Raw genomic sequence first — 250,904 nt, 5'->3', positions numbered from 1 at the left:
GAAGAGTGGGAGCAGGCTCTGGCTCACAATTCTCTTCAGGGCCTTTTTTCCCTCATCCTCTACCAAGGCCATCACCTTTTGGAAAAGCTGAATGGAGAGCAGCTGCACGTGGCTGTTGTCCTGAGGGAAAGGAAGTGCGAGAGACCTCAGCACCAACTTCTCCAGCCCAGATGGGCAAAAGCCTAAAAATCCACTGGGTACAAAGTTTCTGGGCAGCAGCTGGTGCCCGTGGCACAGAGCCTTACGTTTCCAAAGAGCGAGAGGAGTCGCTCGGCCAGCAACCAGGCGGTGGTCCTGCCTATCACGGTGTCTCCGTTCTGGAAGGCATTGGTGAGCACCGAGAGGGACATGCCAACCGCCTCTCCATCGGCATCACCCAGCAGCTCCAGCAGGTTTAGGTCCAGGCTGCGTATCCATCTGGCCTGCACGGAACACAAGGCTGTGCTGAGAAGCCGTCAACAGCTGCACTGCCAACACCGCCCTGGCACTGCAACCCCACCCTGCTGCTGCAGGGCACGGAGGCCAAAGGCCCATGGCGAAGCTCTCTCGAGCAGGGGGCAGGAGAGCTGGGAGCAGCTGCCTCAGCTCCTGGAGCCCAGCCAGCCCAAGGGGCTGCTTTCCCCAGCGCAGCTTAAGCCGCTGCCCCCTTCTCACCATCGAGGGATCTTTGCTGAGCCACACAAGGCCTCTGAGCGCCAGGCGACGTCTCTCCCTGCACGTGCGCCGCAGGTGCCTTGCCATCACCTCCAGGAGGCTGCCTGCGTATTCCCTCAAGTCCAGGCACTCGAGGACCTGAAAGGCACAGGGCAGTGGCAGGGGACACGAAGGGCAGGTGCCTAGAAGTGCACAGGGCTGGGCCCAGGCAGCTGCAGCTACGAGAGGGCAGAGAGCTGGGAGGCTGCTCAGCGAGGCAGCACTGGCTCACCTCCACAAGGAAGGCCAGGAAGGGCAGATCCCAGCGTGGCTCCTCCCTGCTTAGCAGCTGGAGTAGGTGGAATGCGATGTGGGAACACATCTGGCCCAAGTCACGGCGCATCTCTCTGTCGGGGGAAAAAAGGCACCAAGAGCCTGAGGTGGGGGAGGACAGTCCTCAGGGTCTGACTCACAGAGGTCTGGTCTTTCCCCAGCATCCCGGGAGGGGAATGTGGGTGCTTGGGGAGGTGGCCCCTTCTGGGCACCCTCCTGGAAAAGGCTGGGAGAGCCTTTTCCAGTCTGCTTGGCCGTCCCTCGGTGACAAGGCCCTCGTGGCCATGACCCCAGGGACTGTGTGGGGCAGCCCGGGCACAGGGCACAAACGTGGCAGAGAAGGGCTTCTCACCTGGCCAGCAGACCCACGGCATAGTGCTGGGTGTCAGCAGAGAGCAGCGTGTCCCAGCCGTGCTTGCTCTCCATAGCCATCAGCTCTTGGTCATCCCACTTTTGGATGAAGAGAGCCTTCATGGCCTGCACTGCAAACCTGTGTGCAGAGCAAAGCCCAGGTCACACCGGGAGCACTGGCGCTGGCCACAAGGACATTGAAAAGACAGGAGGACTGGCACCTGTTGGGGTTGCTGGGAAGGCGCTGTTCCTGCCGGCACGCTCTCCAGAAGTGAGCGACTTCCTCTGGCATCTGTTGTGTGGTGGTGATGACAACGTGGAAGAGCAGAGCCACAAACAGGTGGGCTGAATGAAGGCCCAGTGCTGTGTGGCACTCAGGCGCCTGGAGAGTCACCCACAGCCCCAGAGTTGCCTGCAAAAGAAGCAGCCCAAGACAGAGCTCAGTGCTAAGGTGTCTGTGTGGCAGGGCCCGAGGGGAGAGGCAGGGGGAGCAGTGGGGCTGGTGCCCCCCGTGCCCAGCCCTAAGCCAGTGCCTGAGGCAGGGAGGGAGAGAGTGGAGAGCTGATGGAGAGGCGACCGGGGAGTGAGCAGAGGCCAGTTCCAGAAACTCACTGCCAGGGCAAAAACGGCCTCGTTGTCCCCGTCGGAGGTGAATGTTGTGTGCAGTGGCCAATCCTCCATCACACCGATCAGTGTCGGCAGCACCTTCTGCGCCGTCACAGCCGACGAGCCTATGGCTCTCCACATCATTGCAGCAGCTCTGTGGGATTGGAGCTCTGGGTCAGGGGCGTCTCAGTCACAGTAGCATGCCCTGTGCAGCTGTGGAGGCCCAGGGGACAGAGCCCCTGGTGCCCTGAGGGGCAGGGAGGGAGCATGGCAGCAGGCTTGGGAAACAGAGGGGCCCAAGAGTCCAGGACCCGCTTCGCCGGTCTGGCAGACCCCGTTGGACAGGCTGTGCAGGGTGAGGGGCCCTAGAGGCTGGTGAGCCCTGAGCTCTCAAGGCGGGTGGGGCCCCGTACCTGTCACACGTTGGGGCACAGCGCAAGAGGGTCAGAACCACGTCAGCAGGTTGATCTTGAGCCAGCCTCAGAAAGTGAATGCGCAGCCTGGCATCCACGGTGACACGGGCCGCCAGTCTCTGGTGAATGTTCTTCACCACGGCTGGCACCTGGAGGAGACATGGGGAAGACTTGGGAGCGCTGTCCAAGGGAGCAGCTTCCCCAGCTTGCCCCAAGAAGTGCTTCCCTTCCTGCTGCACTCTTCTGGCCTCAAAGACTGAGGTGGCCCAACGGCCGTGGCCTGAGGGGGCACCTGATCCTGAGAGGCCTCCAGCCCTGGCCCCAAGCTGCTTACCTGCTGCTGAGAAGGAGTGGCACTCTCCTTGAAAAACTCCACAGCGGGAGCAGGAATCACAGTGGGAGCGGGCATGGCATCAATATTGGCGATGCCGCGAGTCTCTCCGGCGTCGGCGTTGGTGACGGCCACGTCGGCGGTCACCGCCATGTTGGTCTTTGCCGTGTCATAGTTGGTTGCCGCGTCAGGGTCTTCTGAGCGCTGACCAGAATCTGGGCTGACACCAGGCTCTGCCTGGAGCCCGGTCAGCCTGAAGTCAGGCTGGGCCGTGCTCTCAGTTGCTGTGGTGCTGGTCTTCCTAGGTCGAATGCGCAGAAACTTGTGGAAGGCCTGCAGGAGAGCAAAGGACAGGGAAGAGAGGCATGTTCTGTGGCGTGCTCCAAGCGCGGAGCTCAGCTGAGCAGGGACAGCAGGCCCAGCCCAGGTGGGGACGGCTGCTGCAGGTACCTTCAGCGTTCTGCGGAAGCGGCCACGGGCAGGCTTCTGCCCTTGCGTCTGGTCCATGGCTGCATCTGGCAAAGAGTGAGCACAGCCAGAGCTGAGGGGCTGCAGGAGAGGCCAGAGAAGCCAGCCCTCCAATCCCCAGGCAGGGACAGCCCTGGGATGCCCCAGGGGATGGAGCAGAGCTGCTGTGGGGAAAGCCTCGGCCCCTCTTCCATCCCGTCCCTGGGCAGGGTGGGAATGGGGATGGGTTGGGATGAGGATGGGATGGGGCCAAGCTGTCCAGAGCCATCAGCCCTGTAGCCCAGCTGTGCCACTCACCGTCCTGCAGTGGCTGGATCTGCTCCAGCTCTTCAGGGTGTTGCGCTGGAGCATCTGCAGGGCTTGGATTTCTTTTCCTCCTGCAAACTTGGAAGAGACCGAGAAATCTGGCCGCCATGGCAGCGTCTGGTCTTGAGGGCACCTTCCCACAGATGCTTCGGGGAAGCTCTGAGGCAACAAGTTGTGCAGTTGTGCCTTGAAGGCACCTGCGATGGAGAAGCCTCAGGAAGGCGGCAGGACAGCAAGTCCTGCACTGTGGTCTTGAGGGCTCCTGCCACAATGACAGGAGACTCCTGGTGAATGATGGAGGTCACCAAGTCCCACGGTCTGGCCTGGAGGGCGCCGACCGCAGGGACGGGAGGTGCCTCGGATAAGCTCCGAGTCACCAAGTCCCGCAGTCTGGCCACGAGGGCGCCAACTGCAGGGACGGGAGGTGCCTCGGGTAAGCTCCGAGTCACCAAACTCCGCGATCTGGCCGCGAGGTCAGCCGCGGGAGTAACGCCTCGGAAAAGCTTCGGGTCTGACACGAACGAGTGCACTGTGTGGGGGCTCCTCACAGCACTGCTCTGGCGTGTCCTGTCCCGTTGCATGCACCGAGCACTGTGGCGTTGCTGTGTGGCGTTGCTGTGTGGCGTTGCCATGTTGCCACCGGCACCTATGTCACCACGTGTCACAAAGGACACCCATTCCCACCATGACCATGCTGCAGTGTGTCTTAAAGGGCCCTTGCACGCCCTGCCACCTGCCCTGGTGCTGACCCCACTCCACCCAAAGTGGCCCAGGTTGGAAGGAATCCATCGCCCCAAGCGTCTAAGACAGCCCAACAGGATCTTGAATGATTTGATGGCTCAAGCCATCAGCAAACGCTGCCCTGTTCTGCGGGCTCTGGGCAGCAGCAGCAGCCCTCAGGGCAGCTGGTGCAGCCACAGCAGGAGGGGCAAGGGGCCTTGCACAGAAGCTGGCATGGCCTCCTTGGGACACGTCCCGGCTGGCGGCCATCCTGAAACTGCAGGTGTGACGCAGTCAAGTAACGTGTGTCCCAGGGCTCTGGATTTACCTTGCTTCAGCTGCACAGAGATGCAGATAAATTTGAACAAGCCAAACTGTTTATTAATGGCGAGCAAAGCAAAGGGGTGAGCTGGGAGAGGAAAAAGGGGATGGGCGTGGTCTGAGGGCTGAAGAGGCGGAGGTGTCAAAAGGGAGGAATAGTGGGGAGAAGAGGGACGGACAGCGTAGCATGGCAGGGAGAGGGCTGAAGGCAAGTGAGCTCGTGGGCAGTCCGCTCGAGGCCAGAGGCTTTTCCGAGGCACCTCCTGTCCCTGCAGTCAGTGTCCTCACGGCCACATCGCAGGGCTCGGAGCTTATAGCCCTCACTGCCTCTGGGAACGGATTCTGGATGGTGTAGCACAAAGATACCTGTGTGCAGATGACCTCTATTTGCGGCAGACACAGTGGAGGACCATAGGACAGAGGATCCAATGTCTGAGAGAGATGGCGGTAGCAGAGCTCATTTTTTCAGATGATACAACAACTAGGAATCCAGACCTGGTAGCATGTACACCTGTAATGCGGAGGAAACTTGTGCGACTTGGGCCACCTGAATACGCTTCTGCTCTAGCAATAATGAAGCGAGAGGAGACAGATGAGACTGTGCTTGATATGGCTAAAAAGCTTTGAGCATATGCTGATGCTGTACGTGGCCCAACTCATGCCAGAATTGCAGCTGTGGAAACACGACTGCAGAAATTAGAAGACAAAATAGAAGAGAATCATAAGAAACTCAGGGAAGAGATTAAGGAGGACTTCCTCCAAATCTCGGCTGTGCAAATTAGAGGCCCTGGTATCCAACGCAGGCGCTCCTTTGATGGGGAGAGAAGGTACACCCCACGCGCTGAGTTGTGGTTCTTCCTGTGTGACTCTGGAGAAAACATGAGGAGATGGGATGGAAAACCCACTGCTGCTCTGGTACACAATTTGAAGGAAGGTAGGATTCAGAGAGGAAGTCTCACCAAACAGAGAGCAGCTCCAGTTGTTCGCAGCCAGGATGTCAAGTATGATGACGATGATGACATGTCTGATCCCCTTGAAGAAACCCCTAAGACATATAATCATGCTTAGAGGGGCCCTGCCTCTAGCCAGGTAGAGGTTAGGGAAAATTGTGTGTTTTGGACTGTGTGGGTTCGTTGGCCTGGCACATTGAAGCCACAAGACTATAAGGCTTTGGTTGACACTGCCTCGCAGTGTACCTTGATCCCATCGAGATGTGTAGGGGCAGAATCGGTTTCTATTGCTGGTGTGACCGGGGGATCACAGGACTATACGTTGGTGGAGGCAGATGTGAGCTTGACTAAGAATGAGTGGAAGAAACACCCTATTGCGACTGGCCCAGAGGCCCCATGCATCTTGGGCATAGATTACCTCCGGAATGGGTATTTTAAAGACCCGAAAGGGTTCAGGTGGGCCTTCGGAGTAGCAACTGTGATGGCAGAAAGCATTTGACAATTGAACACCTTGCCTGGACTGTCCAAGAACCCAATCACCGTAGAACTTTTGAAGGGAGAAGAACAAATGCTACCAATTGCCACTTCAATAGTGCATCGTCAGCAATATAGAACCACTTGAGATGCTGTGATCCCCATCCACAAGATGATTCGAGAGCTGGAGAGCCAAGGGGTGGTCAGCAAAACCCACTCACCCTTCAACAGCCCCATCTGGCCGGTGCGAAAATCTGACGGAGAATGGAGGTTGACTGTGGATTATCGTGCCTTGAATGAAGTGACCCCACCTCTGAGCACGGCTGTACCAGACATGCTGGAACTGCAGTACGAGCTGGAGTCCAAGGCAGCGAAGTGGTACGCCACTATCGACATCGCAAACGCATTTTTCTCCATTCCTCTGGCAGCCGAATGCCGGCCTCAGTTCGCCTTTACATGGAGGGGAGTGCAGTACACCTGGAACAGACTGCCCCAGGGATGGAAACACAGTCCTACCATATGTCATGGACTGATTCAAGCTACACTAGAAAAGGATAAGGCTCCAGAACATTTACAATATACTGATGATATCATTGTGTGGGGAAACACAGCAGCAGAAGTGTTCGAGAAAGGAGAGAAAATCATCAAATTCTCCTGGAAGCCGGCTTTCCTGTTAAGAAAAGTAAAGTTAAAGGGACCTGCTCGGGAGATCCAGTTCCTAGGAGTGAAGTGGCAAGATGGACAGCGTCAGATTCCTACTGATGTCATTAACAAAATCACAGCTATGTCCCCCCCAACTGATAAAAAGGAAACACAAGCTTTCTTAGGTGCTATAGGTTTCTGGAGGATGCACATTCCTGAGTACAGTCAGATTGTGAGCCCCCTTCATCTGGTTACCCACAAGAAGAACGATTTCCATTGGGGCCCTGAGCAGCAACAAGCTTTCACCCAAATCAAGCAGGAGATTGCTCATGCTGTAGCCCTCGGCCCAGTCAGAATGGGACCAGATGTGAAGAATGTGCTCTACTCTGCAGCCGGGAGCCATGGTCTGTCCTGGAGCCTTTGGCAAAAGAGGTACCTGGTGAGACCCGAGGCCGACCACTGGGATCCTGGAGTCGGAGCTACAGGGCATCTGAAGATAACTACACCCCAACGGAAAAGGAAATCTTGGCCGCCTATGAGGGAATCCAAGCTGCTTTTGAGGTGATTGGTACAGAAGCACAATTCCTCCTGGCACCCCAACTACCAGTGCTAGGGTGGATGTTTAGAGGAAAAGTTCCCTCCACCCACCATGCCACCAGTGCTACCTGGAGCTAGTGGATCGCCCTCATTACACAACGCACCTGAGTTGGGAAACTGAATCGCCCTGGAATTTTGGAAGTAATTATGAACTGGCCCGAAGGTGAAAGTTTCAGTGTCGCAGATGAAGAACAAGAACCAGTGATCCGGGTTGAGGAAGCTCCGCCATACAACCAGCTGCCGGCAGAGGAAGCACGTTATGCTTTATTTACCGACCGTTCCTGCCGTGTCATAGGGATGAGTCGGAGGTGGAAAGCAGCTGTCTGGAGCCCCACACGACTGGTCGCAGAGGCCACTGAAGGAGAGGGTGGATCCAGTCAATTTGCTGAACTCAAAGCCATTCAACTGGCCCTAGATATTGCAGAGAGAGAGAAATGGCCAAGGCTCTATCTGTATACCGATTCTTGGATGGTAGCCAACGCTCTGTGGGGATGGCTGAAGAAATGGAAAGAGGCAAACTGGCAGCATAGAGGAAAACCCATTTGGGCTGCTGAAGAGTGGAAAGATATTGCTGCCTGGTTGGAGAAACTACCTGTGAAGATTCGCCATGTAGATGCCCATGTCCCCAGAAGTAGAGCTAATGAGGAGCAGCAAAACAACCAGCAAGTAGATCAAGCTGCAAAGATAGGGTAGTTGAAGATAGGCCTTGACTGGGAGCACAAGGGAGAGTTGTTCCTAGCACGATGGGCCCATGATGCCTCAGGTCACCAAGGTAGAGATGCCACCTATAAGTGGGCACGAGACCGAGGGGTGGATCTAACCATGGACAGCATTTCTCAGGTTATCCATGACTGTGAGACGTGCGCTGCCATTAAACAAGCCAAGCGGATGAAGCCCCTCTGGTATGGAGGGCGATGGTCTAAGTACAAGTATGGGGAGGCCTGGCAGATTGATTACATCACACTGCCTCAAACCCACCAAGGCAAGCGCCATGTGCTGACCATGGTAGAAGCCACCATGGGATGGTTGAAAACTTACCCTGTGCCTCATGCTACAGCCCGCAATACTATTCTGGGCCTTGAAAAGCAGGTCCTTTGGAGGCACGGTACTCCCGAGAGAATTGAGTCAGACAACGGGACTGATTTTAAAAATAATCTTATTAAAACCTGGGCTAGAGAACATGGCATTGAATGGGTGTACCATATCCCCTACCATGCACCAGCTGCAGGTAAAGTGGAGAGGTACAATGGGTTGTTAAAAACCACCCTGAAAGCATTGGGTGGGGGGTCCTTAAAAAACTGGGAGCAGCATTTAGCAAAGGCCATCTGGTTAGTTAACACGTGAGGTTCTACCAACTGAGCGGGTCTTGCTCAGTCCCAGCTCCTTAATATAGTAGATGGAGATAAAGCTCCAGTGGCCCATGTTAGAGGTTTGTTGGGAAAGACAGTATGGATCAACCCTGCCTCGAGTACAGGCAAACCCATCCGTGGAATTGTCTCTGCTCAAGGACTGGGTTATACATGGTGGATAATGCAGAAAGATGGAACAACACGATGTGTACCTCAGGGAGATCTGAATGTGGGGTGAAACTCATATGTGCTGAATGTTACTACCATTGTCTGTGCATTAGATCACTCAGACATGAAACAGAAGGAAACGTATAAGTGTCAAAGGTCTGAGCAAGTAAGACAGATGGAAATGTGTAAGTGTCGAAGGTCTGAGTAAGTGAGATGGAAGTTTTTTATTGTGTGTCCACGATATGGGATAGGGGGTGGAATGTTCTGGGTTGACGGTGCCTCCTATCCCATATTGTGGACTACCTTGTTATGTCTAACAGCTGCCCCCCCTTTGGCGGGGCTGTCTCTTGGCTGCTGCCTCTCTGCTGCTGCCTGGGCTGCTGCTTCTCTCTCCTGCCTGCTGCCCCTGGGGCTGCTTCTCTCTGCTGCTGCTACTGCCTGCTGCTACTGGCTTTCGCTGCTTCCGTTTTTTTTTTTTCTTTTTTTTTCCTTTTCTCCTCCCCCCCCCCCCCCCCTCCCCCCGCCCCGAAGATTTGGACCGGCTCCAGACCTGACCTGAGAATTCTGGGGATCTCCGGGGCCCGTGAAAGAAGCTCTGCGCCCTCTCTTCACGTTAACTCATTTTCCCTTGTGTTGGGGAGTGTTTTTTCTCATTTGTCAATAAACTGGTTTTTTCCACTTTTTTCTCCAAGAAATTCCTTCCCAAACCCAGGGCTGGGGGGAGGGGTGGTGGAGGTTTGGTTTTTTTGGGGGGATTCCTTTTGGAGGTTGTCCTGGGTTGCAGTGTAGGATGTACACAAAGTATTTATTCTATCACCATCTTTATGAACTGTTGAAACCAGGTGGGCTAGTGTTTTCCCAAGGTTGTCTTCTGCTAATGGCCTTTGGAGTGTCTTCTGCTAATGGCCCATTAACGCCTGGCCCATGAGTCACAGGTAACTCCCTCCAGGGGTTATCTCTGTTAATGGGCCATCAAGGACTCACTTCACAACTCCTCATCCTATTGTGAGATGCTCTGCCCAGGGGGAGGAGCCAAGCATTCTCACCTGGATATAAGCTGGTATGTGGGACAGTGCAAGTAGCACTTACCCACTGGATTTCCCAGAGGACCAGAGCTACCAGACCTTTCTACAGGATCACTGCTTCAGGAAGAGCACTTCACCTGGACTGCTTCCACCATCCTGCTCAGGTTGTATTCTGACTCTGTCAGTGATCCTTTGTGTTATTGCATTTATTTTATTTTATTTTATTTTATTTTATTTTATTTTATTTTATTTTATTTTATTTTATTTTATTTTATTTTATTTTACCTTTTTACCTTTTTACCTTTCTTATTAAATTATATCTCTGACTTGGAGCCTCTCATTTGTTTTGCTTTCAAACCACAACAGAGGTTCTCCCCTAATTTATCCTAAACCAGCACATTGATGCATGATGAGGTGCTGCAAAGCAAACTGGTATTTTTCAGTGAGCAGTGGGACTGGGTTTGGTCACTTGGATTTGTAATATTAGTAACTTAAGTGAGATTTTTGGGTTGCTTTTTGACTTTTCCTAGATCAGTACAAAGTTTATAAAAAGGCATCAGATTTATCTGAAGAATTATGTAAGTAGAAAGGGAATTACTCAGGAGTAATGCTCTGTACTCTTAAGTGCTCTCAAAGTATTTAGTGCCCATTACTATTTGTTTGCAGTACTGGAGCAGAACAGCATCTGCTTCACACCAGACCCATGACTATGATTTCTATATTAAGTCAGGGAAGAAAATTTGGCCTTACTCCTCAAATAGCCTTTTTCTATTTCACAGTCAAGTATGCCCTTTTTAAAGAAATTCCAGAACCAGCAAAACTTGGTGGGACTCTTAATTCACCCACTTAGCCTTAACAGTAAGTGCTGAATGTATGTACTGACCCTGCTATAAACTTTACCAGAGCCTACTCTGACCAGCCCAAAGCAAAGGCCATGCTTTTTTCATTTATTCCTGTTGTTAGTGTGCACTGGCTAGGTCGTGGAGAGCTAGACAAATTACTGAAATTCTTTGCAGAGCTAGAGCTGAACTTGATTATTTTTTAGCAGTAAGTTTTTAATTACCTTGTCACTTACACCAAATTTGCCAACAGGCTTCAATGAGCCTGTGCATTGCAGAACAGCCACTGAACATAGCACAACGTGGTTGGTGTGCTTAATTTTGTAGGTCTGTCAGAGGGGTTTTTCTTATTTGTATTAATATCAAGTTACTGTATATGGAACCTTAGAAGCATGCATTTAAAAAATCTTTCTCTTGTTAAAAAATAATCTGTTGGAGAGAACTGTATGGGTTGAGAAACACCTTTTACCATCAGGAAACAATGCTGTATGTTCTGCCTTTTAATGTCAAGGGAGCTTCCTAGTTTGGGGCTTTTCTTTTCCTGTTGTGGTGGATGCTTGCTGTTAGAACCATGTGATGAACTGCTGTTTAGGCAAATTATAGGTATAGAAGGAATGGTTGCACTTCTCAGAAAAGGAGGAAATAGCAACAGGTAGCAAGTTAAACTGGTGATGTCAAGTAAAAGGGAGGGCCAATGAAAGACACTGAAAGTTGAAGTATAGAGGAATATTTATGGAAAATAGGAGACAAATACAGCCTTGTGCTGCATTTACCCTCTGCCTGATGACTAAAAAATTACCTGCAGTTGTCTGTGTAATACTACCCTGGCTGTGGCCTGACAATCACCATTTGTTACTCGGTGATCTATTTCTCACAGAATTTCTTTTCCTGAAGCAAAACTAAGGGAATATTTATATCTATCTGCATTATACATTTATTTTCTTTCTATAAACAAGTATCTAAGGCAGACCTGTAAGCTGTGTCCAAGCACAACAATTAAACAGGAAGAAGTAGGAAGTCACTCTGTAGAGAGAGCTATCTTGGAAAGAAGTAGTGGAATTTTAATTTGTAAATGCTTCAGCAGTGCATAGGAGGCTGCAATTTGCACTTCCTTTATTGCTTCACATGACTGTGCCCACTCTGTTGTCCTGGGCATAATTGTATCCAATAAAAAAATGGCATAAGGTTTTCACAGCAAATGGCATTACTTGACTGAGGTTTTGCACTTGCTTAACTTGGAAGGTCAGTGGAGTTTCTCCGGGTCACACCAGAATCAGATGCTCCACAGTACCCAGTCTGGGTTTGCTCTTTGCTTGACACCAAATATGAGAGAGTAAACCAGGCAGTGAGCACAAGGGGGTAATTTTGTGCTCCTGGAGAAGCTCTGTGTGTTGCTGGAATTTGAGAGGTCAGGTGGCATGATCACATCTGTTTCTTTCACATTTGAAATCAAGGAATCCAGAAGCTAAAAGAAATGAAAGTATTCTGCCTGCTCATCAAGACCGGTATTTCAAATTTGCATATTCAAATGTAGCCATTGAAACTCTCCATTTTGTGGTCATGCTTTCAGAGACTGAAATATTTAACATCTGTTAACATGAATGCAGCTGGGGAGCTTGCCATATATGAAACTTGGGTGTAATGTGGAAGAAAAGAAACCTGATAATTTCTACTCAGCTGCATTAAAAACAAGTCCTGTTTCAAGACTTGTAGTGTTTTTCTAAATAAGTCTTGCTGGGTTGTTGGATGTGTGGCTGCTCTTTGTACCCTTTTATAAGTGACTTATATGCTACCAAATACACCTATTAACCTGCATCTGATGGAGTAACCAAATAAAGTTTAAAAAGCTGTATTACAGAGATTGATATCTATGTAGGCTGGTTGATTCATGTTCTGGTTTACTTGTACTCTGTTGGATAATAGAAATGTGGCGTTACTTGTGGCTTATCTGAATAGGATTATCAGGGTTTTCCACCAATTACTTCCAGCTGTTTCAAAGATAAGTGTGAGAAATGGAAAGCTGTGGAGGAGGGCTGGATGCAGATATGCAAACTCTTCAGACTCTGTAATAAATACTAAGTGTGAATGTAAACAGTGCTGCTTTGAGGGTATGTAACAGGGCTTTTGGGGATGTTGCTGTGTGGCAAATGTATTGAGTGCAGGCAGGGAGAAGATTAATTATATCTGTGCAAGTAGTAATTGCAGTATCAGGGAAAAAATTAGTTCTAGCACTTCCTATTAGTGAGATTTCCTGACTATTTGGTAATGCATGGTAGAATGACACAAAGAATCCAATTTTTTATTTGCTGCTACAACACCTGAGGGTAGAAAAGCTTTTTTGCCTTTTTTTTTTTTAACGCTTTCATATCTAAAGGAATAAATCGAGCTGAGTGCTTCAGTGAGGCCCTGTTTCAATCCCTGATAAATGGGGAAGCAAACCACAGATTCTACCAGAAATTAAATTAAATGAGCCCACTTAAACAACCAGGCACTGCATCTTAAATTATAGAGGGGTGTCTAAGGATTCCGTAGTCTCCTGTGTTGCGGTGGCTGCCTTCGTGCTGCTAGCTCTGGCCAGCCCTGGCACCACTGCAACACTTGCGGTCTTGTAGCTCGAGGAGCAGGACCAAAGCAATGGCGCAGGAAGAAAAGAGAAGGGACTCTCTGAGGTGAACCAGCTGGAGTTTCTTAGCACCCAGGGCCATGCCTCGAGAGAGACCTCGAGTACCTGTGTGCAGCAGTTTTTAAGGAGGGGAGGATCTCAGGGGAGGGCAGTGCAGGGGACCAATAGGGAAGGATCAGGGAGTGGCTCAGAGAGTGGCAATCAAACTCAACAGCCAAACAAGTAGAATAGGGAGGGGTAACCCCTGATCTTGACCAATCACCTGAAGCCTCTCCTGGAATTTTCCAGGCATGGGGTGAGGCCCCAGGGTGACTGGCAGGACCAGGTGGTTATATAACAAATGATTGATATTTAACAACTTTGGAGTAAACAACTTAGGGATGGACCAAAAGGAAGGCAGGAGGGGGTACAAGGGATGAACCAAGTAACAATCTGTATAATAAAACATGCCAAACAAATGTAGAACGGCAATCAGGACTCATCAATGCGCTGCCACACTGTGTCACGTTTTTTTGTTATGCAAGAGTTAGAGGTGTGAAGTCCCAACCCGACTGCTGCTGAGGGCCCCGGAGGCAGGGAGTGAAGTTGTTCTAGATGAGTATCTGCTACGTAGCTGAAAGAATGAAGAAAAAGCGCTGTTCATGCATTTGCTGGTATTGATTATTATTGATTTAGCAGCATCCAGTGCCTCAGTAACTCAGTGACATGAAACGGGTAAATTAATGGCACCTTCTTTACAGGCACCTTCATTACCTTCTTTTATTGTGCTGCGATGCCTTTGCTGGTGGCCAAATGCAAATCATCCCTGGTCTTTTAGCCCCTTCAAAAGCTGGGCAAGTAATTCTCTCAATCTCCTGATTATCTCAGGAAATTTTCCAGAGCTGTCCAAGTTGGAGTAGAAGCTGCTTCCAGTCACACTGGAAAGAAGGCAAATGCAAGGACACGTAGTCCAAGATCAGCTTGATGTTGAATAGGCAGATGTGAGGCTCATCTCACCTTCCATAGGCTTTATCTTGTGTCTAATTGTGTGTGAACACTCCTGTCAATATTCTAAATTTTAAGAATATAATTTTTTAAAAATTGGTAAGCAGGACAACATTTATCACTTTTTTACAAGAGAGGATAACAGTTTGGTCTTAAATCAGAAACTTATCTCCATTAGTTGGTGTTTTCAACTCCTGGAAAGGGTTCTAGAACAGAACCGAAATGGTTGTAGTACAAGTTGTAAATTTCCTTTGAAAAGTAATAAATGTTCTATAAAAATGTTTTTTTTTTCACAATAGATTAAAAAAGCCAAAACAATAAAACCCAGAAATTTCAGCATACATACATATTATTGATACACTAATAGCTAAGTTTTATCTCCTTTATGCTCATGTGCAGAATTACAAAGGATTTTGCAAATAACTTAGCAGTAGAGACTTAAAATACCTCCTCTGCAGTCAGTCAAGTTCATAAAATGTGGTGAGCAGAGAAAGTTCTTAGTTCTTGGTAAATTAAATGAAAAACATTTGATGTCTAACAGGGTCATGGCTAGAGTCTGTGCTTCAATTTTTTTTTTTTAAACTTTTTTGTTCTGCTTGACTGAGATGCCTGAAGCACAATTATGGTTTCCCACATTAAAATGAAAGCTCTGAGCAGCCTTTCTAGTGGTGGTTTTCTGTGGGATGCTATAGTATAACAAAAAGATGCAGCAGTCTGTAATATTATGTGCAGTTCTGATGCAACTTCAGCTGTAAAATATGGATTATAACTTGTCATGGCTTTAGTGTCCATACTGCTGATTCTAGGAAATGCTGATCAATGTTTCCCCCTTTCCTTTCCCAACAAGGCACCCAAACAAATATTTGTGCTTCCCTTTCCTCTCCTAGAACACAAGGTAATTTCTGAGGTTCAAATGTCCTTAAGGGCTGGTATAAATACATGGTTTTTCCATCAGAGGGATATATCTGCTTCCACTGGAGTGGTCGGGTGATATAATAAATTTTCATCTCTGCAAGGGAAGAGTTAGAAAGCTACTACATCATTGCCTCATTTTGAAAAGCAGCTGAGGAACAGCAAATAACACACAGCATTTTCATACTCTTCCATAGAATGATTTGGGTTGTAAGGGACCATAAAGATCTCATCCGTGCACATTTAGTGGTGAATGAAATTAATACTAAAACATCCATATAATGGGTAGTCCTCAAGGGTGTGCACAATTTCTGCTGCAGAATCCATGGGTCCTGTGCTAGTACTTCAGCTGAAGTGTAGTCAGAAGGGAAAGAAGAAAGTGTTATTCATGAGAAAGGCTGAAAGTGTTTCAGAAGGGAAAGGAGAAAGTGTTATTAATGAGAAGGGCTCATGGCCTGCTCACTGCTGGGGGCAGGTGAGTCAGATGATTTTGGCAATTCAAGGTGTTTGCAAAGAGAACAGATGAGAAAAAGAATATATTTTATCAGGGAACGGTCACAGAGTTCATGTTCCTGCTAGGACAAGTTTGTATTGTTCTGTTAATATAAATCATTCCTTAAGAGGTCTTGGGAATGCAGGCAAAAATGTTGACACCTTAGGATATTTGCCCAGGGTTTTTTCCTCAGAGGCTCTATCTTATGAGACTGGTCCTGATAAGAGAAAGTCCTTCAAAGTAGAAAATCACCTTGCAGTTAAACCAACTTTGACTTTTGTTATTATTCACTCAGTTCTGTGTTGCAAGGTTTAATATTTTAAAAAGTTCTTTTGGAAAGATCAACTGTAATGCTTATGTAAGCTTTCTTTTGTCCTGGTCGGCTGTTCCTTCTGCTTGGAGGAACTTGTCATTTTCTCACTAAGTGTTGTCAGGAATACACTTCAAGGGCTTCATTGTTCATAAAAGAGTTTAATCAGTTAGGAACAAGACATCCATGAGGCATGATTATATCCAACAGGAAGAGTAGCAAAATAAGTGTGTCTTCTGCGTATGTTCACAGCAATGCTCTGTGTGTGTGTGTGTGAGTTTTGCTGGTAGCATAATTGTGTATGGAACAGGCCTCCAGAGATGTAACTTAATTTGACGGACGCTCATAGCTTAGGAGAGATTATTTTGCATGGAAATAGTGCTTCAAACCTAAGGTTTTTCCCTTCAGCATGATCAGGAAAGGAAGTTTCTCAGGTGGTCAATATATATATAAAGCATTTCTCTAAGATTGGGTGGTCCGGTGACAGTGCTAGCTCTGCTATTGTCCAGCCACATCACCTGAAGAAAGTTGTGGGCCAGGCCTGTCTCAGTTCTGATACCTGGAAAGTAGGGAGAGCCACTGACTGCCTTCTCCTAATCCATTCTGCCCTGGTCCACCACATGCTGGGAGGAGGAGGAGAGGGCCTCCAACCCCTCTGGGAATGCTTGAGGAGCAAGTGAGCAGCTGTGTCCTACTCAGCTGCCAGCTTGAGGAAAACCATAACACTTTCACATCTGTGGGGGAGAACACTGCATAAATAGGTGCAAGAAAAATAATTTTTTCTTCAGCCCCACAACTGCTGTTGTCACAATCCTCACTTGAAAATGCCATCTGTGGAAATATGCAGATCTGCACTCAGGTTAAGGCTGTGGCCTGTGCAAAGTAAAGGTTACCACTAATCCTTTTTTGTCCTGGGGAGAAATTTTCTTCTGGAAACAGGAGAATGCACATTTTTCTGTGCAGCAGGCTGCATTCACTTGTGGAGACAATGGACAATAAAGGCTTTGCTGTGGTGCTAAAGCAAATTTGAAGTTTCCAATTATTTCCTTTCAGAGTTGGTATCTATTATTCATGTGAGTGTAGCAGTTCTGAAATCAGAGATCTGCTCAGGGAGCACTTGGCTTTGACTCAAGAAATAATAAAAGAGAGGAAGAAGAAAAAAAAATGGTTTCTACAATATATGGAGCAATGGCACTTCGAGATGCTTCAGTAGACTTCTGTATCTTGAGTGCAGCCTTTTATGTTACCTCTGGCTGCACTCACTTATCTGCAGCCTCTCCCTCTTTGTCCTGGTTTGCTATTCTTCTTTTTGAAAGGACGTGTTGGAGTTTTTTTTTCCCTCTATGAATTGTCTGGAATCCACTTCAAGGGCTTATTGATCTTGATGGAGTTTACTTGCTTTGGAACAAGCCTCCGACGAGGCATGATCTTAAGGTGCTTCCTACACTTTGTGGTCTATAGATCATATTCTTTAATCTGCTTCCTCTGTAAACTTGCTGTGGCCAGGTTTTCTCCAGTCTCAGCTTGCTCCTCCACCTCAAGTGAAGTGTGAGGGTGCAGTGAACCCCATCTCTGTTGAAGGTGACTGGAGAGCAAGGCTTGTTTTTAAAGGAGTTCTGCCAAGTTCCCCAAGATGTGTGAGTTTTGGAAACTATGCAAAAATGCCTCTTGCCTCTTCGTACTGTGCCAAATAATAGCTCAAATAAGTTTAAGCTTTTTTTTTTTCCTGCTGAAGAATATAGAGAGACCAGTTCCTTCTCATCTGTTGCTTCTTATTGAATTTTCCAAAATTTCTCCAACTTCATGATTAAGAGGAAGTTATCAAAGATTTAAAGAAATATGAAGTGCAATGGCAGATCCCAAACTTGGAGTCATGCAATTTCTTTTTAGAAGGAAAACAGGTTTTGCAGTAAATATTCTGAGGCCAATACATCCCAAATGGAAACCTCAAAGCTGCAGTTCAAAATCATGCTGTGGCTGGGCTGTGGCAGGACCTTCATGGCATAGGGTGGGCAGACAGGGCTGAGGGAAATGGAGCAGCTGAGGAAAATTTCACAGCACAGAGCTGGATGAGGACAGTGTGGCCCGTTGGGAAGAGTTCTGTGGCTGCTTTGCTTACAGTGATCATGTGTTTTAAATGTTCTATGTTGGTATTAAACTTATTTTGGAAGATATAACATATATATATATAATAGATATATGTATGATAAACATATAATATGTGTATGATGAACAGATAGTTAAGCACGAGATAATAACAATATTATTCTGTGTCAATATTTTCATGGCATTGTTATTTCTGGTGTTGATGAGAAGTCTGCTAAGCTGTGTCCTAATTTCAATTTTACAATACAATAAGCAGTTTCTTGGGATATTTTAATGAATCAGAATTTCCTTACACAGATACACAAGATGCTACTGTATAGTAGTGAAGCACAGATAGCTGTGGGCATGATGACTAACCTTGCAACAGTTCCATCAGCTGAAGTTCCCGCTTAAACTGTTGTCCTTTGGAAGTAACAAAGTTTGCCTCTTTCAGGTGAAGATAATCAGTTCTTTGGTTGTGATTTGCAGCAGATGACTCATTTGTGACGAGTGAAGAAGGCATGTGCACATGTTTGCTCTGCTGTGCTGCACTGCTGAGATCTTATCTGATGTGATGTGCCCAAGTGGCACATGCTGGATGGAAAAATCTGGTGCTCTAAGAGATGAGCTCATCCTTTTCTTGCTGTGCCTCACATCTTGTTGCTGAAAGACAATACTCTGTGTTTTTCTTATCTATTTTTTTTTCTTCTTCTTCTTTTTTTTTTTTTTTTTTTTTTTTTTTTTTTTTTTTTTTTCTTTTCTTCCATCGCTTTGCAAACAGAGGAAGACTAGCAGAGCCCTGAAAAATGCCTTTTCAATATCTCTGCTTCCTAACTACTTGAGTTTTTATGGTTTACTTTTTCACTGGTGCTGAGGCTGTTCAGTTGGAACTCAATAATTTCTATACCATTCTTAAAATTCGATTTCTCTGGTTAACCAGAACTGAGCTTTGAGGAGAAACTTTAATATTAGTCCACAACTCCCTTAAAGGAGGCTGTAGCAAGGAGGGAGCCAGTCATTTCTCCCAGGTAACAGGTGACAGGATGAGAGGAAGTGGCCTCAGGCTGCACCACAGGGAGTTTAGATTGGCTATTAAGAAAAATGTCTTTGAAAGGGTGGTCAGGCATTGGAACAGGCTGTCCAGGGAAGCGGTGGAGTTTTAGACATTTATGTTAACATTGTAGCTAGAAAGATGCAAGTTATTAACTGTGATTTTATACAGTAAACAGACTGTTGACTTCATAGTAAAATTATAGATTATTTCATTGATGAAAAATGCAGCTATTGTCTAGCTCACACAGCAAGGCAAGTGTTTAGTCCCTTCTTGTTTTTCACAGAGTAGAACATCAAGTTACATGTAAAGTGGCCAGTGAGAGGCTGTAAGTCCCACCGAGCTCTGAGAGGCTTCATGTGTGTTTCAGAAATGGCAGTGAGAGATCAAGCATAATCCCACAATTATACATTTATTGTAGTAGGCAAGTCAGTGGGGGGAGGGCTGTTTTGTTTTCCTAATAATCAGTTCTTAAGTTTTTACAAATGCATGAAGTATGAGAAAAGTGTGGTGGGTATTCAGTGGCACTTAAATCTCCTTAGTACCTGGGCAATGACCATACCAGCAGGAAGAAATCCCAAGAAGCAGAACTCCATGACATCTAGAATGTCCTTAAAGCCCCAACTTGGCCAGAGGGTCTCTTAAGTCTTTCACCTATATGGAAAATGAGTTACAATATCAGTCAGGTGTTGTAAGTGCAGTATCATGACTGAGCTGTTTTCAAGGGAAGGACAATTGTTGTGTGTTTAACATTTATGTGAGAGTTCATACTCCCCCAATATAAATCTATATTCATCCTCTAAAAGCATGTATTCAGGTGGACACATGGAAATTGAGGGACCTTTGGGCTAAGGCATCAGAACTGGACATTTGCTATGCACGAAGCAGCACATATATTTAATGCAGCTTTGAATTCTTGCTGGGTATTTTTTGCCACATGTTAATATATATTCAATATTCCTGTCAGAAAGTGGGGGCCAGGGCCTTTGTACTCAAGCAGGGTCACACAGAAGAGCAAAGGATGTGGATTGAAAAGTGAAGGATTTAGTTCTAGAAAACAGTATGTGAAATAACGTCTTTAAATGTATTTTTAAGAGCACATGAGAAGCTAGAATATCTCTAGCTGTAGTAAATCTCCTGTAAGTGCTGGATGTAAATGGAGCTGGTTATGACCTTCTGCTCTAATATTTGGACTGGTAAGTAAGTATTATAATCATGTGAATATTTTTAGATTAAGAGTTTGAAGTACTTTTACAATTGCAACAAATCTTTTAAATTGAAATCTTCCATATTAACTGCAATATTTAACTGGCTTGGACTGGGAGCACTCTGAAATGCAAGAGTGTCATAAAGTTCAAGTGTGGAATTTTTGTGAGGACAGAAGCCTTCCTCTTCCTACTCAAAAAACAGGTAAAAAACCCTGTTCCAAACAGACAAAAGATGAAAAATGATGTGGAGCACACCTACAGCTAAAAATGTGGTTTTACTCAGTATAGCATTTTATGAATTTATTAAGGGACAATTTTATTTTCCTTGATGTTTTGAAAATTATCTTAACATTGTCATATTGCTAGACTTGTTTGCTTGAAGAAATTAATTTTAATTGGAAAGGACTGATCCTGTGAGCCTTCTCCTTGGTGGAGACTTTGTGGATTGTTCTGTGTAGCTGCAGAGTGACACATCAGTTATTAACCTCTGGGAAATGGAGGTTATGATAGGAAAAGGCTGGCACGTCATCTGTAGGGCCACAAGGAGTGCTACTATAATAACAAGGTCTTGTTTTGCTCTGTGAATATTGTGCAAAGAGACCTTCAGCTGCTATGGTCCTTTTGAAAAACAAACTAAATTTATCACAGGAGAAACCTTGGGATGGACAGTCTTGAAGTGAAATATTGAGTTTATTCATAGAAGAGCTGTAATGTGGACAATAGAGGTGTGGGCTTCTTAAGACAGATAAGGAAAAGCTGTGATTTCTCTAAGGCTAGTTGCAGAGAATCATTTAGGCTGGGGAAGACTTTGTAGATCATAACTCACATAATGCCATTGCCATAAAAGAAATATTTTGGTTTTAAACAAAAATTTTTCTATTTTCAATTCAAATGCAATGCAGCTTCTCAGCAGAAATTATGCTTTATGGTCTGGTGCTGTGTGATGTATAGTGAAAAACAAAGAAGACGAATTGATGACAAAATAAAATAAGGTTATATAGGATAAGGGAGGACTGCAAAAACAGAAGGGAGTGTGGCACACTAAAATGCAGCATAAACAACTTCAGTTTCAATTTTTGCTGGTAATGGAACTTTCTTTTTTTGGGAATGATGAATTTCCTTAAAGTATACTTACCATGAAAATTCCATTATTGCTTTTAATAGCACAAATTCATATGGATGTATAAAAGTCTGTTGCTAATACCAAGAAAACCTTTCCATTTAGCCTAACTTTATTAAGTTTTTGTCATCATAGACGAGCAAAAAATGGCTTCTGAACAAAAGACTTGCTCTGAACAAGGTTGGAATGAGCATGTGCTGGCAATCCCTTTGAATTTCTCCTCTAAAAAGAAGGGAGAGTGGAGCAGCTGTATTTATAAAAGTTCACTAGAAACAGAGTGTGTGCGTTAGTGCCACAAAACTGTCTCGTGATAGTTCTAGCCGAGATGTCTCTCCATGTTTTAAATTACTAGACTTTCATGGAATGTTTCTGTGATAAATGCAGCTTTTCAGTGCATCTTGTTTTCCCACCATTCTTTTTCCTGCTGGATCAAAAGCAGATCAAAGGACAGATTTCTGGGGAGAAATAACATGGAAATTTAAGACAGTAGAACAAGCATCAGGAAAAAAAGAGGAGGGCTGGGAACTGCCTTGGGGATGATGTCTGGACAGCAAGCTGTGGCAAATGTTTTGGGGTTGGAAGTGAATGTGAAGAATGGGGACCACAGTATTTTTGTCTTCTGGCTACTCCAGGCAGCAGAAGAGGAGGCATTTAGGGTGTACAGTACAGCAACCCCAAGCAGCAGTCAAAGCTCCAGGCAGGAGCAGGACTGGAGATGAAAAACTGCCTCTCCATGGGCTCCCCTTGCTGCTTGGGTTGATCAGGCCTGGGAGATGACAGAAGGGCTTTTGGAGGGAAAACAGTCTCTCCAGCAAAAAGGAGAAGGGAGTCTTTCAACTTTATTCCCCAAGAAACAGCCCAGGAGGAGTTGCTGGAGGAACCTGAGCCAGCCAGCCCCACCAACTGCCTGCTAAACTACTATTCCTGAGGGTGAGAGCTTGTCTCAGAACAGCAAGGGAAGCCAGATCCCTGAGGTTTTGTGCATGTAACAGTCGATATTTCTCCTAGCAGGGAACAGAGCTTGGGGTTGCTCTCAGGGCAAAATGAGAGACAACTTCAGACAGCTCAGTAGCTCATTCTGTGCAATAAGTGGGAGTCAGAAAATAGAACTTTCTGCTAGACAAGAATACCAGAGCCCTGGATATTAAACTGATGAAGTAAATTCAGCTAAAGCTTTAGCAAATTAGGAGTTTGAAACATTCTTTATGCACCCAAAGGTGGAATATAATTTTCCTCATGGAAGTGGGCAGCAGGAGGAAAAAATAGGCTTGCAAGATTATCAGCAATGTGGTAATTGCTTCAGTTGTCTGCTTTGGGGATGCTTTGCAGGATGCTGATAAGTGAATTGCAGACATCCTCTGAAGTGTTCAGATTCTGACTTACTCTGAAAGAGCTTGTCACTTTAATGGTGTATGCTTGTAATGGCATAAATTAGCATAAATGGCGTGAATTAGTAAAAAAAATAAAATTAGGATCCACTATTTAAATGAGAGTCTGGCCTAAAGAAGGTGGTTTTCTATCTATTTTTAGATAATATCTGGACATTTTTAGCAGAAATGTTAAGAGTAAATTGCATTTCAGTCAAGTGCATGTGATTATTTTCACCTTGCTCTCTGACACACTGTTTTACTGTTGGGCTCAGGGTCCAAACTATGAGACTCAATCTGGATTTCATATCCTGCATTTTAGGGGCACTAAAGTCTGAGACTTGGCTGTTCAGCAAATAGCAGACACCAACTTCTCCTTTAATCATTCTTGGAATGGAACTCATGTTTCTGTCCAGTTTAATGTTTTGGCCCTGACTTTTCCTTCACACTGATACTTTGGATGGCTCTGTTAGCTCCAGAAGTCATATATGAACCACCTAAGAGGGCGCAGCAAGGGCACTGTGTTACAAGGCTGTCTGGACTGAATGGAAATCACTTAAAATCACTGATCTCAGTTCAGTGGTTCCACCCAGCTGTTCACAAATGAAAGCTGGTCTTACTTGCTTTAGTGTGGAGGGACAGGGTAGGGAAGAATGAAATAAACCAGTTATCTAAAAAATAGCTTGACTTTTCAGCTTTTAATCTTCAAACTGTACTGAGGCAAAGGCAGAATCTGCAGTAATGGATTTCACAAATACCTGAGCTCAATTCATCCTTTTGTCTTAGTTACATAATTGGCTTTCACTGACTTGTTTCCTGACTCCTTGCTGGCTGGCTGCTGCTCTGAGATTTATGGAAATGTCCATTCTTTCCAAGTCAGATTCAGGGTAAAAGCTGAGGTAAAAGGCAGAACTTTGAATGCAGGTAGGTTCTGTAGGGTGTATTTGCTCTGTATTCAAGCAAATGGACTGTTAAAATCCTAGATTTCCTTCAATAATAATCCAGTTTTGGTATTACAGGTGCCAAATTAAAGAAATATGAAAAATATTAAAGGGTACACTCAAGAGAGCAATGTTTTCTTTGAAAATAGATGAAGAAATGTTCTCTCCAGTAGGGATTACTAATTATCTTAGAGGGAAGCAGAAACTACTCAGCTCAGCAGGGCAGACACAAGGAAGTTTGTTACAAGTTGCTAAAAACATCAAGCTTAAGCTTATTTGGGTAGCTACCTGTCCTACACAGTCACAACATCTGCAGGAATACACTAACATAATTAGGTGGAGTTTAATAATTTAATGGAGTTTATATCTAATCTTTTCATCCTATCATCCTATCATCCCTTTGCCAGACCAGAAATGAGTATTAGTCAATGTTTTCTTGAGCTTATTGAGTCTAGTTTTAAATGCTCAAGGTTCAGGATTCTGTGTGAATTTACCTGCAGGTAGCATCTGGTAAGTGTGTGAGAAGGTGGTGTGGGTATTTTAGTCTTGCCATTTAATTAGAAAAACATGCTTCTTATCTTGTACTCCTCTGTATTAAGCCCTTTAGCTTTTCTTTTTTTTTTTTTTAGTGTTATGGTAAAACAGTTGTACTTTATGAATATGAGCATGGCTTAAACTGTTGAAATATGCTCATTTTAGTCCTTTAAAAAAAACAAAAAACAAGAAAGCTTTTATTCTCTTTTCTGAGGGAAGCATTTGGATTTAGCAGTAGAGTAGGGAAGCTGCTAATTGAACACAGCCACCTCAAGTTTATCCTGTCTCCAGATCAGAGTAGTGGTTAATTTTATTAGTGTGTCTAAGTAAAAACTATTCAAGTTCAAGTTTATAGTATGAGAAAGTTTTTTGTGTTGCCTGGATAGCCTGTGAGGCAGACTGCCCTCCCCTGTGCATTCACTGAACTCACGTTTGTTTAAGGCTAAATCAGAATTTTGGAGCTTCAGGCTGTTTTCATACTTGTCTGTGCCTGTTTCTAGCAGTTCAACATCCCTTCACCTTTGTATCAACTGAGTCAATCGTGCAGGTCTTGAAAAGAGGCTGGAAGCAAAGCCTGTGCAAAGATTGTGGGATCTGAGGCTTTCAGAGGTTGAATCATCTCTTTAATTCACATGGGTTTTTAATCTACAAGCTTCCTTACCGAGCTTGACTTCAAGAGTAACTGGTTTTTTTATTTAGGTAATTCAACTTGGTTTTTACAGGATGTCTTCTGAGTAAAAGAAAGTGTCATCATTTACAGGCACTAAAGGTGACAGAGCTAAATTGCTCTGCCTTACACCAGTGAAAGGGAGAAAGGCAGTAGATAAGAAATCTTTCTCCTGTGAAAGTGGTCAAGAAGGATCAGAGGTTTCCCAAAGAGACTGTGAAATCTCCATTCTCGGACTATTCAAATCCAGTAAGAACCTGGTCCTGGACAGTCTCTCATAGGTGACCTTTGTTAAATAGGGGCATTGAACCAGATCATCTCCAGAGGTTTCTTCCAGCTCAGTCCTCTGCTGTTTTGAGCAGGCTGTAACCATCCCCTCTCTAAGCATCTATGTGAGGTTGAAAGCTCATCATTTTGCTACAGTTAAAAAAAAAGGGTTTTGATCAGCTGTGCAAGAAAAGAAGTGACTCAGAAATGCTGTCCTTTTTTGCAGAAACTTGTAATAATTAATTTCCTGTTCCGGGCTAAAAATGTGTTGAGGAATTCTAGGCTTTGTAGTATTACCTGTAAAAAAAGGCTGATTTGGTAAGATTCTGTACGTGCATGGAAAAGCCTATTAAGCACTGTTGTGATTTGCCACACCCTGATTCATCACACATTTAGCCAGTCTCCAGTTTTAAACTTGCATGTTTTCAGTATCTTCTTATACTGACAGTCCTGTTAAAATATGTACCTGAAAGCAGGTTCAACACTTGATTTGATAAAAGTGGCTTTTTATATGTATGACTTTGAAATGACAACCTCAGCTAAAACTATACCAGCAAAGCTTGCTGTGGAGTTGATGCCTTTTTACCTGAAAATTCCCCTCGTGGACTTAAATTTCCCTTAACATGGCTTGAAACTTGCTTAACTTGATCTATCACTAGGCTTTAACTCTGGAGTTTAGCAATGAGTCTTTTGCTTCACTTGCAATATGTAGGTATTAGAGATACTTTAAATTGTTTCTTTTTGAGTGCTGGCAGGGGATAGTGTTGTAACAATGATTTTCATCCTGAAGAGGATGAGTTGAGGAGCCTCAGTTTAGTTTAGCTTACAGAAGCACCAACTATACATAAGTTCACTGTGGCATTGAATTTAAAATACATTGGAATTCCATTAACCTCAAAATAGAAGCCATTCTGTCATCTGCTATGTGCCACTATTACTGGATGAGTACAGCAGTGATGTTCCCATATCCTATAGACGGTTTTCCTTCTGTTCTGCTGGGGTTTGAGAACAGCACAGGCAGAGAAATGAGTGCTTTTAAGAGTTTGCAACTGTGTGCCTACTGCATGAAAGACTAATACTGTCTATGATGCCAAGTGCAAATCAGGGGTATGTTTGGGTTTTTTTTAAATAACTGAGAAGGACAAGGTGATACTTTTACATCTCTAATGCTTCTCCAAGTGAGGTGGGTTGGAGGTTAAGGTTTGTATTTTTAACAGACTTGGTGAAATAATGTCATAAACAAGTGTAAATAATTTATTTAATATGCTTTCCATTAAGGGACCAAGCTATTTGTAAGAATGTGTTGAGGGTTGAATTTGGTTCTTTGCTTGGTAAAAGAAAGCACTTACCCTTACAGAACACAGTTCTGGGCTGTCCATTTCTACATCCATGCCTCTTGCTATGAGGCAGAGAACTTTTAATTCATATGTTAATTGCAATTAATATAAACAGTATCCAACTATGGCAGGGTTCAGTTAAAGCTGATCTGGCAGCACTGGCACACAGTTACCTGTTTATCTTAGTTCATTTTGTGACTTCATAGAATTGTTAAGGCTGGAAAGGACCTCCAGGGTCAAGCATGACCTTTGACCAGAAATCAACCCCTGACTAAACCACAGCACTGAGCGCCATATTCAGTTGTTTCTCAAACACTTCCAGGGATGGCGATTCCACCACTTCCCTTGGCAGCCCATTCCAATGCCCAATCACCCTTTCAAGGAAAAAATTCTTCCTGATTTCCAATCTGAACCTCCCCTGGCTCAGCTTCAGACCATTTCCTCTCATCCAGTTGCTGGTTGCCTTGGAGAAGAGACTGACCCTCACCTTTCAACAACCTCCTTTCAGGAGAGGAAGAAAGTGATAAGGGGTCTCCTGAGCCTCCTCTTCTCCAGGCTAAACAACCCCAGCCCTCTGGGCTTCTCCCAGGACTTGCCCTCTAGACCCTTCCCCAGGTCCATTGCCCTTCTCTGAATTTAATCCATTGTGGTCCACTCAAAACCTCTCTGTCTTCAAAATGTTATTTTTAAGCTTGTTGCCTTTGGAATTAAATTGCTATGTTAAAGCTGAGTATTTGGGAACATTTTTTAGTAGCCAGCTGCAAGATGAAGTATGATGTTAAAAGCACTCTTCAGCTACTTAGTTTTTTAGTAGACAGCATTTTTTGGGAAATAGATGAGCTTTACTTCTTAGGAAAGCAGCAGAAAGTTGCCACAAACCTTGCTGTAAACAGTGGGAGAGGTATGTGTACACAGCCAAATTATCATGATTTCGAAAGAAAAACCTTGTGGAATGATTTATAAACATTTTTTAGGGAAACTCAGGACATGTAGAATTTTATTTTGAAATAAACAGGAGTTAGTATCTTCAGAAAAATTTAATTCCTAATTGTGAGTAAGTTCTGCATTGACTCCAAATTGTAAACCAGCTGAGCATATTTACTGCTGTTTTGTTTGTTATACCTACCTCATTCTATTACTAATAGTCTTCAAGGTATCTGTTCTGATGATTCCAGTGCCACAGCTGTTAGGAGGAAACATGAAGCTGAGGAAGGCCTGGGCTTGTGCAGAAGTTCCCCACAAAAGCAAACTGCAAAAAGCATCATGCTGAGTTTCAAAGGGTGTGGTCTGGATTCATTCTCTGAAGATTGACATTAAGTGTTTGTAGTTCCGTAAGATAAGACAGAAAGTGAAACTGGATCCCAGATGTTGCAGCTGGTCTGTGTATTCCTAGGGCCTGCATAACAAAACCCACAAAGACTGAAAGTTGAAGGAGCTGGAAGAATGGTTCAAATGAAATTTAGAATTACAAGATTCTCCAGTGAGCAGAGCAATTTTTCACTAAATGCAACAGTGGCAGTTGTACTTAATGGGCTATAAAGGTATGTGTCTCTATAGCATAACTTGTGTTTTATTGATTTTTGCTTCAGTGATATTTGAATTTTGTGATGGATATAGAAGTTTCTGGCATTGGCTGAAATGAATCATCCTTTTAGCTTCTCAATTACATATTGCTTTTGATACAAAGTCAGAAGACAAGGTGTCTTTTGAGCTGTTTATTTAAAGACACTGAGAAAATTGATAAATGCCTCTTTGTTTTTCTTAATCTGTGATTGCAGAGTTGGTATTTACCATTATATTGCATCGTTAGGTAGAACATGGAATAAAGCTAAGGTGGAAAGAAAATTTTGCAGGCTTTTTCAGATCTCATATTACTCACAACTTTTCAAGTCAGTAATGATCAAGAAGCCTTTTCATGTTATGAAGGTTTGCTTAGCAACTTGTGTCAGGCACAGGTGAAGACGTCAGAGGAGGTGTCTTTCAACTTTTTGTGGGGAAAATAACCAGAGCTTGCTTGAAGTGATGCAACAAAGCTCCTTCTGTCCAGTAGTTCTTCCCAAGCTGCTGTTATGGAACATGTTTGTATTTCCATGCCTTCCTTTAGAAGATAAGGTTAGTATCTGGTACATCAGCCCTCTTCTGGGATTAAAGTGGGAGAGTTAAGGAAACAGTGAGCCAGGGTTCAGTGGTGCAGAGAGTGTGAGCAGCTGCCTGCTTTGAGTGACAGAAAATAAACACGGCTTGTGTTTACAAACCAAACATACGCAGGTGCTCCAGAATTCATGGTGCCATGGGTGATGGATTTCAAGGGGATGGAGAGGACTCTTAGGATTACAAGGAGACTATATATATTTCTTTTAAGATTTAAAAAACCCAAAAACTTGAGAAATGAGGCCTGTGTACTGCTTAATGTGATGTACTCTCCCAGGAACATATTTTCATTTTGGGAAGCTGTACTAATATAAGAATTTGGCATCTGTAGTTTTAGATTGATTTTGAGGCTGTAAAATACGTAAGTACAAATTAATCCAGACCCAGCTCTTAATTAGTTTCTGTTATTTTAAGTTTCTTGCATAAGATTCAGTCACTTGAATGCCTAGGAAAATCAACAATTCTGCATACAGTGATTTGCTCCTTAAATGTGCTACTTGGCGGCCAGGGTTTTGTTGTCTGCTTTTTCGGCTGATATTTTAGCCTTGATGTACTGCATGAAATAAAATCAGGCTCCAATGGTTCTAGCAGAGGACAAGTAGTAGCAAGGCCTGCTTCATTTGGGGCTGCAGTGCAGGTGTTACCATGGTAACTTCTTAAATATCAAAGTACTATGTGGGTGTGATGCCTATTGATTTTTGCCTTTTTTTGTTTTATATATTCTCTGCATTCTTTACACATATATTTGTAACTCTACTATAGTCTATATATTTTTTAAATTTATTTTATTTTCCCAGAACTCCCAGAATCTATTCAGGACCATCCGAAATCCCTTTAGGACCCCCTGACTCCCCCTCAATCCCCCCCCAAACTGCCCCAAGGTGCTCCAACCACAAATTCCAGTACTTATAAAAAGTTCAAGAAAGTGACAGTGGGGGGGAATCCTTGGGAATTTGGGGGTTGTGGGATGGGATTTGTGGATCCCAAGTGTGGCTGGGGGAATGGGGACCCCATTTTTTGTTCCCCTTGACCTTGAGACACTCGGCCATACTGGAGAAATATTTCTGATTGGCTTCAGCCACTTTCCTCTCAGCTGCCTGCAGGTTCATGATCTCAAACCCCTGCAGGGAGGTGAAGGCCAAGCTCCAGGCTGTGCCCAAGCTGGAGTCACATATTGTGGATTTGTCCCTGTAGATGACATTCTGCTTCTGCTAGGACTTCTGCAGAGTTTTTTTGATCTGGGCCTTGGTGTCCTTGTTGATCTGACTGCTGGCCTTGCCCAGGTGGCCCAGGCTGTACCCAAGGTCCTCCTGGTAGGCGTCCTCCTCAATCTCCCCAAAGCTCATCCTGTTGGCCTGTCTGCAGATCTGTCAGCCCCAAGTGTTCCTTCATCTTCTGGCACCTCTGGGTCCCCCTCTTCTCCCTCAGCCCATCCAACGGCAGCGGCTTCACCAGGGTGGGCTCCTGCCACTTGTCAAACTTGTGTTTGATCTCTTCCTTCAGCTCATAGCCCATCTTCCCATCCTGGCTCTCATGGAAGCTGTCCACCCTGGCTGCAAAAGTGCACTTGACTGCCACCCTTGGCACCACTGTTCTCCTCAAATCCAGCGGCTGGGACCAGATGATGTCTCTGTGGTAGATGGAGCTGGTGTGGGGCAGGATGGAGGTGGAGGAGAAGCCAGGCAGAGTCTGGCGCTGGGCCCCCAGCAAGAGGATGTTGCAGGGACAGCAGCTTGGACAGCAGGGTGAGGTCCCCTGCCACCCCCATGATCTTGGCAGCTGTGGAGGCCCCACAGATGAGGGAGAGGTTGGGGGATGATGAAGGACATGCAGGACTCCATGTACTCATAGATACACATCTTGGCCCCACTCAGCACCAGTGCCATGTCACATGCGTCCTCAATCCTGCCCAGCTCCTCCTCTGACAGCTGCTGCCTCTGGGTGTGGAGGCAGTCATGCTGACCACCATGATGGTGGCATTGGTCAAGATCTGCTGCACATTCTCATTTATCCAGGGAATTTCCCAATTCCTAGACGGTTCAGATGTAATCCAGGGTGTTGGGCACCAGTGACTCCAGCTCCAGGAACCATTTGGAATAGTTGTCTCATAAGAACTTGTGGATGATGTTGAGCTTGTTCTCAGTCTCCACCATGAGGTTGTTGGTGTCCATGATCAGCTGGTACTTGGGGGCCACTTCCACAGGCCCCAGAACTTTGCCACCTTGGGCTGTTTCTGGATGTATTTCTCCATTTTCTGCATGGTCTCAGCAAATGCCACGGACCCTCAGAGCTCGGCAATGCTCCCCATGGACTCTGCAGCCTTAAGTGGCTCCAGCTCCTCCCTCACATCCTCAGTCAGGAGCTCCTTTCTGCCCCTTGGAGCCTTTGGCCTCATCCTCCTCCAGGTCCACCAGCAGCTTGTCTGCCAGTGACCTGGCAACACTAGGAGCACTCCTGCTCCTGCCATTCCCGTTGCAGCCGTGTTCATGTCACTTCTGTCAGGAAAATCCACTAAGGCTTATGTCCAGCAAGGAGAAAGAGGAGTCCTGCAACTTCATTCAAATAAAAGGAGAGAGCTCACAGGGGAACATGCCTGTGGGGTTTTCTCTCTCTAGGTTTTGGAGGGCACAGCCTGATGAGCTGAACAGTCTCTACAGACTGGGGGTAGCACAGGAGATACCCAAAAGATATCGACCAACAAGGGCCAGTAATGAACCATCAACCCCAAACAATAAACCTGCAATGGCCGGAGGCACCTGGGCTGGGAAAGGAGAGATATGAATGAGGACCAAATTAGGAGGATAAGAGATCTGTAGCCAATAGGCAACCAAATACTAAGAACTGTGTGGCTTGGAACCAATGAACATTGAACCAATGTATCTCTGTGGGTTTTGAGTGTATGAAGTTTGTGAAAAATCATGTAAAATTCTGTGTCATGGGATGATTTTCTCTACACGCCTGGGCTATGTGTGGATGAAATTCTTTCTGTTGCACATTCTGGCCAGAAAAAGTAATGCCTGATTATCTAACACTAAAAATATTGTTGGAGGGCTTTTTTTTTTTTTCCCCATGGTTTCGGTGACACTAGGAAGGTACAGCCTTCCGGAACTGCCTACCACATATTCCCCCCTTGAACCTATTATTTCTGAACTCAAAGTTCAGAAGTTCAGGCCTAGTGCATGCCCTTGTCTGTTTCAGGAGCCAAGCTGCCTGGACTCTGGAACAAACCTGTGCCCAATGTAGAGACATTAAGATCCATTTCAAAGATATTACACCTGCGCCTTCACCCATCAAATCGTGAAGACATTACCTTTCCTCTCACTTCTGACTGCATCACCCCTTGTGCTCCTAATTGGTGGGTTTTGACAATTATGCTAATTTACTAAACTTGTAGAACTGTGTGCACCCCTGTGGGAGGTGGACTTTTGTGAATATTTCTCCATAACTGCCTCTGGAGGCCTCCAATGAATACCAGCTTTTATATTACCTCCTATACTAATATTATCTTGCAAGTGTGTGTTATGTCATTTCTAGGCTGAAAAGGGCATCAGGTGCAGAAACACTCCCAGCAGAGACCTGGGAGGCACTTAGTTCTGTCCATTTGAGAACAGGCTCTGAGATGTATCACAGCTGGGCATCTTACTGAAAGCTGGTGGAATTAGGAGCTTTTGAAAAGTTAATTAATTAATAGCATGTTTTCTGAGTAGTTAACACAAGTGGATTGAATGATATGTGTAAGGGTGGCATGATTGGCCCTTAACTAAAATAGCAGTGGGGAAAGGAAGTATTTATAGCCATGATCTGAGGGTTTCATTGTCCAGTCTCTGTATTCAAAATTATTCCTTGAAGACCTTCTGAAGGCAGCTGTTGAGGGAAGGATGAATGTTTCAAAACCTGTGCTATGCAAGGGATTCACAGGCTGTCTCAGCTGACTTCCAGTTAGTTTTCACAGTGGTCTCAAGCAGACTTGGCACAGGATATGGGTGGCCGATGGGAAAAGGCAGCACATCTGTCTTCTGCTGACTTTATGCCTTGAAGCTGTTTGTTTTTGGTGGAATATGAGACCCCTGTCACATCAAACCTGTGTTTGCTTTCCCAGAACACAGGAAAGCTGGCTCTGTGGCAACTGTTTCATTAAGATTTGAGACTTTTATGGGGCAGAACATTTTGTGCCGGTTTTGCTGCCACTTGACACCCTGGTGATGGGACTGAAAAAACCTTGATCTGTTTGTGTCAGATGTCCTGTCCTAAACGAGGATTGCAAGGATCCTTCAATATGGTAACTGGCTACTAGGAAACACCTATCAAAAGGAGCACTGTTGTAAATATTCCCATTTAAAGTATTCCCATTATTTAAAGTGTAAAACACACTCTCTCAAATCCTCTACCCGTGCAGTGCTCTGAAAGTTCTCTTTAAAGCAGGCAGGGCTGGTGTTGAAATAACACCCAGGCTTTTCCCTGGTCCTTCAAGAGGATTTACTGTGGTCTCCCTCCTAAACAGAGGTCAGACCAAGTGAAATCCACACAAGGATTATTAATGACACCTGCCGGGACAGAGCAGAAGAAAAGAACAAAGGAGACAAAAGGACACAAAATCCCCTCACATGACCTTGTCAGGCCCATGAATGAAGCAGCTCAGCCTCCTGACACTTCTCTGACCAAATGTAATGTTTTTAGTTGTTTCAGCTTTCTGGAAGAGCTGCACGACACAGTGACCATAGAGATGACCTCTGTCTCGATACCCAGAGGGCTCATAAAAAAAATTATCCACAAATCAGAGGATACCTCTGCAGACCTAGTGGGAGATGGTTTATAGGACTTTTGGCTGGTGAGCTCATCAGGTGAAGAGCTGGAGGACTGGAGGTGGCTGCCACTGATACATTAATTTTTAAGAATTAAAGACTTTCGTTAAACTAGATACTGCTGAGGTAAGATAGATAAACTTCCCTCTATTATCTGAAGCCAGATTTAAGGAACTGATAAATCATGAGGCCTGTTTACGAATTCTGACTAATCAATAGACCCCAAAAACACAATACAATCATAAATCAAACAGTCCTGGAAAAACAGGATTCAGTTGTCATGCAACACTAAAAGGTTAAAAAGTCAAAGCGAGGAAGACCGTCTTACTTCATCATTTTGGGACCCTGCCCCATAAAAAGGACCACCGACCCATTTCAAAGAACAAACCACACATGCTTAATGGCTTTTTAGGCTAATTGCCATATGAAGCGGGGAATGGGATGTACCAGAGTTATAAATATGCATTTGTGTTTTGGGTATTCAATACTCCTGTACATAGAAGACCCTGTGATCATCTGTAAATTGCGCGTGTGTATTTGGCAAAAAATTCAAGCATTGCTGCTCCTTTATTAATTAGTATCTGAGTTCTCTAATGTGTACATTATTTCAAGTGTCAGTTCACAGATAGGGTTTGCATTCATTCTCATGCTTGCTCTGTGTCATAATTTTCATACATTTATAGGAACTAACTTGTTTGAACATTCCTGGTTGAGAGTGAAAAAATATTTTCCCATGAGTATCATCTTTTTGGCAAACACTTATGTGAAAAGGAACTGCTGTGGAGACTGTTCTGTGTGCTTGGGTGTCCTGGGTTGCAGTGTAGGATGTACACAAAGTATTTATTCTATCACCATCTTTCATGAACTGTTAAACCAAATGGAGCAGTGTCTTCCCAGGCCCCCTGCCTTTGGGGTGTCTTCTGCTAATGGCCTTTGGGCTGTCTTCTGCTAATGGCCCATCAACGCCTGGCCCATGACTCACAGGTAACTCCCTCCAGGGGTTATCTCTGTTTAATGGGCCATCAAGGACCCACTTCACAACTCCTCATCCTATTGTGAGATGCTCCGCCCAGGGGGAGGAGCCAAGCATTCTCACCTGGATATAATCTGGGGTTTGGGACAGTACAAGCAGCCCTGACCCACTGGATTCCCAGAGGACCAGAGCTACCAGACCTTTCTACAGGATCACTGCTTCAGGAAGACCACCTCAGCTGGACTGCTTCTACCATCCTGCTCAGGTTGTATTCTGACTCTGTCAGTGATCCTTTGTGTTATTGCATTTATTTTCTTTTATTTTTACCTTTTTGCCTTTCTTCTTATTAAATTGTATTTCTGACTTGGAGCCTCTCACTCGTTTTGCTTTCAAACCACGACATTGGGAAGATTTTACTTTGAAATCCCTTCATAATGCAGAAAAAAATATTTCAGTATCAGTCATGACACAGGTCTTTGGAAACTTCCCCTAGCTGTCTGGGGTATTGATAAACAACATTATGTTTTCCAAGATTCTTGGCAGTGAAGCTGAAGTTAAGGGCCATCTCTTTTAACAGTATCTGGAGAAACCTTGTGACCTATTTGAACAATCAGGATATGTTTCTTGGTTTTGTATGGGCCAATCACATCTTGTTTTTGATGATGAAGTAACTAGGAAAATTTGATGCTGGTTTCTTGAGATGGAAAGAGTTCTGCCAGGTTCAATTGTTATATGCTAATTTTACTAATGTAAGCACTGTTTTAATGAGACTGTCAGCATGTGGTACTGTGACTGTAGCTGAAATCTAATGTGCTTTTGGTTTTGGTTTGTTAGGTAACATCATACTGAGGGAAAGCTGCATTTTGTCTGGGATCCTGAATGCAGTTTCCCCCACTTTGTTTTTGATCTGGGGTCTGTAGGAGGTCAGCGGAGATGACGGCTGGAAACAAATGAAAGTGTGCCAGGAGCCAGGACAGAAAGCTGCAGTGCCGTAATCCAACATCTGTTGCTGTAACGTGTGAATGCCTGGCATTCTGGGAGCCAGGACACAGATTGTTGCTAGCTCATTCCCAAGGTTATTTCGGAAGTGCACAGAGCAGCTGGCAAGGTCTGGGGCAGGTTTAACTCTCTCGTGGCTTCCAAGTGCATGCTGCATTAAAAGTTAAGCACACATCAAGAAGCAGTTTTTCTCAGCATAAGATTTTTTTTTTTCTTCTGTAACTTATATTTGACCTCAACACGAAATCCCTTGGTCACCATCTGAATGAATTACATAGTGTGAGGCATGCAAAACCAGAAAATAGAAAACTACAATAAGTTTTGATAGGGTTAGGTGAGCTTTTTTTTGAAGGGGATTGTTGAGCAGAACTGAACAAAATAATGAGATGTTTATTGGGAGCTAACCTTACAGTATAGCCATACATTAACTGCCCTGGGAACAACCTGTAGGATACAATGAGAAAAGCTTTCATCAGTCCTCACTGTGCTATCCAACTAGATAATTGAGGATCCAGCTTGCCATTCTTCCTACAAAAGGCTTACTCCACAACTGCACGCTGTCTGCTAATAAAATGTAGACTGTAACATCTTTTTCCTTGACATTTGATCTGAACTTTGTAGCTGTTTGGTAAACAGACTTGGTATAATGAAATATTAATAGGCAGGAGAAAGTATCATTCATATGGAAAATGAAGTGCCATTGCTACTTAATATGCTGTTAGACCTATTTTGTTCCTCTACAAATGAAATGTGGTTGATGGCTTAGTTGTTGAAAAACTACAATGTGAAGTCACGGAGACAGATGAGTAAGTCAAGTGAAATAGAAAAATGAATAGTGACAGCATTTTTCATGGTCTCTTAAGACTTTATACTTCACACCTTTGAAACTTGAAATTTCCTGGTTTTGTGGCATGTTTTTATTCAGGCAGAGAAAAATGGAGGGATGTGGTGGATGCTTGCTGTGCTTAACAAAGAAGTTGCTCATGGATGTCTCCCCTTTGTTGCACTTTCAGATGGCCTGAAATGATCATTATGTCATTAAAAAATCTAAAGAGATGAGCAAATCAAGGTGTCTGGGTGTATACAGAGGCTAAGAGTCATTGCATAAAAGAGATGAGGCAATCTTTCAGCACTCATTTACTGAGTGCCTTTTATTAATTGCTTATTACACAGCATCTTTTGCCCAATTTGCTTTGAGGGATAGTTGCAGTATGCCATCTAATTCACAAAAGGCTGCTCATGCTGTTCATCCTTTAATGTTGAATATTATTTTATTTGCAATGTGATTGGTTTTTGTTGTTGTTGTTGTTGTTGTTGTTTCAACCCTCAGGTAAGTTTCCTGTCTTCTGATAGTATCTGTCTGAAGTGTTGCTTGAGGGAAGGGAATGCATCTTGGCTGGTAATTACTCTGCAGTAATCAAAACTGATTTTCTCTGTGGGTGTTGCATAAACACAACGCTGGCCACAGCAGAGCTCAGTTTCCCCATGACCTGGTCCTGTAGGTATTCCTGTGTCTGATGGAAGGAAAGCATCCTACTCTTCTCCATTTCCCTGGTGTCTCTGTTGAGGTCTGTGCTGATAAAGAAGCATGAGACCAGTGTGGTGCTGCAAATACTTTTGCAGTAGAACTGTTTATTTTTCACCTTTTCTGTCTCTAGAGGAGAAAGTTCCTTTCAGTGCTGTATATAGAAACATCACATGTTCATTTTATGCCAAGGGCTTATTCTCTTCTAGGTACTCGTATTTGGCTTGAGACATGAGAACTGGATCCCCACATGAAGTACAAGTTGAAAGTATAAACCAAATTGTTCAGCCAGTGCAGGCTATGGTTTCCAAACCTAACTGAAACATGGTGGTGATTCTCTGGTGGAGGTTTGTTCACTGCCTTTAAATTTCAACCTTTTTTTTTCTGCTTTAGTCTCTATTTCTCACTGCTCTCCCTGTTCTGAAACTTACAGTTTGCCCACAAGTGTTTTCATATTAATAAATTGTAGGTTTTGGAAAAAGAAAAAAACATGAATCACAGTTTATTTTTAATCCTGCCCCTGTTGTAAGGGAAATATAAGCAAAATACACATTTTCAAAACACATACTAATTGTTAGCATGTGTTGTCCAGCACCTTCTATAATGAGCAACTCTACTTTGTCCTTTCATTTTTTTCTCAGAGAGTCTCAGGTCTCCTTTGCCAGACTGAAACCCATTAGGTACATGTGTGATGTGTAAACATTTTGTGTTGTATTCTTCCATAAACTTGGAACTAAAAGAAATGCTGAGGTATTGACAAGTCTCAGAAGAAATTCCTGTGTTGACTTAATGCCATGCTCAGTGATACAGAAATGTTTCCAGTCTACTTTCCATGAAATTATGTACTGAATTTCTTTCTGTATGAACATGACAGAAAAAAAGAGGTTTTGTTTGCTAAAGGTCAGATTATATAAAAAAGATGCACTGTTTTGGGGAGATTCTTCTTGCACATGTGCACTTTTGTTGGGTCAGATGTGGGTGGCCTGCGTCGATAAAATCAAATATCTGTGTAGGCTGCTCGTGGACTGCTCAGTAAACAGCTCAAGTACTGTGTGTAGAAGTGCCTTAAAACACAGTCATGTAATATTTTTGGCTCAGTATATTGCAAAATCTTTGGTAGTTTCTTTACAATAATCTGTTTGCCCTAACCATACTGTTGGATCTCTGTAGTATTATTGGAAAAAAGTTTCTCTGGTAACTCTGAAAGCATTTTATTCTCTCTTGATCAACTTTTCCTTTCATCTTGTGTATCAAAACCTCTTAAAGGGCTATTTTGGGCCAGATTATCAGCATATTAATACAGTGCTCTCCTTCATAACAGTTTTCATGTTATTTGCTTCCCTTACTTTTTCTTCCTCTCCCTGTTCCCTGCATGTACACAGGATGTTGTAAACAGGCAGCTCTATTTTCAGACACTGAAAAGTTTCCCAGTTTACACATCTGGGTTTTTTTCATGATTGATGTGACCATAACTTGATGGTTTCAGGATAGGTAAAAATACAGGTAACTTGGTAAGCACCTTTTTTTGTCAGGGAGGAAAGTACAAAGAGTGTATTCTTTGGTGTTTCAGGAAATTGTGAGAACACCTGGAATTACTTTTACATGTATTGGGCATGTATCTTCTATTTTTTGTTTTGGCTTTGTGGGTTGTTCTTTGTTTGGAGGGTGTTTTGTGGTTTTATTTGTTGCTGTTGTTAGTTGTCTGATTTCAGGCACATGGATTTCATAAAATGGGCTGAAATTTGACTTTGAGCTCTATGTGATGAGCTGTTCCTCCACAGTGATATTAACACATTGGTGATGAAAGGAAACATAAATTTTCCTTCCTGGTATATCAGCCCAGTACAGTGGGCTACCAAGTGAAATATTAAAAAAATTAAGTAGACAGCTCAACCTACTTTTTCTCCCTACCTACAGTTGAGATGTTTGATTACCAAGTGTAACCACAAACTGAACTAAAATATTCATATATAGTCAGTGAAGAATAATCATGTTGAGTCTTTCCCTGCATGCTTCCTTGCCACGACTTTTTTGGGGGGCGAATATTCTGTCTGGCACAGTGGTAGAAGCAGAAAATCCAGACTGGAAACTAAGTCTGGTATTCCAGTAGTGTGAACCATGTGACAGAATAACACAGGCACACTTCATGTCTGTTTAGTGGCACCAGCTGGAATTTGTTTTAAACTGATCCTAAGTGGATTTAGGCACACTGATCTTAAGTGAAGATCAAAACTCCCTATGTCACACAATGGCAAAGCTGGAACCATTTATCTAGGCTCTTGTTTGTTTTGCCAGCATGGTGTTTGCAGCTGTTCTTGTTTTTCTTTATTTTATAATAGAGCTCATACTCAGCTGTAACAAACCGGATTCAGTGTGGTTGCTGTCTTTCAGTATTTCTTCCATTCACACCCATTCTTAGGCTGCCTCAGAAGCCTGGGCTAACTGGAGCTGTCTGCAAGGAAGGTGCTGTGAGCTTGAACAGGCAGGGGGAGCCTCCAAGAGGCAGGTGAAAACCAAAAATTGAGTTAAAAAAGCTCACAGAAGGCAAAAGTTTGGGCTGAGCCGGTATAAAGCTGTGTCTGGGCCAGGATCACATCACAAGAATTCTGGGCCCATTTTAGCTTGTAATTTAATGAAAACTCACAGAGGAAAAGGAAGGGTTTTTTTAATCTTTGTATTAATAAAATAAAGTATAAATAAAGTATAAAATAAAATACTCTGGAGGTAGCAGCCACCAAGAATCAAAGATTTAAAAACAAAACAAAAACTCAAATCAATTTACCAGTACTTTTAGAATAAAAGCAATGAAAAACACCCCAAACCCATTCTCTTTGATGCAAAGAACCTTAGGTATGACATGGCTTAGTGTCATCCATGGAAATAAATAGGAAGTATACCTGTTTTCATCATTTAGGAAAGGGATGTTATCAGCTCTGAGTTTTCAGATTTCTTGTTCATCTGAGGCAAGAGCCAGGATAAAAATCTTACTGGTTGAAGCAGCAATAACCCTCCCCATAGCTGTAATAATAAAGTCATTTTCTGTTTGAAAAGAACAGCATGTTGAAGCATTAAATTTTCCAGATGAAGACAAGACATTAAAATAAATGAAATTAACTTAGAAGCTTCTGATTTATAGTACCAATGGATACAAAGCTTTAGAAGAATGTCTTGTTCAGAAGCTTAGAATTAGAGTATCAGTTTTATTGTGGGAAACTGTTTCTGTGCAAAACTGAAAAGACAAATTCCTTACTGGTTTTGTCATCTGTTTATTTTTCCTGTTATGATTCAGACAAATCAAAGGTTAAAAATTCAGCATTTCATATTGGACAATCTGTGACTCAGCTCAATTAAAAAAAAAATCATGCATTCAATGAGAAATAGCACTCTTGACTGCCTTTGTTACACAGAAGTCTTAAGAATTGCTGGTTCTTTTCATGCACACACATGAAAGTTTATCAGCTGGTATTTACTGTGCTTTGCTTCCAGGGTTTACTGCCCTTCCTGTGGGTGCCAAGCAAGAGGAGTCGGATTAACTTTTCCCACAAAAAAAAAAAAAAAAAGGAGTTGTGGGGCAAGTAAGGTCAGCTGAACTGCTTGGAAGGAGGTCTGTCATCAGTTTTTCACTAAGTAAATGTGTCTTTACTGCCTTCACAAAGAGCTCCATAGGAAATGTACAGCACCAATTAATGGTATTTAGCAAACATTGCTCTCTGAAGAAATTTCCTGATTTATTTTCCTCTGCAATCAGTTCCTCCATTGTACTTTTTTAGTAGCATGTCTGATTGCTTCAAAGGAAACAGTAATCATGTTTTCTTCTATTTAATATGCAGAGTTGATAGTATTTTATGAGCACATAACTTAGTATTTCCCTGACCCTTTATTTATGTGTATGTGCTACAATAAGAAAACCCAACAAAAATGATAGATACTAAATTTAAATAAATTTTGTGTGCTGGATTCTCTGGCATGCAAACTTCTGTGTAATGGAAATGGGGTTAAATATTTTTTTTAGTAAAGGTCATCTGTATAGCTGCACGTGTTTTATAAGCAAACCTATTCAATTCCACTGATGTAGAGATTATACTGCTGCAGCAGAATTCTCCAGTGTTAAACATTGCTGGCATTTAGCCTGTAGAGGTTTTAGTGGGATTTCAGATCTCATTTAAATGTATTATTTTTTAGAATGTTGGAAAAATGTAGACTTTTAAAATGTAAAAATGGTAGACAGGACACAAAATGCCAGTTTTCATTTCTAAAAGGATTTATACCTCTGAGCTGTTCTGGCCATTTCTTACATTCCATTTGTACAGGTAAAATGACTACATTAAAAGTCTAATGAAAAAAACCTTGATACATTTCTGTTGTGCAAAGTGACTCCAGTAATTGGAAAACAGAAAATAAATATTCTACCTAGTTTGTGATGAGTCCAAGGGTACATCTTAACTGTTTAAAACTCAGTGTTACTGGATGAGAGTGATGTATATTTGCAAAGCCTGCCTCCCTATCAGAAATAATGCAGTAGTGCTCTTCATACTCTAAGTTGTTTCAGAAACTGAGAAGACTCTGGGGTTACAGCATAACTCAGGTTGCAGATTGGTATGTAGTCTAACTATAGTTCAAATCTTTCCCTGGATTAAGTGGAGCATGAATATTGTCTCATATTGGCATACCCAGAGAATGTTCCTGAGTTGTGTACACCAGTGCCTGAGGGCTGCTGGGTCAGGAGGTGCAGGAGAAGCTTTTTGGGAGAAGAAATGCAGATTTTAGGCCTGTTGCCAGCTATTTTTGTCACCCTTTGTCTTCTGCAGTCTGCTCTTTATGTTCTTATACCTGGAGAGTGCTCTGTTTGTCTGTGCTCAGCTGGATGACCGATTTCATACAGGTGCTTCACATCTGAAAGTCAATTTTTGTGTAAGGGTTTAACTTGGAAAAGGGCTAAGGAGAGACTGCCTGAGTTTATCCATGATTTAGGTCAGCTATCCCACATTTGGGAGCACAAGCACCAGCAAAGGGGAGCCTGTTGTGTGCAGTTAAAGTCTTTTTTTGCTACCTTCCCACTCTGATAAACTGTGATAGCTCTGACTGAACTCTCGCATCTTGCTCATATCCCTCTGTAGTTTGGCTCAGTCGAGACTGCCCTTTCTAAAACAGTTCATGATTTAAGCTCCAGATACTGCAGTAAAAAGAAAAACAAGTGAAACAAGCGAGTGATGGATCCTGAGATGAGATCATTGAGCAAGATAATGAACAACTCCTTTCAGAGATGAAATACTACTGTAATTCCAGCAATGTTCTGGCTATCAGAGTTGAGTTACTATTGCCTTGGAGGTTTTGTAATCAGCCGGCTGGAGTGCAGCCTCCTGCCTGCTAAAACACTCCAGTTAAGTGACTGTCTTAGTGCAGTTGTGCTCCTTCATCAGACACTTGCATTCACTGTAGGCAGAGACGTGAGGGCAGTGCTCTGTGAGGGGATAATCACAACTGGACAGGCAAGTCAGCATTCATAGAGAAGACCAGCAAATGTGGAAGGGTGAAAAACACTCTCATGAGTCTGGCTGAGTGGCTGAGTTGCCCATCTCTGGACCTGCTCCAGAACCTCAGTTTTCCTTCCTGAACTGAGAGGCCCAGAATGGAGCAAAGCACTCAGGTGTGGCCTCACCAGTGCCCAGTACAGGGAGACAATCCCTGTCCTGCTCCTGCTGCCACACTATTGCTGCTCCAGGCCAGGATGGCACTGGCCTTCTTGGCCACCTGGGCACTGCTGGCTCATGGTCATGGGCTGTCAACCAGCACCCCCAGGTCCTTTTCCACTGGACCATTTTCCAGCCATTCATCCCTCAGACTGGAGGGATGCTGCCCGGAGTTGTTGTGACCTAGCTGCAACCTGACACTTGGTCTTGTGTAACCTCATGCTGTTGGCCTCAGCCCATTGATCCATCCTGGTTCAGATCCCTCTGCAAAACCTTCCTACCCTGCAGCAGATCAACACTCCCACCCAGCTTGCTTGGTGTCATCTGCAAATTTGCTAATGGTAGACTCAATCCCCTCACCCAGATCATCATTAAAGAAATTAAACAGGACAGGAAACACTGGACACCTCTCTGGTCTTGTGCAATCTGTTGAAACTGCAGGTTCATCAGTGAAAATCTGTGCTTGAAATGCTCAAGTTTTGTCACCTAAAGAACTGGTGCTTTATATACCTTATGTTTTGTGCTCGTACTTTGGCACCAAGGGATGCTGTAACTGTAGCCCTCATTAACTCTAAATTAGCAACTATTTTCTGTGTATGTGGTGAAGTAAGACTGAAAAGGTCAGACTACTAATCTAGACAAGGTTGAGGAAAAAGGTTATTCTCAAATTGTCTAACTAGTGAAGCTGCTGGCTTTTGTCTATATGCTTTGGATGAAGGACAAACAGTAGTTGGTGGGGCCAGACCTGGCCTGTAATAGAGTCATGGAATATTTCAGGTTGGAAGGGTCCCATAAGGATCAGCAAGTCCAATTCCCTGCTCCTTGCAAGGACTGTTTAAAATAAAACCATATGACTAAACCTGAGCTCTGTCAGGCTTAGTGCCATGACCACTTCTCTGGGAAGCCTGTTCCACTGACCACTCACTTTCTCACTCAGAATCTTTTCCTGATGTCCAGTCTGAATTCCCAGGAGGCAAGCTCAGCAAATGTTTGAGCAAAACAAGTTTTAAGACATACATTTGACCTAATTTAAAACACTCCTGTGGGTAGCAGACCCACCTGCTGGGTCTCAGAAATTTGTCTAGCTATGCTTGTTCATGTCTGTCTTGTCTTCACCAAGTATTGCCAGTTGCTGTATTTTCTTTTAAAACAAGTTTATTGGTAAATATTTCCTCTCTGATGAAATAGTTTAGGGATGACTGGATGTTGCTTAGTTTTTCTTCTCAGTATGCCTTACCAAATGTTTCAGCTCTCTGCTGTTTCCACTGTATTCTACTGCTAAGATAGTTCTTGTGCAACATGGTATTTTTTTTAACCAGCAATTTGCTGACCTTTTTTCCAGTATATCTTAATTTTTCTCATGGACCATACTTCAGATACTGCAGGAAATTCCTAATTATGGTTAGACATAGCATTGAGGAGTTCCTTGGAAGCTTCCAGGGTCAGTTCAGATCATTTTCAACCATGCTCTGAAACATTTTTTACATTTTCAGGCTTCACTTTTTCAGCCCGTTACTTATGGTTGCTTTATTATAAGGATTTAATCTAAAGATTAGCATGAATGGAGGAGCACTGATGATTTCTGTAATAAGGATGGGACAAGTAACTTTGAAAACAAAATGAAGTGAGCAGTTCAGGTATCCATGATGCAGGTCTACCCAATGCCATTTGCTTGTGTGAGCACCAGTCTTAGCAAGGCACTTTGTAAAGCATAAATCAGAAGAAAACAATTCAACATACTATAGTGAATTCTAATATCTGTGTTTTACTACATCTTTGTAGAACCTGTGGATGATCTGGCCTCCAGCTTGCTGAGGCACAAAGGTACTACTAATTACTGACTGAGGAAAATGAATGTCAGTGTATTGTTGTGAGAAGTAGTATCTGAACTGTAGGTTCTTTTAAAAAGATTTGGGTTTACCCTTCTCCTTCTTTAAAGCTGAGGTAAACCTTTACTTCTTTGGAGACACTGATATGAAGCAGATTCAGGCTGTGGCTCTGATGTTGGTGTTTAGTCATTTTTCTTACAGTGAAAATTGCAGTAGAGATAATACTCATTACGGATAAAAAGAGAACGTCCAAAATTTTTCACAGATGATCACTGAATGCTGCTTTTGCAGAGCACAGCTTAAGATGTGTGTTGTAGTCCTGCTCCTTGTGTGAGTTTCCTGTCTGTCTGACCCTTCTGAAGTCACTCAGCTCAAGATGGCCAGTGGATGGATTCTGTTGGTAAAGTCAAGCAGATGAATGTCACTATTGCATTTGTACCTGTGCCAGCAGCTCAGCTGAACGACCAGGTATCACTATCAGCCCTTAAAAATAGAGCTCTGGAGGTGCTCTGAGTGATGGTGCTGGTGGAGGGAGGTTTTCATGCTGTAGAAGTGGATCATAAAAATTACATGTGACGGCCAGTGGGGAAACTCAGTTATTGCAGAGACCCCGTGCAAGGCTGAGTAATGCCAAATAACACTGGTGAAATATTGCTGCTGATACAAACAAGAGGCCTGGAGGCTGATCTTGCAGATACTTGTCTGTTTATTCTTTTTATTACAAAAAAGTAATTTATCAACAGGAGTAGCTTCAAGTGTAGCTAGGAGAGCTCTGCAACAAATGGCCCAGAATCCTTGTGTTGATGTGAATGTGTGCATGGAGTTAAGTCTAATTAGCAAACACATGGTGTAGCATGTTAGTGCAATTATTGCCTGTAAAGGAAAGCAAGGTCATTGAATGGGTTTTTTTCCACCATCTGCAAGGTGGGGACATAACTCAAACTATTGTTTTGCTAATACCTGTGAAAGCTAAGACAGAGCACATAACAAATGAAAAAGACTTTGTGTTAATCTTGCCAATATTGCCTGTTCCTTGGACAATGGTAAGGAAGGAGTATGTTTACTTTTTTGGTAAGTGACTTTGGGCTGGGACAAAAATTAGCTGTAATTTTCCATTAAACTTTGCTTGAAGTTGGAAGAGAAAAGAAAATGGACAGTCCTAACATCAAGGAATGCCCAGATTGCATTACGCAGAATGCAAAGTTCTTAGATTATTTTAGGTTATAAAGGGTTATTAAAGCTATATAAAATCATGTTGTAGGTAAACCCCCTAAAATCAGCTATTAGAACAGGCTTACTGCTGTGTTCCCACTGATAAGGCAATTGTAGGAATCTGTACTAATTAAAGGTGAAAGCTTTTAGGGGAGCTTAAATGTGGTAGAGATCCCTTACAGAACTCCAAATAATATGGTCATGATGGATCTAGAAACATGGAGATGAAGAATAGGTGGAAACACTTTTGATGGATGTCTAAAATATCACGTCACTGTTGTAAGGAAAAAAAGGTGGGGAGGAGTGTCTGTGGAGGAAAGATTTTCTGCATTTAAGAAATTACAATTTGTACGTCACTCTGAGTATTGGATTTTCATCCTAGCTAAGACCAACTTTTAAACTGCTGTCAATGCCATCAGAAATATGAATTTTTGGCTCCTCAGCGAAAAGCTGTGTCAAATATTCTTCCTGACCACAACAGCCATACTTTGGTGCTTGGCAGAGCAGAGCTTGTGTACTGCTCCAGTTGCACAGCAGCTCTGGACTCCAAGATCCTGTTTTCATTTTCTTCAAGTAGCATTGGATGTTCAGAGTGAACAGGATGATGAACTCATGGTCATTGAGTAAATGGACAACCAAATTATGTCCAGAACATAATTACATTGCTATAACATATGCTTTTATTTTAAGAAGGGCCTTTTACATGTGCTGCTCATGTCATGACAAAGACAGAAGAGGACCTTATCTGAAAGTCTGCATGATGCACTGAATTGTTTAATCTATTTTAGAGTAAGGGCAGAACTGCTGTGCAGAGCAGTGTTTTTAGCATGTGGAACAGAATGTCTTTACAGTTTCTCTTGTGTTTTGCTTGTTTGTACATTGTCCCAGGGTGGCTCAGAGAGCAATATACCTGTCTAGGAAATAACTGTTTCCTATTTCCCAAAGCCCAAAAGCAGAAAAATGAAGTTTTTACCGAAGAATCACGGCTGCATTTGTACTGGCTTTTAAAGTTGACTTTTCTGTGTGTCTGTAGCAAAAGAATACACTGGCTGTGCTGAGAGGGTGGCTATAGCTTTCAGGAGGAATGCTGAGCTGTTAGGTTGTATAAATGAGTAATGTCTTGCAACAGTTGGCCTTGACAGCCTTACACTTTCTTAAGCGGATTTACAATCATCTAATATTTGCACACCTCCTTTCAACACTTAAAGCATCAGCTTCTCTTTAGTCACCATAAATCTAGGGCTATTCTTTCAGGAGGAAGTTCCCCCCAAGTGATTTCAATGACCTGAAGTGCTAAGTGAGATGGCTGCACCTTTAATGAGAGGGATATTTCTTAGTTGATCACCAGCTCTGTCATAAGAGAACATTTGTGTTGTTATTTGGCCAACAAGAGTGTCCTAATAGCAATTTCCAGATAGAAAAGAGCTGAATGCCAAAGCTCAGCTTTAATTAAGTGTGCTACGTCTAGCTTAGCTTCTCTAACAGGCTTAGATGAAGAAATACCAAATAAGTAAAGGGATAAAGTAGAGCAATTACTAGGAGTTATAACAAAGAACCAAGTCTGGTTTCTTTTAATCATGAAATGTTTTTCTTTTTTTGTGTATGGACTTGAACATTACAGCCCTTGTGGCTCAGTTCACTTGGCTGAAGAAAAAAAAATGTTATAATGCTTCTGAAGAAGTGAAAAATAGTTGACAGGAAGACTTTTTCTTAGAAGACTTTTTTTTTTTTTAATTTTTTTTTTTTTTTTTAATGTTGCCACAGAGGAAAACATGATATGGTGATGGGTATGGATGACTTTTTGAAAGGTTGGCACTTAGATGGTTGCTGCAGGGCTAATTACAGTTGCTGCAAAGAAATCTGGAAATTCGTTATGGTCCTGTGACAATGTAAATTGTGGTAATTTGTTACCAGAACTCTCTCACGCTGTAGTTTTCACATTCACTCCTTCATAGTGCAGCTGAAAATTACAAAAAAAAAGTCAAACAAAAAAACTCCAAATGAATATCAGTTGTAGCTGAAAGTATCATTGAAATTCACAAGAATTTAGGGACCATGGAGAAACACCATGATTGGATTCAGACAATTCCAGACTCTGGACAGTGGCCCACTTCCAATCTTTCCTCTTTGTTATCCAAATTTTAATTTCATGCTTTGTAAAGTTGCTGTGAGATGCTAATTATTACCTCGTGGTCAGCTTTGGACCAGCTCTGACAGTGCTGTGGTCCCAATGGTTTATGCAGGAGCATAAAACACACTCTAGTGCTTTTTTCCATCAAACCAAGTTCTTGCAAGGAACACATCTTCATGCTAGAGCTCCCACTGTATTACTGTATTCTAAGCAAAAAATTCCCAAAGGCAAGCCACGCTTCAAAGAAGCTGAGCAAGGGGAGATGAAACACAGATGTTGTAGGGCAAGCTTCCATTTAAAAAAAGAGGGAGAACACCACCATCCAGAGAAGTTCAGCAGCACAGATTCAGCCTTTCTCTTATTTTTCCACTCTCCTGGTAGTGAAATAATTGCAGTAGCTATTTAAATATGTACTAGTTCTTTCTATCATGTCCTGAGGAAATTGGAGAAGGGTAAGAAACAGAGAGGCATAGTCCAGAGGAAAATGAACAATGGAATAGCACAGAGGGAAGTCACTGTGTACTTAATTTCACTCTGCTGCAACTGTTGAGGGCTTTATAGTTTGACAACAATGACAGAGCTGTCATCAGTCCCCACTGTCAAACCTTAGACTTGTGCTTTAACTAGTTCACCACTGACAACATAAACAGGAGGTTGTGATCAAGTAATGTTTTATGTCTTGTGAGAAAGCTGAGGTGCACAGAACGCTCTGCAATTGTACAAAGAACTATGAAAATATAAGGAAAAGGATCCCAAATGAAAATGAGGACATGGTTTATTTGCTTAGGAGTTAATTGCAGTTTTTTACTTTTTTTGACTTGTGTCTGGCTGAATTTAAATGCCCTTACACAGCAGTAATTTGCTCAATTTATGGATCTGAAAAACCTAGTTCTATGTGGAGCTTGGTGCAGCCTGTTTCTAGTGATAGAAAGGGAAACTCTAGTGTGAGGTTTTTCAGCACCTCAGGCTGTAATTGTCACCGGTGTGTGTTCTCATTTAATGAGGCATTCAGTACTTTATCACAGAAATGAGAGACTTGTGCACAGTTTGTACCACTGAAATAATTGTCAAACGTGTTCATGCTTGGCAGCTGAATGTTAACTAGTGGTGACCTGTCTTGATGAAGCAAACAGCTGGCTTTGCTTGATGTGCTGGAAAAGAATATATTTTATTTTCGTTACAGGTTCAGAAATATCAATTAAGCATTTGAAATGTGCTTGAGGCCATGAAATGGCCACTTTGATCCAGGATTTGTTGTTTGGACTTGTTCAAGTGGTGAAGTTTGGTATGGCCCCTTGTGGGGATAGCCTGAATAGAAATAACTGTATTTTAGATGACAATTATTGTTTTCATCAATACACCTGATTATCGGGGCATAGATTTTCGCATTGAGGCATTTCAGTGCTCTTGTCCTTTTTGCTTGATCACTGGATTTATTTCACAAGGCAGAAATAAATGGTAAAATACTTACAGAAGTGATGTTACACATTGGAAGTGTGCATTGTGTGGAAAAAGGCAGGAACCAACTTGCTTGAACACCTCAGACTGGCCTGGGAGTGAGAGAAAGGAGTTTGGTGAAAGGAGGTGAGAAGAGTTGGGAAATTTTGAGTCTTAGAAAAGATGGCATGTGATTAAGATTTTGAGAGATTGTAGGCACATAAGTTGTATCAGTGACTTACGTGTCCTGGGATTGCAGCGAATTTGTAGTTTTAGGAATGAAAAATGGAATCCACAGAGAAAAGACCGAAGAGAGATGTGAAGGAAAAAACCAAACATTGCAAGGGTCCAGGTGACATTGTAAACCACCAGACCATGACTGAGTGCTTTATCATGTCACTAAAAACTCACCCTTTCTAGTTTAGTTTATATGCTTCATGGAAATTGAAAATCTGGCCTTGAAATATATTTAGAAATCTCTCAGGATTTATTGTCTGATATTACAGTGATGTTTTTTCCCTGGGCTTAGCAAACACCTCCAATAAACCCCAACCCCTCAACTGCCTCAAACCCACTGGAGTCTTTCCATCCTTTTCCTGTCAGTGAAATAAAAATCTTTTTATTTGACAGAAAAGCTGCTAAGTAAAAGTACCCAAAGCAAATCAATCCTTCCTAAAAATTCTGGAACCAAAATGGAATTGGATATTGAATTGTGGCCTCCAACCCATATTAGGAAATCAATTACAGCTTTTCAAAAGCCAATCTATTTAAAAGTCAGTTAAATTGCTTACTTTTCTATCCAGATCATCTCTTTCTTGTCTATTGCATTCTGTCACGGTTATCACTGGTTGCATCTCACCCCATGCTCATAACAAAATGTGTCATACATCATCTCATACACAAAATGTTTGGATTTTCCATTAAAAGTGAACAGCCAATATAAAATAAATGCTTGCTTTCAGCCTGCTAAGAATATAAACAATGATTATTTGACAATAATATTCACAAAAGCAACTCACAGATTCCTGATTTCTCAGTCTGGGACCATCAAGGAGCACCCACAACACACTTGTAAAATGAGACTGTGGTCTAAAATTCTGTAACAGTATAATGCAAGGCAAAGACCCCGTGAGTTTGCCTTATGATCTGGCAAAGTTTTCCTATGGACTGTTCCTAGTAATGCGAATGCTAATGGCTGTCTTTTCAACTTTGAGTGACAAAGGTAAAGCAAGGACAAAAAGTTCTTTCCTCATTCTGCTAAAAAGATTTTCATGCTCTGTAATGTCACTGTGGTTTGGTTTGATTTCTCTTCCCCAGGAAATGTCCAACTGATTAATGTAATTACATTTTACTAAAATCAACTGTGATTCATTTGTATTAGATGTCTGCTTTGCTACTTCATCATATGAAGCCAAAGCTTATCATTCACCCTCTCAGTTCTTCTCTTTACCTGTCCTGTATTTCTTATCCTGATGAGGCACACGTTCAGTGTAATTAATAGAAATGTTCCCTGGTACAGAGAAAGGTCTGCAGGTGGTGTGCAAGAGCATTTAACCTTTGAGTTCACTGGAGACAGGGTGATGGATAAAGTGATTTAAAATATTTGTAAAGTAGTATTAAAGCAGCAACAGTGCTGCTTTTTGGTAGGAGATAGCAGGCCTATCTAGCAGTACATATCTGACTGAGCAGTAGTACAATGATTCTGCTTTCTCCTTGAAACCCTGATCTGTGTTGTGGATATCCATTTCCTGTTTGGGAGCCCCTTCCTATGTCCCTCTTACCAAGATCATTTTAATAATCAGGGTGTTGCTGCCCACAGAGAGTTCAATGAAGCACTGGTGTATTTTAGTAGGGTTTTTATTGCCCTCCTGTAGCATACAGCTGGTTCACAGGCTTTAGTTTAGTTTCTTAGTCCACTTCTCATTTGCTCTTTTGAGACTGTTTACCCCACAAAGTGGGACCAATACTGCATTACTTTTTACTTCCCCTTTCCAGGCCATCTGCATACCACCAAATATGGAAAAAAAATTAGTTGTCTCTGATTTTTACGGTCTGGGTAAAAGTTGGAGAGGCATTATTTACTTGTGCTCTGTACAGTTACTTGAAGATGTGTTTCCTGATCTGCCGAGATGGGATTCACAGTCCAAATTCCTCTTTATTTTCCTTCCAGTGCAATGAGTGGGTGACTTCATCCTGTTTCCCTGCAGCAGAAAATATAGAAAATAAAATCCTGTGCCAGAATCTTTGAGAACTAAGTCTGGGTATCCTACAGTCATGTTATGCATATAAGGGTTTTGTTGCTTCCTAATGGAAGCGCAACACGATGGGCATTGTAGCAACAGAGAGCCATTGTCCTGGAGAGCTTAAGTTGAAACAGATGTGTTAGAAGTGGGGGAGGAAGAAGAAAGACACAGGATAGCAGCATGGGTTTCCCAGATTTGCATGGCTGGCAGAAACTTGGACTAGAACTCAAATCTCAAGGCCCCTAGCTCATTGCTTTTTTTGGGCTGGATCCTGCTCTCTGTTTACACCCCTCATGACATCTGTCTCATTTTTGAGACTTGCCAGGTAGATTGAAGAAAAGAAATTAATGGGACATTGCCACTGCAGTATCCCTAAGTTCCTAAAACCACAATTACAATTTTTTTTTTTGAAGAGGGAGAAGTAACAGTGGTTTTTTGTTTTGCCTTTTTTTTCTTAGCATCCAGTTTTGCTGAAATATTCCAGTTACATGATTGACTATGCATGACTTGTATGCAAGCATCAGGTAGGAATAGTTTCACAGTCTGGGATGCATTTACTGCTCTGAATTTTTCAGCTCTGTTATCATGTTAGCAGTGCAGCAACTTGCTGGGAGTGGCGGGGAAGGCAGTCACAAGAGTATTGCATTTTCTGTTGCTTCTGGTCCCCAAGGTCTGGCAAGCAGGAAGGCTCGAGTTGCTACAAAGCCCTGCTCTGTGTTTGACAGCTTGGTTCTGGCTGAGAGCTGGCAAGGGTTTTGGCAGCCCCTCTGAAAGGGATTTGAATCCCACTGTGGGCTTAATGGTAGATGCAGTGTGATCCGGTTCCACAGAAAGTTTCTCTCCTTGTGTAACCAATTACATTTTTTTCCTGCTCCACAGTCTGTATTGTTTGATCACAATTGGCTGATGGGGGCTTGGGTGGGCAAGGGGAGCTTGGGTGAAATAGGGCTCAGTAAGTTTTATTATCACACAGCTCCTCTGTCACAGGGACTATTCTGTCATTTATTTTTGGCTGATGGCAAAAGTTTTACCTCAGAGTCAGAGATTCACAAAATACAGCTTCATGGACATTTATTGTAACATCCTAGCCTGGGGCAGGGGGAAAGAAACTTACCAGGAAAAAGAGTTGAAAAGAAGAGAAGCTTTTAACTTGTTAGTGCTTGGAATTTCCTGTGAAAGGCTTGGTGTAGATGAGGCATATGATGCTATTCCTCTATCAGCCATTGCTTGCATGGAAAACGCTCCTTGCAGGTCTCCTTGTAAGTGGATAAGTTCTGTTTGTTTGCTGCTGCCTAAAAGTCTTTCAGAACTGCTTCTCCCTAAATAGAGATAAACAGACCTCTAGTAGCAAAGATAGAGGATCAGAAGAGACACATGAGGTTGCAGAGGTGGTCAGACACATAAGGAAAGGAAACCTGAAGGTACTTTCTGAAGTGTAATTTCTGCTTAATATTATGTATCTGGTTGCTTAGTCTCATTTGCTAGCTGTTGGGATTTAGTATGCATTCTTAGCCATTGGCTTCTGTTCCCCCTTACCTGATACAGACCGTGATGCACAGTATGAGACAGGTGTGAATAACTGGGAGCCTCTGCAAGATCACTTCCTTGTTTTTCAGCATTTGCTGTAGAGTCTAAATGCTGGGATTGGGTACTGGCTTAGAAATGCTCCTGTCTTCAAAGAGTGACAGGCATCGGCTTCCCTCCCAATGAGGAAAACTGCATGACCAAGGCCTTCTGGGAGCAGCTGTGAGTTTCTTAATTTTGGAGATACCAGGTGTGATCTCACTTTTGCCATCTTGGGACCTGGACGTCTGCCACAGGAGCCTTCTTCCACAGCACTGAAGAAGCTGGGGAGCAGCAAGTGTTGACTGTTGTAGCTTGTTTGTGAGGGGAAAACAATAACCTCTGTGCTTGCAGAATGGTCTGCAAAAATGAGATTAAATTAAAAAGAAAAAACCCAACAACCAATATAAACTGTATGCCAAGTCCTTTATGTATGCATTTAATACAAAATTCACCAGCTCTTGTTAAATTGCACGATGATATAGTGGGGCCAAAAAATGAGGGGTCTGATTGTCATTCATCCTGGATTATACTGCATGAAATAGAAATCCCCACTGTTTTTGTGACTTTAAAGCATTATTCTGAATACTTAAGGAAGGGAAGCATTTTTTCTTCTAGAAGAAATAGCCTTAATTACCTCATTGTCACAAGAAGTGACCCGTTTCAGTTTCTGTGGCTGCTTGCCTAGAGGAGGAGGTCGTTTGCCATGACACTTCGATAAAATCTCTGGAATTAAAAACTTTGAGTACACAGGTCATCAGGCATACATTAGGTTCTGGAAAATACTCATAAAACTAAATGAGGCATGTGGAGATGAGTGCAGCAGCCTTTATTGCCATGATTAGTTATCCAGTTTTGTTGCTTCATTTGACTCTGATTCCACGTAGCCTCTGCTCATGGCATCACCTCCACTCACTGCAGCTATTTTGTGTCATGTTGAGGAAATTGCAACAGCAGCTTCAGATAGACCTCTGTGGCAAGCAGAATATAGATGCCTTAAAACATTAAAATGTAAAACTCCTGTTCTTGTTGGCAAGGGTTATTCTTGGGTAAAAGGTCTTGATGAAGAGGGGAGTATCCATAGGGAGCTCTAAGGGGAAAAAGGACAGATGACAATGGTATTGCAAGAGAAACCCAAGAGCTAGTTGAGTTTTTTTTTTTTTTCTCCTGAAAGGTTTTTATTAAGCACCTGGAAGACATAAAATACATCTCAGAAGTACCCAAGTCAATTGACTGGCCTTGAAAGCAGCTTGTATGTGGGAGAAGAATGGACAGTTACCAGAATGGCTTTTATGTATGGGATAGCTGAAAGAGGTTCCTATTTATGCTTGATCCAAAGAGAGTGTGCTGAGTGCCAAATGGAGCTTTTTGACTCTAAAGGTAAAAGCCTCACTTTTGCTATTAAAATCAGATGGCTCAAGAACTCTCTCTAGTATTTTGAAGTAAATGCCACTGTTTGAGATGGAAGCTATCTGTCAGTGATGCATCCAAAAGAAAGGGAGAGAAATTACTTTGGACTTTTGTGTTTTCTGTTAACACTTAATCTGCTGCTAGAGCTATCTGTCACTTGAATCACCTGTTGGAATCTGAAGGCTTTAATTGGGAGATCCTCAGGCTTTCCCTACCTTTAGTTCCTGTGAAATGCATTATGAGGAGTGGCAAACACTGCTTGCAGCTTTGAGTACTCAGCTTCCCAGTATTCCAGGGAGGTAAGCAAGCTTACCATGAAAATGTGATGAAACTAATTGGGATCAGCAATCCACAAATATGAATGGGATTGCATCCTGTCTTTTCCGATGAGATAGATCTCATCTTTTGGCTTTACTCTGTAAGCCTCTGGTCTTACTCAGTAAGAGCAGAGATTTACAGTACTGCAAAACAATACATCATTCATTAAAGATGAAGTGCAGCAAGAACTGGTAGTGAGATATAGAAAGCAAACAGCCCACTAGCAAAAGGCACCTGAGCTGTAACCATTGGAACTTCCACAGTGGAATGGAAACAGAAGACAACCAAGCCCAAGTGTTCCATATTTTGGCGAGGCACTGAACAATTCGTAACAACTTTCCCCCTGGATGCCTAACCAGACTAACTACAGAGATATGCCTTCATATATGGTTGAAAGAAGTCCAGATATTTACTAATATCACTAATAAAACAAAAATTTAAAAGGCAAAATGAAAGAAAGCAACAGCAGCCTTAATAAAAGCATTTTCAGTGGTAGGGTAATAAGAATGCATCATAACACTGACAGAAAGATGGTGAGTCTCCTGGAAGAGTTTAGATGAAATAAATATTGTGCACTGCAGTTGCCAATCAGTATTGTTAATACATCATGATATATTAGCCTATGGCACACTGGCAGGGTAAGCTATTCAGAGGGGTAGGAAATGATAACTTAACTGGAAACATTTGTTGCAGTAGTAGGATGCTGGGTGTTGTTCAGCCACTGATGCAACCTACTTGCATCTGTCCTTGAAGGAAGTGCTGATGGATATTCAAGGATCACACTTAAATTATTGCAGAACATAGATAAAAGACAATCTGTGGATTTACCAGAAGACTGAGGTTCCCCTGACATAAAATGTGTTGGCGATAGGAGGTCCAGATTTTGTGCAAGTACCACATATTCAAGGCACCCAGTCTGTGACAATTGGTATCATGATGATGCAGTAATGCTGGAAAGGATACTTGCACCTGGAAGAATGGCTGAGAAAAGGTGAGATTTCCACAGTCTGGGAAATGGTATGCTCCATTTGTCAGGCATTGTGCAAGTCCTGATAGTAGCAGTCTTGACACAGTAACTTTATTAGATGAAGTCAAGATATTTTAGTGCTCCTTTTTGATTCACTCTTCAAAATAATCCTTCAGTAATACAGAACAGAATAATTTGTTTCCATCACTTGCTTTTGCTCACTGACCCAAAAAAGCTATTTGTGAGGTTTTTTTACTGCCTTATCCAAGTTTTCAAGAGCAAAATTTCTAATTTCTCCCTGGTGACTAAGCCTAATGTATTGTGCAGGAGAGTATTTAATGGGCCAATTGGATAACAACTGTCTTTAGTTTTTGCTCACTTGCTCTTTTATTCTGGTCATGTTCATCTTACCTTTGTTCCCCTTTGCACCTTAAATGATGTAGTTCATGCAGTGGGGCTTGTCACTTCAGAACTTAAGTCCAAGAGGGTTGGGACTGACCTCTGGGAATCTGTGTTGGGGTTAAATATGGGTTTTGTTAGATCCCTTCTCCTCACATGCCACCAGGGTAAAATATAATGCAATGGTTGTATTGGTTTTCTTGACTGAAAAAAATACAGACATTGCCTAGTGCAAATTGTTTGAGACACTGACTTCTTACCCCTCTGTGCTTGTTCTTTACTGATCTAATGTAGCAGTGACTGACTCAGAGGGTGATGTCTGGCTGCAGATGTCAGCAGAAGTAATTGCTGTGATAGATATGGAATTGAGCATTTTTAAACAGACACAAATTGTGGATTGTGCAATAACTGTACCTGCATGTTTTATAAAGGCTTTTTGTTACAAGACAGCATAGGAAGGAGAACACGGTTGCCTGAGGAGGATGTGCTCTGTGGTGTTTTCATATTTCTCCTCAGAGCTCAGCCTTGACAGGTGAATAAGTGTCCTCTGCACAGGGCGTGCAGACAGCTTATTAGAAGACATGGGAATTGCAAAGCACAGACACAGTGGCACATAACTTCATTGTTTAGGGTTTTCTGAATTCTTTACCTGCTGCTTTAGCTGTTAAATCCATCACATTTGATGCAGTTATCCCTGTATATTGTTCCAGGTTCACCACGGACTGTTGTTTTTCCCCTGTAGATTTACTGCTGCCTTACAGGGTGGCTGTTTCTGTTTTCCAACCAGTCTATTGAGAGGCCATTTAAACTGGAGCTCCTGTTTACTGTTGATGAGGAACATTCACTTCTGAGTGACTTGAGAAGATTGCTTGGCCAATGGTGAACTCCTCTGAGCTCTTAGGGCTTGTTTTCCTTTTCCCTACTGCTTACTTTCTAATGCTTCTTTCCTACTAGATTTCTACTGCAGCTGCTGTATTTTGCTTATGAGAGTGAAGTTGTTCAGTCTGTTTCTTTGACTAGAAGGTGAGACTATGTATTTAAACATCAGATAGCAGGAACTTAAATCTAAATTAAGTTCTGCTTGCATTCTTGTGGATATACATTTTAAGTGTGTCACCAAAAATTAACCCTGACACTCAGTATTTTTGGGTTTGCTAATTACATCTTGGCTGCTCCAGCTGCAAAAAAGACAACTGAGGAGTTTTCTGTAATGTAGCACAGAATATAAATATAGATGTTAATTTTTAAGGGGAAGAAATCTTGTTTTGCAATGTCAGTATTCCCAAGAGGTAGAGGCAAAACCCCCCTTTTTTTTCCATGTGAATTTCAGCTTCTAGGAAGATCCCATTATTGGGTTTTTTGAACTTTCTTTAAAAAAACACAACATTATTTTTGCATGGCATCAAGTACTCTGCAGAATGCCCATTGTAAATTTTGGAAGAAAATGCATGTTATGTTTATATATTTGAGAGTTCTACTCTCTGTATAGAAAGTAACAGAAGTAAAACTTCCAGTTCTAAACTGTCCTGTGCAAACAGGGTCCAGAATTTGCTGCTTTGAGATGTGTCCTATAATAATAAATCAAGATTCACTGATGGATTGACTACATTAAGAAGTGGTTTTTTATTTTTATTTCTTCCTACAAGGGATGGCAGCAGGTAAGGATACATTTACTTGTGTTTTGTGCTTCTGACCAAAGACACAAGGTCAGTTACCTTCTGCCTGTTCTGTGAGCCCACGTGCAATTTGTTTTATAGCTGGGAAAGAATAGTATGTTTATACTAGTAAAGGCTAATTCCAAAGTAATCTTGGAGAAAAATTGGAAGATGTTTAGGAAATCAAAGCCAAGTGGTGTAATCTAATCTGAGATCCTGGCAACAGTCTTGTGAAAGAGTCAAGTCTTGTAGTGAGTGAGTGCTTTAACAAAAACATTAGTTTTAAAGCCTTGTGTTGATGTTCCTGAACTTGGTTGTCTTATTTCTCCATTTCTGCATCCATTTGCCACACTTTATCATCACTTTATCTACTGAAGCTCTATTCTGTGCCTTCTAATGCTTTCTCAGTTCTAAGGAATTAGTGTAATTTGAAGCACATATTACATGGGTGACTGTCTTTTCCTCAGTCAGGACAGAGTGGAATCAGCTTCCTTCTGTGTGTCCAGAATAACCCTGTCTTGTTTTTCATAATAATTTTAGTACAACTCTAGACTCAACAATCTGAACTTGAAGGAAGTAGACCAGATAAAATTGTTTGGACTCTCATAAAAGGAGGAGAAATTCTCTGCTGGATACTGACATCCAACCTAAACATGAGGGTTACTCTGAGCACTTGCACAGAAAGAAAGAGAAGTGATGAAAAGACTTTTTTTTTTTAAAAATTGAGTATTATCACCATTTCTTGGGATTTGATGTATGACACACACATCTTAAGTCCTACATTAGTAGTCCCAGTTATCCAGACTGGAAAACAGAACATGTAGCTAGGAATTATGATATTGAGAGCAACTATTGTTGCATGTGAGGTTCAGCTGCCAAGGACAGGGATGGAGCAAGTTATAAGGCAGGGACAGCAGAAAACCAACAAACTGGTAAGGAATGTTTTGCTGCAATTGGGGGAAGTGGATATGTAAATGGCAGGATGCCCATGGGTTTTTTTGGGATAAAATGATTCCCAGCTGGACAGCTAGATTTTTGACATTTGATTGTGATTTGAAGACCCAGAAATTATTCAAACATTCTTGATGACTCTGAGTAGAAGTTTCCTGTATGTGGAAGGAAGAACTTAACACTTTTCAAACCATTTTCAACATGTCAGGTTTTGGCCCTGTCTCTGAGCACCTACGTGTCTGTGTTTTATGGCTGTTAGTGTAAGCAGCTTTACTCCTTTGTGAAACACCTTGCAGAATCTGTCCCTAGGGAAAAAGTAAACATTTAAGCCACTGTTCTGGGTGCTGTCTCTTAATTCTGAGTGTGGTTTGTCCTTTTATTGCTGAGGACTAAAGATACAGGAGTATATTTATTCAGTGAGCTGTAGTTGTGTTTTCTACCTTGTGGCCTTAAATTTTGATGACACTTGCTATTTGAAATTCCAGTTCTTTTCTTATTGTCAGCTATACTGTTGGATAAACAAAGGAAATAGTGGTAAGCCAGTACTCAAAAATATCCAGCAAAAGTTAAAACACTAGTGTTAAAAAGAATACTGCCTCTTCCAAAATAATCCAGGCACTGGGGAGATATGACAGAATTTGCCTCTGAGTGAGTTAATGATAAGGTGAATTGATTTCTATGAAAATGAGAAAAGGAAATTACTGTCCAGCTTGTTCTATTGAAGAACATAACCAGTGAGAATAGGATGAGAAGATACTTCCTGAAATGTAAAGTGAATTTAGTACAGTCTTCTCTGCTGGTATTAGACAACAGAATCTGCAGGGGCAGCAGATGCCTTCTGGGTTTAATTACATTGAAAAAAAAGTGGTGTTTTCTCCTGCTTGCTTCGAATTTTGCCCACTTTGCTCACCAGACTGCACAGATATCTGCAGAGAAGTTGAGTATATATGTATGTTTATATGGATATTTGCCTTAAGGAAAATGTTTGCCCAGAGCAGGGTGATTACCTTTGCAACTGCTTGCACTTGGCCAAGGGTATTGCATGTCTGAGCAGGGCCAAACGGTCTGTGACAAATGCAGATTTCCTCCTTCCTGTTTGATTGTTTGGTAAAGTGTTTCTAGTTTTTCTCATTAAACGTTCTGGAAAAAACTTGTTGTTCTTCCAGAGGCAAAGGTTCAAAATCTTAGCTCCCTGCCATGCAGAGGTCAAGCCTTTGAAGTGTCTCGGTCTTAGGTTTGGTGTCTAAGGAGTCATATAGAAGCAGTTCTGACATGAGCTGGTACCTGCTGGTACCAAAACAGGCTTTTCTTTGCTTTAATTGTGAATTGCATGGAGTTGGATAAACTGTTTCCAGTTACAGACCTGCTCCTACTGCCTTTTTTTCTAAGGTACCCAACGAATGACTGGATACTGATGATGCACATATAAAAATGACAGCTCAGACTGAAGGATTCCAATGCTCATAAAACTGTAAGTAGGAACTGGTCTATGTGCTAAACCTCAACTTTAGAAGGGTATCAGCTGGGAAACCATAAACAGAGAGAAAGAATAGGAGCAAGTAAGGAAGGAAAGCTGATTACAAAGGGTCTCTTCATTGTTATTGTTTGTAATTTTGTATTGATAGCCAGACTTCACATGTGCAGTTGTTCAAGGACATGAGTGGCTTTGCAGCTCAGCTTTTGAAAGCACCTGCATTGTGGGCACAAGGCTGTGAGCTGCCTGTTGTGCAGGAGCAGGTCTGGCACAGGACCAAGGGGTCTGTGTTTATCCAGTGCAGCAGCCAGCAGTTCCAGTTTGCCCTGCAGCTTGCTTCCTGTGTGTCCCGGTGCTTAGGAAGTACATTGTGCCACTCTCCTTTCTCTACGGTAGCTGGAAATTTCCCTGGGGTTACTTCTCTCTTAGGAGAGCTGCACAGTAACAGAACAGTAATTTCCTTTAATTTAAACAAGAAGTCTTGTGTCTTTCTGTGGCTGCTGTTCAGATAAAGGCAGAACTGCAGAGATAAAACTTACAGAAGTGCCTGGGTTAAATTTTTGTATGATGTCGATAAATGTGACGCACAGAGTGAGGCTGCCATACATACAGGCCCCTCATCAGAGCAGGCATGGTCCTTGATGGTGGAAGGCTTTCCAGCCCACTTAAAAATGTTTTTTCTAGTGTGTCATTCTGGCTGTTCTCCCTCTGAGCCTGAATTTGGCAGCAAGCAAACTGAGGGCCGGCATAGGTATCCTGCTGTGCATGTGTTTAATTGTGTCCTCCTCACCATCTAAAGTTTGTGCACGTTTATTTTCTCTTCCTGAGCAGCCACGTATGATACACCCTGTTTATTCTTTAAAAATTACATTGGCAGAGAGTCAGCAGGACTCAGTGGTTTCTTCAAACCGGTATGGCTCCTGGGAGAAGCTGAATTTTGGTGGGGTGCAGCGTGCTGTTCCAGATGCTGAGGACCTCTGTTGGCCAAATCTCTCCGTTTGGCAGGGAGATCACAGGATGGAGTTTGCTCTGCCTCCTCCTTGCTTTATCTCTGTGGATTTCTTTTCCAGAGGCAGGAGCAGGGACCAGCCCTCATGCTTAATGGCTTGCTTAGTTCTCTTTTCTGGCTGGTTATCTCATGAAAAGCTGGGAAGCTGAGCAAAGTGCCTTGGGTATTCCCCTTCATAAATGTACAGATATCTGGGCTGACTGCTGCAGGCCCCAACCCTTCCTGCATCATTAGTGAGAGGCAGAGCTCAGGGGTTTGATTCAGTATGGATAACCAGGTACCTGAATTATTTTGTTGCTGTTAAAAGTAGAAGCTTCTCCAGTGCAGTGGTATCCCATTTATCACTGCTGCAAGCTATGACATGTCACCTGCTACACTATGTCAATATTCTTCAGACCTCATCTATGGAAAAGCCTGACAAATCTGAAGAATAAATTGGAAAACTGATTGCTTTCAAAAGGTTTTACCTATTCTTGTGGTACTGATGATTTTTTAATGCTTTCACATTGGGTGGAGCTGGAACCAGCAAACACAGAACTGTGAGAAATGGGTCACAGGAGGGAAGTTGGGGGGAGTGTCTACATCTGTCCAAGCTGCACTCATCAGATGCAGAGATTCTCATGCAAAACATTTTTCTAGCTTCCACAGCTCTTCCAGCCCCATCATTAGAGGAACACCACATGCCCGGTACGTGTAGCTGAAAATGTGCAAGGTTTTGCTGTTAGTGTGTACAACTACCCTGAACCCAGCTTGGGATTCAATATGAGATGTTGTGCCATCTTCAACTACCATTATTAGTAATTTTTTTTCTCATGATCTCATTGCGGTATCGTATCAGAAACTGCTTTGTGTCTCGTGATGGGGATCTGAAAGAAGAGACCAGGAAACACAGCATCTAGGATTTTCCCGGAGAGGCTGTTTCCACCGAACACCGATACTGTGGTAGGGAGGACAGAGGTGACATGTCACTGACTGCCCTCCCTGAGTGCGGGGCAAGGCCGAGTGCAGCCCATGATCCCTGAGTCACCGGCATCACTCCTGCCGTCCGGGGAGCGCACAGCACCTCCCGAAACCCCATCGCGGCTGCAGTTTCCATCCCAATTCCCTGATTTCTGCTGTGCGCTCGAGTCAGAGCCGGGCCTCGGGCCCCTCGCTGTGATGGCTAAAATCCCCAGTCCTTCTTACGGAGCGCTGAGCCGGGCTAGAGGTGCTGCTGGCAGTGGGCGAGCCGGAGCGTGCTCAGCGGGCTAAAGCCCATCACAGGCAGGCAGAAGGAAGGAGAGGGGGCGGCAGGACTCTGTCCGTGCGTCCCCTCGGAGCGCGGCAGGCTTAGGGACAGCGGGGCTCCCGGCCCGGCATTCCCGGAGCGCCTGGGCAGGCGGGCGCGTTCCTCGGGCGGCGCTCCCCGGGGCTGCCAGCTGCCATGAAACCCGAAACGCGGGGCCGGCCCTGCCACCCGCCCCGGGCCCTCGGCACTGCACACCGCACGTTATCCATCACCGCCGCGGGCTGCCCGGCCCGGCTCCCGGGCACCCCCTGGGATGGGGCCGGCCCCGCCCCAGCGGCTGAGGGAGGAGGAGGGGGCGGGAGGAGAAACTTGTGAGCGCGGCCGGGCTGAAATCGCCTGCTGCTGCCGAGCGAGCCCCGAGGCGTGCATGGGGCAGCGGCCCGGCCCGGCCTGAGGGGGCGGCCCGGCCTGACGGAGCGCCGGGTGAGTGAGTGAGTGAGTACTGCCCGTGCCGGGGGAGGGAGTGAGAGCCGCCCGTGCCTCTGTGTGTGTGTGTGTGTGAGTGTGAGACAGCTGTTGGTGTCTGCCCCGCGTGTGGGCATCGCTCTGTGTTGTTATTTGTTACCGGCGCTGAACGCTTCCGAGCAGGACCCGCCTGTGTCGGTGTCGGGGCACGGGGCTGAGCGCGGGTCATCTGACTGACCACTTGTTGAGTGAATGTAAGTCAGAGCCCTTTGTGCCGTCCGCAGGCTCGGGTTGGCGGTGCTTGTCTTGAAATCTTCCTCCTCCCGTGTGAGTCTCTTGTGAGAGGTGAGCTCCTCATTGGGACGGATTTTGAAATGAGGATTTTCCCTAACTCTGTTGTGATTACAGTCTAACGTGGATTTTTAGAGCCACTGAGCGGATTTCTTTTTAACATAAGGGAGTAATTGTCTTTTTTCTTCACTGGGAAGGAAATCGAAGGTAATATTTGTCTCTATCTTCCTTTGCAGTAATATGCATGTATGTTGTCAGTTTGGGAGTTTTCTTCTTCCAGCAGGGTGGAGAGTATTAAATAATTCATGTTTGATGATGTTAGAAAAATTTTTGCAACTGATGACTGGAAGTAAACAGCAGAGCTTTTTTTAGATAGGTACCTTTGTCGTGGATAGGTATAAATAAGAAAACAAATTTCCTGTGTAGCATAGTGACTTCATAGCACAGAATTTATCTAATATTAATCTGAATTCTGTTTGTCTGTTAAGTAGCACGGCTCCTGGGAGAGGATGATGATAACAACTCTTACATCAGCAGGTATTAAGATGCTGTTAAGTTCTTCTCTTGCATGGTGGTTCTGTCCCTAGGAGGTGACAGTAACTTCTGTCTGTCAGGGTTCCTCCTGAGGTAAGAATTAAGGGAATGGGACTGAGCAGTACGAGGAGCAAAGTATCTTGTCCCAGCTAAAAATCGTTTAAGTGGAATCTCATAGTCACAGAAGATGGGCAGAGTTACAGGCAGAAGTGGATAGGAGGGATTGAGAATCAAGTGCCTGTTTCCAGTCCCATGAAGTTTTCATGTCGTGGCAGGTTTTGTTGCAAAAGGCATCTTCTAGTACGTGATAGAGTGACTTAAGGTTAAAAATAAATGTGCTTAGAGCTTGTTTCTTTGTGCATGCTATCTAAAGTTATTAGACTGCCTCTTCTTTGATTGTTGTGTCTCTCAGCTGCATTTTTCTTCTCCTATTCTTTACTTGAGTTTCAGTCTTTAATGAAACTAACTAGGTTTAGTTTGGAATAAATGGGATGCCCATCACAAAAATACCAAATCAAACAAACCCCCCAGAAAACAACATGGTAATTAAGTAAAAAGATAAAGCCATGTAGGAAATTCAACTGAAAACATGATTCTGTGTGGAAGGCATGACTTCTTTGCTCTACTAGGCTGTGTGCTGCTGGGGTCAGTGAGAGGAAGGCTCTGGGTTGTTCCTTTGGCATGTGTCTCTCCTGTGTTTGCAAACTGGTTCATGAGGATCACTTCTATTAGTGGCTCTATAACTAGGTTCATTTTTATGAAGATGGAGTTTAGAAACACAGACATCAGGATCCCTTTAAGGAATAGACCAGGTGATAGTTTGAAGTCCTGATAAGGTCATGTCTTCAGAAGCAGCCTGAATCAAAACCCTCTGTGGCCTCCATGTGCAGCTGTAGCACACAAACATGTCTTTCTGCTTGATTCAAAATCTTGGTGTTTTTTTTTAAACATACCAGGTGGAAGAAAAAAAAAAGAGTTGAAATTCATGGTGGGTAGTTTGAACTGATTTGCATCTGCTAGCTTTAACTGTCTTCTGTGTACACTTTTTTGTGTTTGTGATCTGATGACCTTTACAAGTATATTTCATTCCTGGAGCTATTAACTGGCTTTCTTAATATTGGACAGAGGGAATCCTTGATACAATTTTTATTTTAAAATAATTCCTGGAACAGAGTGTGATACTTCATCATATTGGGGTGGCATTTGTGTTGTGCACTGTTTTGAGGGCGGATGTATGTTAGCTTTCAGCCAAGGAGAAAAACAAAAGGTTGTCTTCTCTTGGTGTTGTAAACCAAAGAAAACGTGGCAGGAGTGGTCTGGTACAGTTCCAAGTCTGGAACTTGGTGTTCTGTTATGTCAAAGACTCCACATAAGGTGAGTGGCTGATAGTGTTGGATGATAAGGAAACACACAGCTTTTAATGACATTTGCTAATCTGCTGCCAGTCTTGGGAGAAATTAAAAAGGCAATAGAGGCCAAAATTCCAGCTTACGTTCTCTTCCTTCATGTAACACTGGGAAGTGTGAGTGGTAGGATTTACTGTGTTAGTTTCCATTATTATGCTAAAGCAAGGATTTCAAGTTAGAATTGTTTTTTATAGTTGTTGCCTGGATTTATTTAGTAAAATCTTGATTAGGTCGCACTTTTTAAAATTGAAAGCACTCAAAATGCATGAAAATACCAGGCATCTCAAAGATGGATGTACTTCAGCTTCAGCAGCACAGCAGCTTCTTGTAAGTCTCCTGACTCTTTCCTTCTGCTTCTGCCATTTTGCCAGTTACATACATTTGGGTGATCAAAGTGGGTATGGTAAGGACTGGAATGAAGCTGTAAATTGATTTTGTATTTAATTGATTATGGATCCAGAATAAACCATAATGGTCCTTGATTAGTTTCCATTATAAGCTAGATAATTTAGTTGTGAAGGAATTGTTTAGCCAACAAAGTCATTTGATAGATTCTTCAATGTATTCATTTGGTGTAATTATCATCAGTCAGCTTTACTGTGTGTTTTTGACTACCAGCTTTGTTAGCTCTGGTTCTTACTAGCTCTGTACTTTTAATAGGCTTCTTTATCCAAGTTTCTACTTTCTCTAGAGTTACTATTTTATTCTTTACCTTTTCTTTTTAAAAGTGAAAAATATAGTTTCTTCATTTTCTTCTCCCTTTTTCTATTCCAGCATTTTTTAAAATGGTTTCCAGGGGGGGTGCTCTCAGGTACTGTCAGTTCTTCTCAACTTGAGCACTGGCTGAACAAGGAGACACAGGCTGGTGCACAGACAGACAGACAGACGGCTGGCTGTCAGTGGCCTTTCCTCTTTGTAATTAACAGCTTCTTTGGTATTTGTCACCTGCACAACTTTGCAGTCATGATCTTTTTTTTTTTCTTCTTAATTTTTCTTCCAAGTCGTTGGTTACACTACAAAATAAGATAGTTGCTTGGAGACTGGAAGCCACCTGCAGTGTGGTGCATTTTTTTTTTTTTTGTTTACGGTCATGGTCTTCGACTTATCTGTTAAATGTTTGAATTAATTTTGTCTGCTTGGCTCAGCTCTAGTTTCATTGGGCTTTTCTAATGAAAATGTCATGCACCATCAAGCCAGAGGTCTTGCAGGAACACACGAGCTCGCTGCTTTTAACTTTAGCAAACTTCTGTTGTTTACTGTTGTACTTGTTGGTTTGGAGGGGCTTTCATGCTCCATTGCTCAATGGGACAAACCTCAGCACATGGTGAATTCCTTGGTGATGTGTATAGTTTCTTGTTGTGAAATACCTTTTTTATTTTCCTGTGTTGAGTTTTGTGTGATTCTGTGTAATGGCAATTATGACTAATGGCTTTTTATAGCAGAGGCATTTCTCATGTGTGTTACTTCCAAGAAGTAGTTGGTGTGTTCCTGTGGTTCTTTCCCCACGTTTACCTTTTATTTTAGAACAATAATTAAAGAAGAAAAGAAAATAGAACCTACATTTTAAATGGACTGGTATTCTTGGCCTATCGTATTGAACAATCATGCAGTGTTAGTAAAACCCAGCAATTTGCCTATTGGCAAAACAGGGAAATAGCTCAAAACAAGGAAATAGCCAACCAATTTTAGTGCCCAGACAGCACTAATCAAAGAAAAAGCACGTTTGGTTCTTCCGGTTAGTGATTCTAGAGGGATCTTGCTGCCTCCCAGGTACAGACAGAGTGCTCCTGCAGTAGGCAGAGAAAGTATCCTTCCAGTTAATCCTTGCTGGGTTGGCTTGGCCTCAGCTCTGGCGACAGCATCCTGGATTTTCCATAAGCTGCCTTTCTAGCTGTATCTTTGACCTCCCCCAGCTACCACATGCTCTGCTGTGAGAAGAAAAATGTGAAGGGAGGATAGAGGTGACATCAGGGGAGGAAGGTTCTAGTAATTGGCAGCTGAAGCTGGAAAAGGTCTTAAAAAGGATGAAAAGAATGGTCAAGGACAGCACAGCTTCTGTGCAAAAACAGTGCAGCAGGAAGGAACTTTTCAGCCTGGAGATGAGATGACTGAGAAAACTTCACTAACAAGTGGCAGGAAAGGAGTAAACAAGAAACTACTTCTTTCTCTTTTTTTTTTTTTTAGTAGAGGAGTCCCAGAGTGTGTCCAGGAGTGATGGTGGCAGACTCAAAACAAATGAAAGGAGGTGATACTGTGCACAAGATTTAAGTAAGATGTAACTAACAAGTACTTGCAGTGTAGGGATTAGTAAAAGAAAACCCAGTTTTAAGGGGTAGCTAGCCTAAAGTATTGCTGCTTGCTTGTCTTAGCTATCCTGTTTCCCTGGGATTTTACTTCAGCCGCAGTTGGAGATGGGATGCTGGGCTGGATAGGCTCTTTCTTGTCCCACTGTAGCCAACCATTTGTTCAGCTCTGACCCTCTGTTGTTTTGGTATTACTTATATGTGGGGGGGAAAAATCTGATATTCTGTTTGTGGCTTGATGAAAAGGAGCTGAATGACCACAGCAGATCATGAAGACCTGCCTTCTTCAGCTAGGATTGTGTGGATACAAGGAAGGATAAGAGCTGTGGGTGCAAAGCAAGTTGTGATCTTTAAATATCAAAAGTAAAAGGATTCACCACCGTTTTGTTTCCAGGCAGTGCTGTGGGAATATGGAGGCATGGTCTTACAGGATGAGTTTTTAGAGAATGAATAACAATGGATTGCATCAATTCCAGTGGAGCAGAGACCCCCTGAAGCCTGCTGGAGCTTGGTCAGAGGAGGCTTTCTCTATGTACCCAGTTTGACAGCTGACTCTGTAGAGGTAGAAAGACAAAGAAGCTCAAGTGCTGCTGTGCTGCAGCAATCCCAGAGTGCCAAATGACTGTTTAGTAAATGGGAGAGTGCTACAGTCAAGGGTGATTTGAAGTGTGCTTAAGGCCCCTCTTGAGTTTCTTGAGAAAGAAAAGTGATGCAGAGGCTGCAGGCAATTAACTTTGCTTCTCATTCTTCCAATCCTGCTTTGTGGATCAGCTGGATGAGGTGACTTCCCTCCATGGCCATATTGGTTGATAATTCTTTCAGCATTTTGGAGGGGGAAAGAAAGTTTCATTAATTCCCAAACGAACTGTGCATTGTACAGTAGCTTCAAGGTCTTGTTGCTTTGTGCATTTAGAACTAGTGACTTTAATTTGGTTGATTACAGTAATGGAGCTTTAATCACATTTGCCTTACCTACTTGGGCATGGACTGAGAATACACAGTTATCAATATATAGCACAGAACATGATAAAACTCATTTTTAATCCTTCCTGTTGGAGCATAACAGATTGCTGCAGTTCAAAGACAAGTATGTGAGCACAGACATGTATCTAGGAGATGAAGACAGGCTTCTGGAAATCTTATTTATTTAATGACATCATTGCCTTATTTCAGAGTGTTGTCTTGGAAAGTGTTCTGATAAACTTGGGGTCTTAGTGTTGTTGTTAAAGGTGAGATAATGATGAAGGGAAAAGCTGTGCTGTATATTTGCTTATAATTGTAAACTAGCTACCATGGAATTTTGATTGTCCAGAAGTTGGAGCAAGCAGCCTACTTGCTGTATGAGCTTTTTTGTGGTGGCACCTCTATACAATTCCTTCAAGAGTTTGGGTTTCTGGTTGTTTTCTCTGTGTGTTTGTATGTCTGTGGTGGGCTGGTGTTGAGCTCTTGCCTCTTATCCGTGATTGAGATCAAAATCTTGTGTCAGATGCATGGATAGTTGCTGTGGTTATCCACTACTAAGTGTTCTTGCAACACACAAACCCAGAAATCCTGGATGCTAGAAAGAAATAATTCCTCTGGCAGTTGTAATATTTGTGCAGCTGTTCCCACAGATGTTTCGTCTTTCTTGCCTTTTTTTTTTTCTTTTTTTTTTTAATTTCTCCTAAGAAGTAAGCAAACCAAGGCAGAAATATTGAAGGGCCTGCCTAGAGAAGGAGAGAGAAAATGCAATACCTTTTAGTTTAGACATAGTGATTTACGTTCTTTCAAAATGACTGTGAATTCTTCCTTTGTTTGCCAAGTCCAAAGCCTGCTTAGGCTCTGCAGAGCTGAATGGAAGTGTCCTAAAATGGCCACTTTCCAAATAAGCTTGGAGTCAGAATCTGATAGTGGTAATTTGGGATTTTAATAGCATTGCTGAAACTCAAATGGACCCAACTTCAATGTCTAATTGGCTCATTTTAGAAGTAGGTAGGAAACATACTGGTCAGAAAGCTTGTTCTGACAGAGCTCTGCCCTGTGGCAAAAAGTGAAATTTTGGAATGAAAACACCATAGCAAACACCCCCCACCCTGCAGTCAATAACTGATTTTAAGATCGAGGACTAATGCTGTTCATATATAAGACACACTCGTTCACTGTTTTAAAAAAAGCAAATACAATTCTGTTAAATGGCAGTGGGAAGTCTGGAAGGTGCTATTTTAAATACAGCTTGAGTAAAAATTCTTTAGAAGTCAATAAATTATTTGGAATGTAAGACATTATTAACATTTGATGCATGATGGTAAAATCTCTCCTTCTAGGAGAATATAGGGCTCAAACTAGGATCAGTTAACCTCATCTCCCAGAAAGGTTTAATAAATGATATTTAGGAAAATATACATTTGTATAAATAGAAATCCATGTTTTGATACCAGGGGCTTTCTTAGGTTGGGTTTTTCTCTCAGGGGTCACAACTAAGTAAGCAGGAAGAAGCTCTAAGAAGGCACATGTTGTAAGCAATATTTTTGAGTAATGAAAACTTATGAAAAACAATAAATATCTGTCTGTAAGCATAGGAGACCTGGTGCTTTTGGGTTGTTTAGTTTTCCGTGTAACCTGGTATGTGTGTGATGTCTGCTGCCTAGACTTCACCAGCCATACTCAAATCTTCTTTCCTCTGGGAATTTTGGACCTGGCTTTGTGTGTTCTGTGAAAATGAGAAAGCAGCCTTAGACTCTACATATAAATATGTCAGGTGTGTAAACATCAGGGAGAGAGCAGAACTATTTTGGAGTGATAAGGAGTGTAGCCTGTCCATGAGTGTGCTGCGATGAAAGAAAAAGAATTCTAACGGGGTAAGGAGTTCTTGGGAAGCCTTGAGACTGCTGGGTTGGGGGTGAGGGGGAATATTAAAATAGCTGTTTTGATGATGGTTTTTTCTGTCAGAAAGTAACTATGTTGCTGGCTTCTATGGGGTTTTATAGGTTGGACTTAATGAGTAGGGAGATCCTTTTTCTGTCCTGCCTGTTTGTCATATGTGGACAGCTGGGAAAAATGAGTCTAGTTCTGAACCATGGGCATATTTAACAAGTGTTGTAGGATGTGTCAGGACAAAAATATAATTGACATCAACGTGCTTATAGTAGGACCCTTATTATTTTCACTGTGAAGATTCTGTCCTGCAGTGAGTCAAATATTAATTAATTAAATAGAATCATAGAGCTATTTAGATTGGAACAGACCTCCAAGATCATTCAGTCCAATTTTTGAACACCAGCCTCTGTGCTGACTAAACCACAGCACTAAGTGCCATCCAGTCACTACTTGAATGCTTTCAGGGATAGTGACTTCACTTCTTTCTTTCTTAACAGCTTCTTCACTGCTTTTGAAGAATTTCCTGGGTTTTAGCACTGGTGTTACAGTTATGGCCACTTGCCATGGTGATTCAGCTCTTGAATTGGTCAGCTGGTATGACTGGTAGGATTTACCACACTGGGAAAGGGTTGTTGGCTCTGCCCTTTGCAGTGGTCAGTGGCTCTTTGTATGGGAGTAGTCCGTTGCTTCAAATGCTGCCTTCTGCCAGGCCATGAGGGGAGAGGGACGCTTCTGGGAAGGAGCAGGGACAGCTGTGATGATGATGCTGTAAGCTGGGCAGCTTGGTGGTTTCTCATGCACACTCTTGAGTCTCTTGCATCTGGCCGTTCTCCTGCTTAGTATGTGCTGAATTCCCATGTGCTGAATTCCTGCCTCTTGCTGTCAGGCTGGGCTCACAGAGCTCCCGGTGCACTGAGCTGACACCAGGACAGGACTGAAGCAGGCAGTGGAGCGTGCAGCATGTGGCACGTTCAGTGACAAGGCTGTTTATCACCTAACGAGATTAAGCCCCTGTGCAGCACTGCTGTACAATGCAGTTCCGTGTAGCTCTGACACCTCTCCTTGGCAACTGGGGAAGTGCAGGAGGTGTGATACTCTGCCAGCATTGGAAGTAAAATCCTAGATTCTGTCTGACTCACTTCAGCTGTTTGTATCATGTTTGATGGTGTCACTCCTGGGACACTCCTCTGGAGATGTTCATCTCCCAGCGCCCACAGGAAGGCTCTGAAACGTGAGTTTTACCATTTCTTATTATAGTAAGGACTGCTAGAAAAAATGGCAGATTAGCCAAAACAACGTAAAGATACTGTTAGTCCACATATGACTGTGCAGTAAGTATTTTGGACATTATTTAGCTGTCCAGTAAGTATTGAAAAAATATTGTGGATTACCTGGTGGAAATACCCAGGAAAGGAAATAATTTCTAGTCTAGCAAGGGCAGGTCTGTGCTGCTGGGGTGTGCCTACAGCCTTTTGGAGGGGGAAGGAAGGGTTCATAGTTCGGAAGAGGTATTTTGTGAGGTTATGCTGCTCAAGATGTACACCTGGGTCAAGGCTCTGGTGTCCCATGACCTTAAACTTCTGGTAACTGAGCTCACCATTGTGGCACTGTGATGTACCTCATTGAGGAGCTGAGTACCCTATGCTATGCTTTGAAGCTGAGTGTCTTCAGCTGGAGGGACTATATAGAAATAAGCCAAAACTCAGTGTCTGAGACCTGTGATACCACTCACTTATGAACGTAAGTTGATTCATACTTATCTTCTTTTCATACCATGAACTTTCCACACAACATGGCTCTTGGGGGGGGAAATATAGTAGCTGTGATAGCACTATATTCAATGAGTGGTTTGGTTTTGAGCTGCAAGAACATTGCTATTCTTCTTGAAATTTCACCTTGGAGAAAAAGTTTAAAATTTTTCTTGAGTCATGGAGGTGCCACCGTGTGTGTGATATTTCCCCTGTGGCATGTGCCTGAAAAAGAGAGTAATGTGTGTACAGTGTCATGTTCTGTGCTGACTCATACAGTTCATTCTTGTCTAGCTGAGGATCAGAGGTCCATGGTGAGAGATGGTTTGGTATGCATTTTACGCAAAGCAATCTTTACTCAGAAAATTCACGTGATGCTTCTTGTTAAATCTACATCTTTCTCTCATGGAACACTTTTTACTGTGTTACTGAGCTTTGTTAGGTATGAGGGAATTTCCTAGAAACATGAAAATGAAATAGCAGATTTGCATGGAGAGGTTGCTGACAGTTTCAGACAGGATGTGATGAGTGTTGTCCATGGCATGTGACAGTACAGCAGTCTTGCATACTAACTTGGAAAATGTTTAGTGTAGAGCTGGTGGAAGGAAGGTTCTCTATAGATTAATGTGAGGTTAGTATCTGTGCTTAAAAAATAGGATGAAAACTTGAGCTCAGAAACAAGCTATATGTGCCGTTGGAGATGTAGAAAAAGCAGATTTTTGTGTGTTTTCAGAAGAGCTAAAACCAGCTTTTTTTGGCATCTGCTATACAGATTGCAAGCAATGAAAGGTTGAAGCCTTATCACAAAACCAGAAAGATGATTTATTGGAAATGTCAGGAAATCAATCACAGAGGCCTAATAGGGCAGTTAAACAAACTTTTCAGTTTGGGTATGTTTAAAAGCAAGGAGGCTTGAATGGTTCTCATTGGTAAATCTGGATGCCTAGACAGATTGCTAGGAAACTGATAGGAGCAAATAGTTTGTTCTGAAACTCATTGAAAGTGGAACAAAAAAAAAATTTTTTTGGCTAGCCTGTCATTTGCAGGGTGTTTTTTGAGGCTAATAAGGGAGGAAAAAAAGTAAAGTAGTGTGGAAATTGGGACACGCTCCTGTAATTTTTCCCCTTTAATGAGCCATTAAAATTTAACAGAGCTCTTAGGAGAATGTTTTTAAGCTCTAACTTGTCATATTTTTGGTGGTGGTAGTGCTGAAACACTTCTACAGAATAAATGGTGTTTAGCTGAAAGCTTGTGTGAAAATATGTTAGTATTGACCAAGTTGTCATGGAAAGGTTACAGAATTCTAAGATAGAAGATACTCATTTGCCGTCCTGGGACAAAAGAGCACAGGGTGAAATTACTGATGGCTTCGAGTGGTCTGAGTATTATTTTTTGCTGGCGCTGTTTAATATGCTATATAATATAGCATATATATATATATATTAATATATATATTAATAAAATTGTCTGTGTAATTGGTTAAAATTGTCTTTGGAATGATAATAAAAAAGCTTTACTATTAAGTAGAGTCTCATTAAGACCTTTGGCCTCCTTTGTAACATTGGAATGGTTGTTTATTTTTCATAATAAACATGAATTTTGTGAATCACTAAATAAGGGATGGAAAAATTTCTCATAGTAGGTGTTCTAAAGATGGGGGAATAATACTGAAGTACTTTCCTTTGAGGTGGGGAATGGGGAAGAAGACCTTGGTTTTAAACATTTACACAGCACAGGATTGAATGATCTTGATGAAGTGTTCTTGTTTGGCTAAGAAGTCCATGGACAAGGTGACAGGGATTTTTGTTGCATGTTTTGTGTATTTGTAGATGTATCAGAGTACTTTGGCTTAGAGATCCTCAAAACACAGTCCTAGATCTGTTGTTGCCAGTTTCTGCTAGTTGCATCTAGGCTTAAATTTGGCTTTGTGAGTAAATTATAACTTTTTTGTTTGGCTTGGCACCATTTCATCAGCTAACAAATGACTTTCAGATGTTTGTGATTGATTCTTGCTGCCATATAATTATATTTCTTAGCATTATGTATTTTCTTATGCATAGTCTAAAAGTGCTTAATTTTCTAGTTGTAATGTTTTTCCACCAATTTATCTTTTGTCAGCCGTTGGTCTTCCATAGGCAATGCTACTTTACTCTGGGAAAAATTTGTAAAATTACCTTGATTCACAGAGAGATAAGTGAATGTGATTGTCTGCAAAAAGATGTGTAAGAATAAGGTTCTGCAACACTCTCTACTGAAAATTAATTTTAGAGTCTTGAAAACATATTACAGGAAGAATAAGACACTTGGAGTTGCCTCCTTGAAAAATGTCATCATTGAACTGTTTTAAAAATTGTTATTCTGGTTGTCTATACCGATGAAAGATTTAAATTGAATTATGAATTATGTCATTTGCAGAGCTGAAGGTGGGCAGGAATGTCCTTGGTAGAAAAATAAGTTATTCCATGTCTTTCCCAGCTTTTTTACCGCTTCACCTTACTCAAGCTGGCACTTACTGCATTTGCTTCTTCTTAATTGTCATGCTCAGTGTCATTTAGTAGCATGAATGTGTGACTCCACACTGCTGTTAAACTTCTTAAGGCACTTGTGAGAAGGAAGCATTAAATGTGGACAGTTTGCAAGTGTTCCCCTCAAAGAAAATAAATTCTCTACAGTCAGCAGACACTGTAGTGTAGTGTTACTGGTCACAAACACCAAGCACAACCAGACAAAATACTGTGTTTTGTCTTGCTGTAGAACTTAGGAAAACGCTATGTGGTTCAGGGTGGTATTTTACAGAAATGCTTTATTAATTTGAGCATGTGGGATGGGGGAATGGAAAGTTAAATAAAGTGATTACAAATGATCTTAAGTTTTTAATGCCTTGAGAATTTTCTTAAATGTTATGGTGAACTTGAAACTGCTGCTTTTTCTTGAGCAGTGATGAAAAGGGGCCCCCCATTGTTTCAATTAACCATCCATAGTTTGATGTATCAGTTAGGATATGGCGCAGAGTTTTAAAAGCCACGTAAATAGGCTTAAGCATAAAAAGAACAATTATAAAGTACATTATGAATGGTTCAGTCACTTCTCAATTATTAATTTATAACTAAGATCTTCAGGATAATTTAGTCTCTTTTGCAGAGTTGAGCTAATTTTCTGGTTGGTTTTTTACAGCTAACATGGATGAACTGTGTATCAGGAAAGTTTTAGTTGCTGTCAAAACACAAAAAACACTTGTAAACTGGTGTGATGGCTGAATACAATATACTATAAGAAGAGGAGATTTTTATCATTCTTGACTGGCCTGTTTGTGGGTATGAAGGGCTGGCAAATGAAAAAAGTCTTCTGCAGATGACAGAGGACAAGCTTCCAAGAGCCTTTGTGTTTGTAGCTACCTGAGAGCTGGTTGTAATTGCAGACTCCCTGTATGATGGAGCAGAAGAAATAATTTTCATTACTGTGTGTGTTCAGTCAAGTGATGGACACAGGTTTAACACAGGAGAGGGCTCTGAGAATTTCAGTAGCAGGTTTAGGATATGTTTTTATGTGTGGTGAAATTGTGGGCCTTTTCCCCTGAGCACCTTCTGTCCTCTCTGTAGCAGGATGTTTTGCAGTTTGCCACATTTGCTTTCAGAAGGGTTCTTAAAAAATGCCAGAGACCTTAGAAAGCCCAGGAGCTGCTGTACAGAAAACTGGGAACAGTTAGGTGTGGATACTTATGTGCCTGCAGCACTTCTTTTGGACTTAGTTTTTTTCAGCATGTTGACCTGCTGTAGAGGTTGGTGGCAGCAGCTCCATGATCTTGCTATTTTACCAATGTATCTTGGCACATCTTTCTTTCAAAAAAAGGTATCATTCTTGGACTTGGTATTGATGCTGTTATCTAAAGTGTTGCTGACCCTGTCTTGGCGTTCTGTTCGCATGAGGGATCTGGTTCATGACCAGAAGATCCAGCTGCTCTGGGCTTTTAATAGCTGAGGTGATTTTTCCCTAAAGAAAGCTTCCATTTATATTGTGTTCAATATCTACTGAAACCAAATAAAAAGAGCAGAAAAAGTATTGCTGAGAAAAAAAGGCAACACATACCAATAAAAGAAGAATCAGGTGAGCAGAGAAAAATAATCGAAGTAGAGAATTGAGTCAATAGTGAGTTGAAGAATGTGCAGCACAGGTTTGCGGTAATTCCACTTGTTTGTGACAATCTGCAGACTGAAAGAGGAAAACTTCCTGCAAATGAAGTAATGCAGTTCATGGAATACAAATTACTATAATTGTTCACAGGTAAAAATGCTTATCATTACTGCTGTTTTGTCTATCACACATCCACAGGTTTGTTCATATGTTTAAAAGTTTTGGTTTGATCTATACAGGATAGGTGATGTCATAATACAAAACAGTATAAAGATGGGATGATTTCTTTCCATAGAGTGGAAGTAATTAGTGAGATGGTTTATAGAATTGTTACTGTCAGCCTTGGGATTATGGAAGTGTCATCTGGATGACGAAAATGTTTGAGTACTATTCAGGGCACCTTTTTATAGTAAAAATAGGGATGCAGGTGTAGAGCACGGACAAGCTGAATTTGTGTTGAATGGTGTACATGAATTTCTGTCTGTGAAGAATTGATCTGATGCAGAAGTAGTCCTCACTGAACTCTTGGAGGCTTTTGCTGCACAGCAGAAAGGTGGTGCTTGTTTTTGTTCTCTGAACAAGGGGCTGTTTGCTCACTCGGGCTTGTTGTGGGAAGGTAACTTTGGTTTACGTTGCTGCCAGCGATACTCCTGATGTATTTCTTGAGCCACTGATCTGCATGCCTTAGTGAGCCGATGTGTGTCATCCCTCTTTAAAGTTGTTTTTGCTCCTTGTGGTCGAACCCTTCCAGCATTTGTGGAATGTTTTGTGTTCTTGGCTGTCAGGGTGTCAGTCCAAGCAAATGCTCATCTCTGTTCCCCTGCCCTGAATGCCTGCCAAGTTGTCTTTGTTGTTTCCAGTGGAGAAAAATGAAACTTGGTAAACAAGATGTTGATGTATCAATATGGTGTATTGTTTTTCATATTAAATTGGAAAGCAAGTTTGCAAATAGCTTGTTATATATTACCGCTGTTAGGGAACATAGTGGAGAAAAAAGATCTATATTTATTCTGTATTCCTTCCAGGCTCTTTTTATCAGAGAAGGCAAATAGTATTTTTCAAATGTGAATCTTGCAAGAAATAGGTTAGAGTTGCAGTGTTTTCTCTGTTTATTCTGTCCTTCAAATGTGATTTTTGCAGCTCTCATGAGGATCAGATTGTCTTATAAATCTTAAAGGCAAGCTGTCTATCCAAGAGCAATCACCTCACTGCCTCAGGATAGGAGGGAAAAATTCGTATTAGTTTTGACAAAATCTGAGTTTTGTAAATTGTTCCATCACTTCCAAATTACCACAATCCAAGCCTTTTTTTTTTTTTTTTTTTTTTTTTTTTTTTTTTTTTTTTTTTTTTTTTTTTTTTTTTTTTTCCCCAAGGACACTAGAACAGCTTGTTATGGATTTTACTTTACAGATTTAAACTTGACTGGGCTGCTTGAATGGCAGGTTCTTCTGGAAATCTGGACCATGAGGTGAATTATGCCAGGATACTTCCAAGGTCCCCGACTTGAGATATCTTTTGGGAAACCCCGGATTCCTTGGCAGTCTCTCAGGAAATGTCATGGTGCTGTGAGAGCTACTTATATCCTTCCTTCCTTACAGGAAAAATAAAGTAAAATTCTCCAGTGAACTATGATAAAGATGATAAAACCATCTTTGTTCTGGAAGGCTGTGTTGAAATCTTAGAACTGTTTCAGATTTTTTTTTTTCATTCTGTTGTGTGCTGTGCTGCTTATGGGTTTTTTTCCAGCAAAAGTTTGCTCTCCCCCCCCCCCCCCCCCCCTTCCTTTTTTTTTTCCCCTGATGGTTGTGTTTTTTGGTGTATTTCTAAACTAATTCAAATAACTTGGGATTAGAGTTTAGGACATCTGATGCGTATTTCCCAGAGAATAACTGGAAGTCATGTTAAAAATATTTAGCTTTCATGATACCCAGATGTGTCTAGACCTTCCTTTGTCTGTCAGCTGTGGTGACAACATCTGTTTTCTTCTTTTCCTTTCACTTTGTGTTCCTCACAGTTGAGTAATTCAGAGGATGAATCTTCCTCCATATAAACTGTGACAGAGGGATATGGTCAGGTTCCCCTCACTATCTGCTCTGAGTTGGAGTTGATTTCTGCCTGCACAGAGGAGCTGCTGTTAAGTGTGTCACTTTTTCGTGCTCTTGGGTTCCTATTTGTGCAATCACTGCTTGATTTCGACAGCGTGTTGTAAACTAATGTAATAAATAATATAGCATGTGTGTTCGCTTTGAGGATAATGGAATGTATCTGAAATGATGAGTTCAAATGAAAAGTAGGACTCAGATTCAAGTTTGAGATGAGAAAAGCCTGAAAAGGGTGAGGGGGCTTCTTGACAATGTGCTAAGGCTCAATAGGAATGCAGTCATAATTGCACTTCTAACAGTCTTAAAATGGTGCTTCTCATCTTCTCAGGAGCTCTTATGTGTACTTGAGCTTGAACCTGGATTTGGCAGTAACTCACATACAGAAATTTACTACTAGGTGATTGCCACCAGTATATCTACTTCTTTTTTATATATTGTTATTCAACTTCGGTTGTGCCATTTTCTGCAAAAAATTGTGTACCCGTGACTATGGTAAACATTGTCACTCCTATAACAGGACCAGCAAATGAAATTCCCCTCTTGGGGACAGCAGGCAGGTTTTGTTTTTTTCTTACCAAAACGTGCATTCTTAGCTCCTTACCCTTCCTGAAATAAACCACTTAGCATGGATAGGAGGATTTTCTTACACTGTTCTTTCTGGTGTAGAGATCTGTTAGAAAGTGGGGACAGAAAGTGGGCTGGTTTTAGCTTCCCTGCCACTGTTTGAGAGGGGCAGGTGTCGTTTCAGCCCTACCTCCCTTCCATTTCTGCAGTGTTGAACCAGGTGTGGAGCTGTGGAGGGCTGAGCACAGCTGTGCCAGTGTTGTGCTTGGATCCCGTGCGTGGGTGTTTGTGCAGGAAAAGCTGTGTGCCTGAGCTGGATAAAAGAGTGGTAACCAAATCATTGCCTAGTAAATTCCTGGGAATGTATTTCCCTTGTACAAAAATATTTACGAAGGGAATGTTCATTTGCCAGTTTCGAGCAGAAGAAAATAAACTGAGGTGAAATTACAAAAGAACAGTTTGAAGAGGGGGTAGGGCAAAAGGAGATGCTTTGAAATCAATCACACACACTCCTCTTCCATCTGCAGTTTCTTAGACCCAAAAATGAACCTCAGCCTCATTTCCATTCATACTAGTTTTTCAAAATGGTTTTGGAATAACTAAAAAAAAATCCTCCCAAAACAAACCTACCAAAACGCTCTACTAATCTATTAAAAACAGTTTTAAAAAAGAAGCTATTCAAGTTTTATAGGTTTTTCAGCAAGCGTTAAATAACAATGTGAATTATTGCAAGTGTAATTTTTCAATGATTTCCTTAGTGAGTAAAAGATGTCTTTTTTTTTTTTTTTTTTTTTTTTTTTTTTTTTAATCTGCTTACTGGATCTTTTCCCACTCTGCCAGAAGAAAACATTGATTGATGTCAAGCCTAGGGATAACTTTGGTGCAGTATCTACAGGGATGTGATAATAGTGATGGAAATTAAGTAGAAGTAGTAGTTCTGGTGACTTAGCTCTCTATGTCTTGCACTTAGCTTTAAAACTGGCTGTATTTTTCAGTGGGTTTTGGTGAAGGTTCCAGGTGAATTTAGTCATATCTGTCTTGTCATTGGAGTGGAGAAGGAGGAAGAGTTAGCAATGCACAGATAAGTTTTTAAGGATTTTGGAAATAAACTTATGCAACTTCTTCATTAGCTGTCTGAAATCTTGAGTGTGAACAGGATTATCTGTATGTCTAAATCAGTAATAGTAACCACATTAATGTGTTTTGGTCATGTGAGTTGTCCCAGTGAAGTGTATACATGTGTGATAAATATTTGACACTCTTCAAACATCAGAGTGAATGTGTTCTTGAAAATGTAGTGGTGATGGTTGAACTTTCAGGCTATTCATTCACAAGATTTTTGTGCCACTGAAGGCAGGAATAACTGCTCCTTTGGAGAAGTTTCACTCTATGTAAGGACTAAAGCATCAACTCATAGCACAATAGACAAAATTCTGAGTGATCAGCAAGTACTACAGCAAGATATCTCATGAAAAATTAACTTCTGCTTCCAGGTGTCAAAACTACTTCCTGCAGAGCTTACCGATAAGACTAGTTCCTATCAAGCTATGTACCGAAGGATGGAGCTCCAGAAGAATAATTTGTTCACCATTAAAGAACTTATAATGTGTAGAAATACTTTCAGATTAGGGGAACAAAAAACCGCTGGGCCTTAACTCTGCTTTTAATGTTTTGCATTTGGTCACTGTTAATGTTTGAGGACAGACTAAACATTGAGAAAACTAAACATGCATCCTGCCTGCAACACCAATTAAAACAAGAAAGCCACCTACACTGGGTGGAGGGAATGGCTTCTCTTCGCAGCAATAAGCAGAAGTCACATTAACAGTGGATGTACAGAAATGTTTTTTGCTATGCTGTACCTATTCAAAAAATCAAATTAGTAAAGTTTATGTACTGCTGGCTGAGACTGAGGACTGCCAGTGCTTGTGCTTTCGATTTCTCTCTTGGTTAAACATCTTGTAGGCTTGTCTGTCTTGGGGGTGTTGGGAAAGTGATGGATTTAGTCCTTTGGTCTTGGGTTTCCTGGGGCTTCCAGTACGGAGAGGTGTACATTCTTTCTCCTTTCGTCTAATTTCCTCCCTTTGAAGTGGAGATCAGGCTTCCATTGAAAGCAGAGGCTGTCCAGATACATAGCATATGAACATCTGACTTTATTTGAGAGTACATGAAAGGCTTTTATTAGGTTCTTTTAACATTTCTGTCTCATAATATTATCTTTAAATCACACACTGAAATCACAATCATTGCTGTCTAGATTCCTTGTGTGTTGTAGAAAGCTTAATGCCTTATGTACAGGATCTCTCAAGGCCTAGCTGAGATTTCAGCTGCATTGTCTTCCATATGTTTGGAAAAAAACCCTTTGTCATCTGCATCCAATTTAGCAGAGAGCTGGAATGCCGGAAACATGGTTTTGTTCCTGATGAACTATAACTGCAAGCACTGTGCGAGCAAAAGCATCACACTGGAGTTGTTCTCTGTCTGTGCAAAGCAGAGATGTCCCAGTTCTAGCTGCCTTTATTTACTTGTAGGTTTTGGTCCATATCTCTTTGGTGTGGGCTGAGCCTGCAGGGCTGCAGTGAGCCCAAGGCGGAGCCATCGGGTCAGCTGTGGTGCCACTTGGCTCTTGGTGCAGGGCAGAGGAGCCCTGCTGCTCTGCTCCTGCTGCAGGTATCTCTGTGGGGAATCTCACTTGCTGAATGAGCTGGCTGCTCCTGGAGCTTTCTCCCAGATCCTGGCAAAGGACACTTGGTGATGTTTGGTATCTCAGTAGCTGATGCTTAGACTCTGCAGCAGGCCTTGGTGCACAAGGTAGGTCGGTGATGCTGCTCTATTACAGTGCCTAGGCACAAACAGCAACGGGATTAGCAATTTTTCTGTTTGTTTTGCTGAAACAAACAGGCAGTTTCATCATCCTAAGAGGCAAGGTGTGTTGGTGCTTGTAGGCATTGGTGTGTTTTGTGTGTATTTTGCCCAGATTGCTTTACCAGCCTATTGCTGTGAAGCTGAATGCCTTCCACAAACAGTGTCTGACATCTGTTATCTGTGCTGGATTGTTTTCCTCTGTGTCAACTTGCAAGTTGTATGTATAAAGCAATTCTTTTATTTATTTGAAACTTCCAGGGCATTTGACTGTTTTGTTAGGAGATACAAGGTCAAATAAATGTTTTTGATGAGTCTTGCTGTTTACACTTAACAGCTCTGAAGCGGCACCAGCAGTATTATGTCTTCAAAAAGACAAAGGCCTTAGGAATAATTGAAAACAAAAAAAGTGAAGAATTAGAAAAGCTTTGCCAGAGCTAATATAAGAAGAAAAGTCAGGTCGCAAGACAATAATCAGGGCATCTGTTCTGCAAACTCCCAAAGCACGAAGTTCTTTGTGTTTTCTAGAAAATGCAACTGTTGCTACAGTGTTGACTATTTGTGCTGGCTAATCTGTTTTGTTAAAAGGTTAATTATCTTTTTCCATTTGTAAAGGTTGAAATATTGTCTTGAGAACCACTGTCTGTTGGAAGAGAATCTGAAAAAAATCCTACTCCATCTGCATCTGTTCTAATTAAACTTGGTTCCTAAATTTGGGTGAATGATGGATCAAGCTGATAAACCAGACAGCTCGGTGTAAAAATTGCTTTCTATGGGGTTGGCACCTAGAGATTTTACGTTCTTAAAAGGTAACTCAGAAGAGCAGAGTTAACCTTCACATCTTTATCTGACCAAGAGAAAATGAAAAAGTAAGGATGTAGTTAGGGTTGCAGATACAGAGAAAAAGGAAGTATGAAGTTACTAGGAGGCTGGATTAATTTAATTGCTTTACATTGGATTTTCTGCAGTGTCTGTTCTAGAGGTTGGTTCTGAGTATGATTCCTTGGGAAAAATTGTCCATAACTGGCAGTAGTAAAATAGTAAAAGTCACAGTTGTAGCCTTCATCCAGCTCTACTGAACTGGCTTTGCAAATGGAATAAACCACGGTGCTGATTCTTTTAGCATCAACTCATGTAAGTCATACTTTCTTGAATGCACATTATTCTATGAAAAGAATTCCTCAAACAATCTGTGCTTTGGCAAATAAGGAGCTGCTTGAGTTTGTGAGACACTAATTTAAACTTCATTTGCTTTCCTGCACTGATGAAACATGTTGCTTTTGAAATGCAGGATGGTGTTGGTGCAGGTCATAGATAACCTGAAAGTTACAAGCAAGGCAAAAGGATGTCCTTTCCTTCTTTGTGAAAATAAAGAACAAAAAGTCAAGAAAGCAGCAGTGCTGAGCCCTGATGGTCAAATGAAGAGAGATGGGGCATTTTTGGGATATGGGTGGCAAGGCTTCTCTGCTGTTTTGACTACAGTTATGTGAAACAGTAAGGCCTGTCTGACTGGAGGTGATAACCTCCTTTCCCTTGGGCACACTGATGTTCTCCTCTGCAGATAGTGACTTACATAAAACGCAGACTCTCCTTACTGTGAAGGGAGTTAATAAGGAAAGGTAGATTTTGCTGGTTTGTTCTTGATGCTACTTTATGCTGTTAATGACCTCTGTCATTCATAGCAGGAGAAATTTATATTCTCAGGATACCTTGCCTCTCTTAAATTAAATAAATTGAACTCTGTAAACATGAATGTGCTCAGCACAGTCTCAAAGTGGCTACAGGTCCAGGACCTGCTATATTTGGATTATTTTTTCTTCTGCTTTAGCATCTGTTTTTCTGAAGTGTTAGTCCTAGTTAATGTCACACTCTCTGTTTTTGTAGCCTGCCTAAGACCTGGAGAGTGCCCAATGTTGTTTGCTACAAGTTGTGTTTTATTTCTTTTTTTAAAAAAAACAAGCCAAACAAAGTGTTTTCCTTAAGTTCTATGCAGGTAAGTAACATATACATGTTTGCTGTTTCTGAATCCTTTCAGGTGAATAACTTAACTTGTTTTTCCCTTTTTTCATTTTGGGTGCAGCAAAGTCAGGAACATGCTTAGGTGTTTTTAGCTGGCTTTCAGGTCACTGAAGGTAACCAGTTACTTGACTTTAGTTCTGCTTCTCCTTCAGCTCGCATAACACAGTAGTGAAAAGAAAGCAACATGTGAACATAAAATGCTTTTAGGGAAGGGGTGTTCACCTTTTAACTGTGGGTTATGATGGTGGAGTGTGAAGGCTGTGGCGGCAACATAGGAGTTGGCTTTGCTTTTAATGGTTCCTGCAGTCCAAGCTGGAAAAGTAGGTGTTAGCATCCATGCACAGATTGACCTTTTAAAAAGGATAAGGAGCCCATGAATTTATTCCGTTCCCCTACATGAATTAATTTTAGAGTCAAAGGATGATATTGGTGCTGATTGAGGAATTCAGGGACAGTATTCACTTTGCTTAGAACTTTACTGGAAAGGGCAATGCCACAATGGTGTTATTTTTCATTACTAATACATGAAAATTTTTTATTTACCTAAAACAATTTTGGTGTCGTGACGTATACAGTGCTGCTTTCTGAAATACGTAGGAAGGACTGTGGATTCTATTTTTCTGATGTAAACTCGTTTTTAAAAAAGTGAAATGTTAGTTCTTTAAGTATGAATTAATGCTTTTCCTGGGCAGAAGATGGAAATGTCAACTACAAAGTAATGGTGCTTATTTAGAGTTGGCTTTTTCAGTGGAAAGACACACATAAGCTTTTTAAAATTTGACTATATTGTCTCCAGTATTCTCGCATGGAAATTTATGTCAGTATGGTTAATGTTTTTAAGTGACAGAGGCAATTACCGTTTACATAAAACATTTCTGAACAGCATTAAAACTATACTGATTCCTGTATAAAAGTAGGTCTATTTAAAGTTTAGGTCCTGCTGGGGTTGGCACGCAGGGAGGACACAAATCTTGGCTCTGGTACTGAGTTTAGTAGGAATGGAAGCAGATGCACCTCTGAGGTTGCCAAGTTTGAGCCTTTGGTTCTGACTTGCCCGTGTTTATTTGAGTTGGGACAGTGCCAAGGTACTGTCTGGGGCTGGGTGGGTGCTCACTACCTGTGTACAGTATGTGCTTACCTGCTTAATATCCATGTACTCCTCTGGATGCATGCAGGACAGCTGGGGAATGGGCACGGTAGTGCTGGATTTCAGTGCTGGCATGGGCTGTAGCTCATCAGTTCCTCTGACACTGGGGCAGGATGCTCCCACATGCACATCTGTGATGCCATGATCCTTCTGGGGAACACATGGAAGTGGGAGAGATTTGCTTCAGAGGGGTCTCTCAGCATATCAGCAAATGCTGCTGTTACTTGAACTTCTTTGTACTGAAGGGGATAAACATTACATTGTGCATAACAAAGCAGAGGAAGTAATTTTGCATGAAATGTTCATAGCAAATATGTTCAAAATAAGTCCATGGATTTCTGTTTGTCAAATGTGAGCGAATGTAAGACTTAAAAGGTTGTTGTGGGTTAAGTTGAGGTGGGTTGAACCTTCCTTTGTTTCCCTTGAGGCTTCTATGGAGGCACCAGAGATAAGGTTCCTCCTGCTCTGAACATCTGAGTATCCAGAGATGTTGCCAGCTGGTACTTGCTGTGGTAATCTTTTTGCTGAAGTTGGGACTTTGCTGGGACTACATTTGCCCTGACCAAGAGAAGAGTTTGAAGTGTGGTGCAGGCAACAAATACTTCTCTTTCTTCCTCCCACTCTACAGCAACTACAAACTCTGCAGAATCTGTGAGCTCCTTTGGTTTGCGAGTGCTGCAGCAGATTTGGGAGGAGGCTTTTGCTGCCATAGACAAACTGGGATGTATTTTTACTGCTTGGCAGCATATTTAGTGAATGTCACTTGTAGCATCTTAATTCTCTTGGTCAATTTTACAAGGAATGTGCAAGGCCTGAACTTGCGTGAATTGGACAACATGGAAGGTCCTGTTGTGTTGGGTTTCCTAAAAAAGCATTCAGCCTTGTTTCATTCTCAATGATAGATTGTTAGAGGGCTGCTGACATCTGTACTCAGATGTCTTTTGCCACCAGTCCTTGAGAACAAAGAGTAGTGCTAGAGATTATTTTTATACTTTGAGAGATCATCTGTTGAGATCATGCTTGGGCACAGTTCTTCATCAATTCTTCTGCAAGTGAACCAGTATGTGGTGAAGTATTCACCACTCACATGGGTGGGAATTAAGTTACTTTTAAACTGTCCTTACGACCACTTTCTCCATGTAAAGTATGAAGCTGTAAACAGGGTTTATGTATTTCCAGTGTCAGATATTCAGAGGCAGCATTACCCTTTGGTTGGAAGAAACATCTGGGGCTTGAAATGTCTTTCAGCTGTTCCAGATGCTGCTTTCGACTTGCTCCCTGACCTTTTCATTGCTCAGTATTTCAGCTCCTGAGGCCTGTCAGCTGTTCTGCATTTTTTTGTCCATCTTGCATCACTTGACCCTTTCAGCTATCAGAGGCTCTTTATTGCCTTGTCTGTAGTTTAAACCTCTCCATATAGTTACAGCTGATCTTCTGCTGTGTGCAGTTTACCTCCAGCATTGCCAGTTGTGCAGAATAAGACACTTGAAATGGGAGTCTGAGCAGAAACCTGGAAGGTTAAGGACCACTCCATTCTAATCATAGAATAGTTGAGTTGGGAGGGACCTTTTAAAGGTCACCTAGTCCAGCCCCTCTGCAATGAACAGAGGGGGCACCTTCACTTTCCCAACTGCTTTGATGGCAGCAACCTTGTCTTGCAGCTGTGTGCTACCATGTGAGGAAAAAGCTGAGGGGATATATATGTAATGGGTAACATCCATAAAGTGTAACAGAGATAGTGTTATCCTTGGAAGTTGTTTCTGAAGTTCTTCAAAACCTTTTCCTGTGCCGTGATATTTTGCAGCCACTCCTAAATCAGGTGTGATGTATCCGTACTTGGGAAATGATTCCCTGACAGATTGTGTGCAAATTGTGTGCCAGCTTACACCAGTCTTCTACAGGTGGAATCCATCTCCACCCAAAAAAGTTAATGGGATTAGGAAGTGATGGTGAGAACCAAGTGTCCTTTCTAGGTGTCAGAAGAGAATCTGTGATCAAAGTGCTCTTGGCTTTGCAATTTTGTTATGGCTCCTGCTCCCACAGCGGTGGTGGGAGGACAAGAAAGGAGAAAGCTGCTGTGTGGATTTACACAGAATAGGACTGAATGGCAAGGGCAGCAAAAGTGAAAGCTGTGAAAATTACTCCAGATGCCCATCTGACAATGTAATAGTAAGTTACAGAAAGGCTGCAGTTGCTTTGCTTTTACAAAACCATGCACATGTTTACTAACACTAGTCATTATCACAGAAAATAATATACACATGCAGAAGTGGATGTTTTCAAAAGTGCCTGACTGAATTTGTTAACTAATTCCTCTTGTAATTCACAAGAAGTTGAATGTTTTTTCTTGCCTTCTTTATAAATCCTCAAGTCTCATTTTATTTGGACTGTTTATGGCTATGTTTGAGTTCCCGTAAGAAAACAGTAGGCTTGTAAAGGTGTGGCTGGTCTAAGAATATCTGTTAGAAGGGTCTGACGTGAAAATGCAAATCAAGTACTAAAGAGTTGTATTTCAACAAGGCCTCAATTTTCTGGCAAAATTATTGAGTCTTGGTTTTTGAACTGATCCCAAAATGTATTGAAAAGTAATGCATGTCTTTCCCTCAGCTTCACCAGGCAGTGAATATCACCTGCTGCAGTGTGACTGCTGATGACACCTCTCACAGTTTTTTATATGGCCTAAGGAGTAATTATTTAGGCCTTGGAATTAAAATTCTTTCAAGTAAATTATATTCAGGGTGTCCCTGTTAGGACAGAAGCGAGAGTGAGGAATGCAGAACAGCCAGATGATCTGTGCCTAGGAATTTACTGCCAGTGGTACAAGAGGTTTCTCATATGTCTCAGAAAACCTCTTGGATAAATGTATAATGTCTGTTCTGAAAGTTTGTGGAGGAAAGCTACTGGCAAATGCACTGCTGCAGGTTTTGGAAAAGAGCAAGGCAGGAATGCTGTAAAATCTCTCCTTGCAGTGACAGAAACTGAGGCATGGTCCATGCAATGTGAAAGTGCTAAGCACAAATAGAAAGTTAGCTCCCTTATTAAGTATGTTTTTACCTCTTTGACATGTCTTTCCTTCCAGGTGCAATATCCCATTGACACAACAGAGGAGTAGCATCTGATTGGAAGTACCCTGATGGTGGGAAATAGGCCAGTCTTCTGCTTCCTGCAGCAGTTGCTTACAAGCTCTTGCCTCTGTTACAGCAGAGATTCAGGTGTCTTGGGATGTCTTATGAGCAAGATGAATGCTGACGTGTTTTCACATACTAAATTTTTTTAAGAAGTTGCTAGTCAGCAAGACTAAATCAAAAATAAATCAAAAGGAAAGTCACTGGTCAGATGCAGGAACTCTGTACCTGAAAGGTACCAATAAACTCAGGCACTTATGCTCTGTATAGCTTGTTGTGAGTAAGGAGAAGGGAACCCAAAACTGGACATCACTTGGAAAGAGATGTAAGGGTTGAAGTATTAATCTAATTTTATGTAGCACCATTGTGTCACAAAGAGTTTCATGAATTTATATGTGTATATGTATTTGGCAAATAATGTTCATTAATAACCAAACCAATTGTTGCTGCAAAACTGCAGCCTCTTACTGGCTATTTGTCCATGTATGTGATGTAGAGAAGTTATGTCTGCAGTGTTGTGTGTGCCTGCTCTTTTGTGAGAGCAAGGGAATTAGATGAGGCAGGGTGAAAGAGTATGGATCCAGGGCAGGCACTCTGTCAGCTTCCCACATTTATCCACTTTGTGCTGGGCTGACACTGGGCTGCAAAGAACAGCATTTGGGCAGTGGCAGAGATGAAGAGTTACTGGAAGTGAACTCTGCTGATGTTTTGCATGCTTGAAATGTGCTATCTTGGCCATGAGAAATTTCAGTGAGAAGAAAAACATTGCAAACCACTGAAGTTTCTTGCCAAACAGATCATCTTCGTGCAGCCCTCTGACTGTTCTTGTAACTGGATTTGGTGTGCTTTAATGAGTTTCTCTGACTATTTCCTGGCAAAATGCTGGGATCTGGGGGAGATGCCCAGTTCCATAATTCAAGTACTGAGTGAGTGGTAGCTGAGGAGAAACACTTCCCTGCTCTCTGTGCCTGCCGCCGGCACAGACCTTCCACACTGGCAAGGAGAACATAAGTGCAGTTAGTTGCCTTCTAGACAGACCAGTGAGAGAGGCAAGTGACTTCAGGGGAGCAGAAAAACATTGGATTGAGGCCAGCAGTGGTAGATGGTGATGGTCTCCATGGACCAGGAGACGTTGATGCAGAGCCAATGTGTCAGGGAACATTTCTCATTTTGTTTGCTTTGCACTCCCGATGTCCAGACAAGCCCAGGAGAGTGAGCCCACAGCCAGCCCCAAATGAATATATTGTATAGAATTTATTCAGTTCTGGTCATTACCTAAACTGGAGGCTGGCCAAGTCAGTAGAGTTGACTCTGGCAGCAAGTACAAGTTGTGTTTCCTGTTGAGAAGATGAGTTTGAGGAATATTCTCATTTAGTGCTAAAAATGCGTGGCTTTCTGCCTCTTCTTATTAGACCGAGAGGAGTTGGAGTATGTTGATGTAATTCCACACTTTGTCATGTGTTGTTTACATACTGTTTGCACCTCACTGTTCTCTGCATGAGTGCCAGCACCCTGATATTTCTGCAATTTATTTTTATGATCTTAGTGTTGAAACAGCTGTAAAAACAAGTAGTGAAAGTGAGCCAGCTGCTGGAATTTCTGATTCCAAGTCTGGTTTGTAGTAGGCAGACATTGAAAGGAAAGGATATATGAAAAACAACAAATAAACTTAATCTCAGGACTAAATGCAAACAAGTTAGGTGGCTGAATTTTTAACTGCTGAAGAGAATTAAATTAAATTAATGAATGAAATAAGACAGCTTTTTGTTTTTGTACAGAGCATGTCTAAGTATGTACTAGTGCTTTAAAGGAGATCTTAGATTGACTGTCCTGTGAGGACCTGGGAGCAGTAGACCTATCGTCTGTCCTACACCTCATTTGTTTCAGTATTGCAGAAATAGTTAGAAATTTTACCAGACAAAGAGATGGAGATATATTAACATTTTCCTTGGCTAGATAAAAATCCATATAAATACTTTGTACACTGGTGTCAGCACCACTGGCATGTGACTTTATGAAAGAAAATAAAAAATCATCTTTCATCCAAGCAGCTAATTGTTTTTGACTTTGGTATTTAGATTCTTGTTTATGGTCCAAGTGTAATAGGGACCTAATGCCTTTAGCACTGCAGTGATACACATAAATTTATGTGTATTTAAAATCCCCCTTTGTCCCTGCCTTGAGGCTTGCCCAGGCAGCAGAGATGAGCTGATCAGCTTAGCAGTTGTGCACCAAGGAGCACAGGGTAGTCTGTGGGTAATGACATTGTTCCTTTTTTCAGTTGCAGTAATTTGCTTGCTGTTTACAATGCTTTCCATAAAATATTTGGTAATTCGCTTCCTAAAGGTGTGAGTTGGAGGGCTGCTTCTTGGCATCTACTTTGGTCCAGCCCAAACCCAGCAGCATCCAAGAGATTTCTGCTTGTATTCAGAAAATGCCAGTTGTGAGTTGTGTGCACTTCCTTTTTGGAGAGAGGGCAGTGTGGTCTGAGGACTTATCAGCTGGTTTGTTCTTGTTCTTGCAATTGTAACCAGACACACACACAAAAAATCTTTATCTGCTCTGCAGAGAGCCAGACATGTTTGTATGTTTTGTGGTGACACTTGGCTCAAGTAAATCTCAACAGTACAAGTGTTCTGGGTGACTCTAGGTGAACCCTAAAGAGACAGGAGAAAGATTTCCTTTCTCTGTAAAGAATACCAAGTGATTTAAGTTTTGATCCTGCAATTTGTACTTTGCTGAAACCTCTGTGCTTGTGTTGAGGCCTGTTAACCTCAGTGGCACAGGGCAGCAAGGAGCTGTAATCACGATGAGCAGATTTCCAGGATCCAGCCCAGAGCAGGGATGTGAAAACAGACTGTGTGTGGGTATTAAAAGAAAAAGCTGTAAACACACATCAGAGGTGGCAGCTGGAGAAGTTGTTCCAAAGGAGATGTGTGAGTAGTAGGAAGAAAGGGCTGAAAACCACTTCTGATTGGAATCTGTTGATACCTTCTTGTATTGTGATTTATTTTATGGTAATGTAACACTATCTATTAATTGTCAGAGGGATGGCCTCTTCTGTCAGATGAACGTGTTACCTGCATTTCTAGTCTGTCTTAGAAGCTGAGCACATCCCTTTGCAATGCTGATGCCCATTCTTTATGTTCAGTGGAGGTATTGTTGCTGTGGAGGGGACCCAGAGCAGGGGTGCCAGGCTTGGACTCGCTAAATCACTTTGCCAAAGCGAGAATATGAAACTTCAGTCTAGATATTCTTAGTCAGAGATGGATGTCTGCTGCCTGCAGTGTCAAGAGTATTTCATTTTTTTTCTAACCTGATGTTTGGAAACAAAAAGCTACCTAAGAAGCCAGCTTTTCCTGGCCCTGACAGCTCTGCAAGCTCCTGACAAGGCAACAGATTGCCAGTGGTAGTCTGGAAAGAAGAGAAGCATGTTGTTCTTCAAGCACTTACAGACAGTGAAGTTTCACCATTGATTTTGCACCCTGCTGTGTTTGTAGTCGCATTTTATTCTGTTTAAACTCTTTGGCACATGTAAGTTTTGGTTTAATTTGTATTTTAACTGGAAATATCAGAACTTGCAACTCAAAATCCTGTGTTTGTGCTCTAGACTTAAGAGGGGATCACGAAAAGCCTTTTGATCATGAAGGTTAAGCATGTTACTGCATGATTATATGTGCAAAATCCATCAGGAAGAGTCATGACTGTCCAGAAATGGTTAAAAGGTGTAGTTTTAATAAGGCCAAAATGCCGCAGGAAAATTTGTCAAGTTTAGTTCCACAGTTCAGCTCTAGTTTTGACACAGTTCTTGTGCCTTAAGATGGGCCAAAATTCTTCATGATTTGCCAAGTATCTGTAACAAGTGTCTGTGTACATGCTCACTTCAGTCAGGGGTTGCTTGTATGAAGTGATGTGCAACTATTCTTGTGTTTACTGTCCCCTTTCCTTTAAAAGGACTTCAGTAAAATGAGCAATAACAACGATAGCAAAAAAAAAAAAAAACAAAACAAAAACAAAAACAAAAAAAAACCAAAAAAACATACCCTCTGGTGGGGTAAAATTAAGCTTTGGTGAAGCAGAGGCTTTTTTAAGGTTCCCTGAAAGCCCCAAGCCTGCCAAGGAATTTTAAATGGGGACTTCCAGTAGTCAGCTGCTCTGCTTGGTCTGAGGAAGTAGTCTAAGTACATTCCTTATTACTGCCTGTAACCCAGCAGAACTCACCTCAAGGAACAGCTGATGTCTTCTTTAGTGCTGGTCATATTGTCTTGCACAGCAGTTGAGCAAAACTTTGCCTCTTGACTTTTTAAGCAGTTCATTATTATTTTTAGTATTTTATAGGTGAGTAGTAATTCTCTCAGCTGCTGGGGGTGCTGCTATGAGAACAGGCAGGCAGATGGCAAATGCTTTCCTAACACGCTGTTGTGGCTGAGGCGTGTTTCTTTTCCAGCTGTGCTGAAAAGAGCGAGTCACTGCCTGGATAATAATCTAATTATTTTACCTTTTCCTCTCGTTTGCCCAACAGGAGAGTTGCCCATTCCCAGTATGGAAGAACACAATGGCCCTTCAGAGGCTCCTGCCCTGAGCCAAGGGCGGCACGTTGCCATCAAGTGTGGGTGGCTGCGGAAGCAGGGGGGCTTCGTCAAGACCTGGCACACGCGCTGGTTTGTCCTCAAGGGGGAACAGCTCTACTATTTCAAAGATGAAGATGAAACCAAGCCCTTGGTAAGTTGCAAGGAGGAGATGGGATGGGAGGTCAGGGAGAAAAGTAAGTTAATGCAGGCAGAGTTGTCTGGAGTGTAAAGCACTGAACTTCTCTATCTCTGTCACTGACTCAGTGTTGGATTTGGGATTTTGATTACACTGAGTCAGGCCCTGGCAGTTAATGTGGTTTTCCCATCAGTCTCATTTCTAAAACTTCCTTTCCCAGGTCAGGTTTTCTCATTTCTGCATTTTAAAAGGAGAGAAGTATACAGGAAGTTCAAGTAGCAAAAATCATCAGTCAGATGGACTTGACTGAGGCAGATGAATAAGCTGTATTTGAAAAGATACTGCTTGGGATTTTTTTTCTGCTTACTGTGCAGAGTATCCCTGCTTTGTGTCTTCCCAAATAAGACCTTTGCCTGAATACATTGCCATCTGTAATACAGAATGGACTGGTGTCTACCTGCCTGGTTCTATTGTGGTGATTTACTGCACCATAACCCTCATCTCTTTTCCTATTTATTTGGCTTTTTCACCAACATGCTTCATGGCTCCCTGAGCCATAGGAGCAGAGTTAAATAGTGCTGCTTCTTGGGCCAGGGCACACCTGAGCCTCTGTGATAGTAAAGATCTCTTGCTAGCACCTACAGGGGTATGGTATTCTCATGTATTAATGATTTTCCCAATGTTTGTGGAAAAAAGCTTTGACATCTGTGAGTTATTTTTGTGCAGGTACTAAAATATGATCATCACACCCATATTTTTTATGGCTGCTAAATTTTTCATGGTATACTTTTTGTATGGAATTTCACAGGGAGTTCTCAAAGATGTAAAACCCATCTAATCCAGCTTCCTGTATGAAACAGGTCATGACACTTGGCTGAGCTTTACGGCTTGCACTATAGTGCACGTGTTAAGAAAAGTATTCAGTCTTGAGGAAATGATTTCCAAAGTGGGAGATAATTTCTAGAGTACCCATTTCACAGCCTTGGTAGCTGTTTTCCCTTAAAATGATCTCAGATAGTATAGGTTAAACAAATAACACACTGTATATTTGCACAAATTATGTGTTATGATGACTACTTTGAATATGAAATAGTTAATAATTTCTGGGAAATACAGCATATCTTTCACTATATATATATATATACACACATATAATTAAGAATATAAAAAGCAACCATCAAAATAAATTGTTCATGGGCCAGATCCTGGGTTTCCAGAATATAACTCTGCTTCCTAACACTTGATACCTGTCAGGATGTTTGCATGCAAAGACTTCATGGCTTTTTAAGAGGTGGCATAATGCTGTTTCATGAAACTTTCTAGTTTGGGCGCTGAGCCCAAATTATTTTCTTGTCCATCTGCTACTGACCTGTGGGATGGCTTCAGAATATCTTGTTGACTTTGCTGCTTCTCTTTTGTCAAACGGGGGTGGTCATTCTGATCTCATACTTGTGATAGGTTAGGGACCAGCTTGTGAAATGACTAAAAGCTTATTTGAATTTTCCACTTTAGTGTCGAGCAAGTTCATAAAGGAGTATAAAGTAAGGTTGGAAAAGTGCTGAGAGAAGTGTAACTTAAAATATGCCAATGGGTTTGGAAAATTAATGGGCCTGTCCAAATTAGGATCAGTCAATAGCTCACCTTGGTGTAGCTTTTGAAATGTTTCTGAAGCAAACTGCACAAGTGTCAGTGCCTGAAATATGTCCCAGGTTCAATGCCATCTACAGAACTATTTTTTTCCCATTACTTTGAAGGGTTTGTTGCATTAACTGTGACAAGAAAATCACTGTGACCTTCTAGGAACCCTGTTGTTCTTGCTGTGGAGAGCTAATGCAAAGAACTCCCCTAATAACATGAATTTTCAGTGCACAGGGATATTAGGAAATGGCAAGCATATTTTCCTATATTGGATCTGTATTTAAGATAAATACATCTTTGTTTACTACTGAATTGTACAGTCTGTACCATTTATGGATGTACAGTAATTCTTTTAGACAATAATATAATGGAAGAAAGTTAACGAGGTTTTGCTCCAAATCAGATTGTGGCTTTTATTTTGCTTGCTGGTTGGTTGTGTTTGGAAGGAGGCAGAGAGCAATGATTACTTGTACTGAGGAATATTCTAATTGCACACCTCGTGGGTGTGTGTAAATATATATATTTACAAAAGGTGGAAGAATTATTTGAGTTGAGGACAAGACAAGCAAGTGAGCTTAGGCTCATAGCTTAAATTCATGTTAATGTCAATTAGAGAAAAGCAAAATCCAGTTTCTGGTGCAAATTCAGCAGGTGTCCTGAGCACCAGTCTGCCTAACATTTGGGCTTGGCTTATGTTCAGTCTGTAACAGATATTATGCCATGATGCTTGTGTTTTTGAAAGTGAGGAAGATGTGAATGAATGGAATCAAATTTTAGAAAAATATTATGATCTGTCAGACTTTATTCTCCAAGTGACTGTGTATAATGGGAGTAAAGAGAAGCAGGAACATTTTGTGTCTAAACCATCAGTAAATGCTCTGGAATTCCCGAAGCAGGCTCATTTCATGCTGGTAACAGAGATGGGTACCACATATGCTTTAGCCAGTGTGTGTACATCTCCTTAGCGTCAGGGCTATTAAATTTAAAAGTCATTAACTATCAGTGTGAGTGTGGGGAATTGCCTCTGCCAACCTGTGCCTACAGGCACACAGAGCTAGCGAAGAACAACAGAAGAAAAAGCAATGCACAGGTGTTGCAGTCAAGGTCAGTGAATTGTCATTGATTCTTTGTTATCATCAGACACATGACTCTTTCCCTTGTAATGTTTTATCAATAAATTAGCATCTATCTTTTGCTCTTGTATCCCTGAAATATCTCTTAGGATCTGGCAAAGATGGCATTTCTGTTTACTGAAGATGTGTGTTTGGATAGCAGTAATCTAATTAATGCCACAGGACAAAAAAAATCTAAGAAATAAGTAAGCAAGCCATTTGAAGGAATAAAACCTGATTTCTGATAAATCTGTGTTATCTCTACCGCTTCAAAGTGATAATGGATTTTGCTTTCTTAATTCTTTCTACTATTTTGTGCTTTAGAAAGCTGTTATTATGCTAGATCTGAAGGTCAGCTCTCCAAGCTTGAAACGTGGGCAGCTGAAAGAAATCAGAATTTAGCGATCCCTGTTCCACAGTATGGCTGTTGTTTAAATGCAGCCCATGAAAATTCATTTCTTCCTCTCTTCCCTCCTATGGTTAACCTCTCCAGCTGTGTCAGGGTTGACATGGTCTCAACTGAAGCCAGGAGGAGGAAGTCAGTGCTGGCTCAGGAGACATCATGCTTTTTCTGTGGTTTTGTGAGCAGCAGAAGGGAGATCTGAAGCATTGTCTCCTTTCTGCAGTTTTGCTGTCTCACTCTCCTGGTGTTGCTGGGGAAGTGGGAGCAAAACTTGGTAACTTGTACTGATGGAGCATCACTGGTATTAGGCTGTAAATGGACAAGCTCATCCAGTCTAAACAGCATTTGAGTTTCAGGCACCTCTTTAATGTTGTTGAGACTCAGCTTGGTTTATGGACTTCAATTTGAGGTGTGTGCAGCACAGAGATCTTGAAAAACTATGAATGAGCCTTCAGAAAACACTTTTGGTGTATGTCTGAAAGCTGACAAGGATCTTCTGTTTCAGTTTATATCCCATCCTGAATAGTTTTCCATGCAGTTTTTATCCTCAGGTTCTTTATAAGCTCTTAAGTGTTCAGCTTAGGTAATGATGGAAGGTATTCAATGGCTCACAGTATCTTAGACAGGTCCTGTGATGGGACAGGAGATGGAAGTGGAAAAGTGTCAGTCTTTAATGTGACATTTGAGTTGGTCGTTGGTTGAAAGTGAGTTAATGGCAACTGCAGTCTTAAGTACAGGTTACTGCTTTGTCTGTAAGGGAAAGATGTTCTCTGATGTACAAACAGAATGTATTTTGAAGTATTACTTTCTGGAAAAATCGTAGAATGAATCATAGAATGACCTGGGTTGGAAGGGACCTTAAAGATCATCCAGTTTCAACCTCCTGTCACTGATGTCCATTGGGACTCTGAGACTTTGACCACTACTGTCTGGATGTGACAATCCAGCAAATTCCTTATCCACTTAACAGCCTAACCATCAAATCCATTTCTCTCCAGTTTAGAGAGAAGGATGTTGTGGGGAACCATGTTAAAAGCTTTACAGAAGCCCAAATAAATGACATTTGTAACTCTCCCTTGTTCTCTGATGGAGTCACTCCATCACAGAAGGCCACAGGATTGGTCAGGCAGGATTTGCCCTTGGTGAAGCCGTGCTGGGTGTCTCAAGTCACCTCCCCATCCTCCATGTGCCTTAGCACAGCTTCTAGAAGGATCTGTTCCATGATATTCCCAGGCACAGAGGCTGACAGGCTGGTAGTTCCAGGATCTTGCTTTCTGCCCTTTTTGAAGGTGGGTACAAAGTTTCCCTTTTTCCAGTCACCTGGGACTTCACCTGACTGCTGTGGCTTTTAAAATACCATGCAGAGTGTCTTGGCAACTGCATCAGTCAATTCTCTCAGCACTCTGGGATGCCTCCCGTCATGGCTCATAGACTTGTGTATTCAGGTTCCTTGGTGGCCATGAGCCTGATCTCTACTTACAATGGAAGGAACTTTGCTCCCCCAGTCCCCACCCTCCACTGGAGACATGTGGGAAGAGAGGTTGCCCCTGAAAACAAGAAGTTGAGTACCTCAGTCTTCTCATCTGTTGTTAACAGTGTACCAGTGTTTATTGGGGTGGGTGCACCTTCTTTGACTTTCCCTTTTTGGGTAACATACTTGTAGAAGCCCCCTATTATTCTTTGTGTCTCGCCGGGTTCAGTGCTTCCCATTTAATGCAATTTGTGTAAAAATTTCATCGACCGATAAATCCATTTAATAGCATTAATAGGAAACTTGATAAACTACAGTTGCATTTTTAAATTAAAATCAAGCTTCTAATGAATGTATAATTAGAAATTACTATGATAATTACATAATTTGTATCTTAGCCTGTCAGGGAAAATCCTTCAGTATTAGTATTGAATATGATTAAAGATTGAGCATTGTGGTTTTTTGTAAGTTAAAAAAGAAGCATTTCTGTGTGGAGGGCAAAAACCTAATTGTACATGCACTTGAGAAGTGCATCACAAGAACTGTGATCTCTTCTTGCTGCCTAGAGCATTTTCAGTCAAGGGAGATCAGAGTATACACTCTGGTCCTTGTCTCTGGGAATCAACAAGAAGCAGCTTTTGTGTAATTACTGATGAGCAGCACTGCAAATGAAACAGCTTCTCAGTAGATTTTGCTTTAATTTTTAAGAGCAGCCCCCTCAGTCTTGCTGAGGGAAGGATGTGAAGCACCAAGTCCATGCTTGGCTTCATGGGCCTTGCTTGAAAATTCACAAAGCCAGTTCAGCGACTTGATGTGAAAACAGCAAGGAATGTCCAAGCCACTGATAGTGATTTTTTAATTTTTCCATTTCTAGGAAAGTAGAAAGTTTTGGGATGGACATGTGCTGCAGGGTGAACTCTTGCCTGTGCAAACCTATTGTAAACTTTAAAGGGAGAATTTAATGAAATGAAATTATGCAAGTGTCACAAGAAATGGGAGGGAGGGGGGATGTAGGGTTGATAGAGAGATGTTTTTCAGGAATGTCTGTAGAAACTTAATATACTGCATGAAATTAAACAGTATTTTCTTGACATCACTTGTGATGTTTGCCAGATAGACTTCCTGCTATTGGATAGTGGTGAATATGGAACTCAAAAAAACCAAACAAAAGGGTCCATGACAAGGTCCATCAGAAAGTACACGTTAAATGACTGATGTGAATGTGGTGGAATGGAAGGTGAAGGGAAAGGCCCAAAACTGCTTTGGGCCCTTTTAGTGGGTATTCTGTGAATGACTCCTTAATTATATGAATATAAACAGGCTTCTGCAACTAAAGCAGTGAAACTTGTGGAATACTGGGAGGGTTATCAAAGGATTGGTTTTAGCTTTTACATACAGGAGAAAATTCTGCTATTTCTAATACCTTGGTAAGTTTTAAAGTAATTTACTGCTACAGGTTTCAGCAACTTACTTATAGAGACACTTTTTTTTTACTTCAGTGACTTACGTAAGTGCTTTTAAAGGCAATACTTCGGTCAGTAGATACCCATGGGAATTTTGTATGTAAGAGATTAGCGTGATAAGACTGAGTTTATTTGAAACCAGGGTACTTCTAGTGCCATTATTCTGTTGTTTGGGAAGGGTTTCTCAAATTCACATGACTGAATTTCTGTTCTTAGCCTGAGAGAAATCGCAACAAGATCCATCACTGAGGTACTCAACTTAGAGGTGATCAAATTCCAACTTTAATCCCCTTTGCTACTTCTTTCAGATCAAAAATGCAAACTTGAATTTTCAGTAGTTGTTCTTTGTTTTGTCCCTTTAAAAACTTTGAAGTCTTTGGGCTTGGCCCAGTAAGAGTCGTACAGATTTTCACAGGAATAAAAAAGGTTTTTCCTCAAGCATTAACTACCACATTAATTACAGAAGTGTTACTAAACACTGTGAAAGATTATGGAGTCTGTGCCAAAATCAGGCAGTTCTTGCTCCATGCTTTGCCCCAGCTTACGCAATTGAAAATTCATTCCCCTGTGAAGATGGTTTTTAGGTTTGAGTGCAATGCAAGGTGTATTCAGTGTCTCTCTTAGTCAGATTTGCATGTAGCAGTTGTGTCATTGCTGTGACTGAACTGGCAACATCTGCAAGCTGCTGTATCCTGCTGTTAGTACCAATTTGTTTAAATCTGTGCATGCCTCATTCCCAAGGTCTTGAAGCCTTTCATGCGCCCTGAACTTCACTGAGTTTTCAAAACAGTTCTCAGGTGCAGCCTTTGTCCTTGCATTGCTGCTGTTCTCTTTCTTCAGATCCAGCTCTAGCTTTCACTTGCCCTTGGTCTTTCTATGCCTCTGAATTCACTGGTTGGTGAAATGACTGTGCCTTTCTCCTCTCCCAGTGCCTGTAGCATTCATAAAGGGCCAGCCTATGTGGTCATTTCTCCCTAACGTGGTTTAGTGTCTCCATCCCATTTGCCCACTTGGAAAATAACAGATTAAATGGTTGCCTTCTGATTCCCCATGCCCCTAGCACACTTTCTGCCTGAATAGATCTTCAGTTTAAACTAAAAGTTTGTTTTTTTTTTTTTCCTCAATCAGCCTTTTTAATGAACTTGGATACCCACCTGCCCCAAAACAAAAATAACACTGGGCCTAGATGCCATGCCAAGGTGGGAACATGTCTATCTCATTTTAGCCCTTAGAAAACAGGTCCAGTGACTGAATTACAAAATTCACTGAAATGAGACAGCTTTGTAGGTGGGAAATGTGAACCTTGTATGGTGTTTCAACATGTGTGTTCCACGGGAACTTTTTGTTATTATAGCCAAACTCAGAATGCAGGGTGGTAAAGAAAAGATGATCCACGTGAGTCTGCCTGTTTGTGTGGCAGTCAGCACTGCCCCAGGTCCTCTTTCAAAGCTGTTTGGGAGCAATAAATATATGTTCCCAGCCTTGTGTGTCTTTAATCAATCCAAACTGGGAAATTAGTTCCAGTAAATATTTTTATAATAGAACAAAGTGAGAATGCCTCGTGGCGCTGACTGAAAGTGCCAGCACCATTGACCCATGTGTGTGCATTCAGAGCTGAAGCTCCCGAGTTATGCTACCATGTATTGTGTAAACTGTGTGTGTAATTAGACTCAGCCAACACCTGCTGTTAGATTGGAAAAGAGAGGCTCTCTAATAAGATGTAAACTGGCCAACAGCTTAATTTCAGGTCTTGGCTGCCAATGCATCTGCCTAGTCCAAATGTTCAGAGGGCTGCCCCCCTTTCTTCTCTTCCTGGGACCAGGGAAGTGGCTTTGTTTGTAAAAGCTTGCTAATACTGAAATTCAGCCCTTAGTGTGCTTCCTTGCATTTCATGGATGGCCAGGACTTCAAAATGTAAGAAGCTGCTCATGGTTCAGAGTTGCTTTTCCATTGTGGTGGGGGTGCCCAGTCTGTAGCTCTCTTGTGCTCTGTATTTCTCTTTATGCTCACATCATCTCTCTCTCCCTCCTTTCCTCTCTGTTTCTCACTTGTGCCAGGGTTTGGGACAGGGAAGTAAGGGGAGATACTGTCTTTTTCTTTTCTCTGTTGGCTGCCAAATGAATGTGAGGAGTAAGGATGGTGTCAGGCTGGTTAAAAAAACCCCTGATGTTATGTTGGATGCTTGTTACTGATTGTCTTCTTACTGCCACCTTCTTGTCTGAAAGACACTGACCTAAATTCCTGATCCTGTCAGTGGTTTTATGAACTCCAGTGCAGTGTGCAATGCCTCGTGTCATATTCAGTGAGACAGCAGAGGTCTGCTCTAGATGTTTCTTTTTAGATTTCCTTGCTTAATAGAAACAGTAAAGCAACTAATGTGAATACTACTACACAGCACATGTGAGGCCATAGGATGAAATTTCATGAAAATCACCCTCCAGGTTCATCTTTAAGTAAACTTAATGCTTTTTCTTTCAAGCATATGGGGAACTTCAACCACTGTAGAATTTGATATTTTTTCACACTCCATTAATTTGGGCAGCAGAGGCTATGTGCTAAGTCTCTTATTTAAGGGCAAACATGTGGGGTAATGAATAGATGAGGATGTTTTGTTTTGTTTTGGAGCCTGACAGTTGAACTTCAGTAACATTTGATCAACTCAAAACCTGAAGTTATGGTTTGATAGCTTTTAGTTTAGCATATGCTATTAAGGGAACTTTGAGGTGTGCAAAAGTTTAGTTGGTTCTGTTATTTTGCATGGGCCACAGTTGTCCCAAAAATATCCCAAAATAAAGAAATCCTAGATGTTTTTGCTTATTTCCTTGCATATTGCTAAGGGATTTACTTAATGTTGTTGCTGCACTAAGAATTTACTCTAGCAATAATTTCTAGCAGCATTCATACAATTCCACTGATTTCACCTTGATTCAGCTGGACTGCATAAATGCTCTTACATGGAAAATTACCTGAATCCTATACAAATTTGAACACAGCAACCTGGTGAAGATGTCCTATCTAACATGGACACTGTGGGCAAGAAAAACCTTCCTCTGTGTGTTGATTGTTAGAGCTTTTGGGCTGCCACGTGTTCCCTGACGAGCTGAGCCAGACATTTCAAATCCCTTTGCATGGAACAAGTTTATGAGAATGGCCTTCACAGGTGGTATTTGTGTTGGCAGCCTCACAAGGGAGTCCAGGAGTTGAATAGTAACAGAAGCAACTAAATTAACTTCTAATGCTGGAGAGACATCCTTTCCAGCAGGCTTGCAGCACAGAAGCTCAGCTAACAAGAACTTTTCTCTCTTTTACTGCTTGGACTGCAGAATGAAATCCATTAAAAGTCTATGCAGCTACCCACAAAGTGCTCCTGCTTTGAGTGAGTAATTGCAGTGTTTCCACTCTTTTACTCTTGAATGAGAACCACAAGAAGTTGAGGAGTACTAAGGACTTTCATAGACACAGGTATGTGTTTTGGAAGCTGGTTGACATGAGCTGAGCATTACTGTAATGATCTGGTCATGCAGGTGATAGAAAACAGACACAAGGCTGTGTTTTTAAGTATATGAGCTGATGGTTTAGTAAGCCACTATATGTGTATTTGCCAGAGTACAATGGGGATCTCAGAAGAGACTTCTTGAAAGAAATAGAGAATTATTTACATGTTTTGGAGCCCAGTCAGAATGGGAGACACTTGCAGTTTTTCTCCACTTCCTTCCTTTCCTTTTCCCCACTTAAAGAGCAATAAATAATGCTCCACATCTGAGGAAGAGGTTTAGTATTTGTATGGAAAATGGATATTATTAAAACCTTCAGTCTGTCATTCTTATTAAAGTTTCTATTTGCCATAAACTGCATAGTGTTTAGATGCCAGATTTCCCAGTCCTCCCTGGACTTGGAAGTGATACCTATCCCACTGTCTACCAGCCATTACTGAAACTGTTGAGCTTTTGCAAGCTAAAAATGTATTTAGAAAAAAAAAAAAAAAGAGTATATCTAGTGTTTCTCCTGATATTTTTTCCACAAATGAAGTTGTTGCTCAGGATTGCTCACCTCATTATAAAACCTTTAATTTCTAATGCACTAACAATCACTAACAGTATCTTGGAGTATCTTCCCTGCTTTTCTTGATATCTTTTGTTGACTGCATTTTTACCTCTTCCTCTGTATACTCTTAAATCCCCTGTAATGATCCAGTTTTATGTGGGTGAGACAGATGATGTGCTACATAAACTAACTTTTATGTGTTACAGAAATAATCCCTTTCAGCAGGGAAAACATTGCCTAGAGGGATTTTTTGAGAAAACACCCCATGAGAAGTGCTAGCATGATTGGTGTTTGGTACAGGTCCTGTTAGAACATCTCTGAAAAGGATGAAGAAAAAAGGCAGACTGAGATCAATTTGTTTTCACAACTCCTTACAAAAACGTTTGAGAGCAGAGTGCTTGGCCATGGGAGGAGCTTGGATGAGGCACACAGTGGTGTTGGGAAAGGAGAAATATCAGTGTGCAATATTTGCTGTGCTGTAAGCTTCTTCATGCCTCTCAAGAATGCCAGATCAGTCTCAGGAGCACCAAATGGGCTTAATTTCCTTCAATGAAGTAGTATTAAATTCTGTACAGCATCCCAATTCTCCTGTCAACAAGCATCTTTCCTGGAGTGAAAAGCTCCACATGGGAGTGAGGCTTAGCAAGATCTGTGTGCTGGTGGGCTCCTGAAGGGATGTTGTTGGCATGAGAGTTCATGGGTTAGTCTGGAAGAAGCCTAGTGTTAGGTTTTATTCATAGCCTAGGCTGTAAAACATGTTGCATTTAACTACCTTTGGATCAACAGAAGATATTTTTTCCTTTTGCTTCATGGGTTTGATTGTTATTCCAGGTGTGTTTCTTCATTTTCTCTCAGTGTTTATATAGTGTCATTTATATAACCAGTGCTATCTGGGAAGGAGAAGTACAAGTCATAACTGAAAAGTAAAACACACAGATCCTATGTGTCAGGTTTTTTGATGTACTGAAGTTTTGGACTTAATTTTCTGGCTAATTGCCTTGGTTTTTAATAGGTTAACCTAACCTGGTGGTGGAGGGTCCAGAGGAAAGTAAATCTTTGGCATTTATAGTGTGACAATAAGAAGAAATGCATAAGGTAATTTTCTACCCTCTGGTTTATACCAAGGTGAAGGTAAAGCATTTTATGCGTAATCAAACTGTTCTGAGCCAGTTGGAGACAAGAACTGTGTACTTTATGCTGAAGATATGCTAGAGAGAAAATGGGGAGGATTTTTTCTTTAAAATAGTCTTCTATTTCTATTAAAGCACTTGTTCCAGTAAAAAGCCCAAGGCTAGCAGAAGTCAGTGCTGTCACTGGTAGCTTTGGAGCAGTTTTCACTGGGAAGATAATGCCCAGTCCTTCTCATTTCTCCTCTGCAAGCTGGAGGTTTATATTTCCCAAGGCACTTTGAGTTTGGACTGTGAAAACATGGATTTTACTCAAGTGTGAAATCATGATTTTAGGACCAGTGCATTATGACCCTTGTTTTTTCTCACTAGGCCTATTTGTGATTGCAAGAAACAGACTACAACCAATTCTAAAAACAAACAACTGTGCCTGAATAGCATTTGTTTTAACCTCTTTAGTGCAACAGTTAGCTTAGTAAACACAGTGATTATTTTGGTGTCCTTTTGCTACACTGGAAAGAAGTATCCAATTAACTGAGTGAAAAAACATCATCTACTGCTCTGAATGTTACAAAAGGCTGACTTAATTCTCAGTCTGAGAGTATTTAACATTGTGAGTAGAGCTAATTAAGCTGTTAAGCTGACATGAGGAGAACACAAAACCAAGATCCCCATTCTTGGCTTGCATTCACAACACAGCTGTATTCTTGGACATTTTAAATATGACTTGTAAATAAGTACATATTTTTCCTGATGAAATGTTTAATTAAACAGAAGGAGGGTCTGCTAGCTTAAGTTGTTGGTGCTTTTCTTGGTCTCCGAAAAGATGACAGGTTTGAGACTTCTCATGGTTATGTCTTGCTGAATATATCCGGAATAGCTGTGTATGTGAGTGGTTGTGGCTTGACTTGAAGAAGTGTTGTTCTTGCTAGAGCAGTGTTGTGCATGGAGTCTGTACTCAGTGTCCTCTCCCTTGCTGGGGGTCCTGCTCAATTTGCTGCCTCTGGATATAACTGAGCTGTAAAACCAGCAGTGTCAGTACTGCTGTTTGAAGACACTGTGTTTCGGAAGTTAAAAGGGTTTCATTAATTGAGTGATTCATGTTTGCTGTATTTACAAAAAATAATTTCTCTCAAATATTCTAATAGTTCTCAAGTACCTTCCTTCATTTATATGCTAGAGTCTGAGACATCTAGTGCAGCTCTCAGAAGTGATGCATGGTTGGAGCTGTGGGATGTTCTCTGTATGGCAGCAGAATGACTTGCATTCAGTGCAGAGATCAGCAGCTGTGTGTCCTCAGTATGCCACAGGACTCTGAACGGCAAGGTGCTTTCCAGACCCTCTTCTCTTACTTTGAAGATCTTGAGTTCACCACAGGTGAACTCATATTATTCTTTCTCAAGCTTTCAGGTTACCAAAAGAATGTACTACTGCTGAAGTTTACTTGACTGATATGTAGTCTGTTAGACAGTGTCCAGTTTTGTTTTAACTTCTATTACTTTTTTTTTCACTTTAAACATCCACAGAGTACTGCTGCTCCTCTCCCTCTCTGTTCCATTGCACTGTGCTTTGGGAGAGGAGCAGGGCTGGGGAAACAGGAGCCAGGCAAGGGCAAAGGGCCCTTAAGTATTTTTCACACTTGGCATCCTCTGGCAGCATCCATGTATCAGGACTGAGACCATCTGCAGGGCATGGATGATGAGTTTCCATCACCCAGTCCTGCCATCTCTTTGCTGCTGGGAATGGAGTCCTGAAGCAAAGACAGAGGAGATGCTGCCCAGTACTGTGATTGCAGCAATAAAAGTGCTTTGGGGATATAGTAGCTCAAATGTGAGCTAGTCAAGTTGGTGTTTGTAGCTTACAAACCTGAGCTGGCAGGGTTGAAGGGGTGCAAACAGGAATAATTTCAGACAGAGGTTAATTACATGCATGTAAAGCTGTGCAGTCTCTTTCAGATCAGGGGCTTGAATGTAGTGGTGTGGTAGCTTGGACACCAATGTAGCATTTGACCTTGGGAGAGGGGGTGAAGTGGTCAGAGGGGGCTGTGTGAGGAAATTCAGCTGTGCTGTGTAGGCTCAAGGAATGTAACCAGAGATCAAGAGAAGAGAATGTTAAATCAGAGGCTGGAGAACTGCACCAGGGCTTCACAGCAGGTGTGGGGAGGGAGAGCTGAACTTCCAGACCTAAAATGTTGGCAGGACTTCCATTAATTTGTTAACCACTATTCTTTACATTCTCTATTTTCTTCAGAGGATAATTATTTGCTTACATTATTCTGCTTGGCTCACCTTGTGAGCACAGTGTGCATCTGCAAATAGCATTTAAGTTCAGCATTTGGCTTGTAGTATTTTCCCATAAAAGACTTCAGCTCTGTTGTTTTTAAAACCTTCAGCAACTCACAGTAGAGCTCATGAATGTATGCTCTGTGAAAGATATGGAGAGAAAAAGGCTTTTTTCCAGAACGGTCTCTAAATCTTGATGTGTAGACACTTCTAAATGAACATTTGACAGAAAAATTGACATTTGTAGAAAAATGAGTGTTAAAGCAGACAGTAAAATGAGATTTTACAATAATATCCATGCTTCTCTCAAGTTGGTGATATTGCCAGCAATAAGGCTGCTGAAGAATGAAACCAGCTAAAGGCAGCCCTGCTGCCACTTATCCAGTGGGCTGCGTCCAGCAGGTCCCCAACGCGTTGCAAACATTCAGGAAGAGCATAAAGGCTTTTTATGTAGGGTGACTGTGAATAATGGACACTATCCAGAAAAGAATTGCTGTGGATTGTGGAGTTTGCTAATGCCTGTGTAGTCAGCAGGGAGGTTCAGTGATGGATTTCTCTATTAACTGCTTACACAGTTAATAATCCAGCCACTGTGTGCACAGCAGGAGTGAGGTAGTAGAAGGTCCCTCCAGAGAGGAAAACGGTGATGATCTGCTTTGGGAGATACAATGGTCAGGGTTGGGAGAGGAGAAAAAGAGATGTCTGCAAAAGTAAGTACTGTGAGACAGCCTCTGACTTGACCCAAAAGGTGAGGTTGCAGGAAGGTAAGGATTCACTCTACCTGAATCATTTCAGGAAGAGATTACCTAACAGGTACATTTATCTGTCTGAAGTTTTCTGAAGTTGACATAAATGGCTGCATTTCTCTCAAATAGTAACAGTGTTGCTTGTTATTATTGCCTACCTTCTTCAGGGCAGCATATGGAGGAGAGAGAGGGAAGGAAGTTTTCTGGAAGGGTTGTTGAGCTCAGACTGCCTGTGAGTCTGGCTGGGTTTTGGGCAGTGGTGAAGTTGAGCTGGGGAGGAGGAAAGAAGCTATGCTTCTTCAAGCGAATAGCTCACATGTTAAGGACTGTCTGAAAAAAAATTATGAAGACAGTGATTTAATGGAAGGATGTTGGAGATGTGTCTTTTGACTTCTGTCTGAAGTGAAAGTGATATCCTGCATGATGCTTCCAAGTTCGTGTTACTTTCAAAATGAGTCCAGCGTTTTTGTGGGAAATTTTTCTAAGAAAACATAAAATTTGGGATAAGCCATTTTGTATGTAGAGCCTGGTAAAAAAACCTAGAAGTAAATTTAGAACAGAGGCTCTAGGAACCAGGTAGGTAAGAAGCAAGCTGTGGGTTTTGGCCTTGTTTGTGTGCATAAAAGCAAAGGAAAAAACTAAGAGACACAAGTAAGAATGGGGTGCGAATGTCAAAATAGATCACTACAGCTTTTCCTGCATACTAGCAAAGGGAGTGGAGGAAAAACCACTGGAAAAAGATGTGCTTCAGGTGAGTGTGAGGAGAGTCCTGTTTTCCTGCCTGTATTTGTCCTGAGTGGCAAAAACTAGAATGCTTTTGTCACATAGCTCTGGTGTCAAGTCCCTTTTTGCAATGCAAAAGTGATGCAAAGCATGCTCAGGACACAATTGTGCTTCACCATATAATTACTGCAGGTAAAACTGTCCTTTCATATTCTTCATGCCCTTGTGTTGTTTAACAGGAGTGGAAGGACAAAGTGCCAGAAAAAGAGATAGGTTTTGGAGGGTATTGGGAATGTTCATAAAGAACAAAAATGTCATGGGAGAGAGAAGGGCAGGAAGCCTAAGAGTAAGATCTGGACAAATACTCATCCTTAAATGACTCTCTGCCCTACCTAACCTGGCAGGTATCTGAATGAACAGGAGAGTTTCTGAACTGTAGTTTCCAAAACTTTTACCTGTTTTCTAACTTGCAAAATATGTGAAGACTTGTGCAGTCTTCTCTGGGGAGGAATTTAATATCCCCAATAGGAAAAGCTTAGGCTTGTGGTTTTCAGGCATTTTCAATTGTCCACAGTTAGTTTTAGTGTATGGATAACTTAATAAACACTTCTTAGCTTAAAAACACTGCAAAAGCAGGTTGAGATAATATTTTAAATACAAATTGAAATGACGATTCTATTGCATTTAATATTTTGAAAAGACACAGACATTTGTGAGGGGCTTGTAGAATATTAGAAAAAGAATTAAATGGATTTGATGATCACTAATTTACTTTCATTTGTAGATTACATGCACAATAGGATGCACACATTCATGTACTGTGTGTGGCAATGATTTTTGTTTAAGGCAAAGCTGCAGACTCTGTCAGGAGTGTGCTGAAACTTAAATAAGGTAAGAGCTCTTCAAAACTGTCAGATGCCTAAATAGAAAAGAAAATAGGTCACTTAAGTCGGCGGTGTTATAAAAGCTGAGATATTGATTTTTAACCTAGGTTGGGATTGTCATTTCAGGAGAAATTGCAAATGCTAGGCTGTCTCCAGCATGATAGACAAATAAATATACCTGGATTTTTTTTTTAGCAGTATTTTATAGTAACTTCTGGGAATTACATTTTTGTTGTCTGCTCAAGGCCTGCCTTTTAGTGGAAAATAGAGGAAACATTCCTTCAGAAGAAGGAATGAGAAGTTTCATGCATTCAGCACTTGCATGCATAAGCAACCTAACCAGCTCTGTGAAAATGAGCAGAGCAATGAAGGTTTTTTTTATTCACATGAAAGAACCTGGGGATACTACAGTTAGCTTCCTAGAAGAAAAGTGTAATTTTAAACTCAAGGAGTATGTTTTGTAAGGGACAAAGGGTTGAGCTCCCTGTGGCTCAAAGAATGGGGGCAGTATGTCACATAAAGACTCCGTGAAAATTGTAATTATTCATTGCAGCCTGCCTCTTACTGTCCAGGATATCACCATGGTGGAAATAGCCTTAAGAGCCATTTCCAAGAGGATCTGAATGTTAAGACTTGAATGTGCTTTGTTGACATCTTTATATTGACTTCATTATGTTCTTAATGGGTTGGTGAGTGTGCCAGAGCTGGGGAAAACAAATGGGGTGAGCTGGTGCTTTGGGATAACACCCTCTTCCACAGCATGGCTGGGTGGCTGCTGGTGGTGGCAGTTCTGTGCCAGCCAACCTGTGAGGAGAGCTGTAACCGTTTTAAGGATGAGTAAGATGTTTTCTGTATTCTCTCTAAATTAGCAGTAAGTTGGATATAAGCACAGCTGGCAGAAATCTGGGAATTTGCATTTGAAATTTTACAGCTCTTCACTCGAGCATTTTCCTGTCTGATGATTGTTTCTTTGGTCTCCATTGCTGACTTCACTTACCTGCAGGAGGGAACCTTAGGCTTTATGTGGGGTTAACTGAAAAGAAAACTTACCGTAAAGTCCTAATTTCTTGAAAGAAACATTAACTGCCCTGTCTTGAAATAAATGAGTGAAGGCTCTGTACTGTCAGCTGTGGGGCAGTAAAAATGAAGGACTTTTTATAACTTTCTATGAGATTAGAGATTATTTTTTACTACGAGTGTAATGGTAAATTACATTGGACCTCACACACTGTCTTGTGGAGGGAGCTGGTGACACAGTGAAATAATATGTGTATCAAGTGTTTGCATATGGGCAATTATGTGAAGTGTTTTTCTAAGAGATGACATCTGTAGGAATTGCATAAAAATACTGGGATGAATGCAGTCACTTAGCATCAGGTGAGGCCCATCTGCTCTGGTTTTGCCTCCTAACTTCATTGGTGGCTGAGTGACTGACTCTGCCAGTATCATATGAGGTGAATGGGCTGGGAAAAATCGCACGAATGTAATGGAGCAGTGCCAGATCCCTTTCTTTGCCAAATACATCCACTCATTTGTGGAAATATGTGCTCTCCTAGTCTTAGCCTGTGTCATAATTTAAAACGAGCCTCTTCTCGTATGCATGAACTCTGATATTAGAGGCTGGTGGGTGTTCAGTTCCTGTAGATTTTCCCATCTTGGCATGTACAGAGAATAATGAGTATTGTGCAAAAATGCTGTTTATGCAATGCTGAAGTAAAAGGGACATGGCTTTGGGGTGTTAACATGTGTGGTGCAGGAACCTGCCCATTTCTTCTTTTCATGAGGTTTGTATTAGTACTTTTTACCACAGTATTTTTCTCTGTTTTTGTGTAGGCAAATACTGCTGCTGTGCTATTTTATCAGATTGTGAAACTGAGGCCTGGTTTCTGCTTAAAGAGAGGAACAGAGATTAACATTCAAATTTATTAGCCATTTATTCCAACCTTAAAATTCTTCATAATCTTTATGGAAATGTTGTCTATCACTTAAAAGGATGGAACAGAAATTTCACTGTTGTTTTATTCTGGAAGTTTCTCTGAAATATACTGAAATGTTTCATGACCTCCAAACATTTCTGTAAGGAATACATCATCCCCTGTTGAATTCAATAGAATCACTTCATCCAGCCATTAACCACAGGATTTTTCCTAGCACCTGCATGAGCTTTCCAGAAGTATTTCCCTTGTCCCATATTACCAACACACAGAAAATGAGTGAGCAGGTGACACCTCCAAACAATTTTGGATTGAGAGAATAACAGTCCCAATAAATTAGAGATGACTTGTCACCATTCATCATCCTCAGTATGAAATGAAGCTCAGTGGAGTAGAATGGGTGTCCTTGATTGTGGTGATGAGGCTGATGGCACAATTCCTAAGATATCAGGGAAGTGATGGGAGGAAAGTGTTAAAAACAAGGGGAGCATTCTTCCACCTGCCCCCCTGCCCTTCGTAGAGGCAGTGCAGGCACTTGGCCAGGTCACATCACTTCTGGTCGGGTAACCTGAGATAACAGGGTAGGTTTCAGACAATGCTCATAGTTTGCACACTGTGGGGTGGCTGCTGGTTTTGCCAGATAGGTTTTAGTAGGTAACTGCTGTCTTTTATAAGGCAATTTTGATTTTGCTTCCATTTCTACTGCACACCAGAGGCTGATGTCTTCTCACACTCTAATACTCAGTTCTTACTATGTTTACACTGACTTGTGAAAGACTACCTCAGTAGCATATAGATTGGGAAGTCAGATTGCTTTTAGCTTGCTTAAAATTACTTATCTGAATGTGCAAATGAAATTTGGGATAAACTTGTGAAGCCATGGTTGATGAGTTTTCAGTGTTCAAGTGAAAACAGACTATATGAAAAAAATGAGGCTCCTTTCTCAGCTGAAAGCCTGAAACTACAGTTCACTGCTTTATCATCTCAGCCCTGATGCTGCAGCAGATAATTAAAATATCTCAGCAAGTCATTAATGACGAAAAAAAAAATATTCTTGGTTTAAAGAATGGGACTGTGTGGAGATTATTCTGTATAAAACTGAACCTGTAAATGCTCAGTGTCTGCTGAGCTGCCTGCCATGCCGGCTAGCATAGCTTGGATGAGAAAGGGAGTCTTTCAGACATTTGAATTTCCTTTTTACTATTTCTTGATAAGATGGACATTTGTGAAAATGGTGAGTTTGTAGTAGTAGCTTTAGAGTCTGAAGCCTTTGCAAAGAATTTTATTATAGTTTATTTTGCTGGGAAAATCGATGGGAGTGGGAATGAGATGAAACAAAATTGGTAGGAAAAGGTCTCCAAGCTGAGTGAAGCAGCTGAGGTGAGATGGAATGGTGGTGCATTTCTGCCAGTGGCCATCACTCTGCTCTCCAGTCTGTGCAGGCATCCTTCACAGGCTGCCACCTTTGTGTTGTAAACAGCCCTGAGGAAAACAAAAAGGGGCTGAAAGATTTCAGGCGTCATGACTGAGCTAGCAGGAAATCAAATTAGGCTCAGAGAGCCATTTTGCCATGGCAGGAGAGAGAGGAGGGATCTAGAAGCACATTGTGTATTGTATAGGCTAGCATTACATGAGGAACAGGCAGACACAGCTAGAGGAGCACAAATCAGAGTGACCTGGGAAATGGAAATTTTATTTTGATGTCTGTAGCATGAGGTGCAGCACTGAATCATGGTGTCTTGATTTTATCTTAATTTTTTTTTTCTGTGTTTGTTTCATGTTTTGAGTAAAGCATTAAGAACTTTTAGCAGCAGCACAGCCCATATCATCACTACCTGACTTAGCCAAGACTTAAATAAATTTCTTTGGTAGGTTGTGTAATAGAATAAAGAAAGTGCACAGATATTGAGTAAATAATAGGGTTTTCATCCTCACACAAAATAAAGGCCATCTTCCACTTTGCTTTCAAACACCAGAAATAACTTTCTGTCCTCCAGGGGTTAGCAGCCCCCTTGTGCGTTTTAAGTTAAAGGTGTGATGGGAGGGTTGTGGCAGTGGGTGAGGAAGAAGATACAGTGGGTGTGTCCTCACAAGGACTCATTCCCCAGAGTGAAGGTGGCACAGGAGTAACAGTGGTGCTGTTCCTTGTAATCTCACATAATCTCTTGATCTTGTCAGATAGGAGCACTTGTGCATTAGACTAATCGTGATCAGGTCAGTATCCAGCGGCCTGAGAAAACCAGAATTCAAGTGTGTTCATCGCACACTCAGTCTAAATGCTGTAAGAATTTCCAAACAATTAGGGACGATAAGCAGTTGTGTGATAATTAGTCTTTTCTACAGCTTGACCTTTGTGTGGGTGATGGGCTTTTGATGATCTTCCTGTTTTCCTGTTTAAAGAGAATTTCAGCACTGTAGGAGGTCTGTGTCTATTAAAAGGGCCGAGTCATGATGACTTTTTTCTTCCTTCCTTTTATTTACTTGGATGTGGTACAAGTGCGCATGGCTCCTGAAGTAGCAAAATGAATAGCTCACAGGAGAGCCTCATTAGTCTTGAAATTAAAATAATTGAGTTCTTTTAGCTTATTAGTGCTTAAGAATAGCCTTCTCTAAGTCCATTACCTCTGGGATAAAAGCCGTATTTGCAGCTGAATAAGCAGCATGTACAACATGACTTGTTGCTAGGGAAAGAGGCTTTCTGAGTTCTTCGCCAGGCTTGTGTAGTAGAGAAAAACTGAATGACCTCAAACTGCATTCCTGAAATCCTCTTTACTCTTCAGTTGGCAGTCTGAAAATATTTCCATAAGTGATTCTGGCTTTCTGGAGCCGCTCTCGTTCCCTTTCCAGCTCGGACAGTCAATGATGTGGGAAAAGAAGCTCCTTCTGCCTGCTGAGTCCAATTCTGTGATGGCAATGCTCACTTGTTTTTAATGGGTTGAACCCAGGTTTCTGTGGAGTCATTGATATGAGCCTCCATCGAGAACCATTCCAAGGTTCTTTAAATAGACCAAACAAGGTAAAAATGTATTGAGAGGAATCTTGCCAGACTGCCTTTAAGCAAGACATTTAATTCTCTATCAGCAATGAGGCACATAAAAATAATTTTGTACTTTTCACAGCTGAAGTTTCTGACAATTATACAGAATACAGTGTAGGAGAGAAGCACTGAGATGGTGCTGTACTGGTTGGTACAAGAAAACTTGTACCTGAAACATACCTGAATACAGCAGGTCAACAGCAGTGCCTTTATACACCTTGGGTTTATCAAATGAGCCCTTTTTCTGCACTGGGAATGAGGGTAGTTCAGTTTAAGAAATTAAGGAGTTTATGTTGGATGGGAGAAACAGTTTTTAAAATTTAAGTGCCAAAAAGGGCTTGGTGGTTATTGGTCTGACATCTGCTGTCTTACTTTCAAATGTCTGTTTGTAGCAAAGACATTGCACAAAGACAGTGGGGACCAGGACAGACTGCAGTTCCCTTGATATTTGCATGATATTAATAATGAAGAGGGACAGAAGCCCCCAAATCCTGACAGTCTCTGTCAAGAGACCGTGTCCTTACCCACCCTTTGGATAGATGCTGGAGCTGTTTAATAACAGAGGACGAGACTCCCCCAAGGCTGATGGTGATTCTCATTTGTTTGGCTGGCACTCATATTTAAGAGACATCTTGGTCAGAAATGCCTGCAGTCTTGAATAGGTGGTACAAAAGAGGTGTATATCAGTTAAAAGGCCCTGAAACTCAGTGACAAGGACTGTGGACTGAATATTGTACAGGAGTCTTTATGGGGTTTGGTACTTGCTCTGGTTTTCTTAGATCATAAAGTCGTTTGCATTTAAAAACAATTTTCTTTATCCTCAGTTCTTCTTAGCATTCAAAACTTGAAATCTTTGTATAAATGGGAACACAAGCCTTTATGTTATACTCAGAAGGGAGGTTGTTAAATTGTGGTACAAATTCGTGTTTCAAAATGAAAACCTAGTCAATCCCCTAGAGTGGAATATCATCAGTTGATCAGTTGATCTTCTCTGCTTTAGAGGGGAAAGAGAAAAGAGACCTGGAGTGATCATTGATACAAACTCTTCTTAGAAGATAGAAAAGGAGGTGGTTTAGACCTGAGTTTCTAATTCAGAGTTGGGGAAAAGACTTTTGTTCCTTAACATAAAACCTACTAAAAATAGATGGATGCTGTGGTTAAAATGAACTTGCTGCTGTTTGTGTTTGAGGACTGTATGTTTATCATCTTGCAATTCAGTGGAGCTCTCAGGCTGGAGAGCTTTCTTGTTCTTTTTTTGCTAAATGTATTCCAAGGGGTCCCACCTCTTGATTGGTGCCCTGACAATGGAAATTTTGGTAATTTTCTTCATTCTGCATAGCTCTAACTCTCACTTCAGACACCTCTGCTGATGTAGGCAGAAACTTAATCTGAAAGTCTTCTCTCTTTGAAGTTTAGTCTTGCTCAGTGGCACTCTCAGTTGGACTGGATTTTTATAGTATATATATTTAAATGTTTGTTGGGCTAAATACTAAGTCTTTGAAAAGTTCCTGGCTGGATGGGTGGGGGTCTGGGATATGAGAGGTTGGCTTTTGTTTATCTGAATGCCTACACAAATGACAGTTTCTGAACAAATACGGAAACTGTAGCAGTGTAATTCCTTTCCCTTCAGACAAATGTTTTCGAGGACAGCTGTTCAATGGAAAGCCTTGGAATAGCTTAAATCTTGCCTTTCCGTGAAAGCAGCCCTTCATTTCAATCCCTCATGAAACTCTCAAAATCTGCCTATGAGTCTAGGTGTCTTTTTTTGAGTTGCTATGAGACAGCAGCAGTGTGCCTGCTGTCTGCTTTTCCCAGGGTATCCGTCCAGACATTTTAAATGACCTAGCCAGTTTGTGTTCAGTACTTCCTTGACTATTGAACATCTAAAATGTACAAAATAGCAAAATTGGAAAGGGAAACTAATGGAGAGAGCACCAAAGCTATAAATATGGGATGCTGTTTGTCAAAATTGATGCTAACATTTTTACATGATTTGATTGATGTAACACTTTAAACAGCAGCCTTGATCAGGATGCTTTTGTGAACAAGATAATTTATCTCAGCAAATGCGTTCACATAAATGTTTTAAAATGAAAGGCGTGATAAATCTGTCTAGTGCCTGCACACAATAGAGCTGCCAAACCTGCCACCTGTTAAAGCTTTTAATGAACTGTTCTGTATTTAACAGAAAAAAGTTTAATTAATGTTGTCACTTCCCTTTGCTGAGACTTCTCTTATCTCAGGCACTCTTGAGATACCGTGTAGCAAACGCTTCTGAGTGGAGCAGCTTTGGTGTTGCTCTGGTGTTTTAATTAGACTTTCAGCAAACCAGTGAAGAAGCCATTAAATCTTAAATGTGGCTTTTGTGCAGTACAGCCATGAGAACGAGCCTTTTGTCCAGAGCCACAGGTAGACTGTGTATTGTTGAGAGTCAGTGGATGCCCAACTTCATGTTATTATGTCGTTAGATTAATGGGAAATTAGTTGCTCTGCATTTTCTAAATGGAAGATGATGTTTCTCAGAGTAAACCTAACATGTACCAGGATGTTATGCTTCCATGTGTGTGAGAGAGAAAGCCTTTGAGTGCATTAAGACCTCTAAGACACGGGTTGGTGGAGGTTTTTCTGTAGCAGGTGGGAAAAGTATTCACAAGTCTTTCTCCATCCCTCTTGTAGATCTGCAAGACATCCTAGGTTCCTAGGAGGTCTCCCCAGAGCCTTTTCCTCTGAGAAACCTCAAGAGGATGCTTTTTATTATGCTCTTCAATGAATTCCCACTCTTTTTTTTTTTTTTTTTTTTCATCCAGAAGCATACTGGATGCTTGCTGTGTAGGTCATTGATTGACTTTGATTTACTGTGGATGTGGAAAACATTTCTGGCTGAGTAAACAGTAGTCAGCATTAAGTTAAGCTATGCAATGACCAGACTGAAGCTCACTGATGTTGCAGAAGGGATGTAGAAGGGCAGAATGGAGCTAGAAGAAGTAAAAGCAGTGGGTAAGGAGGTGGAATACCAAGGAGGAAAGTTGTGTAGAGATTTGTGAGGTACATGGGCAGAGTTAGGAGCATGACCAGTAGTAGCCTTTGGTAGCAGCACTGGTGTTGTAAAATTATACCCTTTAAAAATAGTAATGAAGTGTCACTGATTACCTTCATTGTGTGTTCTGGCTTCAGAAAGCAGCCTGTGAAAGCATCCTCAAGCCAGTGACTCAAGTGGATATTGGAATTCAGGAGCTTTTCTGTTTTTCTTTTGGCTGAGTTACATTTTGTTGTAGGAGACAAAATAGTGTGATGGTTTCACAAACTATTATAAACTTGAGACACACTCTTCTTTTTCTTGCCACATCCTAACTGGTACCTGGGTTTCCCATGATGATCCCAGCTCCAGCTGGAGTCACTATACTCTGTAGCTGTGAGGATGCCAGAAAATGGGGCCATTTCTGGTTCAGCCCCAAAGTAAAGTTGTACTTGCAGATTGGTGGGCTAATTAATTGGACATGTTTTCCCTGTGTTTTCATTTTGGAGGAAACAAATGTGCAACAGAAATAAATGTGCATCTAGAAATGCTTAAAGCTTCTGGAGCTGTCTCTCAAAAAAAGCAGATTCCAAAGTGTTGACAGCAAATGACTGATATGAGCTACTTTTCTTAATAGTTGGAAGAAAGGCCCCTTTTTCAACAATAACTCCAGGCAGGGAGCAGTTCACTGGCCAAAATATTCGTGTGTTTGCCAGAAAACCTGGAGCTTTGTTTCTGTTCACCTGCTGTGTAAACACTGCTTGATTTCTCCTCTTCCATAAACTGCATTTCATCCTCTTGCTTTTGTAAAGGCTTCTGCAGTTTCTCCTGCAGACCGTGAAGGCCTTCATGGTCATTTATATTTTGATAACTTATTAAAATAGCAACATGGAATCTAAGGTATTTTTATTAATACGGTTGGAACAGAGCAGCTGCTGGAGTGCAGTTAATAATGTTGGCCTCCAGTCACCCTGAATCCATTTTTACTCCAGACTGTCTGGCACTCTGCAAAATACACCCCTCTCAACAGGTCTGCAGAAAGCTTGTCACACTGTCTTGTGAAATAGCAGATAAATGATGGTTTGATATTGAAATCTGTAAAATTAAAAAAAGCTATAATAAGCCCAAGTACATTTAGTTATCCTTGCTGTATGTTTACAGAATGTTGTAAAATACAGTTGGTGGTGATATTCGGAGAACAGTGTAAAAATCTAGATTATGAGAGTCTTATTTATTCTCAGTGAAGTAAGTGCTATTTTGAGACAGCATAGTCTTGAAAATATTGGCTATTTTTAAAAGATATCTCTAATTAAAAAGGTCAGCCTCCCTGCAGGCCCTGGTAAGATGCAGGAGCAAGTCTTTCTGGAAGCTTTTGCATACAGAGGGAGCAGCTCTGTGGCTCAGCTTTGGCTTTGGTATGGTTCTCCCATAGTGTAGTAACAAACTCTCAAAAGAGATGTCCAAGGGGAAATGATAGGTCCAATAAACTGGTCCTGAGAGTTGTTTGTGCTGGTCCTTGAGTGGTTGTTGCCTTACCCTAGGCTGCTTTTGTGGTCCACATCAGTTCGTGGAGCTGAACTGATGTCAACGACTTGCCCCAACTTTAAATAGTTCTGAATGCATGTTGTGCTTGTTGAAGATTATGAAGAAACCACATGTACACAAAAACCCTCAGCCTGACTTGTGCAAGCAGAATTGCAGAAATGTGCATGTATTCTGCATAACTGAACTGATTCACTGGTACTTGACTTGGCCTAAACTAACTTCTGCTAAATCCTGCCTTGATTTGGTAGTTATTTAAATTGGGGATTATCTGGCACTTTTTCTTACATAGCTTGTGATTTACGCGTTGTTCTCAAAAAACATGTTTCTAATACACTAGTAAGACTAATAGTAAACAGCTAAATCTCATGCAAAAGCTATAAAAGTGTGTGATTCAGATCAGTTATAAAGATGAAACTATCCAAGAACTCCAGTTTCAAACTGGAAACAGTATCACGGAATGAATGAAAAAAATGAAGATGCTGAACTAAAAGTAAGATGTGGAAATACCTACTGGTATTTCCAGTACCATACAAATGGTACTGCAGGAGAAGTAATTTGTGATCAGGGAATCCAAGTTTTCCAGTTGTGTTCGTTGTTTAGGTGGCACCTATTTTGTGTAGACATGTCTTTTGTAGCACAAAAGACATGACCCTAGTCTTCCCCTGAGATAGGATCAATGCTACTTAATGTAATCCCTTAAACAAGGACCAACAGAGTATCTTACACAGATGCCAGAAAGCTAAATCAGCTAATTATTGTGTGTGATTGTGGTATTTGTAGTGGAGTAGCACTTCTAAAGTCATGCTCATGAAACATTTTCTATATAGATTAAATATAAACAATGTGTAGTTAAACCAACAAGGAGTATAGCCATTAAAAAACCTTGCAAAACAAATAGATAACACTTGCCATTAACCTCTGAGATTTTTCCATGTGAAACTAATTTTTTTTCTTCCCATAAAAAAACTGCAAGATGGTAATTTATATAAGGCAGATTTCTGTGAAGTGTTCTTGTTAGACAAAAGCTGACAAGAATACTTGGGAAAAAAAAAACAAACAAACTTCTGTGGAATTGTAATTTCATGTCCATCTCTCTGACACCTTTTTTATGCTGTAAAAGTTGCACTTTATTTGTAATCTTTAGGAAATCTGCAGCAACTTCAACATTTACTGCACATTGACATGGAAATTAATTGTCCTAGGTTATATAGGTTTCCTGGACAAAATAGGGAGTTGGCTTTGTCCTATGGATCCAGCCTGTTCAGATCCCTCTTTAGAGTCTTCCTACTCTCCAGCAGATAAACACCACTTGTAGCCATGTGCCAGCTGGATTGAACTCCATTCTCTGTGTCCAGCCATCCGGGCAGTTTTTTAACCCAGTGAAGAGTGTCTCCAGCCAAGCCAAGAGCAGCCAGTTTCTCCAGGAGAATGTTGTGGGAAGCTGTGTCAAAGGTTTTACTAATATCTTAGATAAACATTCACAGCCTCGTGCATTGTCACAGAAGGAAATCAAGTGAGCCAACCTGCCTTTCATAAATCAATCCATGCTGACTGGTTCTGATCCCAAAGAAGGTATTGAGTACATCAGCCTTTTCTTCATCCTTTGTCATTATATTTTGCCCCATATCCAGTAAAGGGTGGAGATTTTACTTAGCCCTCCTTCGTACCTAATGTATTTATACAATAATTTTTACTGTCTTTTACAGACAGATTAAGTTCTAGTTAAATTTGGGCCTTCTAATTAACTCTGCATAATCTCACTACTCCTTGTAGTCCTCCTGAGTTGCCTACCTCTACTTCCAAAGGTCATAAACTCTCCTTGTTTTCCTTCTCTGCCAAAGCTCTCTGTTCACCCAGGCTGATGGTCTTCTTTACCAGCTTGTCTTTTGGCACATGGGGACAACCTGCTTCTGCATCTTTAAAATTTCCACCTTGAAAAAGTCCAGCCTTCCTGGATTCCTTTGCCCTTCAGGAATGTCTCACAGGGGACTCGTGTCAACCAGACTTCTAAACAGGCCAGAGTCTCTCTCACAGTGTTGCTGTATCTGTCCAGACTGTCACTGGAGAGCTTTGTATATAAATGAGAGGTCATACTTGAAAATTTCCCCTTGTCAAATATTATCCTTTTGGGGAATAATTGCATTGTTTTGACCTAGATGTTCTCAGGACTGAAAGTAGATAAATTTTCTTTGCAGAAGAGATCTGTAAAGCAAGACTTGGTCCTTTGTGTTCTGGTGCTTTATTGGCTTTTTACCTTGGGAAAATAGTTTTATCTAGTTAAAAGCTGAATTTCTTACTGACCAGAGCTATTGGAAATATTTTTCCTGTAGTAGAAATCTCTAAAATCGGGTAGTGCCCAGTCCCATTTTTGCATCAATCAAAACTTAATGACCATTGCCAAGCTTGATTTTATCAAACCTTCCATGTGTGCATGTAATAATGATCTCAGCTTGTATTCATGAGTTCACTCAGTGCACTCTCTGAATTTTTTTTTTTTTTTTCCTTTGGAAAATATATGGGGACATTTCTGTAAGGAATATGGCAACTGCAGAGTGGGTTCTACAGAAAGGCACCTTCTGCTCCTGAACCCTGTGACCTGTCCTCTTCTCTTACCTGAGCTCAGTCTTACCATAGCTGTTTCTTCTCTCTTGCCCTTACTAGAGAAATCAAAACCACAGGCATGCAATATGGATCTGCTGGGTTTAGGCAAACTTAGTTTTTTGTGCTGTCAATGGCTTAACTTGGCATGAGCTTGCTTTTTCTTACAGGACAAATAAGGGAGTTTTTGCCTAGTGGCTGCTAAAGCCAAGATTGCTTCATTCTCGAGGAAAGAAGTTTCTTTCAAGCAGGGAAGCACTCAACCATTAAGTGAAATGTCTGACAGAAGAGAAGGAGAAAAATCTTTGAAGAAACTGTAGTCACATAGTAATAAGACTGTCAGCTCCCTCTCTCGTGTCAGAATAAATGTTTTGGTGTTTCATATCAGGCAAGTGGTATAGATGGCATTTGCCACCACAGGAAAGAATTTACCTTTTTTTTTATTTCTTTTTAATATTATACTCTCTGTTACGTTTGAACATTGCTTTAGGTAAAGGAAAAAAGATCTCTTTAGGCTCCTGTTTGCAGAGTTTCTGAGGACTAAACAATGGTTCTCATTCTCCTACAGAAACAAACTCTAGAAATATGTTAACTTAGTGGGACAAAAAAATGTCAAATGCAACAGCATTTATTCCAGAAAAAATGTATGCTGTGTAATGGCTTAATTTCATCCAACGACCCCTGTGGTGTGGTGGGTGTTTTTGGTTTGGTGTTGTGTTGGGTTTTTTTTTTTTTATTATTTATTTGTAATTTCTCTTTCTTTCTCTTCATTCCTGGCATGTTACCTCCTAAAATCTAAAAAGTCACCCCCAGCCATTGTTTTCTCCTTGTACATATTGCACCCATTTATAGTTCTGCAATAACTACGAGCCAAGGAGTGTATCACTCCCTGCAGTAAATGTACTTCCAATGCTTTGGTTCCTTAAGTGGTATAAAAATCCCTTCTTACAATAAAAATTAAAAAAATCTGCACTGACCCGGGGTTTGGAGCCAGCTGGAGAACTTGCTCAGGCCCTGTTTGAAATACAGATATCTCTGTGTAGGCAGTGAGATGAAAGGACTGGCTTTCAGAGTTGCTGTGCCCTTTTGCAGCGAGTGATTTCACTGGGATCTTGGAAATGAATTGTAATGGTGGAAGTAGAGTCGAATTTTTAAAAAAAACACTGCAGTCAAACTGCTGGTTTCATTCATTCATTACTGACCTCAGTATGAGTGGATTTCTGTCTGTGCTGTAGATCTTCCTCCTGACCTCGTGTCTGTAGGCTCCTGACAGTGCAGAGAACTCCCTTGGACTTGAGATCTATTTTTGTGGTAGCTTAAAAGCAGAAACAGCAATGTGAGGAACCAGAATTTATAAATAACTGGTAACAACTTGCATATTCTTTCTGATTCTTTGCTATGCATCATTTATTTATGAATTCACAGGACATGTGCACATCTGTATATAGAAATATACTTGTGTATGTATCATGTATGTTATTTAATTTACATCGATTAACAGGCTTCTCTGTGGAATACAGTAGATGCCTTTCTAACGGTGACCTTGTAAATACTAGTGATATTGAGAGTATTATTCACTAAAAGTAGTATTTTTCAGTTTAAGATGCCATCTGAGCTGAAGTCCACTGTTGTTCCAAAGTTTGACAGCCCAGACTTTCCAGAAACAGGAACAGTGACAAAAGAAACCTCAGAACACTCCTGTGTTGGATGTGGCTGTGAGTCATATAGAAGACACGAGTACCCAAAGATCCCTTCTGCCACTTCATCCCCTCCATCAGCTGCCTCTTTCCTGCTGATGACCTTCCTGCCTCTCTGAGAGCTGATGTGATGAGTTTTCCATGAAGCCACAAAAACAGATGCATAAATGGAGCACCTAACTTGAAAGTCAAAGTAGAATTCCATGATCTTTGGTAAATAATCAAAGCTAGAAGGGCAAGAAGAACATCTGATATAACTGCTGGTACTGTGTACTTCTCATCCTTTTTAAAGGGGTAGCAGAACAAACAACAGCAAGCAAATAGTCCTGCGAAAGTGTATTAGGATAAAACCTGAAAACATTATTTTGGCAGGAAAACGCTTAATTGCCTCATGCCTCTATGTGCTTTTTGAGTAAAATCCATCCAGAGAGATTTAAAATCATGTATTTGTCTTCACATTTGCCCATCAGCATCTTCAAAGCATTGGAATTCCTTGTATTGGAATTCTTGGGCAAAACCTAGTGTCTCTGGGGCAGGATGGTAAGTCTGTTTCAGGAAAGTGAGTTTAAATAAGGCAGAGGGGAAGTGTACCAAGGGAAAAGTAATGGAGCAGAGCTGGCAGGAGGCACAGGGTCGCTTCCCTGTTGCAATGTGTTACACGGAGTGTGCAAACAGAAATACCATCTGTCAGCTGCTCCTCATGAAGCACTTGTGCAGTGGCCATCCTGTCTCCTCTTCCGTGCTTCCTCCCGAAGTTCAGCTGCTGAATGGTGCTGAAAATGTTTTGAGAGACCAGTGTGGGATAAAACATCTATTTGAGCAAGAATCTATCATGCTATGAGGCTAATCCAAAGTAGATTGATGTCATTCTTGCTACAGTATTTTATCAACCACTTATTTAACAGAGCAGTATTTGTTCTCAAGTTAAACACTTCATATATGCAGAGTTTTGATTTTAACAAACATGTTGCTCTGCTATTTAGGAAATCTTTGGTTTGAAGCAACAGTGTGCTATAGAAAGATCCATGTATGTGAGAATCTCCTTTGAAAGTGGGCTTGATACTCAGTTAAGGAAAAGGCCAATGCCTCTTGAGCAATCCACATTTCTCCTGCATGCTGTGAGTCATCCTGAATGCTCAGCTAGAGAAGCAGAACTGCCCTGGTAAGGATAGAAGTGCTAGAAATGGAAGAACACCTCAGGCATTCTGCAGCAGGAGCTCTGCAACACTGCTGGCCTGGTGGAGGCACAGCCTGCAAACAGAATGGCAATGGGAGCCACGAGAGACTTGGGTCGGGGCCACATTTCTCTCCCACTTCCCTTTTTCCTGTATTTCTATAGACTGTGCATCTTGAATCCTGCTGGCACCATGCTGGTTTGTTTTTATTTTTCCCTTGTTTGAAAGCAGAATGTTAGTCTGGTCCAATCTGCAGTCTTGGGTTGAGATTTTTAAAAATATTTTGAATGAGCTGTAGACTTTGATGTGAAGCAATGTGAAACTGCCTTATTATGGAACATTTGCATGCACACATGCACTGACACCCAAGTCAAAACATGTATTTCCTCTGGAAATCACCTTCCTCTTTTGTACGCAAATTACTGTCTTGTTAGGTGTCTATGGCTATATTGTCGGTTTTCTCTTACTTCCCTCTGGAATTAGGTACTCAAGGCAGAAAGCAGAGCTTTGAACTTGTTGAAGCTTTGCAACTGACTGATAGTCCACACTCTTGGGACTATCTGGCCTGTAAGGATGGGCCTAAAGTTGCACCTTAAGGTCCCAGAAAGGAAATTGAGCAAGGGGACCAACAGTGGTCTGGGGACCCCATTTTTATCAGATACCCTCAGCCAGGCTGTTGTTACAGTGCAGGTGTGTTCTCTGGGCATCAGCTGCTGAGAAACTCAGCAAAGGGACACAGACAGTCTCAGTACAGTTATGTAGACAGCTACAAAACATAGCAAGGGGGAAGTGTTGCTGTGTGGTGAAGGCAGACAGATGGGTATGAAAGCAGACAGAATGGGAAGTGAGAGAGCTGCCATCCCTCTCTTAATGTTTTCTCCACTGCAGTTGGGCACCCAGGTGCGTGTTGCACAAACAAAGCAATTTTTTAAATAAAAAAAACCTCCTCACAGATGTATATTGAAGTATTTCATGTGCCCTGATGTTTGCAATAATAGTTCTGGAAATAGACAGTGAAATAAAATCACCACTTGAGGACATTTTCTTTTTAAACTATGGCAGTGTTCTGTATGGTGTTGCTGTCTGGTTTCTCTTCATATTAACTTAGCTATTGTGTGTGGCTTTAGGCTTTACGTTTTAGCAGATGGAAGAGGTTTCATCTGTGAAACGAAGGTGATAGGGTTATAAATGTAACACTTTTATTTCTGTGTTCTCAAAAATCTGTCATTAAGAGAGCTCGCTGCAAATGGTAAAAGTTTTGCATCAAAGAATCAGAAGACATCACACTATAATGAGTCTGCAGTGTGCCTGTTGTTAATGAGTTGACAGCAAAGTTGAATGCAGTTTTCATTTACTGTCTCTTGAATTGATTTTAGTTTACAGTGCTGTAGGCTAGATCTCATTCATTTTGTATTTTTGTATATTTAATTGAATAGCAAGACCTGTGATTGGCTTGAATATGTTGTATGCCCTCAGTGATGCAAGCTCCCAAGACAGTGAAACTCCAGCATGAACAGGGATCTGTTCATCCAGTGTGCTGGGTGGAGCTTCTTCTGGGTAAAATCAGCTCAATCTGAAAGTGGGCAACAAAGCTATACCAGTCTTAATGGTCTATATCATGTGACAAAAACATACACAGTTAAAATGCCTTTTAGAGATTCTTATTCCTGGTCTCCCATAAGTCTCAGAAAAAATGTGTTCCTTATATTTCCTGTTTTTTCTTTAGGTGTCAATATGAGAATTTGAACTATATTATGATTTATATTTTCCTGTTCATATAATCATTTTTGTTTATGATATTTTGCTTGCCTAATAAAGTATTTCACAGGAGACTTTGGAGTGTGACATCTATTGACAGCTGCTGCTTGTGGCAGGAATGAAGGAAGATAGCTCCGAGTGGAGCTATTGGACCAAGGAATTTAATGCTTATGATACATTTGTACATGCAGTGAGTGGGGACATCTGCCCACAACTGCTAATACCTGCTGCTTGTACACCTCAGCAGAAAGCTGTGCTGTTTCATCTGCTTTCAGCAACAAGCATCATAGTGTTTAACGGAGATGATTTTGTATGTTCTGGTGAAATCCCTGTGCACCCTCTCTTTGCCTTCTTGTGATAACATAGTTCTTGCTGGCACACAGCACTGACAAGCTGGTACAGAGCCCAGACTCCACAACAGCTGGCACAAATACTGATTTTGTGAAACATTTGTTACCTGTTCTTTCAGGTAACAAGACTACTTCTTGTTGGTTTGTAAGGATTCCTTTGTGGAGAAGATAATAGTGTTTCCACTTGTCTCGACTTCTCAATAATTGTAAATGGTTCTGCTTGTAATGAAGGTTCCAGATCATAGCAATGAATACTGGATAACAAAATTGATGTTTTTTGTGTACAGGGATATCGTTAGGGCTGTTTAAATGAGGGGTCTGGCATATTTGAGTATTTGGTTGAAACTACTATGAAAAATGGTGCTCCATGATGGACTCAATGACCCATCAGGGGATAAGGGCCTTACTTGAGGTATCCTGTGTTTAAAATACGTAAGTTATGTAACTTGTTTACTTTGGAGATGGGGACCCCATTATGCCATAATTGGGAAACATTACTAAGTAGGTGTTATCTCCCATTAACAGTGGTGGAGAGCTTGTACCCAATACAATTGTTAGGATGCTGCTCTGAAAATTTATCCCTAGACAGCCATCCCAGCATAATTTCACTGAGGAGTGCCTACTGATTGAAGTTGAAATGGTGCTAGGAGGAGCTGTAATTTCTAAAAATGAAAGAGTTTTCAGAGGAGAGAAGTGGTCTATTCATGCCACGTGTCAGCAGACCAAAGGGGAGGGAATAAGCTGTATCTTCAACATAGCCCCAGAAATGTTTTGAGGGTTGAAGGGGTTATTTTTGTCTTTGGGTATTACTAGAAGGATGCACAGCTAAAATTCCCCACCTACTCTCTCAAGGTAGTAAAGCTGTAATAAAGGCTTTCAGTGCCCATCACAGAGATTTTCTGATATCTCTCTGGCTGCAGCAAACACATCTTTGGACAGGACTCTCTCTGTGCCTGCTGTGGCTTAGCACCAGCAGCCTGGCACCCTGCAGCCACCTGGTGGGAGGGGGATGTTTTCTCTGTATTTCTTCCCTGGGATGCTGTGGGAAAAGAGCAGGAACTGGGTGTGCACCCCACAAACTGAGGGTGCTCTTCTGTCCACACCCCCTTTGGCTTCAGCCAAGAAGCCTGGCAGGGAGTTCACCTGTCTCACACATGCAGCTTCCTAGCTCTTTACTAACCCTTGGTTTTAAGTCTCAATTTTTCCCTGCAGAACAGTGGGATTAGTATATGTGATAAGTACAAAACTCTGCATGATATCAAATACCCAAGAAGTTAAAAAACCTAAAGCTGTTATCAACTGCCTCAGTTAATTAAAGGGATCTATGATGTTGGCTTTTGGGATAATCCCCCCTCAATCTCACTTTGGAAGTCAGCTGCTCAGGTGTTTACAGTGAAAAATTCATGTTAAACCTGGTCTAAAAGGAGAAAGCATTAGTCTGTCAGAAGTATAGTAGCAGTTTTAATCCTATGTTTGTTCTTACTTTTTTCTTTAGGGTACCATCTTTCTGCCTGGCAACAGGGTAATTGAGCATCCCTGCAATGAAGAAAGTCCAGGAAAGTTCCTTTTTGAAGTTGTTCCAGGTAGGACATTCTACTCCATATCAAAAGCCTTTGCAGTTTGTCCTCAGTGACAAATGGGCACATCTGTTCTGCCAGAGCAGAAGCTGAAGGTGATTAATGATTCAATTTAAGAAAAAAAAAAAAGGTTTAATTTGTTAATATGTTGGTTCATAATTTTTTCATTCACCTCCAGGCAGCATAGGAAAAGGATGTGTATTTTATTTGTCAGTGTAAAGCAGAATTCTTCAGAGGAAGGAAGTGCCAGGTCCTGCTCTTGGATCACAACAGTCCCATCTGGCTCTGTGAGTTGGTGGCAGAGTGGCTGGAAAACTTTCCAGCAAAAAAAGGACCTGGAGGTGCTGGTTGACAGCCCCTGACCATGAGCCAGCAGTGCCCAGGTGGCCAAGAAGGCCAGTGCCATCCTGGCCTGGAGCAGCAATAGTGTGGCAGCAGGAGCAGGGCAGGGACTGTCCCCCTGTGCTGGGCACTGGTGAGGCCACACCTGATGCTGTGTCCTGTTCTGGGCCCCTCACTAAAGAAAGTCACTGAGGTGCTGGAGGAGCGCAGAGAAGGGCAGAGGAGCTGGGGAGGGTCTGGAGCACAGCTCTGAGGAACAGCTGAGGGAGCTAGGGGTGGTTTAGCCTGGAGAAAAGGAAGCTGAGTGGGGACTTTGTTGCTGGTAACAAGTGATAGGATGAGAGGAAATAGCCTCAAGTTGCACCAGAGGAGATTTAGATTAGATATTGGGAAAAATTGCTTCACTTGAAAGGGTTGTCAAGCATTGAGACAGGCTTGTGGAAGGGGAAGTAGGGCAGTCAACCATACCTGGAGTTATTTCAAAGATGTATAGATGTGATGCTTGGGGACATGGTTCAGTGGTGGATGTTGCAATGTTGGATTAATGATTCAAGCATCTTTTTCAAACTGAACAATTCTGTTTCTACATCCAATCAGCCCAGTGTATTTATTCAATATGTTCTGTTAATCCCCGTATTACTTTTCAAATTACCTCCTGTCGTGACTATTTGGAAGGGCAAATAGATGGTAGTGTCTGGTTTTGTTGGTTTTAAACTGTCTTAGTATCAGGGCACAAGTGTAGTTGTGTTCACTGATGTGCCAAGTTATACTATATCGTAAAAGTGTAAGAAATATGAAGTAGACTTCAATACTTGGTGGTGAAAGCCATGGGCAGTAAGGCATTATTATGCAAAGACAGCCAGTGTGGTATCTTTGAGGTTTAACACACCCCAATCTTGAGTCAGTCAGATTCGAAAAGTTTCTCACTGTCTCTCCTCAAAGTCTGTTTTTCATATGTTCAGAATACTGAAAGAAACCTATTTATTAGCATTGCAAGTTTGGAGTGGACTAAAATGTTGTTTCTTTTGGAAATCAAGAGAATTCTCCATATATCCTGATTTATATGACACCTTAATCTGTCTGATAATGCTGACCCTGGGGATGCTTATCCTTCATGCCCAAGTTAAGAGCAGAGTTGCTCTTGTGATTTCCCTGAATGTTTGTTACTCCACCTTTCTATGGATTCAAGGTAAAAAGTAGGGTTCTAGTTACTAGGACTAATTTCTAGTTACTTTTGGGCTGAGTTCAGTATTTATCTGGAGGATCCCTGAGAATCAGGTAGGGTTTTTTTTGTTTCGCTTGTTTTCAATTCTGAGAATGGGGTTTTGAATGTGGTTTAGGATAGCACCAGTGTAATTATTTCACCCCCTACCCCCATTGCTAACAAGCATGTGGCTATAAAGACTTCCTACTGGACATATTATGCCAACCATTCATAACCAAAAAAAAGTTGTTTTGGAAAATCAGGACATTTCATGCCATAGCTCTGGTCCTTGAAGGATGAAATTAAAATGAAGACTCAGACTGACTGGCGAGGAAGCATCACAGTGCAGATGTGTAGTAGTGAAGTAGAAGTGCCAACTGTATTTTATGCAAAGATGAAGTGAGCATTGCCACTGTTGTCATGTCATTGTTGCTTCTCAAGGCAAGAATTTGTCATCCCTCTGTAATGGAGCTGTTTGTCATCTGTATCCTCTTAGTGACTCAGTATAAAAGTCAGTTTTATAGGCTGACAGCAACACAACTGAGCTCATTGAGTGTAACACAGAAAAATGTATTGTAGCTAAGGTTCTGTTTAGCCTTTGTTAGCTTTCACATGGGAAATCAGCTATGTAGCAACAAGATCTGGTTGCACTTTTAAAAAAATTTCTTCAACTGAGCATTGTGTTAAATGTATGGTGCCGAAGCTCATGCTGCACTTGCATTATTTTCCCTGTATTGAAAGTTGAAGCAATTTTAGTTACAATCCCAAAAGTGACAAGTCCTCTTTTTGTCTCTAGTGTCTGTGGGCGGCCTGAAAACTTGTGTGTGTGTGTTTGTTTATTGGTAATACATTCAAATTATTTTGGGAATGTACGTGGGAGTAGGTTTGTACTATGAAACTAATACTCTCTATGCTGCCATCTCTGAAGATGAATGAAAAAAAATGTGTGTGGAGACAAGTATCTTGCAGTTTTGATGCTGTAATTAAAATACAGATGCCTTCAATTTGCATTTTGAAAACATTCTGTTCATTCCCTAAGTCATTAGATGATTTAATACTTAAAATTTTTCCTTTTTTTTTTTTTTTTAATTTGGTGTGCTGACGAAGTTAATGTACAGGAGAGAAAGTCTCTCCTATACAGCACAAAGCTGTACAGCACAAGGCCTACGCTACACTTCTGTGTGGGAGTTTTCTGTGCTGGAGTCAGTGACCACAAAATGATTAGTGATGCCTGTGCTTATTAACATCTTCCCTTGCACTCAGAGGAATGTTTCAGTCAACAAAAATCAGAAGAGGGTTTAAATTAATACCTTTTTTAGTGGAAAATGTGCACATATAGCAAGCTGTGTGACTAGTTTTGAGTGATTGCTTTGTATTTGCTAATTGTTCTGAGCTTTATATAGTAGATAAATCCTCCTTCTGTGCATTGGTTGTGTTCTAAAGGAAACCTGAGGTTTTCCTCTTGGTGTGCAGGTGTAATGGGGGAAGGTGTCTGTGTTACCATGGAACTGAAGGAGGTGACCTTGCTGTGTCTCAGTGGATTACATGTCACCTGTAGGTGCAGGATAGAGGCACAATTGTGGTTTGCAGACAGGATTCCTGCACCTCACTGGCACTGGAGGAGTCAAGCACAGAAATGTGGGAAGCTCAGGCTCGTCCACTGTTCCTCACACAAGGCTCAAGTGTCTTTTTTAGAGTCCCCTGGACTCTTCAGGGGTTGCTGTCTGAAGGCATTTTGAACAAGTGCAGCATGAGAAGCCTTGCAGCAGGGGCCCCTGGCTTTCCCAGGGATGTCTGGATGCTTGTAGGAGCTCCAAGGACTTGAATCCTCACTTCCTGATGCTTTCAGCAAGCACCGCCTGCTCAGAATAATCTGGGACTGTGTAGGCAATTGGTCCAGAAGAGATGATGGTTATTGAAGGGACAAAGGAATATGCTTCATCATTGACTGGACTTTGACCCCAGAAACTGAGCTGCTCATACTGCCAGCCCACCAGCTGCTGTTACTTGAGATCCTTGTGTGCTAGCTGATGTCCTTCTCTGAGTCTGATAAATCATTTTGCAGCTTGGCCTCAGGTAAGAAGCCAGATCATCACTCCAGTGATACCTCACCATCTGGATGTTACCAAATCATGTCTTTCTTTATCCTTGTAATGCATTAATGCAGATTTCATGAAAAAATAGCACAGATGACGAGATTACTTTCAGGACCATGTTCACTAGCAGGTGACCTGTTTGCGTGCTCTGATCTAAATAATGAGTTCCCTTAGAAACACAAATATCCCAAAGAGTTCTCTGATGAGTTTTGCAGTTGCATGAGTTTTAATATTTATTTAGTACCGTTTAAACTAGAACATAAATTTCCAAATACTGATCTTCAGTATTATTTGTGGAATCTTTTGCTTGTAAACTTTGTGCATCTGTGTTGTGTTTTTCACCACTGACAAAGTTTCGTAGTCCAGCATGTGCATCTGTGTGGATGAATTTGCACTTTGGTAATACTGATGTACCAAAGTCAGCTCATCCCACTAAGAGCATTCTCTGTGCAGCCCCAAGTTATGTGTCTGCAACTCAAGTCAATTTTGTACTTAGGAGAGAACTGTAATATTTCAGCAAAGTAACTTGGAGTCTCTGTTGGTGCTTTCTTCTGCATATATGTGACTGCTGATTTCTTGTGCCTGTGTATCCTGGGCTATATCCCTTCCTATGAGGCAACATGAGATTTTATCTTGAGTCATGGGTGGTGGAGACTGCAGAAAGCAAGAATTACCTTCAGCACTTTTCACTTTTGTTAAAGGTCAGTTTGTCAGTCTCTTAATTAAAACCTCTGTGAGGGAGCGAAATACTAAATTCCCAGAACTTTGAAATAGTTATATTTTTTTTTCACTAGTCAGAGGAAAAGTGGCATCCAAAGGCCTTTTTCTTTGGCTCTACATGTATTTAATTGCATGCTATATGGCAAATTACATTTCTTGCAGGTTAACTGTTCTGGTAGGGAGTGTGAGATGGGTTTGAGGATTGGGGTTTCTTAAACTTCCTTTACGTGAAAGGTTGGATAATAAGTGATTTTTCTGCTTTTACTGTGGTAAATTTTCACTCCTTTAAGTCAGCTGAGATTTGCATAGGTAGGTCTGTGCCCCCATGGCTCAGAGTCAGGTGGGCTCTGTTTTGCATATATGTCACACTGATCTCCGTGTCAGTAAACAGGACCTTTAGCTTCCACAAAGCTGTTTTGAGGTTTGAGAAGATAAATGGCTACCAGTTTGTTGTGAAGTGACCAGAACCTCTTGAGTTCCCTGCTGCTGTACAGTGTTTAGCAGATTGAGCCCTTTGAGACTTTTGCCATGAGTTCTCAAATGTCTGAAATGGAAAGGCCACACTAGGTGCTAATTTTTGCCTCCCACTGATTCATAGTGGTTTTAATGAAGGGTCCACGAAGGCCTGGAAAATGTGGATTTGGTAGGTTCAGCTTGCATTTTTTCCCTAAGGGACACAAGTAAGACAGAACAGGAATTACAGATACATCTTTTTCAGCTAAAAGAGCAATTTTCTTTGTAGTGCTCCTATGTACCTTAGCAGGTTAGATACCAGGTGCTTACTGTAGCTTCTGCTTCAATACCCTTCTTCTCTGATACCAGTACGTTTTAGTCCTGTAAGTCCTGTTGACAGCCAGACTTCTGTGGGATGGGAAGGGTTGGACTTTACAGTGAGGCACCAAGCAGGGCAGATGATTAGCCGATACGTTTGACTGTGGCTGATATGATGCAGCATCATGTCTCAGGGATAAAAATGTTTTAGAAGGTTTTGAGCCTGTTGATTTTGAAATAGAATTTTGTATTTTCTGTAAGGATGTAGTCTTGTAAAAAATAAGGGGCAAGAGTTTCCTGCCTTGTCTTCTCAGGAGTAAGTGCCATGTCCTAAGTGAGGATACACCCATACATACAGCAAATAGCTTTCCTTGAAGGCTTAGCAGAGTATTGGCAGCACAATGCAAATTCTCGTCTGTTGACTTCAGGAGAAAATTGTTTGTGTATTAAGAGGTTTCCTGCCCTGATGCAAAAAAAAAAAAAAAAAAAAAAGACTTTCCACAGTGCACGTGTGCACACACCTGAGCACTGAGGATGCTCTCTCTGCCTTTGCTGTCAAGCAGATCCTCCGTATTCCCTTTGCCATCAGCATAGCTAGCACAATTTATTCCCTTTTCTCTTTGGTATAAAACCCAAAACCGGAGTGTTAAACCATTCAGCTGCTCTGACTCCTTCCCGGCGCTCAATTCCTGACTCCTGGTATGATGCGGGCGGATTTAATTGATGCTGCCGGGAAGATGAATGCCTCCCCCTGTACGTGCTGACAGCCAGCAGTGCCTCTTCATTAGTCGTCAGGAGCACAGGACCTCAAGGGCATTGCTGATACTGCCGGCTGAACTAATTGTACCTCTGATATCTTGTGGAGGGAGCAGACAGGCTGTTTAATCAAATGGGCACCAGCCTCACTGCACAGGTATCTCCGTGTAATCGTGTAAAGCAGCTTTGAGCTCTGCTCATTCCTTGTCTCCTGAAGATCTCCTGAAAGCATTCCCGTCCTTATTAAGGGTGATATGTTTCTCAAAAATGTATCTGGTAGAGAGTCACCTCTCTGCGCTCTCTGAGCACATTGGCATGCGCTGCCTCATTCTCATCCTTCAAGAGGTGATTCAGAACTGATTTTTTTTTTAAAGTGAGTCTTGGAGGTGCATGGAGTCAGTGAGCCAGGGAAATGAAGCTGGCTGAAGCCTTGCTGCATGTTTCTCACAAGGTTAATGGTGAAGGCTCACGGGAAAGGAACGCTTTTCCATCCCGAGCAGCAGCTCTCGTGATGCGGAATTAGTTGATGTGCCCTTAACAGTTTTGTCTCCGTTTTTAGAAAAACAAAACCCAAACCATCCTTAATCCTACATCCCTGTGAAATGAGATGGCAGGCCATGCCACTGAGCTGTTGTGCTGCCACCATAAAATCTGTTCATTTCAAGCTCATTTCTGTACAAGTCAATGCATGCAATGTCCCTTTTTACCTATCTTTTTGTGCTTTTCCTGTCATGGCTACTGAGCAACAGCTGGGTGAAGGCACCAGGGTAGTCTAAGAAACCTTTTTGTTCCAGTGCCTCCTTCTGTGACATTGGGCCAAGTCTTATCTTTCTGTGCCTTTATGTCCACACATATTTAATTGAGATGATACCTGCACTACAAGCCTTGAATATTAATGGTGTCATCCTGAATTAATGATATCCTGTATATGAGGGGTTTGGGGGAGAGAGGCAAGGCTGAGATGGTGACACGTATTTCCAGAGTGATATGAGTAGTTTTGCCTCCTCTCCTTCATATGGAAGATCCCTTCATGATACTGCGTCTGATTAAAGATTGAGATTGGTGTCACTCAGATTTAGGCTAATTAAAAACTGCCAGAAAATGTCCTGTATATCATGCAAGGGGAGATGAGGCACCTTTTCCCATTCAGAAGATGGGGTCACTTTTCTGGTAGAACTCAAGCACTGGTATCTAGCAAGAAGAGCCTGCAATAACTGATTTAAACATAATTTCTTTAAAATTTTTCTAAAACAGAAACACACCTATATTGATTTTTTTGTTTTCAGCTGAAGATTAATCTGGTAGTAGAAGTTTAGGCCATCTGCTTTCAAAGTGAAGGAATTAAATCTTAGATGAAAGAGCTATTTAAAAAAAAAATGAAAGAGCTCTCTCTGAATATCTTCTCTGAGGTATGCAGCATGTGCAGGATAAACATACTTCTCCTTGCTTAGATGGCTTGGGTGTGTAACTTCTTACTTAGTGGAGCATCACGAATTTTTGTACATAGACCCTGTTTCCTATCTTGGTGAATGAGTGCAGCCTGTAGGTTAAAATGGTGTGTGTTTGTATTAGAAATAGTAGCAATATTGCCTGCTTTCTGAATGCTATCTCCTAGTTAGTCTATTTTGAAAATAGGTGAGAGAGATTAATCATGTCTGTAAACTGCTGAACAATTGTATATTTCTATTTCTTTCATCTAAAGTAATTCTGCTTAATCATCTGTTCTCAGTGACATTAATTTCATGTGGCAGAAGACTGCACAGACTTTATAAAAATTCACCCATACTCCATAAAAATATACCATTACTCAAGCATGGTGTATGAAGCTGAAGTTAAAATGCTATTTTTCACTTGTGTCCTTTAAATTAGAAGTGGATTGCTTTTATTGATCCTGCTTAGCCCATGGTGCATGTGATCTGAGGTGTGTTAAGTTAGCAATATCGATCATTTGTGACCCACTGCTGTTGTTCTGGAGGTCACCTGCTACACAGAAGAATTTCGAATATAATGGCAGTGGCAAAAAAGCAAACTTAAGTGATATCACAGTGGGCTTGTGATAAACGTCTTCCACCACTGTTGTGTGCATACACTAGATTGGCTCTTAGTGAGGGTGTAGCTCATCATGAAAATTACGTTGAAGGATATGGCTTATTTCCACCCTGTTTTAAATACTACTAGATGTAATCGCAACAACAATGAGATTTTTTTTCTGCCTCAGCACTGCAGCTAGCACTGGATTCTGATGATCATTAATAATGTTGGAAAATAGCTTAAGTAGTGCCAGAAATGCAGAGTGTTCCCACAAAGCCAGGTGGTCTGTGGGAAGTGAGAAAGGTATCTGGAATGAGAGCTTGTTGCTTGGACCATTTCTGATAGTGATTTGGGGACCAAATTGTGTCTAGGGAAGCACAGTATTGGCTTTTTGCATTGTTCTGTTACAAGGAGTGAGCAAATCCCTGGACTTTGATTGTGCAGACTTTGTGGGGCTGAAGATAAATGGGTATGGCTGGAATGAGTTGAGAAGCTACAGCAGGTCATCAGTAAGGTCTGTGTCCATTAACCTTGTGCCCATGGCTGTTTCATTTACCAGTACAAAATCTCATGTGTTGATACTTCTGGCATTTTCTGGGGTGCAGGTACAAACTTTGCCTCAAAAGAAGCAAAATGCCTATTTTAAAATACACCAGCTGCCTGAGGAGCATCTTTGACAGCTAATGAGGTTTTTTTGCTTGGTTTTTTTTTGGGGGGGGGGGGGGGGATTTTTTAGCTTCATGTACATCCCTCTAGTGGCGACATCAAAAAGTCCAGTGAAGTAATAGATGTTCTTGTGTCTGGGATACCCTGTCCAGGGCTTCAATTCTTAGCTTCATTATTGCTTTTTGGAATATCCGTGACATACCATGAAGCACAGTTTGAAACTTAGATTCTCAAACAAATTTTGCAAAGTGGGAAAAAAGTACTGGGGAAAAAGTGGAAAGTCAGAGGCAGTGATAATGCAAGCTTCTTATGAGAAAAGATGTTCCTAAATGTCCACGCTGATTTTTTTTTTTGATAGATTGATGATTATTTTGCTCACAGAATTGAGGATCTGTCAGCTTTAGTCAACATGCAGATGTTGTCATTACAATTGTCTGTGTGCACTTTCTGTATTTCAGCTGTTAAAAGATACTCTGTATTCAATTAAGTAATGAAAATAGCATTGTAGGAAAAAGTGAGACAGAAATATGATGGAGGCAAGCTCCAAAACATAGAAATTCAAAATGTCATTATTTGGTGGGGCATTTTCTGGTATACATTTGCCAGTCTTCTGTAACAGTAGTAATAGTAATAATAATAAAAACCAACATAAAATTCCCATGCTCATTACCATTTTCAGCAAGAACATCTGCAGCTGCAAAATGTAACTCAATTAAGATGCCTGCATACCTTTTCTGTGCTATAGCTGGTGGGATTCCACTGTAAATGGCAGGAAAGACAGAGAGGAAGTGACTTGCCTGAAGCTGACTGGAAAGCTGGTGGCTGAGTCTGAAGGCAGATCTCGCCTCCTTGGTGCACCAAAGAGCTGTGCCCCTGATGTGGGATGAAAAGGACACAAGCTTGTGAAGTCTTCTCCTCTCTGAAAGTAGTGGGAAAATCCAAATTCTGTGTGGATTAAATGATGGTTTAGCAAAGCATCCTCAAAATATGTTACGTCCTATTGCCTAGGTAATCTGAATAGGAACTGGATTGTGTTCCAGAAGTTTGCAGATCCCATGGCAGACAACTCATATTTTCTCAAGTGCTTGGGTGTTGCCTGACTGAACCCTCCACCCTGTGGCTGTGGCAGTATGAGGCTCCAAAGTCCTTTGCTCTTCATCCCACCCTTCTGCAGATTCTTTCATCTTCCCTCTTTTCCATTACTGGTGCCTGGGGAATACTGATCCTTATTTAAAATAAAGCATCATCTTTCTTCTTTTCCAACTTTGCATTAAAAGGATGGGAAAAAATTTTCAAACTGCTGGTGACTGCAAGGACCTCAGTTGTTTCTTCAGCATGGGTGTCAAATTTAATGCTGGAAAGGCAGAGTATCAGCCAGTTTCAGAGTTATATCATGTACCAGTACATGGTGTTGATTTGTTATGCAGCATGTTAAAAATGAAGTTAGGCTGATTCCTTCCCTTTGACAGGAAAGGAAAACCTTTCTGTAGAATGTGAATGTCTCTTCCTAGGCCAACATCGTCTCATCTCTCCTCATGGAGTCGCAGCTTATACTGCTACCTCTGGAGGTGGAAATCTCTGCTAATTAAACTCTGTCTCTTACAAATCTGATGGGCATAACTTGTGAAATCATGATGTTCTGTGCTGTATTTCAAATCCCTGCTGTATCCATAAATTCAGCGAGCACTTAAGTTTTATGTTCTGGAAGAAATAGCAAGGAGGAACATGTGATTGATGTGTGTTCTTGAAGAGATAGCGTCAAACTGCAAGCGCATGGCTGACTGTCAGGTTTTAATGGAGCAAGCCTACAGTTTTGGTGTTCATGAATGAAAGCATGAAGTCAAGGAGCATTGTTTGATGGTATTACATGGATTCCTGCTGCAGAGTGAACATTCTGTGCTCTGGGAGGGGTGGGGCTGCTTGCCCTGGGTTGAAGCAGCCGTACCCAGCAGCCAGCGTTCCCACTCCGGTGTGTGTTGGGAGCAGCCTGCCCTTTGTCCATGTGCTGCCGGATCTGCTCCGCAGCGACTCCTTTCAGGGTGACAGTGGAAAATGTGACAGCCGTGTCAGCCCCTCTGCTGTGTGCCAGTGTGGAGGAGGAGAACACCCAGGGAAGGGTGATTTCTGTGGCTTGCCAAGTGCAGCACTGCAGCCATGGATCTGGGGGGAAGGTGCCATATGCTGCCATTTGGCACGGTGGCTGCAGGGCCACAGGGCACATCATTGTCTTCAGCCTTGGCAGGAGGAGCTGGCAGTGTGCCTGCTGGGATGCTGCCTTTGGCAAGGGATGGGAGCGGGAGGGACGTGGTGGTAAAAGGGCAGATGTGTCTGTGCCTTGCATGTCACCGTGGTGCAAGTGCTGGGGGAGAAGGGATGGGGTTTTGGGGCACCATGTGCCTCTTTCATTCTGCTATGGAAGGACTGGCTGCAGCAGCAACAGCAAGCGGGATCCCAGACCATGGTGGGATAATGTGTCTGTCAGGAACCATAACACTGTTCAGGCTCTTAATGTTAGAGTGGTAATAACAGGAGGCATATGCCAGCTGATGAGAGAACGAGCTGGCTCTATAGAGACCTTGCTGAACTTGGATAAACATCCCCAAACTAGATCAGGTACACCATGGGCTGGTTTCCTTTGGAAGAACATGACATCTGCAGCTTCATGCCTTTCACTTCGTGTTGTGACTTACTAGGTGTGCGCCTCATTTTCTGGGGACAAAGGAGAAAGTAGGGGCTTAAGGAAAAACTTCAAATAAACTGCCTAAACCACCCAGTATATCTTTGCTCGGAGAACAAAATGCTAAGATCTCAGTGCTCTGGAGGAAATGGCACTGTGATATGAAAGCGTACTTACAGCAGCAGCTGTAAGTCAAACAAAACGTTAAAATCAAGGTACGAGATACAATAATGGCTGGAGCTCAGGAGAACAAATAATGGAATTCAGCAGTGGGCTACTAAAAAGGTATATAAAGGGGGAGTGTTTACATCAGAGGAACATGAAATAATTTGTGCCATACCCTTGGTATTTCCTTATCTATTGAGAGTTAAGCTGTGGTAAAGGCTCAAGAACAGCCCGAGTATAAAATCCACTCCTGCAAGGCACACACGCATGCCCGTGCTGTCTTTCTGTTTGCAGAGGAGCAGCTCTGGAACAGTGAGAGAGAGTTCTGGCAGGGAGGGCAACCTACAGTTCATTATGGGCCTGGGATGGATAAAAGCACATTTAGCTTCCATCTGTTCCAGTTTGGATGATGCTGATAGAAGGTTCATAGTTTTGTCAGTGATGGATTTGTGAAGTCATTGCCATTTTTAGCTCGTCCAGAATTTTCCCCCTTCTGTTTACTGGACATCTATTTTTCTTTTAGACATGTATTGCCAGATACACTGCAGGTGGTGATGAGCTACAGGTGTTAGATGAAGTGAATCTCCCCTTGCTGTCTCTCCCTCTTTCACTGCTGCATGCGGTACAGAAATTATGGGGAATGGGAATAGTTTGGGATATGTTTTGGCACTGTTAAGTTAGCTGTAATTTTGCTTTCCTGGAATCATATGCATAATTACCGTACAGTTTTTGAGATATCATTAAAGTGTGAATGTAGCTTGAAAGTAATAAAGAACGTAGATGTTTAACTATAATGCAATTCAAGAAATGGATTACCTGTCAAATACTTTATTTTTCTGCATACTGAAATGTGAACATTTCTCATCTTTTTTTACATCTGTGCTGCCTTGTGGTTAAATAAAGGCATTGAGGTATGTCTTAAATAATTCCCCTTTAATTAAAAATAAAAATCTGTTGTGATTCTGGAAAATGGTGCACCATATACTGAATACCCAATTATATCAGTCAGTAGTTCTTCTTGGAAAGTGGCAAGAGCCCAGCATTCTCCTTTGGAAAGTTGTCATTATGACAGGAGTTGGACTCATAGACAAACATGTATTTCCTTCAGAGGGGTTTATCCTTTCCGTGTATCTCTACAGGCAGTCTCTATGGACTGAAGAGTAGTATTTTGCCACAAAAGATTGCAAATCCATTTATTTGGGTTCATATTATTTAACTCTTGTGAACTTTGTGATACCCAACCTGCCTGTATTGAAAATGCTGTAATTGCTGTCTTAACTCCAAGTGCATATTTGTGATTCTCATTTAAAAGACTTGTCAAAGGTGAATTAAACTCCAGTGTTCTAAAACATATTTAAAGAATCCCCCAGGGCTTTTTATGTAGCAGACTTTTTAAAGCCACATAGATTTGCAGAGTAGTGGGCTCTCTTAAAGAAGGTGCTGTATTAGGTGTACATGTATATACTGTTTTGTTGATGGTATAGCTTTGTCCACATGTGCAGATGATAGGAGAAGAAAAACATGAAAGTCACATCCCACTTGAAAGAGCTTTTGATCTTGTGGGACTCCTACACACTTCAGTGATAAAACCACAGTTCACATAGGTTTGGCAGAGTGTCAGCACTGGAGCTGGGATAACTGAGGTCTACATTCTCAGGGTACCATTAAGTACTGTTGGATCTGCAGCTGTTTTTTAATGCATCGGGTCTCTTTTAATTTCATGACATGTGTGACACCCCCTCAAACCATGCTGGCCCATGGGTGAGTCCTCCTGTCTGAAATGCAGGCAGTAATGCATAATACTTTCCCTAAGATGTTCTGTGTTTTTTTTTTCTCTACAAGTGAATTTGAGACAAGTGTAATGCTACTGAGTTATGTGAACTTGACCTTAAAATTGTAATTGGTCACCATACCTATTCCTTGATTTTTTTGATTATTCTTTGTTTTAATATCAGTATTGAATATAATGTAATTGTTATTATATTCTAAAGCAGATGATTCATGCAATTCAGAGTTATCTCTACTGATCAGCAGAACTTGTGATGTCTGTAACAGCAATGTGAAAATCTCTTTTTATGAAGTGATGGGGGGATCAATATAATGTGAAGTGTGTGGCAGTTCTTCAAGTGATCACTTCACTAATTTATGTACTTAAGTGATTAATCTTGGCCAGCTCTTACACAAAACAAGGTTTAAATCCAAGCTGGATTTTTTCTGCATCTGAGGCAGTGATGCACGACCTCTCTGTGCTCCACAGCAGTGCTTTGTTCTGTTGTGTGACAGAGAACCCCTCTCCTACTAAACAGACCTACTGAGTAGTAGTCTCTCTCTGCTTAAAATTAATCTCAGTGCTCACAGATCAGCTTCTCTAAATTAGTTTAGTATTTCTTCTGAGGTGGATGACAAGGTAGTGCATTAAGACCTCTCAAATGTAAGACCTTGTAAACAGACTGAACTGTGCCCTGATGCAGTGCCAGCTGATTAGCTGAGAGCACTCTTGTTTACTGCTGCTTCCCAGTTTCCTTCATTCTGTATCCGACGGCAGCAAGCAGTGCTATTGTTGCCAGGCCTTTGGCTGTTCCTGTACTTTTTCCAGTTCTCTCTTTGTCTTGCCCAGGGAAAGAATTGCAATCCCCTTTTCATCCCAGACGAGCCTTTGCTTCCCCTCTCCAACATCTTCCTGCCTTAGAGCTAGCTGAGTTTTTTGCCCTCACTGTGTTCTGTGAGAGTTGTCAATGCCAGTCCTGTCCTGGTCACTCCACACCCCAGCTGCCCTTTGCAAACCACCCTGGTCTGCGTGACCAAAGCCTTCATGTAGCCTTGCAAAAAACGTTGCTCCTTAAAGTCTCATTATGAGGCTTATGGGCAGGAGTGAAAGGAGTGCTGTCCCAGCTTTTATCATGAAGGGCCAGTTATGGTTCAGTCAGCATGAACAAAGTCTGATACCTTTAAGAGTCCTCTGGTTTTCAGGGAGACCTTAAAATCAAGGTAATTTTATGATCCGTGCAGCCTTGAAGTTAATAAAGTTAATATTTCATTTTCATTGCCTGTGCTGTAGCAGGATGGGTAGTGCAGGCCAAGTGCTTGGCAGTGCTGCCCTCTGCAGCCTCCTCTTCTGTGGCCACAGCCATCTGGGGACCTGTTTTAGGGCTGCTCTGCCTGGGTGAGGCTGGAAAGTTTCCTACCCCCAGCAGGGGCTTCTTAATGCTCACTCCTGTTGTCTCCCTGCTGTTGTGCTTTCCCAGGGCAGGCTGTTGTACACACCAGTGAGCCTTTCCTGGTGCTGCCAGGCAAGCTGGACTCGTCAGGTTTCTGTGGGATGCTCTAAGCCTTAGCCCGTGTTAGTGACACTCCCTGCAATTATCAATGCAGACTTCTGGTGAGTGTGGTGAGTAGGTACCCTCAGACACAGTTGTGTCTTGCTCCCTGTTCTTCTGTGTCTGAAAATTTGTGCTTTTTGTGTCTGTCACTAGTTCTGGCAAGCCATGGCAAGAAGACTTACTGCTTTATAGATGGCATATTTTTGTAAAGTACACTTCTTCACTTAAAATTTTTGTGAACACTTTTGGAAAATGGATGCTATGTCCTTACTGCGGTGTGTTCATCTGTCTGGACTGGGCATTAGGATGTTTTGAAGAAAAGGGGGATTTCTGTGTATTTTTCACAGCAGTAATCTTGACTATGCCAAAAATGAGTAGTTAAATCTGTTGAAATAGCTTTGGAAGAGCCAAACAATTTCCTGCTCTATTTTTTTTTTCCTGTATTGGATAATCAAGTCTATTTAATTAATTCTGTGTCTCGTATGAACAAAGAACGTGGTATTCTGTCACCAGATACACCTGGTCACCTCTTCTGTATTTGGTGGTGTACACAGCTGTAGTGATCACTTCATGTGCCTCATTCAGCTGCAGATGCTCTTCTAAATGTGAAAGTTTTGTGTTTAGTCTTAGTTACAGTGTCTACGTGAAGTGAAGTCATCCTTCATTTTCTTCATTGTGAGTAAGAAGAGAGTTTGGCCTTGGTGTAATTAATTTGAACTTAGCCCAGCACATAATCAACTTCCTAATAAATTATGCCAAGTCCCACAGTTGTCTGTGTGATGACTTGGAAGAATCGAGCCAAGCCTTGACTTTCAGGATGGGGAATTCAGTTTTAATCCATCCGTCATGTCCTCACTGCATGTTTCTCAGCAGAAAAGCATTCAGTGTTTCTTGACTTTGTTATTATTGTTCTTTCTTGTTTGATTATTTTATGTCCAGAAATGAAACATGAACAAGGATAATCTTTTTGGGAAGCCAGTAGGGAAGCTCCAGAAATGTGTTAAATTTAGTAAATGGAAATGATAGCTCACAAAGCTTGCAGAACCAAAGTAGGATGCTGGCTACAATTTTGGTATTGACTTTATTGTTCTGTACCCTCAGTTGTGAGTACAGCTGACAGAGAGAGAAAAACATGTATTTTGGTAGCTAAAATAAAACCATGGTGCTGTGTGCTGGAAAGACAGGAAGGATTGATTCCATATATTATGAGCTGTGTCAAAGTAGTGTCTCTCAGCTATGCCAGCGTTTTACCAAGGTGAATCATCCCATTCAAAAGTCACCATTGAGTATGAAGTAGTCCAAAATATTGGAGATTTTTTCCTTAAAATGTTCTTGTAAGTCAGGTCCTGTAAGCAAAACTAGCAAGAAAGCAAAGGCAGTGAATGCTTAATAGATTTTTTCACTAGTATAATCTCAAAGCTGGTAAGTTATAAAAGGCAGCAGGTGATTGCATACTTGAGGATAGACTGTTTTCCCTCTCTCTTGACAGGCATATATATATCTGTCTTTAATTAATATATGTATTACAAGAAGAGAAAATAAATATGTAAACAGTTCCTTCAATTTGCATTGAAATTACAGATTATTTTGAAATTTGAAAACTACTGATTTATGCAAGAAGAAAGCTTGTTTGTTTCACTGGGCTGTTCAGTTTCTGCTCACTTGATTTGTATAAAATGCCTTCCAATTGCATTTCTGGTAGGCACTTGTACTCCTAAATGCTCTCTATGCTATTTTATGGCTAAAAATAATAACTTAATGATACTATGCTAATGACACTGTAGGTGTCTTGTTGTCCAGGGTTACTTCAAAATTGGAGAGTATTTGAAGCAGTACAGGAGCTGCTGTAACCATTTGGTGAGATGAACAGCTAGGGTTTAAAGAAAGCTCAGTCTGGGTGCTAGGCTGAATTTCAAGAGGTGTTGGCAGACAACAGCTGTATAGCCCAATCCATCCCAATGTACAAGAAAAAAATAAGGTAATCAGAAAAAGCCCAACCTCTGGAAGATGCTGGTAGTTCAGCCACATGGCACATGGAAGTAGTTGATGGAGTAAAAGTACAAGAATTAAAAAGTGTACTAAAAATATTACAGAACCAGATGGTATTAAAGTGTATTCTTTAAAATCATGCAACTAGATGCCATAAGCTGCTAAATTAATTAAAATTATTCTTTTATATTTGTGCATGTGTTTACATGCTGGAGATATTTTGCATTGTGAACAGTAGTCATATGGAAAATTATGCTTGGTCTTTGCATTATGTTTTCATAAATTTTGGTTATCCCTTGCATCCTGTTTGGATAAAATGTTATCCCATTTTAGAGAGGTCTGTACCTCTCTAAAGAACAGTTTTCTCCTTGTCCTTGATGGCTGTCAGTGATTTGAAAAAGAGCATTAGAGTTGCGGTGTTAGAAAAGCTAATCTGAGGTACAATACACTTGAGATATTTTTTTCCATCTGCAAGATGTCCTGAGAAGCAGTGTTTTCTTTGTGGGCTTGTCCTCCTTGTGTTGCTGCTGACAGATTGGCTTCTGAAATTGCTCTCAGCCTCAATGGGCAGCTTTCTCCCCTCTTCTCTGCTTTCAGGATGTCTGCTGGAGAGCACAGAGGCTTCCAACTGTAACATAGATACTGCTCCATAATTGCCATAGAACTTTGGGCCAATGACCAGCAACGGGAATGGAGCCTACACTGCCTCGTGCTGAAACAGAGTGCCAAAAACTACTTTACCTTTGCTTTTTACTTCTCTGTCTTACAGGATTTTCTACATCTAGGCCTCTCCAGGGGAATCCTGGAGGATATGTTTCCTCAGCTCCCAGCCATGTCAAAGCAGCCAGTTCTGTTAAGTATCTGCAGAAACAAGGTCCCTGACAAATGCTGAGTTTTTTGGGCTTGTGGCCCTCTGCCCAGCTGTAACACATCTTAATTCTGGAGCTGGCAGTGGCCTGCTCACTTGAGCTAGTCCTGGTGTGGTGCAGGCTAGCGAGCCAAGATGCACAGCCATCACAAGCAGTCTGAAGGGGAAATCTGGAATGGTTTTTTTGATTGGATAAAGGATACCATTCTCTGCCCTGAAACATGGTTTATATTGCCATATTCTTTCTGTTAGTGCTGGGAAGAAGTTAGTATCTTGTACAGAATTATGTATGCACAAGAGTGGTGCTGCACGCTGCAGTCACAGGATTCCTGTGACTGATTGTTCCCATGTGGATGTAGATTCTTCACCTAGAATATACCTAAGATGTGCAGCCATTTTAGAAAATTCTGTCTTGAATATCTGTGTATTAAATTTTGAATAATAAACAAAAATTGTTCTGCCTTGTATTAACATATTTCAAAATTATATTTCAAAACTAGCCTTTGTTGAAGTGGATGATTAACTCTTCTTTTCAAAGGGAAGTTCACTCACAGTTATTGAAGGCTTCTGAATGTTAAGTGTTTGTTGTGACATTTAACCTTAATGTCTCTGTAGCTCTGTGAATAGTTGGAGGTCTGGTCCCAAATGGCCTCTGAGCACCTTGGAAGTTGTTTTGATTTTTGTTCTTCTCCTATTCTGCTATTAAACATTTGAATATTCAATGGTTAGGGTAAATGTTTCAGATGCTATACTATGCTAACAAGTATTTAACCCAGGTGATGTAAGGAAAAGGAACATAATTACTAAACTGAGGAATTTAATAATCTTTTGGAAATGTTTTACAGGAGACTTCTTGTAGATTTTGGTTTTGTTGTAATGTTTTAACATTCTGGCTACTGATGCTGCCTCAGGAAAACTGGAGAATGCTGGAGTCAGGCTTGTCTCTGACTGACCCCATTGCACAGACAAGTAACAGAAAATCCAAAGCAGAAAGGCTGACGTGGAGTGGGAGAGTTTCCCTCCAGATACCCAGCCTGGGGAGCAAGGAGAGTGTGCAGCTCCATGGATGCAGGCATGGACTTGTCAAAGGAACTGGGGCTGCCACTTCCCTGTGCACTCTGAGGGACAGTCCTGGATCTGTCTTTGGCAAGGGTAGATGGGATTGAAATCTACTTCAAACACACTACAGAAAGATTAATTAAAAATAAGCAGAGTAGATGGTAGAGCTGGAGGGAAAATGACAGTTCTCTAGGGGCGCAGGGATCAGGTTTCAGCCTCCTGTGCCCCAGCTCAGCTGGAGTTCTTATTCTCTGACATATTTACAATATAAATAAAGCTATGTGTTTAAAAAAAGTGTGTCCTATAGTGCCAAGGACTGCTTAAGTTTTAAGAGCAGATTTACAGAGCAAACTAAAATAGTTCTTCTTGCCTCTTCTTCTGTTGTGTCTCTTAAACCTTATTGAGAAATTTTTACTTTGAAACACACCACATTAAAATAATAATCCCAAGTTCAACTGGAGTCTGTCCCGGTTTACAAGGTTGGAATATTCAGCAAATTGGTTAAGTTATGCCAAATTCTCTCAAAGACAGTGTGATTTAGGCTTGAGTTTTTGAGCAAACTAGGTTAACTGTCGATAGAGTTTTTTTAATTTTTTTTTTTTTTCTCTGTGGAAGTTTAGGTTGAATATGAGGAAAAAGCTCTTCACCCAGAGGGTGGTTGGGCCCTGGAACAGGCTCCCCAGGGGGGTAGTCACAGCTTCAAGCCTGCCAGAGCTTAAGGTGAATTTGTACAAAGTTCTTAGGCACATGGTGTGTGACTCCTGTGCAGCACCAGGAGTTGGACTTAATGATTTTTGTGGGTTCCTTCCAACTCAAAATATTCTGTGATTTTATGACCTGAAATTGGTTACCTCCTGCTTCAGGTTGCAGAGGGATGGAAACACTACTCGAATGAGTACAAAGGCCGTGCTGTGACTATTTCTGGTCTTTGAACCACTTCTCTTTACATGTAGTTTTGTAGAAAGTGGACAGATTTATCAGGGCTTGTTCTGGAAAGTCAGTATATTTATGATCTGAGAAGCAGCAGATGTGTTGGTCTGTGATGCTACACCTCATCTATCAAATACGTGAAAATGTTTGGCCAAGTTGACTTCTCAGTGGAGATGGATCTACATTTTTATCAGTACTGCAAAGCTGATGATGATTATTAATAATAATGTTCCCCAGAAAGGAAAATTTGTGACAAATCAGAATCCTGTCACAAAGTTGTTTTGTGGTTTAGCATCTTGCAAGAGAGTATTTTGGCCTGCTTGTTCGTATGTTTGGCTGCCAGTATTTCAATATTTACATAAGAGACGATATTATAAATAAAACATGCAGTTTCATTAATCTAGAGGGACAAATTAGTTGTCAACACAAAATGTTTTTGTGTCAATCCTACTTGTGACTGGCTTACTGATTCCAGTAATGGTTTGCCCAAATACTCCAAAAATCTTAGTCTCTTTTTTTTGGATCGACTGGAAATGACCTCTGTCTGGAAAACCACCACTTAGAATTTTGCAGCGTTACATCTGACTCCTGATCCCAGTGGCAAAGTTCCCAGCAACTTAATATAAACAAGAAGCAGCCCAATTATGACAGGTTATTATGGAAAATACTGTAATACATTGAAATGGGAAAGAGGATTTTAGGTTGAAAACGACTAAGTATCAAATCTTAATTTTGCTGTAACAGCCATGTTTAAAGATCCTCTCTCCCCCATTTCCCCATGTGAATGTTCTGGGGGGTAAAAGCATTGCAGGGACTTGAGTAACCAGCATGTGGTCAGGAAGTCTGTTCCAGATTTCTAGATTGCATCCAAAAGCTTTATATGTAATAAGATATACCACAGCTCTGAGAGTATATTCTTAAATGGAAAATCAAACAATAACATTGGAAGCTAGTCTGTTGTTCTTTGTGTAGCTTATTGCATTATAGAGCTCCATGAAAGAAGAAACCCACACAGCCGTGCCCTCTCTAAGATGTTCCTTACCTATAATTTATTAAAATATAAAAAAAAGAAGAGGAGGACTCTGTGGTTGAGTTACCTATGAAATGCATTGACCTTTAAATAAGAACAGTATCTAGGATTTCACTTTTGCTGGCTAGAAACTTTCTCTTGAACTGAGTTAGAACAAGGTTTGCAAAGATCAGGTCCTGTTACAGCAATAAGCAACACAATTTTAATAAGGAAAGCATCCATGGGGTATGTTTATATTCAGCAGAAGGGATGTGTGTGTATAAATAGAAGGATGTAAACTTCGTATTATTGTTTATTTATACATGTAATGATATGTTTAAAAGCACTTTTTCCTTTTTGAGGTCAGAATTTATGCCTGCTATAGATAAAATCCATCTACAGGGGTGATTGTTTTCAGAAACTTCAAACAAGCAGTGCAACATCACAACCGTTCCACTCTTTCCCTTGTCCTCCATGCAGGCATCCTCTTGGGAAGCTCTTTTGCCTTTAATGAATACACACCAAACCATTCAGTGTTGTGCATAGTGTAAGATTTATAGTGTTAGATTTATTCTAAACAAAGGATTTTTTTTCCTAAAAGATGAACTTTTGCATACTTGTCATTATATAGAAAAGCACATTTTAAAATGGGCAAGCAAGTGTGGTATCATCTTTAAAAGCTTTTGTCAGTTATAGAAATACTACTTCAAAGACAATGCATACCTGTTCTTTACCTTTCTTGCTTGCACCTAGAATTTGACAAGATTCTGGCATTGGAAGAATTTTATTTTGAGAGTTTGGTGGTGGTGAGGAGGGTGATTGTATGTTTTCCCTTGATATTGCAGAATTTGAGGGGTGCTAATAAGGAAATACAGATATTTTTGTCCCATCCTGTATCTAACCAGCCAGCATATTTGACAGTGTTCTGCATATTGTGAAATCGTATCAGTATGTCCCATGAGCCTCAGCCAAAGATGAACTTTGTGTTCCTTTAATGGCAGGAAGCAGAAGAAAAAGGAAAAGGGCATTCATGTACTAATGCTTCCCATTCTGAGCTGACTCTATTTTTTTTTTTTCCCCTCCCAGATGATTTAGTGGTGTAGCCACTTAATGACCTCAAATAGCACTAAAATAAACAGCTGCTTTCAGTACTTTCTAGCTAATGCAGCCTATCAGCTCAACGAGTCATGGCAGAGCAATTAGATTCACTTCATTACTGATGGAGTAACTGGGAGACTGCAGGCAAAGGTGTTTCCAAGAATGGCAGGCAGTTTAACATCAACCTGATGTCTCAAAAGTCCTGGATGCTTTTCAGTGGGTTTGTTTCAGGAATTAGAGGGAAGAAAATCTGGGAGCATGCCTAGCTTCTGAGAAGCATTGGCAGTAAATTATGATACCACCCTGAGTTTGTACAGTACTCTTCAGATTTTGGTGATCTTTGGAAGCTGCTTTCTGGAGAGGCCAAGTGAAGAAGACACAGTGAAGAAACTCTGAAGAAGTTGCAGTTTCAGCTGGAGAAGTGTCTGAGTGAATAAGGTCTCATCTAAAGGGAAGGATTCAAGATCTTCCTCCTTCTCAACCTGCACTGCCTGGGAAACAAGACTGCACAACGTTTGGGAAAAGAAGTGGTAAAGAAACCTCTAGCAGATGTATGTGCTTTTATTGTCAGAATCCATGAATGGTGGAGCCAACACTTAGTTGGGGAAATACGGATCCTGGAAGCATGCCTTCGGACTTTTAAATGACTGTTGTTGGATACTAAATGAATAAAACATGTGGTTCAATGCAATGGTTACTCTCTGTAGTCCCACAAACAGGGAGGCCACGCTCTTGCTGACATCCAGCAGGAGCTGGGAGCACTGCAACTCATGGTGCTGCCTTTTGGCTGCCACTTACCAGTGTCCCCTGCTCCCAGGGCCATCTCTTTGTCTTGGACCTTCTTCCTCTTGCTCTTAATTTTTGCTGGGAACATCAGTGTAGCCAAACCACCACCACTGGTGACTGGGGTGCTCAGCTCTTCTCACATGGAGTGTGGGATTGCTGTGAATCTCATTTGAATTGTTTTTGTGCTGTTGCTGAAACTTGCTGTCAAGCAGCTACCCACTTGTGCAGCCCTCGTGGATCTTCTTGTGTTCTTAGTCTTTCCTGCTTTGAAGGCTGTCCAACTCCCCTTAGCTCACTCGTGTTGGTCAAGCACTGCTGCCTTGTGATGCTGAGTGGCCCTTCTGCAGCTGTGCTGGGAGCACATGTCCCATTTCAGATTACATAGGCTGATAGCAAGCAGAAGCCAAGCATGTTTTTCCTTTAGGAATGCATGTTTGCTCCATTGAAATAGTGTTGACCAGATAAATGTAAGAAAAATTGCAACTCTTTTTTTTTTTTCTCCTCCTGCTTTGTTGCAATCCTATTGCAAATGCTGCTTGGACCTTGTCATTCCTTGCTCATTAGTGATTGTGGATATAGTGTGACACCTTTATCTTGAGGGTTAGAACGTGTTTGGGAGCCATGAGATTTTTAAATTTTATTTATTTTAAGTCTCTAAAGTGAAAGAAGAAAGTGGTGGATTAAAAAGGAATTCTAAACCCAGGAAATAAAAAATGTGCTGGTTTAAGTTCCAGTTGTTAGGAAGCCCCCAGAGTTTACAAATGGGGACAATGCTGTTTCTGCTGACATGTAAAAAAGTGAGTCTGGAGTCTGCATCCAACCTGGATGGTTATTCACTTGCTGCACTCTAGGAAATGGCTTGACCTTCTAAATAATTATTAGCCCAGTAATTTAGACCTGCAAAAATGTATGGCAGCAGTTCGTAAAACCACCTGCAATATATTCTTCATAGCATAATAGTTATTAGGCCATTACCTGATTTTTGGGTCCTTTCAACTCTGTCTGCCTGTTACTTCTCCTTAGGAGACATTTCTTTTCTGGGATTAGGAATTTAGCCTAAAGATGTAGCATGGGAGAATATATTTTTCTTCAGTGCCATGTAAACGTTAGCTTGATCTCTTCCAAGACAAATGTTTCTTGACAAATGGAAGTAGTAATGCTCTAGTACAGGAGGTTTTCCTAATGGAGTTTGGGTTTATAAAAAGATACTTTGATTTTTAGGAGAGAAAGTTCATATCTGCAAAATGTGGTGCCAGATGGACACTCGTGTTCCCCAAAGCTGATATTTTTGAAGGCCATTTGAAGGTTTTACATTGACTCAGAATGTAAATAAAAGAGAAATTCAACTAGCATCACTAGCTGGAAAGTCAATTCCTTATAAGTTTTATTGTCTCTTGACTGTGAGCCAAGTTGCATTCATGGGATATTTGATATACCTGCAGATAACAGTTTCGTGCTACAGTCAGAAACTTGAATATTTGCATGACTGGTATTGCAGACACACGAGCAAAACAAGGCTTAGCCCATCAATATTTTATTAGTAAAAGCATACCAGTAAAAAGCTTTTATATGGTATAGATAATCTCAGTTTATGCTGCATTATTAAGACAATAAATGTGAATTTATAAATTCACATAAAATGAGATTTTATCATTTGATTTATTAATACATTTTTTCTTTTGAGAACTAACATTTCTGAGAGATTTTATCATACCATGTTTATTAGTTCTATTCAGTGAAAGATTCAGACTAATTTTAGAGAGAAAATAAGGCACATCCTGCAGCTGCCTTTTTTGTAACTGTCTGGAATTGATCCTTGGAAGCCATTAAGGTTTGTGTATGAACAGGCATCCAGTTTTAAAGATTGGAGTATTGTGCGTGCCATGAGGTGTGTTATCAAAAACACTGAAATACTTGTTGGAGCTATCTGGTATCTGTCACACATGAAGGAACAGGCACTCCCAGTGTGTGAAATTGTGAGTTCTCAATGCAGCTTTGGCAGGGTGGCTGCTGTGTGCCCACATTTGGAGAAGGGAGCTGTGTTTTCTCTGTTCATACTTAAAAACTCAATTCTATTAAACTTGAAGATCACTGGGTCTCACCAGACAGGGCAGGGATAAATTGGTAAATCAAAGCACTTCTGTCTGTGAGTCATAACCTTTTTTGCTGCCTTACAGCAGTGGTGTATGCAGTGGCCAGCTAAGCCTGTTGTAAGCCTGGAATTAAATGGTATGATCCCTGAGTATTTTCCCTGCTAGTAGCACGCATGGAACAAGCCTTTTCTTTTCTGGCACAATACTTTCCTTCAGCCTGGCTGCATGTGAAGCATGAGCCGTGCCCCAGGATACTGGGATGTGTGCACTGTGTAAAGTCCTTTAAGATTAGTGTACCAAGCCTTAGCACCAGTTAGGGCATTAGGTACCCTGAACAATAAAGGATTTGCCATAAGGTGTGGAAGAGAGGAAAACACGATGTAAGCTGGAATTTTCCAGTCTGCTGAGCCTTGTTCTTCCAGACTAGCTCATTAAGAGATTTATAATAAAAGAGCTAAAAGTATGTATTAAAGGGTTTAATAAAGATTTATTAAATAAGAGAGAAATAGCTTTCAGAGGCACTTATTCACTGCCTTTCCCCCTTCCTGTGCTGACTTTAAGGCACTGTTGTAAATATCTGAGTGCACAGCCAAACAGTGGCTTGAAGAGGCTCCACACTGGGCTCAAAACTGTAAGCACGGGCAATTTTAAGGCTGAGATTATGAAATGTAGCAAGTTTCTGCAGAGAGCATGAAGGTTTGGGCTCTGGGTGAAACTGTTTGTGCTCTGGATTCTGTTCCTAACTACTGAGACATCTTAGATACTGATAGACTGCATACAGCACAGGAGGCTGAAATCATCCTTCTGGCATGTCCCAGTATGTTCTTGGGAATGCTTCAGGGTTGTGATCCTTATGCTCAGGTTTTTATCGCTCTGTGTTAGGGATATGTGGATGTGGGGTTTGTCTAAGTCTTTCCTACATGGGAAGCCTGTATGCTGTTAAGACCAGAAACCCCTGAGCAGACACAGAATGCTCCAGGCATCAATTGGAGACTGAAAGACAATTGGAACAGAATTAATAAATCTGGTGGAAAAATCTGTTTGAGGAGGGTCAATGTGGAATGGGCACTTCTTCCCAGAAGAAGCGAGGAAATTGTAAAAGCCAGGAAAAGCCCAGTCTTGTAATTAGAAGCCCAGGACCTAAAACTTGGGAGGTAATGTAGTTTGCTGGAGAACTCAGAATCAACACAGAGCAAGCCAAGATGGGAGATTGAATTATCTATAAAACTGCCAGCATGAAATGGTTTGCTTTCCACTTCCAAAAATGTAATAAACATGTTTAAAATATAGTTTTTCTTAAAGCATCAGTGACTGAAACAGTATCAGTTAAAATTCTCAGTAATGGGGAGACAATACTGTTGTGGAGCTGCTATTTCAATTAGTTGAACTTACTCTGTTTAAGAAAACAGTGAAGCCAGGAAGCTTGGGAAATAAATGGTTAGCCGGACTCCCCTTAGTTCCTGTTTAGAGGAATGGTAGCTCTTTCAGGCTATTAAAATGTCTCCAGAGCATCAGCTGTGCATTTAGCGTCTGAAGAGATTGGCAGTTAATAACTTGAATTTAAGAGAGGCAGAGATAAAACTGTCCATCTGTGTTGATAGTGTTGTCTTCTCATTTGTGTTCACAGCTCATATTTCCTGTGGTGTGTGAGGACAGAAGTAGTTCACACACATTTCTAAAGACATCAAAATATCCATGCACTGGAATGCAAAGGATTATTAAAATACCACCATTTTCTACTTACTGTAACTAATCAGCCCAGTCCACTGCATTTCTGAATCCTTCATTGATGGAGTTCTTCTTACTAAAGTTTTTAATGAAAATGCTGAAATTATGAGTAAAAACTATGTATTCAACTGCTGTACATTTTGTAAAGTCAAGTCATGGTCACAAAAAAAAATTAAGTACTGCATTTCTCTGTAAGACTGATGGAGATGTAAAAAAAATTTTTTTGTAATGCCTGTTACCCTTCTGCTATTGCTCTCAGTGGAGAAGGAAAGGATTTGAAACTGTTGTTCTGTTTGTGTTCTGTTACTCAGGAAATTCTGCTGGTCTACATTTTCAGAATGAGCAATTAAGAAAAATAGTGCCTTACCTGTTTTTTTCTGAAAAATTTTAATGAGAAAATACTAATTTACACAACTTGATGCCTGTGCTTGAGATATTATAGAAGTCGAAGGGAAACCTAGTTTGTCTTTTCAAGTTAGCACTTTCAAGACCACTTTTCATTTTCATTGCCATTATTTTTTTTTTCTCCACAATTCTTGTTGCCACTCTCATTTTCTATTTAGGATGGCCAAATATTAGCAACCTGGAGTTGCCTAAGCCTGGAAGATGCCCGTGGTCTGACACTTGATCCTTTTCCCTCTATTGAAACTGTTTCTGAAGGATGTTGAAAAGGCTTGGAAGAAGTGCTGACATTCATTGGCATTGAAAACTTAAAATTATTCTGGGCTTACAATGTTTTTGTTATGCCACCTGATGCAAGGCAGGCACCAAGAGATGCAAATCAGTGAAATGGTTCTGTGAAAAGGTCACAAGATCAGTGTGCACTTTTGTTGTATCCTGGAGCAGCAGGAAAGCCTGGAGCTCTGCTAAATAGTAATAAATTCTAAAAATCTGTAGTATTTTTAGGAATCAGAAATACAGCAGAATGTAGCAGAAGTGTGGGTAACTTAATGTGTCACTACATTTTTTAAGGTCAGACAACCTCTCCAACTTCTTCTGCATTACTTCCTCTGTGGGCAGTGCACTGCGTGTTCTCCCATTGCTTTTTGAAATTGGATTAATATCACTGAAGGCTGCTGACATAAACTGTACCTCAACATTTAGATGGAAATTCCTGCCTTTCCTCTAGTGCTAAGGGATTTCAACTAGCATTGTAGCTTTAAAAATATTTATTCAATGTTACCCAACACAAAAAAAAATCTAGAGATTTTTGCTTCCTAATGGGGATGCACAACCAGCCTGGCTGGTGCTGGCTGGGTGAGCACAGCTTGGAGTCTGCATGGGCATCACTCGTTCTGCTGGAGTTTCTGTGGGGCTCTGCACTTCTCACTTGACTTGGCAGCTGTTGTCTGCATGAACAAATCCATCTCCTCTTTCCCAGACCACATCCTACTGGCATCCTGACCACAGGAAGCTAACAAAAGGAAACATTATACAGAATACCTCTCTTTCTGGGTGCTCTGAGAGCTGGGGATTTTACACAAACTCCAGATTAATATCCAGAATTCTTCTTGTAGTCGAGAAGCTCATGCCCAGTTTTCTGTCAGGGAATGCTGGCCTGGTGGACAGGGTGGGCAAGCAGCCCAGCTGGCATCAGCTGGACATTCTGGGAGGCCAACTGTGTTACCAGCAGGTGAGAGAAGGGTGCCCGGTCCAGTTCGAGCTCTCCAGTAGAAGGAAGACCCTGATGTGCTAAATTTTCAGGGCGGTGGCTGGAGCAGTGACAGAAGAGAAACTGAGGGAGCTGCCTCTTTTCAGCCATGAGGAGATGAAGGGGACTTTGTGTTGCTATCTGTGGATGTGCACTGGAGAGAGGGCACAGAGAAGGGAAGAGACACAGAAATAAGCTTCCCCACCCCGTTCCTAGGTGAGCATTTGTATATTGTTGACTGCTTTTACAGCAGATTTTTGATACCATGGGTAGTAGAAAAAAAGTTTTGCTGCACATGGATAAGACAAGAGATGCACACAAAAGAGATGCAAAAAACCCTTATTTTTTTTGCACCAGTATAATTGCTTGATGTTTATTTTGATCCTACCAAAGCAGCCTGAATCCCACAGCATCACACCAGCTCGGTGCCTTCCTCCTTTCTACTCTTGACTTACCCTTTCTTTGAAAGGGAGCTAATTCCCATTTGCATTCAGAGGGACAGCCTGCTCTCCTGGCTTCAGGGCATCCAGGGATCCTTCTGGGTTTGTGCCCTGCCCCAGCTGGGGCTAGCCAGCGACAGGCATCCCTATGGGAGGAATTTATATTGTCTGAGGGGCCTGAACACTGAAGTACTGTAAATGGTGTTTTCACACACTGCAGCTAATTCCCACAGTTTCCATTGCTTTAGGCTGTTGCTTCTGATGAAAAACAAACAGCAGAGTCTGGGAGCTGAGGAATGCAGTCTGCAGCGCAGTCAGCACTCGGCCTCCGCCGGGGTGGACACAGGGAGCTGGAAAGGGATCTGTGTGATGCCTGGACAAAGCAGGGCTGTCCAAGCACAACATACAGCCCTCCTCAGAGTCAGGGCCGCAGTTCTTAGACGCTCTTGGAGCTTTATGGACCCAGCAGGGTAATTCACTTCAGGGCTGGATGCCTGTCAGCAAATGGAAGGGATTCCTTGAAGGCACAGCAACTTCCAGCTGTACAGTCAGTAGAGCAAGTAAACAGAAATCCTCACTAGTGCAGAGTCTCCCCTAAGTTTCCTAATGATAGTAGGGTAGAGGCAGTTTTGGGGCTTGCAGACTGAGCAAGCACAATCAATGTACCACCTGGCTTTATTATTTTAGGATGACCATGGATGTCACAATGATGCAGCTTCTCCATTGTCCTGTTGCCTGCCTTCTGTTTGGGACTTTGTGTTCCTCTCTCAACCCTTGGTCTTTCCTGCTTTTGCTTGAGTCCCCCTTGCAATTTGCAAGCTGCATTTTCTCTTGAAGTGAAATGTGTGATAAAAATCAGTCTGGTTTGGATACTACTTAATAATTATTCTAGTATGTATGACACATGGTCCCAAATGCTGATACTAGTGATCAGCACACATTTATCACACCAATAAATAATTCTCTACTTCTTGCACAGAACAAACACAGCCCTCTTTGGAGGCTGCCCGTGCATAGCAAAATACTTTGCTGTGTGCAGTATCAAGGAATTTTTCCTTGGCTAATTCTGGAAGATCTATGGAATTGCCATCTATATAATGCATTCTTTCTAACCACCATGTTGTGGTTTAACATGAAAACTATATGAATAGTTTTTTCCATGAGCTGCTGTTGGACATCAACCAAGTCATTTTCACGATATCCATCCACCTGTTGGGAGGAATTAACAGTGGGTTTTGGGGTTTTTTTGAGGAAACCCTTTCATATTTTACCTAGATGCAAAAATAACTTTGTACGCAGAGTTTGTTGCCAGTCCTACAAGGACCTTTTCATTCTTCCCTGTGGAAAAAGTAGAGATAATCAAATGAAACTTTAAAAGAGCAAATTGTACTCTCAGTGAAACTTCAGACAGTGCACATCTGCCTTTGGTTATTTAAATGCTGGGAAATGCAGGTAAATCTGTGTTATGTAGAACATCACACAAGGACCAGACTTTGTTGGAAGTGAGTCATCAAGGTTCAGCTGTTTGTTCATGTCCAGGATTGGCTGATACTTGGTCATTAAATGGCTTTTTGAGACCCACAGATGCCCAAAGACCTGCAGCATCTTCCTGACAAACTTTAATGTGCTTGCGGTCTTGCAGAAGGCTCCTTGTAGGCGAGTGCCACCCACTTGTGTAGTTCATACAGCCTAAGCTGAAATGCGTGAGTCAGCCCTGGGCCCGGGAAGGAAACCAGTTTCTGGGTAATAATGTGATGAATGTCTCTGAGCTGTCTGGGAATGCCACAGCCAGCACTCTCCTTTTACTCCCCCTGGGAAATGCCATAGCTGCACGCATGCATGTCTGCCATAGAGGTCAGGGGGAAGGAGGGTGTGCAGTTTTGACTGGTGTTCCCCCTCTTTACTGCATTTTGGGAAGAGGGGATATTTTTGTCATATTGACCGGATCAGATGTTACAGCTTAGTATTACCAGCAGTACCTCAGCTCTGACCTTGTAAATGTGATGTGAGTTCCCAGCAGGACAGCATGGGCTTTTGAGACAAGGAATCCCTGGGGACAGAGTATTCAGTGCTTAATATGTTTAGGAGTATTTCCCCTGTGATCTGTAGCACTTCTTATTTTGGCCATGGTATTTGGAAATTTCATTTGAGGTCACAGAGGTTCCCGAGTGTTATCTGCTTGGGATGGTTGAATTGTTTCAAGGTACAGATGCTACTGCACAATCTCTGTGTAGGGCTGGCCTCCTGTCCTTTTGTAGGTAAAAACAACAAAACCAAAAATACAATTCTCTGAGATGGAAAGACTTCATGCTTTATAACACTGACTCTGTATATGCATCTGTAAAATCTCGTTTTAATTAAGATCTGAGTGTAAAAGAGTTTTGAAGAGGGGTAATGCCTTGCACATATCCAGGAGGTTGAGTTGGTAATAATTACAGTCATGGAGTTGCCATGCTAAGTTCCCTCTCAGGAAAAGATGATTTTGGTTTCCAAGTCAGAGTTTTTTTTTTTCCCCTCACATCAGCTGGCTGACCACCCTTGACACACTTGACTCATATACAGGGAAATTGGGGTGGGGTAGGGAGATGAGTTATCTGGAAATCTCTGCTGAGAAAGTAGCTGGCTGCACCAGTGTAGTTGCAAAGTGTATGAGTCTCTATTTGTGATGGCATCACAGAGCTCGAGATTGAAAAGTCAGTCACCAAAAACCTGAGTACCTCTTCTTGTGCATGCAATAAATGTAGTATTTCCCCAAGTTAATGAAGATGCAGAGCAGATCAGGGACAGTGCTAGGCTCTCCCCTCTGGACTGTCAGTTCCTAGAACTGCTTCAGCTCTGCAGCTGTCATAGGTACAGCTGTGGCAGGCCATATTAAAGTGGCCCAAATAAAGGGGAAGTTATCCACTTGGAGGCACATTTTTTCCCATAAACCTTCAACCTTTAATCCTACTAACTCTAAACAAACTCTGACCTGGAAAAATCTTTCCAGTTTCTTTATTTTCCCCTTCAAGTGTGGGAAGAGAAGTCCCACTTCTTAACCTTTGCACAACCACATATTAATCTAATTTCCTACTCATCACAACCAAGTCATTTGGAAATTGCAACTACACTTAATTTGATTTTTCTTTCTATATTTTTATATTAGTTTTTGTTATTTCCCTGACTCTTGTTTTTTGGTTCAGCACTGGTTCATTAAACTTCAGTCACAAATAGCAGCTGGAGGGCTCACACACAGCTTGTTGTCATTTCAGCTAATCAGACATTTGTAGATCACAAGAGGTTATTGCATATGCATGTGAAAACTAGGGCTCTCTCCTTTTGTTTCCTCCCTTTCTTGGGAGACTTTGGCTGATCACTGTTTTCTCTGTGCTGGCCTACCAGGATACACTTCTCTGAGAGCTTAGCATAATAATACTCTTTTTTTCTACTGATTCAAGAAGCTGTGCTATCCTCTGCTCCCTGCTGCTACTGTTGTCCTTGTGCAGTATTTCGGAAGTTAGCATAGGCATTTTAGGATGCTAGAATGCACCTTATGTTTTTTTGTACTTTCAGTCAGCAGGTAAAGTCCAACTGTTGTGTCTCATCGCTTAATTTAATAATAAAAAAGAAAGATAGAATTAAATTTGCCTCAGAAGAAAAATAACATTTTGTATTGCTGTAAGAAATATTGTTAGTTGCAGTTAAGCTGTAATGGCAATAGTTTTGAGTGATCAGTAGCTGCCACTAGGTTTGATTTAAACCATTAACAGCAATTGCTCAGATCTCAAGAGATATTGTAACGTTCCTGTAGCATAAATGTCGTGGGAAAAATCAGAAACTTACGCTGCTTTGAGTTACAAAGAAATAATAAACAAATTGAGTTATGGATTATGATGGGCAGTTGACACAAGTATTTTTTTAGGGACATACACATCTCCAAAGAGGGAAGGAGGTGACTTTTTTTTCCTCATATCTTCTATTTGCTGAAGGTTTCACAAAAGATTTTCATTTCAAGCCTAGTATTAGCAAGACTTTGATTAGCACCATACCTTTAACTCCCTGATACTGCATAGCATAACATCTTTTCCCATGCCTGTGTCTAATTGCTGCATATCCAGCAGTTCCCACGACTTGTTACAAATTCTTTCCACTAAAATTGCTGAATCTTGGAATTCAAGCTATCAAAAATTGCATCTGTGAAAGTAATGAATCTTACATCAAATCCTGAGTGACTTGACATCACTTCCTTAACTGTTTTCCATGTTCTCCCTCCCATTGCAAGGTGGTTTTAAATTTTTTTTTCTTTTCTTTTTTTAAAAGAACTTTGCGCTCCCATCTGGGAGCATTTTTTTTTCTGAAGACTTATTGCTTAGATTGGAAGTGCAATGTCATATCAAACACAGTATAAATGTGTAGAACAACACATTCAAAACTTTGCATGAGCGAAAAATATCTCTATGGTCTCTTATAGAGAGAGACTATCTATATCTACATAGATAAAATATCTATATAATCTCTATCTCTCTCTCTCTTCCAAAAGTCCCACAGTTAGGGATTTCTTGTGACCAGCAGTACACTCCAGGTGTGCTGACAACATGCTGTAAGGGAGCAGGCTCAACCAAGCTTCAGTGGCTAAATTGGAAGAAAAGCACGTTTAATTGACAGTAGAAATTGTCAGCAGCTAAGTTATATTGCAGTGGGTCTTTTTAATCATACCAAGTATTATTTTTAATAGAAATAGTAGCTTTGCTGGGAGCTATTTTAATAACACAGTAGATGGCAAGTGAGATTGTCTCTGCGCGTTCACATTGCAGCACACACAGAGTTATATATATACTGAAAATTCAGTAGTCTGCTGGCTCCCAAAGGAGTTGACTGCATAATCAGATCACTGTACAGCTGAGCAGTCTCTAAACCCCAAAGTTCAGCAGATGTCTTGCTCCTCCAGAGCATATGTACCAGAGAAGAAAAAAAAAAGTAGGCCTGACTTCTCTCAGTGGTGTGGGGATGTGCCTGTTCGTTCTGAGAAGTAAAACAAGATGTCCCTGAGAGGTTACTCTGTCCTGTATTGACTTTTCTTCTTTTTTTCCTCTCTTAAAGTAGATGAGGTCAACTTGAGCTTTCTAAAACCCTTATTGGAAATCTTTTTCCCAGAGTTAAAGAAAGTGTTTGAATGAGTTTCTAATTAAGAAAAAAAGGCCTCTTAGTAATATAAATCAGTTAACACCCACTGAAGTAGTAAAACAAAAACCCCAACAAACCCAAACAAATGAATGCCAAGCCTTTGAATGTATTCTATTTCCTGCCCTTGTCCAGCATAAAGCAGGTGATGGTTGAGATTCTTGGTAACTTCAGGCCTGGCCCAGGAGTGTTTTGAGGGAAGATACAAGTGGCTTTTACAGCAACAGGGCTACGTTAGAACCCTCCCACAAGGTATTTGCATATTCCATACAAGAGCAAAACAATGCAATAATAATTCCAGTTCATTTTACTTACAGTTACATTTGAGGAGAGATGTATGTGCTGTAACATGTGCTTCCCTACACTTATCTTCCTTGATTATCCCCAGTTATACATTATCCAAAGAAATTGCTGCTCAGCTATTTCCCTGCAAGGGTAATTTCTCTGTTAACAGACTTTGATTCAGATGGTTGTCCTTGGATCAAAGCTGGGACAACAGGGTGCATATCTACTTAGAATTATCTTCATTATTAAATTAGCAAACAAATAATAACTCAAGAATATTTTTGAAACAACAGACTGTTCAGGGAGCAGAGCTGGGTTCTTATTATCCAGAACCCATGGTACTCACCATGCCACTATACAAATGAATAGTTTCAGGTGATCCATCTGCCCTAAGTGCAAATAGATGCCACATTAAAATGGAGGAAGATTACATTTATAATTGCTCACCATTTATCTTTTTTCCTGAAACATTTATGGTTCATGAAACATTTATACCCATTTATGCTAAGAAGCAAGTGGAAAATAAGTGATTGCACAGGGTCTTAGTTTTCTGAGGCAGAAGTTCACAGATGCATTCAGTAAACTTGAAGACGTAGGAATAATTCACCTACTTTCTTAGACAGATGTGGACATTTTAGCATTACTGCCTGTTCTTCTGCAGAGAGGTACTTCATCTTCTCTAAGAGCGGAGCACAGTGGGATTGGGTCATAAAGCAGCTAAGAATAAATGCTTAATAAAGAAGGAGTAAGTGCTGGTGGAATTATGCACAAAGAACCAGTCCCTAATTCACTAGGGAACTTATTCCATGTTCATTCCCTTTATGTTGGCCCAAAGGACATTTCCTTTGAGCAGGAAAAAAAAAATACTGTGCTTATGGGGCACAACTGCAGGATCCATGATGGCAGAGTAATGTGTGATTTGTGCATCCCCAGCACTGAATTGCTCCCTTATGGTGGCAGAGCAGGGCTGGACCAGCCTTTTAGTCCTGCTCTTCTGCATTTTAATCCACCTGCCTTGTGCACAGCTCATCTCCAGGCTGCCTCAAGATGAAACACATCCCTGGGCTGAAGAGAAATCCCTTCTAGCTCCTTAACGCATCCATTATGTGCTTCCTTGTATGAACTACTAGGTGATACCCTCTCTCTCTGTGTTGTGGGCATGGCAGACTCTACCTGCTGACGGGAAGGGAGGCCAGGGCCAAGCCAAGGCAGCTCTGATGACAAGCAGTGTCTTGAAACCCAAGTCTCTCAGACCTTTCAAAGGAGGCTGCTCATTTTGTAGTTCTCGATAAGTCATGCTTAAATAATGTCAAAAGATTTGGCATTTGGTGGTTTCCAGCTAAGTATAGTCCCAGGAGGGTGTAAAAGGGAAAAGTTGTACAGTAATTTCATAGATGAGTTTTGCAGGATCAGTTATGCTGAAAGATGCTGAAGTTCTTTTTGAGGTTTTCATCCTCTCCTTTTTGCACCTTCCCTTGTGCTATAAAGCATGACTTTATATTTACAGCTTATGAATCACCTTAGCATGGACCCAGGTTGTTTTTCAACCTCTCATTATCTTTTAATATGCACTTGATCAAGTGAGCCACTTACTGACTAATTGCTCTAATTTGCATATTGATAAACTGAAGTGATGGTAACTGAGCTTGAGAAGCTCTCTGAGCAATTCTTGTGGAAGACAGGGAATATCTCTTAATATTGCTTTCATAAACTGTAGTCCTTCTCATTATCTTGGAGCATCTTTGATTCAGAAGGCATTTGCATAGAATCACAAAAATGAGAAAACTTGCTTACTCAGCCTGGAGCGGTTTTTGTTCAGAGAGGCAGATCTCTGCTGAGAGAGGATTGTACTCCTGCATGGTGCCTCCGTTGACAGTGCTTGCTGTTTCGTTTGAAAGCCCTTTGCCCTTCTCCATTGTGTGTCTGACCCTGCAGCATTCCTGTGTGCCTCTGCCTCTTTGAGCAGTATTTTGAGATCAAACTGTTCACTGTGATACATTGCACATTTTAGCCCTTGGAGGTGTGACTTCCCTAACTGGAAAAGAAACTATTACCCCATCAAAATGTACTATTTTCTTACATAATTCAGATGACCTGCTCCATAAACAGAGCATAGGGTCACATTTGCTTTAAACAGCTGTGTTGTCCCTTCGACATTGCAGACAATTTCTTTGCCTTCACTGGTAACTGGATTGCTTTTTGTCATGCAGGCAGTTCAAAGTGTTTCATTAATGTGGTTCAGTGCCTGGGGCAAAGGCTTGCTGGCCCCTCTGCCCTCCCTTGGCCAGATGTGCTCTGCACAGTACAGGTTGATCACTCATGGCTCCTGCCTCTGGTTGGATGCCAGCATGCACAGTGAGACTCTTCTGTGCACCTGCAGGTTTAACTTTGCCCTGGTGGACACTCTTGATGCCACCAAAATGTGGGTTATGAGACAGGCCTTTCCTTGTACAGGACTTCCCTTGAGTGGCCAAGCCATTCTTCAAGTACATTTTCCCTGTCTTAACTCACAACTATGGTTTTTCAAGGGAATCCTGAACAGATAAGATGAAAGAAAATATGGAGGAAGGTCTATTTTAAATTAAGGCATGCTTTCCATCATTAAAGGTTTTTCCCCTAAAATCTTAAATAAGGCTGCCTATAATCATATGGTATTTTCTCAAAGCAGATGACTTTCACCAAGAAACTTGGCTTATGCCTTCATGTAGAGCAGCCAAAGGAGAGGTAATATTTACCAGATTTGACATGAGAGATCAGTAGGAATGTAAATAGAGCAGTCCTCCAAAAGACTCCAAAGCCAGAGCAATCATCCTGCAGCTTTGACAAATTTGCTAACGTCTGTTCTGGTGCCATTTCTGCTGTACAGACCTGCCATTAACTGTGGAGATGAAAGGGCTTTAATTAAACGAGCAGATTGACATGTTAAACTTTGATAACATCTTGCCATCTGGGTGGGTTATATTTGCAATTCTCTCTGCAGCTTCTTAGATTTAGGGTATATTTCAGCGCTGCCTCAGTTATTTTCAGGAAGATAGACTCACCCTAGAGCTCTGGGGTTCTTAAGGCAAGGTGTCAGGGTTCTAAGGATGTGTAACAAGATGTATATTGCAGCATCTCACTTCTGAGCTGCATAATTTTTATTTTATAATTTTGGTTTTGCAGTTAGGTCTGGTTTTACTAACATGTCGCTACCTCGTCCTGGCTACAACTGCTACTGTAGATTTCAGATAATACATGAAGGGTAAAAATTACTTATTTATCATAACTAAACTTCAGTCAATAGATAGTCAGGATGGGCTACAGATCAAGAAACCTTTAAGATGTACCTTAAAACCCACCCACTGTTCAAATATTCATTCCCTGCTGGCAGTGTGTTTCACTGGGTTCATACAAACTAGTCAGTTCAAGAGAAGATTGCTCTTAATTAAGGTGGAAATTGATAAGTAAAATTTTGCAGTGCTTTAGATGCCTAATGTGCTGGGTATATTCAGCTTACACTGTAGTATTTGTCATCCCTTCAACTTGTAATAGATTGGAGCAGGGTGTTTAATATGATGAGATGCTGTTATAAATAAAAGGCTTTTATAGCTTCAGAGAAAATCTTTATACAGCTTAATTGTGTAGACAGGTTCAATTCCCAGGAAGGCCAAGAGGGAAATCAGTTGATAATTTTAATCCAGAATCAATTTTCTTTAGGCTTTTGAAACGTGCTCATCCAAGTTTTTCATGCAGCAGTTGGTTTCTGCTGAAGTAGCAGGTGGAGTGTGGCTGGTTGGTTAGTTCAACTGGGCTTTCCTTTATACAAAACTGAATTGTCTGGTGAACAGATGAACCTGTTTGAGTGCAGGCAAATACTTACCTGTCTGCCAATACTTTTATCTCTAAGTGAGATAATCTTTCTGCTGCAACATATGAGCTGATGCTAAAAAGTACTGTTGCTAAATGCTTCCTTTCTGCCTTTTCAGCTACAGGATGCTGTCTCCAGTGTTTCAGGAACCTAAAGGAGAGGATTTATCTTGAAGAGGTTTTAAAGTCTGAACAACTGCATGGGAGGCTATGGATAAAATCTGGTGGTCTAGGCAGAGTGCAGGAAAAGAGCTTCAGACTCTCCCTCTTCCCTGATAATGACACTTGAAAAAATTTATAACTTGTACTTCGGTTTCTGTGTATCTGGTTTCTTTGGAGTACAAGATACAAGGTTGTCTTTGACCAGTTAGGCCATCTTTTGTCCAAGTGGCAACAAGCTTCCTGACAAATGGCCATGACTTGCACTGTTTTTCATCTGTTTTTGTGTAATCACTGTTTGAAGAAAGGATGTCAGTCAGCTATGACAGGTGTGTTTGTAAATCCTGATGATGTCAGATTGTAGCTCATTTAGTATGGGGAAGGACATCAGGGGCTTGTAAGTGCTGTTAGTCTGGCTGTAATACCATGCCTGTGTACACATTTTGTCTGGATAGGCTTTAAAGAGAAATCAATATGGGCATCAAACAAAGGAGTCATGCTACTAGATGTAGATATAAAGCCAAGGAACAGGGAGAAGGATACACAAAATATGGGATATTTATACTTCTGATAGTGAATGCACATCTGCAGTTTGGAACATGCTGCATTTGTAGTATTAATGAGAGATTCCTGTATGCTTTTGAAGTCCTCTTACTCCACTTGAAGTTATTTAAAGGATTTTTGCAGGACATCACATATCCTGTGCGTCACACTGTGTCTGAAGGTTGCCGCTGTACAACTGTACTGGTTGGAAAAATTTTGATTATTTATCCTTCAGTAAATAGTACTGGCTGCTTCCAAATGTTACTGAACAGTTGTGACTCCTGGTGTGGCAATGTGTAGTATATGGATGCATATAGAATACCTGAGCCAATGTTTGTGGATTGCCTGTGTGCATGTGTTTCACTTGGGGAGAATGGTCCTGCTTTACAGAGCAGGAGGTTGATTTAGTTCCTCAAAGTTCCCAACAAGTTTGTAATTAACACAGATGCAGGCTTCAGGGTGTTTGATTTCTTAGTGCTCCCTAAGGACGATGTGTTTGTAAAGGGAAAACCAACTGTGCTTTATCTCATTTGAAGAGTGTGCAATTGTAGGAAGTATAGAAAAAGGTCATCTAAATGGTGTAAGGACCATGGAACTATATTGGATTGGTATAGGGGTGGTGATTACAGTCTAAAAAGTCACGTGCTTGTTTCCCAGAGGACGAGGCAGGCTCTGCATCTTATGTCCACAGGCATCAGGGCTGCAGTGAACCTGCTGCACAGGTCAGGGGAGCACGGCATGGGGGAATGCTCTAATGAGCCCTGTCAAAGTAAAAAGCTCATAAATATCACTGGAGCAGTGAATCTATCCCCAAGCCTCTGTTTGGGTGTAAAATAGATCCTTCATGAAGTGCTGGCAGCAAGCCTAGATGTTTTCTGACAGGGCTCTGCTCTCAGCATGTTTTGATCCTGCCCTTTGGAAGATACTCAGGAAACCTTTAAGATGTGCCTTAAAACTTGTTTCTTCTCTAGCCTGGAATGACCAAGAAATTAAGGGTTTTTTAGTAGCTGCCAAAAGTTGCACAGTGAGTGTGACAGCTCAGCTCCAACAACCAGCAAAAATGAGCTGCTCAGGTAGGAGGCTGTTTGGAGTGGTAGATTCCAGGATTCCTTGGGGATGCCCATTCCATACTGCAGCTGAGCCAGCCAAATTGGAAACAAGCTCATGGCTATACCCTGCTATCACTTCAGAACGGGGTGCTGAGGACACTTCTGCCCTGGGCAAAGCAAATATGTAATTTATTTTTAGCCTTGTTAGTGATGGAGTGAGTAGTGGCAACAAATAGGGAACAAATACACTGCATTTCTGTTCCTGGAGCTGCCTCTCTCAGGTCTGTTTTAGATATTTCACTGTTGCCCCATTACATATTCAGCTCTTTGGTCTCCAGCAGAGGAGCAAGTCCAAAGGAGGAATACCACTCTGAGCTACCTGGTCTCATGAAAAGTGTCTCTGCCCATGGCAGGGGAATTGGAACTTTAAGGTCCCTTTCAAACCATTCTGTGATTCTATGATACATTCCTTTTGCAATTTCTGAAAAGGGATAGAGATACTTACTTGCTTAGTGCAGCCTAGAGGAATAATCTGTTTATGTAACTGCCTTCTCAAATATATTTTAATAGCATTAGCCATAGGAAAAACTATTCTCTTGTCTTGGTTCCTGGAAGACAACAGTTATACCTAGTAGACATTTATTATTTAGGACTTACCTATGTGGGATATGGAAAATGAGTTTTCACTACTCTTCTTTTGTCTCAGGAACTGCACAAAAGCCGCTATGGACAGAAGCAAGATTTCTGCCTTCTTCCTGTGTTTTCCCTTGACCCTTTCTCAGAGTTAGAGCAATGCAAGGCACAGAAACTTATCTTTACCTTCCAGCTTGCTGTTGAGTCTGTGTTTTTGGAATAATACACTGATCCTAGCTGCCAAGTTGCCTCTCTGTGTGTGAGTTGTGAAATGGTTGTGCGCAGATAATTCTTGCCCTGTACCTCTCCCAGGACCTTTGGAATAAACATAAGTTTATGGAAAGGAACAGTGATCTCCTGGCAGAGCCCAAGTCACACAGGATGAGACAGATCTCTCATGGAATCAATGCTGTAACCTAGGAAAACTACTGGAGTCCATATGTGTGATTTGTGTATTATTAATATTGTATAAATCAGCTGTAAGTCAGTTTTTTTGTAGTATCTTTGAAGGTCCCACAGATGATCTATAAAAACAAAGCCTCTTTTATTGAGCTGGATATCAGAGGTGCTACTGATTGCAGTCAATTTTATTGTGATGCTTCTCCAGCAGCTATGGGAGTGAAGCCAGAGTTTCATTTCATTGGTGCTGATTTACAGGTGTCAGGCCATGGCAAGTTTCAATCAGCTCAGACTGGGACTGTGTTTGAACTGATCAGCAGCTTTAAAGAGCTGGATTATAACTGATATTGCAGATGAACTGTACCACCCTGGTGCACATGTCACTGAGCTGTTGGAAAAATTGCTGGGAAACAAACCCAGAAACAAAGTTTTGTTTGCCATGTAAGAGCAAACAATCTGCTTTTTTCTGGCTCACATGGAGGGTTGTGTTCCATGAGGGCTGTTTTGAGGTCAAACCTCAAAACCATTTTCACCTTCAGAATCTCTGCTTATTTTTTGGCTTCCTCTCTGGATTTGAAACCAAGGTGTTGCTGTCACCAGCATTTCGCTGTGATCCAGAGGGAGACAGAGGTCCCATGTGCTCTCCTTGACTGAAAGTTGACATGATTGTGTAATAAGTTTTGAATCCACATCTGAGCTTTCTGAATTCCGTTTTTAATTAATAAATTTTTATTTACTTCTCCTTTTCATAAACCAAGGAAATAACAGCTGGTGTTTGCTTATGTCAAGTAGACAGATGCATCACACAAACACCATACTGTTCCAGCATCAAAACTGAAAGCGAGTTACTATCTGAAGGGCAATTTGTGGATGCATCTGTGTTTATGAACCTGTTCATTCCAAATGTAATAACCAGATATAAGGGGAAGATAGAAAAGATGTTGTCCTTACGGATTACTATTTCACTTTTTGTTCTGATGTTTTCTTCCAGATCTGCTATAATGTTTCTCCTGTCTCCCATTCCCCTTAGGAGTAAGTTCTTTGAAAAATAGCATATTTTGGCAATTTCTTCTTGTGACCTAGCTCTTGGAGGGTTTCTCTAAGCTGCAAGGCAGAACAGCAGCCAAAAATGTAATTGGGCAAGTTAAATAGTGTGCAGCTGAGAGCCCTTTGCATGGTACAGCTGACAGAAGCTTCCATGAGAAGATCTCAGCATGATATTCAGAATTATGTGGGCATCCCTGAGGGCTGCACGAATATAACCAATTCAAAGCCCAAATACACAAACATATGGAGAAAGACTAATTTCTTACATATCAACTGAACTGTATTTGGACTGCAGTGAAGTTGGAAGGAAATGAAGAAAAGCACTCTGGAAAGTTTGTTCTTGTGCTGGAATATGCAAAACCATATGCTGCATCTGTATCACAGAGGAAATAATTTCTGTGATTGTAACGTCCTCTTTGCTGTTATGGTTGTGTGTGTGACTGACTTTTCACCTGTCCATGATATGTGTACAGCAATTTTATCCAGCAGAGTTATCCAGTAACTGAAAGGACAGTCAGACTTCTCCTAGGAATGTCTAGTAATACCTTATCACTGTAACGCTGCCTTTAGTAATGTTGAGGGACAAGCTGACAGCTTTGCTTTCAGCTGAGATTATTTTATTGACAGCAAGAGACTTGCTGATAAAGTGGAGGGCAGATAAAATAAAAGGGCAGCTGATAAAATTTGGGCATCCAAATCTGGACATCCTCACATTTTCTAGGCACTTTTAACAAAGAACCCCAAGTGTTCTTGTCACAGTGAATTCCCATAGCAGTTGGGGATTTACGGGTACTTTAAAGATTCCCCTTTTAGTGTTCTGCAAGTACCTACACTGCATAGCTGTCTTCCTCCATACCTTCTTCTTCAGTATATTTGAGGACACATTATTAAACATGTCATAAAACACAGGGGATATGCTCAACAGCTAAATTTACATTAGCATATGATCCTTAATTCACATTTCTGGGTGTTACTCCCATTTGGCATGGGTGTAGTTCAACGGGCACCTCTGAAAATGTTCCTGCCATAAAGTACTAAAAGTGAAGAGAATAAGAGGCTCAAATCCCATTTAAGCACACTCTGTGAAGAAAAGGATTTTTTTCTGAAGTCACATGAAGTGTTAAAAATTATCCCAGTGTGCAAAGTTGCAGTTGCTCCAGGAATAAGGAAGAATCTTTCCAGTGGGATGTGAAGCAGATACTTTAAGTGGCAGACCCCAAACCTTAGAGGCAGAGCAGAAATCATTAAGCAGTTGGTTTTGTCAGTTAAGAAATTTAATTTATTGCTAGTGGTGGTGCTTGGGAAGAAAGTAAAATATTTGGCAAAACAGTTTCCCTCACCTCAGCCAGCTGGCACGAAAGGAAAACTTGTTGAACAGTCTGGATTCAGGGAGCTGCAGTCAGGACCGTGACATTTGCAGGCTGCAAAGTTGCTGTGTTTCCCATCTTGCTGTCCCTCCCCTTGTTCCCTGCCCACCTACACACAGCTGCTCCCTGCCCAGGCGGCCCTGGTGTCCACCAATGTCCAAAAATTTGAGGAACGCAGCCCCACAGTGCTGTGGCCAGTGCTGGGCCAGCCACTGAACACGTGCTGTTGACAAAATACTGCTCTAAATATCCCCTGGTGCCACAGAGAACAGAAGTGTGAGGCAACAAAGGCAACAGAAGGGGATTTCTTGCCTTTTTAATGAACTGTAGGAAAGGTAGGAGGGTATTTCTAGCATAATTTTTACTGAGAGCAGTGACTTATTTAGGCAATGATCACTTATCACAGACTGTCCTCCTCTGGGGAGAGCAAGTGGATCCAGGGACTCTGCAGGCTTGTGGCACAACTTTTTCCTGGGTTTCTTCAGTGCATTCCCAAGCCCAGCTGATTTACTTAGGTACAGTAACAGAGAGGATTAAGGCTAAGCCTGATTTGTAATAAGGAATCCTTACAGCACAAAGTCTTGAAATTTTGTCTCAAACAGTTAAAAAACAATTGCTGTTTTCCAGGGCATTGTTCTTGCTCATGTGCTTTTGACCAAAATATGCAGTAGCCTCACAGGTTGGCTTCCAACCAAATTCATCTTGTAGTCTCTCCCACCACTATATGGGACCACCATACTCTGATTTAGGTGGATGTTCTGAAGGAATTTTCTCAGGAGGACAGAGAGGTTTAACATCAGCAATTCAAATGAAAAATGGTGCATACTTGTGTTCAGCTGTCTGCAGGGCCTTGGCAGTAGCAATGTCGTTGTGAGTTTAGTAATGAACTCTAAATCTTGGCAGCTGTGGTCCAGTATTTCCACTCCTCTTTCCATGCATGGTGTCAGCCAACATCTGACTCTTTGGAGAGTGGACGACTGTTGAATGCTTACATCACTGGCTAAACTGGTTAAACAGGAGACATGAATTAGTCACCAACAACACTGAAAAGTTCTCAACACTCTCTTCACCTCCATCTCACCAGCACTGCTGGGTCCTAGGCTTTGGGAACAACAATCCAGACTGGGGCAAACACAAACCCACTGGAGGAAGGGTTGGTGTGTGAACTGCTTCAGGAACTTGACCCCACAGATCAATGGGCCTTGACATTTATTTAAGGGTGTTGAGAGATCTGGGTGGTTTCATGGTGAGTCTGCTCTCCCTAATCTTTGAGAAGTCATGGAGATCAGGAGACATCAGAGAAGGCTACAATAAGGCTAAACTCACCCAGATCTACAAAGAAGGCTTAAGGGAGGATCCACGAGATCACGAGGTCCACAAGGCCCATCATCAGTGATACTTCAGTTCCTGGGAAAGTTACTAAAGGAATCCTCCTAGGTGCTGTCACAAGATACCTGAAATAGGGGATTGGGAAAAGTCAGGATAGATTCACCATGGGCAATCTGTGCTTGACAGAGCTGATCACCTTCTATGGCAGAGGAACTGCTCAGTCCAAGTGGGGCAGGCAGTAGACATTGTTCACCAGGACTTCTGCAGGGATTTCCAGATGGTTTCCCACAGCCTCCTCCTGGACAAACAGACACATCACGGCCTAGACAAGTGGTCTGTGCAATGGGTGGGGAACTGGCTGGCAGGAAGCACCCAGGAGGTGCTTGTAAACAGCTCCTTTTCAGCCTGGTGACCTGTCACAAGTGGGGTCCAGCAGGGATCGATATTGGGCCCAGAACTGCTTAGTATCCTCACAAGTGATCTGGATGAAGGGACCAAGTCCACCCAGATGAGGTTTGCCAAAGATTTCAAACTGAATGGGGAAGGGGACGCTTCAGAAGGGAGACCTGAGTAGGCTGGAAGAATGGGCTACCTGAATTTAATGAAGCTCAGCAAGGCCAAGTGTAAGGTCTTGGACATAATCCAGGAGTGCAGCACAGGCTGTGTGTGCCTGGTGGGAAGCAGCTCTGTGGAAAGGGCCCTAGGGGTCCTGGTGGACAACAAGCTCAGTGTGAGCAAACAGTGCTGCTGTGACACAGATCCAACAGGACAGTGGGATGAACCAGCACCACCAGCAGAGATAAAGGATCATTATCTAGTTCTACTCATTGCCTGTCAGGCCACACCTGGAATACTGCATTCACTTTTGGTCCCCACAATACAAAAATTTGTAGGCAAGCTGAAGGGGGTCCAGAGAAGGGCCACAAAGATGATCAAAGGACTGGGAAGGCTGCATATGAAGAAAGGCTGAGAAAGCTAGGTTTGTTCAGCGCTGAGAAAAGAAGGCTTAAGGGAGGCCTTATATCACCATGTTCCAGTATTTAAAGGGTGCCTACAAAGATGGAGACTCCTTTTTACAAGGAGTTGCATGGAAAAGGTGAGGAGTAGTGGTCACATATTACTCCTGGGGAGATTCCAATTTCTGTGATCATTCCATGAACTCACTGGAGGAGAAGCAGCTGCAGAAAGCAGGCTGCTCAGACCTGGGGGACAGATGATGTCTGTAGCTCTCTCATTGCCCTTCTAACTGGGTAGAATTGTGAATTATTCAGAAAAACAATGTTGAGTGTGATACTTGCTCAACATGACTGCAAGAGGCTGTGACCTAGGGCTGTGCTCATATTAACAGCAGTGTTCCCATGGATTTTGGTAGGGAAGGAGCTGCTTTGTAACACTGGAATATGATGTATTAGGAGGGGAATATTTCTCTCCTGTGGTGACTTCACTGGGTGCAGCTGGTCCTCAAATGTGTTTTGAAGTAGTTTCTCATTAGGATCAACTCATGGGAAGTAACAGATGGTGAAGTGAGACTAAATTAGTGAGAACGTTGTGCTCCGTTAATGCTCTTTCTCTCTATAAATAATAGCTGGGGAGTGGAGCAGGAACGAAGACACTGTTATGTTTGTGGCTACCTCTGCTGCTGCGTAGATGTTATATGATGCCTTCCAGCATGTTTGGTCAGCACTAGAAAGGAGTAGAAGGAATTTGCCAGCCCTTTCACAAGGGCAAAAATATTGCAATTCTGCTGCAGAACAAATAAAATCCAAGGAGTGCTCAAAGGCTTTTGAGGGGAAGCAAGTGTGGGAGGCAATTTTACATTAGCAGACAGTCTTTTCAACTTCTTCTATGAAAGTGCAACAAAACCCAGTGTCTCTCCTCTGATATTCCCAGTAAGTCTCCAACTTTTAAGTTTTTACTTCTATCCTAAAATCTTCCTTTGAAATATATGTATCTTAATAAGATTTAACTTGTGGTGGTTCAGACATCCTGGTTTGTTGTCAGGCTCACTCCTCTGCTGGAGCAACTAACAGGAGAATCACTGTGGCTTTACCAGCCTTTTAGAATGCCACAAGTGACTGCTGCCAGCCATCACCTGCCCCTTCCCATTTCTTTGTGTGCCACAGTGTGAATGAATGTGTGTGAGGCTGGCATCCACAGACTGGAAGTTTTACATTCAAATCTGCATCTGGCATCCCAGCTGCAATATTGGCAGCAGCTCTGGCATCTTCGTCTTGAATGACATCTTCTGCAACTTTGGTCTTCAGTGATTTTTTTCAGGACACAGCAAGGAAAAGCTTTGCAAAAAATAATTCCTCCTGAGAATTTTTTTCCGGACTTGTCAGCCTGTGCTGTAAACTTCCGTATGGGCCATTTTGTAGACTTTTTTGCAGACCTTATTCAGTACCCTGCAGGCTTCTGTTAGTGATCCTCTTGAGTTGTGTTAGCCAGGATAAAATCCTGCTCTCTTTCCCATGCTAGCCCTAATTCCATACTGGAGGCAGGTGCTCATACTATTACAAACAAACAAAGCTGAAAAACCTAACAGTGTGGAACTTTGATTTGCAGGGGGACATATGGATCTCTGAACAGCTCAGAGACTAAGGAAATATCCTTCCTCCAGGGATCTTTTATCATAAAAGCAGCTTAAGTGACTCACTCTTTCCCGAAGATATTCTTAAAAAAACCCCACTCAGTTCGTCTTTTAGTGGTCAGAAAGAAGATTTATTTCGTGCTGTCTTTAAAAAAAGAAAGAAAGAAAGAAAAACCCCATGTTTTGAAAAAAGTCAGTGGCCGTATTTCCAAGAGGATCTGGGCTGTATTAGAGGTCTGTCCGGCTCACTAATGCACGGGCTGACTGGCACTATCTTCACTCAAGCAAGTGCTCCAGTGAAAAACTCAGTGCTATTTTTAGTTCCCCTTACAACAAACCGCTTGATTGTAAGGCCCGGGGAGCCGTGACACTGTGATCGTGCGGGGTCTGCTGGACAAGGCAGGAGCACGGGGACTCCGGCTGATGCACAGAGGAGCCCGCCAGCAGCAGGTACTTTAAATCACCTCCTAAGCCTCGGTCTGCCCACGAAATGAAGCCGCTGGCCGGAGTCAGGGCATGAAAGCGTTAGCTGGCTGGCTCTATCTTGCTCCTGCCCTTAAAGATTTCATTCCATAAATTCCTGTCCTGACCGTCAGCTTTTAAGTCGTCTCCTCTCGTTTCCTAGCCTTTTCGGGGATTTTGCGGGATCTTTAGGCAAGTTAGCAAATGGCAGTGTAGCGGGGGAGAGATAAGTTTCCCGAGCGGAAGGCGTCGTGCTCCGGTGGAAGCCCCGCCGTGGCAGACCCGGGTGAGTAGCGGGGACCGAGCAGGAGCCGCAGCCGGCGGAGGGCTGGGGCGGCCGGAGGCGGCTCCGAGCGCCCGGAGCGGTGCCCGGCCCCAGCGCCGCTGAGCCCCGGCCCGCCGGACCCCGCCTCGGAGCTCCCCGCAGGTCTGTCCCCGGCGCCGGCAGCTGTCCCGGGGGGTTCGGGGGCTGCTCCCGGGCGCGGTGGTCGCCATTCCTGGGCGGGGGAGTCACGGGCGGGAGCGGGCCGGGCGCCAGCGGGCGGGCAGGGGGAGCAGGGAGGGCGCGCCCGGCCGCGGCTCCCAGGGCTGGGCCGCCCTGCCAGGTGAGCGCGGGGAGGCTCCCGCCGCTCCCGGCCCGCAGGACGGCGGGATGAGCCGCCCGCATCCCGCCCGGCTCCTGCCCGGCTCCAGGAGCTGCTGGTGGCTGTGTCACAGCCCCTGCCAGCGTGCCTTAAGAACGGGGATCCTGGCCTGCCGGGGACGCGGTGCTGGAGCGGCAGCTGGGCTCGGCAGGGAAAGTTGTGCGGGTGTGCAGCGCCGTGGGGAGCGGGGCAGTGCTCTGCTCTCTCGCGTTTGCGCCCTTTTGTTTCAGCTCGGCTGCGAATTCCTCGCTTCAGAGTCAGAGCCGGCCTTCGGAGTGAGCGTTGATGCAGTTTAGCTGCATTGCTGTGTTTTAAAATAACTACGTGTGTTTCACCCTTAATGATACCATTATCTTAAAATAGCACAATGTGCTGCCTCCTTTGAGTTACTTGGTAGAAAAAACAAGGAAGGGGAACTGCTGGATTCCCATGAACTTTGTGTTCAGAGATCCTGCCAGGCTTTCAGCGTGCTGAGCTGCTCTAGCAGCCTTTTCCATGTACTAGAAATGTGTGTTACCAAACTACTCTTCTGCTGTGGTCACACTCTCTGCCCTAGCTGTGCTTAAGGTACATTGGAAAAAACAGGTGAAGTGGCACTTCTCTAATTTTTTTTTTTTTTTTTTTTTTTTTTTGTGTACTCCTGCTAGATCAGTGCATTTGTATGTTAACAGTGCAGATGGGGCAAGCAGAGTAGCTATAGCATGTGCCAGCTTACCTTTGCATTAACTGAGTTCATATAATCAGCTAATAATCAGTTATGCTCGTGTGAGATGGAATAGTTAATGTTTTGGTTCTTGTCTAAAAAAAAAAAAGAATTCAAAAATTTAAATCTAAATACCTTGTTTTGTTCTCTCTGGTTCTGGCCAATCCAGATTTTTATGCTCCAGAAATAGTCTTCATCACTGGTTGCCAGTTTCAGCACTAGTTACTAAAACAAAGGCAAGTAGAATGAAGAGTCAGTTACTCCATGGCCTGAATTCAGTAAACTGAGTCTGCATGGTGTAGAACTCGTTATGCTTTCAGAGTAATTAAGATGCATTAGTTGGGTTTTCTTCTGGCAAAAAGTAGAGCTGGATGAGATTTTATTAAAACTTCAGTGACAAATGTTTTTGTGTTAGGGCACTTCTCCGGGACATGCTGTACATGTGAAAGTTCTGTTTGCTTATGGTGATCAAATGCACAAATTTGGCCAAACTGCTGAAAAGGCTGACTGAATGTTTTTTAGTCAGTAAGTATTGTCATTAAATATTGTATATTTCTTAGTCAGTATGAGTATTTCTTATTCATCCTGTTATCCCAAGTGTTTCAAGGGCGGGTACCACACAAGCCACCTCTAGAAATAGTCTCTGGCGTGTTGTAGTGTTTGTGTGTGCACAGAGGATACTTGTGCACAGTACAGTCCTGATGCCTTTTAGGTGAGCACTGCAGTTCTTGTCTGGCATGTGTTGGAGTCAGCCTGGCTCAGGGGGACACTCTGTGTGACTGCCTGCATTGTCTAATTTTGATACTCTGGTTCCTCTGTATTGGAAAACCACATGTCCCTCAAAAGACAAACTCCTTTACCTCAGGGGTACTGCAGTTCTTCTCAGCTACCTACAGATGCTGTCCCTGCTTCAGGGCAGCTCAAAGTAGCAGCAGTTCAGTTGGTGTTTGGTAGTGCAAATAGAAGAGGTAAGGGGTTTGCAATGCTTCTGAGAACTGTTAAGGAGTGAGTATGTGTTTACACAATATTTGGACATAAAACCTCTTTTGTCTTCCCTCCTACCCTTAAGCCTTTTAATTAGGTCGGAGGGTGAGATGCTGTGCTGCTGGTCACGCCTCATGCCCTGAGCACAGGAGAAGGTGGCCCTGCAGGGTGTGTTGTAGCACCCTGCTTGAGGAGCTGTTCATGGATATTGTAGAGCTCCCTTCCTCCCTTCCCTGCAGGATGACCTGCTGCTGCCTCTGGGGTTCTCTTTCCTAAATGGGGTTACACTTGTATTTCAGTGTCTGTGCAGGTTCTGAGACAGGCCAGAAATCCCATTTGAAGGAGGTGAAGTATCATTCTGGCTTTATTGTACCAGTTGGGAAGTGATGGATTGTACATAAGCTCTGCACCTGATATCTCTTGCAGGCCATAAATCCAAGCAATGCTGCTTAAAAGCTAACTGTAAAGTCCAGACTGACATTGTCATTTAAATGTCCATTCAGAGAAATGCTGGTTTCTGAGCTATGGCTAGAGATGAGCAGGTGTCAGATTAATTCTCATGTCCTCTAAATGCAGCTCAATAAATCACAGTTATCTCATCTATTTTAAAACAGCTTTCTGGGGCTTTTTGATTTCCTTCCCCCCCCCCCCCCCCCGATCTTTGTTAGCTAATTAAAGTAGAAGTGGCTTATAAATTAAACATCATTTTCTAATGAATCCAGCTCATCCTTCTTAAGCCAAGTCTGATACAAAACCAAACTCATTTTAATCATTAAATGAAGTCATTGACTTTTTTGTCTGTGAATGTCAGATGGTAGCAGATTACTGAAGTACTTAACCTGAACATTATCCACAGACTGCAGCTCCCTCTTCTTCCAAGATATAGTTATGAAATGTGCTAATACCGTGCATGTAAAAAGTTGTAAGTTCTCAGCAATCATTCCTGCTGGCAGAGGAGCAATTAGAGCCTTCTCTTGGCAACAGATTTTGTGAATAATGTGGGGTTTTTTTAATTTAATGATGAAAGTAAGTGTCAGACTTTCAAAATGACCAGGAGCACGTTGGGGTCATTTAGGTTGTCACAAGAGCTGCTCTGTCTATGATGCCCCTGAAACTTTCCCTTTTTTCAGGCATGCAGCCAGATCCTGGACCAGTGTGCTTTTCAGCCCATCTGGCATCAGAGTAAAGAGGGAGCCTTGTGCACAAAACTAAAAAAGTCCAGTTTCTGTGGATGAGAAAGGTGTCAGAGAATACCTGAACTGACATTTTACACTTAGCCACAAATAAAAATGGGGCAGCCAGAAGCAGCAAAGAATGTTTGTGAAAAATAAGCATCGTATGTTTAGAAATAGGATGGGCTAGAATAGAACAGAAATAGAATAGAATTTTTCATTTGGAAGGGACCTGTAAATGCTCATTCAGTCTAACTCTCTGACCAGTTCACTTGACCAAAACTTAAAGCATGTTATTAAGGGCATTGTCCAAATGCATCAGCCTTGGGGCAACAACCATGTACATAGGAAGCCTGTTCCAGTGTTCAGCCATTCTCTCAGTAAAGAAATGCTTCCTAATGCCCATTCTAAATGTCCCCTAATGTGGCTTTGAACTATTCTCATGCAGGAAAATATAAGTAATAGTCATCTGTCTATGTGCTAAGAGTGTTTCCTGAAAATGTGTGGAAGAGCTAACAACATCCAGCAGTTGTTTCAGCTTCCTTGTTTGCAGTCTGCTTCAGGCTTCATTTGGTTTCCTTTATTTGCCCCCTGGGATATCTCCATTGCAAATGTGTTGGATTTATAATGAGGAAGCACTAGGTTTCCAATACTAAGTGAACAAACCCCCAAAATGTTTCCTCTGACGGTAAAAATTCACTGTGCTTGTCTGTGGATTTCAAACTCCAGCCAGTTAGGGAGCCAATTGGTGGTATTGTGTTGCCAGAGGAAAGAGATAGTGTATTTTGGCACCATTTGTTCATGTCCTCCTGTGGCCTGCCATTGAGGTCTTCGTTCCAGCCTAAAAGGAGGATTAGTGGCTTTGGACATCTCTGTTACCATGTGCTACTAACATGAAAACTAATAAAATGATAGGTTGAAGGTGTAAAATATAGGCTCAGAGTGACTTAAAATATGTGAGAGATGGCTGTACAATTGGAGCTTGCAATAAATGGTCAAAGATAAAATGGAAAAATCTATCCTTATTAAAAGTGGTGTGTGCAATATATTTATTTAGGCACTCAGAATTGTGGCTGCTTCAAATGAGAAACGTGTTCTAAGGAAATGCTTTTTTCATTTAAACTTAATTTTAGGAGGTTTGAAAGTAGAATTCATTCTTGTGGAATTAGATTACGTCCTGGTTGTTATATTTCCCTCTTCTACATCATGTTGTCTTTCTCAGTTCCACAAATAGCTTTTTCATCTTGCTTGCCACTGGCAAAAGCGTGTAAGTAGGATTTTTGGACACATGTGGGTGAATCAGAAATACTGTGGTTGGAGGTTTTGCAGTCATAAAAAGGAGGCGCCGGGGCGATTGAAGGTCACTTGGCCAGACTTAAGCAAACTCGAAGTTTTGGGTTGTTTTTTTTTTTTTTCAGAAACAGCATGACAATAATGAGGAGATAGTGCCAGCAAGCAACCTCAGTGCTGAATCACAGTATCATCTGCCTTTCTGCAGCCTATGGAAGCAGGCTCACATGCTCTTCCTTCAGTCAGAGTGCACACCTTACCCGGATCACACTGTGATCACCAGCACTGGCAGGAATGAATCTTGGGCCACAACCAGTGCATTTAAGTACTGACATCCTGAGGGGGAACAAATGAACATGGACTTATCTTTGTCTTTTTTCTGCCTAAAAAGATGGGAGGATAGACTGAGAAAGGCAGATCTCGTTTTGCCTTTCCCCTGGGGTACCCTGATAAATGGCAGAGCCTGTGTCTTTGTGGCTGGGAGAGGTGAGGGGTGGGACGCTGCCTAAGAGCAGAAGAAGCTAATGGGAGCAGTGGAGCAATAAAAGGAAGATGCTGAGATCCTTCAACAAAGAACTTCTTACCTTAAGCAATCCTTGTCTGGTCCTAAAAGGATGTGAGGCCACTGGTGGGATCAGTCTGCTTTATAAAGAGCTTTGAATACACTGAAGAGTGTGATGTTCATAAGGCAAAACAGGAAGAGCAGCTGTGCAAGTGCATCAGCCTTACTCCTGTATTCCTTCCCAGCCTTACAAAACCTGACCTAACACCCTGAGGTTCACACGTGGAATAGAGAGGACTCTTAGTGGAAAGAAACAAATGCTGTGGGGATTTGGGGCAGAGAAGATGACAAATTGCATAAACTTTTGGTAACCTTAAGGGCGTGTAAGTGAACGTGAAAAACATTTTGTGAATGTCAAAAACATTTTGTGGGCCAGCTTTCCAGCAGGAGTACAACAGCACTGTGCCCAGGCTCTCCTGGGAGGGTCATCCTCACATGCCAGTCCTCCCTCTCTCAAGGTGGTCCAGTTGTGGTCCTGGCTGCATTTGAATCCTTCTGCTTAGCAAAAGGATCCCGAGGCAGCAGTGAGTACTTGTGAACTGGTGCAGTCACTGCCGTGTAATTATTACATCAAGGCCTCTGAGGTATTTGCCCTGATCCGTGACTTGACTTGTGATGCTGGCTGGTCTGGCTGGCAGCTGGCAAGTTGTTAAGTCAGGGCATGGGATCTTGCTTTAGTGTGAAATCCCTTGGGGGCAAAATCTACAGCCAACCCAGCAGATTGCCATGGTAGAATCAGCAGCCTGTCCCCTGCCCTTGCACACATCCCCTGCTCCTGTCTGGCTGTTCTTTGCTCTCCTGAAGCTCAGGGGATCCTGTCCTTCAACCTGTAAGAACCCAGGCACTGGCAGCTTTCAGCTTCTGTACTGAAAGGAGCTGATTTCTGCTTTAAGACCAAAACTGAAAGGAGGCTTTTGCTTAAAAATAGCAATAAGTAGTAGTGAGAGACATTTGTGCTTCTGCTTGTGTGGGCCCTCACTCTGTCTTTTTGAAGCAGATAATAAACCAACTTGTGTAGTTAGTGGTTTCTAACAATTATCACTGATTTCAAATCAGCTTATTTATCTATTTAAATTCCTTCCAGTTCACCAAGTAGCTTGTGAAATTGCTACCTTTCTGATGAGTGTCCTGTAAAATCTCAGTTAAAGTACGGTGGGACAGCATGCTGTTATTTAAATTACAACTTTTTTTCCTTTAAATGGGATACTTACTTGGCACACTTCACTTCAGGTATGACCTTTGTGTCTCTGCCGGTACATTTTCTGAGTTTATGACGCACTTCACATTCCTATAAAGCCTTTCACTGGGTGTTCTTAGAGTCTTTACAAGACACAATTAACTGAAATACCGTGTCTCCCCTATGAGGTCAGTAAATACTCTAAATTGCTTTTTGCAGAAAGAGGAAAATACGGTAGGGAAATTTTAAAGGAATTCTCCAGTGCTGGGTGAAAAGCTACTGAAGAAGAGGCAGCAGCAGAGGCTGCAATTCCTGAACCCTCTTTGGTGTGCACCATTTCTCTTCCTTACGTAAGCACACATAGGAACGATGTAACCCAGCAGAGTGAGGCAAGATGTAGGTCAGGTTTCTTTTGTCAGTACATCTTCTGCTTTTTGACCTGTGAGTTGCTGAAAGCAACAAAAGCCTATGGATGAAGGAGCCTTTTCAAAACTGGTTAAAAAAGCAACAAGCAACCCCTGAAAGCCTCAATCCCCTCTAAAGACCTATTTTTAGGAAGCTAAATCAAAGAAGAGTCCCCTGGGGGGGGGTCTGTACACAAAGTTTCTGTCTGGCTGCTTTTGGATAAGCTTAAAGTTTTAATGCACTTGTCAGGCTGTCGCCTTTTGTGCCTGGTGAAAACAGAGACCAGACTGAGCAGGCTGTCAGGGGGGACAGACCCTTCTTCAAGGCTGCTGGTGCCAGGCCCAGTCACTGGAGGTTTTGGGAAGAGGGAATGTGCAGTGTTAAGATGACTTAAACTCCCATTTTGACCAAAAGCTGTTGTTCTTCTCTGTCCTGAGTTAAAAGGGAAACAGATTTCCACTGTGGTGTTGTTGACTCCTTTATCAGAAAAATGGCAGCACGTAGAACCTTGAGCAGAAATTACCATATGTACTGATAACAATATAAATGTGATGCCTAGTTTTAAGGACCACCAAGGAAGGAAGCTTAACAGGGCATCACTGTCCTTTCACAGCTGTGTGAAAAAGTTGTGTCTGTCCCTTCAACCGTGCTCCACACCACGTGGAAGTTCTTTTTTACTTTTGAGTACCTGGTGGTTTATTTTTCTTGAAAGTAGAATGGCTCTAATGACAGGGTTGGAAAGACTTTGAGGCTTTATTCTGCATTTGAACATCCTGAATGCAGAGGCAAGAGGGGACAAGCTGCTCTGTTGTTGATAGGAAGGGGAATAAGGTGCTGGAACCAATGTTAGAGTTGCAGTGCAGAAGTGCCAGGGGAAGACAGTCCTTGCTGCTGGTGCTCTGAAACGCTTCACTGGGAACTGGCTTTGTACAAAGCAGGCTCTTAACTGTGAAAGTTGCAAAGAAGCCAGGAGCAGCTGGGATAAGGAAGTCAAAACCTTCATTTCCTCAAGCCCTTGGCAGTGGTTGCACCACCTTCTTTCACCCAGCACATGTTAAATAGATATAATAGTAAGTGCAGTTGTGTAGCAACAAGTGATGAACTGATTTAGTTGAAATGAGAATCGATGAGGAGTTAACTCTAGATTATTTTTGCTTTGACATTTGCAGCTCACACTTTTTTTTTTCCTAGGAAATAAATCACCTTTTTTCTACAGGGACACTAGAAAGGAGGTTTGAACACAATTAGTTTTTTTATTTCAGCTCAACAGATCAGGAATAAAAGCATGTCTCTGTCATGAGAGTGGAGCTGCTTCACCCCAAGAAAACCTCCTTAAAGCAGGGAAGGCTGGAGACACTAGAGATTCCTGTGGCCTTGAACTGTGCTGGCACAGGATAGTTGTTGAAACAGCAGTTATCACTTAGAATTGTTTGGAATTCTTCCCTAGAGACTTTAACAGGATTACCAACTGATAATTCTGGCTGATAGTGAAGAACTGTCATAGGTCAGGGAGTGACTTAAAACAGTGTAACCTAAAACAAGAGCAAGTGCTGGTGACACTCATTTAAACCCACAGGAAAGTAGGGACAAAGTGAAGAGGGGCAGGCCCACCATCTGCTGTGTAAATACTGGGAAGTACTTTATTAACAAACAGACCATCCCAGTCAGCCAGCTGAACTGAAGGAGGCTGGAGTGGGGACTCCATCACCTATGGCGTGGGAAGAGACTGCAAGGTGAAGCTTTCAGCCCACTGTTTCACAGGACATAGGTTTGGTAGGGGTTGTTCTGTATAGGAAATTGGTGTGATAATTCTGCATTAAGGACACTCTGTGATTTTTGCTGTTACTGTGGTTATATACTCTCCTGTGGTTATTGGTGTTAAATTTGGAATGTGAGAGTGCTTTCATTGTTTTAAGTGACACTTACACAGCTGATGTGACTTGGTGTTTGCTGTAACACTGTGCACCCATAGCTATCTGATGATGCAGCAAACCCAAACGAGGCCCTGCTGCAGCCAGGCATTGGGAGCCATGACCTCACACCTGGCCATGCCTCTACTGGGTGTCAAGCCTGTAGGAAATCAGTGTTAGCAAGATGAATGCCTTAGTGCTTGTCAGCCAGTCCCAGGTGCTGTATATTTTGAAAGTACTAGAAATTTTGAAATTTCCTTAATTGTGACATCAAGAAGTTGGTAATACAGGCAAGGGACCTTCGCGTGAGAATCCTTCCAGCTTGGAAAAGCTTGGTTTTTTTTGGGGTCCCACAAACTCTTCTGCTGCTCATCCCTTTTTGCCTGTAGTCAGCCTGTGTTGTGTCTGCTGTATTGGAGATGGAACCAATGTTTCTCTTGCATCTTACTATGAACTAGTGAAAGTGTGTTCACTTAAACAGCCAGGAACCAGGGTCAGGACAGAGTGGATGTGATCTTTATTTTTGATGGCCTATCTTCAAAATTCATAGTAGTATTCCCAGTGGTGGTGTACCTACATAAGGATAAGAATAATTCCTTTTTTTATTTTTTTCTAACTAATATGACTAAAGCCAGCATTTAACAGCCCAAGACAGTCTGGATCAGGAAGGGCTTCTTGGCCATAAGGAAGTGGGATGCATGACTGCATAGCTGATTAATGATTGGATCTGGAAGAGGAAATGCTGAGATGTCACTATTTAAAGTTTTCTTTGGTGCTTTGTTAGCTTCCAGTCTGGAGAGAGCTGACAGGCTTGAGGATAAAAATGTAGCTTTATTCAGTAAATGTAATTTACTGAATAACACCCCGTTGGTGGTAGGTACCTGAGCATTTTCAGCACTGAGATCCAAGCATTGCAAAACCAGATGACAGGCATGTTCTTCTTCTGTAATCTCTAAGATTGACCTCAGTGTTACGATAACAAAATCATTGCCGTGCTATCCATCCCTTTTGTTACGTGCCCCTATGGTTCTCTAGCTATTTCATCTACTTCTGCAGCTACCAACTCATTGAAGTATTAGATCAGTATTTTGGCTAATGCTGAGTGCATTGTATATATTCAGAGCACTCAAAGTAGTCTCCTAGTGCAGCTGAAACCACACTGGGATCTGAATTGAATGACTAAAGTGAAAGAATCCCCTTAGATTCATTGCTTGACACTTAATATCCAGAGAAGATGGTGGTTGTGTACTCATATACCATAAAAGAGGTAAGTACATCTAAACCTGTATAACACTGTGGAATTAAGTAGTTTGCCATCCCCTCTTGCAGGCCACTTTTACATGTGACAAATCAAAGCTGCCGTTTCTAAAGTGTGATTTCAAAAAGCCTCAGACAGCAGCCCCAAAGGAAAGGCTGCTCTCCCGTGGCTGGCAGCCAGCAGCCTGGGAGGCAGCCCCATCCCACTCTCCCTGCCCATTTCCAGGGCACAGAGCTGTGTGGAGCAGCTTCACGCTGCCGCAGACATGAGAGGCATTAACAAGAAATGGCTCTTCCGCGTAGAAACCGCTGTGGCAGCGTAATCTTTGTCCAGGGCTGTTTAGGCAGCAGTCTGAGCTGCCCTGATGGGAATAAAACATACATTGGGCCAGTGCTGGAGAGCTGCACGGATATGGTCTCTTGGTAGCTGAAGGTGGGGCTGAGCCGGGATAAACCGGTGTATCCACGCTATCCTGGAAAACTGGAAAGGACGTTGGGACTGGAAAGGAGCAGCAGCAGTAAGGAGCAGAGGTACTCCATGTGCTCTTTGGTTTTGTATTGAGCAAGTAAAAGGAGCAGCAGCAGCAGTTGTTAAACGGACATGGTGTTTGTGGTGAGGTGGAAAAGTCCCTTTTTCAAAAATTTATACTACAAGTTCTCCCAGCATAAATATCGCCAGATGAAGTATGTTGTGTTTTGTGTTGTTCATTGTATTCATTTTTAATGGGTTTGCCAGCCCTGTGATCCATAGTCTTAAAAAGGTGTTTACATCCCTGCAGCATATGCTGGAATCTCTTTCCAAAAACTTGGATCTGCTGAAACTTACCTGTAGTGTGGAAATTTCAACTTTGCTCAGTTCCTGGGAGGGAGCATGTGGGACCTGTGGCTATAATGCACCTTCAGCTGAAGGGCAGAGCAGTGCTTCCTGATGAGAAATTTCCACTGTGTCTGTGCTGGAAAAGCCTGTGCGTATGTCATCATGTGCTATGAATTAATTCCCAGTGCTCCTGACAGAAGAGAAGCCTTGTTCTGGAGTTTCAATTTTTTAGATAGGAGAAATAGAAATTATTTTTCTTTCTTGAAGAGAATTGTTTCAGGAAGTGCTATAACAAGGCAGGATTATATATGGGTGTGTTCTGGGGTTTTTTATCATTAAAAATGAATCACAATGTTAAGGAAAAAGCCTCTTGACTTTCCTAAAACAAGATCAGAATTAGAACAAGTCAAGAATGTGTTAAATTTGTTCTGTAGCCATGCTCTAGCTGTTACAGATCACAGTGGCATAGAATTGTGGTAGCTTGGAAAGTTGTCAGCAAGCAGGAAAATTAATGTAACTCTCATACTTCAAACAAAATACCAGATTCTTTTGTCAGACTTCACAAAAATCACTGTTTTTTTTTTTAACATAAGCCTGCTATGAGACAGATTTTAATGCAGCAGAAGCAGATATGTTCAGATGTAGAAATGGATGAAGTGAAAAAGAATTAGAGGGTAAACTGTTGTTCTTGTAAATAATAGGAAAGTATGGTAGTGTTCCAGAGTGTTCTGATACACAGCTCTGAGGAAAAAGCTGGTAATGTAACTCAAGAAAGAAATTGGGATTTATTGCAGTTGTCTCTCAGCGACAATTTTTGGATGACCTAAAGATTTATTTGTGGCACCTTTTCTTTCCAGTGCTATAGTTCAGCTGTCAACCTTTTTATCTGAAGAGAGGGGTTGGTGGGATGGGAGCTGTTAGAGAGGAACCGTGGGAGAATAATCTGGAAGGAATGGCTGCATCTGTATCTGCCTCTGTACCTGCTTGTGCCAGGACAGTTGCCCAAAAGCAGAGCTGCAGAGGTTTGGGAAGAGGTGAAAGTGGCAGAATAATTTTCAGGGATGGTATTTTGTATCATTTCAGCAAAATTTACAAGTCCCTTGCCACATGAAATTAGAGCTGTAGTACTCATTCAATGTTTGGTGGTAACTTGTTAGATCTGGATGGAAAATACTGCTTGCTTTGATAATTAAATTCTCTATTTTTCCCATCCTAATTTTCACTCTTCCTTCTCCTGGCTTTGGTATTACACTGCATGTAAGCTTTTTTTCCATCCTCATTGCTACTGTCGAGTTGGAGGGAACTGACTCCTCCAGTTTGTTCAGCCAGCTGTGCTCATCAAGGACTTTGCTTCTAGCCCAGATGCTGAGGAAGGCAGTTCTGTCCATGGGTCAGCTCCCTCAGCACAGTGGTCTGCGAGGGGACTTGGTAACTCCTTTGGTATCTCATGCCTGAGTTTCCTCATTTTCAGGGGCCTGGGATCTCACAGCTGCCCTCTCCTCAGCACTCCTGCTGCATCTGCTTTGAGGTTGCACAGTGGGAACTCTAAAATGAGATCTGGATCAGCTGAGGCCAGTCCCTCTGGAGAAAGCAGCGTCCCAAGGTGTGCACAAGTCATGCCAGCACTGATGGCCTGAATAGCCTGTCTTGTTGTTGGTTCTGCTCTTTGTTGTATAGTGTGGTGTAGTTCAGTTGCAAGATTTAGCTCACTAGTTCTGCTAGGAGCTAGAGAAATTTTCTGAGGATAATCTAAAAGATGGGATCTAAAAAATGGGATCTAACCATTTTGAGGCTCATCTTAAATGCTTGTAGTATTGGAGGCAACATATGTCCTGCCTTACTCTAGTGTTCACAAAAATGCATTTCTCTTTCTGTTTATCAGGCCTTTCAAGCCTTAGTGTTCTATAAACCACGTCTACCAAATCCAGTTATTAATGGCTCATTTTTTTCATAGCTTGATAGCACAATACAGGGAAGGTATGGGATGCCTGGGACAAATGAGGTCCCTTCCAGCACCTGCACATTGGACTTCCCTGCCCCTTTCTAGCACCTGCAGCTTTATATTCCATAGCTGGTGCTTGTTTTGCTGTGAACAGAGGCTCGTATTCAGGAGCTTCTGCTGTTCAGCATGGCTTTCCAGGAGAAATGTGAATGTGATGAGTGTCCCTGACCTTTCTGTCCTTGGCCATAAAAATCTTTCCATTGTATGCAGCCTCATGTACAGCAGGTTGGTGTTTGCCTCCTTGAAGCACGTTAGGGATTAACCTTCCACAAAAGCAAATTGCAGACAGTGAAACCTGCCTGCCAGTGCAGGCTCTCACTGCTCTCCTTCCTGGGACAGAAGTTTGCCCCTGGCTTGGGACCCTGTTTGTTTTTTGGCAAATAAAAACATCTGTCTTGCCCCAGTGAAAGGAGAACTTCTGCACTCTCTCTTGAAATGTAAATTTACCCAGGGATGAAGATTAATTTGGAAGAGCGGGAGCAAGAAAGTGATGCCTTTGTCACAAAGCTGGAGAAAGCAGCCTGGTGGCTATGTTAAAATACCTGTACCTTTAATTAATATTGACTGAGTCTGCTCAGAAGAGAATGCTTATATTATATGCTGCAGCTGAGGGGATGTTGAAATACAGGCAGGAATTATCAGGCAGGTTTCTGTCAGGGCTGTCGTCACTGTTGTGTTTCTCTTTGGCTTTTAAATCCTTTACCTGTTTGCTAAAAGAGCAATTCACAGAACATCTTTCCTGGTGGAAGCTTGTTTTGCAGTCTGGGGATCTACCTTTCCATTCCCAGCTGAAGAACTTTGGAAAAATGCAAGAGATGGATGACTGCAAGAATAACAAAGTGTAAATTAGGGGAAAATAAACGTTTTGGAGTATATAATTAAATACCGTCTGTGGGCTAAGACATAGTCTCCCTGTAGTGAGGAGTGATGGAAACATTTCTGAGAAAAACAGGACTGGGTTCCTATGTGGGAGTGGGTGGAAGAGGGGGAGAGGAGAAATGGGACCAGTAGAAGCATTTAACTGCCCAAAGGTGCCTTGGGCAGGCGAGTGCAGATAATGGGGCAGAGCAGAGGGAAAGGGGCCGTGCTGCAGATTGCCTGCATTAGCTCTGGTCTGAATGCCAGAAGTGAAGGCCCAGGTGCAGCAGTTTTGCCTCGTGTGGCTGTAGGTGACCTCCAAAGAAATGTCCCCCAAACGAACAGTGTGGTAATGCTGGCCCTTGGACCTCAGCTAACAAAAGGCACCAGTTTGAGATATTAAACAGTATTGCCAGTTATTTCCACCTCAGTGATTATGGCTTTGTTTTTAGTTTGGCTTTTAAGTATACATTGAGTTCAAAGCTGGGACAACAGAAACGTTTGTTTGCATTATGAACAGAAAGATCATTTACAAACATTGAGGATTTAGATCAGCTTTCATGCTGGCAGGTAGTTGCTTGACCCAGGTCAAGAACCTGGGCAGCGTTTCATGGGCTTCAGCCCAGACTGGCCCAGCTGGCCCAGGGAGTCAGGTTCCATCCCCTTTCTTGCTGCTGGGATCCTTCTGCTGAACCAAACAACACAAACACATCTGTCTGGTTCTGTACAGCAACAGAGCAGAGAAATTGCTGCTGCTCTTAATGCCTTACATTTAATTCCCCATATAAGGTATTTAATTGCCCATCTTAATGGTTTGTTACTGGAATTACTAAATGTCATCTTGCTTATAAAAGAAGCAAAATGCCACAGTTGGCAGCTAGGTCCCAGGCAGTGTGTTGGCATGGTGTCAAAATGACTTGGTAATGATCAGTGTGCCCGTGGACAAGGTATCAGTGGGATAATAAATGTTTAAGTGTTTACACTTGTTTTACTCCGGTCAATGAAACAGGTGAAGCTGGAGGAAAGCAGAGAGGAAGTGAGGAATGGAGCAGGTGGTGGCTGGAATCAGTGCCTGAGGAGCTGCACTCAGGCTGTGGGTGCTGCCTGCAGCCACAGAGAGCTTTGGGCTTTGCCCTAACCACACAAGATAAAGTATTTTGTGTTACTCAGGGCTTGGGTGCTCTAGTAAAAGAGGGCTGGAATACTTGCCTGATATTCTTGGTTAACTAAAGCCATACATGAAGGGCATTTGAATTTGCCAAACGGGTCAGGTAAAAAAACATGAGTAGGTTTTTTATGATGTTTTCAACAAATAACGGGTTAGGTGTTTTTCCTTTTGAAATAACCTCATATTGCTTCTAACATCATCAAGATTCCTATTAAAATATGGCACCAAATGAACAAAATACTTCAAATATTGCATTATGGTGTATTTTTACTGCTCTGAAACAAGCATTTGCCGTTTTGTTTTACCACGGAAGCCAAAAAGCTTGTAATTTTCAGTCAGTGAAAGGACTGCTTGGCTTTCTTTGGCCAGCACTCCACAAACTCACTTATTCACATAGCTATAAATACCTTAATATTTTCCTATCTACACATTTTGATTTATAACAGCAGCAGCTAAAGAAAATAACTGCTTTCCCAGTCTACAGTAAACTGCTGAAAAATACTCTCACATGTGTCTTTTCCTTTCTTAACTGGGTTATACACATGACAGAAGAAACCTGATGATATGGAAATGCATGTTGTCTTTGGGCCACAGCCTGTGATGGATCTACAAATAAAAAGATTTATGTGGGGATCAAAGGTATTTGTTGAGAGAGATTTTATAAACAACACTAATGAAGGCTGAGGTCTCTCATAGTGCCCAGTGACACAGAGCAGAGTGAATCCCCTCCCTAGGTGTGGAGGGAGTTAAGTAAATACTGACTTGTCAATCTCAGCCTCTTCCCCAATTAAGAACAGGTTCATTAAGAAGCAGGTCTGATTTCTGTAGCTGTCTGAACCATGTTTTCCTTCTCCCCTCCTTTTCTTGCCTTGCAAGTGTGTGTGTATGAGAGACAGAGAGCCTGAGACTTCCCAAGTCTCCCCTTATATTGCTTTTCTAGGCAGGGTGTTAGAGGAGTCTCAATGACTGTGTTTGACCTTCTGCCTCACAGCCTCATTCAGGGAACCACTTGCTTTTCGTTGGCTGGACTGCCAATGCATTTCAGAAAATAAAAACATAATTCTCTCGTGCGTCACAGGTCGCATCTTCCTGTGGAGGGTTAATTCACAGACCCTGGGGCAGGCTGTTGATGCCAGGCTGGAGAGGGGATGAGGGAAAAGGCATGTTCGTGCTGCTGAATGTAATCACTAGGACAGAGGGCTTTGCTTGTGGTGGAGGCATTTGTTTTGTCTTCTTCCATATTTTTCTTAGGTAACCAGAGATTTGTTTCCTGACTCTTCTTCTGAAATAGCAGTCAATAGTTTAATGAAAATGAAGCAGCAGTATTTCAAGGACAACGGAGATCTGATGTGTTCTTTTAATCTTTGCAGGCCCAGGGGAGATGAGCAGCTACCTGGCTGGGCGTAAGGCTGGCTGGACAGCAAAGGCTTCTGCCATTCAGGCAGAGCTGTGCCTGCTCCTGGTGCATTCCCTCTGCTGCTCCAGGAGAGCCAGGCCCAATGGCATCTGTTGAGGCTATTAGCTGGTTAAGCCCTGGCTCTGATTTCATCTTCGTGGGGTCATTAGCAGCTTGGCATCTGCCAGCAGCTAGCGTCTTCACCTTCTCATAATGGGCTTGTGTTGTCATTCCAGTTACAAAGGCCTCTTGTCAAGGGGAGCTCCGTGTGTGCACTATGAAAAAACAGCTGTGTGCCAGAGCTATGGAGATAGTTGTTGTCACCCTGAGAGCCCAAAGTTAAGTTTCTGTTTTCTTCCCTGTGTGATCACAGCCCTTGGCTTACAAGTAAACGTTATGTCAAAAGTAGCACCCCGGACTCAAGGCACAAAGTCCCGATTCACATGGCAGCTCTACCAAAATGTTTCTGGGGGAAGGGGGCTCAGGTGCTGCTTCCTGGTGCAGGGCAGTCGCTAATGAAAATGCTTCACTCGAGTAGTTTCTGCACTTCTGTCTCTGTGATTTCATCTGCCTTGATGCACTGTTGTTGTTGGGGTTGCTATGGCTGTGGCAGCATGAGGCTGGCTCCCCTGCAAGGAGTCATGAAAAGAAGTGGCTGCCTTTCTGCTCTTTTATCAAAATATGCCAGGGGTGCTCAGCAACCTTGGAAGGCCTGTGTTTGTTAATAATCCATGTCTGCAGCAGCCAGTTGTTCAGCACCTCTCCGTGCCTTTTCACTGTGCTAGTCGTGATGGTTGCTAATGCCTTTTGCAGGTGCTGAGAGTAGAGTAGAGTAGAGCTGCTGTTGTTCAGCAACTCTTGAGAAGTAATCCCTGTGTGAGGCAGCCTTGGCTATTTAACTTGTTTCTGGTGTCTCTAGGAGAGATGTCTCCAGTGAGGCAGCAGAGCTGATGGCAGGCAGCAGGCTGCCTGCTTCACTTGTTGTGACTGCAGTATTTCCTTGGGGTATCACCAACAGCACAAGGTGCTATTAAAGCTGCTGCCTTTATGGAGAGAGTGGAACATCTGCTTCCTACAAAAGCTGTTGCCATAGCAGCTATGTGCCTTAAGAATGGCTTCCTAACACAGTCAAGGTATTCAATGTGTACCATAAGGGTTAAATTAAATGCAATATGAAACAATCAGTTTAAGAGCCAAGGTAGTTGGGCCTTGTGCTATACCATGAGCATAACTGGAATCAAGCCTTTAGGGCCAGTAGTCCTCAGCCAAGCATCTCCACACCCATCACATCAGCGGTACATAGGCATGTCCTGTTCAGAATTGCCTTCTGTAAGCTGAACTTAGATGGAAGCAGAAATGGGGATGAGGAAACCAAGACAGAAACTGGTTTGCACATTTTTCTGCTGCACATACAGGAGAAGACATACTCAAAGAAATGAAGCTGGAGCTGCAAATGCAAGCCACGGCATGGTTAAATTCCTAAACTGACTTTTTTTGGTTTTTAACTCTATGTCATGTATGATTGATCTCTAATTTCTGCCTACTGGGAGAAGGAATTTCAGTGTCAACTGTGTTTTCATTCTCCTCTTGCCACTTTAGCATGGAAAATAGTAAAATGTCATTTGTTTGTATAAATATTTTACATACTCATTTTTCATTCATGTTGTCTTAAACAAATCAAAATTGCTTGGGAATGTAATGGCCTCATTTTGCTGAGGCACTTCTATGAATCTGTAATGAGAGGCTAAATGAACAGAGAAGAAGGGAAATAAGAGTTTTGTCAGATTCTTGCACATAATATAAGTTCAGGACCATAAATCCCAGTGGCGTTTCATTGCATCTGGAGTGCAAGGCTGGGTGTAGGGCAGGGTTTCATTCTGACTAAAATCCTTGTCAAATTAGAACCATCATCTGTAGCTGACTAATGGGATAGAGTTCTTCTTCCTTTGTGTGCCTTTGTGTTTGGGCTTTGGGCTGAGCACCGTGAGCACTGTCTCCTGTTAGCCCTCCTTGTCATGAACAAGACCAAACCTACACATGGCACATATTTCTGGGCTAGTTGCTTTCTTCCCCTGGTGTCTGTGCTGTAGTCAGTAGGTTTTGGAGTAATCTGTAATCTTTATGGCTGCACATATTTATCCAAGTGCTTTGAAGCACCTGGTAGAACTTGCAGCTACCAGTTAATGTTTGTTTTCAGTATCTTGAACATAGAAACACTCTTCTTCTTTCCTCTATCAATAATTTTAGCTTTGCAGGTAAATTCTGTGGTATACAGCTGCTGTGAATAGTACCAAGGAAGTGTTGGTGCCCATGGCCTATGCCCTGTCCTGTGCTGGTCAACAGCAGATAAACTGCTTTCCCACCATGGCCACTGGGTGACCTGGAACCTGTGCCTCTGCAGCCTGAACACTCCAGCTTAGTTTGCACAGACCACTTGCAAGTTTGGGCTGGGAGCTGTGAGATGAGGTACATTATTACATTTCCAGCCCCCAGGCACTCAGTCTTCTCTCTCTTGATCTCACAATTTACCAACTGTGTGTTTTTCTCAAATATGTCAGAGTAAAGTAAATTTGTAATTCCATCTCATTTTTCTTTAGCAATTATACCGCTGTATGCTCAAGGTTATGTGTTACCAAGTTGAATTACAGATACTGTGTTGAGTTAGAAGTATCATTCTCAATAGATGCTGCAGTTACTGTGCAGTAATAACATACCTGTCACGTCAAAATGTAGGGAACCACAACAGCATGATTTAAATTGTGCTCCTTCTACCAGAACTTAGTGTGACAATTACATGAAACAAAACTGAAGCAAAGTGTCTAATGATGTAAAACCTGGCAGACAACTATACTCCAGCTTGAAATGCCATTTTGGTGTGTTTTAGCATGTGCTTTACATGAGCTGAAAGACTGGAACTATATCAGAAAGAATGAGTTTTGAATGAGCAGAAGAGGGAAGCTCCTTTTTAATAAATGATAGCCAAAAAATCTGCTTTCTTCCCTTCAGAGCTTTGAATGTTAGTGCTTTTTTTGTAGCTGGATCCCTGCTGCCCTCTAGGAATTTTTAATGAAATACTGTCAGCAGTACCACCATACCTGTATTGCAAGCTAGGGATTCCTTTATTAGTGTTCAATAATAATGTTATTGAAAATACTTCAGGTTTCTACAGGGATTGCTGAATTATCATACCTTATTTTTGTAAGACCTTCAGGAGTTCTTCAGAGCCTCTCCATTAATGCAGTGTCCCTCAAGGCACTGGTAAAGGAAGCAGAAAGTGACTTTTAAATAAATTAATAGTTAAATCAGATTTTTCATGCATTGAGCGACACTCAGTTTCAGATTTCCAGTAGAGAGACAGTGTGCAGCAAGTCTAATAGAAATGTAATTTCTTTCATTAGAAAGGTGTTCTCCCCTAAGTACCCTGTAGCAGAATATTTAGCATGGCATAGCATTGGACATAATGGATCCATATATTGTTATGAGATCCAGATTCAAAGCAAAACCCAAATTGGGAAGGAAGTTTAATTGCAAACTGGCATTTTGTAGCTCTGACAATTAGGGTCAGATTGATGCCTCATCATCCTTCTTCCTCTCATAAGAGAGACTAAGTGGTATGACAGCACTGTGTGGGATCTGGCCCCTGTTATGAAACTGGTGGATTAAGTAATTGTCTGTGGTTAATGAATGCAGCTTGGTTAGCTGGGATTAGTCCAGAGAGAAGTGCAATGAAAATGCCTAACCCTGGGCAACTGAGTATCCTGGAACGTCCTTTTAAAAGGATTACAAATTTCAGTTTAAATTAAGAAATACTTTGGAAGACGTTTCAGGGATATCAGGGATAGATGCTCAACCAGTTATTTAAGAAAATATAGTCATTAATACTTAAGAAGTGGAAGGAACTCCACCATGGTTGATGTGAGTTTTAGAGGCACAGAGCATCAAATATAAGACTTGAGTATCCTGAATTCCCTGCACAGGAATGGCACATGGACAGCAGAGCACAGTCTGCCTGGCTGTTGGCAAGGCCCATTCCAGTCTTACATCTTGGCAGCAGGAGACAGTGGGGGGATCACAAGGAACAGTTTGTGTGGTGCAAAGATGAGAGATGGATCAGTTGCCTGGTTTCCAGCCCTGGTTTCACAGGCTTCATGCACTGAAATAAGCTTGATGGTAGACAGGTGCTTCTCAGCAGCAGGAGGGTTTTCTGGAGCAGGTCCTGACACAGTGTGCATGTTGAGTGGAACTGCAAGAGCTGCCTGCAGCCTTGCCTCTGACTGCTGGATTCATTCTCATAGTTAAATTCATTTTTACAGGTGATTAAAAACCAAAAACCTGTTCATCTTTTATGAAGACCAAATGAGAAGGACTGCAGTGTTTTCCATAAAATTGAAAATGAAAGATTTGTTTGAGTAATGTTTTTTGTCCTAGTATATTAAGTTATGCATTCTTTCATGACATGATTACCATTGATATCAGTAGTTCTTTGAGAAATAAACAGGAGTGAGATTTACATTTTCATCATAAGTTAAAAATCAGCTTGCAAAAGCCTACTATGAATATGTTTGGACAAGTCTAACCCTACTGTTCTCAGTGGAAAAATTCCAAGCTTGCACTTCATATTGGGGTTAGAATTGGCTGGTTACTTCTTGTGTAGTCCCATAATATATCTGTCATCCTATGCAATACGGAAAAAGTCTTGATGCAGAAGCATGTTCTATTTATATGTTCTAATCAATGAAACAGTGATGTCTGAGGTGAAATAAGCAGCTTAAAGTCAAGGCTGGTGGAAGCTAATACAAATCCGTGTAGTGAAATTAGGGATTTAATTTGCTGTAGACTGATTTACAGGAGGGAAAATACTATCACCTACCCAGAGTTGGTAAGACACATAATGAATTTATGCTTACTGCTGTTAATGGATATCCTGAAAACTCTGTGTCTTGCATCTGGCTCCTGCGGTCTAGCATATGAGCTTGTTAAGGAGGGAATTTATTTGTTCAGGAACAGATTAACCCCCAGCACCTCTTTGAGCAGCTGGGACAAATTTTTGGCGAGTCTCAAATTGAAGAGGAGCACCCTGGGCAGCCTCTGTGAGCTGAGTGTGGTGTGGGGACTGGGTCACAGGGTCACTGCAGCCATGGACCCTGTGGTTGTGGTGAGGTCTGTGCCCCACTGTTTGTCACTGTTGTTTCTGGTAATACTTTGGTATTTCTGTCCCCAATTCCCCACATTGCAGTGTATCGTCACTGCAGTCTCTGGTTCCTGGGGGTGTGGATAGATTTGGGTGAATGTTTGTCTCTTTATTTTTTTAAGCTTGCAATTTCCCCTTGTTATTTCACACAGCTCAGTGGTTGTCAACCCAGACAGGGTTCTCTGTACCCAGATTTCTGTTCACAGACTTTATAAGCATCACTTAGGACCTGCTCTTCCTCTGCCTTTGAGGCTGTGGATGCTGCTACCAAGTCTCACACACCTGGCTGGTGATTTTGGAAACCTCAGGTTCCTCCTGTGCATTCCCACTGCTGTGTTTCAGTCCTGGCTGTGCTTTCAAGGGGAGTGCAAGGACCTAGGTCTGGTTAAGGGCACAGAAACAAATCTCAGTCCACTGCTGCTGGGCAGGTACAGCCTGCTGGAGTCCTCAAGTCTGTCCTTCAGGAAGCGCTGGGCTCTAAATGCCATTTATTCCCGGTGCATTAGGAGCCAGATGCTTATCTTCCTGTGGCACATACCTGAGGCTTTTGTTCTCACGGAAGAAATTAATGCTGCTCCTGATAAGTGTGGCTCCCTCCTGTTGTGTGGCCGGTGCACCCCACCAGCCAGGGGGGAGTCAGGAGCTGTGTTGATTTCCCAGCTCAGCTTTCCTGTTGAAACTGGATCCTGAAGCTGGGAATGGAATGGAGGTTCCCAGTAAGCAACTGAGCTTGAAATGCCTCCACTGCTACCCACTCAGGGAGACATGGAGAACTGCTGAGTCTGATCTTTTCATGATTTGCCATTATTTTAGGACTCTGTAATTTAATTAATTTCTCTGATGGAGGAGTTGTGTTTTGGATTTACTTCTTGTTTGAGACTTTTTGTTTCTATTTTATGAATCAAATAATTGTTCACGTTGAATTTCAAGTACAGACTGTTTGTGTATGGTGTGTTTACAGTATTTTCAGCAAAGGATTTAGGCTGAGAACAGCTCCGTGACCACATGCAATATGCAGTTCTTTCAGAAGGCAGTGTTTTTATATCAATAACCATCATGTGTGCCTTGAAAACTGGTGTGTCAGTAAATTTCTGTTCTTGTGGTAGGCCAGTAAAAAATCTGTGCTTACTTGATAGGGGTAAATTCTGCTTGTCTTGCTCTCTGTAACCTCACAGACCACTCCTCATGGAGCTTACTTTGATCAGCAGTTGAAGTAGCTCCTTCTTTCCAAATCGTCAGAAACAATGAAATATTCACAGACCTTTTCATTAAATATCACTGATTATTTCATTAAATATCACAGATCACAATGATAGAAAAAGTATTGAAATTGTCTGCAGTAAAGGCTGCATTGCACATCTGTTTAGCAGCCTTTTTTTTTTTTTTTTTTCCCAGTGCACTGAACTTCTGGTAGTGCCATGGGGAAAACTGTACTGCCTACAGCAGTGTGTAGGTGCTGGGTATGGAAAGGACAGTGTTTGTCTTGGGTAAATGTACCCAAATGTCATCACCAGGTGGACAGGATGGCAATGTACTTATTCATTATATTGTCATCTGAAATTTTATTAGGCTAATTTTCTGTGTTTTGATGAGTCTTTGGTAAATTTCTAATGTAGTGAAACTTCTGGGTCCTGGCATCCACAAATGAACAAGTAAATTACTTTGGTTCCCAAAACGTGGCTGTGACACTTGTCTGTTTCTCCAGTATCTCTTCCAAAAACAGCTCTCTGAACTTTTTTTTTTTGCTTTATGGAATCTGTGGTCAGGATCAGGAACTCCTTTATGTCTAAATAAACATTTCAGAGACTAGAGGAAATGGGTTTGGGTATGGAAAATGTTTGCTTGTTTTTTTAAATGAAGGGTCTCTACATTTGCCCAGGTGAGAATATGCAAGGTTTTCCTTCAGAACTTGAGCATTCTTCCTCCCTTCCCTGAATGCAGCCTGGGAGCAATTTCAGTGTGGTTTGTCCTCAGAGAGGATTTGCTTTTTTAAGTGGTTGGCTCCTGCAAATCCCACAGTCTCCCTCAACTTTCTACAGTAAGGGTTTTGGCTTACACCAGATGCTGTATGCACTGGGATAACTTCTTTGGATAGCATTTCATTCCTTTAAAAAAAGCACAAATGCACACACACCAACAAAATACCCAGCAAAGATATTTTTAGATGACAGCAACATTTCAGTTCCCAGATGTATACCACAACCCCAAAATGAAGTTCATTTCACTCAGCTGAACTGCTTCATCTCACCCTCTTACTGCAGAGAATGTTTTACCACTATAGTTCGTGATGCAAATGACACCAACCTGCCAGTTTCTTTCTAGCCCTGTATATTGGGGTAGGATTAGCAGTTTATCCCAAGTGTAGTCTGGAAGCATTACTCTTCTCAAATGGAATTACATATTGGTAGCCCAGTGCTGGAATTCTAAGGCTGGAATGGCAAGTGATCCTAGTGATAGGATGGCATGCAGGCATTTGATTTGAGGATGCAGCCACCACCTTTCATCAGTTGACTCTGCAAATTTACTCTTGTGAATTTACTGTCGGATTGTTTTTCTGTGTGCAGGCAAGATTTTCCTGTGTGTAGTGAAGGTACTTCTGTCTCGCCATGTTAAGTGTCCTTCCAACTAATCAGATACCCATGCTGGGAGTGAGATAAGATGTGATTTTGTTTTGACTGCCTCCAAGGTCAGAGCTGTTGTTTGCATGGCTTCAAGCAGATTTGGTAGGCTGCTGATATCCATGTCTGTCTTCTTTTGATGATAAGCCTCCTTTGTCCCTTGGAGGGAGGGGAGAAAGGAGAGGCCAACTGAAAAGAAACGTGTTTTTCAAGGCACTGCAGGTGAATTCTATGGATATCAGAGCAAGAAGCTGTGGAGCTGTCTGGAAGGTTGTTTGTGATCTATGCTGCAGGTAGCACACAGCAGTAGTGCATTTTGAGCAGTGTTTCCCTGTCCCCACGTATAAAACAGCCAGGGTCTCTGTGAGAACTACACATCCAAACTGGACATGGAGCAAGGGCCAAGGTGAGCTGTTGGCAGGGTGTGCAGAGCTTCCCGTGGTGTTCTGGAGTTGTGGTAAGCCGTGCTGGGATGGTGATGGGAAGTGGTGGGAGCAGCCCATCTTCTGGACAGAGCCAAGTTCAGCTGGGGATCCTGGCAAGTGACAACAGAGACTGTTCCATGGCTGAGCTATCACAGGTGGCTCGTCTGTGGCCTCTACAGTAGTGTGAGTAGCAGTAAAAGGGCTCTCTTGGCACATACCAGTACACATCAGCTGAGCTGGGGGAGCACAGCCTGCTCTGGGATGGCTCTGAAGTGCTCTGCAGAAATGTGCTGTGACTTCTTTTTCAGTGCCGTTAGAGAGAGGCCACATGCATGAAAGCTGAGAATTTACCATCTCCCGAAGGTGTGGGGCTGGCTGGCTCTTCCTGCAGCAGCCTCTGAGGGAATCTAGCAGTCATCAGCCTCTGACACAGCAGGTTTGGTGCCCAGCAGTGGGTTTTATTATTCTTAAATACTAATGGGAACTCAAGTGGTTCTGTTGCCATCTCTGAGAACAGACATGCTGTCTGGGAGATTCAGTTTTGTTTGGTAGTGTCCCAGAGAAATTCAGTTTGCTTTGTAAACAAAGTCTTGTTCAGAGGTTTAACTGAGGCAGCATGCAGCTGCTTCCATAGGCTTTGAAGCCTTATTTTAAAGCTCAGCAAAAACAAATAAATGGATGCATTGGTCAGACATGCCTGTATTGCAGCTGTCCCACAACAGCAGTGAGATGGAGTATTTCATGCAGGCTTGTATGTATACTGAATTTGCTGATTAAGTGGAGCTTAATGAGCACGAGGCTGGTGTGACCATAGCACACTGGGATGTGCAGTGGCAGTGTGCTGGTGTGTAGGTGATAGTGTTGTACCTCTTACAGTGAGGTGGCACATTATTTTTTATATAAATATATATATATTTTTATAATTATAACTGGCACAGTTACCTGATGAGCAGATCTCTTCATGAGCTGGTGTGTTTTATGGAGCTGTAAAGGGAGTTTTCTGTGCTGCTGTTGGGAGGGGATGGCTGGAAAGAGAAACTCCTTTCCATTTTCAGTATGGTACCTCTCTCTCCTGATGCAGCATGAAGGGGCTGTGTGCATCTCTTGGTCCTTCAGTGAGACATGAGGTTTTGTCATGTCATGGAAGGGTGACTGAAGCTATTCTGCATGTGCTGCAGTTTGCTGTTAGATTTCAATAAGCTTCTTTCAGCCTGGGAAAAGTCATACACTAGCAAAGTTAAAGGAAGGGAATAATGCAAATGATTGGGTTTATGGGATACCTGAGGTAAATGGAGCAAAGCCAATTTATTGTTGGCTGGCTGTTCACATATATGTATCTGGAGAGTTGATCCAGAGTCATCCAGGAGTGGTTGGAGAATCCCAGGAGCTTTAGTGTCTGGAGCCTAAACAGAAAGTGTAAAAGTCCTGCTGTCACCCCACCCCTCCCTTGGCATTTCCACATGTGTGTCCTTGTCCAGTAAAGCCTCCTTGGAGCTGAAACCTGCATCCCCATTATCCCATACCCAGAGGTCACTCCTGAGATCCTGTCTTAGCACAAACACAGTCTTTTGTGGCCTCTCTCCACAAGTAATAACCTTTTCAAGGTTATTACTGATCTCTGAGGTCAGGAGAATTAATCACACTTGGACCAAAAAAAAAAAAAAAGCTATACCTTGTATGGAAAGAAGGCCTCTGTTCTAAACATGGAGGTATCATTCCCCATTTTAGCTAAGAGTTTAATTTTTTCATGAGGACTGAGGCTTCAGGAGCATCATGTGGTAGGAGACTTTTCCTTATTTATGGCAATCTTTGCTTTGGAAGCCTCAGGTTTTGATGTCTGGATGGGTGTGTGGGGATTTCACCCCACAAAGAGGGTTCCATTCCTACCCACCCATTCATGTGCAGATCAACACCTTCATTTCATCACTGCTTACTGGAGCAGAGCTGTTGGACACGATACCAGAGTCCTGCTGAGAAGCAGTTACTGAAAGAATTAACCTTTCAGTGACCCAGCCTCTGTGGCAACAAATCTGTCTCCCAGACCTAGGAGTGTGGTGTATATTTTAGTACAGTCATGGAAGTTGCCCTGGAAGGTCAAGAGCAGAGATCTGTGAGCTTAGTTACATGGCTAAGCAAAATCTATTTTAGGGAGAAAAGCTATTAAACTACAGAAATCTTATTAGCAGTCCTAAATGGTAGACTTTGCCATTAGCTTTTTGAATTGCAGTCTTGCTATGTTTGAGTTCTTCAGATTTATTTGAGGCATTCTTCTGAGAATTGTGCCTACATGGTAGGAATGCATAGTGACATTTAGTTTAATAGATTGATTCATTACCTCTAGATTTGTTTACCGCTCTAATTGTATCATTATATTTCCACTATCGTTTTGAATTAACTTACACGGTCCCTTCAGATCGTGCTGTCATTTTCATTTTCTCTTCCATGGGATGTTGTCTCCTTTATAATTATTTTATCAGCATTTAAGTAGTGTTTTATTCCAGAATAATAAGCAAAGTAAGGCAGAAGCATTTGTCCCTCTTTAGAGTATCTGAAGGTCAGGAAAATGACACAACTTCTCCAAGATTCCTGAGTAAGTAAGTAGCAAAGAGCTCTGTGACTGTGGAAAACAGGTTTTGCTCTTCTGTCTTGTGCCTGATTATTGGAATATTCACATGGCAATTCAGGCCTACACAGCATAACTACTACAGCAGCTGAGTACTGGGGAAAAGGACAACCTGGTCACTGGGGCACAGGACTGAATCTGTGAGCCTTTGGGACTGTGTTAATCCATTTGTTGATCTGCCAGTGTCCTGCCAGCTGGAACAGAAGTTATTTCTGTAAGCAGTCCAGGCCCCTAAGAAGGAAGGCTCATGGATTACTGCTGCTAGATGCCTTTCACTGCATTGATAGTTAATCCTTCATTAGAGGAGAAATCATCATGTTCTTTTATGTAGATGAAGTTTATTTACTCTGTGCATATCAGTTAGAAAACAGATGAATCTGCATGTCCACAGGGCCATTTCTCCACTCAGTCTCTATCCTACAGGTGAGTGCAGCATTTCTCAGAAGCTGAGTAGCCTGAGTACAGGAATGACTTTTCCTGAATTGTCCCTGAAGTGCCTCATGTGTGTACCCAGGTGAGGTTTTGCTTGGCTCATTCAGGTGTGGCTTAGCAGCCTGGCCACAGCTGCACAACTCTCATTACTGCCTGGTTCTTGTGTTACTGACCCTGCTTCCCAGCTGGGGATTTTTAACCTGGTTTGAGTTACTTCTCCCCTTAGTCATGTCACTTCTTTCTCCATCTGTGGGTACTGTAGCAGCTCCAGGTGGAGAAATTTTTGTCTTTTTTAGCAGGGTGTCCTTTGGTCGTTCAGCTCAGTTTTCATGCTGATCATTTCAAACAGCTCTTTTCTGCTCAAAAAAGAATCCCCAGCTACTGAGCTGCCAAGCATAAGTTTCTCCCTTTCAGTGCTGTGTAGTCACAGAGTAATTTGCAATGCTGGGCATTGGCTGATGTTGTATTTAATGTGCAAGAAACACGATGAGATTAACTGGATGTGACCATCTGTCGATCTGCAAAAATTAAGTTGTAGTAAGTTCTAGTCTCTTTCCCTGTTTAATTAGCCATAATCAACTTGAGTTTTTCTTTTTGTAAGATTTTATTACGGAATAAAAGGTTCTCCAGTGAATTTTGTGCTTTTAACTTCAAAATGTAGCATGTGTGATGGAAAGTGTATTCCTGTTCGGCTTGTGATCAATAAGTGTTTTTACAGTAGAATAATCACAGAAGGCAACACAGAGAACAGAGTTCCAGGGAATTTGCTTAAATGCTTGAAAATTCAAAGTGACTTTGTTGTATCCAATTTACTTTCTTGACAGTTTGGAAAGTGACAGGGGGAAGTATGTTTGCAAAGGATCACAGAGATGTTTTGAAGAGGAATTCTTTGAAAGGAAGTAAAATTTGCAGTGTAGGCACCAACACATGGTTGGGTTGCATCTAAGCGTACTCTTTCAAGTATTTTCCTTTGCTCTCCTTCATTTTTCATTTTGAAAAGGTACCTAGGAAAGTACTTTTGCATCCCCCAGCACTGGCTGAGCAGCCCTTCAGAGAAGGGTTGGATGAGACTGGTTGCATTCCATGTCTGTGTAGAAACAAGGACACCCCCAGTTCACAGCCATTCCTGTAGACTGTTCTAAGGCTGCTCTATGCCATTTGCTGCCTTTGGGCAAGGTAGAACTAGAACTGGAATTTAGCTCTATGTGAATGCATAAAACAGCAGCAAACTAAATGTTTCATTTTTGGAGAGGAAACTGCAAGGAGAAAGTGGTTTCAAACTGGGGGCTAATTGCTTTGTGTCTGATAGATTGACCACAAAATCTGAGGAGGTTCTGTGGCACATGGGAGAAGCAACTCCACTTTCAGTATGATGAGGAACTTCTCTTTGCCTGCCAGCTGCTGGCTGTACCATAAAATACTTGAAGAAATAAAGTGCTGTGTCAGGCTTACCTCAGGTTTCTGCTCAGTTCTTGGGAGTGGAGCTGTGTCTCTAGTGGGGCTGTGCCACCTAAAACTACCCTGTTTTTGAGGGCAGCCTCCCTCTCTCTCCATGGTGAGTGCCTGGGTACACTCCAGAGAGACTCAGCAGTTCAGCTTGGGTAAGCATCAGGGTCTGTGTCCCTGTCAGAAGACTTAATGTGGGAAACTTTACAAGAGCTGGCTCTCACCCAGGCTTTGTGATACTCGCCAGTTCTAGCTGTGCCACTGATACTGAGAGTCTTTCTGAGATACCAGAGTCGCTTTTCCAAAAAAATATTTAGGGTGATTCCATGTACAACATCATATGAGATCCTACAGTTCTCTCTGTATTTTGAATAGGTGATGAATCTTGGTGATGCATTTAGTAATCTTACTGGCAAATATTTCTCTCTTACTGACTTCTATTTTAACATACTTTTTTTTTTTTTTTTTTGTTTTGTTTTGTTTTGTTTTGTTTTGTTTTGTTCCTGTTCTCATAAAAAATATTTTCTGCCATATATGCTGTATGGTTCAGGGACAGTTGCTTGCTGTGTCTGTGTTCAGCACACTTAATAAAATATTCCATACCCTCTATGTGGAAATAACATCCTCAGTGAATGGTAACCTGTCAGTGAATGAATTCCCTTTCTTTTGAATGTTTAAACTTAGTCTAAGCATAAGGTAGAATTTTAAAGTATCTGCCATAACTTGGCATTCAACAGTTTATAGATTCTAACATAGCTAGAGAATCTTGTTAAACTTCAGGGAAATCTCTTTGTCTAACTCCTAGCTAACATTAGCATGCTCTTCCTGTTGTTCTGTGAGGACATCAGAAAGTTGTAGCAGCTTCTAAAGAGTGGCCTCATTTTACAGTGCACATGGTGGTTATGAACAGAAAACTTCTCAAAGCAGAGCTGATGATAGTTAAACTCCTGTCTCCTGTTTTGTCAGTAGTAGGTATTTGTATGTCCTCATTAGGTCCTTATCCTAAGCTTGTAACCCTCTGGGTTAAGGCTCTGTGTTTGGTGAGAGGACAGTGATTACCTGCAGGATAGATGCTGTCTCTTCAGTGTTAGCTAATGTCTGCTGGGTGTGTGGCTTTGTTACTTAATGCATTGTTGTTGTCCATGTTGTCAGTGATGGATTTTTTTTTTTCACCTTTCTCATTATGAGACTTGGAATCCCTTCAGTGATGCACAGAAATTTGCCAGTAATAGTGTACCAAAATCAGAAATGCCTGCTGGTAACCTCTCAGGTTTGACAGGCAGTCATGACTTTACTATAAGAAGTCTTTGTTTCTTTCCTACCAGAAAAATCAAGTATCTTGAATAACTTTCTGCCTAATTGCAGATTACTTCGTAGATCTGCAGATGTTTCTTAACAAGTAAATTGTTTGTAGATACTCACTGTATAGTGTCCTTTAAAAAATAGTACTTTGAAATACACTGGGTTTCTCCTTGGAAGCACTTTCTGTTAGTGCACTCTGCCGGAAGTGAGACCCAAGTGATTTTTATGTGAAAAAACCATTCTGTAGTATATGGGCTCCAGCTGTCAAGGTAAATGTATAGAGCTACCCAGATTAGAAGTAAATTCACTCTGGGATCATTCTATGCTCATTAATGAGAGGGGAAATGCAGACCATATTATGGACATGTCAATGTCATAAACATATCAGAACAAGGCTGAAATGAGGTTTCTGTTCATCCTGCTCTCTTGCAAGTATGGAGATGTGCAGAACACTAAGCTCTGTTTGTGCTTTGCAGATAACTGGTGTTTGATGGCTCTTTCCACATGAAAGCTGTGCTTGAATCTGACATTTCAGAGACTGAAATGTCTAAAGGACTGGCGAGTTGAGCTGATAATTCATTAAGCGGCACACTTCTGTTTGAGTCAATATTGAATTGATATCCCAAAATAGTGCTAAGAGGCACAGTGTTCCTGGAGATGGTTGATTTTAGATGAGCTGTGGAAGAAATGTCCCGAACTGCTGACTAAAATCTCCTGCTACTTTAGATAAGCAAGGTTTTCTTATGCTGAGACTTAACACTCTATTAGATAATTGTTTTTGGCATCTGTCAATTAGCCCACATGCTTTATTGAATAACTTATTCTTGATTTATTTACTGAACTGCTAAAACATGAATTTGCATTATTAAGTAAGTGATGCTTCAATAAAATTACACGTATGCATAATATATGCTTGCTCCTTTAGGATATTTGCATCCTTTTGGTTTTGTATCTATGCCACAAAGAGCTATTAGTTTTATCTGTGATAGAATTTGAAGTCAGATATGAGCTAAAAGGACTGGCTGCTCTCTGAAGAAATGAAGTGTTTGTGTTTGAGTCTAACTCAGTGCAGACTGGAAAGCACCATGTCCAGATGCAGGGAAGATCATGTGGTCAGTTCCTGATGGAGCAAGGAAACTGCTTTTCTTGGAAGCTCTTGGAGAGATACTATTTTTTCTGTCTGTTTACAAAATAATTATCTGTAAAATTAGAAGGCATGCAATGTTTTCTGTGTTTTGGGCAGATCACTTTATTTTTGAGTCAGACACCGTATGGAACAGAATTTTAAAGACTATCTCAAATTATGGCTTAGTCACAATTCACTATCCTGGGATACTGGATGGTTATCTCCTGATGAAAGTTCTTTTTGGCTGGTGTCTCTGAAGAAATACCACATGAATTTAGCTGTTTTGTGCTGAGTTAATTCCCCACCTTGTGTTGTGCACACAAGAGCATGTTTAGACTGATAAAAGAGCATCTCGATTTTTATCTGCTGAAGGCTCAGGACATTCCATATTCATGAGGAGCTGGGGAGCTTAATGAATGGATGCTGAGAGCTGGGGAGCTTAATGAGTAAACGCTGAGAGCTGAAGTGAGCATGTGCTTTGAATGTTGTTCTTGTTAGTCTCTGAGGACAACCTTGCTCTGACATCCTGACGTGCTGGCTTTGCAGCCTGAAGTTCACATGCCAGTGTATATATAGGTAAGTCCTGCCAGTCCCTGGGTGAATTTACACTTCAGGACATCCATTCAGGTATTGATCCTTCCTTTCTTAAAATCATCAGAAGTTTTAATTTCCTGCTAGATCAAATGCCATACAAATATGTGCTGTGGACCTGACCTTTCAGAAAAATCCATTTCAGGTTGAGTGTTTGCACTTCAGTGCAATTCATGACGAGAGGCTGAAGAGCAAAGAAAGAATTTTGGTAGTGCAGGGCAGTCATTTTCCCAGAGCAAAAGCTCCAGGATCTTGTTTTTTTCCAAAACAGAGTCCTAACAGTCAAATTCTTTGAAGCATTTTTAACATGTTTGAGTATGACTACACCAGCAAATGTGTGGGGCTTTTCTCCCTCTTTCTTAGAAGCAGAGATATGTTTGCAGAAACCGCCTCTGAAATCAGCTGGGAATTCAGCCAAATTTCAAATAACATAATGGTCATTTTGGTGTCCAACTTGAGCTACTTCAAAGGAGGTTCTTACTCTCAAATAACAGTAATTTGTCTTCAAGATGTGTCAAGTAGGGCAGAGAAAATAAGTTGCTGTAATAATTTGAATTGATGCTTTTCTCTTAAAATAAATTACAACAGGTAACAATGAAGTCATCCACAAGTTCTTGCACTACCACTACCGTTTGACATTATGTGACCCTCAAACTCCTCCCTTCACAGATCATTGAAAAACTCATGTTCTTCTTTCTCTGCTGTTTATTTTAGGAGGTCCCAAACAAGTTCTGCTGTCTGATAAGAACAAAGCAAATCTCTTTTGTTCAGAGAGCAACTCTCTCTTGTCAGTGTTCCCAGAAACAAGCCCATGCAGTTTAATATCTTTTGTGTGTACAAGTTTTAACTAAAAAAGCTGCAGTAGGTTTTTAATAGTTTGTGGCATTAGGCAAAACTCTGCTTTATTCTTACTTTCTTTAACTCAAAATTTCCAAGGAAAGCTCTTTATGATGGAAGTTTTGGAACTAGGGCACTGTAACAGCACTCTACATTTATATAGACAAGTGTGGCATGCAATTTTTATTTTTCTTCTTTAGCTGAATCAATATTTTATATGTCTCAAGTCCTAGTAGTAATGAAGGATATAGAGGAGTGGATTTCTTACAGCCAGTCTCTGGGCTTTTGTTTATTTATGCTTTTCCCATCTTTCTATAAAAAAAAAAAAAAGAAAAAAAAAGAAAAAAAAAAAAGCCCACAAGAAAATCCATTGCAAGAGGCAGAGAGGCAGTGTGTGCTCAGGGACTGGTAAAGTGTAGAGCTGTGATGGGGTCCACACAGATTGATGGACTTCTATTAAAACCTGTAAACAAACTGTTCTGTGTGGTGTGCCCTGAGCAAGAAGAGAGATGAGATTTTTTTCAAGTGAGAGTGGCACTGGGAAAGGGCAAGATATAAAAGTGAACTGTGCTGGCACCAACATTTTAGGGGCAGGGAAGGGTAGCACAGACTCTATAAAATAGGTACCACTTGGGATCTTTGGCTGAGGATAAGGTGGAGGACTGTGAAATCTGTTTGAAGCATAGCAGAAGTTCAAATTAGAAATAAAGGAAGGGCAGCAAAAGTAGAGGGAAAGAATGAGACATGCCTGAAAAGATTAAAGGGCTCTGAAATAATTGGAGCTCTTATATTGTGCAAGGGATGATTTGAATTCACATCTCTTTTCCTTATTAATGATCTCTTTCTCACACAATTTTAACTGCTGATGAGCAAGCATCACAGTTCTTTGCTCAGGTATTTAAGCAATAATTACAGCTATGCTAACATAAAATACTTAAATATGGCACTGCTTTTATGCTTTTATTGTGCAAAACACTAAATTTACTCTTACAGACTGACGGTGCTGCGGTTGTAACCTGCTGCACAGGGGAGACCTACCTGTACAGAGTGCTCATTGTGTTACACATGAGGAATTCATTTGCTGAGCCTGATTTCAGGTATCCAACAGCAGCTGGTTCAGTGCTTCATGAAAACAGCTCATTCTCTTGAAAAAGCCCTGCTGTCTTCCAGGCATTCTGCAAGTGGGGAAATTGTGCTAGAGCACAATGCCCACCAGGGAATGTACTTGTGTTAGCAATCCTTTGCCACTTAGCACTTAAATTAGGCTTCAGCTTTTATGCTGAAAAGCTAATATGCCCCTTGAAAAAAATACAGGCATAGTTTAGAACAGATTATTAATGCAAAAGATTGGCTGGGTATGAGCAAAAGAAAATTGTAGATGTACCAAAGTATTTAAAAACCAGTATCCTCATTACTGACTTGTTCACACTTACTTTCCCTTTCTAGGGAAATGAGTTAATTTTTTGTGAAGGCTGAAATTTAATAGGGCACCTGGTGTGGTTTCCTAGTAAAAAATGGTGATTTTGACAGCTCTGTATTTCAAAGCTGAGATTTCTCAGTGATGGTGGCATCAGTCAGTTAAAGCACAAGTGTTTCTTCAGCCATGTCTTTGTCCTTTAGATGATTAAGCAACCTTGAGCAACCCAGTTACAGCAGATACAACAGGGCAGTCCTGGAAATTGTAATTGGAATTGAAGTTTGTAGACCTCCTCAGCCCAATCTATTACCTGTCATCAAGGCTTTAGAGGTAATGCAACTGTGTAGTATTCTTCTGATGACGTGAGATTTTGCATGATCATTAAGAACTTGGTTGTCCAGATTTTCTTTCTTGTAGTAAAGAGAAACAGGGCAGTAACTTGAACTAAGGCTATGTGCTCCTTTCTTCATTCTCAGATGAACTAAGAGGGAAGGCTGTAAATTCTTGGTCAAGGAAGAACACAATCAGGAAGAACAGGACCAATTACCAGACATATGCAGAATAAAGAAGCTTTTCAGAATTATAAATAAACAAAAACACAGAAAAAAACCCCAAGCACAGAGAGAGCAAGTTTCAAGTAGCTTTGTCTCTTTTGGTTTTCAAATTGATTGTGCGAGATGCAGAAGTTGCTCAGCCTTCAACACAGATTGTCACTTGCTATGAAGAAAAGTTCTCAACGAATCCTGGACCCAACAAGACATTAAAATTTCATTAAAATACAGTTGCATTCTGAAGCTTAGCTACTTCATTTGTATTTGCTTAGCTTATGCGCCAACCAAGCTTTTTGCAGTTGGGTTTTTCCACTGTCCCAGCTGGGATGAACATAAAACATTATAGTGTTTAAACTCATCTACCAGTTCGATGGCAGTTTGAAGGATAAATTGTCCCATATCAGCTCAATGCAGGAACCCAAATCATCCTTCAAAGAAGCCATGTGTGATTTTCATTACACTCAAGGTGCACAAGGTTCATCAACAGAAGGAGTGGCCAGCAGGAGGAGTGTTCTTACATTTCATTAAAGTTGGGCATGATGATAAGTTTAACAGCTATGGTGGAGTTCCTTGTCTCGCTTGAGGATGGATGGATCCCATAGTTTTCAGCTTCGGTATATGGATGACAAACATGTGGATTTGAACTGTAGCACATCAGTGTGTCAAGTCAGACCTGTGCTTAGAACAGCAGTGCTTAATACTGTTTTACTATCAAGGTTGGGTAACCAAAATTTCTTTTCTTAAACAAGGAGTTTTGTTAGGAAAAGAAGAGAAAATAAAGTTGTTCATCTCTTTATCTGATATTCTATCCCCACAATTTGCTGAGATGATTTCTGCTTTGGATTTAAAATGTCTGAATCCAAATGCTTTAAAATGAAAGTTGATGAAGGAAATCCAGGTGGGTTTTTCTAAAGACATTGATTAAGTATGTCAATTGGTGTACAGCTCATTTGCAGCAAAGGGGAAAGTTTAAGAAAGTAAAGTGTAGTGGATGAGCCGCGAATTTTATCATAATAAATAATCATCACCAATAATGGTGTTTTGCTTGTGAAGAAATACTAACTGGAGTCCTGATCAGGAATGATAAGTCACACAGTCTTACCATCCACCTGAAACAGAGAAGAGTGTGCTGTGAGGTGGTGAGTACCCAGGAGTTTCTGTTTGAATACCGTATGGAGGTGCATTTAGTGTATTCATGTGAAACATCAGAAGGCTAAAATTTTACTGTTTAGTGTTTTCCTGAGGAGGCAAATATAAAGCATCCAAGCAGGAGGATATTTCTAAAGAAAACTCAGTGAGTTCTGTTGTAAGGCCAGTCTGCCTTTCATATTCATTCAGTTCCCAAGCTGAAGAGAGTACTGGTTTAATAAACTGTGGCTAAGAGAAATGCACAAGGGAGTAGGAAACTTTGAAATTGGTCCCCAATTTTGTTTTACTTTTTTGGTTTAGAATGTGAATATTCTTGTGAGGTTGGCCATGGCATTCTCAACTCAGAAAAATCGGATTAATCCTAGTTTTTTGATGTTCCTCCTGGGAGAAAATTCTCTCTTAAACAGTTGGTATGAAATTAATCCTTTCACATTCCATTCTCAAGAAATGCTGGAACCACTATTCTCAGGAAATCCAAGATACTTTTGAAAGGACAAAGGCAATACTTTGTGCAGAGGGTGCATCCAGGTAGAGGAAAGGTGTTTGCTTAGACAGGAAGAGTCTGCAAAGTAGCAAAAACACCTTTCAGGACTAAATGCCAGAATGCCTGTGCCTTCTCCTTTAATGGATGGGCGATAAGGAGCTGCAGAACTGTTGAGCCTGGTAGTTCAGGAAACAGTCCCCCCTTAAATGCACTCCCTGCTCCCAGGGCTTCTCCGAGTGCTGCATCACCAGCACGGCCTGGTCTCTCTCTTTTCCTTGCAGAGTGGATCTCCAGGAATTGGCCTCTCCATATTTTAATTGTAGTTTGGGATTGTTGTGGTGGTTTGTCTATTTGTTTGTTTGTTTTCTGGATGCTGGCAAGAGTTCTTAAAAATTCCTTGCTGGTACTGAGGGTACCAGGAGCATCTGTGGGTCACTGAGCCCCTGAGTGGGCAGGACAGAGCACTGGGCACCCGTGTGGGTGTTATGGATGGATTTCTTCAATACATAAGAGTTTGTTTCTGCTACTGCCAAGAAAATAAAGTGGATTAGGGTCTGGTTAGGGCTACAGGAGTAATGGTTATGTGATGGTACACTGGAGTTCTGAGACTCCAAACAGTGAAGATCCAATTACTTTTGGGCATTTCCAGAGGCTGGATTGTATGGGATATACACATCAATTGTGCAAACAGCAGCTTTTCACCTCAAACCTTCCAGGTCAGCTTCTTTGGTCAACTGCTCCTTCCAGTGACACCTGCAAAGTAGCAAAGGGAAAAAGATGGGGAAAAAAGTGGAGTTCATGTTCCAGCCCCTTGAGTTGGCTGTTCACAGCCAGGCCACATCACACAGACATTTCTTGGACTGTGAATGCAGGCACAGAAATTGGAGAAGGCATTATCTGAAGCTGGAAAAACAATGTAGGTAAAATAGATTATGGTTTGCACATGGAAAAGAGAATGGATTCACATCTGCAATGTGACTTCATGCTGAGCAACATTTTCAAGTTGATGTTCTTAATGCTGGTATCCATCTGTGGTATGAATAGATGTCTGATTTTTGGAGATTGGGATCTACTCGTGCTTCAGTGTAGTCATAACAAAAGTATTAAAACGAAAAAAGAGTGGAAGTGGATATTCCAAACAATGTCTTTCACAAGTGTCCTGCAAACCTACTGAAGATTCAGAAAGGTCCTAATTCTATTTTTGTTTTTCTGATATTTCTTGTCTGAGGTGACTTCTTTCCCAAATCATGGTCATTTCTTCTTGTCTCATCTTGTAAATTTTGCATTTAAAATGTAGTCTCACTAAAAATTAGTATTTGCAGTACAACACAAATCCAAGTAAAATGGTGTCCCAAAAAAAAACTTTTAATGAGTCTTTAATTAATGAATAGTATCTCCATTAATGCAACAGTAGGAGAACCCTGTAAGAGCCGATGTTGTGTTGTGAAAGAAAGGGATATGAATTACAAAGTAGATCCAAAATGGCGGTAAAATGATGAAGCTCTTTCTGTTAGGAAAGCTTCACTTTCTCATAACAAGGTGACGTAACCAAACATGTTTTCCTTCTCTGCAAAATCAGGCTGATTGTGTGTTGGCTCACTGGGTGTTTACCTGAGCTAAAGTACTGCTCTGGAATTCACACTGTAAATAAGCGAGCTAGACTTCTGGGATTAATCCACTCTATCTGGAGAACACCCTCCAATTTGTCATAATGTGATAACTTGGTAAATACTACATCATCTGCCAAGTAAGTATTATATAATCTGTTGAATTTAAATATGCAGGCTATTAAAAGAACATGGCTCAATCTGGCAGCACCTGAGATGACCATCATGTCTTTTTTTTTTTTTTTTTTTGGTCACTTTAGTGAAAAAATCATGTCACCATTTTTAAAAAAAATTTATTCTTGGATCTGATATGATTATGCATGTTTTTTGGGTTTTTTTCTGTGGCACCTTGCCACTAGGTTCCTAGTCCTCTGAAATGAAAACGAGCTACAGTGCAATGTGATAATACAAATAATTTTTTTCAGGTTTTATAAGCCACAGAAAGGACTCAATTGTGGTGCATTTTTTTCTCTATACTGTATTTATTACTACTATATTTAATAGCTATGAGAATATATTGAGGTTTTATGCTTCTATCCTTATTTTTTGCTCTTTTTAGGGTGAGAGCTCTAGATGATGTGTAAAATAGGCCTGTTGAAGTAAACTGAAGATGGTATCATGTCTCCTTTTTGTCCTTGAATGAGAGATCTGTCCTTGTTCTGGTCAAAATGGCTGTGTAAAAAGTAAAAATGGGGAGCAAATTGCCAGAACCTGACTGTGTGTTTTCTGCAGGGCAGGGTTGATGGGGAGTGCTAAGGCCTGGGATTCTGATGCTTCCCTATCCCCATACCCTCATTCTCTGTGGTAAAAGGGATGGAACACAGAACAGAAGTAAGACCTGTGTTTTGACCTTGGGCTAGTCAATGAAAAGATTAAAAAAAGAGAAAAGAACCACCTTGATATTTCTCTAGTATTGACACTTAACATAGGTACATCCTTACAATATCTTAGAAAAAAACCCCAGTGTTCTTTAGACTTTTAAACTCTGGTCTGGTTTAAAATGTACTGTAGTTCAGGTTGCTGCATTATTTGTTTTGATGCCTTTTTGGGATCATAGGGCGTATGAATGGCTGTTTTCACTGTAGAAAACCTGAATCTCTGTTTACTTCCAAGTTAAAATTTAAGTTTTGAATAATTATGCAATCCTTAAGAATAAATTTTCAGTGGAATCTGCCAATACCTAGCTTTTGCATTCATCAAGTTTCATTTATGTCCCTTTTGCAGTTGTGTGTCCTAGTTCTGTAAAGCATGGTCTACAGGAGTAGATTAGTTCAGAATACTTGTGCCAGGATTTTCTAGTCCTTAAGAAATTTCTCTTTAAAAACCTAGCTGTTTCAATGCTCAGCACTAAGCATGGCACTCTTCCAGGAGCAGTATTCCTGCTGTAATGAGCAGAGATATTTACTTTAGATATCACTAGGATAAAAAATGGGAATGTAAGAAGCTGGAAAGATGTGAATACAGGACTGACAGGATTTCTAGGTGCATTGCATTTGTGTGTGAAGTACTCGTGTGTGCCCTTGGCTCAGTGAAAGGGTGTCAAAATGCCACTCTCTTTCTGGAAGGGTTTGGCATTCTGCAGTGCTGGAAAGGTGGTTTGAATCCCCAGTGCCCTTGCACTAACATGGTACTTTTTAGAATGGAAATGAAACAGTACGACAAGTCTGAAAACATGGAGCTGTGGCAAGCCAAATTCTGGTTTGATCTTCTTAGTGTGGGCCCATCCTTTAAAGAAAGGATAAAAAGGCAGTGTGTTCCCTCTTAGTCTAATCCTCATCAGACCCGTCCAAAGCAGCGGGTTGTACCGTGTCGTCTGCCTTCTCCTTAGGGAGTCACAGCAACACTTGGGTGTATCAAATGTTACTGCCCTGAATGTGGCACAGTGTGTTCCTGAAAATAAGAATGGAGTCATCCGCACTTGTTCAAAGCACCCTTATCAGTCTCTGCGTTTATTCTCTCCATCGTGGTACAGTAACTGCTGCAAAATTTCCAGTGTGTGTATCAAGTTACAGATTAGTGCAGGCCCCTGTGGTTCTTGGAACAGCATGGGGCTGTTTTTGTTTACTGATGACATTTATCCTCTCATTTCCTTTTGGAAGCATGACAGCTTCTCACTGTCTCATGAGGAATGTACTTACAGGACCTTCTTTTCATGCCATGTCTGACAGCAAGCACTGCACTGCACAGTATCCATGTCTGCTTGCCATGGAGCTGCTGCTGGGGCTTCCAGCAGTCAGACTGGCAGGAGCTGGGCTGGGCACGGAAGCAAAAGGGTCCCTAAGGGCAATTATCTTGTCTTGCAGGAGGAGACCGAGAGCGGATGACAGCGAATCATGAGACCTACCTACTCATGGCGAGCACGCAGAATGACATGGAGGATTGGGTGAGATCCATCCGCAGGGTTATATGGGCCCCCTTTGGAGGAGGTGAGTCACTGAGGGAACACGCAGTGCTCACAGACACACAAAGGCTCCCAGGGCTTCTTCTGTTATCTCTGAGTCACAGCCAGAGTTTGGAAGTAAAGAGGAGAATGAGATCTTTCCAGAAAAGTGGAATGAACATGTTTCCATGCAGAGGGCTCAATTAAAGGACTTTGAACTGTCTGGAACCACTTTCCTTGATGAGGGTAGCACATGATAGTGTGAGGGGAAGTTTTCACAGAAGATTGGTCTTGGATGAAATCGGCTTTCCTGCCAGGAGAGGCAGGGTAATTCCTTTGGTCACCAGCTGAAAAACCATCCATGGTGTTTCTTAAATGCCTGTTCAAAAAGCTGTCAGCAATTTTCCTGTCAGTGACAGCTAAGAGCAGTAATAGTATTATATAAAGCTGTGCCTCAGAATATTAGCAATAACAGTGTGGGAATTTGATTGGCATCTCCAATGATTTCAGTAGCACTGGACCAAAATTTATCCTTGGGAGTCTAGTTGTCTTTTAAAAATGCTCTCTTATGTTGAATGGGCTGCAAATTACTGTAATAATTTTCATCATTACTATTCTGGTGATAATATCTAAATTATAATACAAGTATGATTGATACACTTGCACAAAATGTTAATGTACAAAATGCACAAAATGTTAAACACAAAATGTCTGTATGTTAATCAGTCTGTTCCTTGGGGCTCTCAAATCTCTAAGTCTAAGGACAGAAATATTTTCCTACAGTGGAACACCACCTCTATTGCAGCCAATGATTATTCTTGTCTGCAAGTTGCTGGAAAAAAGTCAGGGGGGCAGGATTGCCAGTGCTGTTTTCACGATCAAGAAGTGCAGTTATCACTGAGAACTCCTATTGCTGACTTCTTTCTCTAACTGCTGGATAGAACACGGGGGGGAGGAGGGAGAGACTGATGGAAACTTTAAAGAGAACTTTTCTTGTAAGCCACTCATCTTCCTGTGTGCTTTATTCAGGTCACACAGTGTTTAGGAGGGGACTCTGGTCTCATTGGTAGGCTGCACTGAGGGACTTGGTCAGCTAGGGCCTACCTGGCATCTCTGAAACATGACTGCTTTCTCCTTGGCTTCTCCTGGGGAAATGTGCCTTGAAAAGATGCTGCAAAGCAGTCATGTCACTGGTGTCTGGATCTTCATAAGATGGCACAGTCCTGAATTTGGGAATGTAGGTCTTAGAATGCTTAAAAAAACCCCGACAAAAAACCCAACATATCAAAAAACCCTAAAACTCACAAAGCGAAAGGTTGGTCTAAAAAGGCATGAACTACTACAGGAATATGGAGTTGGTTTGGGAAAGGGAAGGTATGAGTAGCCCAGCCTTCTATAATTAGGCTAGGTAAGAAACCTGGGTTTTTATATAGCACAAAGATTATCCATCCCCAGCTTTCTCTTCAGAAAGTAGGCCTTGTGTTGAGCTCCTCAGTGTTCTCTTACTCCAGTCCAGTAGCAGTATAAGCTGCTGTGGCAGTAGTAAATTTGGAGGCTTAGCAGAAGTGGATTTCTCCAAGAGTATCTTTGGGGTTTTTGCACTTGGCTTCCTGCACCACAGTATCTTTCTGTGGCAGATAATAAGGAAAGGCAGCCTCGCTGTTCCTCTGCAAGTGGAGGTGTCTCTACATGTCACAGGCAGGGAGCTGTGATTAGGTGAAACGGAATTCTAGCCCAAGTCAATGAACAGAGGGTTACAAATAGAAACCAAATCTCTCAAGTCCTGACCCTGTGCTTTCTTCACCAGCTCCTCATTTGCTTTTATAGGGCAAGAGCTATTTCTGATTTGCAGCTGGGAATCCTTCCAGCCACCAAGAAAATTCTCAGGACACCATCATTGTTGTAGGAATGTTTAATGCCAGTTACTGAAGGAAGCACCTCGCTGAGGATTTTGCTTGCTGAATTGCATAGAAGTAGAGGGTTGCAGTCCTTGCATTACCTCTTCAATTAATTTGCAGTTAAAACACTTCCAAGTATGTTCTTATTTTTATTTTTGGGTTTCTTGAGCAAGTATACTGATTCAGGGTTGTTTGTATTGGGAAGCAAACAGTTAACGCCCTGGAAAAAGCGAAAATAGCTGGAACATAATTTAGGGTGTTCATGGAGAGGGTTTGACTGTGATAACAAGGCAAAGGCAGTACCTTGGGATGTGTCACCGTTAAGAACTGAGATTCCAACATGTCCCCCATTTTTTTAACTACTTGATAGTCAGAGGTATCTTAACAAGTATAAATAAATCCTGTTAACTGTGTTGTAATTATGAATGACCAGACACATTTGTGTTTTTATTATCATTTGCTATGTGGATATTGCTACAGCTCCTGCAACAGTCTAACTCTTCTTGAAACAGGCACTTCTGACTTGAGATGTCTTAAGAGCCTGCCTTTATGATCTGTAGCTGCTGAAGTTAGAAATGGTTTTACATATTATAATAGCTGTAAAAAAGACACAGGAAAGTTGCAATCATAAGATGATTACTAGCCAGTTACAAGTAATTACTTCCAACACAAAATTATTTCAGACAGCTAACTAATCAAAACACTAGTTTTGTATCAGCTTCCTGAATTTCCAGTACTTAATGGTAAACCACAATAGCCTGGTGTCACACAAGTCAAGTGCCACTTTGAGTAACATGTGAATTTTCTGGTCCTTTTAAGCATTGTAAGTAAGCTCTGTATGTGTGTGTGCAGCGGATGTGTACAAGCCTTGCTGAGCCACTAATATTTAAAAGTTTGTCTGCCAGTGGGAGAGGACTCCTGGTACCAGAGTGAGGAGCTCTGTAAATGATTAACCGTATCATTAAATTGTTATTTGTTAACCTGTGCTAGAAGGAGAAGGTGGGAGGGGGGGCAGGTGGGAATCTGCTAAGCTCATCAGAAACAGGTTGTTGTTTTTGCACCAGAAGAATAAGGTGACTGTGGAAAAAAAAATCTGAAAGGGAAAAGAAATGTAAATGAGACAGGGCATGTAATGCCTGTTTGCACATGAAATTCCCTTCCTGATTAGATTAAAAAGGCAATTTTTTACAGAGCCTGCAACTAAGGGGGGGGGGGAGGGAGGGAGGACGCGAGAAGAAGGAGCATGAGCATTTTAGCAGGGGTAGCAGTGTAAGGTCTGGCACCTCCTGCAGGAGCCAGGCACAGCCCGCTCGCTCTCCCAGCCGCCGCACATGACAGGCGCCTGAAGTCAACTCAAAGTCACCCGAGGAGACACAAACCTGCGCTGCGGCTGCCGCGCCGCGTCCTCCCCGCACCTGCTGCGCGCAGGCAGGGAGCAGCACAGCCCTGCTGCCAGCCCTGCTGCCGGCCAGCCCTGCTGCCGGCCAGAGCATCCATCCCCTGCTGCAGGCACGGGCTCCTCAGCAGCTCCCGGGATCCTGCCGGCAAGGATGCGCCGCTGCCGCATCTGACGCGCCTCTCCCAAGAGGGCTCCTGGTAGTTGGAAGGCAATAAAACAAGCGAGAGAAGCCCATGAGAGCATCGCACGAGGAGCTGGCCGTATAAAAGGACTTTTGAGAGGAATCTGGTATGGACAAAGAGCCTCTCGGGCGAAGAGACTGTTATTTTCGCTTCTCGGTTGCAGAAAGAAAGGGTGCCAGCAAGGAGTGTTGTATCCTGAAGGATTCTTCCGTGGCCTTTTTGGTATTGTTCTTCTCTTTCCCCTTGAACAGTGCTGAGCTTTTCCTGTGGAATTAAGAGTCTCTGCCACTCAGCCTCCTCCTGCTCCAGCCGGGAGGAAGAGGTCTTTCTCCCTCTCTATCTGTGCAGGCACTTCTGTTTGGATGGAAGATACATCTTTTTGCTGAAACTCTTTTGTTGTGACATTGCATAATAGGCAGTTGTCTCACTGCAGGAAATAAACAAAAGGAAATAGATGAAAGGAAATTGTTCCCCAAAGCAAAACTGAAGCAGGGAAGAGAACATCAAAATCGTTTCAAGCCCTACCCAAGATCTAGAAGACCACAAATCTCCTAGCTCCAGAGGAAAATACACTGTTACAAAAACTCCTCAGCAGTCAGTAAGGATGAGTAATCGTGGTGTTTTGTCTGGATGCTGCTGGTAGAGAGCTTTGGAAGGACGTGGGGGCTCTGGCCTGTATGATGCCTGAAGACAGAAATGCTGGAGTCCGCAGCCCAGGTGCCTTAGCAGCAGCTCCCTTCATCCCTAAAACTACTTACAGGAGAATTAAGCGGTGTTTTAGTTTCCGCAAAGGTAGGTCTGTTCTGTCGCTGTGTTCTGCTGTGCTGGTGAAGCCATGGCTTCTGAGGAGTCCAGGGGGCTCTGTGTGCAGGGGCAGAGAAACAAAAGGCATTAAACAATGCAGATGCCAACATTCCACGAATGATTTATTTACTTCTTTGTTCATTTGTTTGTAGCTGGCCGGCGTATACTGTCTCCTCTACATAATAGCCCATGAATGCAGGAATGAGGTGGAATGAGACAAGATTATTGCGGTACCTCTGAGCAGAATTGAGTGAGAACACTGAGGGAATTAGACCTGTGATGCTCTGAGTTGCCTGTTTGGCAAAACATCAGGAAAAAGAGTTTATATTTGCATTTTGTTTGTGTGGGAGGAGGGAGGGAGAAGAGAGGGAGCAAAGCAAGGTGATAAATGTTTATCTGTGTGGAAGCTTGAGTCCTTGATTTCAGAGGTTTCTGATGGAATGAAGTGTGGCTCTACAATGCACTGTCCTGGTGCAAGGGTTGCATTGCCATTTCATCGTGCTGCCCTGCAGCCTGCATTTGCCTTTTCACCTGCTGCATAGAGGGGTTTATAGCAGTTTTGTTTTGCGTTGCACATACTCCTGTTGAAGCAGAGCATGGAAATACTCGGGGTAAGAGGGCAAAGAGGAGGCTGGATGTCATAATATGTCAGCTGAAAGCACCGAAAGGGAAACACATGTCTGAGACAGATACAATGAGTGATAGTAAAGTGCTAGGGCACTTGGGATGGATGGGTGGGGAGAAACTGTTTCCATGACAAGGACAAAAACTTTGTGTGGGGGAATAAGAGGATGGATATAAGTGCTGTTTTGAAAGCTCTGCTGGACTGAGAAATCCAAGTGAGAGGGCTAAATTGTCGTGTGTTTCTGAAGAGTGAGAATTTATTCTATGAATTATGCAAATAATGTGTACAAATAATACAGATTCTGTCACCTTCTGCTGCTGCTCCTTCCTCAGCTCTTCCTCCGTGTTGCCATTTGCCCTTTTACAAGCCCAGGCAGCTCTTTGCTCCCAAGCCTCAGCAGCAGTGTAGTGACATCATTGCTTTCGAGGGTTGGCGAGCAGGCAGTCAGGGGCGATGTCTTGGAACCAGCCAGCGAGGGGCTCACTGCAGAACTGCTGCAGAGATCAGCTATCCTCTGCAGCTGAGGTAGCACTGGGAGCTGTTTGCCCCCTGCACCCCCCTCCCCAAGGCCCTTGGTCCTAGAGTTCAGTCCTGCTGGAGGCTGGCCAGGAGGATGTGCATGTGTGTTACCTTTCAAGGTGTCGGTGTGAATTAGAGCTGCCTGTGCCTCGTTTATAGCCTTAACTATTTGAGAAATGTTGGGAAGTTGAATAAAGGATTAACTGATAATTTTGCAGACAGCTGCCTTTGTGTCAGGGTACAGCCTTAGCTGCTCCAAGACGAGCTTCAGCTGTTGATTCTTCCCTCATATGTTCTGATACCAGAAACTCTCCGTATCTAAAACTCCCAAGTGAAGCAGCAGCACTTGGGGCAGAGGACAGAGTGATGAAGGTGATGCTGCTAATTTGCTTTCTTCTCTATATATTTTGTTTTCTTATAGACAGTTGCTTTCTTATATACATTTTCTGTCAAGGTCCCTAAATCAGAGCTGCAGAATGCTGGGGCATGTATTTAACTTGGTCCAGGTCCCACTGAAGTCAACAGAAAGATGGACATTAACTGGACTCAGCTAAGCCCTTACTGTGGTGGCACTGGCACATTAGGCTAACTACACTTGTCTTATTAACTGGTTTACTGAGTTATTGCAACTTCATTTCCAGATTGTATACCTAAGTATAAAAAAAGGCAAAACTAGCCTTCTGTAAAGCCTAATCCATAATTGCATAAAGCAGATCAATTAGATCTAAGCTGTGCAACATGATGCAGAAAATAAAATTAACACTGGCTAAAAAACCTAAAAAGCTAAAAACCCTAAAAAGCTAAAAAAAACTGGCTAGTCATGGCAAGAAATACAAGAGACTCATGACGTCATCTTCACCAATAGTACCAGGTATAGAACCCTTTCTGGAAATCCACATCAAAGTTCCACCGTGATTGGCACCAAAAAATGAGATGCCAGACCTCTAGGGTCATGTCATGGGAGAAATCAAAGCTCAAAAGGGCAGCATCTGAACAGAGACAGAGCCAAACATCTTCAAGCTCTAGCTTGAAGCAGATGCTTTCTGTTTAACTACCACCACAGGAACTTCCACAGAGAACGTGCAGGGTCAGTGGAGAAAGCAGTATCTGAGGAGGCATGCAATGGTGGGAATATTCAATAATGTGGTGAATTTGGGTGGGCAGAGTTCTGGAGGCATTGGCTGTGGCCAGAGAAATAGTGCAGGCTCTGATGTCATCAAGTGTGACAAGTTCCTGGTGATGTTTTCAAGGTTGTCTCCTTTCCTTTCCTGTATCTAATTCTGCTCTTACATCAGAGTTGTTTTCACAAGAGTGTATGCAAATGTTCTAAACTCCAGGGTGGGGGTTTATCTTGCCTTCTCTACTGCCAGCATCACACTGACTCTGGGATTGGAAGAAGTCTTGAAGAGAAGAAAATTTTTCAGGCAGAACAAAATTCTGCTACCACTGGTTTTGGTGGAGTTTTTCCTTTCATGTACATTACAAAATTCTGTAGATTAAGAAAATACTCCCTGTCTTTGATCCCCTCAAAACAGCACTTACTGCTGGGGAACATCTGAGCAGAAAACTGATGGGAAATAATAATTAAAACCTCATTTTTAGGTGTTATGTGGCCATGACAGCAACTTCTTTGTGTTATTCCAGGACCTTTGTTCCCAGCCCCACTGTTGAAAGCCATTCATCTGATCTGTTATTTTCTGTCAATGAATTACTGATGAAGAATTAAGAGCTGTTTAAAATTCTCATCCAGATTCTAAGCTGAGTTTACCTTTAACCTTAACTGACCTTTTTTGATCAGTACAGCCCATGAAACCAGAACTTGTTTTGGAAACACCATGATCCTGTGATCCTTTGCTGCACATGTGCAGGTGTGGGCCGTCTATGAAAACATCAGCCCTCAGTACCTTTTGCTGTCTGAAACCTGGCTCGCTGAATGCGTGTGCTGTGGTAGATCTAGAGTTGCAGGTGGGCTTTTTTGAGATATTCCTTATTTCAAGCCATTCCTTGTGGAGCAAAGTGGCAGAATGGTCACCTAGATTTTTCTCCTTCTTTCCTCCTGAGTCAGAAGTCCATGGACTTCAGATGTGATGCCTACCTGTGTTCAGTTAGCTGAGGAAATCATTGACTAATGGTATTCTTAGATTTTAAAGCTGTACTCTAACAGTGATATGTACCATGAAGAATAACCACTGTGCTTCCACAGTTCTTGAGAAGAACATACGCAGAATTTGCATATAGCACTGTGGTGTTTTTCATAAGGTTTCTGGGTATCTGTTTAGCGTGGAAACTCAGTTTTTCAAAGTGTTTACAAAACTTCTGCCACGGGAATGTTCTAGTTAATGAATAACTGCTCAGCATGCCCTTTGCTAGCATGTGATTTTCCTCTTTGATGTTATGCGTGATCTTGGCTTAATTGGATATAGCTTTACAGACCTGCAAGGGCTCTCTGAAAAAGCATTTCTGCTGATTAAATCTAATGACTGGTCAGAACTGGATCCTGTGCATTTCCCTGCCTTCCACCAGCTGTGGAGAAGCCAAACCAGTGCTATTCTGAATCTCATGGTTTCTTGTTGATTTGTTTCTCCTCTGGTACCCTATTCCAAGGATAGACCAAGCCACAGGTCACCTCTTGTGCATTTCTGGATTTTGGAGACATTGAGATTTAGGAGGAGCCAATTGAGTTTGGATCACAACATGAGTTATGAGGACTCTCTTTTACTTCCTTCTGCAACAGATGTTCTTGTTTAGTAGTAGAAATTTATTCTTACGAAACAGCATTTGAAACTATCTCTGTCATTTTGGTTATAATCTAGTCTCCATAACTTGGACTGTCTTTTCCTTTCTTCTTTGTAAAGGAGGTGTAAGTAGTTACTGATTATAGCCAATAGTGTTCATTATTTTCTCTGCCAAATGTTATGGAGTTTTCATAGGAATGCCTTTGCTTCCAAATAGTCAGCCTCTTAATGCTTGTAGATTTTTCATCTGCAGCATCTCTGTGGCAGTTAGTTGTGGCATGAGAAGGGCTAAAAGCATTAGAGGGGGGCAGTGGAAGAAGGTACACCTTACGCAGGAGACATCAGAAGGATGATGAGCCAGGTAGAAGCTATGGTAACATGATGTGGAAGCAGAGTTGTCACGTTTCTGCCCCTTCTGCCCTGGCAACAGAGTACCTTTGCCATAAGGCATCAGCAAGTCTGTAATTTCAAGTCAATATTTGTGCAGGCTTATCATAACTGATTCATTTCATGGCCAAGTGCTGCCTGGTGCAGTGTTCTATGTTTGTTAGGTGGAGGTAATGCTTCCTTTGAAGAATCTTGTTCAACCTACACTTCGACGCCAACCCAAGCCTGCCTGAGATTAATTCCAATGCCAAACAAATTGAAAAATAGTGTTTAATTCCAGTTACAGGCATCTTAGTGCTTTCTGGTTCCCACCTGTTTTCAGTACATTTTATGTTGTGGTGCATCAGTAATTTATTATAACATAGTTAGGGTTTTTGCTTCCACTGCACAAAATGCCCTTATTCTGATTTTATTCATTATCTATTAGATGTGCTTTGAAAACCAATTTTAAAATGAACTAAGAAAAAGGGCAGCATCCAAAAAATGTATTAATAGAAAGTGATATATTTTGACTGTAATGTCATTTACTAATAGGACTTCCAAAGCACTCTGGTAGGTCTAAGAACTTTCTCCTACAAATGGAAGCTGCAATGTGCACATTACTGATTAAAGAAAGTTAGCATGGTGAGAAGAAGATATAGCCAGTAGGAGAAAGCTTATTCCTGCTAATTGTACTGTCAGTGGGCATGAATTTTAATTATGTGTACATGGTAGTGGTATAATTGGAATATCCTGTCGTATTTTGTTTGAAAAGAGGCAAAAAGTCTTGTGTTTAAAACCAGGACATCTCATGCATTCTTACAAGGAGGCTTAGGCTGTATGTTCATAGGACAAACTGGAGTAGGATGGCCAGTCCTGCGCCCAGGAGGGAATAACCTCAAGGAAACAACTCTGGGGAAGGGACCTGGGTGGACATGAGCCAGCAGTAGACCTGGCAGCAAGGAAGGTTTGACAGTAGTCTGGGCAGTATCAGCAGGAGCAGAGCTAGCAAAGCTAGAAGGAGCGAAGTGTCTTCTGGTTAACATTTTTTAGATCATATTTCAAAAATTGTATCCTTTAATAAACAAAAACCCACCAAAACCAGGAGGTGGAGATAATACTAACGTGAGTTGAGCAAAGGATCACTAAGGGGTTGAGCACTTGCCCTTTGAGGAGGAGCAGAGAAAATGGGGCTTGTTCCAACTGGGAGAAGGGGCAGACCTGGGGGCACTGAAGTGCAGCCTTCTCATATATTAACAACTTCAAAATCCCCAGACTCCCATAATCACACAGATTCCTTAAGTGACTTTCAGGAGACCTTCCTCCTTAATTCCACTCCTTTGAGAAGGAGAATGTAGCAAGTGGAAGGACTTGAGGATTTTCTTTATGTTGACCAGCTGCAATTCTTAACTTGGAAAAATACAGGAAACACAAATTCAATTAGTACTGCTCCCATCCCCATAGTCACTTTTAGGAGGTTAGGAAGATATGCAAGAATTAAAAAAACATACCTAGCATACTTAACTCCTCTGCCAGCCTCAAGGCCCTGAACCTTGTGGATGCTACATCACTCAGTGTTCTTCTAAGCTTGACCCTGAAATTACAAAAATTTCTTCTTTAAATGCTAATTGTTTGGCTTTGGGTTTTCTACAGCATGAAAAAAAAGAGAACTAATAAAGAGTGACTGTGTGATGTTCATTCACCTACCTACTGCTGGTTTTGGCATCCTCAAGTGTGGGTACCATGGAAATCATGAAATACACTGCATCTCAGAGACTCTCTGGATGTCTTAGCAGGACATCATTTACTCTCTCCACTTTGTTCCTCTGCTACAGTAAAAATAATTGCTTTTAACTACAAGCCCCAGACTTTCTATATGATTAACTTGAAACTTGCCCTACATGCTTGAGCATTTGCAGGGCAGCTGTCCTACCTACAGCTGAGGTGTAAGTTACCTTTCTGTTAAAGGAAAAATGTATACATTAAAGGTTACCTGGATGGATGCTTCAACCTGAATTGTAATCTAGGGGTGAATTAAGTTTTTAGGTCAAAATCAAAAGCTGTCTAGCTCAATTTTGGGCTTTTTTTTTTTTTTTTTTTTTTTTTTTTTAGAAAAAGCAAACCAAAACAACACTGTTTTTCTTCTTGAATATTTTATATTTTTAAGCCAGCAGGAACAGTGTGCTCAGTGAAGGGCACAATTTTCTGCCTCTTTTTTTTTTTATACTTTACAGTGTACGTCATTGCAAAAGCGAAGTAGTCATTTGGTCTTTAATTTCTGATCGTGACTGCCTTAGAACTATTCATTGTCTTGCTATATATAGAAATTGGATTGCCTTGCTTCAGCCCTAGTTCTGTTCAGCAAGAGTTGGTCTCAGGAGAGAGCTTCCAGCACAGATGACATGCCTGAACATTATTGTGCTGCTCTGCGCTTTGAAAGGAGAAGCAAAATAAGCTGTAAAAAGTAGCTGTCGTTCCAGTGGTAGCTTTGCTACCCTCAGATCAGGGTTGAAATTAATTCTGTCAAAAACCCTCCATTTTTTTCTGAGCTTAAGGACAAATTCAGGTTTCCTGCAGTTCATCTGACATATTTTCACCCTTCATGTCAGGAACTTCTTTTCCTACCCAAAATTTATTATTGCTAAAGCAGATGGTCATAATGCAGTTGGTAATACATAATGGATTTATCATTGTCTATTTAGAGAGCAAAATAATTTCATTTAGCAGCAACAAAATGCTGAGTTACATTTGTAAATATTTTCCCTCCCTGTGTACAGATAATGTTTATATGTCTTTGGAACTGATACAAAAGGTGGTTAATAATAAGGCATTAACCAAAAAAGATGGAGATGTGCATCACTTTTGAATCAGAAGTTTTATGACAGAAAATCCTGTTTGTGTTATTTCTGTGTCTCACAAAAAATTTACAGTGTTTCATTTTAAATAATGTTTTTGAGCATTGTTGGAAAATATATCAGCACTGTATTTCCAGAAGAGTGTCAATGGTGAAATGGAGTATTTTTATTCTTAGGAAAGTACTGGGTTAATTGTCCAGGCATTTCAATGACCTGCAAATTGCATGGGTTGTAACAGAAGGTGTGGGCTCCTGAGATGTGTTTATGACGCTCAGCTGAGCCAGAGCTCTGTCTTTGGTGCAGGTATTTTTGGGCAGAAGCTGGAAGACACTGTCCGGTACGAGAAGCGCTATGGGAACCGCCTGGCGCCCATGCTGGTGGAGCAGTGCGTGGACTTCATCCGCCAGCGGGGGCTGAAGGAAGAGGGCCTTTTCCGACTGCCTGGGCAGGCCAACCTCGTCAAGGAGCTGCAGGATGCCTTTGACTGTGGAGAAAAGCCTTCTTTTGACAGGTAAAACCCTCCAGCTGTTCCCCACTCCCCGCAGCCCAGGCAGGACGCGGTGTGCCGGGCTGGCTGACCCACAGTGCTGTAAAACACATGGCAGCAGCAGATAGAATGACATGTTTTTGTAGGTTTCTCTGTGTGTTTCCTATTACCGCTCTGAAATGTCTTCTTTTTTGTTCTGGCTTTGATGTCTGATTTCAAAGCGTTTCTGGAGAATTTCCTTTTGTAAAAAGTTGGTTAAGAGAAGTATTGCTAATGTTTTGGCTTAATCAAAAATATCTGGGTTGCCTTGATCTTAATATCATTTGAAATGCAGTGGTGATGCTGGCATTTAGTCAGTTCCACAAAGGAAGAATTTCTGTTATCACCAATCTCAGTGTGTTCTGTTATCTATAAAACTGACGGGAATGGAAGTATACTTTCATGCATTTCTTTATAATTTTGGGCCTTTGGTCTTACAATAAAAGTCAGTCTGACCATAAAAACAAACCTATGTGGTCTTGAGGGTCCAGGTCTGATTTGCATTCCAATATTTATGCAGTTTTATGGAGTTAATGGGAGTTTCTGGGCCAAGGAAAACCTGGTCCTGTTCACACAGCTGGGTATGACTTTACTCTCCTGTAAGTAATTGTAGTCTCCTGTGATTTTTGTCCTGTCTTCCTATAAACATTGACAGCATTGACACATCCAGAGTGTGCAGTCAGAGAAACAGAACCAGTGGATTATGAGTGCCACGTAGACCTTTTAACTCTGACCAGAATTAGTGTGAAGGTCATGAAATTCCAGTTCAAGAGACTGTTAAACAGTGGCTGTCCTCAGCATGTGCCCTAAAGTGACATCCGTAACACACCCCCAGAGTGGCATTGGGATGCTTCACTGCAGTTGTGGGCCCAGGGGGAATTAGGAGGAAGAGGCAGATTGCATTTATTATGTGAGACCTTTGTCTGATAGCAATCCAAGTAACAGGAAGGAAAGTGTAGCTTGATCTTTTAGTGCAGCAACATGCCATAATTCAAACCTGATTGCTGGAAATCATTTAGGTGCCTCCATTCCCTGTTCCTGTCAAGTGAGCAGATTCATTAAGCTTGAAGGTTTGTTCATCAGATACACAGAAGGCAGACACCTGTAATGCTCTTTCATCTCCAACAGTTTCCTTAGTCCTGACCCTCTCTTTAAAAGAAAAGTTGAGAATTTATAATGCTCTGGAAAAGTGAGCTGTCTTCTTCCTGTGAGGTTTATTCATTTCTCGTTTGAAGGTGAGTTAGGATAATTGATGAGTAAATGGCTTTATGGAGCCAGAGGACTATGGGAAGTGACTGTGTTAGCTGATAAATGTTTATGGCCTTCTCCCTCACTGTTCAAATACCATGTAGGTTATTTAAAAATGGTAAAGAAGCATCTATTGGGTACGTTTCCTTACTTGGACATTATGATATTACTGATAATGTCTGTGTCTAACAAAGAGTAGGCAAGTGGCAGAAACAAAAGGTTATTTTTTCTGTGCCTGTAAACCATATAATTGTGGAGGAAATGCTTAAGAAAACAAGCCACCCTGAACTGTGGGAAGATGATGTACTGAACACCCTGCTGAGAGGTACAGCTTGAAGGAAGTGCACAGGTTCTAACTACTCCAAACAAATGAGACTAGGGCTCAGCTGCAGTAATTTTTTTTTTCAAGGTTATCCAGCAACATCTGTAGCGCAGACTAATGAGCCCCATGAACAGGTATGCTGGCTGAGCTTTAGCAGATGAAAAGGAGAAGAGATTTTACATGCTACTGCTGTGAAGGATGCACGTAATTTCGACTCTAGCAATTAGAAACATCAGCAGGAGCTGCCTATAAATCACTGGTCCTGCAGTTCTGCTTCTGAAGCTCAGCACTGACCTTGTACGTCCCCATGTCTTGCAGAGGGTACTTTTCCTGTTTACTTTTTCACATTTGAGTTTTGAGAGATGTGACTCAGGTGTAGCAGTGGTCCAGAGGTCAAGCAGATGTAAACTCTGCTCTGATCCCTGCACTGTTTCCATTGGGCATCTGCTTTTTTCCTCCAACCTGTTGTTCCATTTGTGAACTCTTGAGGTGAAGTTCATTTCGCAGTATTTATAGAGTACCTGTGTGATGACCTTGGTTTAGAGTAACTTCTCATTGTGCTGAACAGCAGCATGGGCTCTGGGTTTGATGCAGCCTGTTTGGCAAGCTGAGCTCTTGGAAAGTGGCCACAGTATGAGAAGTGCTGTAGAGAAAGAAAAAAACCCACATACATTAGACATTCATACTTACTTTTTCTTGTGAACCTCTAGATCCACTGTGTTCAGTATGTAATTACATTTATTACTAGCCAAAAGTCACATCATGTGGAATCTACCTAGGTTGTCTCTATTAATTTGCACCAATAGTAATAGAAGTTTTTGCAGTTAGAGCAGAGTGGGCATTTTTGTTCCTGGGGCATGGAACACAATGGAATACAGGTCACACTTCCGTAACGGTGCTGGGTCACTGGCTCTGGCAGGGAGAAAGGCTGGCTGCTGTCATCAGTGTTGGAGCTTACACAAAGAGCTGATGTTTGAGGAGTTTGCCATTTTTCATACTCAGGTTTTTTCCATGTGCAAGTGCACGTAAGTCAGACAAAGACTTTAGAACACATGAAGATGCTTTGAAATAGGTGTAGGCTAGTGTGTATTTTTGTGTGATAAATTGCTGTTAAATAATTGTTCTTTTCATGCCTTCATAGCTGATTCAGTAAAATATGTAACACAGAATTAAAAGCAAAACCAAAGGTAAGATCATACACCCATAGTTAGTACCCCTTTAAAATGTCATCTCTGTTATAAGATGGTTGCACACCTTAAATCACCATACAGGTGCTGGGAGATGGAGTTCAGAGGCACAGATCTGCTCTTTGGCCCAAAGTTCGGTTGCTCTCCACGATTCTGTGGAGACCCTGCCCTTCTTTCTCCCCTCTCGCCTTCCTGCCTGCACCCCTTTGGCAAAGAAGACCACAGAGCAAGCACAAGCAGAGCAAATAAAGCGAATTAGAAACAAGAAGGGGAATAGCTTCACTCAAAAGAAAATGCAGCCAAATTTTGAAACATAAAACATATCTGAGAAATGGTTGCTCTCACCTGAATTAGCAGCTGGGTGTTCCAATACTGAAGTCAGTTGTAAAAACATGGTGGAAAAAACCTTCACTTACTAATTTTGATCTTGATCTTAAGGTTGGAACAAAATATTGCTGAAAATCGTGTATGAGAATGGAACAAATGTTCAAAATTTTTCAGTCTCACAGACTGATAATACCCTATGTCTGATCTGAAACATCCAACACCCCAGGCCCCCTCTTAAAAAACCTGGAACATCATCATTTCTTGCAGTATTGGAAAGGTGAGGTGCAGCTGCTACAGCTGAAAACTGCTGAGGCGTTTCGTGTGAAGAAAAACACAACGCCTCAAAATTGTCTGTCAGTTTAGAAACAAAAATCAATAAATACCTCACTCCGTCTGAATGTATCTGTACATATTGTGAAATTTGCTTTAAGGAACTAGCTGTGCAATTAGGCAATCACTCATGCTTGCTACTATTTGAAATATCCTTGGTATTTCCAGTACAGCTCCACCTCTGTGTAAAATTGCCCCCTCCAGGGGATCCATTTTCTTTGCCCTTGGGGTATTTACTTCTTTCTTCTTGTGTGGCTTATGTTTTACTTATAAAGTCCCTCATCTCCTTTACAAATCATACATTTGTAATGACACAAAGTGAATTATGACCATTTGTTCTGTGAAATTAGCACAGAGAGTATGGCATGGCGTAAGGAAAATTGCATAAGGATTTGTTCTCCAATTTTTACCTAGGAGGGGTACAGAACTGGATTTCTCTTTTTATATTGCCTCTTTCCATCTGCCGTTCATCACAATTACTACCAGATGACATGTGAGATAAGATTGCTCAGGGAGAAAAAATACTTGAAATGTCACTGAAACAAATACTAATAAAAAAATTAATGTGATTGATGTGTGTGGCTTGAATTTTCAAAACTGTTACTGATGTACGTAGTTCAGAGAGTTTAAAAGTTACATAGCTCACCTGCCAGCATTTGTGTGCATGCACAAGAGAGAATATGCATATTCTCACATAAATGCATATTTAGCGAAACATTTTCTTAGGAGTATGAATTCCTCTAAGGAAGAATACAGTGGAAAAAATTTTACATAGGGAAAAATGTTACTCTTCTGGTCAACTTTGCCATCAGCTGAGAGAAAGATACCTAAGTGGCAGTATCTGATAGCTGGCAAATGGTAATATACTCACTGGAGCCAAATAATCCAGAATGTAAAACTGCTATGTTCCTGTGCATTTAATGACTGGAATCGTTGAAGCAAAATAAGACAATGATGATGTTGAGGTGAGGAGGAGCACATGCCTAATTCTTTTTTTCCTCCAGAGGCAAAGAATGCTTTAAAATTTTGGTGAATGCAGGAAATGGGACGTGTCTCAGTGGGGCTGCAGTCTGCATTGGTGCTGGGCAGATGGCAAGTAGAAAATACTTGTAAAATTTTTCTTTGTTTTCCAGATCCAAGCCTGTACATAAGAATATGTTTAGAAGCAGATAGTTTCCCACAAAGAAGGGGCTTTATATGCCTTCCTACTGGCAAAGTGCAGTAATCCCCCAAACTCCACATTTTTATGTGAAATTAAGTCTTTACTCGAAAGCTTCTTCCTGCCAAACACAAATGGCCTTAGGCCTGTGAAAATTCCCGTTTGTTCCTGCCAGTTCCAGGCTTTCTTCCCTGATCCTCTCAATCTTCTCATCAGCTGTGCCTCTGGACCCACTTCCATGTCCTTTCCAATTCCAGCCCTTATTCTAACCAGCTAACAGGAATAACCTCTGCATATGGCACAACTTAAAGACCCAGTCTAGCAATTAAATACACATTAGGAGACATACCTAGTGTGATGCAAGGGTCATTAAATCAGTTTAATTGGTGTCCTGTTGTGTTTTTAGTTGGGTTTGGTGTCCTCAGAGTGTTTTTAGTTATTGGCAATGAATGAACATTTGTAGTTACTTTGCATGAATTTCAGTTTCAGAAATGATTGGTTTGTCAGCTCTGATTAAAATAAAGAAGAAAAGGCAGCTATGTTTGCCAGAGAGAAATGATTTCTTAGACAGCCATGGTCACCTTTAAAAAAGGCTGACATTTTGTTACTGTGTGCCAGGTCTGAGAGAGTGATTTTTTCAAGCATTCTTATCTGAGTTGCAAAATTCGTGGCTTTCTTTTCCAGTAAACAAGAACAGGTAGTTTATTTGTTGTGCATTTCCATGTTTTTACATATGCCTGCAATCTGTGAAAAATCTTGGAGAAATTTAACAGTTTTTCTGAACAATCTATCAAGAGAAAGTAATTACCAGTATATTCAGTGGAGCTGGTAGATCTTTTTCCTAGAGGGAACCCATCTGTTTCTTAGACCTCTGCCCACCTTACCTGAAAGCACTTGTGTCTCTTTCTTTAAGGATCTGTATTTTTGGAGTAGTTTTTAACATCCTTCCCTATAGAGTTTGTCTTTTCCTTTGTCCTAAATTGCTGTCTTCATTGCTGTTTTTAAAGCCTTTATAAACCTGCATAAATTGGCTGCTATTATAATTACTGCAGTTGGTATCTAACTTGGAAATAGAGTCTGCCAGTCTTCACTATTCCTTTTGGACTGTGGAAGGTAGCATGCTTTGCAAAAATGGTGAGCACAAGGAGAAAGGAGCAGGATAGGTTTGGTTTATTTCTCTGTCTAAACCAAAAAAACAAGAATAGAGATCAGTTGTTAACTTATACTAGACTGGTAAATGCTTTCATATATGCTTCACAAGTTGTAGGCAGAAGTTATTTTGATACTTAAATGAGGCACAGGACTGCTTGTACTAGATCTCTGCATTATGTAGGAAAATTATATAGAGTAATGCTTTGAAGATACCCACATAGGGGAAGAAAAATCACATAGCACACTAAGTTAACCTGACCTTTGAATTTCTGGACCAAAGCCTCTCTCCCAAAATCAGTCAAACTGGTACACAAACTGTAATGTTCTCCTTTGTTTTATTACCAGGACTCCTAAATTGAATTACAGCCTCACAGCTTGTTGTTCCCTACTGTTGGTTCTTCATGCAAACTGTTTATGTGCCATCATGATCTAGAGCTATTTTTGGCACAACATTAATCTTTGTGTAATGTGACCTTGCCTCATTAATGCTTCCTCTCGGGGAGTTTATGAGGGGCTTGTTGGCTTTGTGCTCTGAAGCGCTGACTCCAGCTCTCTGAGCACACTGTCTGAGTTGTGAGGGTTATGCCTGGATTTCTGGTGACCTGCTGGGCTTCAGGGATATTGTTTATGGTAGAGAGAGTGAAAAACTCCAGGGAGTGTAATCGGTCTGACAGCCACTTCCACGGTGTCTGTGGTATCACAAAGGAAAGTGCTGTCAAAACAGCAACGCCATGAGAGATATTAATGACAGAGTTCAGATGAATGGGGCTTTGAATATGGGCAGTCTGATGACTAAGGAGAGGCTGGGACACATTTGCATTTGTCATGCCTGTGCATGAACTGTACTGGAGTGGGGGAATACTCCTTTGGAAATAGCACCATGAATGCAGGATTAATATTTCAGTGAGATAAGTCATCTAGTCATCTTTCTCAGACCTCCCACCACAGCATGCCAAAATAGCTGTTTCTCAGCCTGCTGATGCTTTTTTTGTTACATTCAATTCCCCCACTTTGTGCTTTATCATTCCCATTTCAAGCTCGTAATTGTGCACTTGGAGAAAGTCTGCCTTGGTTAATGAGAGTTGTTCTAATTTAGATAACAGAGGATTTTCTGCCAGAATTGACATACTGTATTTTAATAAAAATTAATGAATACTTCTAATCATGTTAATTATGAATGTGTAATCATGAAACACTTTGATATTACACAGTCAGATAGCAAGAGAAATATGAAGATAGGTATAATCATTAAATTTCTGTAGCTGTAATGATTCTGGAATGCAGGAAAGGACAGTGCTCAAGGGGGAAATTCTGCCAGTCTTAAGCTGATCAGTTGTAACTGAAAGAAGTCCACGAGGAAAAGGTCCTCCATAATTCTGCAAAGACCCATGTTTTAAAAACTGCACCAATTATCCTCAGGGCAGAAATGTAAGTGCTGTTGTTTGACTTAGGCTGTGGATGGAACATGGTAGACTAAAAAGGGAAATAAATGCTACCAGTCCTCCAGTTCAGCACTTCTTTGAAACCTACAGCTGTCCTCTGTGGCTGGAAAGTGCTTAGTGGTATTTGTGGACTAAAACACACAAAATACAGATGCATTAGGACTGAAGTCTGCCATTTTCAAAATTTCCCCTGTAATTTAAAACAAATGGTGAAAAAAATAACACTACTGTTGCAATGTCTAAACAAGTCTCAGATTCTGAGTCTTTTAGTTACATTGTTTATAAAAATATCAGCATTTTTATACCCACAGTTGCATTCAAAGAAGAAAGTTACCACTTTTGTCTAAATGTTGATAAAGCAGAATTTAAAAATCTAATTGTTAAAGAGCTTGGCAAGCTGTATGTCTGTGTATACAGACTGTATTTATTTTGTTTGTGCTGCCCAAATCTGTATGGTAATTTCTGTACAGATACATTAAATCCTAAGAAGTGGTCCAGCTAAGGGAAAAAAAAAAAATGTTCCAAAATCTTACTTTGCAACCCCACCATCTCGTGGCAGTCTCTGGTATTGCCTTAGAAAATAGTAATAATTGAAAAATTAATTTAAAATATTGTATATGTGTCTCTGCTGATTGAGACCTGGGTTTCTATTCCCGTCTTATAAAAACCTTTCCATATACTTGTAAATACAGCATGTGCTTCAGCAAGTTAATTTGAGAGCAACACTTCCCACTTCCCTTCATCCTCAGCACCCTGCTTGCCCATTTCTCTCTTGAGTTTTTCCATAGTAGGCCCACAATTTTTGGCACTCAGCTTACCTCTTGCAATGATAATCTAACAGTACTTCACACCATAAAAAAAAGGTTTATAAATTGCATTAATTTTTAAGGCTTCTCTCCCTTTCTTCAGCCTTTTTATCCTTCAGCTGCTGTGCCTTCCAGGAACAAGTATTCCACAGCAAGGACTGGTGTAAAACTATTCTTGCATACTACATGGAGCATGATCCTGGCAGTACAAAGAAGGGAAGATGTTACTGTGTACTCCCCTTACTGAGAGACCTGTGTGCCAAATTCTAATTGTTCTTCAGTAATTTCCCTCACTTAACTTGTTTGATTCTTGTATTTTGGAAGACCTCTCCAGTTTTATGCAAAGAGGCTCTGTAAAGATGTGGTTAAGTCCTTCAGCAAAATGTGAGGAGTTTCCTAGTTTAAATAAAAAGCCAGTAATAATAAAATCTTCAGAAAGATGATTAATGCTGAATTGAGAATAGGTGGAAGAGAAAGGTTAGAGGCTAAATCTGAGCTAGCATATGACATCTCATAAAAGAGAGCAATCATACTTAGTTCCATGCTAGTAGTTCCCCACATTTGTTATATATATATATATATATATATATATATATCTCCAAAAAGTATGGGGGGGTAGGTAAACACTGTTTTGAATTCAAGCCACTCTTCAACAGAGGGTTGCAATCAAGAGATTAGAATTTGAACCTTCTTGAAAAATGTGGGTTTGCATTAGTGTTTCATAGAGTTTCTCTAGAAAACACTCTTTGGAGTTTGGGCTGGGAATTACTCATGTTGGACTTAGAAATGTTTTCTGCACATTCATTTGGAGGAGTTGGGAGGTGGTGAAAATTTAAATATATACAGTGCTTTATCATCAATTTCCTTCTGACATACCACACCACGTTACTCTAAGGTTGTTCCCACCATTCCTGTTAAGATTTAACTTAGTAAAAGCCATTACTGTTTTAACAGATTATTCCAAAATAATGATTAACATACCTCTAGCAAAGCTTAAGTGTGTCAAATACCAATGGCTCCCTTTGAGACACTGTGAGTTTAAAAAAATACTCCATGTGTGAAGTCTTCAAAGAAAAAGAAAATACATAATAATGCACATTGTAGGTGTGTGTGCACGTTTTCTGTTTCTTATTAATGAAATGAGAAATATTTAGTGCCCCCTTCTGTGACTTTTCAGAAATCAGAGGGAAAGATAACAGCTTGCAGTGCAATTCTTTATCTGAACCAGGGAAAGCATGTAGAATATTCCAGTAAGGATTTGAATAAACGCTTGAGTAGCTAAACCCAGGGATGGAGCCAGACATAATGCAAGAGAGATTTCTTCATGCTAGCTTGTGCCTTATATCTAATTTCTACTTACTTGTTTTCAGATAAGTGCTCCTAAGTTAACAGAGTGTAACTTTACACACCACAGAAACATTAAAGCAAGTGTGATTGCATTGTCTGAACTTGTGATTGGGGTCCTCCCTGTGTTACTTTTAGTATGCCTGATAAACAGCTGAGGCTCCTACTAGCCATATCCAAAAACCCCTTAAATTTCTGCCAGTGCAGTTATGGGACACACACGTTGTATCAGATATTTTACTCTTGGCCCTGTGATGTTACCTGTTTTGCAGGCATTCAGACATTTTTTGTTTGGTGCCTCAGCTTAGTTGGTACAGGATAGAGCTAAAAATCAATTCCCAAGGATTTGTGGTTCTGAGTGTAAAGTATATCCAGGTTTTCAGTGTAAGAGTACAGCTAAAAGGCACAGTAGTAATTTAGTGGAAGCCCATAGGAAAAAGATGCATGTCAGGGAAAGAGCTGTAATTCCAGTAGGTAGACTTCAACTAAATACCTGTGGTATATATGGTTTCCTTTAAACCTGTTTCCTGAATACTGATGACAGAGGACATGGTGATAAAATGGAATTGGGACACGCTGGGCATGTTTTTGGGAGCTGGGGCCATCTCTAGTAGGAGAAAAATTCCCAGTGTGTTAAGTGCCATATTTCTAGCTCAGGTGAAAATGAAAAGTGTCATTTAAAATGAATTTTGCATGTCTGAAGGGAGATGCTTGTGAACAAGAGGCAGGATCTATCTCCTCCATACCTGTCTCTGCAAACAGGGCCTTACATGTAATTATTTATGGTAATAAATCACTAGCATTGACAGACGTTTGCCTGTGGGTATCCTGAGTTCTTTATAGGACAAAAAAATCCAACAAAAAACAGATTACAGATAGGGTTTGTGGATGTATATATTGCTGATGAGTAAAACATGGGATGACAGTGGAAAAGTGGCAGGTTTTAGCTTGTCAGTATCATCTTGATTCACATTAATGTCTTCTTGTATTCCACCCCAACAGCAACACAGATGTGCACACCGTGGCTTCACTGCTCAAGCTGTACCTAAGGGAGCTCCCAGAGCCAGTTGTACCATATGCAAAATATGAAGATTTTCTTTCCTGTGCCAAAATGCTCAGCAAGGAGGAAGAAACGGTGAGTTGGTAACTGGGGTAAGATGAAATAAAAGGCTGTTGCAGTTTTCAGGAGGAGAGAAGTTGATGGTAGTCCTAATTTAAATGAGCATCTATTAATTGAAGCAGGTTTTGCATGAAAGTTGTTGCCACTTGGGTCTTTGGGAATTCTAAATAAAGGTGCGTAGCATAACCTTAGCTGTATTTATTGCATGTCACTGAATTTGATTAAAGTAAACATCGCTGTAGTCAATAGCTTCCATTTTACATGGAAGAGACATATATTTTCATGGATTAATCTCTGAACTATAAAAGGAAGGGTCTTGATGGTTGCTGTTCAACTCTTGCTGTTAAATGAGGAGTTTTTTATTAGTCAGAATCTAGTATGGACTAGAACTGGGCAAAATAACCAAGTAGTTTCTTGCAGGGAATGCCAGCTAGTTCAAACCAGAGCTGTTCCTGGAAGGCTTAGACTTGTTAATCAGCAGGAGGAATGGAGCTGCTGGTCAGAAAAAGAGAATGAATGAAAGAAAAAGTACAGGCATGATGAAACCAAGATATTTATTTTCTTGTTTATTTTTTTCCAGAGCTAATCCATGTTAGCCTAATCCAAAATGAGTTGTACAAGCCATTCCTGATCATAACCTGTATTTAATGCTGCAATTTCAGTGGTGTGTCTGTTGTGTTGTAATTGGAATTGCTGAATTTTTAAAGAAAATCTCTGATAAAATATTAAAAAACGGCCTGCTCACTCTTTATTTTTCCTTAAACCTCTTAAAGGGCCTGAAAGAACTGGTGAAGCAAGTGAAGAGCCTGCCAGCTGTCAATTACAATCTGCTGAAATACATCTGTAGGTAAGAGCTCTTGCAAGAATATCACAAGGGTATTTATAAATGTGAGCTGACAGACAGACCTGTCTGTCTGGGTGCCCTGAAGGAAAAACATTACTCACACTTGGAGGACTGGAGAACTCAAGTGAAGGTACTGAAACAATGAGTTTACTGCATGACTAATTAGTAATTTGCTCTATCAAGATTGTGACTTTTCTGTCATAAGCAGGCAAGGAGTGCAAGAAAGTAGAAGTGAATATATCCCATCCTCTTTAAAGGACCTTGTTTTTCCCATTTCTAACTGCAGTTATTGGCTTTGTTTGCATTTGGAATGCAATAGTTAAACTATGTTAAGAAACAATCGCATTATTTGACTTTCTTTTTCCTCCTTACGTGTTCCTTAAAGACCTCTTTCTTCCCGACAGATTCCTTGATGAAGTCCAGTCGTATTCAGGGGTAAACAAAATGAGTGTGCAAAACCTGGCTACAGTTTTTGGCCCCAACATCCTGCGCCCCAAAGTGGAAGATCCTCTGACTATCATGGAGGGTGAGCTTATTTGTTAGAGAAAAGAAGAAATGTCTTTAGTTTTATTACCAGCACATATTACCAGTCCATACATGCAGTATGTGCAGTAAGTTCTGCATATCTATTATACAGAGACAGAAATTTTCAACCTGAATGAGATTTTGGGTTAAATCTTGCAAGTTACTATGAAAGGCACTGAAACATGCAGCATTTCAAACAGACTTTGCAAGAGATTGTTATGCCTTGGCAGCTTCACTAAACATGGACCTTCTCTCTCAAAACTTCTGCAAGCATGGCACATTCTCTCTTACTCAGCACATGCAGTTGGAGTGCAGTTAATATTTCACCGGTGGTTCTTGAGGACAAGGAAAAGCTCAGGTTCACACTGCAGTGACCCGTGTAGAACCCCCACGAGGCAGTTGTGTATTACATGCCTTCCTGAACAACAGGAATCAATTTACCAGCTGCATTCTCTCATTTACAACCATGTTCAGCCGTAGCATTTTTCTATGGTCAAGACAAAAATATGGATGTGACAATGTCCTCCTATTACTTCCTTCTAGTCTTAGTCTGTGTGACTTTAACTATGCTTGAAGTACACAATGCCTTTTCTGCCATCAAATATGTTCTGATTAATGTGTAGGATTTACTCAACTTTATTGAAAATTAGGGCTGTACACAGACTGTGCACAAAAAATGCAGTTGTCATAGTTTATTTGATAGTGTATGGAATTATTCTTTTCCTGTGAGTTTGATGCTTTTTCTCTTCCCAGATACAATTCCCTCTATACTTTGTTCATTCACTTGTTTTTCTGAAGCCTTACTTTTTCTCCTTCTTCTTTTTAATTCTTATGACAATGACTGTTGTTGTGAACAGAAACATGGCATTTCCAAATCATATATGAAGTTTGTGAATACTGTCTGAGCAACTCCCCAGCCTGCTTATCAACAGCCCTAGAATTAAAATGATGGTGCCTCTTGAAGGAAACAGGGTGGTTACTACATTCTCTGTAGGAGAACACATATACTTTTTTAACTAATGAGAAACAGGCTTGATTAAATAGATTTATAGCATAACTATAAGATTTGATATAAGACAGTGCTGATTTGCAATTGAGATACACATATTTAAATGTATATAGGGACTTTGAATAAAGACTGCATATTGGTTGGTGCTCATGGCTACCCTTTGTCATTTGTCTTTGCCTTTTGGAAGATACAGAGTGCTTTTCTTGCACAATCATTCAAAATAAAACATGCAGCTATGGGGAACCCTATCTTTGTGATGGGGATGAGAAATTGGTTTTGTTTGATTCAGCAGGGATTTCTTTCAGAATTCCAGCCACAGGGAAATTTTTTCCTGTCAAATGCAGTCATTAAAGTTGCCTGAGGACAAAGCAATGTTTGTTGTAAAGTTCTGCACACAACAGGTGAAGTTCTCAGAAGGAATGCAGCTAAGTGTGCCAGGGGATTAGCTATGTGAATTTTCCTACTCTCTAGTTCTAAAGGATCATTTTGCCTCAGCAAACAAACAAGTGAGAGCACCTAAAAGAGATGTTGAGTACCCATGCTGAATTGACTCTTGGTACTTGTATTTTAAACGTGTGGGATATAAAATCCAGAGAAGGAGTTGATGTAAATTATTCTGCACAGTGGGAATTTATTGATTAGAAGAGCACAGCATGCCTCTGAAAGCTTTTTAACAGTTTAAAAATGAGGTGGTTATTATAACTACCTTGACCTTGTTCCTGAAATATTCTTAATAAACCTTAATAAGGGTATGCTTAGTAAAATAGAGTTGCACATCCTTATCATGCCAAGTCCAGTTCTAAATGCTAGAGTGTAAATTACAGGGCAGTCAAGTGGTGTGCACACCAAGGGGCTGTTACTTTAGAGGAAAGGTGGCCATCTATTACAGGAAGCAGCAAGCTGTGGTCCTGCATTACTTCCATAGTGTGCTATAATGTGGCATAGTTCTCTGGCTGCATATAGGCTCACCATGGAGTGGTTAAATGCATTCACATTAAATTAATTCTGTCTCATTACTGCACTGTTTTGCTTCAGAAGACTAAAGTGTCTGTTCCAGCAGTGAGAATCCCTTGCCTGCCCATTTGCTGGTAAACTACCAAACACAAGTGCTGTGCCAGAATGAGACTTTGGATTTAAAATGTTCACCACATTGAGTGGAAAGCCATCATTTAGAATGATGTTACTATGTTCTGCTCATTATCTCCTCCTGTGGTCTTCATGCAATGCAGTTACTGTCACGGTAACAGCTCCTTTGCAAATGTTCCTGTTGTTTTTAGGGGTCTGTGAGGCCTTGCTGGCTTGGTGTGATGGAAGGAGGAGATAATGCTGATGTGGCTCCATAGCCAAGAGGCACTTCAGCCTTGTTAAACATTCAGAGTGTTACACAGATGGAGGCATTGTGTCAATGTTTGCATAAGCTGAATGTTTGCTAAGTATTTGTGGAATCTGGTAGATAAAATATATTTATGCCTTAAATAAAACACAGCATTCACAACCACATGCTTGGTGTCCCCTTTCAGGTACAGTAGTAGTCCAGCAGCTCATGTCAGTGATGATTAGCAAACACGAAGAGCTATTTCCCAAGGATATAGACCCTCAGATGGGACCTGAGGTGTGCAACAACAACAACGAAATTCCAAAGAAAACCCCTGCAGGGCAGCTACAGAACAAAGAGAACAACAATACCAAGGAGACGGCAGTGAGGCGCTGCTCTTGGGACACACCCGAGTCTCCCCAAAGGGGAAATATGGACTGTGAGTCTCCAACTGCCCTGCCAGGCAGCAAGACAAACAGCCCCAGGAACAGCATCCAGAAACCAGATGTCACCAGGAGCCCGCCGCTCATGGTGAAAAAAAATCCTGCTTTTAACAAAGGTAGCGGCATAGTCACCAACGGGTCCTTCAGCAGCTCCGTGGAGGGCCCGGAGAAGAGCCAGACCTTACCCAACTGCTCCCTGCAGACCAGGAGAGCGTCGTCCCTGAAGGGGCCGGTGACCAAGATGGGGACACACAGCGTGCAGAACGGGGGGGTGCGCATGGGCCTGTCCAGCACCGATGGGCATGGAAACGCCCCGGGCAGCCGGAGCCCAGGCTGGGCGCCCAATGGCTACGTCACCCTGAGGGACAACAGGCAGAGGGAGCCGTCGGTGGCTGAGTCGGGCCAGCACAACAGGCTTTCCACCTACGACAACGTCCACCAGCAGTTCTCCATGGTGAACTCTGATGACAAACAGAGTGTGGACAGTGCCACCTGGTCCACGTCCTCGTGTGAAATATCCCTCCCGGAGCACTCCAACTCCTGTCGCTCATCCACCACCACCTGCCCCGAGCAGGACTTTTATGCAGGTAACTTTGAAGACTCTGTGCTGGATGGGCCACCTCACGAAGACCTCTCTAACCCGGGTGACTATGAGAACAAAAGTGACAGGAGGAGTGTGGGGGGCCACAGCAGCCGAGCCACTAGCAGCAGTGATAACAGTGAAACGTTTGTGCCCAACAGTACCAACAATCACAGTGCTTTGCACAGCCTGGTGTCCAGCTTGAAGCAAGAAATGGCCAAGCAAAAACTAGAATATGAGACAAGGATAAAAAGGTAAGATTTTTTGGCGCTCTACCATCTGACTGCTTTTTGCAGAGTAAATCCAAGTTTTTCCTTTCGTGACTTGCACTAGGTGCAATCACTGCTGTGTCACTCACTAGGTGCTTGCCAATGGGTTTGTCATCTTTCAGTGTTGACACTGCTTCAGTGATACTATGATCCAGAGGAGTTTTTTCAGAGCACTTGTTTGCCGTGGTTTTGGCACGCTATCCTGTTGGGGTCAAAAGTGAAGCCAAAAACTTTTGAGTGTCTGTATAAAGTCTAATTAACAAAATCAGTAGGTTCTCACAGTGTTTCCATTAGTTCATGCCTGTTCTGGAGAGAAAAGCAACTGAGTGTCACCTTTCAGTGAAAGTAATGTTGTGGCATATTCCATTTGTAGTTTTTGGGACTGGGGAGATTACTGGACTCCTTTGCAGTCCTCGTTCCTGTTGAGGAAGTGCAGGATCTGGGACTTACCTCTACTGATCCTGTCCTGTCTTCACTCCGCTGCTGAGCCTTTCCTTCAAAGCTCAGACCTGTTAAAAGAGGGCAAGGGAGGGATGTGTCTTTGTCTACAGACAGTGCAGACTCTGCTCATACAGAGCAAGGTTGCTGGGGTGGGTGTTAGTAATGATCAGTGAATAACCTCAGTCTGGGCTTAGCGTTAATTAGTGCCCTCAGCAGTGCAGACCTGAATGTGCTCTCTTTGTTATAAAGGTTCTTCAGTCAAGCTGTTCAGGACTTTTCTGTTCTCGCCTCTGTTACGCAGTAGCTCTATGCACTGGTACCTCTGGCACTGCAAGTCATAGATCACGACATGACAGCTGCTGGCAACAGAGTGCAGCACACAGAGTGATGCAGAATGTTCACCTGCATCACTACTTCCAGCATAGTGTGCAGTGTAGTAGAGCACTTAATGTTTAATATGTGTGCTGACTGCCTTTAGTACTACTAACATCATAGAATGGTCTGGGCTGGAATGGACCTTGAAGATCATCCAATTCCATCTACCATGGGCAGGCACACCTCTCACTAGACCAAATTGCTCAGGGGCCCATCCAGTTTGGCTTTGAACACTGCCAGGGATGAGGCATCCACAACCTCTCTGGGCAAGCTGTGCCAGTCCCTCAGCACCATCATAATGAAGAATTTCTTCCAAACATCTGATCTAAACCTACTGTCCTCCAGTCTGAAGCCATTCCCTGTTGTCCTGTCACTACTGTTCCTGATGAAGGGTCCCTCTGGCTTCCCTGTAGGCCCCTTGCAGATAGTGGAAGGCTGCAATGAGGTCCCCATACAACCTTCTCTTCTCCAGGCTGAACAGCCCAAACTTTCTCAGCCTGTCTTTGTAGGGGAGATGCTCCAGTCCTCTTACAACTTCATGGTCCTCCTCTGGACTTGCTCCAGCAGCTCCATGTCCTTCTTCTGCTGGGGGCACCAGAGCTGGACACAGTATTCCAGGTGGGGTCTCACCAGAGAAGAGCAGAGGGGCAGAATCCCCTCCTTCACCCTGCTGGCCACACTGCTTTGGATGCTGTCCAGGATACAATTGGCTTTCTGGGTTGTGGGCACACATTGCCAGCTCATGTTGTTTTTCATCAACCATCACTCCCCAGTCCTCTTCAGCAGGGCTGCTCACATTCTCTTCTCTGCCCAACCTGTAGGTGTGCCTGGTTGCCATGACACAGGTGTAGGACCTGGCTTTATTGAACTTCATGACACCCATATTTACAGATACATGCAGGTCCATATTGGCAAATAGATACAGCAGGCAGGTCAGCTGAAGAAAGGAGATAGCAGTGAGACAAAGGCATTCAGGGCACTATTCTGGCCTTGCAGGTAACACTACTGACACTAGAAGCAGCTGGGTGTCAACACTTTGGGTGGTAAAGGGAATAGTTAGCCTACTCCTGGAGAACTAGATGGAGCTGTTTGCTTCTGTGCCTTTTGCTGTTCAAAGGCATTTTCTAAACAAGCTATCAAAGAGACAAAGGTATTTTTTTAATAGACTGCCAAAGAGCTTGCCCTGTGAGAGCAGTTCATGGATGAAGCCATGGTTTCTAGATATGCCCATCAGAAATTAAGTCTAAGCTTTAGAAATGAAAAGACGTGTATGAATTTGTTGGTGGTGTGCATTTCTGCTTTATTGCATGAGGAGTGCTGCTCAGGAGCTGTCTGCTTTTATTTCCTTCATGCAGCCTGGAGCAGAGAAATCTCACCCTGGAGACTGAAATGATGGCCCTGCATGAAGAGCTGGATCAAGAGCGGAAGAAGTTCACAATGGTAGAAATCAAAATGCGTAACGCAGAGCGGGCGAAGGAGGATGCAGAGAAGAGGAATGATATGCTGCAGAAGGAAATGGAGCAGTTTTTCTCTACTTTTGGAGAATTGACAGTGGAGTCTCGCAGACCAGAAAGAGGCAACACCATCTGGATCCAGTGAGCTGTGGAAGTCTAGACTGTGGGACGTGAGGAAGGGCTTGGGGTATTATACTGTATCAGGTGGCTGGTCACCTGTCTGAGGCTAGTACTCAACAAAATGTTACAAACCCTCGAAGGAAGAAATCATACATACATTAAGCACTCATATCTACAGTGTGTACTTACCAAGTTATACTCTTTGAATGCTTCATGAGACTACTGTCAAGTGTTACAACTGGATATGTGTATATAAATTTAAAAACCACCTTAGAGCAAGAGATGTATCTGAAGAAATATTTTAATGCAAGTCTTGTATTTAAACTGGTAAATTGAGATGTTGTTGCAATCAAGCTTTATATAAAGGCTTTTCTCCCTTGCACTTAACATAATAAGCTATTTTTGGCATTGTGTTACCATCAGCTTATTTTGTATATCAAATGTTTTTTTTGTCTTTGTTTTGTTACCCCTTTTGCTGGGGAGTGAAGATAAACAGATATGTTAAGGTAAATGTGTGGATGGTTAGCCCTGATTTGCGTCGCTTCCAAACAGAGGCAGCAGGATTGAGAAACTGAAGTATGCCATGGGCAAAATAAAGCAATACTGATGGCACAGAATTGATGGCCAGGGGATGAAGTTCCAGAGCACCCCTGTTGTAAAATAGCAAGTGAGGATATGAAGTCAGCCTACACTGGGGACAGTGACAAAGGTGTAAACAGCTGCTTGTTGGGGAGAAAATGTGGGTGACTGAGTAAGAAGTTGGGAGACTTCTTAGGAGGACTTATGAGGCGTTAATCACATGACCAGAGTTTTTGGTGTACCCTGAAGAAGCCCTGTGCCTGATCCCTGCAGTTCAGAGCAGGGGTATAAACCAGTGGATCATACCATATTTGCATCTGACTTATCTCTGCATGCTGGGTGAAGGTAAGTCCTTTTTGTGGTGCTGGTGAAGGGACACACAGGGAGGTTTAACTGGGGATTCTGCTTGCCTTATTGGTGTGACTGGTGTAAAAAAAAATAAAATAAAAAATGTCCATGGTAGAAGTTACTGGGGCAGCTGGCAGCAGACAGTAAATAAGGAAGAAAACACACCAACACATTCACCACTTGTATTTACAGTGTATATTAGCAAGTTATCAGACTGTCTGAATGCTTCAAGAGATTACTGTCAAGTGTTACAAGTGTGAAAGTTCCAGGCTCTCAGCATCACCAAGGGAGCACCTAGAGGGAACAGCCTGGAGCGTCACAGCATGAAGAGTGCCAGTGGAAAAGAAACAGCAGAGCCATCCTGTAAATGAATAATTTGTTTGGCATTTTTAAACACAGTAAGTATAACCTGTGTTTTCTACACCATGTTAAGGATGTTATGTTTTAACATAGGGATTAGGACTTAAAGCAGTACTATTAGGAAGGGTTGTTGAGACATCTTGGCTTCCCTCTAGTGTCTCTTAAATATATTGCAATTATTTTTTAATTCCAGCTGAAAAAGAATGATGAACCTTCTTGGTTATAGTATGGATATTAAACAAGTATTAATTGTGTGTGGGAATTACACTGGGAAGCAAACATGAGGTTTTAAATTTCAGAGAAATACAGAGCATTACATGTGGTGCTTGTGGATGAATTGTTTGTGTCTGGTGAGGCTCAAAGTCATCAGTCAGGGCAGCTGTTGTATTGATTGCTGTGAACATGTCCAGTGCACCTCCAATCTGTGTGTAAATCAGAAAAAAGTCAGAGAGAGATCAAGGTATGAGTTGCATGTTTTACATCAGGTAGCAGCAATCACAACCTGTACTCACAATGCTGAGAGAAGAAAACAGATTACTATGTTAATTCTGGTTTTTTAAATTGAATGGGAGACCTTGATAACTGATGCAGTGGGCTTCAGAATTTAAGCAGTATCTGACATCTGTTGACATGACTTCAAATCTCTGAGATAAGTATTTTCTGAACTGGAATTCCTTTTTTTACACTGGATGTACACAATAGTGAATGCTTCTATCAAATCTTGCATTAGGCAGGATTTGTATGTTTGTTTGAAGCTTGACTTCGCCTGCATTTGAAGCTTACCTTCATCTTTCAAAATGTGTTTCAGTCAGTTCCTCAAAGAATGTTCAAATTCCAGTTACATGGCTAAGCACTGACACCCAAATTTCTTGCTTTGCATCCCAGAACAAGACTTCACCTCACTGTCTTGCAGAAACCATCTCTACAGAGGGGTACTTGAGCAGGCACAGCAAACTTAGAAAATATCACTGACAACAGGTGTCCATTCCCATCATGATCCATCCAAAGTACCTCACTCCTCTTGTGAAATTGCAGCAGCATTTAGGCTGTGGTGTTAAAGTTTATTTGTGTCCTTCAAATGGTCATCTTCATGCTCCTGTTCCTGTCCTGGTTCTTCAAAAGCACAAAGTCCATGATGTTTCTTACATTCAGAATCTAACACTTGTCACTTCTCAGCTGTGTGACACTGTTCCCCGGTGGCCCATGACTCATGTGCTGCTCTGTTCCCTTTAGCATGTGCAGCCTGTGTGTGTCCAGCCTGTGCCCTGCTGGGGAGGGAGGGCATGCTGATGGAGCCAAGTGGCCAGAGGATAAAATCACACTCCCTCTCATTCAGTGCCATGGAAAGGGGCAAGATTTATTCACAAGATTAAGGTTAATGCAGGCAGAACCCGAAGGCTGTGGAAAAAACTATAAGGATTTCACACAGTGCATTTGCAATGTATCTCATAAAGACAATTCTTAGGATTTTTAATTGGTGAGGTATTGAATATAACTGAGACAACTGGCTTTATCACCAGTTTGTGTAATGAAACAGGACAGGTCATTACAGGCCAAGCTAACAGTGTTACCTGCTGCAAGAGAGCACTAAGTTTCAAGTATCAAAGTAAGGTGAATAAATGTGCTTTCAGCTCTTTCTCACAGGTTTGTGAGCTCCCCAAGGTAATAATCTGTTGTATGAGTTCACTAGCCAGCTCCAAGCTAAGAATGGCAGAATAACTCAGCTCTTATAGCACATTGTCCCTCTGCACAGCTCACGAGACAAGGCTTTTACAATCATCTGCACAGATGATGAGGGAAAAAAAGTCTCTCAAGCTGATGACTTTGTGCTCCAATCCCAAGGTTTACATTACATCTAAAAGCATGATTTCAGAACACATGAGCAGGCTGGAGTTGAGGGACAGAGAGCAGGAGAGTGATGCACACTTCCCACTGTTAATCCCATCTCTGACCACATCATGGGAACACTGGGATGGGTGCTCATACTCTTATTTGCACAGCAGACTGGAAAAGTGGCAGACACACCCCGTAACTCCTGAGTGCTGCTTTGAGAAGCTTTTGTCCCCCCTTCTGTTTGTGAGAGTCCTGCTACATATTTGCTCTATGCTCTGGTGCAGGAGAATAAATAAACTTACTGCCCATCTTTGCCACATGTTGTTTTAGCATCTCAAACTCAGTAACTCAGCATCGGTTTCCCAAACACAAAGATTAATAAACAAAGTGCCATGTTAAGTAATATGCAAAACTGGTGTGTTAGGTTAAGAACAGAGAGGAAAGGAGCTTGCTGATGTTCTGCTCTTAAGATCTGTAAGCAGTACTTGATCTAGTAGTTTAAGTGCTGGTCCAGAAATTTTTGAGAAAGATACAATTTCCAGAGAAAATTTAATAGTTAACAAATATTTTGTAGCATCCCTAGTGGGTTGGAACAGAGGCAGGGTAAGGAGAGAATGAGTAAGCAGGTAGAGTGATTCACACGTTTTGACAGCCCAGTCAAAACAGTGAGTTGCCTCCAGCTGCTCTATATTCGAGCACTTCCTGGATGAGTGAAACTCCTAATTAATTTCCTTTCTTACTCTGAACTCCCTCTGGAACCTGTCCATTGAAGAGGAGAGTGTCTGCAGACTCTGTGCCCCTGGCAAATCTGCAAGGAAGTAGAGGAGATGGGAAGGGGAGATGGGCAAATAGAAATTAACACGTACTTGTGATGTGGGCATATAAAAATAGAGGAAACAGATGGGAGAGATGAGGCAAACAAGGAAGTTAAAACACCTGAAATTGCCATGTGTAGGTGGTAGTAATTTGCCCTCAGTTAAGAGCATTCTTTCTGAGAGCTTGTCTCTACAAATGGGTTACTGCAGTTAACATTGTTGTTCTTTCAGAACTTTTTTGGCCCTAAATTGCTTTGTGGGCTGACACCAAGAGCTGGCTCAGCTGTTTCACGAGTACCTGCCTTGCTTTTGTGGGTCCTGCGTGCCAGCAGCCTGAGTTCCTCTGGGGAAATAACCAGCAGAGCCATTGCTGTGGGAGTGACGGGAAGGAGGGAGCCCAGAAGGCTGGGCAGTTCCACCCGCTCTGGGAACAGCTAATGGCCCTGGACTGTCATCCAGCATCTCTGGAGCGGTGCTGCTCAGGAAATGAAATTCCATGCGGCAGATACCCTGCTGATGCAAATTGCTGTAGCTCTGCAGAGGTTTAGGAAGCGGTGGGAGACGCTGAGAGCTTTCCCTGCCAGGCTTTTAGAAGCTGTCATAATGTGTGTAATTACAATTAGCGTTGGTGATCTAGTTTTATTGGAAAAAGGCTTGTCAGCAATAAAACAGGTTTCTTTAGTATGCCAATAATAATGGAGAGTGCAAAAAAAAATTTTGAGGCCAGAAACATGATCGTGGTGCAAATATATTCCTTGCTTTTTCCCAGAGGGATCCAGGATAATGAGCCTTATATGCAAGACAATTCTGCTTCTGAATCTTTAAAATGCAAGAACGGAAAACCCTTTCTGCCTCTGTGTATTAATCTCTCCATGTGAAAGAGGTTTAAAGTGATTAATGTTCAGCAGGACTTTGCGTTTAAAATACTATTACGAGCATGGCTGTAATTTTTTAAGTGTGTGGTGTTTAGGAGGTGACTTGGCTTGGGACCAAAATAGGTAGTTTTGAGCAGCAGTATTTTCTCTGTTGTTCGTGTGACAAAGGTGCAATCTTGAGTTTTTGACCTTAAAAGTTAGCATTAGCTGAAATGTAGTCTACAGTTCAGTAAAAATACTAGTGATTGTTGCATGTAGCACTACTTGCAAATCAATTTCCTAAACTGTAACAAAAAATGTTGTCCAAATCTTCAGCATTGCTGAGCTATGCCAGTAACTGGTATTTTTAATTGCATGTTCTGCGTATCAGGATGAATGACAGGGCCTGGATTTTGGCAGAGCAGGAGGACAAATGTAGTGCTGTTCCCACTTTTAACATGGAATGAGCACTCTGGTGAGGTTTTGCTTAATTTCCTCTTGCAGATGTGTGCCTTGTGTAACAGTGAGACCTTACTCAGGGAAAAGATTGTGTGTGGAAAAAGTTACTAATTCACACCTCCCTCATTCCATAGGAGTTCCCATGAGTAGACATGCCTTAATACTAACAGTGCATGTGGCTAATGGATATATTTGTATAGCTTAATGGTATTAATAGTGCATGTATCACAATTGACTTAATTTATATTCTTCTGTCTGACTGGAGGGACCTACATCAAAGGAGGCTGAAATGGAAAGCAAGCAGGGTATGAACCATGGCAGAAATGAAGCATCTCTGGAGGCAATTCCAAAGGCCATTAAGAGAACAGTTCATGAACTATTAATGTATATCTGTGCTGCCAGCTAAGCCTGTTTTTCCCAAGGCCCAGAAGCACACTAAGCTATTAAAAACCTTGTCTAACAAGAAAAGAGGTGGAGACCTGCTGGTATCTAGTCAGGAGGATATGCTGAGTAAAGATGGACAGCTTTGGATGCACTGGAGCCAGTGGGGGCTGGGTAGATTTGCAGTAGTTTGCAGGACCAGGCACATGTCCCAGCTGAGTTTCTCAGTCCAGCCAATATGCCCAAGTGGCATATATTTTAGGAGCAGTTGTTCAGAAGAACTTTGTTCTTCTGTGTGGATTCTGTGTTCTCTGTGTTGATTACACACACACTAGGGGTGTGTGGTGCTGTGGATTGATGGTGTGACAGGCTTTTGTTCCTTGACAGTTTCTAGCCAATTTTTAAGAAAATGTAAACAAATTACTTGTATTCTACTTCTCTACTTCTCTCTCTATTCAAGTTCTACTGTCAAGGCAAACAGGAAGAAGGAGAAAAAACCCAACAAAAACAACCAAACTACAGTTATAGTAT

At 41.9% G+C, this 250,904-nt stretch overlaps 1 protein-coding gene, 1 long non-coding RNA gene and 1 pseudogene across 10 annotated transcripts; 1 reads left to right on the top strand and 2 right to left on the bottom strand.

Annotated features, from left to right (window-relative positions):
* Positions 1 to 29,251: 29,251 nt before the first annotated feature.
* LOC310909952 (U4/U6 small nuclear ribonucleoprotein Prp31-like) lies at positions 29,252 to 31,867 on the bottom strand (annotated as a pseudogene). Its single transcript has 2 exons — positions 31,852 to 31,867; positions 29,252 to 30,859 (listed from the first exon to the last, which is right to left on the bottom strand). The product of its transcript is annotated as a U4/U6 small nuclear ribonucleoprotein Prp31-like (transcript).
* A 31,055-nt stretch (positions 31,868 to 62,922) lies between these two features.
* Positions 62,923 to 245,361, top strand: ARHGAP24 (Rho GTPase activating protein 24). Of its 8 annotated transcripts, none has more exons than XM_083861560.1 (10): positions 62,923 to 63,110; positions 92,467 to 92,666; positions 127,150 to 127,237; positions 214,947 to 215,069; positions 226,710 to 226,917; positions 237,252 to 237,384; positions 238,143 to 238,216; positions 238,618 to 238,739; positions 241,268 to 242,339; positions 244,526 to 245,361. In XM_083861560.1, exons 2-10 carry the CDS (start codon positions 92,487 to 92,489, stop codon positions 244,767 to 244,769), a joined length of 2,244 nt encoding a protein of 747 aa, XP_083717686.1. In that variant the 5' UTR covers positions 62,923 to 63,110; positions 92,467 to 92,486; the 3' UTR covers positions 244,770 to 245,361. The 8 variants fall into 8 exon arrangements, with proteins under 8 accessions (XP_083717686.1, XP_083717685.1, XP_083717690.1 ...); XM_083861559.1 differs by lacking the exon at positions 62,923 to 63,110 and adding an exon at positions 63,225 to 63,354; XM_083861564.1 differs by lacking the exons at positions 62,923 to 63,110; positions 92,467 to 92,666; positions 127,150 to 127,237 and adding an exon at positions 141,725 to 141,822.
* LOC310909577 lies at positions 218,817 to 220,231 on the bottom strand. Its single transcript, XR_014590108.1, has 3 exons — positions 219,541 to 220,231; positions 219,261 to 219,363; positions 218,817 to 218,929 (listed from the first exon to the last, which is right to left on the bottom strand). It is a non-coding gene; the product is annotated as an uncharacterized lncRNA (long non-coding RNA).
* Positions 245,362 to 250,904: the final 5,543 nt, after the last annotated feature.

The sequence above is a fragment of the Zosterops lateralis genome (assembly GCF_965231275.1).
Source record: "Zosterops lateralis genome assembly, chromosome: 5".
NCBI classification, from domain to species: domain Eukaryota; kingdom Metazoa; phylum Chordata; class Aves; order Passeriformes; family Zosteropidae; genus Zosterops; species Zosterops lateralis.
Note: the sequence above shows the minus strand (reverse complement) of the source record. Positions and strands in the feature narration are given on the sequence as shown.

Coding starts and splice junctions, on each gene's coding strand:
- ARHGAP24 (XM_083861560.1), top strand. CDS start 92,487: ATGGAAGAACACAATGGCCCTTCAGAGGCTCCTGCCCTGAGCCAAGGG. Junction 215,070..226,709: donor ATGGGCCCCCTTTGGAGGAG/GTGAGTCACTGA, acceptor TCTTTGGTGCAG/GTATTTTTGGGCAGAAGCTG. Junction 238,740..241,267: donor TCCTCTGACTATCATGGAGG/GTGAGCTTATTT, acceptor GTCCCCTTTCAG/GTACAGTAGTAGTCCAGCAG.